Source organism: Streptopelia decaocto (genome assembly GCF_964273445.1).
Source record: "Streptopelia decaocto genome assembly, chromosome: 1".
NCBI lineage: Eukaryota > Metazoa > Chordata > Aves > Columbiformes > Columbidae > Streptopelia > Streptopelia decaocto.
In genome coordinates, this window is record NC_138663.1 from 144,841,644 (window position 1) to 145,110,838 (window position 269,195).

Below are 269,195 nucleotides of genomic sequence, written 5' to 3' on the forward strand. Positions count from 1 at the left end.
GGGAAGGGAAGGGAAGGGAAGGGAAGGGAAGGGAAGGGAAGGGAAGGGAAGGGAAGGGAAGGGAAGGGAAGGGAAGGGAAGGGAAGGGAAGGGAAGGGAAGGGAAGGGAAGGGAAGGGAAGGGAAGGGAAGGGAAGGGAAGGGAAGGGAAGGGAAGGGAAGGGAAGGGAAGGACACCATCATGCATCTAGAAAGGTTTAGTGTGTGCGCACTTGGATCGCCTATCAAATACCATGTGCAGTCCTCGTCCTCACCTTAAAAGAATTATACCTTGAGCCCAGACAACATCCAGAGAGGAGCCACAAGGATGATCAAAACCATGGAGCAGTTTGCATAGGGGGAACAAAGAATCAGGCTTTGGCTCTTCAGCTTGGAAAAGTGATGGGGATCTGAGAGGGGATATGGCACATGTCTTTACAAGCAGGAGTAGTAGCATAAAGGGGTGGAGAGGGACTGATTGTTCCTCTTCTCTTCCAACACAAGAAGGAAAGGGTGACAAAGAAAGCTAGCAGGTTCAGAATGAGTGAAACCAGATGGCTCTTCACAAAGTGCATAGTTAAGCTGTGGGGTTCCCTGCAGGAAGATATTGCCCCTGGTGGTTACATGGGCCTCAGGGGAGCTCCTGAGCATCAACTATTGACGGCTCAGAGAGCAGCCCAGTGAAGTGCATGACTGTGCTGTTTCTACTCACTTTCTCAGGCTACTCTTGCTGGCCACAGTTAGGGGCAGCATGCTTTGGGCTGGCCCCGTGTTGCTGCTCTTATTTTCACAATTGCTTCCTGGTAAAACTGAGTCCCTTTCTTTGCCCCAGTTACATCCACAAATTCAGGTAGGAATTGGAGGTTTTATTGCAAATAGGTCTGTTTGTAGGTGTTGATGTCAATGATTTACTGGAATATACACAGCAAATCTAATCAGCAAACTGCTTTGGCGTTAAGAACAGGAAAAGATGATAAGACTGTCAAGAGTGAGGGAGTAATTCAGTTATTTTAGGGTCTTGCAACAACTGGCACTGCAACAATACAGCTGATGGAACTCTTGTTTTTAAAAGAAAAAGTGTTTTTCCAAGTGAAGTTACAGTCATCACCATACAGACGATGGGCTGATGTAGTCTGTAATCCACCCTGGCAGAAGTATGTGCTTGACAAATGTTAGCATTAAGAAGACTGAGACTCACTCTTCATCCAAATCACAAAGGTGCAGACTTCCCCTCGGAGACATAGTTCCCACATAGAGACTATAAATAGCCCTTTGGAAAATATTTTGCTGTATTTAGCATTTTATTAAAAGCATTGTGTAAAATGAATTCTCCATTACTCTGTGCTGCTCATCTGCATGTAATACCAATGCTAATTGATTTTCTGATGGTGCATGAACTGCTAATGTAAAAGCTCTGCAGAAGACTTAAAGGTGAAATCTATTTTCCCTGCAGAAAGTCTGTAAAATCTGTTTTTATACAGGAGAAGTACATCTTAAAGGAAGTGGAGGGGACTGCAGTTCCCACATCCCAGTTCCTGCTCCAACCTGTGGTGAGGAAGGTAAGTATCAGCCCAGCCTCTCCATGCCCTCTGCAAAGGCGGCAGCATCAGGCAGGCACTGGTGGCATTTTAAACACCTCTTATTCAGTATTAAATTGCTAACATGAATTTGCACCGTTTTCTCCCGCTCAGTCCCTGTGTTTGCACCCACACGCTATTGTGTTTGTGTCTCCGTGCCCATCGCTCCCGTTCCCTGCAAACCTCCCAGTTGGATGCTGCTCCCACTTCCAGCAGCAGGGAGAGGGAAGACACTGGATGCCCCGTTGGGTTCACATCTGTGCTCAATTAGTGCACCCACGTCAGGATCAGGCCCCACGGGCTGAGACAACTTGCTTTCTCCTCTGCAAACACAGATGAGGGCAAATATTGCCTACAGCATTTGCTGATGCTGGAACACTGCAATTACTTCTGAAATCTAACCTAATTACAGTTGCTGAAGATTTTTTTCTCCATCCTTTCTGGCTCATTTACAGTTCTCCCACATTCTTCTTTATGCCTCCTTTCTTTGAGTCAATATTTACCTTTTCAAGACTTTCTCTTCCCCTGCTTCCTTCCCTCCTGCAATGCTCTGTGCAAGCAGAACAGCACAGCCTCTGCTAGCAGCCGTGTCTGAATGCAACCTGCCCTAACAACAGAGGCCAAATACACCTTCCAAGTTTTTACAGCCAAAGCTCTGACTTCGCAAAAGCAACAGAACACCTCACCTGATTTTGCATTAGTCAAACTGTGTTTGAGGGGGTTGTTTGTATTTTGATGCCTTCCTGTGGTGCTCACAATGAAATCAGAATCATGTTTGCATTAATATCAGGGAGGGGAGCTGACAGCCACAAAAAACAAAGAACAGTCCATGAAGCAGCCCATTTTCATTGACAACACAGAATGGAAATTATCTATATCAAAGGAAAAATGTTTTCTGGATTGTTTTCTTTTTAACTGTATGACTATGCCTAAACTAAGTTTAAAACAGCAAAGTAAATTGTTTTTAAATGCATGATTTAATTCGCTAGGGTATTCTTTTTTTTCATTGTCACCGAGAATTTAGTGTCTGTTTGGACAGGGGTGAACACATTGCAGAACACTCCTAGTGCCTCATTGACACCTAGTGCCTACTGACTGCTGCAGCTTAAGCAACACCAGTCAAAACACTGAGAGACAATGAAGAAATGAACCTGATTTGGTGGTGGTGGTTTGTTTTCTTTTCTTTTGTTTGTTTTTTTTTTTTTTTAAGTCAAGAGCAACGTATTTTTAAAATATGACAATAAGGTACCTGGTCAGATGCACTAAGAGGAAATTCGGTGTCCTGAATTTGTTCAGGAGGTCAGAATCAATGGTCTTCATAGCCCCTTCTCATATGTAGAGCTGTATAAGAGAACATAATGAGAAAGAGCTGAGCAGATATGCTGCAAACATCCTGGAACAAAATCTTCTGAGCTGATTTTTTAAAGTGAAGCAGCTAAATTCAGGTTTACACATTGTCTTGGTTGCTTACTGCTTCGAATAATGAATGGCAGAACTGCATTTGTGAGGGCAGATCCATATAAGCCTGAGTTTTAAGATTGTTTATATTTCCTCTGTTATTTATTTTCATATTTAAATTTCCCATAGTTTTACTAAAGTATGTTATTAGTAATAATAACATAATACGCTTAAGGTAGGTGCAAGACTGGAGTGACGTGCAGAATCATGGCAAGCTGAGAATTTGAAAGAGCGAGTGTGTGGTGGTAAGTAGCATAACTCCAAGACTGTGTGCAAGAACATTACTTGGGGGGGGGGAAAAGAAAAGAGGGAGCAATTAGCAAAGAATTAGCAAATAATTTGGAAACCTGTGCAGAATCCTGAAAGTAAAGATGAACTCCAGGTGTAACCCATTTCCTGCTGAGGTCAGCAGAGAGGGCGATCAGGACGCCTGTTGTAAGGAGAGAAGCAATGGTCACTACACCTTTTCTACTGCTCATCAAGTGTTTCTGAAAGAGGTAGAAGGTCTCTGTGAAATGGGCCAGAAATCAAAATATTTGTACAGATCCATAGGGTTTATGTCTTGCCAAAAAAAATATTGCAGCAGTCCAACATTATTGCAGTTGTTTTTCTCAGTCAAGGTAAAGCTGAAGATGCTCTATTTGCCTTCAGACTTCTCCCAGCCGTTCTTAATTCAACTGTGACACTACAGTCCTTTATTATTTGCTGGCCCAGGTTGCCCAGAGAGGTGGTAGATGCCCCATCCCTGGAGACATTCCAGGCCAGGCTGGATGGGGCAACCTGATCTAGTTGCAGATGTCCCTGCTCATTGCATTGGACTAGATGAGCTTTGGAGGTCCCTTCCAACCCACCCCATTCTATGATTCTATGATTATCTTGTGTTATACCAGGACTTCCAGAGAAAAATAGCAGATCCTGTACTCCTGGGTCTAAGTCTGAATTTGATTTTCTTGAACAGCTCCCAAGGCTGAACAAGCTCTCTCAGCCTGATTTCAGACCAGAGCCTTTCTCTCAGTTGCAGCCACACCATAATTCCTTATTCCAATTAATCAGTGCAGCCCCACTGAAACCGGACTTTGTCACAAGATGTATTCCCATCCTGCTGCAAGAGAAGGAAAAGTATTGTATGGACCAAGAGGTGCACTGGCACAAAGGCCACTGTCAACCAGAGGAGAAGTGGATCATCTTCTCTTTCCCACACGAGAAAGGATTATTTCCACAGTCTTGAGCTCGCCAGGCTGACACACACACAGAGTACACTTTGTGGCAATTGAGCGCATATGTATAGCTCATGGTTCAGAACAGTTCTGCTTCAGGGGAAGGCTGTAAATGCTCAGCCACAAGATGCCAGGCAGTGGTAGGCCTCAGGGCTTTCTGGACACCCAGTAGCCATTTTAGCCCTTCCAGACATGAAGTCTACTCAGTGTTTAGTCACTAATTTTGCAACCCCTCCCTTTTTTCTCCTTACTCTGTGCATTAACCACTTAAAGAAAACCTGTAAACTCTTTTGTGAATAAGCTGGCAAAGTCAAACCTTTGGGTAGGTTGTACACATGACTAAGTTCTTCCATTAAAACCCTGGCAATGAATATATTTTTGCTTTCAAACAGATCAGACTAAGTTAAGCTCAAATCAGCAAATTTGTTCTGTTATTGTAGTAACTATGCAGAAAAACAGGAAGCTTGGTTTTCTAGCTAAAGAGATCCCGAAGACCTATCAGATACCTTACTCCAATGCTTGGAGCAGCACTAGTAGGATGCATCTCAAGTCCATGTCTCTGTGACATCTCTCTGCCATTCCCTGATACAAAGGCTGAGCTGCTGCTTGATAAGCATGCTCTACATCTCCTTCAGGAAGCTGTAAGGTGCAGAAAGAAAAATAACGCTGATCCTCTGAAGACTGCTCCTCTCTGCAGAAATTTCTGCCAAAATTAGTTACAGAAGTGTGTTACCCAAAGAAGGAGCTCCCCATATGGGTCCCCATGCTCCCGTGCTAACCTCCCCCAGCCAGCCCAGCTGGAAATCAGTGCAGAGCTCCCAGCAACCGTGGCTGGTGCAACTCCTTGGACTAACAGGAGCCACTAGATTTATTTGCCATGTATTTGTCCCTGTTGCTCCCTCATTCAGCATGGACAGTAAGGAAACAAGTGGCCCAAGGTCTGTCCTGCCCCCTAATTAATAATCAAATCAATCCTTTTCCATTTCTTTCTTACTCACTCTAAAACTTTAGAGAATAGCTTGGTATTCAGTATGATTTGATCTGCAATTAGGTCCTTAATTCTTTTCCATCATACCCCTCTCTCCCATAGTGCAATTCCTGACTTTTGCACCATTGTTGCCATTTAGGTTGATTAGAGGATGATTATTTGGGGTACCTCTTTTTACTTCTGCACAAACACTAATCCAATTTAAATTAAGGGCTGCAAATCACATTTTATTTCCTCACAACCTGTACTTGTGTCTGTTAAAGGTTCAAAGCATCGATCTTGCACAGATAATGCCTACGCTTCCAGGTTGTGGTAGCCAGGCTCTGGCTCTGGACACACGTGATGTCCAAGTGTCGCAGTTTAACACGAGCTAGCAACTCAGAACCATGATATCTACTCACTCACTTCTCCCTCCCACCCCAAAACAGGGGAGAGAATCAAAAGAGAAGGGAGAAATTAATAGATTGAGAAAAACAGAGTTTAATAGAATAACAAAATAACACTAATATGCTACTACTACTACTGTATGTATAAAATGGAAATAGAATATAAAATAAAAGATACTCAATGCAATTGCTCACAAACTCCATCCACATCAAGCAGCCAGTTCCAGGAAGAGAGAGAGCACCCTGATCCTGAACTAGAGGATCCGATCCTCATCCAGTCCCAGAGGAAGAGAGAAAAAGGCAGAACACCCCAGGAGGCCTCTGCAAAACAGCAGGATGGCAAAAGGCCGAACTAAAGAGAGCTCCCAAATGGAATTCCACTGAAACAGAGCAGAAGCAGAACAGGTCTCCATCTCCATCCTCCTTGCCAGAAAATCCCAACTCTCCTTAAATATGAAGGATGATGCTAGTGGCATGGAATATTCTTATTGATCAGTCTGGATGTCAGTCAAGGTCTGTGCCATTTTTGCCCCCCTTCCCAGCTGCCTCACACCTGTGGGCAGAGCTCAGAAAAGTCCTTGGTTCCCAGACAACAACAATTAAAAAAACATTAACTCTGTTCTGGGGTGTTATCTTCTTGTTCTCAAACTAAATCCAAACAATGACCATGCTAGCTTTGAAAAAGAAAAGTTTCTAACTGCATGAAGAAAACTGACGCGCTTTCAGTCAAACCAGTGCACCAAGATAGTTCCCTTGCTGAGGGTTACATCACGCGGCAGTGGTGGCACCACATGATCCGAATCCCTGGCAGCGAGAGAAAGCAAGCCAGCAGAGCTAAACCCAGCATGTCCGGGCTGAACTCGCACCCAACCCCACATCCCTCCCCTGGGCTTGCCACAATGGAGCAGTGGGGTCCCGGGGGAGCCGCTGTCCTCTCCCGCTCTTCCCCTTGGCCCTCCACCCTGGGAGGCACCTAGCTTGTGGTTCATGGTCCATTGAAAACCCTGAAGCATCTATTTCTGGGCCACAAAGGTTGGCCAGCCTATTCTAGTCGAAACAAAAGGGATTGCAGCTTTGGATCACAGGCTCTGGGTGTCTGAAAAATTACTTACTGATATTTCATGATTATAAAATGATTTTTATTTTTTTTTTTTTTTTTTACATTAAGCACTGGGCTCCTGCCCTAAAGTTTATACATGTGGCATCTAGTGTAACCCATTGTCTAATTTCCAAACCAAACACAGTATTGAGAGTATTGGGTTATTTTACATGTGTCACCAGGCCAAGAGAAAGGCTGTGTGTTTGGAACGGTTGGTGTTTCACAATGGGGCTCAGGTATGCGCTGGGAAAAGCCTGCCTTACCCACAGCGAATCTGCTGTTTGTTGTCCTAATTAAAGTTTGCACTGGTAACCTAGGGAATGAATTAAGAAAAAAAAAAACCTTAAGCAGTCTCACTTCTTCATTTGTGCAATGGAGACCTTATAAATTCACAGGGAAAATGTTAAAACATGGCACAGATGTAAATTGGTATATACGCCCCTGTGTCTTGCTGATTGCCTTTCTCAGTGTGGTATTTTCCTGAAGTTACTCCATCTCCCACTTTTGAAAGCATGGGGTTGTTTGGGGTGCAGGGTTTTAGTAGGTTTTGGTAGGTTTTCAAAAGGACTGGAATATCAAATCATGTGGTATATATAATCCTGGGAAATTCCTGTTCTCTAACCTTACAAGGCTTGAAGATTTTATGCTATACTTCATTGTGCAACACAAGAAAAATACCTCATGAACAGAAATGTCTTTTATTTCACTCCCCATGTATCTGATGCTTTATTCCCTCAGGCACTTCTTGTTTGCCAAAGGATTGTTTAACCACTGTTTGACAATTTCCAAATGGGAAAAAATGCTGGGCTTCATCCAAAGGAAGGGAGGAGCTTTTCAAAGTTTTGTATTTAATCTTTGTTAAAAGTAAACAACTTTACCCTTTCAACATTAGTCATGCCTGTTGTATAAAGTACAGCGTGAAACATTCAGCAAAAGAGCGCAAGGTTTTTCCATACTTCGTAATTATTAACATTCGCATTCGGGATTGAATCGGATCGAATAACCCAGCTGGACGCGGTGCACGGGGGAAGCTGTGCATGGCGGCGGGGTGACTGGGTGAGCTGGGTGGTGGGAGAAGCAGCACAGCTCCTTGCTGGAGCCAGGTAGCTGGAGCAGCCTTCAGCCCACACGCTGCGCCCACACACGCACACCCCGCGTGGGCAGAGAGATCTCCGCTGGCTGGTGTTTTGCGAGGATTAACGCGTCTTTAAAAGGGAGCAGAATGGACCGGGGAAGGTGGGGAAACAGCCTGTGCCACACCAGACAAACTCTGCCGGCATAGAGTGGGGACAGAGCCTGCACCATCTAAAGGGGCTTTTCCCTCCCCAGCAAATCCTTTCTCTGAGCAAAAAAAAAGGCGACTATCCTAAAAATCAAATACACCATCCCAGAAGGAGACGCCTTTTGCGGGTAGAAGAGGTGACTGCTCCAGGTGTTTCCTTGGCATAGCATTAGGCACAGAGGGGCTGGCCGGGTGGAAGCAGCGGTGCCAGCAAGCCCCGGTGCGGAAGCGGTGCATGGACGGCAGCGGGAGGGGGGCAACAGCCGGCGGGCGGGGCTGTGGGGGAAGCGAAAATTTGGAGGCTGCGTGGGTATCAGGGAGCTGCGCCCCAAACGTGCCCACGCTCCTCGGCCATTTCTGCCCTTCTTGGAGGAGAAGGGACACCCCAAAACCCACTCGCTGCCGCCGTCAGAAGTCGGCAGGAATGCCCGGCAAGGCGAAAGCAAGCCTCCGAATCAGCAGCTCCTCCCAGGCTCCAGCACACTTCCTTATCTCTCACTGGCCACTTTGCAGGAGGAGTATTAGGAAAAAAAAAAAAAAAAAAAAAAAGAAGAAGAAGCAAAGTGGGGAATAAAAAGAATGACCTACTTTGCAACAAGGGAAAAAAAAAAAAGCGCTGTCAAGGTTTTGCTCTAATTGCCGGTGCGCGTTGCATAACCAAATCGGGAGCTCCCGCCTGTGCCCGGGGAGGCCGGGAACCTGCCCCGAGGCAGTCCGGTGCCGTGTCCCGTTCCCGCTCGGCCCCCGCCACCACCGCCGCCCGGGGGAGCGGACAGGGTCACTCCCCGGGCCCGGGACAGTGCGGGGAGAGTGTCCCCAGCCCGCCGAGCGAAGCTGGGCAGAACCGTGACCCCGCCGGGGCGCCCCGGGAACCGGCGGCGGGGCACCTGAGCGCAGCCCTGCCCGGCGGGGACGGCGGCACCGTGGCCGGATAACGTGGCGTGGCGGCGGGTCCCGGGGTCAGGCTACAGGGGCGGCCGCCGGTGCAGCGCTGGGATGTCGCTAAAGACATATGTAAACGCAGGCTCGCTGGGGTTTGCTCGGGGCGTTGTGAATCCATCCTTGATGCGGGGCTGGCATTTTGGTAGAGGTTTTTATAATTTTATTTTTCCTTGCTCCCCCTTTCGTTCTCTTTCCAGCTTCTCCTTTTCTTGGATCCTCGCCTGTCTCCTCCCACAGAACGAGAGAAAAAAAAAAAAAAAGGTCACGTATGTTTGGAAAAATATGTAGGTCAGTGGAACATTCCCTGCACTTGTGCACAGGGAGCCGGGGAGGGAGAGCTCCTCCGCAGCCCTCTCGCTACCCACCGCCCCAGCCCGGCCCTCCCGCAGCCCACCGCGGGGTGGGGGGAGGCGAGCACCGGGTTCCCTTTTCCTCCTCCCTGACCCATTTTGCGCGCCGGCCTCCGGTTTGGGCTCCCCCCACTCCGTCCCTGCCGGGGAAGGCGAGCGAGCGGCGGAGGAAGCCGGCGCGGGCGAGCCGCCGCCAGCCGCCGGGGCCGCGGCCGCTCATGGGCGAGGGGCGCGGAGCGCAGCCCCCCAGTGCCGCCGGCTGAGGGCGCGGGGCGACGGCCCTGCGGCGGGGGCAGGCGAGGGGAGGCGGCGGCGGCGGCCGGCGATGAAGGGCCGGCGGAGAGGAGGATGCCCCCGCCTCGCCCGCCGGGCTCTAACTTCGCGGAGAACTATCAGCCCCGCAGCCCCCGCGCCCGCCCTGCCTCTCCCGGCCGCGCGTCCAACTTAATGCCCCAGCGGGAGCCCCAGCCAGCAGCCCCCCCGGCCCCCGGCCTCCTCCTCCCCCCGCAGCAGCCCGGGCTCCCGGCGGCCTCCCGCTGCCGGCGGAGCCCCTGGCCCCGGCGCGCGTGGGTCCCGCGGCGCCCGGGGCGGCGGCAGCGCGGCATGCGGCGGCCCCGCGCACCATGAGACACGACACCGGCACCGGCGGCAGGCAGGAGGCGGGCAGCGTCCCCGGCTCCTTGTCGGCGAGGAAGAGTTTGCCGGTTCCCGAGGCCGGCCTCCTGCGCGGCTGGAGCAGCGGCGGCCGCTGCCGCAGCGGCACCGGCAGGCATCGGAAAAGCGGCGGCGTCCAGCCCGGCGGCACAGGCAGCGGCACCGCCGGCAGCGGCACCGGCGGCAGCTCCCGCGCCCAGGTGGCCACCGCGGACAGCAGCAGCAGCGGCGGCTGGGGCTTCCCCGCCGCGCTCCCGCAGCACCGGCACCCCAGGTAACGCGCGGCCCTGCGGCCCCGGCCCTCCCTCCGCCCCGCGGGGCGCCCACCCGCGGGCAGCCTGCGCGGGGGGGTGCCTGCTCGCGCTCCCCCCCTCCCGCGCCGCCCACGCAGGACGCCCGCCCACGCGTGAACCCCCTCGCGGCGGCGATCGGGGTCAGCTCCCCTCCCTACCCGATGCTCCCACGCCCCGCGGGGGTGGCGGAGGTGCCCGGCGGTGCAGGGTGGCATCGCCTCTGCCGCGGGAAAGTTTCCGTGGGGATCGCGGCGCGTCTGCCCCGGACGGGCTGGCCCCTGCCTTTGGAAAAATTAAATACCCCCCGTTCTGTTCCCCATCCCATCTCGGCATGATTGGCGGTTTCCTGACGTTGAGGGTTCATTTAGGCTGGACTGGTACAGGGGCAGTGACGTGGCCGGTCGAGGAAAACTTCCAGTGAGACCAGTGGGATATCTGAATGGGAGAGGGTTCCGAGTGGGAGCCACGGGTGTGTGATGTGTCGTGGAGCCCCGCTGCTGCTGCAGCCCCGCACCGCGATCCCGCGTGTTTCCCTTCCTTCAGTGTGCAGAACGGGGCGGGGGGGGGGACGGGGGACGGACACACACACGTTAAATCCACGGCTGAGTGGCAGCACAGGACTTCATTCAACAAAGAGTTGTGCAGTGGTGTTTCTCCTCGATGGTCACCAGCCTGATTTGTCAATTAACAAGCACGTTCATCCAGAAACTTTCCTCCGTACTCCTTAACTGTCTACAGGATGGCAGTTTACTTTCACTCGAGTGACTCAGAAATAATTAGCGGTTATAAGCATTACAGGCAGCAGAGGAACTTGAAGATTTTCACGGTGCTAAATCTCCAGAAGGGCTGTGGGGTTCCCTTGGACAGGCACGGCTGACCTAAGCATGCAGCTCAACAAGTGGTCGCCTCTTGAAGTGGAAAATTCGCACTCTCTCACCCAGGTGTGAAATGTTAATCTGTATCCCACCACGGGTTTACTTTGTTTGGTGATACCAAATAATTAGTGGTCACAGTTTCCAGACCAAGCCAGCTGATCTGTGTCTGATTCTGAGAGCTGTTGGCTGGCAGAGGGCCCAATCCTGCATACACATCTGTAGATTAATCTCCACAGGACTTGCTCTGTAGGGATGGCCTGGAAACAGGAGTATTTGGAGAACATAATTGCCAAACTGTGCACTGTCTCACTGAACATGTGAAAACAGAGGTTTTCCAGAACTGGGTATCTGAGACCAGGGTGATTCCCCAAGCTGGCACCACTTCTGTGCCCTGCATCGACGCCTGGAGACAGCAGGTTTGCCTAAAATTGCTTTCCCTCCTGAATAAAAGGTGCCACCCCGCACATGTGCAGGACTGAACCCACAGACTAGACTTTGCAGAATTACAACTATTACCCCGTTTTCTAGAATAGAGCATGCGAGAGCACTTGAAGAAGTTGTTATTTCATCATAGACAGTAATGTTGTCTACAGTTAAAATCATCTAGTGCTTTCCAGTACAATGCTCTGCTTTCAGGTGCTTGTGTGTTTGCTAAGCTTAAAACTAGGCTGACATTTTCCAGGTTGAGTGTTTGCTCTCTTTGGGAAGTTTCAGATGAAATGGTTCAGCTATTTCCGAGAACGTGGTTAGAGGGAAATGTATTCTTTGGCCACGTATCTGATGAAGATGGTTTAGGTGCACATCACCCTGCATTAGGAGACCTTGATCTTTCTTTTTCTGTGAATCTGTGTTTTTTGACCCTGTTGAGAAACACTTCCATTAAGGCTGTTGTATTCTTGTGGCTTTGTGTTTAGAGCCGGAAAAAGATACTTGGCTTGGAATCAGTTTTGTGATGGGGGTGTGCCTTATGTTGAGACTATGAAAAGCTTCCAGAATTTGTCTTGGTTATCATTTTGTCACAACACTCAGGTTGTGCGTGTGCTCAGTGGAGGAATGTTGAGGGCTTGACCATTGCACTCACTCACTGAAGATGCTCTAAGCACGGATCACACTGAACACCCCAGCGTTGTTAGGAGCTGAGCAACTTCTTGTCTTCCTGGGAAGAATGAGAGTGCTCCAGTGGGTGGCTGAAAGACTGAGTGGATTTTCTCCCACAGTTACTCTTCCCAGATGCTACTGCTATGGTGAGCACCAAAAGGAGGGAGCATTGAAGACTGTCTTGGCTGTGTCTTTGGTGGCAGATTGTGTCTGCTGATGTGGAGGCAGGGTGGAGAAGGAAACTGCTTAATTCACATGCATGGTGAGAAGAAATGGTGGGACCAGAGTGGAGAAGATGTGTTGATGGTGAAGGCATGGGGAAAGTGAACAGAAGGAACATTGTATTAAGGTGAAGGATTTGATGTGGTCATAGATGATAAATCTTGGGAACAAGGTGCAGGGAATTGTAGGTATAAATGGAAAACCCAGGCCAAAAGAAGGAATGGTTGGCAGAAAAAGGTAATGAGAGAGTTGTGATGGAGAGGGACAGGAGACCTGAGCCTACAAAAGCAATGATTTCCGGTCATTCAATGATCAGGTCACAGTACTACTGCTTTTTCATCCTTCTCATCTTCCTCTTCACACAACCTACTGTGTTCTTTAGCCCCTGCCTCCACTTATTTGCCCCTCCCCTGATCCCCTCACAGAAATTATTGCTGTCTCCTTGCCATGAGGACCAACTGTTGTTGCTTCAGTCACAGACCTTGGACCTAGAGGGGAGATATCTCTGTTGTAGAGCCCAGGCTTTGGAGTCATGCTGACCCCATGTGTTTGTTCTCCTCCTTATCCTGTACCCCACCATCAGACAGCACCCCAAGGAGCAGGACTTGGCACCAGGGCCAGTCTTAGGCCTCCACCGTGGTGTCTGCCCATCTTCTAGCACTCACTAGGTTTGCCATGGGCAGCATAGTAACTTTGCCCCAGTGAAGTCTCATGCTAGTTTTTTTATGCTGTGGACCTAAAGGACTCAACACAGCTGGTGACTGCTGTGTTAGGCTGAGTTTTCCACTTGTTAAACTGGAGGAAGAATTTGTAGCTCAGTGTATTAACAATATATCAAAATAGTGAAGCCCTGTGGGAAAATATAGTATGTAATCATGTAACTGATGTTGCATTGTAATACATTCATACAGGGTAGGAAAATTAAGATCAAAAACTTATGGTTTTGATTCATGGCTCTAAATTATTTAAGGATAGGACATTTTGCACAGCAAACTTAACAATTTAAGCAATCATTGCCTGTGCTCTACTGTAAGTTTTGAGCAATCAGATTACTTACATCACTATACAACTGATGACTTTAAATATCATACAGTTGAAAATGACAGCCAAATGTGTGTTTTATGTGCAGTTCATTGCTTTTCTTTCTAAGCTGGACAGTATAGAATTTAAGTAACTTTCAGTTGTGTTTATAGTTTTGCTTTCAGGCTCTTAGGGCAGATGCACTTGAGTTGCAGATTTTGTAGTAGGATCTAAATAAAAAGCAGTCATTTTCTTAGATTTGGTTTAGCTTTCTGTTGATCCTTGATCTTATTAAAACTTGTTTTTGAAAAACTAGGCAAAGGCAGTGCAAATATCTGTATTTTAGGTAATTTAATTCATCAGAAATCAGCATCAGCTGATCAACTGACTTTATGAGTCTGATTACTGGAGTCTGAAAGAGAAACACCATGTAGTAGTATTTAGCAGAATGCATAGCTGTTGGTGGATTTGTTTATGTAGCAGTGCTTTTGGTATTTCACAGCTTTTTGGGAGAGACTAAAGCCATTACTCTTTGTCATGACCAGCTATGGGCCAAACAGGATACATATATATATATATATATACTAGTATATTGCCTGCTGAATTCAGAAATACAAGAGTTAGAGACAGGAAAGACATGGAGGAGAGAAGGGATGTGGTCCTGTGGACTTGTGTTCTGAGTAAGCAGCTAAGAAACTGCAGACCTGGTTTACTCTCCACTGTTTGCATTTATCTTTCAGTGGCTCAGGGATGACAGAGATCAGGCTGAGGGATTTGGGGGTACAGCTTTCTTGGACTTGTACACAAAAATTCAATGTGCATTTTTTTGGGGTGGAGGGGTAAGTAATATTTTTTAACCTTCTCTTTCTGTGTCGCTTTCCCCCGAAGGCAAACCCTAGAGCACAACTCAGTCCAAACAAAATGTTTGTTTAATTACACTTCAGTAAAGATATTTCTGTTCCAAGGACCGTGGCAAAGATCAGTATTTCTTGCATGCTGCCTGCCACATTTGGGAGGAATAGCCTTTTGCACCCCCAAAGCTAGTTGTAATTCTGCTTCCATCTGAAAATTCTCCTGTTACTTCATAAAAATGAAACTCTCATAAAAGTTAGGTCACCGGTGAGCTTGGACCTTTGTCACTGCCACACACATTGCTCCGTGCTCTGTCAGTACCTGCCTGCTGTTCCTTATCTTCTCCTCTGCCTACAAGCTCTCTGAGGCAATGCCACCTCTTTCTTCTGTGCCTGTGCAGCAGGTAGCATTCCCAGAGCTCCAAGATACTCCAAAAATGACCATATAAATGGTGGGAACAAGGAGGTTATCTCATCTTCTCCTGCTTGGGCACAAGTCCGTGTAAAACAGCTGGTCTTTTGCTGGCCTGATTATGACAGAAGGTGTTTTTCAGCTGGTTTACCACAGTTCTTAGGGATCTGTGCATAAAATAGAAGATGTCTAGCCAAGTGAAATGATGATATAGCAAAAACATCTAATGGATGTGTATATACATTTGAGATCAGAATGGAAATTTGGAAGTTTGGGTGCGAAACCTCTTTGTCATTTCAAAACATACAAGAAGTGCTAGCATGGCTGAGCATCATCTACTGGGACAATTCAGTCACTCTTTCTCTTTGAGAATGTAATATGTATGTCAGGTTGAAAGTTAATAGAAGAAAGTATATGTATAATCATTTGTAAGCATAGGTATAATAACAGAAATTCGTTTCTACGGGTCACTGAAGATGCAAAAGCTTAGACAAAATCTTCCATAGACAACTCAGAAAAAAAATCAATGCAACGCTCAGATGTTAATTAAAAAGAAAAAAAGGCAAATAGAACCTTAGGGATTATTTTTGAAAGGATGGAAAACAATAAAAAAGAACCCCATTGTTTCACTGTATAAACTATGGCGTGCCCATGTCCTCTGTATCATGTGTTGTTGATTCCCCCACCTCAAAGGTGGTGAGGGAGGAGATTCAGAGGGAGGCAGCAAAGGGGATCAGAGGGACAGAGCAGCTCCTGCCTGAAGAGTGACGATGCTGATAAAGTGATGCAACAGAAATTGGTGGAATTAAGCAAAAGCATGGAGAAGGCAAAGTGGGAATGAGTGATCACAGCAGAAGTGAGCATCGGGTGAAGCAGGCAAGTTGTGGGGATGGGAACAAAAGGAGGTGGCTGCTCACGTGGCGTGGTCAGGCTGCCGAGCTTCTCACCACAGGATGTGGACGCTGGGAGGTTACATCAGCTAATGAGGTGACTGGATGAGTTCATGGGAGAGAAATCCATCAAGGGCTATTAAACACAAAACCACTGCCTTTGGCTTAGGAAGTTTTGAGCTGCAAATTCTTGGAAGCTCTCTTAGTATCCTGAGTAAATATTGTGGTTGGTTTGCCTTGTTCTCTATACTTGCCCCTTAGCAACCTTGTCTGGCCATGGCTGAGAGGAGGTGCTGAGCCAGGTGGTCCCCCCGGCTGTATTTGCTGTGCCAAATGAAGTGGGTCGGTGTCCAGCTACTTCTAGACTCCTGAGGTCCAGGGGCTCCTGGTGGCTTTCACCTTCACTGCTCAGGGCTGGCCCCGTTATAGCACACCTGCCCTGGAGAGAGCTAGCTGGAAGAAGCTAGTTGAAGTGCTCCAAAGCAAAGCCAGGGCATGAACTAGAACATCACCGGTGCCACAAAAAGCAGGGTATGGTGCTCAAGCTCACTTCCCGGTGTCCTGTTACTGAGCTGTGCGGGCATGGCCAGGGTAGGGAGCCTTATCTTCCTGGGTTCAAGGAGGTTCAGAAAGCAATTATGTTATTCACAGAAGCAACTGCACCACGAGGCATTGAATACCGAGATATGATGCCTGGCTGAAGAAGTCTCCACTGAGAGACTGTAATATTGCTCCAGGCCTGCCCTCCTCGTGCAGGCTTCCCCAGCCATTGCTGCTGCCCCTGTCAGGGAGAGGATTCGGGGCAAGTGGGTTGTCTTCCCTGGCCTGGTGTTGCTGTAGTTACTGTTTTATCAGTCTGTACAAGAACAGGCTTTGGAATTCAGAACGGACAACAGGAGGAAGTGTTGGAAATTAATTTTCTTCAGCTATCCACTGCACTTAAGCACTGTTTAAAACAATAATGTTGTGTTGACTGCCGTTTACTAAACCAGACAATTTGCTTAATCATCTGAAAGGCAGATTTTAAAACCCTAGGTCATGCTTTCCACAGCTTGTATTATACTTACTATGGCTGTGCTAAACCAGAGCCTGTAATGCTGTTCTCTTAAGCGGTGGTCAAAGCACAATGTATTCAAACGTAGCTCATGCTGTTGATACTTGCGAGCTTTTAGGTGAGATCTCTTGCTATTAAAACAAAAGCAACAATCCCCAACTTAGCAATGTCTAAGTCCTTCTGATTGTTTCTTGAAATTTATCGACGCGAACTGTAAGTCCTTCTGATCATTTATTGAAATTTCTAGATGCTAACCGGTACGGAGACTCCAACACAGTGCTTAATCGAGCTCATGACTGCCTGGCTGTATTTTTGGGCTACTTTATGTAATAAAATGGCAGGCCCTTGCACTGCCTGCGCGAGCGAGGTTGCATAAGCAGCCTAGGGAAACAGCCGGAGCTCCCAGAGCCCTCCTGAATCCTGCGTGTCGTGTTTGATCTCATTTAACATTATTTAATAAGCTATGTTAACCTCTCCCCTCCCTCTTCCCTCCCCCCTCGTCCCCCCACCATGTTATCTCGGAGCAGTGATACTGATTTAATTTCACGCACAGACCTCACTTTTTAGAGAAGTCATCAAACTTTTCAGTCAATTGAGCAGTCTGATGTCCGGGTAGCCTTGAATTTTCTGTAATCAGCACTCAATCCAGTTAAAAATAAAAGCACATTAAAAAGAAAACCTTGAACAGGAAAATACTTGTTTTTCATTCTCAGCTCTCATTTAGTAACTATTCTTAAAGTTCGTCACTATGATTTGTTCTATCTTGGGATAAACAATTTATTATTCAGGCAGCTTTTTTTTTTTTTTTTTTCTTTAAAAATAGACAATATTGTTCAAGCATTGGGAAGAAAACCAGCATGAGAAAATTGTAATCAACTTTAACAAGCTTACAGATGGCAATGAATTTCTCTAAGCATAATTTTAGCCCTGCAAACAATAATAATTGTGTTTGATTATTTATTATAATTTTGTTATTGATGAGCAGACCAGACTATTTTTCTCTCGATTCCCTCTGTTAGGTGTGCCAAATTTTTAAGCTCGAGAGCAATTTTAATAAGGCAGCTCCCACCTGTAATCTCTAAATCAACAGGTGGATGTAACCATGCAAAATATGAGAATTGCTGGTTATCTGATTGAGTCGATGGCTGAATGAATCCAACTTTGAGCATGTCCTAGACTTATTGGTTTGGATGGGACACCTCTCATTAATACGTCATGGAGAACTGACATGATATTTCCCATATTATGTGTAAGAATGGTATGCTTGCAAAATCTTGTTGATAATAAATATTATTACTGCGTGCAATGTGATCAGCTGGAGACAGAATAATTTTCTGCTTTTCCTAGTTCTCATACAGAATATCTGCCTTGGTGTTTTTATTGGTAATTCTACAGATTTTACTTGTGGTATTTTGTCTTTTCCTGGTTCTGACATCTAAAACAGTAAAAGGTTTTAAATTGGAGGTTTTGCATCAGACTTACCCACATTTCAATTACTCTTTCAGTGAGAGGTCCTTTAATTTATGATTTATAAAGGAGAGAATAGCTATATAATTTCTATATGCACCATTAAGGCCACTACTTACTTAGACGGAGTCTTCATCCTGTTCATCAGATGAACAAGATGCTTACCAAGCTGAGAAGAATATTTTATTCTCCAATGTGCTTATCTTATGCATTCTTCTCAATATATTTATATAACTTACGGGAAAGATACTTTCACACAAACAGTCGAACCAAACAATAGTTCTGTGAACCAGATGGGTGCATTTCAGCAAGAGCAATACTAATAAAAAATAAATAGGTCGCTCATTCACTTTGGTATTTATATTTTTTTATAAGAAGGGCTTGCTTGTTTTCTGGGCTGTCACTGAAGTCAATTTGAAACTTTGGTGGAATAATTCTGGACCTTTAATTTGATTGTTTGCTAGGTGGCATGAGTCAGTTTTTTCATCTTTTTTTCCTTTCTTTCCAGCACAAAAGACCTTATTGTCAGCTGATGCACACTGGTGTAACTCAGCTGGTTGTAGCAATTACGTTTATAGTGCCTGGCTCCTAATAGCCGTACTCCTTCAAAAATGCATGTTCTTTCTCAACAACAGAATATCTTGCTATATCTTGCTGTTATTCAAGTATAAGAAGGAAACCTGCATTTGGTGCCTATCCTACTGTCCTCATTAAGGCAAAACTCCCACTGAAATCAAGGAGAGTTTGGCTGACAAAGAATTAAAGACTTGAGCATCTGAAAAGCCTGAACCTTCTCTGTCACTGTTTGTTTGTTGTTTTAATTTTATTTTTTATCTGACCTTGTATTTTAACTGTTCCCTCTCCTTCTTCTGTATTTGTATTTTTGAATCTTTAGCTTACTTCAATAGGATCTTTCTTTATTTTTACTTCAGACAAGCCTTAGGACCATTCTACTTCTCACCTTTCCCCTTTTTTCTTCTCTCCTCTTACTATCTGTCTCTCTCTTCCAGTTTTCCTTCTGTTATCCTCACCTTCACTGACTTCACTGTAAAAAGTTGATATACATCATGCACGTATCCCCTTCTACATCCAGGTGCCTATATTCAGGTACTTGCCTTAGGGCAAAGCACCAGTTTGTAAGATAGGTGATTTAGGCAGAGATTTATTTGAACAACATTCATCTTTGTAATCTTTCCTCCTCTCTGGGCAGCATCTTAGAAGTTCCTCTGACATACTGATGCAGGGTTTCAGCACTAAATTGAGTTTTGGACTGATAAAATAAATATTGGCATACTATTGTAGTCAGAAAAAATGCTTAAGGATTTTGAAGTCTGTGTAAAAGGGGTTTTGTTGAGGGCAACAAAACTGGAAATCTCCAGAGAAATGGGTTTTATTCATAATTCTTCTACTGTGCAATGTTACGAGCTTAGACCACACATATAACGCCTTTGTGCATCACTCTTCTGATCCGCAAACTAGGGCAGCTTTGTGGAGTATTGTGGGCTATGATCTGTTCTGGGTGCCATTCGTAGCCAGGTATTTGAGGGGGGCATGAAGCTGCAGGCTCTGGGGTGCTAAATATCTCATTGATAGAAAGAGGAGCCACAGTGAAGGCTTTTTGAGGTGTTGATCCACCTGTGTGGTTAGGGTATGTCAGGCAGTACCGTGTCACCGCAGGTGTTGTGCTTCCAGCTGTGCCACACCTGGTGGCATTGGGGCTCTCCCTGGGTGTCCTGGCCCACACAAAGGCTCGGCTCCCCCCTCCTACCTCCTAATTATTTGCATTTTCTTGGATGCAAAGCATTTTGAAAGTGTCAAGTAATTGCTGTTTTCTTGCAAGTTTGACTGAAATTCAGGTTATTTTCCAGAAGACCTAATTCGTGCTTCTGAAATAAATAGTAGGTGTATGGCTTCTTAATGTATAGCGTAGCATTTCAAACGAATGTCATCAGCCTACTGTTTCTTAGCATCTGGATCCCTGCAGACATACGTCTTAAAGTAAAAGGCGTAACGCTAGACTTGCTTATTCTCCCTTAAATAAGTAAACACATTTTCTCTTATTGTAATGGTAACAAATACTTTTTCATGGTGTCCAATTGCCTGTTACTCTGGCAAAGCTAAAATGTATCAAAAACTACAGGCTATATAGAGAGAGTAATTCCAGTTTAAAAGGCATTTCTTCTTTTTTTAATGCAATTTCTATTTGATTTTCTCAAACCCCTTCTTTTCCAAAGAACAATTTAAACCACATCTGAACAATAGATTTATTGTTGTCGACAGAACGAGAAATTTGATAAAGATAGCTTTTCAATTTCCATTAAAAATACATTATTTTTCAGAGGACTGAAGGATATAAGTTCAATTTTTAACTTTGAATTTCACATTTCGTTTGCCCAGTCTATAATATATATTTTTTCAAAGTCTTAATTGGCATTAGACTTGGCATATTTCTCTGCATATTTTTTCTCAGCGTGAAACTACTGGAGGGTCATTGTGCTGGTTAATGAAAGAGGGCAGACATACTTTGTAAGCCGTGAGTATTTAAATATTTTTCTATGCAAATTTTGACTTTTCATGAAAAAAAAGTTTAAAGAGACATCTTAAAAAAAAAATCCTTAGAAGTATTGAAAAATGCAGGTTGCATTCATTCAAAATCTAGATATCCAGTGGTGGGAGGTGATGACACATTTCAAATTTGCTACTGTATAATTAAGAGGGGATTCCATGTAGGAGATGCAAGCATAAAAATCGAGTACAGCTCTTCACAATGCTGCTACTTTTGCAGCTGAATTCCTCAGTACTTTTCTTAGAGTGTATAATCAGATACGCTTGTGCTGATTTAATCAATTATTCTTGTGCACAAACAAATACAAATAAAAGCCCGCTAATTTCAGACTGTCTTTGAAATATCAGAACTAGAGATTTCACTTACAATGAAAGAAATATTAATTTCAAGCCTCTAAAATGATTTTAAAAATGGCAAAGATATATTTGGGAAATATCATACTTTTGGGTACTGGCAGCTGTGTATCCTTATGCAAAAGTGGATTTGGCTGAAAGACCAATTCATAAATATTGTATCTGAAGACTGCAGCAAGCTTTCATATTTGCAAGAGATAATGTAAAATGTGCAACGTTTTTTTCTTCACCCCAAGAAGTTTTGGCTTAAACAGCTCAGTCTCCCAAATCTAATGAAAAATGGTTAACAAACAGAAGTATCCGTGACTTCTTGAATCACAGGGGCTGGACACTATTCTGCCCATGGAGGAGGAAAAGTCAGTCTGCTGTGGTCAGTCTGAAAACCCTCCTGTGACTGCCAGGCTGTGAAGCAGCTTGAAGGCGGGAGATATCAATAAATAACTTGACTCCTGCACTCCGTGACTTCCCATCTTACTGTCTAGGAGCTTCCAACAAGCATCAGACTGCTCCTAGATGCATGGCTTGGAGAAACCAAGTGGGAGATGGAGGAACTTATAATTTCTCTGTTAGAAATTTTTTTTCTCTAGACCTTCTCCACATTGATCTGCTGTTTGGGGAAGTGAGGGGTGTAGTGGGGGAGGTAAGACTTATCTTTGATCTGATGGCTCCTTTCATTCTGGACTGCTGTCCTGGAAAAATTTTTCCCATTGGGGACGCAGCGTTTTTCACGGCAGAGTCTCTGCAGCAAGAGCGCTGCGGAAGATCCTGAGCTCGCCTGACGTGCGCTTGACATTTTAGCACAGATTCAGCAAAGCAGCTTTATTCAGGTAAACACTTAGGCACATGCTTTTCATTACACATTTGCTCAGAATCGCATCTGAGTTTTTCTCCTGAATATGGAAAGACTTAAGCATGTATTTAAGGGCTGAGTATGTCCTCGAACTGACTCACGTATAGCACGGCAAGGATGGGTTGGGTGGAAAGGGAAGAGTCATCACGGTAGCACAGCAGCCGAGAAATGGGACGTCTTGTCTGAACATCAGCACATTACAAAGGGGCCTTGTTCTTCTGGGAGGCAGCTTTTCATCTGGATGTGGCCCCAAGAAGAGGAGTTGGACCGGACTTTCTACTTTCATCTGCTCATTTGTTCTCCCGTTTCTCTTCCTTTTGAATTTCTCTGCATAGGGCTTGGATGATCTGCAGTAGGTTCATAATTAAAATTAGTTTGATTGTTCTGCAACCTCGTGTTTGTCAGTTTTAAGATTTACCCATCTGGCACCCCAAAAAAAGAGGACAGCGTTCTTTTGCAAAATACTTTGGCTGATCTGTGTGTAAAGGTGGTGCTGTGTGCTAAGTCACAGAATCACAGAGTCACAGAATGTTAGGGATTGGAAGGGACCTCAAAAGATCATCTAGTCCAATCCCCCTGCCTGAGCAGGAACACCCAGATGAGGTTACACAGGAATGTGTCCAGGCGGGTTTTGAATGTCTCCAGAGAAGGAGACTCCACAACTGCCCTGGGCAAAAAGTCCTCTGAGGGTTACTCGGAGCACATCAGCCATGGAAGCTTTCTGAAAATGATGAAGTATTTGTCAGCAGCAAACACATACCCAAACCTTTTTGGCTCTTTCTGGTTACTTTACTCAGGAGAATGTTGGTTAACAGTTCTGCCTGCAAAACTTGAACTGATTCAGTTGAATTTTTTGCTTCTTTTGAGGATCTGAATTATGAACCTAGGTTAGTGTTTTGCAACACAGAGAAGAAAAGTGAAAGGCACTTCAGAGTGAGCTCAGAAACGCTTCTGCAGGAAGGTCGTTTCGGTGAGCCAGGTCTTCTCTGCTGGTAAACGTCTTTGCTGACAATAACACATGCAAGGGCACAGTTTTTTCACATCCCTCACTAACAATGCCCCCTGAAATCTGAAATACAGACTACACCTAGGTAGAAAATGGATAATGGGTTCTAAAGCCTTAATTGTTGCATTTCTTTTTGCACTTTAACCTGGAGTGTGGCTACTTTGGAGGCTGGATGTGTTTCAGGGGTTATTACATAGGAAGTGGCTTACTTCAGGTCAACCTTTTTTTTCTGCATTTTAATCTGGAGTTAGTAACTTTTTGTGGATGTTTCTTCCCAGTCTTGTTTCCACCTAGTCTACAGGTTTCTTTTGGAGAAGTTTATCTGATGTGAAACCCCTCTCACCCTTCCAGAACACAACAGCTTTTGCAAGACTATTGTCTTAAAGAACAAAGCAATAACTGGGGAGTTGTGGGACATTTCTGGCATGAACTCAGGCAGCACTGCCCCCATAGCACGTTCTTCCATTTAAGACTGATTTTCCATTGCTTTATCAAATGTTACCCATTAGTACTAAATCCGTGGCTGCAAGACTGCTTTAATCCACTTAAGTCTTTGCGGCTACTGCAAAGGAGGATCCTGCCTTACTGCCAGTTCTGGACATTCATTTCTGTTATTTCTCTTGTCCTGGAGAGGTGGGCCAGAACAGGAAGCCAATCTTGCTGAAATTTAACCTTTTCTATGCATGGATGGGTTAATTTTCAGCTGTTGTGTTTTCCTAAGCTGGTTCACTGTGCAGCACACAAATGGTGGCAGGGAGATCAAAGGGGGAAAGTGGGATTTCCTTTGGAGCCACTGTGGGTTTAAGCCACTTTACAGTGCCCACTGAACATTTTCCATGTGAGTGTCCTGGAGGAGAAGTGGGAATGGGGTTTGTCCTGACAATAGCTTGCAAGAGAAGAAATGGATGCAAGGCTGAGACTGGCAGAGGTAAGCTGTACAGGTCAGGCAAGAAGACAGTGAGCTGGGGAGAAAAATGGGGTAGAAAACATTGAACAGCAAAAGAGAGAGAACATGGAGAGTGGATGAAGTGGAAAATAATGACCAGGAGAAGAAAGAACACGGGGACTGCATGAAGAGCAAGGGAGACAAGGAAATGTGAGCTGCAATCCATGGCAGTGGGGAGAGAGGAGAGAGAAGGGGTGGAGAAAGAGCCCCTGGTACAAGCTTGGGTAAGGAGGGGATGCTGCGGACAGCTGGAAAAAGAGGGTGTCAGGAAGGGAGTGAGCATGGAGCTGAGCCTGGGAGAGGGACATCAGGGTGGCAACATGGCAGCAGCGCAGTAGGGAGAAAGAGGCTGGAAGAGAAGTCAAGGAGGTCTTTGAGCTGTGTAAACACTGAAAGTGGGGTTGGAAAGCAGGGCATGACCCTCAGAGTTGCTTGGGAAGTCCCTGGGACTTGGAAATCCAGAAATAAAGATGAGCCCTTAAAGTGTGGGGCTGGAGTGAGGACTCTGGGATGTGGGAGGAGTGGTCAGGATGGAGTTTGGGAGGACAGGCAGGAGCATCTCATTCCTGCCTCTCCCTGCTCCCCCTGGTCCCTACCTACTGTGGGATCCTGTGACCGCTCCAGCTGCCACAGCTCATTAGCTGAGGTGACGGGGAGGCTGCTGATATTTTGGAAATGTCACAACAATGCCAAGTAGTGAGGTTTTTCACTTTTTACAAGACTTATCAAAGCCACACGCTCACAGAAACTGCATTAAATGCTAACTGCTACGGATGCAGTCAAGCACTCAAAAATTAGGAAATAGTATAATTAAGTCTGCCTATGTAATTTTAATTTATTCACTTCCTGCATATTCATTATGATTCAGTGCTTAATGATTTAATGATCACACTATGTTCAAATAATTTTTTTGTTTTGTTGTTGCAGGTCATTTTAAGTCCTGTTGATTCTCTGGCAGTTTCCAATCAGTTCACTGAGTCACTTCACAAATCCTGGCATAAGGAGGGGGAGCAGGGGAGGGATGTCACCACTTTTGTGCCAGCAATTCTAGCTTAGCCTGGTCTGAACCAAGTCTGAAATGACAACATTAATCTCCATGTAGTAGGGTAACGACTTCAGTTTTATTAAAGGTCGGCAAATCCAGGCAGGTTTTTAAACAGGGTTGTCCTTGTTGCAAAGAGCCCACACATGCAAAGCATGGACTAACTTTTCTCAATAACATGTCATCTCTACTTCTTAACTCTTTTGGCTGAAATCAGGAATAATTATAATTCCAAGGCAGACACCACACGGCAAATTTTCAATCCAAATGGTTTGATGATGGAAATGTTCTGTGTAACCAAGAAAAGATCTCGTAACTGGATTGGACTAGATGATCTTTTGAGGTCCCTTCCAATCTGTAACATTCTGTGATTCTGTGAACTGCAAGAACCACGCAAGGCTTCCTGGCAGGTGTCATCCCCAGACTGCTCCCTAGAAAAGGCAAGAGCTGAGGGAGGTTTGATGAGGCCGGCCCTAAATAAAATTCATATTTCCTCCAGGCAAATACTTGAGTCTTAATAAAACCCTGAAGACTTCAGACTTTCTCCTTTATCATTCTGCAAAGCTGTAGGTGCATTTACTGAGCAAAGCTTTCTTAGAGGAGCTCCTCCATTTTCTCTTAAAATTATTGTTCCTGTAACTTTAGGTCAGAGGAAAAATGGAAGAATAAAGCTCATTTGCAACTCTACTGGCTACAAGTGGCCATGTGCAAAAACAGGGCTAAAGAGTGGTATTTTATGCACAATATAGTAAAATTGTGAAGGGCAGTGCCAGAGTACCTACCACAGGTAGAGAGTGGACATGATCAATGGCTGCCACTGCTAACAGCATTGCCTAGTTGGCCAACCGTGTCCTGGGGTGCATCCAGCACAGCATTGCCAGCTGGGCGAGGGAGGTGATTGTCCCGCTCTGCTCTGCACTGGTGCGGCCTCACCTGGAGCCCTGTGTGCAGTTCTGGGCAACACAAGATAAAAAGGATAGAAAACTACTGGAGAGTGTCCAAAAGAGGGACATGAAGTTGGTGAAAGGTTTGGAGGGGGAACTGTATGAGGAGCAGCTAAAGTCACCGGGTTGTTCAGCCTGGAGAAGAGGAGACTGAGGAGACTGAGGGGAGACCTCATGGTGGCTACAACTTCCTCACAAGGGGAGGTGCAGGGGCAGGCGCTGATCTCTTCTCTCTGGTGACCAATGACAGAACCTGAGGGAATGGCAGGAAGATGTGCCAGAGGAGGTTTAGGTTGGACTTCAGGAAAAGTTTCTTCCCCCAGAGGGTGGTGGAGCACTGGAACAGGCTCCCCAGGGAGGTGTCACGGCCCCAAGCCTGACAGTGTTCAAGAAGAGACTGGACAAGGCCCTCAGACACATGGTGTGAACTGTGGGGTTGTCACATGCAGGGACAGGAGCTGGACTCGATGATCCTTGTGGGTCCCTTCCAACTCAGGGCATTCTATGATTCTAGTTTAGCTGCTAACAGACCCAAAGATAATTTGGAAGAACAGGATGAGCACAATAAAAAGGTGTTTCTGGGTCATGGCCAGTCCCCTTGTACCCCCATGCAGCTGCAGGTGGGAGGACGGCACGCGGTGGCTGACTGAGCTTTCCAAACTGGGGCATTTCCAGTGACTGGCTACTGGCTTCACATCGACTTTGCACCAGTGACAAGCACATTTAGGATGAGATTCTGACTCCTTTGAACTTCAATGTGACCAAAATTTTGCCTTTATGACCCAGAGGCTTGGGCCTGCACTGAGGCCGTTAGGTGCTGTTTCCTGGTGAGCCCTTTCTGCTACTTTGGCTCAACACACATAATTTCTGGCCTCTTTATGTGCTTTAAAAAGGGAGTCTTTGTGGTTCAGCAAGCTTGAGGCAAGTCAAAGGGCAAAAAATATGTGTTTTGTTTAATCGCAAAGTATTTCCCTGGAATCTTTGTTTCTAACACATTATACAGTTTAAAAGCTAGCTTAAAAAATTACGTTTGACACAGAATTGGTAATTTGTATTTTGAAATGTACGTAATTGAGAAATAATAAATATTGAGCCCACAATGCTGCTTTCTTGTTTGTTTTCATGTGTTTCTGCTGCTATGATATCTGTTTTAGTATGTTTAAATCAGCCTTTTGAGATTTTAAATTAAAAATTACAGCTGGTTTAACTAGGGTAAGAAAGACTTTTTCTTACTAATAGCTAAAGTCACTACCTTAGTGATATAATTTTCATTTTAAAGAACTATGGACTATATTTATATCTTAGAAAAAATATCAGTTGTTCCTGTTCAGAAATATAAAGCTTCAACAGTTTTGCTTTCTGATATGAATTATTTCAAGATTGTCAGTATGTAACCAAACTCTTGAGATCAAACAGACTTTCTAATTAGTTTTCTGATCTTCTAATTACATCTTTTAGAAGCAAATTGGCAGGCATTAATGAAACTTTTTATGTATATTTATAATTTATTCTCTACAAAGCCTCATGCAAAAGGAATTTTATTGTCTATTCATATACTCTTTAAGCTAAAGAAATACAAACTTTAAGAATCCTGCTGTAACAATGTTGCTTTTTGCTTGCTGAGCTGGAGTTGCATGTGCTGTTTTGTATTACATCTGTAATTCAACAAGGTATTAAAACTTGTGCTTAAGTTTGAAGTTATTTTTATTGTTGAAGTGACTTGATTACTCTCATGCATCAATGTCTTCAGGAGAGTAATAGGTCTTGTTTCTATCATGTATTTTTACACTCCAAGGCTATATGTATGCAAAATATCATCCTTTAGTTGTGAGCTGTTTAAGAGCAAAGCTTTATGCATTTTTCTTCTGCTGTGCAAGGCTGGAAAGCTCTGAAAAGAAGAATAATGTAAAGAGTAAGAATAAAAACCTTTGTGATGTCCATACGTCACATCCTGTCAGATTGATGCATTAACTTGCTGGATTACGGGCTTCAGTCAGCAAAAAACAAAGCAAGTAAATAGAAATTTGACCTGTTTTTCCATATAATTAAAATAGTCAGTAAACTGATGGAATGCAGTGGACTTCGCTAAAAGAGCAGGGAGAAATTGAAAGCAAATGTAAGTTACCTGTTAGATAGCTCTGCAGTAAAGAGAGTTACTCTTTCATTTAACCTCGTACATGGAGACCAAAAGCTCCCCTGTGGACTTTCGAGGGACCCAGTTAACATCTGAAGTCCATCTATTATAGCTACAGTAAATACGTTGTTGTCATGGTAATGCAATGATCAAAGTCTGAGGGAAAAACTCCGGCATTTCTGTGGTTCATAGTGTGAGATGAAAGAAAGGCTTGACGAGAAATAAAATAGAATTGATAAGCTTTTAGTTTAAGTTGATTTTGCAACCTCTCAGAAAGACGTTATGAATTTTAATTTTAAATGAAACAATTTCAATTTAATTATGTGATTTTGTATAGCTATTCTGATATTGTTCATACTCAGAATAATGCTGTCATTGTTGCCTTGGAAAGGTTGTGATTTTCTTCTCCAAATCAATTTCTAGTTTTTCGGGACAAAGTTGACCCACCTGGGCCCCTTGGGAGGCTGTGCAGGGAAATAGCTGTGAGCAATTGGGAGGATTCACAGGCAGATCTACTGATGGATGTGAAGTGAGGTTTCACAACAGACTAGAGGTTTTTTAAGTCCACTCTACCATTGAATGCACTTAAATGGTGGAGAGCCAGTCCCATTTGCACCCCTCGCTGCCAGCCCCTGTCTCCTGCTCCTAGCCGTGCACTAGTTGCCTTCTGCTGTCTGACCTGGTGAGGCTTCTCCAGAAGTCCCTTCAGCTCTCTACATCAGAAAATAAAATTTGTAAAAGAAGGAAAATATGGCTATGTTTTGCCAAATTGCAGAACTGAACCGGCTCACAGAAGGAGCATGGAACAGCAGTAAAGAGGAGCAGAGCAGGAGGGGAGGGAGAAAGACCTCCTCTTTTTGGTGGCCATAAGCCATTTGGCTGGCCCTCGGTTTGTGGCCTTGAGCACTCAAGATGCAGAGCCCGAGCTGCTTGTTCACCAGGCAGGTGAAATGCACATCCCCAAGGAACTGCAGGGTAGAAATGTGGCTTGAAACCCTACTTTACTATGCTACTTTGGTGCTGTACTAATGGTTGTGGTTAGGGCCAGCTGTAAGATTGGAATACAAAGCTCCAGTCCTTTTTTCGTTTTGGTGACAAATCTTTCCCTCTGGGTTGTGAATCCTACCCCGAGGTGGCCTGCTTCCCCTGTTATATTGCACCTCATACATGGCTCGGGCTTCTGATTTCCACTCTAGAAAGAGCTGCTTGAACATCAGGCCTGGCTGCACAGAATATTACCCACCTCAGATTCCTCTTCAGAGGAATCACCTCCTTTGCCAACATGCTCATAATGTGTTTCTAGCCCCAGTCTAATATTACTTGCTCACAGTGAATATCTCATTATTCCAAAGCTGTGTCCTTCACTACAGTGGTGTAGCTTAATGGGGAATATGCATGCATGCCCATAAATCTTGATGGATCAAGCTGAGCAAGCTTTAGTCCCAGTGAAAGAGGATGACTCACCTGACAAAGTGCTCACTTGTCGAAGCTGCACAAAGGAAATCTTAAGTGTTAAAATAATCTTTTGTCAACAGGGACAGATTCTGACCTCTTTAATCACAGTGATTTCATCTTACAAATAGTCCCAATGAATGAACTGAAGCTACTTGCAGAGTAATAAAGTAGCTCTCCTGGGAGAAAGAGTACCAAATTCCAGCTATAGGTCATCAACCTTGTGTTAAAGTCTCAATCCATTTAGTTGATGTCTCACGGTTAATGTTCCATGACGGCCCTTTAATACACAAGAAAACAACTTAATCTGAAAGACCCCCTCCTGGCACATTATAAATTTCATCAGTATTGAAGGGACCATTGAAATTACAGTTACAAAAAAGATGTGAAATGTCACACGATGTGTTGATGATAAAATGCTGAGCACTCTCCTGACGTATTTCCTGGACACTGGACATTACCCAACATCCTGAAGTAAAGGCATAAATATGGAGGGAAAGGCAAACACAAGAGAGAACTCAAACGCAGAAGTACAAAACCAACAAGGAAAGTAATATGGGAGAGTTTGACTTCCAAAGTGCTTGACTGACTGAATAGAATTGATGAGAGTGTGGAAACCACAAGGATGGTCTCCATGCAGGATTAAGACTGCTTTCACTGTATCATTTAAATATAAACAGCACAAAAACTGAGTGCATGTAAGCCATCATACATAAGACCTATGTAAACACCACTACTACTAATCTGTAGTCTTCCCTGGATTTTTAAGAAAATCCCTGCCAGAAAACGACTAGTGAACTTAATATTATTTTATTCAATAGATATTGTGTCAAAAGCTAATTTCACTTTGCAGACCTAAATGATACAAAAGTGCTTGTCTTGAGGACATTGAGGATGTTGCTGCCTCATGCAGTTTTCAACCTAAACAAAGTAAATAGAAAAGTAGTTTTGTCTAAGTAAGGACTTTATGATGTGCCCCAGAGGATTTAAAACTCCAGGAAAGGAAATGGAAAAATCCAGAAAATGAAAGAAAACAATTACGACAATTTAATAGCATGCTTAAAGCATATACTTATTTTAGAACATGTGCTCAACATCTTCCCTTACTAGGTTTTTAGTATGCTCAAGCAAGTACCAGATGATGTACATTAGTAAATCACAATACAAGGGTCGATAAACATATCCACAAAACTTGCATTTTTCCTGGACTGCAACCTTGATATATATTAAAAAAAAAAAAAAAAAAAAAAAAAAAGAAGAAAGAAATGAAAGTATTAAATGCATTTTTTTACCTCCAAATAGACTATAAATCAAGCATACAGAAGTTTTTGTCAGTCTTAAGGCAGCACTTAGCTGTATAGAATATCAAGTTTCCAAAGGAAAGATCATCACTTCCGAGATGCACTCACCATTCTCATTTGTAATTTATCCTGTAAAAATATAGCAGTGGAATGTTAATGCTCTTTGGTTAGGTTTTTCTCTCTGTGACTAACAGACTCATGCAAATAGAGGGCAAGCTAAGTGCCAAGCCACATATATGAAGGAATAATAAAATAAAGGGTCATCATATAAACAAAGTGAAGTTGGGTTTTTTTTAAAAAAAAAAAATACAAAGATTTCTTTGTTTTCCTTCAGATGACTGTCCTTTTTGGAGGAAAAGAATGGGAAGAGAAGACTTGCTAGACTAGCTGAAGAGGCTGAGGCTTGGAAAAGGAAAGGAGTTTAATTTATTTAGGAAGGTGAGGAAGTGTGCATGTGAAAAGGCAGTAATGGGGTTTCCAGAGATAATGGGGAGCTCGAGAGAGGGAAAAGGGAGTGAGCCTGAGCCCATTTTTTTACTATCAGTGGGCACGTCTTAAGCATGAAGTATTTGATCGGTTTTGATAACTCTTAAAATTGGGTTACTCATTCTTGTTTCTTTCCATTGGCTACAAAGGCAGTTTTGACAGTTGCCGCTGCTGTCAGCATCTCTATGGTAAGGACGTGTGGTTGGGTGAGATGAGTCACAGCCTAGATGTATAAAAGTTAGGCATTGTTACCTCCAACTTACTGGGTTTTTTTAATCCTTACAGGATCCAGTCCTTGCAACCTGCCTGGTCCGGGTATTGAGATATAACCACAATGATTTTTCTTGGGGAAATTAGGATTATTTGGTCATGTTTAGTGTGCATGGTTGGTTGTGTGTGTTTTGTGTGTGGCTGTCTGGCTGTCCTTTGAACCTGCTGGTCAATTTGTTAAGTTCGAGAAAAAGTTAAAGATCTTGAAACTATCGAGTTTCTTCAAATTTTGGGACAATAGATATCTGTCCCTGGTGACACCAGAGCTTTCTGACAGAAACCAGTAACCTCATCAGCTAGTGTTGGTTTCACTGCTCACAGATCTTCATTTATTATCTGCAAATGCTTCCTTCTGGATCTGGATTCGGTGGAGGATTAAGTGGTTCACATTTGCAGTGAGTTGTTCCACGCCTACAGAATTGCGCTTAGTGTAGGATTTAGGAGCAAAGTGACATTTTGCTGCTTGCTGCTAGTGCTTGCTTACAGCCGGCCACAGCTGCCAGCCTCTGCCTACAGCCATCCTTGACATGGGTCCTGATGTGCATAGGGACAGCATAGTTTTGTGCATTTGGTTTTAGAAGATAAACGTTTTAAAAAGAAAAAGTCAGCAACTAGGAAAGAAGTAGGAACTGTTTGGAAATTGGGGAAGGTGGATGGGCTTCAAGCCAGGTTCCTTGGATTCATGGCGGTAGCAGTTTTGGCAGATGAAGTACTATAGTACTGGTCACTCTGGAGAGGTTTTTGTGTGGTGATTGCACACTTCGTCTCCTCTGGCCACAAAAAAAAAGAAATTGCAAGCGGAAGAGATTGCTAATGGGAAATGCTGTTTTATTTTCGCAGGTCTAATAGATGATGTGAAAGAGTGAATTGCCAGGGAAAGCCACTCTGAGTACTGCAGCATTTAGACCTGCTCTTGGCTCATCGCCACTCTAGAGGTCTACAAAAAAAAATCAACAAAAAAAACAACCCAAAATGCTAGAAACATGGTGTTGTTGATTACCTCAGTAGGTCCACAGATCTGAGGACTCACACGCAGCCAGCTGCCTTCTTTTTGAACTTTCCGAGGCCAGCCATGTCTGTGGCATGTGAGCTGGGTACAACAGGAGAGAAAGGCAATCACCGGGGAAAGTGAGGAGATAAAGAAACTGCCTGCTGAGCGCCAAGCCTGCAGCTCACAGAGCCGACGATAAATATCACAGATTTTATCTGGAAGGTCCAAGGTGTTCCCCATCATGGATTTGTACTTTTTCTCCTCTTCCACTGCTTAACATTTCAGAGCAAGCAGGAGCTGGCTACTCAGCTTGCCCTAGATGAGTCACTCCTCTAGATAAGCCTGGCTGACTTCAAAACTCAAGTTACTCTGCATCAAGCGTAAAACATTGAGACAGAAAAAAGCAGACTGCAAATGGGGAAATGCTCCTGCCAAATTCCAGTCCCTATCACTTAAAGCCATGCTATTTCATGTGTGAGGTGACATGCTGTTTTGAACCGACTTCAGCTGATCGTAAAACAAAAATGATGTTGTAATTGTCACATAAAGGCTCCTGACATAGCAGGGGAGAAGACTTCAATCTGTCGCAACCTGTTCTTTTTGAGGAAGAAAAGGTGACTGAGAAAGTGTTATTTGGCACAGAAAAGCAAATCGGAAGCAGAAATATAGTCCTCTTTCATTTTTTGGATGCACTTACACTTGCTAATATGCCACTCGGTGCTCTTAAAAACTCAACTCTTCGTTCCTACCTGGCAGCAAACTGAGAATCTACTTTCCTCAAAAAGTGCCAGAAAAATACAGCTTCTTCAGAACCAAAAGTTTCAGTCAAATGTGCAATACAGCAGTTAAAACAGCTTCAGTTTCACTGACCTGTGGGCAGGCTGCTTTTCACGTGGGATGTCCCAGCTGGGGAATTCCTGCACAGCTCCGAAGCAGGAAGATTGTTTTTGTTCTTTTCCATGCCTACACTTCTAAAAGTACCCAACCCACTGCTGGGAAGCTAGTTAGTGCAGCAGACAGGGCTCAAGCAAGATATAGAAGTTGGTATTCAGACCGTCAGTCTTTGGTTGTAACACCTGCTTTATCTTTATGGAGGCTGGGGGGAAGAAGGGGGAATATTGGTGTAGGACCAGCAGTGAACCTCCATAGGAGCCTCCCAAAGCAGAGCAGTACTGCTTTATAGCAGCACGGTCAGACAGCACCAGGCAGCCATCTCACCCTGAAGGGTATGAGCCAGAGCTTTTTCAAAGGAATTCTCTGATGAGTCAAAAGCTGAGTGGCATTTATTTGATATTTTTGTGGAGAAGGAAGAGAAAGGGGCTGTCTTAAAAAACATAAGATCTCTTCTATATTCTATACATAGCCATAACCAGGAAACAGTACATCATCCTGGATCAGAAGAACTTGCAGGACATGGAAGTAAATTTAGCTCTTCAGCCTCTGCTCTTCCTAATCCTGACCACAGGTCTACCCATAGGCTGTATAGCTATATGGCCCACACCCAGCTGAGACTGTAATATCCTCACCATGCACATCTTACAGCACCCATCAGTGAACATAACCCTCTGGACCCAAGCGCTAATGGTAAAGACGAGCTCCAGTCTATAAGGCACACCATGCTCAAAGCTGCTCTCAGCTCTCTACTCCACATAGACCAAATTCTTCTGCTTGGCCGTGGGATAGAGAAAATTAAAACTAGGATTAACATTCAGATTATTGCCAGCAATCACAGGAGCAGGAGAACTCGGTTTATTGCTACAAGAGATCACTGGGGTATACTTTAATACCAGATGATAAGAGGAAAACCTAGGTTTATTGCCAATTGAAGCCCAGCTCTTAGAACTGTAGGTGCAGAGGCTGACAGCCGGCTGTGGGGGAAAGGAGGTGATATCGGGCAACTTTTACACAGTGTTTGTGGTAAGATTTACAGTTGAATTTTAGATGTGGAATTTTTGAGTGAGGAGGGATATTCCTGTGTTGCACAACGCTAGAAGGCTGGTATGAAGGGAGAGCTGACAGGACTAATGCTCTAAGCTAAATTTTGGCCCTATTAGAGTTGCTGCGGTACAGGTAAGGAAGGCTGGGAGTACACGTGGAGAGGGGCTGAGCTGTAAGGATTACAGGGATGGGCTGTTCAGTTTGCTGCTGGATCCTACAACATCTGTAGGAAGAGAGGCAGATGAGGCAAGAGTCTGTTTATACTTTTTTTTTTTTTTAACTGAGTCTTCAGGTGAGAATTAAATATAGGATTAGGTTTAGGATGGAGTTAGTCATTAAAAACAGGCAGGCTTAAGGTGTAGAGTCTGCTGATACAGCCAGCAGGGTCTGTTGGGCTACTGAGTTTTACTTGCTTTTGGTTGAGATTAGGGGAAAGAGGATCTGAAGAATTTAATTTTTGGATTGTGTAAAGTCCAGGGTGGTAGGACGATAGCAAGTTTCCCCGAGGCACTTAGAGAAGATTAGTTTTAATTTGGGGTTTAGAGGGGACTGCAGACACTGAAGCACCCCAGATTTACAGCCACAATTAACCCTCAGTCATTGTCTCATTCTTTACCAGGCCAGGTCCAAACCCTACAGATCCAGTCAGATATGAGACTCCTATCTCAGTCATATCTCTAAACCCAACTTGTATATCAAAAGAAGTTCACACGCCCTTACTCACAGTACAAATAACTGTCTGTTCTTCACCCCCAGTGCCTGCTGCCATCGTCCAGCCTCGCTGAACTTGCAGGGTCTACCAGTGAATACTTCTGCAGCCACTGCTGCCCACTGCCCCATCCTTTAACCCTGCCTCTAATGCTAACCCTCATCCTCCCTATACTCTAGCAGGCCATATCTGCTCCAGGTTTATTTACAAGCCATTTGCTCTGCTGGCAGTTGTGGTCAATCCAGTTTAGTGGGCCTACAAGGCTTTCTAACAGTGCTCATAGCCATTCCTCACAAAATATTGACACTTGTGCAGGACCCAAGACAAGAAGGGGTTTGTCCCAGCACCTGTGATGTTCCAGCCAGAGCGGTTGTTTTGTGGAGTTGGGACAACAGCGGAAGGTAGAGGCAAGAACGCTAAAAATCTTTGCTGATGAGCGTATGTCATATACAAACATAACAATACACAGAAAGCTGAAAGCTGCTTGTCACCTCACATCAGTGATTGATGGTCCCGCTTACTCATTCACTCAGAGGAAACATGTCACTGACCAGACACTCTTCTCTTCAGCAGCTGAGACACAATCTCAATCTTTCTGCATTCTTAAAGTGGGCCTACTGCCTTTAATAGTATTATTCCTAAGCTACCTGCATGCGAATCCTCATTAGCATCTACACACACCTAGCCAGTGCATGATCAGCCTTGCCAGAACATGTATATTTGGCAGGACAGTGAAGCCGCACTTGTTTTCAGGTCACTTTGTCCTGGTTTGGTATCAAAGCTTTTCATATAAACAGCAGTTTCATTTCAGTAAGCTAATAATAGCCCTTGAAAAACCCTATGTATCAGCAAAAAGACTCCCCACTGCTGAAAATTGGAATTAAGGGTCACAAGGGTGAGTGATGAGGAAGCCTACGTGTTGGCCCAGGCTAAGGCATAGCCTTGTGATTGCATAGGGAAGCCTGCGGCAAGGTTTTGCCGTTGTCTGTAACTGGAACATCAGTTAAGTCCTGTGAGACACAGTAATTAACTCAGCTCTTTGGATCCAAACTCTAGTCCTATCCCAAGCCATTAAACCCCAGACTAACATAACCTAAAGCACATTATTCCCATCCAGCCCTGCAGCTGGTCATGCTTTACTGAGCTTATGTTTTTCTGAGCTTTATAAGCTTTGTTCTTCCCAGCAATAACACTTGCTTTTCATCCCCAGCAGTCCCCAGCCCCAACCTCAGCTCCAGACGTACCATTAACAGACTTGTGCAACTCACGTCTCCAAAATTAATAAATATCAACCTGGACTGAATCACAGCCCTGTGGTCTGGAGGACTCTTCAGCTCCAGCCTCTCCAAAGCCAGACACCAGCTGATGCAGTTCCTAAACTTGTATTAGTGGCCACGCTGGACAGCCCATGCTGCCTTTGAGCCATGAACCCCTAACACACAACGATACTCAGCTTTGCTTGTCCTTTGTAAATGCCAGTAGAGCACGGGCAAGGTGCATTTTAGTTTGCCATTTAACTGTAGCCTAAGACCAGGCCCTGTATTATTTTCTGCTTTTCTTTATGCAGAAGTACAGCTGTAACTGCACATAGGACTCAATAATTTGTGGATAAAGGTTGTTTTTTCTCAATGCCCTATTGTAAAAGGGACACCTCAGAAAACAAGACATATACGTCATGCTGTCAGTGGTATTTGTGCACTGCTTTTGAGAAAGTGGGAGTGCATTAAGGTTAGTCAACGTCATTAGAACAGTTCCATTAGGATGATGCACATTTTCCTGGGCGAATAATTGTAGTACTACTTATCTCCAAGCTATGTTTTCACAATATGACTGAATCAATGTATAATATCTGATTCCAGTTCACATACATTCATGTTACTTACCAGTGGAAACAGATATTACCAGTCTTTGATAAGCACTTAAATTAATTCCTTCCAGCCATTTTATTTAATGCCTTTCAGCCTGATGGAGTTAAATTAGCAGGACTAACTACTTAAGAGCACTGGAAAAGAAAGTAAAATATTTTTCAGGATTAGATATTTGAGACAGGTTTACACATTAGCATATTAAATCCGTACAACACAGGTGTTAAAAAGGGCTTCAGTTACTTTCTAATTAGAAGCAAACCTTTGATAAGAGCAGAGTGTGCGTATCTCAGGACACGGGCTCCCCTGTGGATGGGTACATCACATCGCTGTGCAGCTGCACACCGTGCTGCCGCTGTGTATTTTAAATAGCATCATGACATCACTTGGGGGTTTTTTGTTTGTTTTTTCTTTTTTTTTTTTTTTAGAAGAAAGGGATGCTTTACCAAGCTAAGTGGAAATTTAAAGGTATTATTTTCCTCAGTTTCTTTAAGAGCAGTGTTCAGAGCTGCCTAGCTGCTCTCACTCGGCAGGACCATCCCCCTGCTTGAAACCTTGGCCCTGTCATCCATGGGCATGATATTAGGGGGTCTCCAGTCACACCAGGGAGGTCAGGTGTGAAGGATTTAAGCCTGATATAAGGCTTTAGCATGGCTTTCTTACTGGAAATTATGGGTCTGGTTGGCACCTCAGCATCTCCTACCACTTTGAGGGAGAAGGTCCATGTAAGCTTTCTGACTGAAAGGCATGAGCCACCTCTTAGAGGACCACGATCCTTCTCTGGTCTCCCAGAACTGGCAGCCTGCATGGGCAGTTGGTGTTGTGCCCACATCACCTGCTGGATCAGAGTCTCAAGGTGATGATTACACAATGTCGGGGAAGAAGCAACAGGTCGTTTAGGACCTACAGTAGCAGACACTGCCTGCAAGTAGCTTCAGAGTTATGTGCATATGAGACACTTCCGATACAAATTTCTGGAACATTTATGTATCTTCCTGGTAGTTACTTTTGTACTGAAAAGGTCAGAAAATTTGAATTATTCCAGTAAAAAGAAGATGTATTCCAGCTTTCCATAAAACCAGTGTCCCAAAGATTTCTTTGAAAGATACACAAAGTGTCTCTGATGTTAGTTTTTTTAAACGAAAATATACACATTTTCAGATCTGTTTGGCAGCCCTCTTCTTAATTTGTATTTCATAAATAGCATTACACACTAAGCTTTTTTTAAATGTGAAAAGCCTAGAGATGTGAGGATCTGAAAGCAGGTACTGAAACCTTCAAAAAAATTCCAACTCTACTCTCCATTCCCTCCTCTTTCAGTTTTTCCCTAGTGCAAAGTAGGAAATGCAAAACTGGAAAAGTTGGGAAAAGCTTGAGTTGAATGTATTTGAGAAATACCTTTTGTCAGAATGAGCAGAAATATGTGTAATGTTTAAAATAAATGCTGAAATTTCACACTTTGAAGTATTTTCCATAGAATAAAATATTTCCAGTTAGGTTATTATGAAGTCACTATGCTGTGTTAGCTGTATCATGCACATGTTTGTTTTCCGAACATTTCTTTTAGCAATATGGATTTGTGCTGTATGACTTTGTGTATTACAGCCTTAAGTCTGCTTACATCGTATCTCTGAATCTTACAGAACCCTCTTCTTAATGGTTTCATAATGGCGGTACTCTCAATTTCCATCTTTCTAGTTACTTACTTAGTCATTTTACTGCTTGAAAGATATGGCAACTAGCAAGAAATGTCAAGAAGTACTTTGTGTGCATTACAGCCCTGTCTTTAATATTGGGCATTTTAGATGGTGTTCAAAATCCAGGCATTTTTTTCCCTTTTCTCAGAGCTATATCTAGCAGGAGTCTGTATGTGCTAACAAAATTAGGTGTAATAGAGTTCTTATTCATAAAAAGTAGTTCTACAGTGAAAGTTGCAGATAGTTTAGTTTTCCCTTAAAGTGAAGAAAAGCCCAGAAAAAAATGTGTTACATTTTATAGGTACAGATATTTCCAGAAAATATAGATCTCTGGGTAGGTTACACTTTTTTAACAGAAGTCAAATGGTGAAATATCCCTGACTCAGGACTGCAGGTGTGAAGTAAGTATGGAATTAGGGAAGAAAGTTTGTGAATGCATTGTTGCTTGAACACAAAACCTATGGGGAGAGGCTGAGGGAGCTGGGGTTGTTTAGTAAGGAGAAGAGGAGGCTTAGAGGTGACTTCATCGCTCTCTCTAACTACCTGAAGGGAAGTTATAGCCAGGTGGGGATTGGTCTCTTCTCCCAGGCAGTTAGCAATAGGACAAGGGGACATGGGCTTAAACTCTGCCAGGGGAAATTTAGGCTGGATATTAGAAATTCTTTACAGAGAGAGTGGTCAGGCATTGGAATGGCCTGCCCAGGGAGGTGGTGGACTCACTGTACCTGGAGGTTTGTAAACTGAGATTGGACATGGCACTTAGTGCCATGATCTAGTAAATGGACTGGCGTTGGACCAAGGGTTGGACTTGATGATCTCTGAGGTCTTTTCCATCCCAGTCGATTCTGTGATTCTGTGATTCTGATGGTCACTTGTTCATTCTTCCTTGTGCCGAGAATAAAAAAAAAACATGAGGAAAGTCAGAGGCAGGAGATGGAGAAAGTGAGTCTCGGGGTTTCTTTAGTTTTCTCTGCTGCTCCAGAAAAAGCCTTTGCAATCCAAAGAACACAGATTATGGCAAAGAGCCAGACGCCCAGTCACCCAAGCTCATTTCTCAACCCTAAAAGGTGCTCACAGGTGCGTGCTGTCTCTGCCGTGATGTAAATGTCCCCTTGTTGTGAGACAAAGTGAAAGTTTCCAAATAAAGGCCAACCTGCTCGTGTGAGTGTGAAGAGCTGGAAGGGTGCATGTGAGGCTGAACATGCTGGGGTGGGAGGGTTCATTTGGACTGGGCAGCCCTGGAGGGTAGAGTATAGGGAAATAAGTGGAAACATCTTTATTTGGGAACTTTTTGCACAATTGCCCAAGATAATATACCTTAAAAAAAAAAATTTAAAAAAGACATTTGTGTGACATGAGTTAGGTCTTAATTCAATACTATGTTCTCCTAAGCAAGCATCTCTGCTGTCCTGCAAAAACAGAACATACGTGTTTGAGCTTTTCGTTGAGTTCCCTCTTTTCTTGCTTGTCTGTTGAGAGTCATTCTCCCTTATCTTCTAAAGTGTGATGAATGGACATTGGCATTACATTGCAGGCTATAGAAAAACTAGGGGTAAAGGGAAAATAATTGCTTCTGTGGCATCTTTGTCCTGCAGCAACCCTACGTTAAAAAGAAAATTTTTAAAAAGGTGTAAAATGCCAGGGGGAAATGGTACGACATCAGAGCACTCAGTTTCCTAGTCCTTCCTGAGCTTTTTGCTGTTTCGCTCTTTCTGACAAGGAACAAGTAATCTCTCAGATTTGTTTCTTTACAAGAAGAGTCAGAATCACATCTGTTTGAGGCTAAGGAGCATCCAGCTCAGCTTACTCAGAGGAACTTGGAGTAATTGAGGTGTTTGGTCTCCGGTGAATAGGAGAGCTATATCAAACAGGCTTTGATTTACATCAGAGACTGACATGCGGAAGGAGCCCAGGCCACGCTGCTTCTGACATGGATTCTTCTGCCCCAGCTTCTTCTGCCCCTGCCCTCCATGGCTGTCAGGAGAGCCGCAGGCTGCTCTGAAATCCAAGGGCTTCCTTGCTCCCTCTGCTGTGGCACAGCCTTGAGCTGGCAAGTGGTTCCACCATCTCCATAAGGTCCCTGAGGAGTCAGTCTCCACCTCCCCATCCCTGAATCACAAGTCTCAGAAAACCAGACAGGTGGAGGTGGGGGTCACTCACTCCCTGTGTTGACTGTTTTCTTTAGAACTTTGCATTCCTCCAAAGTGGGACAAAATACCTTACTATTTCCCAGCCCTCCTGAGGTTGCATGTTCCAGCATTTGCCACCCACCTGGCAAGGAGAAAAGATATGAGCAAGGGAAGCAGCACTTGGATTAGTTATTGCAGCGACCAAGGTGCTAAAGTTGCTTGTGCATGCTTAAGTAATGACAATGCTGAGGATAGTGGAGAAGAGTCCCCCAGGAACAGAACATGAACATTAATTATAGGGGGGAAAATATGTTATTAACATCAGACCGCACACTACAGGAGATCCCAGTGTGACTATTAAAGGAAATTAATTACCACCTCTCTTTACCTTTCAGATCAACTCTTCTTCATAATGAGAATAATTCCTTCATTGTTACCACTAGTATTATCAGCTGTGAGAGAATAATTTTTCCTGGTATTCCATTCACTGGTACTGTGCATCTGTATATTTTGAAAACAAATACTTCCAGTGGATGCATGGCATCCCCTTCAAGGGGAAGTCCCACAGAATAGGCTCAGGCTCAGTAACACGGAGCAATGTGCTAAAATACTCATTCCTCTGCATTGGTAAGTGTGAAACAGCATCAAAATCATTCAGTGTGACAAAACCAGGACTAGGTAGCATAACAGCACAGTGCAGGGGACCTCTCTTTCCTATAACTGTTCCTCTCATCCCATCAGCCACATGTGGCCATCGTTATGGGCTTGCAAATTCTGGAACTGAGGATCTCTAGAAATAAATAACCTTTCAGAAATAGTTAGGCATTGATCCCTTTGAGGCCAAGTTAAAGAAAAAAACCAAAAAATTAAAGATTCTCAGTCTGAATTGTTTACCATGTGTCCCATTCCCCTAAAATAGAGCAGTTAAAAGCAAGGAGATACTCTTACTTTTTTAGACTAACTCCTGCTTCACAACCCCCTTTTCCAGATAGCAGTGTATCTCCCAAATATGTATTGCATAAATTCACATGAGAAATTTTTGCTGCTAAAGTCAGAATTGAGGTCAAAACTGGACTAAAAGAAAGCTCATTACAACTTTAACATCCGTAATCCACCCTGAGGAGAGAGATGAATGCAGCGAGCGAGCTGTGTATGCATTGTTTCCATTGTACTCTTGATTAACTTATAATTCACAAGTGAGGGAGTGTGAAGGAAACTACTGATTGATGGAAGGTCACCAATTCCAAGAGGAAATAAATGATATATAGGCATCCTATTCATCACTTTATTTGTGTAACGGCATTTTGGATTCTGTCTCTCTGGGGCAAAACCCATTTAAAATCTTTTAATATTTTTGCAAAGACAAGGGTGGAAAGCTTGTGTAACCTTAGTAACAAAAGAACCGTGTATAAAATCCACATTATGCCAGGGCAGCCAGTGGCTTTTCCCTTGAAGAGGGAGCTAATTCCCCAAATTCTTCATCATTGTCCTTGGAGAGAGGCCAGTAATTATCATGATTCTTTCAACCCCACATGAAGATCTGCCATCACCCTATTATTTCTACTATAATACCAGTCCTAAGCTTTTCTCTAAGGTTCACCTTTGCATTTTGAGGAGCGTCCTCTTTTCAGAAAGCCCTGATTACAGCCACGGCTCTAATTAGAATTAGGTTCCCAAATTCTGGTATCAAAGAATATATGAAAGTGTACTCGATCCCCTTTTCTTCATCCACCCTCAGTTTTTACAGGAATACACTTATTAACGAACAAAAGCTATAAAGCAAAGAAATTGCATCAATCGCTCCCTTCCTTTGTAGAAAAGCAGATACCCCCTCAAATATGCATCAAGCTCCTGAATCGGTATCTCTCTCACATTGAAATGGAAGCAGTGTAACAGTAGCTAGTCTAAACCTGGAAGAAGTAGCAAGAAATCAATATACTCCACTTGTAAAAGCTGTAGAGGGTTTCGCTAAAACAAGAGTCAAAACCAGAAAGTGGCCATCATGGCCAGATATCATGGCCAGATGGAGAAAAGCCCTGTGCGTATATCCCTGTATTTACTTCTCCTGTTAAATAATAACATGGCAATAAGTTGGCCAGACATGAATGAAATGCTCTCACACTTTATTTTTTTCTACAGTTTATTGCAGAAATAATAAACACTCTGCTGCACAGAGTCAAATTGACGCATGTGATCTTCTGCATTTTTGGTGGCTAATAGGATTGCTCTGGAGCAGGTCAGTGCACATTCTCACTTTCAGTTACTTTGGACAAATGCAAACTAAGTGTACCATGAAAAATTTCATCGCATAACATGGCGTCCAAAAGATGATGTATGTCTCTACTGTGATATTTTTATTATGCCTTGGAGAAAACTCATTTTAATGCACAGCTGCAAAAAGAACCACAGGTCTGAGAGCAAAAGAGCTACACAGTAACCCACATGGACAGGGAAAAATGCATGAGATGGGACACAAGCCACATCTTTCTGAATTTTTATTTTATTTTTTTCAGTGGTAAATTTGAATTGAGTCCTAATGCCAGATTTTGTTCTAATGCCTGTCTGGAAGGTACTGAACTGCTAGATAAACAAGGGAAAGATAAGGCCTGCCTACAGAATCGTGAGGTGTGGAGGAATCAAAACGGTATGAGAATAAATTCTTAAACTCTGCAGAGCCTTTCTTCATTCAGAATACTATGCAACAAATATGACAGAAAAAAAGTCTTCAGGCAAATTCTGACCGTGTCCCACCTACAGCATGCAGCATGGCTGGAGCTGGGCAGACTCCTCATGCAAACCATGACTCCATATTAGTAGTAAAAACAGCGGAGCAGCTGCTGCACTCACTCATTCCAGCTCCACTTCAGTGGCTCAGTGTCGCAACTCCAGGTCAGTTTTACAGAGCTTCAGCTCCACTCATTTCGAAGGACTTACTTTCATTTCTGATATGAGTGAGAACAGGGACTGGCCTCATTCCTTCGTCCCAACTGAAGTGCTGGATGGAGGATGATGGTAGGCAGCTAGAATTTCCCCAGTATCAGACCTGGGTGGGGCAATCATAGAATCACAGAACAGCTTGGCTTGGAAAGGACCTTCCAGGGTCATCTAGTCCAACCCCCTGCAATGAGCTGGGACATCTCCAACTAGATCAGGTTGCTCAGAGCCCCGTCCAGCCTGGCCTGGAATGTCTCCAGGGATGGGGCATCTCCCACTTCTCTGGGCAACCTGGGCCAGTGTTTCACCACCCTCAGTGTAAAAAATCTATTCTTCATGTCTGGCCTGAATCTCCCCTCCTTTAGTTTAAAACCATCACCCCTTGTCCTATCACAAAAGGCCCTGCTAAAAAGTCTGTCCCCATCTTTCTTACAGGCCCCTTTTAAGCACTGAAAGGCCACAATAAGGTCTCCCCGCAGCCTTCTCTTCTCCAGGCTGTCCTCACAGCAGAGCTGTTCCAGCCCTCTGATCATTTTTGTGGCTTCCTCTGGACCCTCTCCAACAGGTCCATGTCTTTCCTGTGCCTTCCTATGTCCTTCCCTAACGCTGCAGTAGGAGGCCATTCTTGACAGAGACGTGAGCGGTCAGGAGGGCAGGGTGAATAGCTTCCTGCACTCGAGAGAGGGACAAAATCCAGACTGAGCCCAAGATAATTGGCTTGATAGTTTAAGAATAAGGAAACAGCGGATATCTTTATATGTATTATAAGAACACCAGGTCAGAGAGTTGGCTTGTGGTGATTAGGTTTTGAGAGAGAAGGAGAAGAAGCATGTCTTCTGAAACTTGGCACAAAGCTTCAGTCTTCTTTTTTTTTTATCTCTTTGGTATGACTGCTTATGATCCTTCTTTTTTTTATTATATTTTCCTTTTTTTTTTTCTTCCTATGGCTTCCATGTGAGAGTGACTGCTTCAGTTTGCAGTTTAGTTCCTCAAGAGTAGACTAGAGAAAGAAGAGTGCCTGCGTCTGTGAAATGGATAATATGGGGGAAAGGGTCAGAGATCCTCTGTTTCCCAGGGAGCCTCCTTAATATACCTCACCATTGACTCAAAGATAGATAGCAGTCCGTGGCATAATCAGTGTAATTCCTAACAGCACCTGGATTTTCTTTCAAGGTCTCTCAGCCAAGCTTTGTCCGGCCTGTTATTGCTTATCTGTATGATTGAAAATCATCCAGGCAGCCAGGGAATTGGAACACAACACAAAATAGCTGAAAGCGAGCTATGAATTTAGGAGCTGTGCTAGCCATTCAGAGATTTATTATATATATTTTTTTTTCTGGGTAATGGGTGAGTTAGAACCTTTCGATATTTCAAAAAGAGAAGAGCAGAAAATACCCTGATGTCAGGCTGCATAAGCTATGATTCTGTATCTGAAGTCCAGTACCAATGTTTTTTCTGATGAAAAAAGTAATTCATTCGGCTGAAAGAGAGTGAAGTTGACTTTGAAAATTAAAATCAATGCTTTAATTCAATACACATACAATTACTGTCTGTTGAATGGCACGTAATGCACTTCTACTGAAAAAAAACAGCACAAAAGACCAGAAAGGAGGCTTTGAAAAATGTTAGGATTCTCATGATGAATTTTTTGTGTGTTTTTGAAAGCAAAACTGCGAAGTTAAGCACTGCAGATGATAGGGCATTATGCAGAAGGCGTAAAAGGACCTATGGTGTTTTTTAGAACACATATCAGTGCTCTCTGTAATGCTCTGTTGTCACAAATATATGGTGATTAGCTATTTATCAGCATGAAAGCACATCATAAAACATTCCACGTATCATTGAGTTTCTAATAATCTGTGTCACAGTGAAAATTAAAACACTGAGTCCATATAACTTCATGAAACACCTTCCTTTGCCAAGATTTGTGTTGGGTTTGGCCAATGGAGGATGAAACACATCTACTTTTGTTGAGTGGTCTGTAAAATAACACATTTGTTTTTTCACTCTGGAGTGACACTGTTTTTAGGTGGTGATAAGAATGTCCCCGGTAGCGTTGTCAGCATCTGAAATATCTCACCTGCCTTCTCTGCTACTACAGTCCTCCTTAGACTGTGTTTTGGGACATGACTTACCAGCACTTAAATCCATATTTACTCATCTGACTAACTACCCTTCCAAGCACCCACATGTCCTTCAATTGCAGTGATTTAGCACTACCTGTGTTTCCACCAGTACTTCCCCAAAGCTCCACTGTGTCTAAGGATACACTGGAAACCATATTTTATCTAAAAGATCACCAGTGTATCTGGGGAAAAAACAACAACGACAACAATAACCAAACCAAACCAAACCAAACCAACAACAACAACAACAAGCCAAAACAACAATTGTTTTAAATCACATAAGACCTCTGAAAATCCATCTGTGTATTCAGGCAGCTAAATATACTGCCATGACTGGCTTAAAAACCCCATATTTGAAAATGCTGCCCTGCACCCACTCAGAAATACACGATTCAAAATGAGATTAATGATGAATCCAAGAGAAATATGACCTTCTCAGGTTAGAGTGTGACTGATGGCACCCATTCCCAGTTCGTGGGGGAAGGTGGGAGTTCATTTAGATTGATTTATTAATGTTTTTCCCAGAGCCAGTAAAATACTTGATAACTAATGGCACAGAAATATGAGTTCAGCTAAAATTCTCCATAAATTAAAAGTATTTAATTTAATAGTAATTTAGAGGATTTTGCAAAGTGCCAATGCAAGATAACTGCATTTGCAGAGGAAGCAAGATTGAGAGAACTGTCTTCTGGACTGATGCAAGTAATGTATCTTTATAGCCACACGGGTCAGAATTCAGTAGCAGTATTACTGTCCTTCACATCAATATTTCCATGAAGAGAGAGAGAGAAAATATATCAGGAAAAACATACTCTTGCATTTCACTCCTCACTCTTTAGCCAACTAAAAATTTACTGCGTGCTTCACAGTATAATTTAAGACTCCTCATTATTTCTCAGGATAATATCAGTTTTAAAATAGCCTGGAACTAGACAGTGGACCAACTGAAGCACAGCTGCAACTGCGTTGTGGTACATTCCAGTAAAATATTTCTGAGTGATGAGAGACAAGAGCAAATATCAGGAATTCCAGTCTTTTATTTGCTTGCTCTTCTGAATTCCTTTGATCAGCACCAACTTAAACCCTTTCGCCCACCCTTTCTGTCGAGGGGAGAGGGTGCTGGCCTGGGGTGCTGTGGGCAGTGGGAGAGGCAGGGCAGGGAGGGGTCATAGAGCCCATAACCAGGTTTCCAAAATGCACATCTTAGCCCTTCCATCTTCTAGTTGTTGGACCAAGATACCTGTTTTTCTAGAAAACAGGTCAGTTAGACATTAATGGAGCAACACTGGAAAGTGTGGGTGGCATAGAGTCATAGAATCACAGAATCATTTCGGTTGGAAGAGACCCATAAAGGTCATTGAGTCCAACCATAACCTAAGACTGACACTAAACCATGTCCCTAAGAACCTCATCTACATGTCTTTTAAACACCTCCAGGTATGGTGACTCCACCACTTCCCTGGGCAGCCTGTTCCAATGCCTGACAACCCTTTCTATGAAGAAATGATTCCTCATATCCAGTCTGAACCTTCCCTGGTGCAACTTGAGGCCATATAGGCAGACCCCAATCTGTGCTGCAGAAATGCTTATTAAAATTTCTGTGCAATTTTTCCCAGGAATTAGGGGAATATGATGCATTTTGCTTAGTAAAGGTAGGTTTTATTTTTTCCTGCTCTGTGTCCTTGAGAGTGAGGTGATTAGAAACAAGAAGTCATGAATTTTCGAAGGAGAGAGCTAAAGGGCTGGGACTGAGATTTGGATGATCTCCCTCTTTTTCTCATACCCATTTGTAAAAGCCCCGCTCTGCTTTGGGGGATTTGAGAGACTCCCTGCTGCAGATTTTAGGACTGGAGCATGTTCAATCATGGCCAGAGAGGATAAAGTGTACTTAATTCTCTGCACTTTAGGTGGTTTACATTGGCACAGACTGAAAGGTTTAGAGTTCTGAAGTTTACACATTCACAAAGTCTTGGTGTTCAGATTTAACATCATGTACTTTTTTTTACTTAAAGTAGGAAACAATGGAAACCATCAGAAAAGTTTTCTCAGGAGCTTGCCTTTTGAAGTATCTAAAGGAAGGAGGGCGAGGGGTGAAAATAACACCCAAGGGGAAGCAAATATTTTTTCTGCTTAAAAGCAAAAATCCCCAGACCCAAATAGAGCCAAAATAGTGTGGCAGTAGGATGAAGTATAAGTCATTCTAAGTGAAGTTCTGTGATATCAAATTTTATACTAACTTTGGCACACTTTCTACAAATTAAGGTATTTTCCGCAGACACTAAAGTTACTGCAGTTTCTCTGGCCCCTCTTGAGGCTGCTTTAAACCCACCAGATAAGGAGCAGCCATAGCATCTCTGTGACCAAACAACCCAATCCATCCTGTGACAACAGCTTTTTTTTTTTTTCTGGGGTCTCCAAAACTGCCTTCAAGATCCCTTTTTTTGGTGCGTTTTCTCCCCATCTCAGCCCTGTGATTTAACTCTCCTGTCTGCGCCACACCAGGCTGTCAGCCAGAGGACCTGACCCGACACCAACCTCAGCTGCCTGCCAACTTCTCTTTCTTTCCTCCTTTTTCTCCTTTTTCTTTTCACCTAAATGAGTTGCCCTATACAACATCTTTGGTGACACTGGGTGAATATGTAAACTAGCAGACCTACACTGAGCCACCCTGATGTTTCAGTGCTTGTTTAAAGCCGGATCAGATATGCCTGCAAGAGCTGAAGTCACAGTAGTGGCTACAGAATAGATGGCATGTAAAATACCTTACTTTCTGCAGGATAGTTAATCCTGATTTTATTTTTTTAGATTATCTGCAAAATTCAAGGTGCATTGAGGGTTCAAGACCTATTTTTCCAGATGTGGTGCTCCTGGAATGGCCATGGCACTCTGAAATAAAATGTGATTCAGCATGAGTAGAGCTCTAAAATTATGTCAGGTTTTTTTTATATTTTTCCCTCCTAGTTTTTACCCTGGTAATTATGAAAGATAGGTAAGTGTACAACAACTCAGGCCTTTTGGGACATAGACATATACTTAGTGTGTCTATATTAATATTTGACACACATGGCAAATAAAATAGCAATTCAGCTTGACATTCTGACAGCAAATTTTCTTACAAGTGGAAAGGGAAAATGCACATTCAGAATGGAAAGCAGCACCCATCATAGCCAAAAGATGCTTTCCTACCATCTTTTGGCACAGAAAAGATGTATTATTTTGTAGTTCTAATTTGCACAGTACATAAGCATGAAGTGAATCAGCACATCAGTATTTCGCTGTGGTTTTCAGAGTGTCTCTATTCTTTCATTTCAAAGTTAATATCTGGCAGAGGCATAATTCGATATTTCGCTATGGGGCTTTTAATGACTTCTCTGTTTCTGAAACACCGCAGTTGAGTGAATACGCTGAAATTTAAGAGCACTTTACACTCTGTGGACTTTATCCTGCATTTAGCCTGTGTTGAAGAGGACATTAGCCTGAGACTTTTTGAAGTCTCTGTTTCATTTTGGTCAATAGGGAGAGTTTAACGTATAATATGAAGTAGGAAGATGCTGGTGTATGAATACAAAATATAAACAAAAGCAGTTACAGTTCTCTCTCATTCCCTCATTTCATCAGTTTAAAGCTGGTTTTATGCTAATCAGCCCCAGGTCACTGTAATGCACTGTGGATTAAAAAAAATGAGTTTTTCAAGTTATTTTCTTGTGTAGGATCCTTAGGAGGGTACCTGAATTCTGGAGCCAGGTCAGTTTTCACTGATCCTAAAACCTCAGATTCAGGACAGACTATATATTAAAATAAATTGCTTCAGGCTTGCATTTAAATTGAGCACACAGCTCAAGCTCTAAAATTTGTTGTCTTAAGTGTTCTTCAGGATCGCCCTTTTCAAGTGGCACCCATCCAAAGGGGTGCCTGGGATGGGGACTAATCTGGGAGCACCGAGGGAGAGCAAGGCTGGCTGCCTTGCAAGCTACCCATGCAGTATCGCCACGCCACGTCACACAAGACAGCGGTGCTGTGCCACAAAAATAGAACATCTATCAATTACGGTTGAGGAGACAAAACCTCCCTGTAAAATTCAGACAAAATCCTCTGCGAGTGGTGAAGCCGATAGCAGAAAAAGGGACACGAGGTGCAGGAATCACCGATGAAATAGAGAAATCCCCATGTGTGGAGGCCATATCACCCTTTAAAGCTGGACTTCCACTGGAGAATGATTATGCAGAGATTTTTCGTACTTCTGTATAGGCTTTGGGTTTGTTTTCTTCATGTCTAATTTTTTTGTTGTATTGACCTATAGGAGTTATCATTACCTGAAATAAATTAAAAAAGAAGAGAACAGGAAATGCGATATGCTTGTTAAAGGTTTGAATTTTTCATCTCTTAACATTTTGTTTTTCAAATCACTGTATTCCCAGTAGCAAAGCAAAAATCATTTGCTTTAATGCAATTGCTAATAACGATGATATCAACACAAACCTCTGTTTGTTCATATGTTGAGCTCATTGAATAAAGCAGCTTATCATTTATCTGTGTAGAAGCTTTTAATTAGTTTTCTGAATTTCCTCCAGAGATTAATGGGCAGATAATATTCAATATATGCTTTATTGTTTTCATTTCTTTATTGAGATATCTGAATTTGTATGCTCTTCCCTCTTTGATCTTTTACTCTCTGTGTTAGTAATTGTAAAATATGTGGCTGCAAAGAGACTCATAAAAAATTCCACTAGTTCATTGCATCTGGGTGGTGGTGGTTGGTTTGTAATATGGGACACAGCAGCAAATTCTGCTCTGTCAGGGATTATAAACTGTACTAAGAAAAGACCGTTTATACTGGTATCACTTGCTGACACTTCTTAAGATTTCCAGTAGCTGGTTGTGGAGGTGCCTTTTCCTGCTCATGCATAGGGTGAACAGTTTGTGAACTTAGGCATTTCTTTTTTACTTACATTTCTTTTGACCTTTTCCCCCAGCTTCCACATTTCCCCCTGGCCCTGACTATCGATTACAACCCGAAAAAGAAGGAAATAGGTGTATCAGACCTCAGTGTTACATCACACCCCTGCAGTACATCTTCCTGGCAGCTGCTTGCCAGGGCCAACTGCTCTGGGGGAAGAGGTGACACATTTCAGAGCGTGATGGTGGAAACACATGATGCAGGGCAGGCTGCTTGCAGCGGGGCCATGGAAAGTGCCGGTGGGGTGGGATGGCTGTGGTGTCTGGCAGGATGCTGCTGGGCCCCCCATGGCAGCCAAGCTGCTCTGACATCTCTTTGCTGCCATGAATCTGGCCGCCACAGCACAGCTCCTGCAACCCCTTGGTCTCCTGCTTGCCCATGGGACTCCTCTGGTGTAGCAGTGTGGTCCAGTGCGACCACCCAATCTCCTCCCCCTGGGCAAGTCTCCATTTCATGCGGTGGGTTGCATCCTCCGCCAATTCACATGGTGCACATGGTCTTGTTGAAGTCCACAGGAGGACCCAGGGCGGGTGAAGATGAGTCGTTGGGCTGTTCAGGAAAAGGGTTTGAAATCTGTGCTTCCAGGGGAGCAGTGGTGTAACAGGCTTCCCTGACGGCAGCCAGTATCCACAGGGAGCTGCCGTCCTGCTGCCATTCACCCAGAGGGTGGTGGAGCACTGGAACAGGCTCCCCAGGGAGGTGTCACGGCCCCAAGCCTGACAGTGTTCAAGCAGAGCCTGGACAAGGCCCTCAGACACATGGTGAGAACTGTGGGGTTGTCACATGCAGGGACAGGAGTTGGACTCGATGATCCTTGTGGGTCCCTTCCTAATCAGGACATTCTATGATTCTGAGATCCTGGTGCAGGGACTGTGCCCTTTTGTTGCCAGGAAGACAAATCAGCCCCAAGCTGCTGAGTTCATCTTTGCTCTTCCTCATTTCCTGCACCTTGGGAGAAGATGCACCTTCAAAGTGCAGATAAAACGAATGGAAATCCTAAGTAAACCGTGCATCATTTTTATTAAAAATAGTACCCCATGTAAATATAAAGTTCAACATTATGGTTTTGTTAGCCCAGTAGGAGAAGGATTAAAAATGCTCATTAATGGGATTTAAAAGCAGGAGTTCAGTTATATTAGCTACAAAAATATAATTATCATAATTAAGATTGCAAAGCACTAATGAAGCTCTTTAATAATTATCCTTTTTCCTTAGAGATTCATTTCATAAAACCTGATTTGAATTTTACAACACGCTGGAGAAACTTTATCGTTGTAAAAATGGGAACCAGTGGTAGCATGAAGACTCTGAGAACGGCAGCACTTCTCACATCAGTGAGGACGTGCTGGCGTCAGAGTTGGACTATGACTCAGCCTGAGATAGGAGGCACTCAAGGACATAAATGTTTGAGATGGTGCAAAATACAGGTGTACCCTTGGTCTGATGCCATGTCCGAGCTCTTGGCAGGTTTATAGACTCAAACACAAAGTTGGGGGACCGCAGCCGGAGAGCATCGAGCTGGAAGGTACCATGCAACCAGGCAGATTATGTGTCTCTGCCCTCCCTGCATCATTAGGCTTAGTGGTGCCCAGCCAAACCCTGAGCTGACTGCACCCTCCTGCCTTGGTCTTGTCAGAAATTATCTTAAAACCCTGTAGGTTACATGGTTCACCTGCAAGGGAAGCAAACCATAGAGAGCAATAGTCTGCATGGTAACAGGCTTGCAGAGTTCCTTCTGAGAGAAGAGAGAGACAGCAAGTTCTTGAAATTAAATGACAACAATTTGTCCATTTAAAAATATCTCCCCAAAACAGCTTTTCATGATTCATCTCCCCAGATGATTAAATATTTAGTTCTGCTGACAGGGATATGATACTTACTACAGTGCAGAAAATGTAGTGCAGTGTGTGAGTTATAAGCAGATATGTTATCAAGCTGTTAACACAAAAGTGATGGGATTATTGGTGTTGATATCTGTATTTATTTATATTCTGTAGGGATTTTTTTTCTCCCTGTATAGCAGCAGATTTAGGCCACAGCTTTGCCTCTTGCACAGGGCAGGGAAGCTGTTGCTTCTTGCAGGCGCTGTGCAGGAGCAGTCACGTTTCCCTCATACCTCAGTGCAGCTGCGTCCCCATGGGTGTCACCATGCTGGGACACCCCTGAGGATGGGGAAGGCCAAGGAGAGCACTCGCTGCCTGGCTCAAGTCCTGGTCCATTCCTTGAAGCTGAGCCCACAGGTTCTAAATGATTGAAGAAGCAAAGGAGGCCCCACCAGGATGAGGAGAAGGCAGGGACATTGAGAGAGGACAATCCTTCACCTCAGGTCCTGCTCAATGGAGAAGGAGCTGCCACATTGGCTTAGGTGCCTAAAAATAGAAGGAAATTCGACTTCATGTTTAGTTTCTGCTTTCCTGCTGAAATCTCCACAGAAATGTGTGGCTTCTGACTTCAGCATCTTATGAATGGAGGGGACAGCTTCACATCTCGTGTAAGTCGTGACAATTAATTTGACAACACTGTCAAAAATTCAGAATTCCCTTCTGGAGTAAGGGTGAAATAACACCCAGGCCCAGAGCTTTTAAAAGAAGAATAACTGGGTACTTTGAGAGCCATCCATAAATGGTTAACCAAGAAAAACAGAAGAGTGGGGGGAATGAGACCAACCTATGTCAACTCCTGGGCATCTTGCTTTATACTCTAGTGCCACTGTAGCCTGTTTAATTGGATGGAAAGGATTAAAAGGATCTTGTCAAGGCTACTGCTGCCAGAAAAAAAAAAAAAAAAAGGAGAGACTTTGACAACAATCCCACCGAAAAAGACTGATTTTCTGTTTGTGTTGGTGTTTCCCAGGTAGTTCGTGCCAAACCAAACAACAATCCTTGAGTTTTTGACAGATTAATCTTTATACTGTTATGCTCACTTACTCTGCCAGTTTGCCTATACTGGCTGAGCACTTGACCGTCAGAAGATCATAGATCAGATGTCCTATTATTCTGTTTATTTAAATATTTGCAGAAGCAAATAAAGTGTAACAGATTTTATAACTGAGAATACTTTATGACTGAGACTATTTTCAAGGGAAGATTTCAGAGCTAGTAATTACAAAATAATCTATGCAGCTCTACCTCCACATTTAGGCCTGGATTTTGCAAAGATACACATACATGAGGGACTTCTTATAGCAGTATAGAGTTAAGCACATGTTAAAGTCTTTGTACATTTGGGACTTCTGAGACTATGAGGATTAAAGTTTTATAAATATCTAAAACAGTTTAAGAACATGAGAAGTAGAGAGAAAAGAATAACAGTCAAGGGCCATTCTCATGAGAGGTATTTTTCTCCTTCATTTTTTTGCTAATGCTACCAAAAAGTGAATATTTTTTTAAATCATCAACTAAAAATGACATGACAGACACATGATATACAGGCATACAATGCTGAGATGTGTATCTCGCATTCTTTTCTCCTAGATGTCAGGTTTATAAAGCAGGAGAGGTGTCAGTGCACAAGCTATTTGTGGCACAGAAGAGCAAAAGCATAATAAAATAGATTTCAGGAACATATACAATATAGGAACTAATTCAAGGGGACTGATACGCTTAGGATGTTCCCAGTGGTAGCCAGCTCAGAAGATCCAGAATCACAGGACAATTCCAATTGGAAGTGACCTCAGGAGGTCTCCAGTCCAACCTCCTGATCAAAGCGGGGCCAGCTTTGAGGTCAGACAAGGCTGCTCAGGGCTTTTTCCAGTCAGGTCTTGAAATCCTGCAAGAATGGAGCTGGCACAGCCTCACTGGGCAGCCTGCTCCACTACCTGGCTGTCCTCATGGGGAAAAGGTTCTCCTCTCTTCTTTCCACTTATGCCCATTATTTCTGACTGTCTCATCCTGCACCACCGTGAGGAGCCCATCTCTGGCTCCTTGTTGATTCTTTGTAGGCACTGGGGGGCTGTAAAGTGCCCCAAAAGTGTCTCTTGTCCAGACCAAACCAGCCCAGCTGACCAGGCAAGTGCTCCAGCCCCCAGTGCCTTGGAGGGGTGTCTGCTGAACTCCCTCCAGTTAATGTATAGCTCTTCTGTGCTTGGGGACCCAAAAACAGACTACCCTTGTTGTGACCTAACAAGTGCTGAGTCAAGTGGGATAATGCCATCCCTTGATCAGGCTATGCAGTCCATGCAGCCCAGGGTGCTGCTGGCTGTCCTTGTCATCAGGGCATAGTGCTGGCTTATGCACAGCACTCTGCCTGCCAGGACTCCCAGGGCCTTTCCTGCAGAGCTGCTCCCTGGTCAGTCCATCCCCAGCCTGTATCAGAGCCCAAGGCTCATCACTCCTAAGTGCAGGACTTGGCAGTTGTCCTCATTCAATTTTGTGAGGTTCATGTCAGCCCTTTCCTCCAACCTCTCTGGTCCCCCTGGATGACAACAGTCCTGCCTTTTTTTGAAGGCAATATTTGCCTTTCCCCAGTCATCAGACACCTGCCCCCATCTCCATGACCTCTCAAAGATGAGAAGGATCAACCTAGCAAGGACACCAACTCTCCCAGCACCCGTTTAGGCAGGTGGTTGGGCCCCATCGACTTGTACAGGTCAAGCTCCCTCAAGATCCTTCAGTTGACCCTCACCCACTGCTGTTCCTTCTGCTCCTCCCTGGCCCTGCCTCCAACACAAAGAGCTGGGAGACCTTGCTGGTGAAGACTGCAGCAAAGGCGGCTAATTGACCTCACTAATTCACCTCTCCACCCATCCCCAGTACTGCAGCAGCCCCGCACTTCCATTGTTCAACCTTTTATCACTGATGTAGGAGAAGTTCTTCTTGCTGCCCTTGACATACCCTGCAAGTGTCAATTCTAGATGAGCTTTGGCTTTCCTGCCACCATCCCTACACACCCAATCCAGTCAATGCAGAAAGACAATACCTCCAGCGGATGATTCATCATCCCTTGTCACTTTTCTCATTCATAAGCTTTAACAAATGTTTGGCTTTGCACAAACTAGCAATAACTAAGCCTTTAGCTGCCCTGTGCCTCAGTTTCCTTGTTGAAATACAGCCAGTAACTCCAAAGCACCAGTCAGGCTTTGCAAAACCCGTGCCGCTACCACCGGCAGGTGTCATCATGCAGGGATGGAGGGTTTGGAGCCACCTCGTGTGCCCCATGACAAGGCCAGGTGCTTCATCTCTGTGGCTCCTACAGAAGGCGAGAAGGCTGCCAGCAGACCACTGCAGTCAAATCCTCCTCCGTTCATCACACACAGCGATGTTACCAAACTGACCTACTTTCCCCGTCCGCCCACGGAAGGCTAATCCTGTTCAGCATTGCTGGAAGGGGACAGGCACGCGGAGAAGTGCTCCCAGTTATACAGATGGCAGTCTTTGCTGATTAGTGTTAGTTTAATTTGTTTGTCTTTGTCTTTCCAGCCTTGCGAGGGTAGAGCTGAGCAGTGGCTGAACCCGGGGATTCACTTTTAGCCTGTTCACTGAAGTCTGAATGGCTTTAGTCACCCAGTAATAATAATAATAATAATAATAATAATAATAATAATAATAATAAGAAGAAGAAGAAGAAGAAGAAGAAGAAGAAGAAGGAAGATAACGAGCATGTATGTACTGATCTTCATCGGAGATCCCAAGCGCTGCACAAACTTTCCACGTTGCTCACAAGCTGGAGATAAAGGACACCTCTCACTTGCCCTGGCCGCCCTCCAGCATGGTGCTGCTGACATCGGCCGTCTCACTCCTGACTTAAAATGATGCAAATTATACCGCATCTGTAGAGGGTTCGCAGGTGACACACCCTAAAATTCAACTGGCACCGGGGTAGAGGGAGGAAGCTGTCAAATAGCACACAGCAATAGGAGCAGCATTTCTTACCTACAGAAAGAAATGCCTCTTCCAACTAAATGGGGATAATATAAAGAATATACCCAGAATATGTCCCAAACCTTTATTCTCTTCGTTATAATCTCATAATACTCAGCTGCATTACCTGTGAGCATCTCCCTGCCATCCACAGTTCAGAAGAGTGGAGCGTTAATTTATGTCAAATTTCATCATTTTCATTGTCTACATTTGGATAATTTTTTAACATCTGTTTTGCTTTAAGCGCGTTACCATCTAAAGTTTCATTGTACACTTACATACGAAACATGGAGAAGCCCATGAAGTCAAATATTTTCTCAAAAAGTTTTCTTTCTCTTTTCTTTTTTCTTCTTTTCATTTCTTTGCTTTGCTTTTTGAAATCTCTAAATAACCTCTTCTCTAGTATAAACAAAATGTAGTAATCCACTGAATGAAAGAAGACTAAGCTGCACACTGTCAGGCAAAAATAGTCAGAGCTATAAAGTTGGACACTTACCATGCTACTGGATTTTCCCTTACTCATAAACACAGTAATTCCCATAACAATTGCAGCATTACATGACCCGTGGTAACTGCAGACTGCCATTCTCCCAGTGAAAAGTCACAGTCTCTTCTCGAATAACAATGTATGTCATCAGGAAAGTGATTTTTTACTATCTTCTCTTAAGGCTACTCTGTTTACTTTTTGATAAATCAATTTTGATTGCTATGAGCAGGATTGAGTTGCATTTAGTTACGGATTCCAGTGTGTTCTTGTAACAGTTCATAGGTTTGCATCTGAAAAATAAAGATGGAGGGTGGCAGATAAGTTTTATCTGTCTATAAATCCGTTGATTTATTCTGATTTGTGTTTATACAAATCCTTCCTCTGTGTGTGTTCACACCATAGCCCTCATGGTGGGATATCCTAGTGCTTCATGCACGTCAGAGAAACATGGAACAAGGCATATAAAATGCTCAGATGGTCACTTCTTGCCTGTCCCCATGGCCTTTCGTGCTGCTTCCCGTTTGCTAATCTTTGTCCCCCAGCAAGGCTTGGAAGGGAAATACTTTGTTAGCATGTTTTACTTCATTTTGTTGCTCTACCTTAGCTGAGAAGAAGGGGGAACAGCTGCTAATGCCAAGCCCATGTAACCTACACTGTGGAGCACCCATGGGACAATGCCATTGTCCCACCACAGTGCCCACCATACCTTGTCCTTTGTGCCCAGGCAGGGGACTCAGCAGCAGTGCCAGCACAGCGACCCAGCCACACTGTCCCCTGTGCTAGGAGGTGGCCAGAAACTGTCCCCCTTGGCTCATTCCTACAGCCTGTACTCGCCTTCAAATCTTTCTTCCTATCTCCTGGATCCTACTCACTGTGCATGGGATGCCACCACTTGCTCTCCCTTCCCAGGCGCATGGGTGGATCCAGCCTTAAATCCTCAAGTCCCAAACATGCTCACATGCCTCGTTTGAAATGCTGAGCTCTTCCTTAACAGCCTTTTTTCTTCCCCTTGGAAGAGGGAACTGGAGGGTAACTCGCCGTTGAGACAGAAGTGAGCATCTTGCAGAGGCATCACTCAGCAGAGATGGGCACTGGAGGCTGAGCAATGTGTCTGGAAGGCATGGGAGCATTTCTGCCTTCCACCCTGTTGCTCTTTTTCTTCCCTCCTCACAAAGATAGCAGTTGTTAGGTACGGTCTGCCCAGCGGCCAGAAGGTAGTTCAAGATGTTTCATCCTGGTTTTCCATACAACACTTGCCCATCCCCTGTCTGTGAGAGGATTGTTCTCCAAGTACAATATCATCATCTTTACTTAGGATGGTGGTGTTATACCAGCATCCTAAGAGGTCTGAGGGTGAGGTCCAGGGGAGGGCTCAGGTGTATCAGCAGCGGGTGAGAAGCAACACCAGGGTATGGCAGGCAGCAACTCTCTCCCCAGGGCTGGACATGCCCTATCCAGGACGAGTGGCTGAATACCCCACGCAGGCCTGTGGGGTGGTGGAGGCAGACACCCCACCATGCTGGAGAGCAAAAGGGAGGAAAAACACAGTCTGCCCCCTCCCAGCTGCCCACCAGAGGAGCACAAACACCGATTTCTCAGCAGGCTTCCCCAGGCACGTGCCAGGATCTCTAAAGGAGATTTACATCTCTGATTTAATTCAGCTGAGTTAAGCGAATATTATTTAAAAATCTTGATAAATATCAGGCTGATTTGTAGGAATTGAGATTAGCTGGCCATGTGGCAACTTAGTGGGAAATCAACAGCTAAAAGAAGTTTGTGCATCAGTAATTTTATATCCTTATGAGCAGTAGGACAAGAAGGAGAGAAACCACCCTCACCTACACAGAAGAGTAGTGGTTTAACTCACTAAAAAACATGTTTTGAGTGCAGGATAAGGTGATCAGTGCCAGATGAATTTTATAGTGCAAGCTCTGTGTCCATTGGGTATAGACTGTGTCAAGATAAACATGTGCAACCTTTCTTCTGGAGAGTCCCTGGAGCAAGCTGGCAATCTGCCCAAATTACTTATTTCCCAAGCAACTATTCATTGTATGAATGAATGGGGGGTGGGGAGGGATGTTTCTGCTATAATTCTCCATATGATAACTAAGCTGGGGGTACGCGGTTAACAGTTTAAGCCAGTCTTTTGTTTCCAAGATGACACTCTTCCCCACTTGTGGATATGTGTCTTTCTGTGTGCCTGAATACTGCCCTGATGGGAGTACATGAGCTTTCCCCTCCTTATTCCAGGTGGTTCCCATCTTTCTGAGTGATAGGTTCTTCACTTCTTGTTGATAATGGTTAAATTAATGAAGCTCCAAACGTAGCTGTCACTGTTAAATATTCCGTTGACAGGTGTTACGTCATGTGGTGTTGTTACTCGTAGGTTTCCAAATTCTCTTTGTTAGCATGAAAGGATAGTTTAAATTTTGATAAATCCTTGTGCTGCTTGGCTTTTATGTCAGCTCTTTGCAGGCGAACCATGGCACAGAGCCATGGCATTTACTGCCTGCCTCCCTCACTGCAATGAGCCAGAGTTGCCTCTTAAACCAGGCACTGATGGGGATGAAAGAGTAGATTTCCAGCTCACTATTTGGGACCCTCCCAGCTCAAGGACTGGGAAGATAACATAAAGCAAGCAGGTTGTACTAAGCACGTACCAAAGCTCCATCCCATGAGTTTCTCCTCCAGGTGTAAGCCAGCATCTGGTGCGGCTCGGGAGATGGACGGCAGTACCAATTTGCAGCAGTTGCATACTCTGCCGTATCTATTTTATTGAGAACAGTTTTAATTTCATATGGTACATATGTACTGGCAAATGCTGTTAGCAATTCTTACGATGCTTTGGAGATTTCGCCATGTGAGCAAACAGAAGCAAAATGACAATTAGATCTTGTCTAACACTAGCAACAGCACAGCAGTCCAGAATTTCATGTCAGTCAGTGAGAAGCCTTGTTTACTGGAAGCTGGCCACAAATTGCTTAACAGAGCTCACCAAATCCTTGGCAGAAGAGACCAGTTAGACCTGTTGCTCTTCTGTAAGGGCAGAGGCTTCCCAGCATCATGATTCCTCGATGGTTTATAGGGCACAGCTGTAGGAAGCCTCTTTCCATTAGGTACATTGTGCCACTCTGAAACCGCTGGGACTGAGCTGTAGGGGTGCTGACTGCCCCATGGACCCCCATCCTTCCTCAGAGCTCTCACCCCCATGTTCCTGCATTCTGCTGGGAATCTGTTACAACCAGAGGAGGCCTTCAGCAGAGGAAAACCCTCAGGGATTCAGAGGAAATGACTTCTGCTGCTGCCGCTGCCCCATTTTGCATGTCATACCCTAGATTCAGCAAGGGTGCGTGCAACAGAGCATTTTCAGCAAAGGCTGAGCAAAGAAAGATAGCAAAATCCTAAATGCTAACCCTTGCCCGTATTACTGATCCCTTCTTTACTCTTGAATAGTATAGGTGAACATTTTGGTTGCAGTAAGTGAGCAAATAACAACAAAAACCACTGAATTTTGTCACTACGTTTTAGCCTGAATTATTTGAAAACACATTTGTTGGGCTAGCAGGCTGATTCTGGGACTGGGCAAATACACACCTAGAATATTTGTAAAACATTGAGAAGTAAAATTTAATTAGGTCTATAAATTCTCCTAGTCTAAAATATGGATTGTGATATGGCCGACTGGCTGTTTTGCAAGGCCAAATAAATATCAGAACAAAACAAAATCTAAAAACTACATGGTATTATTTCTTAATTTGTTGTGTATAATAGAGTTCAGACACTTAAATTTGCCAGTTATGACTAAAACTGCCAGTTCCTCGGCCTTCATATTTCCGATTTATGCTCCTCCATCAGCGAGCTGAATGCCTTGAAGCAGTAGCTTTACCCTCCAAACAGTGACCCATGGCTTTAATTCCTCATAACTCTTATATTTGTTAAAAAATTACAGGGTAGTTTCATATTCTTAGAGAACCGTTGAGTAATGAGCAGGTGGAATATTGTTATACGAGAACTAGTAGCAGAAGGAGGGAATTTATCCACTGTTCTTACTATCAATAAGTTTTCACTCCTGTTTTTTTCCTAGAATGTTCTTTAGCAGGCAAATTTATGTGTGACTCATATGTGGAAAATACCATGGGCTTAAATAATGCCTAGCAATTAACTTCCCTCTTCCCCTCCTCTGATTTTATTCATGTCTTACACGTTGATCGCTCATTAAATGAGAAACATTGATTTTTGAAAAAACAGTGTTATCATTGCCTGTCATTACACTGCTGCTTTGAAAATGTCGCTTTGACAATATTCGGGGTTTGCAGCAGCATGGTGCTGCCGGTTCGGAAAATATTTGTGTGGGATGCAGCGGCTTTTGTGCTCTGACCCTGGGCGTGAGGTGCCTGGAGAGGCTGCAGCAGCTCGGGGCTTCCTCCTCTGAATGAAGCGGTCACGGCTGAAGCGTCGCTTTCTCATAAGGCCATGGAGCAAAGGAGAGGAGGGCACTGAGCTGGGGACAAGTGTTTCTGAGGATCTCAGCCTTCAACTGGGCTGCTTGTGTGTTTTTCCCTTCACCTTGCCTTCACCTTACTTAATTTACCCAGCTGACCCCCTTTTACTCTGTGGTTTTATGAACATATTTTGTGCTTGGAGTACTTTCTCTTCACCGCTCAAACTGCTGGAGCAATTGGACTATAAATCCGGTGAAGATTGTCAAAAAGAGTGACGGGGATGGTGTGTCCCCACGCTCGATGCCGGCAGCGCCAGGTGGGTAATCTGTTGGCCACTGCTGGCCACGGGAGAGTTTATTTGCAGTGTGGTGTAGGCAGTGGGATTTATGAGGACTCTTTGAATTTGGGGAGTAGTTCAGTAGAGTTGTGACTGTATCTTTGAGCTTTGGGTTGGGGCCCACAAAGGAGGATGAAGAGCCTCCCAGTAAGAAGCTCCACCTGAGGAGTCAGAGGTGTGATGCCAACTCTTGCACTGGGGATGGTTTTTGCGTGAACATGGGGCTGCTGAAAATGCCTTTTTGACTTGGGCAGATCTCAGGGTTCATCCAGCCTGCAAGTTTGCAGAGAGTAACCTCCACACTGAAAAAAACCCCAAGAAGTAACTGTTTTTGTACTGTGCTGGTGCACCATGTTGTGCCTGGCAGCCTTGATCCCTGGCTGAGCCCCTAAGGCTGGCATGGTGCTCAGGAACATTATTATCCACAGTGGATGTATCCTAAAATCAAAGACTGTGGCATAAAGCACTGCTGACACATTTATCTGACCTGGATATCATCACTGTGTTATTAAAATGAAATAGAGCAACTCTGAGATTAACCTGCAAAGCAGTGCTAACAAAATGACAGTTCATAATGATTCTCATATTCCTTCAACAGAAAAAACTGCTTAGACAATCTAATGGATGAAGATGAGAAAGACAGGGCAAAGAGGTGAGCACTTTTTCTTTTATAACTCTCTGTTTAACTTGTGATGAGCTTGATACTGTTTGTTGCTGGAGAAGCTGTTTTATCCGTAATCAATTAATCAAAGAGAGAGAGAGTAAAATACAGCCAAGCACAACTTGAAAAACTGCCATCTCGTGGATTCCTATTCTTGGCTACCCTGTTAGAAGAAAATAACATAGCAATGTTTCCTGTGGAAAATGTCAAAAAAGCAAAGGCATTGGTCGTTTTCTTCACATTACTGCAGAACATGAGAACTGAAGAATCAACAACATATTCCTGCTGCTATAATACATCATACAAACCTCCCAAGTGTATAAAAATGTGGGCTTTTAAAAAAAAAAAAAACCAAAAAAAAAACCAAAAAAACCCACATTTTGCAGAAGAAAGAGAACTAAAACAGTGTTGTGGTTTTTTTTCTTCAATTATGATGGTCATTTATTCAGCAATGCCTGTCTCACAGTAATGAAAACATCCAGAAGTTACATTCAGAGCAGAGAAAGACCAGGGAAAGTGCTGTGTCAGCCCTAAACTGGCACAAACCTTGACTCAGAAACATTGTGCACTCCATCATCAGGTCCTGGTTGGCAGGAAATTGTCATGAACACTTTGTGGGGAGAAAAAGGGTTTCAAGACAGGCAACCTTTGGCAATAAAACTCTTAATAACTGTCAGATCTGACTGGCATCTGCAGAAAAGCTGTTTGGAAGCATTTGAAGAGGTTTTTTCTGGATATGGTATCAATACTGCAGCCCACAGTTTCATTACTTTAAAGGGAGCCATGGGTTGCCCACATTTTTCCCCATGGTTCCTTCTAATAAGAATATTTCCAGTCTAGGCACAACTAGTTGATCCAGTTTCATCTCTTTTGATTCCTTCTCTGCTTTTCTTCCCTGCAGCTTTTTCTCACCAATATAGGTCAGGACAGGCTGCAACCCAGCTCAACCGTTCCCCTTTGCTTCCTCTTCTTAATGTGAGCATGCTCAGGCTGCAGAAGGCCTGACTTTCATAGAATAGTTTGGGTTGGAAGGGACCTTCAAAGGTCATCTAGTCCAACCCCCAGCAATGAGCAGGGACATCTTCAACTAAATCAGGTTGCTTAGAGCCCTGTCCAGCCTGGCCTGGAATGTCTCCAGGGATGGGGCATCTCCCACCTCTCTGGGCATCCTGGGATAGTGTTTCACCACCCTCACTGTAAAAAATTTCTTCCTCATGTCTGGCCTGCATCTCCCCTCCTTTAGTTTAGAACCATCACCCCTTGTTCTGTTGCAACAGGCCAGGTCCTTCTAAAAAGTCTGTCCCCATCTTTCTTACAGGCCCCTTTTAAGCACTGAAAGGCCACAATAAGGTCTCCCTGGAGCCTTCTCCAGGCTGAACAACCCCAACTCCATCAGCCTGACTTTGATACTAGGAGCAAAGCCCCGACCTAACCAACTCCCCTTAGAATTGCAAGGCATTATCCTCTGAGGTCAGGGGCCAGCCAGCTGCTGCTCTTCATAGGAGGCTTCATGGGTGGGAGAAGGCTGATATGGGGTACAGCTCTGCATGCAGCTCTTCCCAACCATCTGTCAACCAGGCAGGCACCTGGGGGCAGGTGGGAGGTACATTCAGGGAAGGGCTGCCTCCCATGACCACACCACTTCACAAGGACGGAAGCCATATGTGGAGCAGCTACCTACAGTCACTGGGTTTGTTCAGCCTGGAGGAGACTGAGGAGAGACCTCATGGCAGCTACAGCTTCCTCACAAGGGGAGGAGGAGGGGCAGGTGCTGATCTCTTCTCTCTGGTGACCAATGGCAGAACCCAAGGGAATGTCAGGAAGATGTGCCAGGGGAGGTTCAGCTTGGACTTTAGGAAAAGGTTCTTCATGTAGTGGGTGGTGGAGCACTGGAACAGGCTCCCCAGGGAGGTGTCACAGCCCCAAGCCTCACAGTGTTCAAGAAGAGACTGGACAATGCCCTCAGACACATGGTGTGAACTGTGGGGTTGTCACATGCAGGGACAGGAGTTGGACTTGATGATCCTTGTGGGTCTCTTCCAACTCAGGACATTCTGTGATTCTATGATTCTCTTTGGAGAGGGTGTAGGACAGCAGGAGATGTCACACTTCCCCAGATCCCCCCATCAGGGAAGGAGGGAGCAGGGGGAGCCCACCTTGCATTGCCGCTCCACATTCTTATGGCCTGATGACCTTTACAATATTTGTGTGCTAATTGCTTTAAAAAAATGCATTAAATGAATCCATCTAAGACAAAAATAGGATAACACATATCCTTTCTATCAGTGATTGTCATCATCATCTGGTATGGTTTTCATGCTGTTTGTTCCTGGAGGGAATTTTTGTCATACCCTGCGGCAGGCCTCTATCCAGGTGAATAAAAAAATGATAACTTTGAAAATGAAAAAAAAAAAAAAAAAGGAATTGCTTATTTAAATTGTAATCTAAGTACATTTTGTGTTCTATAAATCTAAATTTGGAATTAAATTTGAAATTGTGATAGGCTTCATGAAGGTCTAAAGTTATTACAGTGTACTAAAACCATTCAAATTCGTTTAATAGCTACATTTTTTCTTCCAAAGCTTCAAAGAGACTCAAACTCGGGAGAAGCCATTGAATGAACATTTCACTGTTGTGTCTTGGAAACTGAGTACTCTCGTTTGTCCCATGCTGCAGGCAAAACGATTGTTTTGTTTTCTTCTATTAAGTATAGGGACATGGTCCCTCAGTGCTGAGAAACAGTAGAGGTGGTAAAAAAGCCAAGAAAATTGTTCTCTTCTTTCTGAGTTAAGAGTAGGTGAGACTGGAAATTTCTCGATGTAACTCTTTGGGGATGGACCCAAGTTAGGAGCTGAGTTTCCCGATTAGCACACACACACATGGACACCATTTACTACCTGCTGCAGTTTAGTAGGCACATACAGGTTGCATTTCACCTACATGACAAGAAGGTCTGTCCTCTCCCGACAAGTGGCATCTGCACTCCCACCCCTGAGCCAAGTGTTTGTTGTATGCCCACAACTCATAGCTCTTCCTTCAGGACACTGGTTATTTTGAGCCCCATTCTGCATTATCTGACTCCCTAAGGCAAAACTTCGAAGACCATAGGACTAAAATGTGGATATGATGGCTCCAGACCTGGGAGCATTGAAGACCTCTTTGGGGTCTTCTGATCTCCTGGAGATGAGAAACCATAATTTCATTTTCAGTTCTTTGATGTAAGACGAGGTTTATTTTGTTTTATAGATTTAGTAATTTTAAACAAAAAGTGTGCTTTGTCCACTTTTTTCTCTGTCTGCTTTTCTTTCAGTTTGCTTTAATAGTAAGTTGTTTTAAAATAACGCTTTTGCAATTCCGTTGAATTCTAAATTCCAAACAAAATTACATTGAAATGAACCATGAGAAAACAATAAATGAGGACTACCACTTGCCGTTTTTCACTCCAATAAAAAGTAAATTTACAAATCTGAATGAAGGTACATGGTACAGTTATTTGCTTTGATGCATGTATAGCATATCCCACTGGAGAGCAAAAAGAAGTATAAAATCTCATGCAAAGTCACATTTCATTGTAAATAATCGAGATATAATGGCTAGTAGTCAGCAGGTATCAGTCTGTCTTTAAGAAAACAATTCTCTTATATATGAGAATAAGAATGGCTATTTAAAACACATTTTAAATGGGTGGTTTTGATCATTCTGAATTCAAGCTGTCATGTATTGCCTCTAGCTATGTTCACAAAAAAATCCAGATTTTATTCATACTGTGTCTCCTTCTTCCCCTTGGACATGTCATGTTTTTTTGGAGTAGCAAGGAGGGTGGAGAACTGGGATTAATACCATGGAATTAAGAAAGAGACTGTTTTGGTTTGCCGTAAATGTTATGTCCTACCAGTGAAGTAAGCAAGGCTAGGGAATAATCTTCCAAGGGAAGTGATGAAAACTGCAATATTTAAGACATTTACAACTGGACTGAACAAAGCATTTACAACTGTGCAGGGATAGTTTAGATGACCTAATTGTGGGGTTGTTTCTCTTTTTTTTCTTTTTCTTTTTAGGATTTTACTGTGATCATTGATTCAGATCTTTGTAGAGTTAATTCCACTAGAGGAGTTTTTCTGTTTCCTTTGTGAATAAAATGTCAAGTGTTAAAAATAGATACTTTAAATTTCTATCAAGGCATCTTTATTTTTTTTAAAACCAATACTTTCCCTATAGACAGTTGGTGTTTTATTTTATTTTCAGGAAGATCAAGACCCTTTGAGCTTAAAATTAACTGAGGGCAGAATTATGAGGACATAAAACATTGAAAATGTTGATATTCCTAACATCCCCTAGAACTATACAGAAATAGGATAAGGCTGGAGCTTTTCACATCTTGTTCTGACAGTGTTTTGCACTGTAATAAGAACAGGCTGAAATCAGTCAGGCAGTATCCACCCAATCTCTTGTGTTCAAAGCTGTAAAATAATCAAGTGTTGGCTTCCATCCAGTGTATCTCCAAGTATGTTCAGGGTTGAGAGCAAGACAAACAAAAATTACCCCTCTGTCAGTAGTAACATCCAGAAGCCTCTGCAGTGATTGCTGAGAATGTTTATTGCCACCCTGATCCTTGGGGTATATGTATATGCTGGGCTAAATTCTGCCCTGATTTTCACCAGCATGCATCCAGAGCTGCTTTATGAGGTACAGCAGAGTTGGCTGGGACTGAACAACTCAAAGTGAGAACCGGCCTCTTGGCTTCTCTTCCCTGTCTACATGTAACCAGATTTTTAGAACTTTACGTAATTAATAAGGCAAATCTTGTCTGCTTGAGGACCTTTCAGAAGAACAAACAAACCTTCTGGGTTATATTTTTTTTTTCGTTTTTCACATGGCTACAGAAGTCTGTGTGATACTCTCCAAGTAGAATGATTGTCGTGTTCATGGGAAGAATTCAGAAAACACTTGCTCATGTATAGGTTCACATCTCATTTTGAATAAATAAAGTGCAGATGCTGAAAAGATTATCAACAGCCTTAATGACAGTATTATGATGGTATCAAAACACCCCAAATGAAATCAAGTCCTTTCTTCCTATGAGCTCTTTAAGCACAGCAGCAGAAGCAGGGTCTCTCTGAGGAGTCTGCAAGCTAGAGACAAGACTGGCAAAGAAAGCTGTGGAGTCCCTGTTTTGCAGCAAAGGAATTGGGGCACTGTGACATTAAGCAATTTGCTCAGAGGCACACGGCGATTAGGGGCAAAGCAGGGGACCCCTGCTAGCATTTCTGATCCCCCAGGCCTGGGAACACATCCCGGCCTCAGACCCAGTCCATGCTGGGACAAGATGTGCTGATGCCCTCTCCCTTGCTTGCCCTTGTCACCTTGGAAAGGAGGCTGAACTGGGTGGCATATGGCCTAGATGGCAGCTGCAGCAACGTCTGCTCAGGTCCCTGATCTTAATGGCTGGAAGACGACAGCTTAGTTCCTCTCTGTAAGCAGCTTGGAGGTAGCCAGAGGGACAAACTTGGCAGGTCCTTCTAGGTGGACCCAGCCCCAGTGAAATGGCAAGCTGCAGGACCAGGGTCCCTCTCTCCTGTTAATACTGCACAGATGAGTATGAACCATAGTTTTTTTAGTCTATCAGTCTAAAAAAAGTTTTACCAGTCCCCACTCTGGATGATTTTACTGTTGTCACCATATTTCTATTTCATCTTGCTCTGAGTACCTCCTCAGAGTCTGTGTGAACTTTCAAGATCCTGCACATACCCAGGAGATGGACAGAGCTGCTTCACCTACAGGCTTAATGCCAACCTGATAGACTTGACCAGAGTGTCCAGAGACAGCACAAAGGGGCAAGCAAAGCTTCCATCTCTCCACTGGACTTTAAAGGAGACCCAAAGACAAGAGCAGGAGGTAGGAACAGTCACTTCCTACTTGTCTCTGCAGCTTTGCTGGAGGCCGGTGTCGATCTTCACATACTGAGGCACACAGCAAGCTAATTTCCACATGTATACACTGCAAAGTGCAGGTATACGATGATTTTTCCTCTCCATCTGCTCATCTTTCTTTTTTTATCCCCGTCTACAGGGCTTCGCGTAACAAGTCTGAGAAGAAGAGGCGTGATCAGTTCAACGTTCTCATCAAAGAGCTCAGCTCCATGCTCCCAGGCAACACTCGCAAAATGGACAAAACTACTGTGCTGGAAAAAGTCATTGGTTTTCTGCAGAAACACAATGGTAAGATTTACTGCAGCTCTTCATGCACTTGCCAGACAGTGACTACAATATCCTGTTTCCCTCAGTGACTATCAGAATGGCTGAAGGGGCCTAAAAGTGCCAACATTAGGTATTTTTTTTTCTCTCATCAAAAAAGATCATTTGCAGGCACTGTGCTACCCAAATCCATATCCTCAGCTGCTCTTTAGTTGAGGATGACTCTCAGCCTGCTAGAGAAAGGGGTGAATGGCAGGAACCAAGGGAAGGAGGGCAGCAGTGCCCTGCAGCACAGGTGAAGAAGAGAGATGCTTTGAACAAGAGAGATTTGGGACCAGAGGGAAGATTCCGTTCCTTGATATTTGCAATATTCTGAGCAGAGAAGAAAGCATGTGCCCCAGCTTTTCTGCAGAAAAATGCAGGAAAACAATCTGTTCAGCCCCCCTGCTCCTCAGTGGACTGTGCAGGACACCATTTTCCACAGTAAGCAGAAAAGACAGATCAGAAAAGGCCCAAATTTTTGAAGCTGGCTTCAGCAAATTGCATCTACAGGTAGCTGACATGCTTCACCCTGTTTGCAGAAGCAGAAACTACGTCACATTTGCACAGTGTGCAGTTGCAACAGAAAAGTTCAACCCTGGAAAGCCAGGCATTTGGGTTTTTTTTAAATGCATACAGCAGTGACAGTTAAGTACCTTAAAAACACACCCTCACAGAAGGCAGAGGAGATTTCTGACCCTGCTGATCTTGTCTGGGTTGATCTAGTTTCTAGCTGATGAGAGGAACGTGCACTCTGGGCTCCCTGATGCTTGGACATGCACCAGCAGCAGATAATTGAAATGCTTTTCCTTTATAAATCAGGGCACTGGTTTAAAATGGGACTTTCTTTTCTCTTGTGAGGAAGAGGCTTCAGCAGGTGACTGTGGGGATTGTCCCTGTTCCCACAAAGCAGAAAGGGCTCTCGCAAGCCAGTGTACTGCATAACTAGGTTCACCTTCACTCATCCATCATCTCCAGCCCTTGTTTCCTGGAGAGCTCTGGGTGAAATAAAAAATACTGTAAAAACTCTTATGTCGTGACTCCCAACATAATGGAGTCACAATTGTCAAACTTACTGGGGAAATAATTATAGCAGTTCTGTTGTTAGAGCGCAGTTTCTCCTTAAATGAATTTTTTGCCACAGACAACGTGATTTCATACAGAAGGGCATGACTAGGACATCTCAAATAATTGTATATACCTATTAAAAATGACAGTAATAACATTTTTTTTCTTTTATCTGCCCAAGGCAGAGTAAAGGAGGATGGAAATGCTCAATTATAAAGCCAAGCAAAGAACATTCACACAAGATTTGAATAAGTGTAGAGAAGAGTAGCTGATAGCCCAAATAATTTACTCCAAAAGACACTTCATTTCTGGAAGAACAACTAGGTAAAAGAAAGCTAACAGTCACAAATCCTTCCACAGCAATTGGGTCAAACCGCAACTGTTTTTTGTGCACTTGCTAAAAAAAGCAAACATTATCTATTTTTAAACTCGATTATTAGTCACACAATATAATACAAAGCATCAGCATTTAGAAATGTTGATTATCTTCAATGTACTTTGGATCTGTTTTATTCAGTCATATTTCCCTTTCATTTAATACGCTAAACCAAGATTTTAGTTATAATGGAGGAGGATGTCAATTTTCAGATCTTTTTGCTTCATAAACAGCCTCCTTCTTTATAATCCAGAGAATTTCCCAAATCTCAAATAATTGTTTAAGCAGTTGCTGTTTCATATATATCAGTTTTTCCAAGCTATGGATCTGCTGAAAGTATCCTAGATTCTGAGACTATATAATAAAATTCTGATCAGGCCTGACCTTTCTTTTTCCTTACCCTGTTTTTGAAATCTCTGTATAAGATCATGAGGGCTGTGGAAAGCCACCACGCTACCAGTAACAGCCCCCAGCAGAGGAGAAAGCGAGCCAAATGTGCTGGTAGAAGCAGACGGCTGCATCTCCACTAATAAAGCCTGAACGGAGGCTTTGATTTCTTTATAGGCAACAATATGCACAGGCATTTGTATAAATTTACTGTCTTTAGTATCAAAGAATCACAGAATAGTTTGGGTTGGAAGGGACCTTCAAAGGTCATCTAGTCCAACCCCCTGCAATGAGCAGGGACATCTTCACCTAGATCAGGTTGCTCAGAGCCCTGTCCAGCCTGGCCTGGAACATCTCCAGGGTTGGGGCATCTACCATCTATCATTGAGCCACTTGCATTTCTCTGGCCAGTTTACCTATATGCTCCGAATAGGGAGTGTTGGGTATTATATGCACCAGAAGTGTTAATCAGTAGGATTAATTAGAGGAGAAGACAGGCTGCACTCAGCATCCCCTCACTGCTAGTGCTGAATGAGGGAGCACTTTAAGACAAGTGGAGTGAGCAGTGAACAAAATCACCTCAAGTCTCTCTGAATTATAAGATCTATCCCCCATAATCCTGTCTGCCTCAGGCAGAGCTGATGTGAGTGGCTGTTTTTTGAAGGAAACAGCTCACCACGGTGCATCCAGCTACCTGTGGTATGGTCTCCAGTTTTAGTGTGAAGCCACGACTTGTTGCCTCGGTGCACCTGCACTTCTCCATGGAAATCCTTTGGGGACCCAGTGTCCTCAGGCTGCTGCTAGCCAGGCTTGGCCAACAACAAGACAAACCAGCTCTGGCGTGATGACAGCACAGAACACCCTCCTCTCCAGGGAGGATTTGGGATGAGACACCAGTGCTCCAGTGCAAGGCTGGTTCAAATGCTCATGTTCCACTCACATTTTGAAGAATTTGCTCCCCTCTATTTGGCACAGAAGCTGTAGGCTGAACCCTAGCTCCCTGGCATCCTAATTTTGAAGCTGTGAATTGTAAATATAAATTTGACACATGCTAATCCTTGCCTTGATTTTAATTTCAGGCAAAGTGGTTTTATCTTTTGATCAATACCCTAAGTGAGGCTACATGAAAACAGGCTCCCACCAAAGTCAGCTTAAGCTGAGCTGAGTAAAAATGAGGAAAACTTTTCAGGATGGAGCCCAATTTAGATAGACGTTATTGTCTCTGTATGGAAAACCCATGCTTGAAAACTGCAATATTTTATTATATTTTTGAATATAAAGGTGATTTCAACCTTTTCATAGCAGACTTGCAAGATACAAGGGGTTTTTGAATTTTAAAAAGTGAAATGTTCTATTTCTCTAGAAGTCTCAGCACAGACGGAGATTTCTGAAATTCAGCAGGACTGGAAGCCTTCATTTCTCAGCAATGAAGAATTCACCCAGCTGATGTTGGAGGTGAACATGCATGTATACCTTTCCTAATTTTGTCTAGCAATCGTGGAAATGCCCATGTGTCTAGAATTAACTGTCACCTGCTGTTCCAAAAGAGGAGGTTTCAGGTACTGCTGTATTTGACCATCAAGCAGAGGTGTCCCTGGGACAAGGGATTAGATTCCCCACATGTTGCTTTTCACCCTGGATGGTGCCTGCAAAGCTGGGCAGGGATTCCCAAGGAAGGCAATCCAGGGGAGAGATTCACATCACAGGTTACATTTTATTTTTACAAACAGAGGTGAGGAGAAGGGCAAGCAGCAGTTTTTCTTCTGTTCTTGGAAGGTGTTATTATTACTTAATATTTGTGCACAACTAGCACCTAAAAAGCAACAGTGTCGCGTCCCTCTAGTGCTAGGTGCTGTACAAGCAGATAAAACCTGACAGCTCCTCTTGGTTTCATACAGTTAATACTTCCACTGTAACGATTTTCAAGGCCCTTATCAAACACCTTTTACTCTAACAGGGAGCAGGGTTATTTTGCAATGATAGTTTTTAAATTACCTTTAAATTATACCATGGGTGCTTTTAATGCTAGCTGGGATTTGAAGGGAGGTGACTCAATGGCATTTATGTAGGTTCGAGATGAAATGCAAATGAGCTGCTAAAATGTATTTTTCACTCTCAGTAACAGCTGGAACCTTCTTTAGCAAGGATCTTCTCCCATACTAAACATGTGGAGGTTGGGTGGCCCTGCAGCATCCTTTGGGAACAAGCTTCTCCTCCTCTCACAAAGGACATGAACATGGGGCATGATCCAGGCTCTGGCTGCGGGCAGGGATGGATTCCGGGGAGCAGCCTGACCCACCGAGGGGTGGCACAAAGCCTGGGCATGTTGCTGGCCCCCAGGGACTTCTGGTCCCTTGGCCATTGCAGTTGGTTGTGATGAGACTCCCCTGGTTGAGTGTGGAGAGGCGCTTTGCTCCCATTGCACCGACAACCCCCAACCCCCGTTTCAGTGCACAGGAACTTAACGTACATAACTCCTTCGGTCTGCACTGAAATATTTCCTCGGATAGCAATAAATTGGCAGCTGGCTTGACTGGCTGGGTCTTCATTGATTCTGCTTGTATGCCACACAATTTTAGATTAAAACAATTGCTTATAGTTTCCCAGCTTATAAATCACCTTCTTGCTACTGTGATTTTCCATGCCCTTCAAGATAACACGGGGTACTGGGATGTCCCGTTGAGCCAGTTGTTCATCATTCTCTGTTTTTTTGCCTTTCTACTAATCTTATTAACATTTGGACAAGACTGCTTGAAGTTTTTCCCATCCTGTTATTAAAATACGAGAAGGGTCTTTTCAAGAGCTGATTTGAAAGAATCAGAGCATAATTGACTGCAGTAATACATCAGCTTTCCTGAAAATGGCCTTTTCTTACCCTATTGAAAAGGCTGTCATCAGATTACATAGGAGTATTAGACTCTGTTTGTCCATCTAGGACTGTTGCAGTAGTGAAATCTTTGAAGAAGGATATGCCTTCTTAATGCTGGAAAGACCAGTTGCACATAAATAAAAATAGAACTATGTATACATAAATTAACTTGATTTTACCACAAATGTCTGATGTGAGTCACTTTGTTTAATTTGCATTGGATATGAAATAAAGACTTGATTAAAAAACAACAACAACAAAAAGACCCAAAACTAAAAACAGAACAAAACAAAAACCCACCACCTTCACCATAGTAACATGCATAATCCAGCTGCTTTGTAAAACCACTTCTCTCTTCTATGGGTTAACAGCTATCACACTTTTTTAGAAAACAGCTTGAATGTATTACACTAAAGAAAAACATATTCTCTGCACTTAGATTAACAAAATCAAACTAACTATAGCAGCTGGAGGGTTTTCAGAGATGCTAAACACACACTCTTCTACTGGGTATAAGTTATTGACCTGCTTTTCAAAGGATTGTAGCACCAGCAGATTCCCATTGACTTAAATAGTTGTGGGTGCTCAGCATTCTCTGGAAAAAGGAACATATGTTTGTGTCTTTATTCAAGGCTTTGTGTTTTCCTTTTTTTTTTGAAAACAATTAGCATTTTCCAGTGTTCTTAGAATTCTTTCCCTTATTGAAGTCAGCAGGGGGGAAGGATGTGCTTCAGCTCACAGGATCAACTGCTAGTCTGGCTTGGAGGCATGCCGGGGTTTGCAGTAAGGTTTTGTTACACCGTGGCACCATGATCAGGCTGTTTGCTGTACACCTGTCTCCTGAACAGGTATTGCCTCCGGAGTATAGTCGAAATCTGCTCTGATTCAGTCATGCTTGCAGTGCCTGTACTGCTCAAATACTGCAGGCAACACCGACTCCGTATCACCAGCGAACAGACAGAATCATAGAATAATTTTGGCTGGAAAAGACCTTTAAGATCATTGAGTCAAACCATTAACCTAACACTGTCAAGTCCACCACTAAACCATGCCACTAAGAACCTAATCTACACATATTTTAAACACCTCCAGGGATGATGACTCCACCACTTCCCTGGGCAGCCTGTTCCAATGCCTGACAACCCTTGCGGGGAAGAATTTTTTACTAATATCCAATCTAAACCTCTCCTGGCACAACTCGAGGCCATTTTCTCTTGTCCTATCACTCGTTACTTGGGAGAAGGGATCAACCCCCTCCATACTACAACCTCCTTTCAGGTAGTTGCAGAGAGAGATAGGGTCTCCCCTCAGCCTCCTTTTCTCCAGGCTAAACAGCCCCAGTTCCGTCAGCTGCTCCTCATCAGACTTGTGCTCCAGACCCCTCACCAGCTTCGTTGCCCTTCTCTGCACTCTCTCCAGCACCTCAGTGTCTTTCTTGTAGTGAGGGGCCCAAAACTGAACACAGGATTCAAGGTGGGGCCTCACCAGTGCCGAGTACAGGAGGATGATCCAGATCTGCTCCACTTGCAGGCATTGGGAGCTTCACCAATGACTCCTTAATTACAATTGGAAGGTTTTAACATAGTCTCTGAGCACCTACTATTTACTCTTAATTTTTAGGGGGGTTCTGTTTAGAGTAGCTTGCTTTAGATCTTGACATCTACCTATATTTAACTTCGAACATGATTTAGCTCAAAACTTTGCAGCTCAGACTAAAGACAAAACTGATTTGGAAGGAGAAGTTGTTTGGGTGCAGAAGATGGGGATAATGCTGACATTTCCCTTCAGTCCTAGGAGTAAAGGGACTTACCGCAAGGTGGGACCAAAGTGAAGAAGAAACTCTGCAGAAGGGTGAATTTCACTTGGAATGAGTAATCTAATACCACGACCTTTAAAATAAATCACTCAATTAAAACTCAGGCTAAGGAATATTTGATCATTTGCATTGCTTTTACTTACATGAAAGCCCAGTAATACACAATGTTACATTAATACAAACTGAGATTTATTGGGTTTGCAGAGAACTACCTTTTTGAGATAGGACCGCATCCTTTCATCGTCCTTTGATATTTACACAGAGCTCAAATGTTCATTTTAATAACTTCCAAGGGATCCAGTCTTAGTCATTTTGCATTATTAAAATGTGTGATTAATTTAAAAACTGAGACATGAAATGTTCCTGTGAGCCCTTTGTTGCTTCAATAGTAGGTTTTACTAGACTACAAAGAATGTTGTAAAAGTTAAATCAGACTGTGAAATCAGAGAATTACTGTTCTGCAACTTGAGATAACGTTCCTACAACTTGATAACAATATGGTGCTGAAGTCAAACAGTTTTGATCAACACACGATGATATGCCCTGTTTACACCCCTCGTTCCTATATTAAAGCGCTCTCCATTTCTGTTTTCCATAGGCATTAGATGGCTTCATTATAGCAGTAACCACAGGTGGAAGCATCATCTATGTGTCTGACAGCATCACACCTCTTCTAGGGCATTTACCGGTGAGTAATTCTGGCATTGGCTTTTCCACTACACATCGTAGGATCGGGCCCTGCATTTTTAGAAGCATATGTAAAAGGGTGGTGAGTAGGTGGTGTTTTCCTGAAAATGTGGTGAGGAGTTTTGTCCCTGCGTTATGCTGGGCGCTGCTGTTGATCAGCTCTGTTCTCTCTCCATCTGATTCATACCCTTCAGGGTTTTGTTGCTATGAGGCACTTCAGCTTGAATGGAAAAAGCTCTGCAGGAATACCGTGGCCAGGGGAGGCACAGGGTGACCTGCCTGATCTTTTCCGTCTCTGATTTCTAAGCTAGCAGATAATAGCACCAGTGCCGCTGGCAGCCCAGCAAGGAGCTTGTTAAGGGCTTTATTCTGCTCGCAGGGAGGCAAAGGACAAAACCCCCATGGAATTCAGAGAAGTGTGAGTTCGCTGGTGGATGCAGCTGAGCTGTCCCTGCAGCTCAGCTCTGCTTTGCCCAGAAGAAGGCTACTGGGTGGAGCTGGTGGAGCCGATGCTTGGCGCTCAGGGGCTCACAGGGCTTGTTTTATCTGTGGGATGCTGGGTCTTGGTGTGGGAGACTCTCCTGTGTCTGTTGGTGTGGACTGGAGGAGCAGGGGAGAGGGACTGCTCCAAACCCTGCTCCTGTTGCTAAGGCTGCTCCAGGAGAAATGGCACAATAATGACGGATTAATCCTCACACTCATTTTTAGTAGCTCGGTTTCAAATAAATACATGCCCAGGAGAAAAAGAATAGCTGCCAAATCATTATTGTACCACCCTCCCCAGCCATCTTCTTAAGAAAATTACAATTCTTTTTCTCTCGTTTACTTTTTCACCAAATGTGTTATGTTTTCCACACAGACAAATGTATTTCACACACACTACCTTGCTGTAATACGAACAAAAATTATTTTCTTCTGAGACGAAAGGAACTTGACGAAAGGCGGCAGCTCCTGGTAAATGCAAGAATATTGCTATGCAACAACATATTGAACTGAATCGATCTATTTCAGTTTTCTTTAATCCTCAACAGTTGAAGAAACCAGTAGTTGGCTATTTTCTGACATTTGCCTTTGCTTCAAAGGCAGAGAGAGCCCTGTCCTTCATGCAGGCTGTTGGGTCTTCATACATTTACTGATTTCTGTGGAAATTCATTGTCTTTCATGGTTTGGGGATTTCATCGCTATCCTTTCCAAATACTGATTCTTAGCGGAGATGGTAGATCTGCTGCAGTAAAGTATTGATTTTTAGGAAGATACATTTCAGACCCTGTGCCTAAAACTTTAAGCCCTGCCTGAACATGGGTGGACGCAGGCTCATAATTTCTGAGTTGTACCATCAGAGACTGAATCGTTTTTTCCTCCCAAAGTCATGCCTTGTGTGAGAATCTTGCACGGTATCCAGCCCAAAATGAGGACAAAGATGGGCATTATTTTTCGTTCCCACAGCAGCAGCATATAGCAGCCCAAGCCAGGAACCAACCTGCTGGGTCTGGAGATGGCAGGAGCTCTCACAGACCTTCTTGGAGCTGATGGAGTGAAAATGGTCAACAACTGCCCCACCAGCCCAGGTGTGCAGAGTGACTGGGTGCATCCCAGAGACCACAGCTGAGCAAGCTATAAGGGATTCTGCCTGCCGGGGGTGGGCAAATGGCTCCGACCATGGGCAGGGGCACATCTGAGTGCACAGATTGGTGCACACTGGGTATTTTAGTCCCATGTTGCCTTTACCGTGTGTCTTTTCAAGTTTTAAAACTGATCAGAGTGCTATCTGGAAAATCTACGTGGCTTATGTTGTTTACCTCCAGGATCTATTTGGAAGCTCAATCCAGTCACTGTTTGAGGGACAAAATACTGATTCGTTCTCCTCTGTGACTGCAGGGGAAAAAAAATACTCTGCAAATCTTCTGCTTTGAGCACTGAAAGGAAAGCAAAACTGGGCAGAATGCAGAACAGGGCTCTCTGAGGGCCTCTATCCAGAAATCTGATGTATTTTCTTTCATTAAAATCATGAAAGACTCTGGTGTTGAGAACAAATATATCCAATTCTCTTTAATACAGCCTCCATAAGTTCCATAGAGCATTTTCAAACACAAACCTCCTCTGTTGTAATTCTAAATAGTCTGTTATTACAAGATCTAGAAGCTATGCCTACGGTCAGTTGATGTAAAAGGAGGTTCATCTCACACGGTAAGATTGACTACAGCTGAAGTAAGCTCCTCGAAATCCAGTCGCAACTCGTAGCAGGTACACTATGACCTCACAACTATGCAGGTCTCTGGAGGAGGGTCCTCCCTGTCCCTTCTTGCCTGCTTTGCTGAGTGAAACAGTTAAACACGGGCAGCAGAGTGACTATTTCCAAGCTAGAGGAGGAGACGCAGCTTTCTCATGGACGTACCCTGTCCACAGACTCCAACAGAAGGTGCTGCATCTGCTCACGGACGGGGAGGGTGGTGTCCATCTCACCCAGCTTTAGTCCCGTAACCTTGAGGGTCAGTAGAGGAGGTGGCTATGCAAAGGTAGGAGGTCCCTGGCAGGGCTGGGCTTCTCCTGGGGGGCTTGTTCTCCCCAGGGACTCCCAGATGAAGCTCAGGTATCTGCTCTGCTCTGCTGGGTGCTTTAATTAAATGTCAGGGTGGAAAAATCCAGCACGTAGCACCTTATAGTGTACAAAAGTTTTGCATGCAGCATTGCTGTTACAGGTTAGCAATGGGCATCACTGCAGGATATACAGATTGACATAAGGGCCAAATCCCAGCACATAGAACAGAGCTACCTTGATTTTTTTTTGGTTACTGGGAAGGAACCCTGTTCCATTTCCAGCCATCCACCTTCCCATTCCTGTAGTGACCATGTTTGCTCAGTTCCCCTGCTTTTTTTTTCTTCCCTGCAGCAGGAATAACTCGTATTTTCTCCTCACCCTGCACCAAAAAGCAGTGAAAAGGTGAGGAAGTAGCTTCATTTTGGAGTACAGCTGTCTCCTTGAAACTGCACAGATTTCAGCTGTGCATCGAATGATTGCAGAGCTTGATGTATTGTATTTAGAATGGACCAGCACCCGCGTATGCAAAGGTTTTGTTTCTTTGCCTGACATAGCTATGAGGAGTAAATACACAGAATTTTCTTCTAGCAAGATCCATAGATTCAAAGGTGCAGAGTAGATTCCAAGCTTAGCAGCATAAATATGCATTAACGTAGTTCATTTAACCACTTCACCTGCAGCCACTGCAATTCATCTTTTATCTGCTTTGCCTGTCTCATTCAGCAATGCTTTGTGGCGGTCTCTGCCAGCAGGGCAGAATAATTAGACAAAGGTGCAAACTGTTCCCCTCCAACAGCTGCATTTTTGATTGTGGTGATCAAATTTTGTCCGTCTCTCTGGTCACCTTTCTGCTATTGCACCACAAGTCCACCGTTCAGGTCTGGTGCAAAATTAGCACTGAATAGCTTGCCTGGCATTTCCTACAGCTCCAGCGAGATCACAGAATATTTGCTTCCTTCTCTGTATTTGACCTGTCGATATATTCTTGATTGACATATTGATTCAAGAGTCTTGACACATACAAGATCCAGAAATTCTGTTCTGTGTGCTGCTTTAGAGGTGTGCCTGACCTCTGCAGGAGGCAAGAGCTGTGAAACACATTAAGAAGTAGACACCTTATCTCTTTTTTAAACTGATTAAAAAGAAAAAGTTGGTATTATCTAACAGCAAAGATGCAAACTAAATCTTAAATTCTGGGTATGGTACATGATGGTGGCAAAAAATATAAATGCCCAGACTTGCAAATCAATTAATAACTGGTGCTCAGATCTGGAAGTTGCTCTGATGGGTGCATGGAAAAAAAAGTCTCTTGCAACTCCTACCATAAACATAGTTGCAGAGCTTTACAGCTATCACCCTAAACAGAAATGACACTGCAGAAATGATAATAGGTTTTGAATCTGAGCTTGGTCACAACAGGTTGACAAAAGGTGGTACATCCTCAGGTCACTGAAGAAGCAATAGTGAGTTTGAGGAGTGGTGACAGCTCACATCTAATCCTCCTGCAGCTACTGCTGAGTGAATGGGAGATTAATTAACCCCCATGAGACTTATGTGAAACTGGTGGATAAGTGTCATTATATGCCATTTACAGTAGAAAAGGAATGAGAAGGAAAAATTACTTTTCTGAGATTGTACCATAAGGCTTGAACAGGACTCACGTCTGCAGTTTCCCATCAGGTGTTCTTTCCTCATATGCCCAAAATTGCATGAACAATGTACTCTATTTTGTGTAAATATAAATATAATCTTTATATACATACATAAAAACCTGAATTATGTGCAGTATCAGTAGGATGCATTTTAATAAGATATATACTGAAGTCACAAAAGTAATTTTGAGGTATTCATCACAAAAGGAATATTCAAGTAATGAGCACGTAATACTTGTAACTTAATAACCTAAAGTAATATATTGTTGCATCAAGATAAGTGTGTAGAGCATAATAGCCTGATTTTCAAAGTGTACTCGATGCATTTCACTACTCTAAACAGGAATTCCACACAGAACAGCAGACATGGGTGGAAAGCAGAGGGAAACCAAAGCACAGTCTTAAGTAAATACATAAATAAATGATGATGATCAATAACTTTCCAGTCTCATACAGGGCTAACACATTTTCAGTACAACTATACAGTCTGACAGCAGCTTCGCTGAGGACACATGAAGCTGTGTCAGTGTGCCAGCGCTGCCCAAGGGAGTCTCAAGTGGGATGGATGCAAGTCAATGCCATCCAAGGGTCACTCATCTCAGGACATCCTTTCAGATACACCTTTCTAGCATCGGTTTTGTCACCATGCTGAACATAGTGAGACCTTCCTCAATGCTTGTCTTCACCCTGGGCCAATCATGGCCTTTTGAACAAATCCGTCTCCTCTTTCCATTCCCCAGTCTCAGTACCTAGATTTCGGATGGATTTCAGGTTCGTGACAGCTGATCTTGGGGCTGGAGACATCCATGCATTCGGCCCATGGCTGGCCAGAGGGCTTGTGCCGGTGGCACCATGAGGTCCACCTCCCTGGGAACTAACTACTGCTGCAGCACAATGATGTCCAGACTGGGGGGTCCCCTTCTCCCTGCTCCCACCTGCCAGAATGCAGGAAGCGGGGAGCAAAGGCTTCCACCCTGAGGGCGCTTCCCAGGAGCTGTGGACTGACCCAGCTCCCAGCCCCACTGCTCTTGCCATTCAGGGTTTGCTGGGGAGACACCAGGCTGCGATGATCCACAAGAGCCCCGTGCATGGAGCTGGTGAGCGGTACGGGGAGCCAGGCACCAGTTTTCCAGCTCACTCCCAGGTCTTGTCATCTAGGTGTATGGACATACCCAATGCACCCCATGGTCTCTGAGAAACATTAGAGGAGCATCACTGAGTGCTAAGAATTAAGCTGAGAACAAATCCATGGAGAAGCAGCCACTCTGTTTGCCCAGTCATCCCTCCTGGTTTAGATTTTGTCAAGAATCCCTGGAAATGCTTATAAATATCTGAAGGGTGGATGTCAAGAGGATGGGACCAGACTCCTTTCAGTGGTGCCCAACAATAGGATGAGGGGCAACAGGCACAGACTGAAGCATAGGAGGTTCCACTTAATATGAGAAGAAACATCTTCTCAGTGAAGGTGCCAGAGCACTGGAACAGGCTGCCCAGAGAGGTTGTGGAGTCTCCTCTGGAGACATTCAAAACCCACCTGGACACATTCATGTGCAATCTGCTCTGGGAGAACCTGCTTTAGCAGTTGGGTTGGGCTACATGATCTCCAGAGGTCCCTTCCAACCCCAACCATTCTGTGATTCTGTGAAATTTGTAGGAAAACTCCTGTTGACTGCCACAGGCTTCGTGTCCGCATTGCTGCACATTTCTGCATGCTCATTGCGATATTTCTATTTTTCTCAAAGGTTCTTTTTCTTTGCAGTGTGATGTCTTGGATCAGAATTTGTTAAATTTCCTCCCAGAACAAGAACATTCAGAAATTTATAAGATGTTATCTTCTTGTATGCTTATGACGGATTCTGCATCATCAGATTACCTAAAAAGTAAGTTTTATCTTTCCCAGTAAGTGAAAAAACATGGAGAGGATAAAAATATTCTCTCATAAAGAGTTTTTTCTGTGATGTGCAATTTAAAACAAGTGTATAGCCTTTTAAAAAGATCTTACCACCTGGAATGACCCTTTGGTACTATTTTTAAATGAAACACATGGCCTTTATTTTACTAGGCTAAGACTGCTTGCAGTTATGTTAATTATTAAATATTGTATCTTTTGAGACAGCTAAGGAAAAGTGGTTAGCAAATGGAAACCGAGAGTTCGCCTGAGACAAATCACATCTTAATTGATATTTCAACCCATTCAAGTAAAATGGTGTTCAGAGATCCGTTAATGTCACACACCTTTGGTTTGCATTATAGTTGAAAAGAATCTGTAAAATCATTGTAATTATTTTGCAAATTGAATTTTGTTTTTCATAAAGACCCTTTTACTTGCCTCGCCTTATTCACTCTAGGAGGTAAGGTAAGGAAACACACAATAATATAACATGTACAGCAGCTTAATCTACTGTATATACAAAACCTGCAGCTGGTAGCTAATATGGCAAAGTTAATTTAATAGATATTTTGAGGTAATTAGGCATAGTTTTCCAACACAAGATGTAGAACAGCTGTGAGTCATGAAAAGCCTAAATAGAAAAAAAAGAAAAAAAAAAGCTATAAATGAAGGATCCAATTCTTTCCTTGGCTCCACCAAAGCAATGTCAGTGTAACTCCTCCGAGGAAGGCGGTGTAAGAGGAGGACGAGTGAGTCTCGAGGGCAGGACCCTGCGTAGTAACAAGCTGCTCTCATGTTGCCGGTTACAGCAAGATTGGGGTTGGAAGACACCGTTGGTTGCGTTTAGTTTAAATAGTATATTTATTTCTTCTTCTTCTTCTTTTAACAATCCAGCTGACAATGAACTAGAGTTTTATTGTCATCTTCTGAGAGGAAGTTTGAACCCAAAGGAATTTCCAACATATGAATACATAAAGTTTGTAGGAAATTTTCGGTCTTACAGCAATGGTAAGCTTTAATTGTTGTATGAATGTTACTCTAGCTGTGTAAAATAAAATATAAGTATTGCTCCATTGAACAAGACAGGCTTTTAACTGAAAGGAAGATTTTTAACATTATGGGGTAAATTTTGCTTCACGTGGATCTCGCAGCTGATTTGCAAAAGCTGGACGAATACCTATGAAAAGTGAAACTGTGTCAGTTGCTTCTGTTACTATGCTTCACTTGGTAGCAGTGATCCTTGACTCCGGGTAAGTTTGCAAATAATGACAGGTTCAGAGGAGGGTTTGTTTATGCTCATTAATACTGTGTTCTAAGACTTTATCTATTAGCTAAATAATAAGTTTGCTACCTTATTTGCTGACTTGCATTAATCATTAATTCTGTGCAAGAACTGGTAATTTGCCAAATCTGCCCTCTCATCCTTCTCTGGAAATTTTTTGGGGGAAAAATGGCAGTGTCACATACTTGAATGCCTGCACCCACCGCCCCTTGCCACAGTGAGGGGTCCCCTGCCACGGGCATCGGAGCAGCTGAGGATGCTGCCACCCGCCTCCCTCTCCAGATGCCATTTTACATTCCTCTTCTGCATTGCAAAACCCAGTAAGCAAAAAAAAAGGAAAGAAATACAGTCAGCATCATCACTAATGCACCACAGTCAGTCTAGGGAAACCATCTTTCAAGGGAGAAAGAGCAAATTTCCACCTCACCCGTTCCGTAACAACCAGATTGCTGTATGGCCATTAGTGTCAGAAATGAAACACTCTTTTATTACTTTCTCTTCTCCTGCCTGCCCAAGTTTGCTTTAGTTACTTGCCTGATTGAACTCCAGAGTGGCATTTCCAAAGTTGCTGGTATTGTTCCAAATAGGTCATCCTCAGCAAAAAAATTCCCCACCATGCTTTCCAAAAACCACACACCACTCTGTGAAAAAAAAAATGTCCCTGTCCCCATTTAACTTTCTGCTCTTGCTCCACATGACTAGAATAGAAACCTATGTGCAGGATGGAGAGATGCATTTCTTGTTGGTGCCATCTGATTTAAGATTTTATTTGTATAAAAAAATGAAACTGCCTGTATGCTTTCTAGTTTGAATGAAGCGAAATGCGGCTGCCTGACAGACACGCACACCAAACTGTTCTGTTTTCTAGAGCAGAAACCGGATTTTGGGTGCTGACTCATAAGGATACATTTCTACCAGGGGAATTTCTGATCCATTTTTTTCAAGGATTTTCAGCCTTTTATTTTGGCATGACTTCAATACTGCCCTCTTACCCATTAGGATTTCATATCCCAGCATTTGTATCAGTGGCTGTTTCTCAGAAGGAAGATAAAACTTGCATTACAGATAACCTCTCTAGCTTAATGCATATAAACTAAATGTGAAAATGTTGATTTCAGAAGACACCAAATCATTTTCCAAAGACCCCAACTTTTAGCTTTCAAATAAGATATGTGCTTTCTGCTTTTTTTTTTTTTTTCCCTTGTGCTACCTTTTTCTAGATCATTCACTTTATTTTGTCTCTTCCACTTTCTTCCCATCTCTGCTACAGTCTGACACTCTGGTCAATAGAGATGGGATGGCCCTTGCCTCCAGTCTGAGATGTTGCCTCCTGGCCACCTTCTTTTCTCCCTGCTGCAGGACAGCAGCTTGCCCGTCCTGACCAGTTTCCCCAGTTCAGTGCAGAGCCTGGTGGAAATGCTTCTTGCATCAGCCAGCTGCACCCTGAGCAAGGCATGGGGGACATCAGCTCCAGTCAGCACTGTGTGAATGCACCTGCCCTTTGGGCAACTTTCCAGCCCGGGGCTGGGGACAAGCAGCTGGGTTTTGGCACGGGAACTTGTGGCATGGACACCTTTGAGCATCTGCTGGGTGCAGCAGTGAGCTGGGTTCCCACCTCTGCTTGGTCCCCCTCACCCCAGGGCATCCTGTTATGGGCACTGTCCCCTAAACCACGCAACCCAGAGCTGTCACCTGCTGGCCCTGCCGGTAGTTGCTCTGTTTTTCCTCCCATTAAGCCTGTTCTCCAGGCAGCAGCCCCTCCAGATATGAGGCCAAGCAGGCAAGAAAGACAGTGGTGAGAAGGGTGGTGGAGCAGAGACAGGTGGCTCACAGAGCGGTGCTCATCCTACCTGTGTAGGATCAGCTGGCCCCAAATCCTGGGTTTTGAAGGTGTTTGTGGAGGAAGGAGGCTAAGCTAAAGATAAGGAAAGAGTTAGCTGAGCATACTGTTGCAAGAAAAAGACAGAAATTGCAAATTAAGCTTAATTAGCAGGAGACATTCCTTATGAATGTATTCAAGAATGCTTTTCCCTGTAGCTTTTCACAGCAGTGGAAGTGTGAGCTTGTTTTTACACATGGGAGACTGATACAGGATGTTCTTCTCTAAATACAAATCTCTGCCGTTGCTTTTTAGCTGCCTGATGCCAAATCCTACCTTTGTTTCCAAGGATTTGCTGAGTGTACTCCGAGTCCACCCTGCCTGCGCATTCCTGCTGCGGGGACACCAGAGCATCTTTGGATGGGGAGGCTGTACCCCATCAGGATCCCATCAGGATACTTAACTATTCCCTTCTCATTAATGTAGGGTCATGGCAGCGACAGTCCTAGCAAATCTCTCACCTTTCCTTCTCTCACTTAACCTTCGCTAATGTTTTGAAGAACTGGTAGGTCCTTTTTTGCCCTCTTTAACAGAAATGTCACCAGTTTTATTCTACTTCCACATAACCTTTTACATAACCTCCCTTGAATTATCATCTTCTTAGGCTCATTTTATTATTGTTCATTGCTCATATAATGATGGTGCCTGGTGGAAGGGGGCATGCCTGCTGGGGTCCCAGTGACCTTGCCCCCCCATCCCTCCTCCTCATACCTTGTCTGTTAATCGCATTGTGACTTATGGCTGAGAACATCATACAGGGATGGGTTTGAATGGATTAGTTTGAAGGACTGAGGCTTAGAAAGCCAGTTAGGGGCTTAGCTGCTCTCCCTAACTTTAGTGGGAGCTCTGGAGCTTTAAAGGCCATTGTACTGAGACGCCAAAGAGATTTTTTTTTTCTGCTAAAGTAGAACAAATGCCTGATATCTACCAAGGTGACTTGTCACCAGGATTGCTGTCAGGGAGCCAGATCACACACAACCTACATCAAACCCATGCTGCTCCCCCAGAGGAACAGTCACTGGCACCTTTCCCCCAGCCAAGAAGGGGCAGAGAGATGAATGTGCAAGCCCCAGATATTGCCTGGGAAAGATCACATAGCTCACGGCGTGTGCTCAGTCTTTCAGAAGATCGTCATCCCCAGAGCTCCTGGGCTCAGCTATGGCTGGAGGCTCTTGGAGCTGCAACGGGCCAGTGCCAGGGTTAGCAGGAGGGTCCGCGCTGGGGCTGGTCCTGGGGATGGTGTGCAGGAAGCCATACACTGTCACCCCTGCTGCAAGGACATTCCTGCAGCTGGATCCGCACTGGGGATGTGACACGAGCCGCCTGCACATGAGTGACCCCCCTTCTTGAATCAGCTGTGCCCAAGCGAGAGCAGCCGCCCAGCGCAACCGCAATGCAAGTGACAGCATGAGTCACTGGCTGCGCTAAATCAAATACGGGAGATTTGATTTTCCATTTGGGAGGATTATATAATCATCATTAATTAAGCTTCAATGAGTAAAACAGGACTGTAACCTGATGTGAAGATGCAGTAGCCTCTTGAGAGGAGGGGAGGTGGCCCACGGGCCACGCAGAAGAGGAATGTGGAGTTCCCTCTCTGCTTCTGTGAGAAACGCCTACTTGTTCTCAAAGCAAACTTCTTTTTTTTTTTTTTTTTTTTTTAATTTGCAAATAGGAACTCGTTACAATATTTTTTATATATTTTGGGTTCTGGTCACATAGTCCAGATGTTAACAAGAGAGGTGAATATATGCAAACATCTGAGGGAGTCGAGTGCCATCACTGTACCTGTTGACCAGTGGTACCTGATAAGTGGTAGAGTCGAATCAGCACCACCAATGAGTAACACAGTGGCTTCCATCCAGTTTTGCCTGAGGGATGAGGAGGGAGGCAAGTAATAAAGATAACTCTCAAAAAAATCCAAGGGAATGCTTAGCCTCCGGTATAAAATGTCAAATTAAATGTGAATAAATTATTTTACAAAGCCACTTAATAGCTCACTCTGATAAGAAAAGATAAGGTGAGCTGGATTTATCCCTCCTGCGAAATTTTTTCATACACATGTAAACAGAAGAACATCTCTCACAATTACATAACCAAATATTGGCTTTGGTATCCGATTTCTGAGGTGACATACTTGCTTAAAAACTCCTGTTAATGACAAAGCCAAAGTCCTGCTTTTCAAAATGTTCACCAAAAGAAAAAAGAACCACCAGCATCTGTCAAGTGGCAGATCCATCCTTTAATCTAAAATGCCTAAAGTTTCCTCTTAAAGGAGGAGATAAGTGTTATGTGAAGAGTTACTGATCAAGAAATATAATTAATTATTATAGTGGAATTCAAAACTGTGCATTTTTGTTCCCAATTATATGCATACTCGGGAAGTATCTGGTTGCTGAATGCTAATAATAGCAGATACTCTACTGTTAGCTGATACATCTATTAGAGATAAGAAAAAATTATTACACTGGAGAGAAAAAAAATATTTTCACTCCCAGAACAATTAATTCAATCTGAATTCCCTTTTAAAGGAAATAAACAGATTTCTACAGAAGATACACTGATCTTGAGCCTCCATAAGCATATGCAGAAACATCTGATAACAACAATAACTCAAACTGAAATGAATGTTTTGATCAGAACTGACAGCCGCATATTATTATTTACTATTAGCAACATCGTAGGAGCTGCAGTGAGCAATCTGCAGCACTTATGCTGGGCTCTCTATGGGCACTTCAGAAAAAAGACACCATTCCTGTCCCAAAGAATTTACTTGGGGTTCATATCAAGAGATGATGGCGAGGGGAAAAACAGGAGGAGGAGCAAGGGGAGAGCAGATCAAAGCAGACAAGTGATGTCTGGGCACTGTCACTGTTACTCATCTGAAACTACTGAGTGCAGTCTGGCTTGCTGTTAGCACTTTACATTTCTTCATTATATTTACTGATTGCTGAATATTCTGTTTATCTGTGGTCTGAATTTATTTATATGAAACAGTCTTGATTTTATTCTGGTCTGTTTGGCTTGTGTTTTTTGAAATCACTGTTCAGTTTGTTTGACAGTCAGTAAGGCTGGTTCTTTAAACATTAACATCTACTGACAAAATAGGAAAGAGGGATTTCTTCTTTCAAAAGGCATAAATGAGAGGTTTGCTGTTATAGGAAGAATATATTTTAAACATCCTAAGTTAAGATGACCGAGCAACTGACTGCTGTACTATTATTAACTGAATAATGTGGCATCTGGGGGTTTTTAAACACATTTTCATTCATTTCATGTGGCATGATTTGTATCCCTAAGGATAAAAGTCTTTTTGTCTATGGTAGTTAAGGGCTTGCTTCCTTTTTTTTAACATCTTGTCCTTAGTGTCCTGGTCTTTTTTTAAGAAAACAAAACTAAACAACAACAACCCTGTATATAGGCAAATCAGTTTCTTTCTATCTTCTTATATGATATTTGCAGGTAATTTAATGCTTCTTCTACAAAGAATTTTGTGGTAGCCCTAGGAGCAGCAAGTCTGATAGGTAACCACAAAAACTACTAAAATTCATGCTAAAGAGCATCAGCTAACCAATATATATGAGACAACAGTTTCATCTTTCTGATTGTGTATTTAGGTTTGTCACACAAGCTTCCAGTTCCCTACTCAGAATATTTTGCTTAGATCATTTAATTGTGCCCTCATTTACCCAAGCCAATTTAACATTTTCATCAGGCGCCTTCTGACAAAAGCAGTCCAAGACCTGTATTTGACTTATAATGTTAATATCATCATAGCCTCAGACTTCATACTGTGTTTTCCATTTCACTCTTCTTCTGTGGTGCTCTCAGAAAGTTCGCTACTGAACTTTGCTACTTCAAGATATTGTTTCTTTTAAAGAGATTTTGAGAATTTTAAAGTATGACTTTTCAGAACGTGTGCTTAAAAGACCATACCAGGATTTGTTTTATTTTAACTCATGTAATGATCTCTTTTTTTAACTACACCTAAAAAAAAAAAAAAGGCTGAAATTTGCTGACCAGCTGCAAGAGCAGAGCAAAACAGGCTGTGCAGATGGAGTTGTGGGAAGAACAGATACTAACAAAATAAGTCAGGCAGCAAAGTAATTCAGAAACAAATGTGGGCTTTTTTTTTTCTTTCAGTTATTGTAGTTGTTATTTTCAGATGGAGATGTACCCTGTGAGGTGGTGGCTACCTGCCTGCATCATCAAGGCTTTTAGTGCTCTGGACTTTGTCAAAGGCAGCTGAGTTTGGCGATGGCACAGTAGCTGTCTGAAGACAGGATGACTTTCCACCAGGCCAGCTCTGTCTCATCTCCTTGGGCTTATTCACCCACTGCTGCTTACGTTCAACATTCCCAAATGTTGTGATGAAATCCCAAATTTACAACGTAGCTGTCCTATACAATAATTATTATCCTCTTAGTATTACATTTACCTTTCGGAAATATAATCCTGTTTGGCAAATGCCACATTCAGGGAAGTATTCTGCTCTCTTCTGGGAATATGTCTCAGGCTCATGGCTGTTTACATCAAACAGCTGATGTAAAAAAGCCATCTGCTCTCCTTGGTGTGACTCCATCTCCACTTTCTTCTGCATCTGATGTCATCTGCAAGCCCATGGGTTCACTAACTAGGTTAACTTATCATACCAATACTTCAGAGGCTGAATGTGCTTATCTCATTTTCATATTTTAGAGCCCAGCGTGCAAACATTCGCTACCGAACTTGGCTACTACAGAGAGAAACGGCTTCATTGACTTCAAATGTGGCAACATATTATGTAATAAGCTTGAAAGTAACTTTTTACAATGCCCTTAATGTGGGTTTATAGCAATCCCATTCATTTTTAAACAGGACTGACTACAGAAATGTATAGACTTGCACAAAATAATCATATCAGAAAAGAACCAACAACTCAGGCTTCTCCTGTTTCCTGTAGCTCCTAACTCCTTCTTCTTTTTTTTCACCTCTTGTATTAATAATCCCATAGAAGCCCTCATATATGCACATAACCCCAGGAGCAGAACATGAATACATATTCCTAGGAAGTCCCCAGAGCAAGTGTGCTTTGCTGGTGAAAGGAGGAGAATTCTGCCCACATTTTCTACCTTAATATTCAGCCAGCCATGCCCTCCAGACTCAACTGCAAGGGAGGGCTGTAATCTCTGTGGATGTTCACATCTGCATTGCCTTCTCAGATGAGGAGCCTTTCTTCCCCTTTTTGGTGCAATATGTATTGTTCATACAGTGGCCTAAACCAGTTAATCACAGGTGTGAATTCTCCTCAGAGTCCTTATTTTTTCGTCTCACACCCTGTTATCCTTGTTACCAGCTATGTATTGTTATTCTAAGACTTTTGATCTGGGTTCCAAAAGCACATGTGGTAAGTTGAGACTTCTTCCATCTCTACAGTTTATGCTAGCGAACTAAAGCCCAGTGCAGAAGCACCTCAGAACAAAAATGCTAGTTATCTCCTCCCCAGACAGGTACAAAAGTCTTCATTTTCACAGAAATGGACACACTTATCCTAGCTTTGTCCTGTGCAGAAGAGACAAACTGTAGGAAACTTCATAAAGTTGGATATTGGGGCCTAATAATAAGGAAAGAGAGTTTTGTGTTAGCACTGATCCCCGTTAACATTCCATTAGCTCATGCTCCTGAATTCTAGCTGCTGGATGGGACCTTCTCTGCCCCCACAGGAGACAGTCAGCTGGGCAGGGCAAGAGCCCATGGGGCCAGCCCAGTTCCCACTGCAGCTTAGCACGCAGTCTTATTTCACTGCTGTGGGAGCAGGATTGCCACCTCTAAACAGCTCCAACTTGGATGAAGAATTTGCATTATGTCGTTCTAACATGGGACTGTGGGCTTGCTTAAGGCAAAGCGTTCTTTCAGCAACACATCTTTACGGCAGGAGGTGCTAGGGGGCCCTCAAAGCAACATAAGATCCATGCAATTACAAAGGACTCTGATAAAAAGCCATACACAGAATCTGTGGCCACATCACATCCGTTTTTTCCTTCTGCCCAGGAGACAGCAGGCCATCTGCAGATTCACCAGAAATGCCCAGCTCTGGAAGCCAGTGCCATACGTGGAGTCCTCTTTGCTCTTCTTTCAAACAAGCAGAACTTGAGCAACGTCTGGGGATGGTTCTCCTTAGATGCAGAAGGGGAAGGCACAATTCAGCAGCCAAGAATCACGAGCAGCTTCTTACTGGCTCAATGAAGCCTCGCTGGCTGTGGGCCCCCAGGGTTTTGCCACTGATGACTTGACGAACATCCAGCTACCTCCTGTGCCAAGGCTTTTTTTTCCCTGCCTCATGGAAGTTAGGGCGCTAAGCATGCTGCAGCAATACATTTTTTCTTGTGAGTGGTGAAAAAAAGAGCAATTGGATGCGTGGGGTTTCTTTCCAGAAAGCTGGTTTATGCTCTGTAATAAGGTTTGGCCTTCTTTTTATCAGGATTAACCTGTAAGATTCATACTTGAAGTTAAGCTCTGATGTCTTTCTGCCTGACATGACTGACTTGGATTTAAATATATGCATATCAGCTTTAAAAGCTTTTACAGCACTACTCTGAATAAAATTAGAATTAGTACGCTTCAAATGTGCAAAATATTCAGGGAGCGCAAATCTTGTATGAGGCATGACTCTGGGTCCTGGTTTTTTCCCTACCTAGTGCCTAACTCCACTTGCAATGGCTTTGATGAGGCTGTCCCAAGGGTTTACAGAACATCGCCAGGAAAGCAGGTCTGTTTCGTTGCAACTGTTCGTTTGGCAACGCCTCAGTTTTTAAAGGTAAGTGCATACCCTGGATCCCATTCATTTCAGAACTTCTCAAAACACTTTCAGACAGGGTGACACAAAAAGTTCTTAATTTTGCTAATTGAATGGATTACAGATATCACATTTCATGCATAAAAAATCCAGTGAAGAGGATTATCGGTGCAAGCCAGGATCTGCAGAAGCAGTGTCACTTCTGCTCCCCTTGCATTAGGGATTACAAAGTCACTTTGAAATTGGGTTCTTCGATGCTGCTTTCTGTCCCTGCGATGGGGCAGTGTACAGATGCTTTCATTTGTGTCTCTTGCTGTCTTCAGGTGACTGTTGCTAGCTTCCTTCCTCCCAAATCCTGGTAGTTAGATAGTTGCTTGCGGAAATAAGGATAGACCACCCAACCTTGTGCCTGGCACTGCGGTTCTGTAATTAACAACTGTGAGCTACTGCCTCAAGTGTCTTGTCCTGGGAGGTTAAAAGATTAAAAAGTCTAATTGAGACCTAGCTGGTATGAAATCACTGCTCCCTTGGCCTGCCTCCATTACTGCTCAGGGATCTTTGGGGCACTCGAGACTGATTGACAGCCCTGACAGGCAAGTAGGGTCCCTTCTGGGTAAGTGAGGACACTTCCCATAAATCTTAAACACAGTAATCATATTAGCAGTAGGGGCTGAGTTAAGGTTCTCCAGGAACCCTGAATGCAAATTCCCTTGTCTTTGGCTGGCTAACGTCTCAAAATAAACAGGGAAATGAAATGGGCTGCACGTGGCAATGAGCTGCCCAGTGCCGGGGGGAACCAGCTGCTGAAGGACCTGGAGAAGGTGTAAGTGGCCATGAAATCCTGGACACCAATCCCTCGAGTTCACCTGGGTGACTGATTTAATCCCTCTTCTTGACTTCCACCTCTAAAATGAAGGCAAAAAATATTTATCTGACTGGCTAAGGAAGGCAGAATCAGCATTTTGGATGCACACAGCAATGTTTGTATGTTGCACCTTGAATTTTAGGGTATGTTCTTGGCATTAGCATGGATTTTGGTATAGACTGGAGGGGGGGAAGAGAGGAATTTAAGGTATGCATAAAGCTTTTTGCCGTTGTACAGCCAGCAACTTTAAGCAACTTTGTGAGTATTTTGATATGTATCAAAGCAGTGCTTGATAGCAGCATGCCTCAGCTTGTCCTCTGGTCCCAAGAAGGTTTAACACACTGGTGGTCTGAAAGACTTATCTTCTTGAGAGTGACAACAGAGAGGGAAGTGGAGACAATGGGAGGCTGTCACTGAGCTCAATACACAGTGCAGGGAGGTGGCACCAGGGAACAGGGGTGCAGATGTCCAAAAGCGCCAGGCAAGGGCCGTGGGTATATTAAGTAACACAAAGAGGAAATGCATAGCAAACCCAGGTGGAACCAAGCAAAGGCTGGATGCTGGGAAGGAGCATTGCTCCTCAGGGCTGTGGGGTACACAGCTTTCACACCCCAGGCACTGCTTTGAAGCCATAAAAACCTAGGCACCTGGAGGAATAGTCATGTCCACAAGCATCACAGGTTCTTGTCCCCAACATCCTGCAAAAATGTTGGCACTGATAAACACAATAGATCATTCTCTGGAATTGCCAGAAAACATGTGAATACTCTGTTTTCTCCTCTTACGCACCGTGTATTTATAGCTCACAAAAGCTAGATGAAGCAGAGGGATAATGCCATGACACTCAGTAAGTCAGTTTTCTTCACCATACAGGAGATGTGCATTGTGGAGGAACCTCTAGAGGAATTCACATCAAGACACAGTCTGGAATGGAAATTTTTATTTCTGGATCACAGGTTAGTGACAAGTAAAGCAGTCTTGGTTGTGTTCAGTGTTTGTCTACTGCTATTTTTGTAAGTGTAATTCTCTCAAATAGTGTTCCATTTCACATCTAAATTGCATGAACAGGAGAGCTGCCACTGAAATTCCTACAAAAGCTAATGGTTACTATTTTACATTTATTTTTGAATTTGTTTTTATTAGTCTTTTAAAACAAAACTACTCTGTTTCTCAGGCCGAATTTGTGATCAGCTTGTTCTTGTTTCCTTTAAAAATATCAATGGGCCAAAGTCTGTCACACAGCAAAATGACCTAATTATGATACAGCTGCGGAAATCATACTTTCCAAATCCAGCCATTGATTGTGTGTGTGCAATTCCCACTGAGTTAGTGAGGGAAAGTCTGCGCTGGCCTGCAGCAATGGTGCTGGCAAAGGTACAAAGCCTCAGCATGCCACGGATGAGCTCTGAAGGCACCCAGAGGGAAGCAGGACAGATGATCTCCTCTCCTAGCCCCCCAGTCCCGGCATACGATGGCTTCTTGTCACCTTGCCACGCGTCTTCCCCAGTGCAAGGAGTGCGGGAGCCGCAGCAGAGCCCCTGACCAAGGAATAGCCAGGGAGCGGCTTCCTCACAGCAGGTTCCTGTGGGAAGGTCCCCGAGAAGCTGAGTTGCTTTCCACAGCCACACGTTCCCTGAAAAGATGGGCTTGTGGTGGCCTTGTCATGTCATGGCCTAGAGAAGAGGAGACTGAGGGGTGACCTCATGGGGCTACAGCTTCCTCACAAGGGGAGGAGAAGGGGCAGGCGCTGATCTCTTCTCTCTGGTGACCAGTGACAAAACCCAAGGGAATGGCAAGAAGATGTGCCAGGGAAGGTTTAGGTTGGACATTAGGAAAAGGTTCTTCACCCAGACGATGCTGGAGCACTGGAACAGGCTCCCCAGGGAGGTGTCACGGCCCCAAGCCTGACAGTGTTCAAGCAGAGACTGGACAACGTCCTCAGACACATGGTGTGAACTGTGGGGTTGTCACATGCAGGGACAGGAGTTGGATTCTATGATCCTTGTGGGTCCCTTCCAATTCAGGATATTCTATGGTTCTAAGATGATTTTCCAGCACTGCCATGCCCAGCTGGGCATCCCAGGCACAAGGCGGGGGAACAGTTGGGATCCCCTGTGGATGGTGACTGTATGCCTGTGAGTGAGAGCAGATCTTGGCTTTTTACACATCCACATCAACATGCAGAACTTCTGGGTTTTTTTGTGATTTATGAACTCACTTATATTGTGCCTAACTGCAGAGCACCGCCGATTATAGGATACTTGCCTTTTGAAGTGCTGGGTACTTCTGGCTACGACTATTACCATATAGATGACCTCGAGCTGCTAGCAAGGTGCCATGAACACTGTAAGTACCACGTAGTCCAGGCTCCTGTGGAGTCACCAGGACACCTCTGTTCACTGAAATGTAGTTGCAGTTAAAATTGGTTTAAACTTGTATGGGGAGGTTTGACCCTTGCCTCATGCCTGTATGTCTTAGCAGCGTTATAGCAGATTGGAGTCACCGCAGCTGATTGGTGTCTGGGCCAGACTTATCAAGCTCTGAAAAATACAATTTTACCTTCTGTATTCCCAGAAGCAGTCAGTGAGACTCACTGGGTGGATAAAATACACCAGATTGGACACCTGCTCTGCTAGTAAAGAATATATAGGAATAGTTCAGGCAATCTCAGAGAAGATCCTATTTTGTAAAATTCTAGCAGATTATTTACCCTAATGTACCCCCACTATGTACTTGGGATTACCTGTGATTATTTAAATATAGTCTATTAAGATTTAATTGGAATCTCCTTCTCTGAAGACATTCAAAACCGGCCTGGACACATTCCTGTGTAACCTCATCTAGGTGTTCCTGGACTAGATGATCTTTTGAGGTCCCTTCCAATCTCTAACATTCTGTGATTCTGTGAATTGAAAAACTGTTTCACTAAGTAAAGAAAATGAGGCAATATTTTTCAAATATTTGCTTAGAGAGCTGGCTGGAATATCTCAGTTTACCACCTCTGGGTGTCCTGAAAATATCCTGTCAACATTAGTTTTTATATGTTGACATTAAAATATAGAAAGGCTAAATGTATGCATATTTAGGAAGCCCTTGAAATCACTGGGGAAAAAAGCAGAGATTAATTTTGTTGGTGATTCTTTAAAACCTTTAATACACCCCCGTTTACTGCACTTTGAATTCTTGTCATTCCTGGAATTTTCTTTCAGTTTCAAATTATTTTTGTCTTTGCATGATGTTATCTCCTATAATCACTTCATTCTGCAGAGAACACTCATCTTTTCAAGCATTTTTATCATGTACTTTTCTGCTATAGAACATTAAGATGATCACTCTTAAAAATGAATCCCAGATGCCTAATTAAGCAGTATGTGATCAGCACACAAACCAGGTTAAGATCTATGCTTAAGTTGTAGCAGACATTAATGCATTAGTGTCCAAAGTTAAGGTTAATTGTACTGTGTAGGACTGTGCCATTCAAAGTGTCAGAAGAAGACACCTGCTGTTCTTAATGATATTTGCTCTATCATACAACTGACAGGACCACTCACTCGAGAGGTGCTTAGCCTCCTCTCTCCCTTGGGAATCAATGGGGCCACAGATATTTTTACTGCTTTTTTTCACATTTCACGTCATTTTCACATCATAAATTGTGCTACTAGCTGTGTGTGTTTTCTGCTGACAGTGATGCAGTTTGGCAAGGGGAAGTCGTGCTGCTATCGGTTCCTGACCAAAGGACAACAGTGGATCTGGCTCCAGACCCATTACTATATCACCTACCACCAGTGGAACTCCAAGCCAGAGTTCATTGTGTGCACACACATGGTGGTAAGGTACGGAAAATCATATCTACCAGCAGGGACATAAAGGCCAGTAAGATAAGAGCATCCTTATGACTGCCAACATTTTCCCTTAGAAACATGATGTCTTTTATGTAACCAAAATGAAGCCTGAACTCTCTGAGGAAATATGTACATTACAAAAAATGATCAGACTAACCCTCACTTTATGCGAAGCTTGATTTATGAATCATGAATTTCGGGGCAAATTAATTGTTGCATTTTTTCATTTTGTGAAAAAATAGGGAAAAGACAGATCCCTTAAATATTCACTTCCTCTAAATTTTACATTACTTTTAAAGAGATATGTTGAAGCTTTCCAATGAACTTATAAAATGGTTGTAGGATGGGAGCTTGAACTTTATATATACACTTCCTTAATATATATTTTGACTTCAAGAAGACAAGAACAGAGCAAAACCAAAATGAAAACAGTCTCTCAAATGTTATTCAGTAGCATTTAAGTGATTTTTCAGCTGTTCATTTAATGTGTAGAATGTTACAATAATTTGTTCCTCCACTTGCTTAAAGCATATTTTATGAAATATAACAATACCATGTTGATACCTAGAATTATATTTTCCATTCAGTTATGCAGACGTTCGGGTGGAGAGGAGACAGGAGATGGGCTTGGAAGAAGTGTCCTCAGAGGTTGTGTCCTCAGCGCTAAAGGTATGAGTAAAGCTTTTTTCCATGAATATATGTATTAATCACAACTTGTTCCTGTGTTAACATCAGTGAAAACTCCAGCATTGTCTTTCAGGGTGGATTGCCCCAACTTCAGAATTCACTTTTCACTTGAATAATTTTGAAGTAAATTGGATAAGCTCATGAAAGGATAAACCTGGAGATCAATAACAGACACACATTAAGTTGAACATGGTCAGGGGCATTGTGAGATATTTCCACCTTTCCCTGATGAGGTACTACAGTTTAAAGATTAATTTGGACATGTTCTGGCAATCAGCTGTCCTGGCTTCATCTCAGTGACCTGCTGAGAGAAGAAAGAAAAGCTCCTCATCAGTGCATGGCTGAGTGTCTCACAGAGGTTGCAGTTGCTGTTACATCTAAACAAACACAAAAGAAAGATGCAGAAAAACAACTGAAGGCACAAAATGACTCTGGCAGTAGCTTGCTCTTTATTTCCAATTCAGTGATAGCTCTTTGTAAAATGGATTAGTTAGCTGCTCTTTGGATGGGACATTGACACCTGTGCCCCGGTCTTCTGCTGGCCTACCTGGGATTAGTTCTGCTCAGGTCATTTTAAGGGCAGCCAAAGAATTGGGTGCACAACCATTACTAGATGCATTTCAAAATGTTTTCACCCTGACAAATACAACAGCTATTGTCTTTTTTTCATTTGTTTTAGGAAAGTGGTGCCAGCTTGGATCCTGAACAGCACTTTAATGCACTTGATATTGGTGCCTCAGTCCTCAGCGCTAGTCGGACACCCTCAGTATCATCCAGGAGCTCACCAAAATCTTCCCATACACCCAAGTCAGACCCAGCATGTGAGTGGCATTTCTGGATCACTACATTCTTTTTAATTTAGCCAAGTCGCAGAATGCATGTCTGTATACCACAGCTGCTAATTTAATGCTTATTTATGAGGTATTGATTATATGTGTTTGTCACTGACAATGAAGTGCATAATCTGAAATGGTAAGGTACAAGAGGAAAGGTTCTAGTGCAACCTGCTGTACAAAGGAAAAATGGGCAGCAGGACTAGCCATGAAACCTGCTGTTTTGATCTGTTACGAAAATGGGGACCACTCTCTTCAGATTCGAGAGCATCAGTATAAGCAATACGAGGCCCCTCTAGACTTACATGAGTAATAACAGCCTGTGGGTGATTCTCTTCTGGCTGAGATTCAGGATGCTCCAGCCAAGACTTGGGCACACCTTATACACTCCTTCTGCTCTCTGATCTGGAAAGAAAGCCAATGAACTAACCTAAACTTATAGTTATTTGGCCCATATGAGGGGAGTTCCAGCTGTTTTAGCATAGCTCTTGGGTCCTTTTGCTCCACTCATTGGAGCACAGAATCATAATCTGTCTCATTTACTTTTATGTTTGCCCAAGCCCTCCTTATCAGTTTGATTTTACTGCCACTGAAGTCAACAAGAACAGCCTTGACTCCTGCTGGAATTTAGCCAGGCTCTAATCATTTCTAGCCAGGTCTCGTAATTCCTACTTCAAACGGGGATGATTTCCAGTGCGTGAGAACTCACCAGTACTTCTCTTGCAGCTACACCAACGAAGCTGATTGCAGAGTCAAACACTCCCTTGCCAAGAACACCGAGCACACAGCAGGATTTATCCGTGCATAGACTCAGTCAGCCTACTACTCTTCAGGTAACTTCACAAAGAGTCATCAAAATAGGCAGACAGTATAAAGTATGTGCCACATACGCAGCTTAGCAAATAGAAATGACACTAAATCCATGGCATTGGAAGAAACCTGAAATGTAAAGGAGCCCAACTTACAAATAAAGTTCTGTTTTGTTTCAAACCTAGGTTTCTTCGCCTTCTCAGCCTCCATGTGAGCTTCTCGCACAGCAGCTGCTGCCTCAGGCAGCTCTGCAAACTCAGCCTGCACCTCTGGCACAGGTTAGTTGGGGATATGGAAATAGAATATATCACTTGCCTATCTCCTGATATTTTCTCCTTTCATCTGGTAAATAAATTAATCAATAGAGTCCAGATCTTTTGGGTCTTCTAGGTTATCATCTTCTTAGTAGCTAATATCTCCAAATCTCAGCTCTCAAAGGCTTAAAATATTGTAATCTGTAGGTAATCTGAATTGTCCACTTGAGTGTTTAAACATGTAACTGCATACAGGCATTTAGAGCAGAACCCCAGATACAGGTAGGTTGAGGTATACACATATAATGAGATATACACATATCTATTTCACAGGAGGACAAAAAACAGATGGAAAAAGGAGTTTTCAACTTTGCTTCTACAAAATTAAGTCCCATCACAATCAAGATCACAATGAGAATTAAAACCAAAAACTAACAAAGATACCCAGTCCTCCTAAAAATACCCATTTGGCTGTGCTGATGCAGAACTAACCAGCAATAAAGGACATGCAAGTTCAATAAAACCCATTTCATGTGCCATTAATGGTGAGGATGCATCTGGAGACAAATTACTCCAATGAAATCTATTAACCCATATCTCAAAAGTGCATGATGGCCCCCAAAAAAACACCTCAGTGTTTCATTTGCAGTGGATTTTGAAGAAGGAAATTTGAGTACAATGTTCCCATTACATAGTTTCTCACCTGTGGTCATGCTGTGATGATACACCCCATCATACTCAAATTTAGGATGTCCTACAAGGTCCAGAGTAGTCCTGAACCTAGGCTGCTGCTTCTACTGGTACCCTGTACTCCCTCACAAGATCCTGGAATTTCTGCCTGTAGCATATAAAACATAGGAAGTCCTGAGCAACCCTGCTTTAAATAACAAATTCTCATTTATCTTCTATGTTTAATATTCTTTTCACGACTCCACACCACCATGCAGTGAAGAAACAGCATATCAATTATCTGCTCTGAGCATTCATTTTCTTTTGCAGATATTTCCCTCTGTTATTCATTAATGTGCTTCCAAACATCAATTAGTTTATTTATTATAAACCTGTGTGTGTTTTGTTTGACTTTTTTCTACCTCACTTTCTTCTCCATCAACGCTGTTTGTGAAGAGATGCTTTCCAGTCATTAATCAAGAGCCTTAGTGCCTTGCCTGTTCCCAGTACTTACTGTTCCCTCTTACTGGCACGCCATCTCCATTTCTTCTCCACCAAATTGGAGTGCTGTCCAGTTGCATGGCCACTGGCTCAGCTCCTTTGGGCTGATTAAATCTTGGTGAAAGGAAGAGGGTTGACTGGAGTCTGTCTACACAGGCAGCCCTCTTCTCAACTGGCAGCAAAGTCACAGCAATGCTCCTGGTGAAGCTCAAGAGGGAGCTTCCCTTGATGTGGAGTAGGAAAATAGCATCAGGATGCTGCAGCTCAGGTTGTTGAGGTTCACACACCATAAGTATACTCCTGGGAAAGGCAGCAATTCTCCCCAGACGTGAGTGATTTTCATAAACTATTAATTGCTTCCTTCAATTGCTTATCTCCCACCTTAAAATAAACATGTCAGCCTACAGCAAGACAATACATTATTTAAAAGACAAGGTGCATGTAGTGCTAAGCAACTGAGTGATGAAACCCAGGTACGCATGCTTCCCACCACAAACATCTCTTCAGGTTCCTAGTTGACCATATCGCAGCAGTTTGGTAGCAGAACACCAGCTCTTTGCTTTTAGAAATAGCCTGGCCGGGCTTCTCGCTGCCAGCGCGGGAGGAGGAGCTGCACAGGCTGCTCACCGCTGCCTTCCTGCTGCTCACCCTCAGCTGAGGGTGACCGATGGCAGGACCCCAAAGGCAGTGTGCTCAGCCTGGCCACCCAGGGCCCCAGCACTCTGATGGGCATCCTTGTGGCTAGCATTTGCCCATGGGGTGGCAGTGGCAGGGAAGGACATTTTAAGTGGCCACAACTGCATCTGCAGCTTGCAGCTCGCTCCTGCCTCAGGCACCATCTGCTTGAACTTGGATTAGTTTCATTTTGAGCAAAGGCTGTGGTAGTTTTGTCTCCACCAAAATGCGGTTTTAGCTTCTGCCTTGCTTGTCTAAATGAACAGACAGCACTGTAGTAGATGTCACCAGAATGTAAATGGTTTACTTTGAACCAAGTGCTCCCATTTAGAATATTTGTTTGTTTGCCTTCCTTATTGTAATAAATTAAAATCCCCTGCAACACAGTGGATGTTGATGACTGAATAATAATTAGCACTAATAATCCATTTGGGATTACGCAGGTGTTATTCAGAAGACAGAAAGAAGGAACAAGTTGTTCAGTGAGCTGCAAAACTAATGAAACCTGGTTTCCCAGGGACTGCTCCTTGCAGGGCTGGAGCATGGACCCAGCCTTTCCTGCAGGAGGGACGAGTGGATCCCTCTCTCCTTTGCTCAGCTATAGTTTTCAGGAAATTACAGCAACCTGGTATTTTTGAGACTCCTGCAACTCTGCTCCATGTCTCTAGCATTGGCCAGAAGGATGGAAAAGTGGAAGGTAGGCAGAAATGAAAGGTTCAAAGGAAACCAAGCTAAAAAATAAATAGGGTCTCTTCTCTTTACCCAGCTATCTATTGTCATGAAAACAGTGGGAAGAGAATGTCATTGAGGTGTCCATCTTCTTGTTCATCACATCTTGTTCATCCATCTGCAAATGGGGACCATCCTGATAGACACAGGGGCCATAGGTGCCCTCCCCTGGCTGGAGCTCCCCCGCCAGCACCTAGAGAGAGGCATTGACCCTGGGCACCCTGGGGTGGCACCCAATGGAGAGAAATGCTCATCCTGGGGCATGGTCCAGCTGGCCTGTTTCAGGTGTCCGTGCTGGTAGGGGGAGGCACAGCCCAGAAGTGCTGGTCCCTCTCCCTGGGCTGTACAGCCCATCTGGACCATCAGTGCTGGTGCACTGAGCCCAGTGGATTGTTCCCATCCCCACCCTGACACCTGCCAACACAATCCCATTTTTATTTTGAGAAACCAGACTTAAAATTTTTGCTGTGGGTTTTTTGATCTGCGTTAACAAACCTTGATTCAACTGGTGATCCTCTGCAATTACAGATATTTCACAGGTTTAGTCTTCCATGTTTGACTGTATCTAGAAAGCTTGTTCTAAGCATGACATGCGCTTTTCCTTGATATGCCTTGATATGCCTTGAGATGCACTACCATCTCAAGGCATAACAAGGATAAGAGGGTCATTAGGGGCAGTCAACATGGCTTCACCAAGGGGAAGTTGTGCTTGACCAACCACATTGACTTTTATGAGGACATAACGAGGTGGATAGATGATGGCAGGGCGGTGGATGTGGTCTACCTTGACTTCAGTAAAGCCTTTGACACAGTCTCCCACAGCATCCTTACAGCTAAACTGAGGGAGTGTTGTCTGGATGATCGGGTAGTGAGGTGGACTGTGAACTGGCTGAAGGGAAGAAGCCAGAGAGTCATGGTCAATGGGGCAGAGTCTAGCTGGAGGCCTGCATCTAGTGGAGTGCCTCAAGGGTCAGTACTAGGGCTGGTATTATTCAATATATTCATCAGCGACTTGGATGAGGGAACAGAGTGCACTGTCAGAAAGTTTGCTGATGACACCAAGCTGGGAGGAGTGGCTGACACACCAGAAGGCTGTGCTGCCATCCAGCGAGACCTGGACAGGCTGGAGAGCTGGGCGGGGAAAAATTTCATGAAATATAACAAGGGCAAGTGTAGAGTCTTGCATCTGGGCAGGAACAACCCCAGCTTCCATTATAAATGGGGGAATGACCTATTAGAGAGCAGTGTGGGGAAAGGGACCTGTGGGTCCTGCTGGACAGCAGGATGACCATGAGCCAGCACTGTGCCCTTGTGGCCAGAAAGGCCAATGGCATCCTGGGGTGTATTAGAAGGGGGGTGGTTAGTAGGTCGAGAGAGGTTCTCCTTCCCCTCTACTCTGCCCCGGTGAGACCACACCTGGAATATTGTGTCCAGTTCTGGGCCCCTCAGTTCAAGAAGGACAGGGAGCTGCTGGAGAGAGTCCAGCGCAGGGCAACAAAGATGATTAAGGGAGTGGAGCATCTCCCATATGAGGAAAGGCTGAGGGAGATGGGTCTCTTTAGTTTGGAGGAGATTGAGGGGTGACCTTATTAATGTTTACAAATATGTAAAGGGTGAGTGTCACGAGGATGGAGCCAGGCTCTTCTTGGTGACAACCAATGGTAAGACAAGGGGTAATGGGTTCAAACTGGAACAAAAGAGGTTCCACTTAAATTTGAAAAGAAACTTCTTCTCAGTGAGGTTGACAGAGCACTGGAACAGGCTGCCCAGGGGGGTTGTGGAGTCTCCTACTCTGAAGACATTCAAAACCCACCTGGACACATTCCTGTGTAGCCTCATCTAGGTGTTCCTGCTCCGGCAGGGGGATTGGACTAGATGATCTTTCAAGGTCCCTTCCAGTCCCTAACATTCTGTGATTCTGTGATCACAGAATCACACAGAATCACAGAATGATCCTATAGAAATTTGTAAATAAGTGAGATGAAGAGCAACTTCATCTGATGCCAATGGAAGAGTTAAAGCTCTGCAGTGCTTTCTGTGGAAAGAAAAGAGTTAAGTTCTTTTAATTTGTTATACAATTACAGCTTTCTTCCTTAATTAGTAGAGGGGTTAATGATCTTGAGAGAAATACTCTCTGGTGCAGGTCAATTGCTGTTAGTGTCTCATTGTACAAAAACAATAGAAGCTTTGTAATCACAGGGGTCACAGCTAGAATTATCCACAAATTTAAGGGTTAGACTGGGAAAGGGAAAAAAGCGGAAGATAAAGTTCCTTGTCATCTTCTGCAATAGCGCTCACTCTAGTCAACCAGCTAATCATTGTTGTTAAGTGTATTAATAAAAAAGCACATGAAAGAAGAAAAAGACAATATTAGATTAATATTCTAAATGTAAGAAGGTACAGAAAAAAAATAAGGAATAATAATTTAAAAACAACAACAATGTATTTTTGTGTGCAACTTTGCAAAGCAAATTCAGATTCAAAACCAAGGCCTATAAATGGACTTTGTGTCTTATGGAAGTATAAAATGATTGTAAAATTATCTGTTATAAAATTCCTTACATGTATTAATTGAAGAAAATTGGGTTCCTTTCCCAAAGTGTCTTCAAGGAGTTCGCATGTGAGTGAAAGACTGCTAGCAGCAAGCCAGGCAGCTTTTGGCTAAAAGTGTTTTTAATTCCTTCGTGATAAGGACACTTTGAAAGACTTAAGAGTAGTCCTTACTAACAGAGCTCACATAGAGAGAATTAGGTTGCAAGAATCGGCTTTTTTAAAAATCCTGTACAGACCCAGGTTAAAGCAGAACTTAGCTGCATCTCATCTAAGCAAGCCATAGCATCATTCCCCTCCTAAAATAAGGGTACCTGGGTTCTTCAGAAACACGGAGCTGAGCTACAACAAGCAGCACGAGACACCCTGTGAGTCACTTGTCCTTATTCCCAAACATCAGAGATTTCCACGCATCCATTACTCGGGTTAATACTTTATACATGGAATAGAAAAAGAGAGAGACCCCTCTCTGAATACTCTCCTCTAACACCGATTAGAAGTAACACAAACTCCCCTTTGGGAGCTTTGACACCATTTTTCTGGTCTGTGGAGGGAACGGGGTTGCAGATGACAGTGCTGCTGTCTGAAGGCAAAAGCACTGGAGGGCAAGTGCTCACATCATCTCCTTGGGCAGAGGGTGCAAGCTGCAAGCACTCACATCAAAGCGAGCTTGGGGGACCTCTGCCAGCAACGGCATGTGCCACCTTAGCAGCCCTCCGTTCCCAAAAACAGGGCTGGCCATGGAACTCCCCTCCACCTTTGTCCTCCCACATTGCACGGAAAAGCCACCCACCACCTGATAAACAGAAATAAACCCTCTGAAGTTCTTGTCCTTTCTCACCTAAAGGCCATTTACTTGGAGATTTCAGCTTTGCTGGAGGGAATGTGAAGATATTTCACGTATTTAGCTAGCTTAAGGCAAAGCAGTTAGCTGATACAAATCAGACCTGTCACATTTAGATTTCTCTAAGTAGCCACAAATTTCATTTAATTGTACAGTATTTGTAGCACCAGGGCTCTCCTTAATTCCCTTCTTGTTATCATTTTTGTTTTCCTATTAAAAAGCCAGAAACGGTGTAAGCAAGGGCACCTCCGTGGAGCCGGCGAGCTCCATCAGTGTGTTTCAGTTCACCCACTGGCACGGAGCCCCTGGAACAGCCACAGGAACAGGGTATCACTTTCAAGTCACAGCAAAATAATTATTTTTCATTTGCCTGGACACTCACAGCACCACATGTTTTCAGAGATGTTTTGGATGCCTCAATTACAGAAAAGCTTACCGATTTTTTTAAGTTTTGTTTTGTTTTGTTTTCCAAAGACTGTTTTTTACTTTTGGAATACGAGCTCATGCAAAGCAACTATTCCAAAGCCTATTGAAGTAATAGTTAACTTTGATGGACTTTGAATCATAACCAAAAACATTAAATAAGACTAAGAATTTATTGCCTTGTTGGTCCCCTCCACACTTACTGAATGATTCCACATTGTGCCAGGTATTGCTGCTACTGGAGACTGCACTTTCTTCCTGACCCTCATTAGTGATCTCCATTTTATATTATTATTTAAAATAACCCTTCTTACATCACGTATAAAGATAAATTAATGAGTATTTCTTGTAGCTTCACTACTACTCAGCTGTGGAAATCCAGTAAATGTTTATTGTGGCCAGCTGTTGTGTGATGATATAGTAATTCATCAGCAGAATAAACCATTGCACGCTGCTGTATCTGTGCAGAAAAAGGAAAGCATTAGTAAAACATGTCCAGAGTATATGGTTATGCCACACTGAGGGCTCCAAACTACAGGCTAATAAAAATAATGTACTCAATTGCCATCCAGTTAGGATGCTCATGATATTTTAAAGTGGCACACTCTCAAAAACAGTCCTTCTGATAATTCCCTAACAGAACAGGGTCAGTTGTAAGCAGATCACTCTAACTGAGGCAATTTAATATATGTGCATAAAATTGAACATGAACAAGATTTATCTCTGCCCAGGCATTAGTATATTACAAACACATCTTTTATTCCTTTGGCTGTGATTTACAATTAAGAAACCAATAACTTCTTACAGAACAATGTTCTACTGAGGCCTGTTTACATTATAATGACTGATTTCTTCCCTCTCTTTTTCAGTTCTCAGCACAGTTCAGCATGTTCCAGACCATCAAGGACCAGCTAGAGCAGCGGACCCGGATCCTGCAGGCCAACATTCGGTGGCAGCAGGAGGAGCTCCAGAAGATACAGGAGCAGCTCTGCCTGGTCCAGGACTCCAGCATCCAGGTGTGTTACTGCTGGGAGGGGCAGAGCAAAGCATCCTCTCTCATGTGGCCATTGATAGAGCTGGCAACTTAAAATTAGCTCCAGAGTCCAGGAAATCTGGACATGTGCAAACCAGCTCATCAGAATGAGGATGTTGCCCTCTGAAAGCCCCTTGAGTACCTATGACCAGAAAGATTTAAGAACTCTCTGGAAGAAGAGAAGGCAGAAATATCTCAGCCTTAGGAGGAGGAGAAGAATTTGGGTCATTTACAGTAGCATTTTAATACTTTATCTACTGAGTCTTCAGAGGGAGCAGCTGTAGTAGGAAAATGTTCAAGTTCAGACTTGCGAATGATTCTGTCTCTCCAGTTCATTAGCTTCCATCCAGTCACTGCTTGCTTCATGTTGGCATCACTCACACTCAGCATCTTGTCTGTCCAGCTCTTCCTTAGCCAACAGCCCTCCTTCAGGCAGTGCTCATCTCCCTCATTGCTCCCTATTTTCCTGACCTTACCCCAGCCCAGATACAGAGCACAAGAGATTAATTTCCTTGTCACATTAAAAAAACCCCAAACCTCTGCTGATGTTCATTTGTTCACACCTGGGAAGTGTCTGAATTTGTTCTTCTCTGGATCAGCTTAAGCCTTTAGGGCGAAGCTGACTGAGCCTGCTCTTCTTCTGCCTTTGATACCTCCTACACAGAGCTAGAATTCACTAAATACAGTATCTGCTTTTAGTTCACCAAGAACAGTATCTGCTTTGTAATACCCCTTATGTCCACCAAAGCTCAGAAATAACAGCAAGTGCAGTTCAGTACGTCGCAGGTTGTACTTAATGGCAAATGGACAAATCATCCAGTTTTATGGAAGTTTTCTGAATGTGGGGTGATTACTGCTGTGTTGCTCATAATTTAACTATAAATCTCAGGTTAAATGACCCTTGCTAGAAATGTTGCATCAGGGACCCACTGTGAGTATTACACTAACAAGATTTTTTTTAGAAAACAAGTTCTATCACAGAAAATAATGTCTCAAAGAACATTTTAAGCACAGGATGAAAACGTGGGACCTGCTGAAGACAGCGGGAATTTTGCTCCTGACTTCCACAGAAATAGACTCTCACCCATCAGCAGCATCTGTGAAATGCAGTTTCGTGTATTGAAACAAATTGGGATTGTATGTTTAGGCAATTAAGGGATTAGTGAAGCCAAATCGGACACTTCACCCACCTAAGTTGCTGCATGTGCACTGCTGTAAGACAGCACAGCAATGGTGGGTCCCACAACCAGGACTCTGTTCCTGGTGACACAGAACCAGGTAGACCAGGTTTAACTTCAGTGCATTTCTTCTATTGGTTCTGCACTGACTTTGATTAATGTGAAGGGAAAAATCTCTCTGCAATTAACTGGCCTTCAGTTCAGAATCATGTCATATGTCTGAAAGCTATTATTGTTATTATGAATATCAAAAGACACGATATTCTCACTTCCTCTCTTTTAATTGGGTGAAAACCATTACTCTCTCCTAGCAAAGTCTTCAATAGTCACATATACTCATCCCTTCTTTTTTTTCTTTTTCCATAATTCAGGTGAAAATAGAAGATCAGAGCACATTCTTATATACAGGAAACAGATTTTATTTTTACATAGTTGTCCCCCCACAAGTGCTGCGGTACATTTAATAACCCAAAGACCAAGGGACAGATTCTCAGATATGCTCATAGGGAGCTCAAGCAGAGAGAAGAAGAGGCCTTGTGGGTAAATGGTGGGTAGTTCTGTACTGCCCACCTCATACCAATTTGTAGCTCTGAGTTATGCCATTTGGGTGGTCCTCTCTGCCATGAAATCTGTACTGGGTTAGACCAAGTCTTCTCAGACCAGTACAAATTCTCTAGTGCCAGTACTGACCATCTCCTAGCTTACTGCAGATGCAGAACTGAGAGGCAGGGAGAATAGAGGGCAGCTCAGAGATGCAGGGGCTGCCTATCTGCCCAAAGGGGCAATGCTGGATGGGGAGGATCATCCTCAGAGCAATCAAACAAGGTGATGAGATGCAAGCAGTCATGTCAACTCATGGCCTGGTCCTTTTCGTTCATGGTCGTTTTCCTACTTCCACTTTCTCTGGGTTAAAAAAACCCAAAGAAATTACTGTGCTGTTGCAGGGATAGAATGAGACCAGGAACTGGCTTTGATTTATTTGGCTAGGGGCAACTTGAAAGAAAGCCTAGCACTTTTGTATGTAGCACTTCTGTGACTCGCAAGCAGCTAGGAGTAAACTGCTAAATCAGAAATCCAACCACGTGCTTTGCCACAGAGATTTCATCTTTCAGAGAGCTGGTTGTCTGCAGACATTGATCTGTGTCTATTATCAGAGTTACAAAGCATAGTAGCAAATAGGCAAGCATTACGATCAAGCACATTTCTGGTCCCTTTAATATTACACGTATCAGAGCTGTAAGCATGGGGGAGTGCCGTAGGCTGTCTGAAAAGGGGGAAGTGTTCTCCGATTTTCCCTCGTTAGCTGATTTATTAGCATATCTTCCCCACTGGTTCACTCCCTTCCAGACAGAAGTGTACAAGTAGCTCTACAGAGAATTAAGCCCGATTTCCATTTCCTTCAGAGATCTTCAAAACTGCAGTACAGCAGTCCACCAAGAAACGCTTTCCCAACCGGACAGATGTTGAGCACGGTAGTCTGCATTAGAAACTATTTCCAAGAGCCTTGTGCTATGAAAGATGAAACTAGCAGGAGGGTTGTGGGCCCTGAACAAAAGTGTTCGAACCTCCATTAAATCCCTGTGACTGCTTTTCCTGACAAAGGAAAGTGTGAAGGACAGGAGCAGCAAGAGTAACCTCAGAAGTCTGAAGGATGCTGTATCTGCTCCAGATTTGAACAGTCTGGCTAATGAATTGCGGATGGGGAGGAAGGCAGAAGGGCTGTGCCTCACCAGCCTCCAAGAACTACAAATGAGGCCGTCCAAAGCCACCCATCATTTGCAAACCAGTCTCCCTTCGAAGTCAGTGAATCTCGGCTCCCCAGTGCTGTGCTTCTCATCTTTCCATATTTTACATAAAGAATCTTGATGTCTGTAATGATGAGCCCAGAGGCTACAATCCCCTGATTATCCAAAGGACAGGTAGAGTCAAAGAGCCGTTTTCCTCCTGTTGTCTTACCAATGTGATTCATCCATTAGCTGTAGGGACCCTCTATCTCAGAATGAGGGGGCAGCAGTGTCAGAGGGTCCCTCCTCTCCCTAACAAGCCAGCCAATTAAAAAATATTTGTAAAATGCTTCACTGACCTTGCAGTCCACAAAATAAGCCATGAGACACGTCATTAGCAGCAGTGAATTTAGGGGGTTGCTAATTTATCTACTTGGATGTGCTCAGACCAGGAAAGATTTCAATCTTTATTAGGGGTTTCTGTCGTTATTTAAAGCTGCTCTTTGTCAGTGTTTCAGGGGATTCAGGCAGGACTGTCACAAAAGAGGCGCATAATAAAAAAGAACACCATTAAGTTGTGTACAAATGAAGCATGTTCTTGCTTTTAGGCTTAACCAGCAGGCAGAAATTCCACACTGCGATCCTCTCTCAGGTTAACTCTTGTTTTGATGAGGCATCTTGAGTCTCCCAGTTCTATGGGGACATGGGTTAAATGGCACCATCGCTTCCTGCCATGAGCTTGTTTTTTCCAGGACATTTATGTTCAGACGGTAATGATGCTGCTTTTGCCATTAGAATGCAACACTCAGCCCTCTCAGGGTATGAACACATGAACAAATGAAATTGGTTTACTGGGATAGACTTGGTTGTAAATTTATAGTGTGCTAGCTAGCTGCTAACCATCAACCGTGCACGTTCCTACCCAGTGGTGCACTCTGGTAATTGCAAAGTAGGTTATTTTGCTTTCTTTCAAGGAAAAGCTCCTTGGGCTTCATCTGGAAGTAAGATACACACACGTCCCTACAGAGTAAGTCTTTCACCACAAGTTCATACCCTGCCTGACATTTGCATGGATGAACCTGGTATTTCTCCAGCCCTGTGCACCACATCCAGGGAGAACACTTAAAATAATCCTCCTTAAGGTCTGGATTTGCAGTGATCTGGCCAGTACTAGTGGGCTCACGTTCCCCGTCACAGTTTTGAAACACACCATTTACTTTACCTGCTCTGAATTTTATATCAAGTGTTTTATATCAAATTTTGTATCAACGGTGACCAGTTTCTTGCTAGAGCTAATCAAGTGAGTTAATTTACTAAACTTGTCCAAAGCTTAGCTTCTATATACAGAAAATAAACAAGAAAATGAATTTTCATAATTTCTGTCTTTAATTTATTCATAATAAGACCTATTTACTTGGCAGAAGTTGCGAGACCATCTGTCTTTCTGATATGTAACGTCTCCAAACTCAGTGAGCAGTGTTTTTGAAAGAAAACACTCAGAGCTAGTTTCAGATCTGCTGCGAGCAGCCCCAACTCTGTTACTTGACCCGTTTATTTCTATCAGACATCTTTGAGATGTGGTTAGCCTACAGCACCTGAAACAAGCCGTTGCTTTACGTCCATTAACATTTTCATTAATTGCCCCCCTCTCCCAGCTGATTTACATAAGCTTTGTTTGTGCCTTTTTTTCTGAGTAAAATCTTGGCACACAAATTCATTAAAAAATTATCATATTTAAATAAAATATGTGTTTTAAAAGCTAGATAAGTAAGTACAAATATGATGGATCAACCCGTACATATGCAAAGAAAAGCAATGCATTGTGCCAGTCATTTGGAGAGAGGTATGGGTCTTTTTCCAAGGAAAATTAGAGGGGACATGGTAGTTTAGGGAATTGTTAATGTAGCAATAAGCTGCCGAAAGGTGTACTAATTACTGGGTGTACCTCAGATGTACTGTTAGGCATGAGACTGATAGATGAATAATGAAGAGAATAATTGTGATTCTGATTTCATTTAAACACTAAGTAGCTCTACTTAAACTAATGGAGTTCCACACAGGTAGTAGTGGTGTGGAATCAGAATCAGATCAAAAAATGCCTTCAACTACTTGGGGTGCGTACCTCCATACAGTCCATGGTGGTGAGAGACTAGGTTTGAAATATTGCAAAGATAGCTTGTAGCATTAATAATTCATTGCTTTAAAATCTGCCTTTTTCCTCCATACAGCTATAATAAAAGAAACGGCCCCTAGAAAAGCAAAAATTCCTAAGCCCTGCAACTTCTAAAGAAGAAAACCTCATCTTGCAGTGCAGGCATGGAGAGGGTATCGTTTACAGAAACACTAACAGAGGAGCCGCTAGCTCTTTTGCACAAGTCAAATGCATGGCACGGTTAGGAAGAACACCGGGTGACAGTTACCTGATGGGAAATCAGATAAATGACACTGGCTGTCTGTTTACACATCTTCTCAATGATAAGGACACAGCCATTCAACACGGACAGCTCTGGCCCGACTGTGGCCTCATTAAACACATTCAACAGCTCAACTCTATGTAAGGTGTTGAATTTCCAGAGATAAATTCAAAAGCAACCCTGTCTGAAAGGCAGACTGATTTTGTTGAAAGGAAAAACAATAAAGGACTGAAAAGACATGGAGTTACTCTGTTCTCTCTGGTCAGGATGCCCTAGAACATGGTGAATGTACAGGAAACTGCTCTTAGGAAGGCTGTGCCTGCCCCATGGAGAAAGGATTTGTACCTTCAGGACACATTTTGTGAGTAATGAGTGCACTTGCAGAACAAGAAATCAAGAAACTAGAGACAACAGCATTGTTAATGTAGGAGAGGGAGGTGATTTCCAACTAACAGTAAATGCACAGTGAATCCAGAAACGTGATAACTTTATTTTAGAATAAATCTTTGGTTTAATTCTGTCGCCTTCGTTATCTAAGACAGCTGGGCTATGTAAATTAAACTCTCCCCCTTCTTTTCCAGATGTTCCTACAGCAGCCAACGGTTTCTCTGAGCTTTAGCAATACTCAGCAGCCAGAGCCACAACAGCTACAGCAGAGGTCAGGGGCCATTTCTCAGCAGCAGCTTGTCCCCAGTCCTCAACTTCAAGGGCAAACTGTGTCTTCGCAAACAGCGAACCAGCAAGCGCTGAGAGAAGCAAGCGTGATATCCAGCCAGGTAATAATTTCTTTGAACAGAGAAGCATTTATATGGAAAGAATACGCTGTTATTACACAAGCAAGTAAAATCATGTCAGTCCTATAAGTGTGGCTTTGCCTTTCCTTCCCCATTCTCCTATATAAGAGCAGTCTCTGTAAGGGGTGTCTCTACAGCATTTACTTTACCTTAAATCCCTTTTTTAAGACTTCAGCCAGGACAGTTACTTGAACAGCTGTTTCTGCTTGAAAACTGGGCAGGGAGGAGCAGGTAAAACATGTGGATGACTTACTGTTGTTTAGCTGGTCCTGAAAGAAACTTGACCAACCACACTGGAAACTAGCAGTAGTGGTGTCAGCAGCATGACCTCTCAAAATAAGCTTTACCCCTGCTCGCTACCGGAATGCAGCTGTATGTCACCAACACAGTGAGGCCTCCTGTCTGCTGTGGGGGCACACAGCTGGAACACATGGAGATTTGTATCAGACCCCCAGGTTGTGAGTGGAAGAGATTCCTGCACAGGGAAATAAAGTTCTGCCTCAGCAAGTTGTAACTGAGACTTATGAAAGCCAGGAGTAGGTTTAGCATGGGACTTTTTTTTCTTATTGCAGGTTTTTTGGCATTTCAAGTGTTTGCTCTTCCACCCACCTGTTGTACCTCCCTTGACAGAAAACTTAGCTCCTATTTCTGCTACCTGAATGTGTGGCAAATATAGCCACACCATGATCTTCAGACCCCTCAGCTGTAGCTTTTAACCTCCTACACACCTGTATTATAATGACTCTATTAAAACAAAAAGTGCATCTGTATTATAAACGGGGGGGGAGGGGGGATTATTTGATAAGGTTTATTCCCATCACGGGGCTTTCACAGCAGTGCTATTCACACCCAACTTTGTTCGTGTCTTCACGGAGTGTCGTTTTTCTCCTCAGCGGCTCGATAGCACAACCGGGGCTGCTTTGCTTTCACAACGCTCTGGCCCCAAGGGTTTTGCGGGCCGGTACACCGAAGCGGGGCTCAGCAGCGGGTACAAAAGCCGCGGCAGGTTACAGCCACGCTGTGGTTTCTTGAGTCCGACAGCAGCCGGGGGGGTAACGCGCCGCCGGTTATTAACGGCGCCGCGCCCCCGTCGCGCTGTCACGGTGCGCGCCTTTAGGCTTCCTCCCGGCAACCCTCACGGGTGCGCCGGGTGTCGCTCTCCCACCCCTCTCTGTGTCTTGCAGGGCCCGAAGGCGCCGAGGAGCGCGGAGCTGACGCCGGGCGGCGGCCGCTCCCCCCGCGCCGCGCCCCCGCCCTTCGCCACGGCCCCCGCCGGCGGCACCGCGGCTCCCCCTGCCGGCCCGCCCGCCCCCGGCTGCAGCCACGACCAGCAGCTCAGGTACGGCCGGGACCCGGCCTCGCCTGCAGCCCCGGCCCCCGCGCATGAGGACCCGGTTGCACTCGGTTGGGATTCGGCGTGCGCGGTCACGGGTGCCGCGCCTCCTCTGTCCTCCCAGCTCTGGGGTGGCGGGATGTCTCTGCTTTTCACTTCACTGTCCCAAGCTCCCCTGGGGGGGTGGTGGAGGACAGCCAGGACCTTGGCATCCAACTATGTGAACCAAAAAAATCACACTCTGATATTCAGAAAGCTCAAATGCAAGCCATTCCCACCAGCAGGAGCAAAAGAAATTTCACACTCCTGAAATCCTAGTGCCCAGCCTCCCAGCAAGGCGCCCACGTTGTTACCACAGAGGGCATGCGCTGCCCCAAATCTCCACCTCACAGTGCACAGGATGCTGGAGCTGCTGTTAGTTCTCCTAATGCCCAGCCTTGTGCCATACCTATAAAAGCGTCCTGCTTCTGTTTTCAAAATGTGGGGTTTGTCTGGTCCTTCTGTCGCAGCAATGTCACTTTGTCTTTTCTCCACGCACCAGACTGTTGCTCAGCCAGCCCATTCAGCCCATGATGCCTGCGTCCTGTCATGCAAGACACCCTTCAGACCTCAGCATGGCGGGATCCCAGGCTAAGTATGTGACTTGTCAAAGATAAAACATCAAAGTTGCTTTGGAGGGGAAATAGCCTTCTTTAGTAAGATGACGAAGGAGTTATAAATATCAGGAACGTGTTACTGTGCTGAGCCTGCCTTCCAGTGTCAGGGTCAGCCTCACCCTCCCTCGTCACACCAGAAAGGACAACAGAGAGAAACACAACGTGCCAGTGGTGTTTTAAGAAGCTGAGGGAATTTTTGTCCCTCACATGACTCTTGCTTCAGCACTGGAACTCCCAACCCACCAAGGCAGATGTGAGAAAGTCAGCACTGGCCTAGTTGAAATGATGGGTGCCAAGAGAGCCCCTGCCCTTTGGGCAATGGGAAGCTGGTGTAACACCAGTGGAGCTACATGTGATCTACACCAGATCTGAAAGAACCAACAGGCCCTTGCATCTGAACAGTCTCAGAAAAACGGCTGAACAAACTACCTCAGTTGTTTGTCTCCTCAAAACTCAGATAAGGGAAGCAGAAAACATCAGTCACAAAATACCTTTTTTTTTCTTAGCTGTTTTTTGTCACTGTACTTAATTGTCAATGTCCAAAATAACAGGGGCAGCTGTTTGCACATAATTCCTTTAAAAGTAATTCTGTATGTCATTTCAGGAATGTAGGTATTCAGTACTTTTTTTTAAACATCACTGTTGCTTTTTAAGATTATCTTGATTTAAAATTTTCACCTTTAAATATACATCGTTTTAGATCAGCTTTTAAACACCTAAATAATAGAGGCCTGATGCACAAAAATACATCTCCCAGTTCATGTAGACTTCTTGACTCATGGGACCCTTTTTTAGGCGCTCACATCCTAGAATAAGTACCCAAACCATAGCGTTTCTGACTAACCTCTAATGTTGAACAGCTGTTGAGCGAACACACACCACACTATGATCTCATCACCCATTACAGGATAAACAGAATTAGGCTGGGTTGGCAATGTCTCCATTGTGGTTTTGCCCACAGCCTTCCACAAAACAACACATTTAAGTTTTGCTAAGCAAAAGCAGACTGGCAAGAGGAGCTGAGTATTTTGTTTCTGGCCCATCTCTCATTCCAGAGGACTTCTGGAGGTTTCTTCTGTTCCTACCATGTGGCTCACAGCGATGGGAACTGCTGACCATACTTGGCAATATGAACATGAGCAGCTTAGGAAGTAATCACCCCTGGCCATCCTTCTGCAAGAGATTACCACCCCCACAGGCAGTCGCAGGGGACCACAGGCAGCAGAATGGGAGGTGCTTTTAATTTGTTGCTGCTGCAGTTCGGAGCTCAGCATATTAAGAGAGAATCAAAGACCATTTGTTTTGAGCCTGGGATGTGAATGCTGCAGCCGAAGACATGCATAAACCAGAATCTTTAATGAATCTAAAATGTGGTCTGGTTTTGAGGTCAGATGCACGCTGCCCTCCAAATCCAACTCGTGCACAAAGGGGAAACAGTGCTGCCAGTGGTGCCATCACTCGTATTAGGTCCCGTGCACTAGAAATCTTCATTAGGAATTATTTATGAAGACTAGGGACTTCCACCCCTATCCTAAGAGAAGACCTTTGCTTCCAACAGTTTGTTCATGATTGCTTCTTTCTTCCACAGGTATTCTCAAACACAACAAATGTTTCAAAGTTTGGAAGTGCAGACTTCCAGCAGCGGCTCTCCGATCGTACTGATGGGACAAGCAGTGTTAAACCAAGGGTTCGCCACTACGCCTCCTTCCCAGGCATCCTCTCTGCCACCTATGCAACTCCAGCACCAACAGCATCAGCAACAACGCTACCTGCAGGTAGGGTAGGACAAAGAGGACAATATATAAAATGTACACACAGAGTAATGTGCAAACGGGGCCCCAGGTTTCAGAGGGAGCCAGATTATGGCAGAAATGGCCACTTTGGAGATCCTGAAATGTGCAAGACACTGATACAGTGTTGCATACCTTTCCCATATAGCAAGGGAGCAGTAAGAACAGTCAGAATATTTCAAAGGAAATTAATTCTGTACCGTAGAAACATAATCAGATTATCCTGGATATATTTAATGTGTATTTCTAGATGAAGAAAATCGCTGCCCTAGGATTTATTCTGTACTCTTTGTTCAGTATAAAATTTCCTTAGTTTACAAGTCAAAAGATGATTTTTAATTACCAGCATCAACATAAAACGAGGTCTGGATCAGATATCTGGATCTCTTCAGTAAATTAACATATTTCCTCAACTCCACAAGGCAAAGAAGATAAATTGGAGCAAACTGCCTGGAAGAACTAGGTGATTTGAAGATGTAAAGATGCTTATTTTTTGACCTAATTCAACAGATATTAAAGAGCAAGGGGGAAAATTAGGTGTCTTGGTGTTAACTCAAAAGTAGCTGAACTCAGCCTCTAAAAACCTGATCACATATCCACTGGAATCATTGAAAGAGTATCATCAACCTCAAATTATTAAACTCATGTTATTGAAATGATATCCTTATCATAGCTGAGAATTAATGAAAAAACTATAACAGATACCATTCCAAATAAAAGCAGCTGCAAAATTCACATCAGCTTCACCACTGCAAGGTCACACCCTACCACAAACTCATAGAAAGGAAGGGCTGGAAGGGACAGCATGAGGTACACTAGGATCCTGTTTTGTTTCTGTTTCATTTCTATCATCCATCTGTGTCATTTCTGACACATTCGCCCACCTTGTTCCTAAACAGGCTTTTCAGGATAAACTGCAAATGCTAGGCAGTGCATTCTTGTTACAAAACCCTTCTCAATGCCTAATTGTAATGTTCTTTGTTGCAATTTATGTCCATTACTTCTAGCATTAGGTAAGCTTACCCCATGCCAACAGCCCCAGAAATAAAAGCCAGCAAACTAGTAGTATTTTTAAGCACTCTGTACATTGAGGACGAAGAGCTTTAACATGTGAAAGAATCGAACACCACGATGAATTTTATTTTGTCTGTAGGTGCAAACACCAAGTTCTTTGCACAATGAGCAACCCAGTTCTTTGCTCCTGCCATCTTACTCGCCACAGCAAGGAAATATGGGGTATCATCAGACACAGCAGCAGCAGCAGCAACAACTAACATCAAGAAGAAGCAATAGCTTATCAGAATCATCGAATTTACCACAGCCACTGCAATAGAGTCCCACCAGCACAATCAATGCACGATTAGCTTTAACCAATGGGCACATGGGGCAGAAGAGAATGACTTTGTACTTACTGTTTTGGCTTTTGCACAAGCGTTTCTTTCAAAGCTCTATGACAGAAGTACGGCACAGAGTGCAGACTGCCACAGACAGTGCATTTACGGCATGCTGGATTCAGTTTGCGCTGTCTCGTGAGCACAGTATGTACTGACAGAGCAAAACAAAAAGGAACACTATCCTGTGCAGCCTCCATAGTCAATGGGTGCACGGGAGGAGGTGTTCAGTCTCGGTGTGTCACTCTGAAAGCTATCTAGCAGTTCCAAAAGACTGTCAACAGACTCATAAGGTACTTGGCCTTCACTGTTTCAGTTCTTCTTTTGTGTATGAAAAGCACTGCGTCAAAGGTCTATTGCGGAGAGAACAAGAGATTATTTTTATTATGATTATTGTTATTATTTTGCACAACTGCACAGAGGACAAAACCTAGGCACTTTCTGTAAAGAGAAGTTTGTTTCCTTATTCTTGTGGCCAAATTAGCACATCCAATGGAGGAGAAAGCCCAGTCATTGGTGAAGATGGTCTACAGCTCATAACCCTTCATTTAGAATCTGAAAGGTATTATGCAGCTTCCCCTAACTGTTCTTCATTACTAAAAAACAAACAAGAAGCCCCACAACCCACACTGGACTGTTTTCTATTTGAATTGTGATTGCAAAGGAGAACTCAAATTGTAAGCACAATCATGCAACTCTCCAATAGTACAACGTGGATCCTTCTTCAAACTAAACTCACCCACTGCAAGTCTCTGAGAAATATGCACTGTGTTTTGGCCCACTGACTCGGGATGCTGCAGACTATTACATATCTCTTTCATTATAACATTTAGGATTGAATTTTCCTTTGGGGAGAAAAAAAAAGAAATGCACTTTTCGCTTTTTTTGTATGTTTTCTGTTGATAAGTTTCTAAGAAAGATTTTATGTAATTATTAAATGAAAAGTAGTGTATTGTACAGCTGTTGTAATAATGACCTATTTCTATATAAAATAAAATTATATGGAATTATGTGGAAATTATTTTGTATATGAAATATCAACTCATTTCACAAGTATAAAGATTGTGCTTGTGCTTTTTTGTGAGTGGATATTTTGTAATAAACTAATGAATTAGAAATGTTTTGTGAAGTGAACTACTGTTTCATGCTATATACAACTCAAACTATTATTTTTTTCCATTTAATGATGGACAGTTGTCTTTATTTGTAGAATAAAATAAAATAGCCAAGAGGCTTTATTGCAGGACTTGCACACATTTTCCTGTGGCTGTTCAACTACGTGATTCGCTTTAGATTGTTAATATTAGCTGTAGCCTGGTAAGGTGTTTGGCTCCCAGTTAGCAAAAACAAGTCTTATCCTGCAGGATCTTTGTCATGACATAGACAATGAGAATGGTAGCTCAGGAAGTTATATTAGTTGCCAGCCAAGACAGTTCGCTTTAAGCTCCTCCAACACAGAATGTGGTGGATAACCAGGCTTGGTAATGGAAGGGGATGGCCCTCAGGGCAGCTTGCAGCTGCCCAAGCCAGGGTTAGTTTCAAGAGAGCGTAGATCATGCTGCCCTTCGGTACCAAGGATCACATCGCCAGGGCCCACGTGTTCAGCTCTGGTTTCTATGCTGTAGAGGAACAATGGAGAAAATTGGGCTGGGAGCTGGAAAGGCTAACAGTAAACTTTCAGAAAAAAAGGTTCATTTGCCCTGAGTTCTGAAAAACCTTCTAAAAGTAAAAATCTCCTGGAGAAAACCCACTGGTAGAATGACCCCACTGCTTCCACAGCAAGACTGGCTGGTAGGACTGATTGGTGCATGTGTATTTCAATCCATACAACCCCTTTGTTCATTGAAGGAAGATAAGGGAATCAGGTATCTGGTCTCTCAAAATGTTTCAGAGATCAGATCTGGTCTCTTAGAAAGTGTTTTTACTGCTAACTTTAGGTACTGGTCTGAGTTAGCCTTCTCATCTCTTTCAGTTCTTGCATTCAGTGAAGCAAGAGTGACCCCACCAGATGAAAATTAAAGAGCTAAAACTTACTGTGCTTTCACTTGATGACTGAAGGAACTTCTCTCTTAACTGTAGACAAACCTTAGCAAGGGCCAGTCGGCTAAGTTAGTGGCTGACCATAAATGCCACCCACTCCTGTAAGGGCTTGTTCTAGGAAAGGGGAGGGGAAATCTGTCTGTAGGCCAGAAAATTCATGCAGGAAAGAGGTCATGAAGGAATGTGAGCACCTCAGAGGAAATACCTGTGGAAGCACCACTTGATGCATCTCAACTACTATGACGGAAGTCACAGGAAGAGAAAATTCCTGTAAGAATTTGTTTTACTCTCAGGAATAGTTGTAATACACCCACATCTCTCCTGATTGCCAGTGTCTTTGTCCAAACCACGCTCAGCCTCGGAGCAAACATTTTTCTAAAAACAGCGGTACTCTGTTTACAGGGAGAAGCTGTAAATACAGTGAGGTTGCCTTCCAGTAAACTGGCTTATTATATTGTTTGAAAAGATACAGAGCACTTCCAAGAACAGATTCATGTCAACACCTAGTTTCTCATGCTCTCATTGCTCCCCTGTACACTCATTCTGGTTTTGGTTGTTGCACTTGTTCCAAGTTGCACACACATGGCAACACTGCTCCACTTCATAGAGCTGGGCTGTTGCTCTAGTTCATTACAGCTGAGATCCAGCTTGTTACATCATCATTACAGAATCACAGAATCACAGAATCGACTGGGTTGGAAAAGACCTCAGAGATCATCAAGTCCAACCCTTGGTCCAACTCCAGTCCGTTTACTAGATCATGGCACTAAGTGCCATGTCCAATCTCAGTTTAAAAACCTCCAGGGATGGCGAGTCCACCACCTCCCCGGGCAGGCCATTCCAATGCCTGACCACTCTCTCTGTAAAGAATTTCTTTCTAATATCCAGCCTAAATTTCCCCTGGCAGAGTTTAAGCCCGTGCCCCCTTGTCCTATTGCTAACTGCCTGGGAGAAGAGACCAATCCCCACCTGGCTATAACTTCCCTTCGGGTAGTTATAGAGAGTGCTGAGGTCACCTCTAAGCCTCCTCTTCTCCTGACTAAACAACCCCAGCTCCCTCAGTCTCTCCCCATAGGTCTTGTGTTCAAGTTCCTTCACCAGTCATGTTGCTCTTCTCTGGACTCGCTCCAGCACTTCAATGTCTTTCCTGAACTGAGAGGCCCAGAACTGAACACAATACTCCAGGTGTGGCCTCACCAACGCAGAGTACAGGGGAAGGATCACTTCCCTTGTCCTGCTGACCACGCTATTTTTGATACAGGATCATTGCTCAGCTCGGGTCATTTTTCTGGGCAGGTGGCCAGACCAGGTGGGATACCTAGTTTGTGTCTCAGGAACAGGATCTGCAGACCCGAACAAGGCACTCTGCTTCCTCACAAGCACAACTCCAAGCCGAGGTCCCCACACAACGCACCACCTGAAGAAGACGGGGCGAGCAGGCAGGTGGATGCCTCAGGGATGGCCGGACGCTCACCCCCTTGGCGACCCCTAGGGGCTCCGGCTGGAGGCTGCGCCTGACACAACTCAACAGCAGACCCGCGGTCGCGGCGGAAGAGCCGGGGGCCGCTCCCTCCGGGCACAGCAGCCGCCCCCTCACTGCTCCCTGGTACCGGCTGACAGACAACGCACCAGCGGACGAACGGACTCCCGAGCCCGCGCCCCCTGCGCGCAGGCAGCGCGCATGCGCGCCACCGCCTGAGCGAGCCCCGTCCCTGCGCCAGCGCAGTCAGCCTCCACCTGCATCCCGGAAGGGCTCCTCGCTCCCACAGTCCCTTGCGCGCTCCTTTCCGGCCTGTGCCCGGGCAGGGTGAGTGGCGGCCCCGGGACGCGGTTTGCCGAATCCGCTTCCATCCGCCCCGCAGGCCCCGCGGCGGGGGTTGTCCTTGGCCTGGCTCGGTGCGGGGGGCGGCCCGGCGTGGGGGGCACCGGGTGGTTTCTCCCGGCGGGCCCGCGTTCGGCGGGGCTGGGGCCTATCACTGCCCCCTTGGGCCTGCCTTGGGCCGGGCAGGGCGCAGGTCTGGGGAGGCCTGCGAGGCAATTGTGGAGGGGTTATGGCCCGTACTGGGGTTTGGCGAGGGAGGAGGAAGCCGTAGGCTGCAGTCAGGCCCTGGAAGGAGCCTCTCTGGCACCATGGTCTCCAGTCCAGGATGGGCTGAGCTGCCCTCCTGGGTCGCCTTGGAGAAGGCAGGGGCTTGGACGTACAGAAGCAGGACGGTGTGGCTTTAGGGGTGCTTGGGGCTGGCCAGGAGCCCGCTCATCTCGGGAAGTGTCCGAAGAGTCTCAGATGCGTTTCACGTTCCTGTCAGGGAGATGGGAGTAAAGCATTTGTGATGCTGAAAAGTTGCTGCTTAAAATCTGTAACTGGTGCGGCCTCAGGGGATGAAGTTAACTTAAACAAGCTGCTGAATGTAAGGAGCTGGGGACGAGGGGAGGGAAGGTGCCAGGGGAAACGTCTGAGGGAAGTTGAGTCTGCGTTTGACGCGTGCATGGATGCTTTTCAGCGTTGCTCAGATGGCTCCTGCAAAGAAAGGTGGCGAGAAGAAGAAGGGACGCTCCGCCATCAATGAGGTGGTAACGAGGGAATATACCATCAACATTCACAAGCGGATCCATGGCGTGTAAGTTCTAAAAAGAATTTGCCTCGTGTAAAGTGGCATTTGGGAGTGGGTTCGGTCAGTTTCAAGCTGCAGAGACAACAGTCCTTACCGGCATTAGTAACAAGCTTGTTTCTTTAATTGGTGAGTGTTCCTGGGCATAATTTGAAATTATGTCTATTTAGCTCTGTGCACAGATAACCATTCTTTCCCAAGCAAAATTTAAAGTTTAGCCCACTTCAGTAAATTTTTGAAAATAAGCATCGTTGTAATAAAAGTATTGGCTCAAGCTTATCACTAAATCGTGTGAGGTGTAGATTGGGGTATGGCCTGAGTTTAACAATAGTGTTTGTGTGTGGATCAGAGTAACTTTTTACCTGACAAAATGTTGAACCTCATACAACTGTGTAGTAGTAAAGTGCTTGAGAGGAATTGTTGAGAAACTGTTTCTCTCTTGGATTCCTTCTGTATGTGTATGGTGGCAGTCATGTGACAGAGAACTGTATCCAAATCAAAACGATTGGTGACATTGCTAAGTTAACTTAGGAGAGAAATGAGACAGTGGACTATTACAAAACTATGGGTGAGGATGGGAGGCAGTGGTACTTTTAAAAGAAAATGAGGTGTTCTGACCTTACCTGTTGAGTGTTTATGGCAGTTCAGTCTACTTTTGATGACAGTCATGATATCTTTTTTTTCTTTTGGGGTTATCTTCTCTTCTCTTTAGGCAATAAGTGCTACATATGAAATAGTATTTGTTTAGTGCTTGTTACTCACCCACTCCCAATTTCTAGTACTAAATATGAACAGTAAGGTGCAAATAATACTAAATATAACCCACTGTGGGATGTTTGGCCCTACTGATACTATAGTCACATGTCATACCATGGATATAATATCTGCATCAAAGCACTCGTGGTGCAGCTCTAACTTACAGTGTAAAAGCCCAGTCATGGAGAATCTGTCCATAATAGGCATGAGAAATGCTGTACTTGCAAAAAAAAAAGTTATGGTGGTCCAGTCATGATGACATTAAAAAAGTAACCATCAAATACCGTTTAGCAGGAGCTATTATTCAGAATAGCATCAGTTCTGTTCTGCTGTTTATTTCAATACATTGTTGCAGTGCTTTTCGCATAGGCCTTTCATTTAGAGAGTCTGTGAAGGCTCTGATCTCTGCAGTAGTACTAGAAGTCTTCATGTTGACATTCTAGAAATAAGACTTAAGATCCAGGACTTCTTGCAGTTGCAAAATTTTTCTGATTTTTTTTTACATAGCTGTATGTGGTTTCTGTTAGGCATAGACATTAAGAATAGCAGCTGCCTACCAGGGTAGAGGTCTGGTCATAACTGTGATGCAGCTGTTGAACTGCTGTTGAATACAGTCCTTTTGATTGTGTGTTTAGAGAATGTCAGTGGTTGAGTGCTGCAACAAGTGTCCAATGCTGACAGTTTCCCGAAGCTAAAGAGATTGCTCTTGTGTTTGTCCTAGGGGCTTCAAGAAACGAGCACCGCGTGCTCTCAAGGAAATCCGCAAGTTTGCGATGAAAGAAATGGGTACTCCTGACGTTCGCATTGACACCAGATTGAACAAAGCAGTCTGGGCTAAAGGAATAAGGTAGGTTTCTGCAACTTCCCTTACTGGGTGAGGAAGAACCTTTTAACTGTTGTATGTGGAGGTGCAGGACTTGGAGGGGTAGAAGAAATTTGTATCCTTCCTGCAGTATTGGCATGTTCTTTGCAAATGCTTCCTTTCTTACAATGTGCACACCAAGTTGATCTTTCTGTCACCTCTGTGTTCTGGTCAGCTCTCTCAGTGTACTTGTAGCAGAGCTTCAGTAAACTCTGGAACTGAAAGAATTTTGTTCTACCTCTAGTAAGAATAAAGTAAACGGAAGAAGGAATGCAGGTTTAGCAAGGTGGATTGGGGTATTGTAATACTATAATACCCTAGTCCATATTGTAGCAGACAGTTTTTAGGAACATGGCTTTTTTGGTACTGCCTACAGTCCCAGGCTAAGTACTTGGGTTTTGTGTAATGTATCTAAACAGGATGATGTTTCGAAGCATGCTGAATTGATAAATGCTACACAAAGAAATAATGAGGTGTGTTTTAAATAGGGGCATTAATCTTGTCTTGAAAGTACAAGTAGTTTGGGGGCCAAAAAGTGACAACTTCTGTTAAAATGCTGGTACAGAGGCAGCTGATTTGACTTTTGGCAGACGTGACTGTGATACAAAAACACTTCTGTGAGAAGTGGGATCTCTTAGAATCATCAAATCATAGAATAGCTTGGGTTGGAAGGGACCTTCAAAGGTCATCTAGTCCAACCCCCTGCAATGATCAGGGACATCTTCAACTAGATAAGGTTGCTCAGAGCCCTGTCCAGCCTGGCCTGGAATGTCTCCATGCATGGGGCATCTACCACCTCTCTGGGCAACCTGGGCCAGTGTTTCACCACCCTCATTGTAAAAAATTTCTTCTTCGTGTCTGGCCTGAATCTCCCCTCCTTTAGTTTAAAACCATCACCCCTTGTCCTATTAAAACAAGCCCTTCTGAAAAGTCTGACCCCATCTTTCTTATAGACCCCTTTTAAGTACTGAAAGGCCACTTGAAGGTCTCCCCAGAACCTTCTCTTCTCCAGGCTGAACAACCCCAACTCTCTCAGCCTGTGCTCACAGCAGAGCTGCTCCAGCCCTCTGATCATTTTTGTGGCCTCCTCTGGCCCCTCTCCAACACGTCCGTGTCTTTCCTGTGCTGAGGGCTTCAGAGCTGGACACAGGACTCCAGGTGGGGTCTCACCAGAGCAGAGCAGAGGGGCAGAATCACCTCCCTCGACCTCCTGGACACGCTCCTTTTGATGCAGCCCAGGATACAATTTGGCCTTCTAGTCAGGAAGCGCAAATTACCGGGTCATGTCCAGATTTTCATCCCCCAGTAGCCCCAAGTCCTTCGCAGGGCTCCTCTCAGTCCCTTCATCCCCCAGCCTCTATTGATACCAGGGATTGCCCCAACCTAGGTGCAGGACCTTGCACTTGGCCTGTTGAACCTCATGAGGTTCACATGGGCCCACTTCTCAAGCTTGTCCAGGTCCCTCTGGATGGCACCCTGTCCCTCTGGTGTGTCAACTGCACCACTCAGCTTGGTGTCATCTGCACACTTGCTGAGGTTGCACTTGATCCCAGCCCACTCTTAAATCATAATAAAAGGTTAACTCTTAGGAGATATATACTGTGAGTGATAACACTGGATATACATGAACCCTTGTTTTAAACCATGTCTGCTAGGAATTTGATCCCTGACTGGCCTATTTACAGTCATTTACTTGGAGTTGTGTGCCAACCCTTCCTTCAAAAACAGAGTGGGAAGATGGGACTAATTTACTGCATTTTCTAGGCAGGGGTTCTCTGTCCTTCCTGTACAGCTGTTTTAGTTCATAGACAATGAAGAAGTAGCAATTGAGCCAGGTGACAGCATAACTTCAGAGCTTAGCAGTGAGGCTACTAATCAAGACTTCCTTACATTAGCTGGTAGAAGCGCGTTCTGTGGAGCAGGGAGTCATCATATCTTTCCAGCATGAGGTTAACTGCAGTTTTCACTAGTTAGAGTAGATAATGGATGCAGAGTGAAACGTTTTCCTTTGGAAAGATCGGGAGAGGCTAAAATCACTGTGTTGACTAGTGTGATAGTGATGTAAGTAGTGAAAAATGCTTTTGACTTGTTTTAAGAAGTGAGTAAATTGAAGCAAGTTCCTGTGTCTTAATAACTGTCTCCATGTGATTTAGTAAGGATGGTCTGAGAATGTACAGCAAGGAGGATGTTCCTTCTTATATCCTCTGAAACAAAGTCCTCTGAACAGGAGTTTCCCAAAATATGGAGTTCATTTCATATGAGAGGTTACTTAAAAAAGGTGTGGAAAGATAATTTTTTGCCTTCCCTCAGCAGCATTAGGAGAGGATTTGGGGCAGCATTAGGAGAGGATGCTACGTTGTGACTTGCCTGTTAAGAAGAAAATAATCTAAGCATCTAAGCAATTTTGTTGTGGTTCCATGGGTTTTATGAGGAAGAAATGTTCATTAATTGTATATCCATAAACAAGATCTTCGATCATGTCTAATGCTCATTAGAATTTCCACGTGACTTCTGGCATACAGATGGGCTGGTACTCTGACTCTTGACAGGGGCTTCAGGCTTCCAGAACAGATTGTTGGGTGGTTTTTTATTCACTATTTTCTATTCAAGTAAGAAATGCTTGTTAGTAACAGCTGCTTGCGATCATATTTGCACTGTGCTTCATTATCATCTTCATAGTATATTTTGTGACTTCACGCTCCCACTGGATTATGGATTCACCTTGTTCAAGGCTCAGTTAAATCTTGCCTGCTCTCTTTTAACAAAACAAAACAAAAGTCTTCCCTAAGGCAAACAATACAACCTCTAAGGTACAGGATTTTGCTTTTTATGATGGTGAGATAGAAACAGAATTGACTCACCCTGTCTTTGCACAAATAGGTAAAGCTTAAGAATTGGGGGCGGGGTGGGGGGGAGAAGTAACCATATAGCAGACAACTTTTATTTTCTATGAATTAACAGGTTTCAGTACATATTTTATTGAAAATTTATCTGTCATCTTCCTTTCAGGAACGTTCCTTACCGTATCCGTGTGCGTTTGTCCAGAAAACGCAATGAGGATGAAGATTCACCAAACAAGCTATACACACTGGTTACCTATGTACCAGTCACAACCTTCAAAGGTAAGGTTGCATGCTGTCTCTCTTCCTCCATGCCATGTTTTTCTGAACAAGTAGTGTAAGTGGGATGGCTCCTCCTGCAATGCAAAATTCAGATTAAAAACTTGCTGCCAGTGTCAAACTACTGACTTAAACTAGCTCTGCTGTAGAAAGCAGGCTGTTAGCTTCCCTGATCAGCATTATGAAGCAAATACATAGTTCAGTGAAATAGTCCTGTAATTTTTGAGAAAATGAAAAACACTGGCTCTAGTTGTTATGGCACTCTAAGGTTTATGTTTTCATATATAAAGTGTGTTCTCTGATGTCAGAAGCTTAAGCAGGTTGAGCCTTTTCTGCTTGTGATCTGGTAAGTATCTCATTTGCAGAATTGATTTAACATGAAGTTTTTAACATTTGGTGAAATACTTGCCTATATAGTTTGCTTTTCCAGAAGTAGATCAGCAAACTAGCTTTGAAACTGTAGGTGTATTTTTTTGGAATGTACATGTACTGCATGTACATAAAGGGAATTGCCTTAGTAATCAGTGGTGTTACAATTTCTTGTTTTGCAGGTCTACAGACAGTCAATGTGGATGAAAATTAAACTGATTTTCATCACAATAAAAAGATAAAAAGAAATTTTACTCCTAAATTTTTTTTATTGTCCAGTCTCTTAAAGCTCTCATCCGTGAAGTGTTGAGTTGAACAGGTGACAAACTCCTGAAGTATCTTGCTTTCTTTGGGTTTGTACATAATGGTGTAGTTTTCTTAATTAAAGATACTGTGGATTTCTGTTTGATGCTAATGGAATAAGAGGCAATGCAAATGTTCCTACGTGGGTGGTAAAGTCCTAGTGTTCTTGTTTTGTTCCTATTGGAATAAAGAGCCACTACAAAGGTGTTTTAAGTTTAGGCCAAGTTTGTTTTAGAAAAAACAAAACAAGCCACCCCAAGCCCCCCAGAAAAACACCACCAAAAGCCACGTACTCCCCTAACTGTTAGATCAATACTTCCTGTACGTAATGTCTTGTAGATAAACTCCTTGTATTTGGTCCCCTGCTGGTGTCTCCGGCAGGATGAGTAGGCTCCTCTCAAGCAAGTCTGTGCACTACACTGGAACATGGCTTTCTGACCAGTGAATTAATTTTGAGCTTACTAGCTCAGGGAATTTGTTTAATGAAGTAGGGACTAAAGGCACTTACCTTCCATAAATCAATAAATACTGCCAATGCAAGTCTAGTACAAAAGGGGTTTATTGAAAAGTGCATGGTTTCACAGACCAACATCAGAAGCACAGTCCATGTACACTTAACATTTCAGCAAGACATACAAATAGGAATACAATCAAATATATTAAAATAAGTTTCAATTGCCAGCATTGAAACAGTTTTCAGTATTAGTGCAAAAAAGGCAACCCAAACAAACTGCGGACAGTAGCTGAGAAGTGTTTTCCCCCTGTTTAAAAAAAAAAAGGACAACTGGAGCCAGCTTCTGCTCTCCCACTGCGGAAGAGAACTTCAGTGTCTTCATGTCGTAGACAGATGTTTCCTTTTACATTCAAAACAATAACATAACTAATAAATCAGTGGCACAAAAGAAACCTACACACCCTTTAGCTTTTAAAGCTCTTCAACTGAAAAACCACAGACCAATGATTTTTTTTTATCAGAAGTCCACTGCTAACTGAAAGCCTTTTACAGTATGTGCTTTGGCATAATTTCAGTGCATTTCATTTTTGACAGGTTTGCTACCACTGTGTGTTCAGTTTTGTCTGTTCACCCCGGGACTGGCAGCTTATTCCATTTGTTTTGAGACTGTATTGATTTAGTTTTGCATTCTCAAGTTTTGGCTTCAGTTCTAAGGGTTTTTCAAAGAAGTTAACTAACGACTGCTCAGTCAAGAGGGATGCTAAAATATGTTCAAACGAGACAGTCCAGTCCCCTTCAGTCACAGGTGAAGGCTGAGAGTCTTTGTGAGGGGTCTTCACAGTGTCAGTAAAAACAGCGTCCTGGTCTGGAGCAGAGGCCTCGGGCTGCAAGTCTTCAGTGAACTCGTCCGATCCACTCCCCAGGCTGATGCTTCTTTGTCCTACTTCTCCAATCTGAAGTAACAGTGTGGTCACAGTGGCAATAGCTTGATACAAATCGTTCTCCTCCGGATCTTCATGAAACATGCTGTACAAGGTTTTGCAGAACTGAATGAACTCCCTCTGTAAAGGATGAAAAACCAAAAGTTACTGAACAGCCACTCTGTGGGTAACTGTGGGAGTCAGGCAAGGGCACAGTACTGCAAAGGAAGGCAGAATGCACTGTACAGACTTTGCTCTTTTGTAAAAGCTAGTGAAAGGATTTAAACCTCCAGTGATGCGAAGAGACCTTGGTGCTGAAAATCGGAAAGGGAACAGAGCACAAAAACATTTTGCTGTCTTGAAGGTGATCAGGGCCTCCCAGATGACCAAAGTGCAAGTGTGATACAAAGCAAGGGAAACAATCTGTTACTGGGGGGAAACTGGTGGCTGTTTTACAGAACAAATTGCAACCTAAGTAGCCATCCACGGACCTACAGGCAACTCCCCTTCTGCCGTTTCTCTCCATCTTTCTCCAGCTCTTTTTCTTCTAATAATAAAATGCGGACATCTTCCGTGCCCAGCCCCTTCCTCTCCTTCCTTCCTTCACTCACCCATCACAGATGATTATCAGGCTAGAGAGGATGTTTTCATATCCAGTTATGAAATTTGTGAGCCCTCAAGTTTCATACGGTCCTAAGATGGCTAACTCAGGAAATTCAATTAAGTGATGCCACTGTGAGAGATTAAGTGGTCCTGCTGAGCTAAAAGGTTGGTACGTGCCACGTGTTTAAAACTTCACTTAGCAACACCAGCACAGAAGGAATTCTGGGTGTAGTCCCCATCTTTCTATGCATGTCTGTACATTCGTTTTACTAATATGGGACGTTTTTCCCTCCAGTAAATTTCCTTATGCCAACAATATGCACAAGGCTCTACTGGCATTAGTGAGGAGATGGCAAGATTACAGGAGCCTTCAACTGTCTTATTCCATGCAGTTCTGCTCAGCATTTAGCTATGATGGTGCAAGTCCCCGTTGGTGAAATTATCGGTTAGGTGGAGGGGAGGTCAGGGAAGAGCAAACAGCAAAATGCATTAGCTGGAATTCTTCGGGCTTAGCAGGAAGGCTTTTTCCAGCCTGCGAGAGCCTGTTTTCCAGTGTGCTATGCCGCAGGTGAAGGTAAGTCTGACATTCTTGCTATTCACTAGGCAGCCTGAGGTGAGCAAGAAGGGTGGCTGAGAGTTTTTAAACATGATGCCTGCTCCCTGGGTCAGAGTAGCCCAATACTGCACATCTAAAGGCCCAAATCTAAGCTCAGGCTGAAATTACACATTCTCAGGAAGAGCTAAACTGTTGTATTCAGTCCTTTTATTTTTTTAGTAGTCTCCACTTCTTTAAAAACAGACTACAGCCCCTACTATACATACCTGGCTCATTTTTGGCAATTCTTTTTCAGGTTTAGTATCCTTTTCTTTGGCTAGATCCTTCAGCATCTGCTTCAACTGCTTCTGGTAATCTACTGCATCACCTTTTGTGGAGCAGACACAGAAAGGAGAATTCAAGTTGCTAGAGAAAATTAACATTTCAAAATAAACCCCGGAGAGTGGAGATAGTGGAGTTATCTCATATGCACATGCATTAGAGAACCATTTCGGACATACCATTTGCTTTTCCAATGACTAGTGGTCTTGAAGTTGACAGCAAAGGATTCTTTAATGGTGACTGGCTATCTCGTTCATTTTCTGTGAGAGCTAGCCAAAAAAGGCAAAAAATTTGATGATTAATCCTTCTAACGCTGCATAATTAGTTATGTATGCTTTTAAAATTTACATATTTGAAGAAAGCAAAATAATTGGGCAAAGATGTTTTTAAGCAGTACTTCATTAAATTGTACTGTAAAATTATGTTAATGTAAGTAAGACTGGTACTGCAGCAAGAGAATCAGTTTGCCAAGAACGGCACATTTAATTAAAAACTTTGCACAGGGAAACTACCACAGAATTTTGTCACCTAATCAAAACTGGATCAAAATGTGATAAGGAGATTTCTAATGTACACGGAGTGAAAACCAGCCAAAATAGTTATTTCAGTTCATGTTTTGCCTAGAAGTAACAGTATAATTGGCTGCAAAAGCCCCCTGAATGCAGCATATGTGAGCCTTGACCTTGGATATTTACAAATTTCACCCAAAAAGGTTTTGACTGGAGTAATTTTTAAACTGAGTTGAGCTTAATTACAAATGCAAATCCTATATGCTCCAAGCTGAAGGAAGCAAGACAGGATTCTTCATTAAGCAGCCTTTTCCCAAAAGCTTTAAGCAAGACATTTTTGGAAAAAATGAGTTAATTCATTCCCTTTCAGATTTCTTACCCGGTGGGATATGAAGCTTATATAGTAACTTTATCTTTTCATTCATTTCTCCATTATACATAACATCTGCAAGAAAAAAAAAAAGTAAGGAGGAAGTGGATCAGAGCATTTACTTCCACAGTTTAAAATAAATCAGGCATCTCTGTGCACAAAAGATAATTGTTTGCATAGACAATACATGAAAACATATGGCTGGTATATTACATAAAAATATTTTAAGTTGTGCCTGTCAATAAGGAACAGCAGGTGAGAGCCATCTGGTTTGGTCTTTGTTCTGGTAAAACAGTGGGAGAGTACCTGACCCTATGGAGCATCAGCATTGTTTAAAAATACCAAGGAGAATGGCAGAGAAGCTAGCAAAGGCTGTTCGCTGCCACAGGTTAACAGGAATGTGGGAAGGGAGAGAGAGAAAACCATCATATTCTTAATCTTTCTCCCCTTCTGCCTTTACTGCTGTTCTGTAGAATAAGCCCAAAAGCAATAACTACTTCACATGTAATAGAATTCATATTTTCAGTAGAAATTCTAAACTTTCAAATACACTGAAATATTTTTTTTCTACCCCTCTAATAATCAAAATCATGTAACAACATAATACAGGTTGGCTTGCTTCACAGCAAAAAATTCTGCCAGCTTAAGTGGCAAAAAATATGTATTTAGTGATTTTTACTGAAGCTCTGAATGTTGAATAGGATTTTTTAACTTGGGGTCAGGCTACAGTTGAGATGTGACACTTCCTTCATCAGCCAGATTTTGGGATGGGCAGCCTCGTCTCATAAGAACAGCTGGTGGCCTCAAGACCGAGCCTAGCACAGCTCTCAGTTCCTGCTGGCCATATGTTTTTTTTGTTCTGCATGTTGTCGACACAGAAGGCAAGCAGCGGTAGGTTGTGTGAGATTAAGTCTTCAAGAAGCAAGTACAAGAAGGTACACTGAGATTTCAGAGTATACTGAGAGCAACAATCCTGTAGAACAGATTTCCTAGCCTTTCAAGTGAACCCAAGTATAATTTTGACTCATAAGATATTTTCAACGAAATTACTATTGTCTGAGAAATCAAATACTTTAATACAATACTGAATCATATCCTTAGGCTGCCTTTTAAATCTAATCGACTTCAGGTGATTTGAACACAAAAAATTAGTAAAAGGTCACCAGTTAGGCTAATTCCAAGCCCAAGAAAACCATCTGCCCACATCCTCCCCTGCCAGTTGTATGGCATGTCAACATCCGTGTCTCACCCACGTGCTACCCCCCCGCCTCTGCCGATACCTAAGCAGCTGGCGAGCCCCTTGAATTCAATCAGCCGGTCCATGTTCTCATCCAGGAGCCGGAAGGTCCTTTGGGCAAGGACGTCGGTGTGGTCCCCGCAGGTCCAGGGCGAGACCAGCCTGTACAGGTTGGCGAACTGCTGGGCGTCGATGCGGTACTGCTCGGCGTACGGCCTGCTGGGGTCATGCCGCTCGACAACCGGACTCGGCATTTCCCAGTAACACCTTATTAAATGTTCCCTCTACGAGAAATCAGAGAGGGGAGACAGGGGATTGTGGTGTGCAGTATCAGAGAATCATAGAATAGTTTGGGTTGGAAGGGACCTTCAAAGGCCATCTAGTCCAAAATCCTGCAATGAGCAGGGACATCTTCAACTAGATCAGGTTGCCCAGAGCCCCGTCCAGCCTGGCCTGGAATGTCTCCAGGGATGGGGCATCTCCCACCTCTCTGGGCAACTTGGGCCAGTGTTTCACCACCCTCAGTGTAAAAAATTTCTTCCTCATGTCTGGCCTGAATCTCCCCTCCTTTAGTTTAAAACCATCACCCCTTGTCTTGTCATAACAGGGAGACTGGGCAGATTCCTGGAAGAAATTTACTGCAGGCTACTGAAACTCTTTTAGCCACATTTGGCCCAGGATGTCTCTAACCAGCCAAAGGTACAGAGGGTAGGAGAAAATCCAGGGTAAGCATTATATAGGCTTGACCTGCTCATTTATTCTCTCTCAGACCTCTCCATTTGGATACCATAACTACTAGTCTTCCCTAAGGGACAGGCTGATGCAAAACAAAGAGCCTTAACAAAACAAGCTGTCCCTGGGGAGCAAGGGAGCTAACAAAAAATGAACCACCATCACCAAGAAATGAAATGAGGAAAGGGGAGGAGTGCAAGCCAGTCAAAGCTCAAAAACAGAGCAGCAAGGAGCAGGAGGGATGCACTGCAGAGCAAGCACCAGCAGCATCGTCTTACAACCACTAATGGAGGGAGGATACAGCTGCTCTTGGCCACAAAAGTACATAACAGTAAGAACATACCACAGTGATATTCTCAGTAGCTACTATTTACAGCTATGAACAATACGCAAAAGAAATGGTCCATTAAGGGCGATAATTACATGCTTGGACCTCTAAATCAAGCATAGTTATCTAAGCTTAGATGTCCCTGTCTCCAAATAACTTTCATCCTAGCTGTTCCAAACATCAGCTTGACAGAAAGGAACTGAGGTAGAAACTGTTTTTAGTTGGAAAACAAACAAAAACTATTAGAAAATTAGGAACAAATAATAGCAAGGGCACAAGTTTGTGGGGATTTTTTTCCCCCATGGAAAAGAGAGTCTGCCTTTAAAGAGCAGTAAGAGAGCAGAACTTTTAAGTCCTGCAGAGCTCCCAGTGAGCAGAGCTACATATTATTAAATTTATTGTGCATGTGAAAATTACCAGAACCTAATTTCTCATGGACCATTTCCAAGCAGCAAGAAAGGAAACTCTTAAGCAATTCTCCTTTGATGGATCAGTATGCTACTGTTCCTCTTTAGCAACCGGGCAGACACAGAAAGGACACCATGACAAGACCCCAACTGAACAGTACTGCCCAGGCACAAAACATGAGGTCCGAGGCGGCTCTGCGAAGCAACAGCTGGAATTTACACCCACGATCCTCAAACAGGTGCATCCCCTACTTTTCAGAGAGACCAACCTTGAACAAGTCATACAGTTCCTCTAAATCTTCAGGAAGAATCGAAACATCTGGGATGACAACTCGGAGCTTGAAAAGAAAGAAAATCACGTTAGCGACAAACTTTTCTCCTGCCATCACTGCCACGGGCAGGTCCATGAGCCCCACAGTGACTGTGTTTATATGGCAGTATCACAAAATCATTGTAGTTTTTCCCCTTCTTTAGGCTGTACAGATTTGTGAAAAGAGAAATCCCTCAAGGGTTATTAGAAACAAAGACGGGAAGTCCCTAAGCTACAGGTCACAGGAGGCCAGGGAAGCATCGCGTCGTGCTCAGTCTCTTCTTACACTCTTCCCTGGGCATCTGCCCAGGGCCATGGTCCAAGACAAGGTGCTGGGCTGGACGGTCCTGCAGTTGTTCTTAATGTTAAAGCAACTCCAGAAAATGATGCACGTGGCCACAGAAGAAAAACCAAACCCATCACAAAGAGCTTTTTCCAGAGTCAGTAATGATTCTTCCTTTTTCAAGATCTGGTGATGCCTTTTAAAAAAACAAAAGCCAGCTGCTGCCTGACAACGCTGAGGGAGAGAGGAGATGTTAAACTGCTTCAGTCGAAATAATATTCTACTCATGGTAAAACAGCGCCCTACTCACCACATTTTGCTTGGTTGTGTCTTCGTGGCTCTGCAGGACACGGATTCGGTGTTTGTAGCGCATGTGCTCTATCTGCGCCACAGAGTGGTCTCCAAACTTCTGCAAGGGAGGAACAGAAGTTTATTATTTTTATAGTATTTTGTGATATTTGTATTTCTCGTTTACTGGAAATACAACCTTTAAAGTGTTGTGAGTCCTTGAAGAAAAAGCATACCCAGTCTCTAATTGATCTGTTGGTGCAGGTTTATACTACACCTAGCATTGTGCATTTTAGCAGTTATTCAAAGAATCTGTGAAGATGTATATTAGCTTTCAAAACATCCATGTTGAATTTAATCTTTTTCAAAATTCCGACTTAACTGATCAGTAGGCACCTAGCAATATTTTACCTCATAGGAGTCATGAATCAGGTTAGCTATTTCAGTCACTGGAGAGGCGTCCTGGTCGTCGCTGAAGAACGCATGGTGATTACCAATAGGTGGCAGAGGGCTTTCCTCATTTTTGACATGCTCTAAAAACCTGAGGGAAGAAACAAAAGCAACACAGGTTACACTGCACTGTGCTCTTCTCAATATAAATAAGCAAACAAGTCTTATGGCTCAGACTTAGAAATAAATTGTTTTTCAGGCTGCTAGGTTCTTCAAAAATGCCTTCATGATTACTCATCCAAGGAACAGCAAGCCAGCCAAATGACTAAACGCTGTCCAAGGAAGAAAACTTCTGTCTCCTTGAAGTCTGGAGCAGGAAGCCCGTCACTCTAGGGAAGGCACAAAGAGCAGCAGTAAATATTGCACATTGACGCAGTGCATGCATGTCTCGGCACGGCCAGGAAATTTCACAGGACGTCTACTCGTCCCATGTACGAAGCCCATTGTTTAAGGCAGACACCGCAAAAGCAGCAAAGGTAACACGGAGGGTCCCGCCGGTGCCTGCAGCGTCCCATCGATGTCACAGCGGCACCCAAATTTCTTTTGTTTTAGGGCAGAACGGTCTGTGACGGCAGCAGCGCTCCTGGGTGGCCGTACCTGCTCAGGATCATCAGGGCCTGCCCATCATCTTTGCTGTTGCACAGATCCACGGCGTTGGCTTCCAGGATGGCCAAGCCCAGCTGGAAAATGGCTTTGATCCCATCATAGAAGAAGCAGTCCACAACATTGACAGCACTTTCCAGGGGCATGATGCTAAGGAAAAGGGTAAGGAACCACGAAAGGGAGATGGAAGCTAAGGTTGTCAGATCCTTCATATGTTCAGCCAGCTCTGGAAGTTGCTCTTTTATTAGCTCTTCGAACACCGACTGGTCTACCTGAGCACCTGAAAGGCATAAAGAAACAGTATTAGCCAGGACTGACACAGGCAAATATATTCTTTAAAGCTAATGAATGCTATCAATCAACTATTAACCACAGGATTGTCTTAAAATTTCAATTGGCAAGATATGCACACACCTACAATGAAAAATTCCATTATCTTCCTGCTCTGATTTCAGCCCCAAACCTTATGTCCATAATCCTTACAACTTTCTGCAAAAAGACCGTGTTGATTCTCCTAGGTGCCTTCAGGGTGCAATGAAACAGTAATAGCAGCAGCTGTTGTTTTCATCTAAAAGAGCACATAATAATTAATGCTAGCAAAAGCAATCTTAAAGCCTTTTACTGTTTGACTTGGGATCTATGCAATGAAAATAAGACAGTACTATTTCCCTCCTGTGTATGCACTCAAGCAAGTGGGCAGTAGAGCTTTCATTCTAAGAAAATAGAAGATAAAAATCCAGATGTGGCTGCACACACTAAGCAGGAAGAAAAATATTTACACAAAAATCTCTGTGCATATATAAATATATACTTACACGCACATGTATACGTATTTTAAGAACAAAAGATTTCTGCAATGCCCAGATATAAGCTTTCCTAACTGTCCCAACCAGTCTTTCCAAAAAGAGCAGATTTGGGCTCTGTTTCAGCTACCAGCTCAGTCCTGCTTTGTCAGCAGCTATTGTAGAATCAAGTTTCATATCACTGAAGTGGTCTATGTCTACAAACCAGACCTGCCACATCAGGGGCTCTAACAAAAGTCACCAGAAGTTAAAAATGTTCCTGAATACAAAATGCAGTTAGCTTTTCAATTATTTTGTCTTTCCTTTCAAGTTATTTCATTTCGTTGTCATAGTATCGTATTCTGCTAATATTAGGAGACAAGTTTAATTGCTAAGAAATTCCTGAGACATATTCCTTAGCACTCAAAACTTCTGTTGTCCAAAAGCAGAAAAAAAAACTGGACAACTTGTGGCAGAGAGCCAGCATCTTTTGGCTTTGCATCCAAATCGTTAAAAAACACCCAGCCTTGACATTTCTCTGTCTTAGAACTTTTCACATCAAGCCACAAAGAGTATCTGCTGGTGGCTGAACAAACATTACAGCACCACAAATCAAAAATAAATGCTCAGGGACATATAAAGAACTTCAGAGAAACACATCAAGCATGGTGCTTTGCTTTGAAGAAACAGCCTCCTCACGTCAGATGGTCATAAATAAAAAGGGTAAAGAAAGCAGAGGAGAAAACAGACTGGGGTTACTCAACAGAGGGCAGGTTCTTGTTTGTTTGTTTAACAAGCTTAATACAAACAATTTACTAGCCATAGTTAACATAGACTAAAAAAACAGAGCCGGGTTTAGGGGTATTTGAAGGAAGCCGGAGACAGACAGGCAGACACATATGAAAAGATCGTTCCAGGCTCTGAGGCGGCACGGGAGAGACTGCCAAAAGCAGAGGTTTAAAAGAAATGGGTGATGCCACCCAGATCTTTTGCAGCAGATCATATTATAATTAACTGTTGACACTGTAGTCAAGTCAAAAAGTCAAGCAGTCAAGCGTGTGTATTCAAAGTGACTATTATGCCCACCTTATCCATAGGCTCCTAGAAACCATGATATCTGAGCCACTGAACCTCAAATGTATTATAGCATGAAACCATAAAGAGGTACGAAAATACCAGAGTATCCATTTAAATAATGATGACCCAAGACAGAAACTAAATTACATCTCCAAGACTGAAAATGCAAATCAGAAAAATGAAGAGAGGTTTTTGCTGTTTGAAGATTTATAATCATAGAATCATTTTGGTTGAAAAAGGCCTTTAAGATCATCAAGTCCAACCGTTAACCTAACACTGCCAAATCCACTACTAAACCATGTCCCTAATAACGTCATCTCCGTATCTTTTAAACACCTCCAGGGATGGTGACTCAACCACTTCCCTGGGCAGCCTGTTCCAATGCCTGACAACCCTTTCCGGGAAGAATTTTTTTCCAAATATCCAACCTAAACCTCCCCTGGTATAACTTGAGGCCATTTCCCCTTGTCCTGTCACTTGTTAACTGGGAGAGGAGACCAACACCCTCCAAATGATGACAGTCTATCAGATAAAGTGGGGTGAGATGGCCTGTCTGTTTATGGAGAGGATGGAAAAGTCACAGTAACGTAAGAATAGGATACACATGACCCTTGTCACCACTCTTGACCCAAGTATGACTTGTTTCTATCTTGCAGCTATCTGCTTATAATTTCCTCAATGCATTGCAGAAGGGAGAAGGATGCAGAGGAGAAGGAGGAGAGAACGAGTGCTAGCGTTGCCTGCAGGCTTTTCCCATTTGCAAGCAGTGAAATGATGTAAAAGCTTGTTAAAAGGCAGAGTGGTCACAGCTGGCAAGGCTGGTGGAGGGACGTGGTCATGTGATAAAAGTAAACAGGTCAAGTAGGACTGAGTTTTGAAAGCAAAAATTTTAAATAATGTTTTTTAATGTTCTGAATATCATAAAGGAAAGGCACAAGAGAAGATGGAGCTAAGAAGGCCTGGAACACCCAAGGTCATTAATTCAGTAGCTGTTTTGACTGTAGAGATTACTGGCTGACACCGAAGAGGAAAAGCACAGTGACACGTACCAAGGTCAGAGATCATCAAAGTTACAGGGAGATCAAAACCTGGACAGCAGTGTTGGCAGTGTGGACAAAGAGGAAGAGTTGGGTGTTGGAAGCATTATGCAGGAAGAAACAATACAAAGTTTAGACAAGACCTGGTTGTGAATAAAAAAAGGAGGTCAGCTGGAACGTGAAGCCAAGAACACTAACTCAAGCAACAGGAACCAGAGAAGGGGCAGGGTGGACAAGATCAGCAGCACCAATTTGGCCACAAAAAGGTCTGGGGTAAAACAAAGCCGCAGAAGTAACTGTTCAGTGAAGCATCCATGCTGCAAAACTACAGTGCTGCCATTTGACTACAGGGAGTAAGGGCACTTCTGAGCACTCACTACACAGCAGTGAGCCAGGGCAGTACCCCTCATGGTACTACTTGCCTGCGGTACTGCTCCCCTGGGTACAAAGGACAGGAAAACAGACAGACAGGACAACCAAGACTACCAGCACTTAATATAGGCTGTAGCCATGGCGGGTGACAGGCAAGAAAGAAACCCAAATGTGTAACTCAGAACAGTGACATGGCTGTCTATGTGCGACCATTTAAGTTTACTTGGGTGTGAAGAATGCTGCTTAAGGGCAATAACCCACTAAGCACCAAAGTTATCAGTCACTCAGAGCAGGCCCCTAGGCTGATGATATCTGGAAATGCACAAGGACACATAAAGCTGTGTTTCTTTTTTAATCAAGGAAGGAGACAGAAAAATGTGGAGTAAGTCATTGAGACGGCAGCTTAAAGTCACGTTTGGAGACAAGAACCAAAGTTCTGACAAGTGAGACAGTTACAGTGCCCAATCCATTACCTGAAAATACCAACAGCATTAAAAGCACCACAAAAGCATCCAGCTAACTTCAGAAGAAATCTGCTTTAATTTAGCTTACCTGCTAGTTCAGTGACAAGACAGTAACTGTGCAGCAGCACAGTGTCAGGAGGGAGGTGTGACAATCCCACCCTCTAAGCAAAAGACTGGGAATCTCCTCTGACATCTCTGGCTCCCCAGGCAGCACAAGAGCCCACACCATTTCTGCCTCCCAGAACCACTACCACCAGGGACCTCCTCCTGTCCCCACCTCCTCACAAGTGTCCCTGATCCCTCCCTTTGGTACAGCGATGGTGTAACAGCAGACACTATAGCTAAAGAGCAAGGTTAGCGTTAAAGAGGGAAAAGCTATCAAATATTTCTGTGAGAGGAACTAAAGTGACTGCAAAGAAAAAAGACTCTTTCTTGTATGCATCCCTGCAATTACTGCGCCAAGCAGCTCAGCCCCTTTCTTTCAGCAGCTCAACCCCTGTGCATTAGGCAGGTTTTTGCACAACAGACTTAAAAATAGTTGCATTGCAAAGAACAGGAGATGTAGCACATTCAGTACAAGGGACTGGCTTATTTCTTAATGTTGCATCTCACATTCAGAGGGTTTTGTATCAGCCCTCATTACAAAGGGCCAGTTTAGACTCAAGCCCGTACTGCTCCAGGCAATGCAGACATGTCATATCAGGAATAGCTACCATAGCAGATCTTTCCTAGGTCCATCTCAAACAGCTCAGGTCTCTAATAATGAACACTCCTAACCAAGACACACAAGCTCTTCTATCTTTACCTAACAGGCAAAAGTGTCACCGCCTTCTGACAAACAGGAAGAAAAAAATGTAAAAGCTGAGCATATATTTATAGTTCTTGCAGTTCGAACCCTTCAAACCTGTTACAACAGGACAAGGAGTGATGGTTTTAAACTAAAGGAGGGGAGATTCAGGCCAGACGTGAGGAAGAAATTTTTTACAATGGGAGTGGTGAAATGCTGGCCCAGGTTTCCCAGAGAGGTGGGAGATGCCCCATCCCTGGAGACATTCCAGGCCAGGCTGGACGGGGCTCTGAGCAATCTGATCTAGTTGCAGATATCCCTGATCATTGCAGGGAGGTGGACTAGATGACCTTTGAAGGTCCTTTCCAACCCAAACTATTCTATGATTCTATGAAAACAAAACCAACTCCAGCTGGAACATGAGCAGCCACCACTGCTATCCCTGCACATCGCCGAAGTTGACGGACCACCTCGCCCGTGAGGAGGGACCTGAGAGCACCTTACTCACCCCAGTGTCATTTGCCTGCCCCTTCCCAGTTAGCAAGAAGAGGAGCACAAGCTCACCTATCACTCGGTGGTTGAAGTAATCCGGCAGCATTCGCTCACACACGGCGACCAGCAGCCAAAAGGCTTCTTCCTCTTTGGCATACAAGAGCAACACCGAGGTCAAAATATTCATAGACTTACAAGGGCAAAGAAGAAAATGGCATTTTTTAGTGACTGCAAATCCTACTGACAAAAGCTAAATTATGTCTCTTTTTAAAGAAAGTAGCCTAACATGATGTAAACAACTAAAAAAAAAATAGCAAGAGTAACAGACAGTGAATGCATAATTGCAACCCAAAGGCATAACAAGGTTTTCAAGCTTATGTATACTGCTTTTCCTAAGAGCAATAGGAAACAACAGAGAAAAGCACAGTACTGGATCTGCCCAGGTACAAAGTAGGTAACTGATAATGCAAGATGTTTTGGGGCTGCGTTCCCCCTCTCCCTGTATTTGTATTTCAAAAGAAAACAAGGGATCTGGAACCAGTCTGACGTTAATCAGAATTCAGGAGCTGCACAGAAGGTAAAGTTTAGCTGGCCAGCTGGGTAAAGTACTTCATAATTTGTCATCAGTTTTGGCAGAAAGGAGAACTCTCGTTCATTAAAGCTCTGTCCCAGTGCTCTACATGAACCTCATCTGTGAAGGCCAGTTTACTTCACACCATCTCCAAGTATTGGGTAAGAAATGTACTTTCACACAAACAGAGCATCAGAAACATTTTTTCCCCTCTTTAAATGCAATCTGTAACATGCTGAGGGAAGACTTTTGTTAAGCCAGAGTACCAGCCTATGCACTTTTTTCCCAGAGTAAGTTACATTTAATATCTAAAATTATGTATTTTTCTTAAGTAAAAAGACATTATTTATCGAAACCACCATTAAAAACGCTCCCAAGAGAACGATAAAACTGAGAGAGCCGAAAGAGGGGAAAAAAGCAGCCAAAAGAGGGGAAAAAAACTGCTGGGAGTTTCCCACCTGGCAGTATCCTATTTTGGGGTTCCTGTGGGCATACGCCGTGAGCACCCTTCTCAGGGCGGCGATCCCCGTCTCGCTCTGGAAAGCGGGGTGTTCGGGCAGCGAGCGGTGAAGGTCACGCTCGATCTCCTCCGTCACCATACAGGACTTGCCCATTGATGCCTCCACCAAGTGCACATAGTAACCAGGATGCGAGGTGAGATCCGTCACGGCGTCTAAACACAGCGGGAAGAGAGAAAGATGAATCACAGAATCATGGAATAGTTTGGGTTGGAAGGGAACTTCAAAGGTTATCTAGTCCAACCCCCGGCAATAAGCAGGGACATCTTCAACTAGACCAGGTTGCTCTGTGGATTACGATGATGCTAAACTTAAATGTTGTGGGTATTACTGCTCGAAAGGATGTAAGCAAGATGGTGTTTCCCAAGGTCTCTGAATTTGGTGAAATCTCCAGACCTAGAAGAAAGAAAGTCCTGGCAGAGTGTCTTGAAAACAAATACCAGCAAAGCGTATGTGATGCAGCAGCATTCAAAACACCTTAATACTGACTTTGAGCAGAAAACTTCCCTAGGAGAAAGTAGTACTGGAAGAAACATACTCAGCATTGCTCATGCCCTCCAAGGAGGGTAAACTCCACGTGAAGGAACAGTTTTACAAATGTTTGAACATGTCATATACTGGATTAAGGACTAAACTTGAGATCATATTGTAGGCGCATTCTGGCTCTGCCAGATCTGTGGATGAAATGAGTTGTTTTTTCCATCTCCAGTTTCTATTACCCCTGCCAACATTCAACAAGAAGTAGCAGCAGGACTGCTGACTTTAAGATGTCATTATTTTGCAATAATTTGATTTGTCTAGGGTTAAATCTAATTGCTGCTTGAAGACAAACATTATTTTATGAAAACATGACATTAATTTAAAATTACACAGATGAAGCAGATGTTATTTCGATTCTTCTGCATGTCATTGTCATATTAGCCAGAGATAAAATTTTTACAGATCTACCTAGGTACTTTTTTGCACTTATTAGTTCAGTAGCTGATCATCTCTCTTCTATAAGAACTATCATAAGCTCCACATAAATGACATTTAATTGTCCTCTTGCCTAAATGTTTTGCCATGTTCACAATCAGATGATGCCTACAGCCAACAATTCTAAGTGTGCCCACCTGAGAAGAGCAGCCAGAGTTTGCCTCTTAAGGATTCAGGGATTCCCATAGCAACAAGTTTTCTGATCTTCTCTGTGCGAAACATGCACACAGTTCTGCCATATTCTACAAAATGGTCATCCCACAGACTCTCTTTGATTTGCTCTCTAGACTGGGAAGAAGAAGATATCTTTTAAAAGAACGAATCATGTACATCTGAGAACTGGTAAAGAGAAACATTTTACATATTAGAAATTCTGCAAGGTATGTCCATTACCAATGGATATGGAAAGTCTGCTCTGAGAACTACGGATTTCCTCATTTTGCACATACAATTAACCACACAGGGAAGAGCAGAACTGATCAGACAGGGAGAAAAATTACAAATACTGATGAGAAAGAAATGGAGGGGAAGGGACGAGAAAAAAATCCAAGCCAAGAGAAATGACACTACCCCATACATAACTCCTGTAGCCAATACAGAGTTCATTTTACTAAAAATGAGGATCTGTTTGAATGCCACCCCCGTTTTTTTTAAGAGAAAAAAAACCTTCTTACAACTTTTCCCAAATTTGACATACCTTTCCAAAATCAAGGCCCACTGTTCCCGACTGATGGAAATCCGACCTTAGTCCTTCTGCATTGAGCAAATAACTGTTTTCCTTTCTGCATTCACTTCTCTCCTTGCTTTGTGAAGCCTCTGTTCCTGGACACGCAGGCTCACCGTCCCTCACCACACATGTGAGTCCAAAGGCAGGAGTGTTCTGTAACACAGAATCCAAGCAGTAATGACTGAGAAGAGGCCAAGAACTACATCCTCAGCTGTCTTAAAAGACACAGAGCTGGGTCAGCCTTTGTCTTTTCCATTAAAATGTTTCACACTTTTGAGGGGGAAAGGCTTTACACAAGACTTTATTCAAATTATCATTCGCTGGTATGTCAGAAAAAGGGTTGTTACTTTACAACATACGTTGTTAGTAAATTCTTAGTGTCCCTGATGACAAACTACCAAACAATCTTCTACTTTGGTTAGGATTTGATAAACAAAATTATAGAGAATAATTTAGGTTGAAGGGGAACATCTTTTTCAATCCCCTGCTCAAAGCAGGCCCCCTCAGACCAGGTTGCTGGGGGCTGTGTCTAGCTGAGTAGCTCCAAGGAAGGGAAGTCCACAGCCAATGGACCAATATATTGACACAGTGAATTCAAAATAAAGAAAAACCCCGAAGTTCGGTACCTGGTTCTTATTTTGCAAGTTGTTACAGTGCACTGGGTTGCTGGAGTTTACTTGTTTTAGCCTCTGGAGCAGGTTCTCCACCAAAGTATCTCGGTCCTTCAGCTCAATGAACTGAAAGGCCGTCTTGCTCCTTATGCTAACGATGATGGGATTGGGGAGAAGGCTTGTGTCCTCCATCTTCTCTATAGTGATTACCTTTTCCAGAAACATCACAGAAAACATATTATGCACCACGTCCACAGAAACATCTTCAAATATTCTACATGTACCAAAATGTACAAACATGACATTCATCTACACACATGCTTTAAACATGGTTATTCATATCGACTTTCCTTGATCAGACACATCCCGTTGCCCAAAGTTTATGGTCTCTTTAGAAGCTCAAACCAGGCACCAAAAAGTATCTCAGCTGCCTTGTTTTTTTTTAATGACTTTGCCACCCACTTCAGGTGAGCAGACTGAGAGGAAAGATAAGAGATTAATGATAAAAACAAGATTTAGAAAAGGATTAATTTGATCAAATTCTGCAGAATGGAGGAGGAAATTTACTTTCACACTCCTGAGGACAGGGGAAAACAGTTGTGTTGTTGTTTCTGATTTAGTATATAACACTGTTCCCTTATTGTTTTCTATGTCTGTAACAGTGGAAGGTAAGTTTCTACAGTTAGGATAGTTCAATGTTACTCTTAGTCAAGGATGAAAGGAAAGCTATAATTAAAAGATCATAATAGCCTTGTATCCACAGCAGATCAGGCAGGTGTTTGCTGACAGCTTCCTTCTCCTCATCTACTCCCACCACCTTCCCATGCATCCTGCATTCCATTTAAATAAGCCTCTGATTTCATGGAAATATGGCAGCTTGTCACTGCCTCCAGAATGTCCCTTTTTTCTCTCTGCCCAACAAGTTTGCAAAGTCTCCACAGGTTTGCTAGAGTTCATCTCTGGAGAGAGAGCTTCAACACTTCTAAGTGTTGACCCCGGCCAAGGATGCTTTTATAGTGCTAGAAGGGTCCAAGCTGAAGTCTCCATCAACATCAAGCTGGACGTCTGCGTTTGTGCAGCTGAGAGGGGGACACTGACCGAGTCTTGGACCGAGCAGACTCTGCCTTTGTAGTGCTCTGTCCTGCTGAATTACCTGTCCATACTTCACTCTGGGGATCAAGCTGAGTTACCCATATGTATTTTTAGGAGCTTATGCCCTAATGAGTCCCAGAATGAGCTCCACGACAATTCTGTAGGCACAACATACACAAGCATCCTACTCGTTTTCATCAAACGATAGTTTGCAGATTAGTCAACAGTGGATGCTCACGGCACAGAAAGGCAGATAAGAGACCTGAAATGAAACAAACAACTCTACCTCTCTAAGTGGGATGATAACATTGCAGCAGCCGTTCTCTTTGCTGGCAAAACAGATATAGCTGTCTGAAGTATACATCCTTCCCGCCGTGTGACAGCGACTAAACGGCGTCCAGAGAGAACAGTCTACAACTTCATGCAGCTTCTCCTTCCTGGGCAATCTGAAGAAGGCCCGAAAGAATTCATTCTGCGCTCTGGCTTCAAGATCCCTTAAGAGAAAGCAGTGAGATCAAATCACAAGATCCCAAAAGGACATCCAGTGCAAGGTTCATTTTCTTGTTAGCCTCACCAAGAGTGAGGGATACAGAATAAAAGCACCGTGCACAGCAATCTTTGCTGCCTGTGTGAACACACTGATTAAAGACTGGCTTTGAAATACAATAAAGAATCACTAGCAACACTTGCTTGTTTAATAATAAGGTCAAAAGCAACTACTGCAGGAACTAGGAAAGGAAAGGATATTAATTTAAATCAACTGGTTTGTTGTGGGTTTTTTTAATTATTATTTAGCCATGTGTTTTCTGTGGCTGCTGTACCACTTTCCAGCCTGAAAGAGTTACAGTTTTCAATGCCCAGGAGATAACTAAATCTTTCATCTGATGAACATACACCGAGCAATGGGAGATTAGCTTTATGTTCCTTGTTTCCCTTCCCAGCAGCATTACCAACATCACCTCAGGGATTTGCACCTGCAACCAAAAGTAAGGCATTTGCTCAGTGAGCACGTCTGAAGTGGTCAGTAATAGAAGAGTTAATGATGGTGGCATTTACATCATCACGTCCTTGACTTGCAGAGGTATCAGCCTCTGAGAGCCCTCAGAACAGTGGCAAAATGCGGAACAGTCTCAGGTCACCTACAGACTCGGTTGGGAATAACAGCATCAGATACATTCAGTTTAGACTTGGCTTCCTTTCCAGTCACCCATCCACATTTATGTGGAGAGAAAAAGTTTACATAAATGAAGCTTTCACTACTGAGCTACGGTTATAAAGACTTTTGGGATTTTTTTTTATACTTAGCTTTGGGGATTTTTTTTTTTCTCCTCCTTTTTAATGAAGAAGTCTGCAGCAATTTCAAGAGCTATGCAATTACATTATAAACAGGCCATGGCTATTAGCTCATCACCAGCAGTTCCAGAAACATTAGGGCTTAAATTCCGTCATTTTCTTTACTATAAGTAAATTTTTCCAAACATGATTCACCTTAGGGAAAAAAAAAATAGCTTGACTTTGTTCCATTGAAAGAATTTAATGCGTGGGCCGAAGCATAACAGGGAGTGGTACCTTGGTGCTGTAAGTCCCCTCTTCGCTCCTTCCTTCACCCTCCTCTTCCACAGACACCCTCCCCCAGCCCTGCTGTTCATAAATAAGTTGAGACAGATGAAGCTGCTGCTTCAGTAAGTAAATCAATTGGGGGGAGGGGGGTTATTTCAGTTTCATTTGTAGAGAAAACTAAAGCCATGTGAAACAGGGAGGAAGACAATCGAGAACAAACCGAGACCTGAGAAGGGAGGATCTGTATCTGCGACCAACAGAAAAGACAAAACGCACTCGACCAGCGTTGGGCTGCTGTTTCCTTCTCAAGCATTATCTTCCTTAATAAGATTATCCAAGGAAAACAGACAAATTGTCTCCTGTTTTGTTGCTTTTTGGTTTTGTTTCGTTTTGTTTTTCACAAAGAACAAAGAGAAACCCTCTTTGTGAAGGAAGGCAAAAAGGTTGCTCCCGAGTTAAAATTCCACAGCGAGAGCAACTCTGATAAGTGCCCGCAGAGATCTGCTATTGTGACAAAGCTGGATCAGGATATGCCTTCCTAGTTAACTCAGCACTAAAATATTTTCCATTTCTGCACAGCACAGATGAATGCTGCTGATAGCATCTGTAGTCGGGTCTCGGTAGAGCTGTGCTCTCCTGCTATTGTGCTGAGAAGGTAAGACCCTCCCTGGATCTACTCAGCTGTTAAAATTTCTATACCTTTACACGAAAAGAGGCATCATATAGAACAGTGGGACCTCTGCTGAGGCATAGATTGTCTGTTATTTAAGAGCTGACTGTTTCTAATGCTCCAAAATCTGCGGTTTCTGAGTTTTCAGGATTTTGCGCCATCTCTTTGGCCTGCAGGCTCCAGGTGTGGGGCCTATTCAGACAAGAAGCCACACGTTTTTAAGCCGAAGAATGACATTTCCCGTATCTGAAAACTGCGTAAATTCACCGAGCACTGCGTCCAGCCCCCTCACTCCATTCCAGAGAAAGGCTGCCAACCCCAACATCCCTGGAACTGCCTGTCTCCTGTGACTCATGGGTCACACAGGGCCACCATGGAGACCTCCCCACAGCCAGGGCTGCCCTGGGGACCAGTCCCAAAACAGGGGCCAGACTCCTGGTGGGAGGGATCCCAGAAAGAAAAATGGTAGCACAGGGATAAAATGCTGTCAGCACCTACCACTGTGGGCTCAAACAAGAGGTTTTATTAGAAAGTGGCACACCGTGAAAATATTTCCTGTCAGGGAAGCAAATGCTAGGGCTTAAAGCAATTGCTTCCCTTCATAAATACAGCCAAACAAAATTAGAGCTCGTTAAAAAAAACCCAAACCCTGTAACTCAAAAAAAAACAAAAAAACAACCCGCAAACAAAATTAGCTCCTAAAACAAGACAGACAATTGTTTAAACATGATACAACGAAGATGGAGTGACTGGCCCACATCACCAGGACTCACAGCTTCCATTTTGAGTTTCACAAAACCTCCACTGCCAAACAGAAATGCAAACTTTCTACCTGCGGCCCAATGTGTTTGAAATTTTCTCCTCTAACTTAACAATTTCCATGGTGGTTTGGTTTTTAAGCAAATGCAGCGTACTGAGCTCTACCTAAGAAAAAGAAGGAATTGTATCGTTGTGTAAAAATAATGTTTACTGAGTATTCACACGTGCATCGGAAGAACAAAAGGCGAGAAGATGCAATTGCCTTGTTCCTTACTTTTCAGAAAACTCAGCAATTCTTTCCAAGCGCAGTTCCCAACTTGCATGTTTCGGGATCCTGGACCGCCTCCAACTCCAGCACTTCAAAGTGAACGGCAAGTCTCAACTGCAATAACTCCTTGTGCGTGACCCCTACGTTACCTTCCAAGAATTTTAAATTAAAGGAAATAACACACAAAACTAACAGAATGCCTAAAAGAATCAGGACACTAAAATGTGTGTCCTTGCCGTCAAATGTTTTTCTCTGCTTTAAAACTAACAGAACTTGGCAAAATTTTAGCTCTGCTGAGTCACTTGCTGCCTAACATCTAAACAGACTAGTTGACCTGTTGCTTTTAGAGATGGATTAAAAGGCTCTTCTGGCTCTTCAGAGTCCACAGTTATAGATTTTGGAAATAACACAGCCAACAATACATATCTTGCTTATTGGAAGAACTGCTGAATTTGCATGGCAAGAAAGGCTTCTCGTAAGCAAGCTAGAAGTTATCTGAGAAGAGCCAACAAAAACTTGTCAAGACACATGTAAACTGAACATTGTTCCCTTACACAGCAGGAACACTGGACTTGTAGATGGAGAAGATGCAATGGATATTTTTAGACAGACTTCATGCGAGTCTTGATATTGCCTGGAACTAATAAAACCGGATCAAAGGGAAAAACTGTTGTACCGAGGCAGCTGAAAAAGGGTACCCCAAAAAGCAGCTCTCAAAGGCTCCTCGGTAAAGTGGAAGGCTGTATTGAGAGGTCCTCCTTGGGGGTATGTCCTGGACTAGCTTCTGTTCAACCTCTTCATCAGCCATCTGCATGATGGATCAGAGTTTGTCGTTATTAAACCCTACAAGGGATCACAAGCCAAACATCAGCCAAGAGCTTCAGGCTCCCAGGAGAAAGAGGAGCACCACGCCGGGCTGCAGAAGCTGCACCAAGATGGAGCACAGCAGTGTCGGAACTGCCGCAGAGATCGTCATATTGTTCCTGCCCTGGTCAGCACCAGCAAAGCATCAAGCGTGATCCTGTATCTCACCACCCCAGGCCTACCACAGATGTCCAGAGAAGAGCAGCCAGAAGGGTTAAAATCAGGGCTGATAAGAAAAACTTGGCTGAACTAGAGCAGTGGAGGAGAGGAGACGCATACAAGCCTCCAAATACACAAATAGTTGCTCTAGATAAAGAACATCTGATCTCTTCAATAGGACTGGGCAGGACATGAAGTAACAGACTTAAGAAACAGCACATAAGATTCAAATTAGACTTCAGAAAGACTTTTCAATGACAGGTCAGTGAAGTACCAGTATGGATCCTGATATTTCCATTACTGGAAACTCTTAAAACATGTTAGGCAATCATCTGTCATGAATGACTATAAATAGAGATAATCCCAAACCCTGCCTTTCACCAAGCAGATGAAGTAAAAGAAGGTTCTTTCTAGTCACATCCTCCTTGTAGCTGCAGGTTTATGGCATTCTTGGATTCCCTCTCCGAAGGAATTAATGTGGGCTGAAACGGCATTTACGATTCAAGATACTTCAAACCGTTTCTTTTCAGCTTAGATCAGCATTTAAAACCTTCTTTATCTTCGTATGAAGCAAAACCACCCTCATTGGCAAGTCACAGTTAGAAACAAAGAAAATAAACCGAGGTGGTTAGAGCCTGTAGAAACACATCATACATTTGAAACTTTACTGACACCAGCGCTAAAGCTTTTGAATTGTGGGTTCTGCTCTGGCCAATTTCCTCATTACGTTTGAGGAATGCAACGGATGTTCTTGCATCCTGAGAGAGATGGAAATAAGAAGCACAAGAGACCTATATCAGAGATTTTAGCTACCTTCTTCTTAAAAATGAAAAACAGCTGCCCTATGTTCCAGCACAGTTGTATGGCACATGAAAATATCTGCAAGAAATGGCATTTGCAGTCAGCAAACACCTCAGCTTTCCTTTGCTCTGTATGGCAATTAACTTAATTGCCGTTAGTTCCTTCATAATCCACAGTTCCAAGCCTTATCCTCTCATTAAGCAGCACAGAAACTTGTACATTAACTTGTTTGACTCTGGCCATAACACAATTTGTGTCACAGACTGAGGGACTAATCCTGCAGCCTCTCTGAGGCCCATCCCTCCACTGCTCAGCAGAATGACCCCCTAAGAGCCTCAGCAACAGCACCAAAGGCTTCTGGTTTTCAGAATAGAGAATATACAGATCATGATTACATTAAGAATGTTTTGGTTTTTTTTTTAATAAAGATACTGAGATGAGCTTCTTGCAAAAGAAAGCCTAACAAACAAAAAGAATCTGCAGCAACTTAATTAATTTAATACAGCTGGAATAGTTTTAATGATGTATGGATTGTTGCTTTCATTTTGACACGCTACTATTTGCCTCCAAATCATGCACAGGAATTAGCAAAGACAATTATTAACTAAAAAATGTTGAGAGAAAAACAGTTGTTCTTGTAGTACTACAAAGGCTTCAGGAAAAAAAGCAGGAACAAAAACTTCACACACCAAAAAATCTCAGCCCCCAAAACATGTTAGCATTAAAAACCAGTTTATCCACTATTTAAACTACAGTCTTGCTTAATCATGTTACATCAAAGTGGTTGCTGAAGTGTGACAAAGGGCACCAGAAACAGCAACTTATCCAACCACTACTTCATTTGTGAAAAGGAAATTGGATTTGGGCATCTTCCATGTTTCCATGTTTTCCTTTCTGCCATCGCAAGTTCAAGCACATTAGTATCAGCACAGGTTAGAGAACATCTTGCCAAGGAACTATCCAGTAAATATATTTTTATCCTTACTTCTCCTCTGTCCAGCCCCTCTTTCTTTGTTTTGGTTTGGCTTTTTTAGGTTGGAGGGAAGGGAAGGAAAAAAAACTGTTTGAGTGCGTGGGATGGTTTCTGTTGCTTGTTTGCTAACAGACATACTACTTTTCAAAAATGCCCCAAGGTACGTACAGGTTGATACCCTGAGAACCTCTTTATTACAGTGTATTGCTAAGCTTACACTTCTCTTTGCAACTGTAATTTTCGTTTCTTTGTAGTTTTCCACTCAGTTAGTGCCCCTGGTTCAAAGACTCTTTTGGGAAGTGACAATGATGAGTTAAAAAAAAAATCAGTAGACACTGAAAATAACTCCCCTCAGTTTTTTGTTACATCTCCTCTGGATTTACTTTCCTTGCTTTGCGCATCTAACTTTTCAGTGCAAAAGCAGGAGTAGGGTGGAATGGTAAAGCAGAGAAGGGGCTTAGATACAACCTATATCTCAAAGCCATATCCTACATCAGTCAAAGTACATATCCTACATTTCTTGGGCTAAAGGCCTACAATGTTAAAAGTATCCAGTTGCACACATATTGTAAAAAGAACAGTAGCTCTTGTGTTTAAAGGGACCCTGGCTATAGAAAAAAAACAAAAAAGCCTGCAAAGATGTTTGTAACCGCTCACCACTGGTCATCTCAAATGAAGTCCTTGATGGAATCCTGGTGTCAGTGATTTTCCTTACTGTGTGTACATATGAAATTGCAGAGAAAGTGCATTTTATTATTTTAAACTCCATTATGAAGCTTTGCAGAAGTGTTTAGCCGAGATGTATAATTCACATCACTGCAAAAATGCCCCTCGGAAGCAACAGGACGGCTACTGGACACCTCTCTGTTTTTTGGGAAACGATACCACACGTGCCTCATGTCTTGGCCAGGAAGCAACACCTGGGTAATTCCCTTCATAGCTCTGGCCGAGGGAGAAGACGGAAGAGCAGGGAAGGGGATGAGCACTCCACACACACCCCACTCAGAAAAGAAGTATTTTAAACCAGCACCTTAACCCTGATGTCTCAGCCAAATTCCAGTTTGGCCTATTCCACCCTGCCCACCTAAAATTCCTCTGGGCAGTTTCCCTTCCCCTTTCCCACAGCAGCAAATAAAACACAAAAGTTGTGTGTTGTGCTACCAGCAGAGAAATAGTTATCAACCTTCTCCCTGAGAGCCCAATGCATTTCTGTAGTGGGAGAGGAATGCAGAGATGCATTTTGGGGACGCTTAGGGTAGAGCTGACAATAGCATATTAATCTGCTGCAACTGCCTGTGGGTTTTTTAAGTCCTGTAACTACTTGCTAAGTCAGCTATAGCAACCACGCTAGTGGGAAACTCCACATTTCAGATACGATCAAAAGCAATAATTCTACAGAACTGACGGCACTGGGAATGCCCACACATTGCCAAAATTACAAACAAAATAATGTTGTTCTTCAGAAAAGACTGAAAATATGCCTTGCTGCAATCTACTTTTCAACAGGGAATGGTAGTTTTAAACCAAGCAAACAATAAAACACAGTCATGTTAAAGGGAAGAATATAAAATGGAAAAAAGTATCTTGCACACAAGTCAAAATGTACCTATTTGACACACCATAATACATTACAAAATCTCTTTCACGCCCAGTCAAGTAAACCTTTGAAATCTTACCCAGCTGACAAAGTAAAGCACAAAGCCACCGCTGCACCTCTGCTCACACAACGGAGAACAACTTAAGCTTTTTACCTCTTGGTAATCTGAGTAGGATCCTGTAGGCCTGGATCCAGCTCAAAGATCTCATTATCCAGTAGCCTTCGGAGAGTCACATCTGCCAGTTGCTCCATGATCCTGAAAGCCTCGGCAATGTTGAGGAACGTGGAGAAGTCGCGTTCTTTATTCGGGGTGGTGACGCGGACCGTGTCAGTCATGAAGACGTTGGAGGTTCTTTCCAGCTTCTGGACCTCAACCCAAGGAATGACAAGTTTCACTGAAATCAGAGAAAAAAAGCAAAAGCGGGTTAGAAACTCTGCTTACATTTTTCAGATTTGGGAAATAAGCAAATTCGGAATGAAACTCAAATAACCGAAGAGGAGAAAGACCCATTTTTAGAGATAAAGACCAAGCAAAAGCTGAAATCCCTATTACTCTACGTTCATTCTCCCCCCACCACAAAAGACTGTCTTTTTCAGACTCTTCCCTTCAAAATTTTACTTATTTTCTTAAGAAGTGCTGAACTGTGGAGTTCTGCTGTTACAGAACACCTGCCATAAGCAGTGCTCCCAGCTCCTTTACAAGCCATTCTGCAGCCGGCTTCATTACTACCAGAATAAATAGTTCCGTTTGAGAAGAGAAAGAAAACAGGAAAATGCTTTGTAATCTCCCAGAAATAAAACTATAGACAGGTGGAAACCGAATTACATGCACAGTACTTCAACTTTTAAAATAAAGATAACTTCCATATAAAAGGAAGCTTTTGCATATGGACATTTTCTTCCCATCTTGGTTACTTTTTACTTAAAAGGTGCACAGGCAAATCTTGCCCTAAACATTAGCTGTAGTCAGAGTTGTCTATAGGAAAGAAAAAAATACAGGAGACTGTTCTCTACAGTTAAACACTGCTGAATCATATAAATGCAAATGGTAAACCGAATCAGCTTATTTTAGATAACCACTGCAGGATGTTACTTGCCTCTCTCGTATGAATCTCTGGGTAGAAATTAGGCTGGAAAGGACTTTTAAAATAGATTAAATTTCTATTTAACAACTTCTGGAAGCTTCCCAAGATTCTCTGTGCCAATAACATCAAGGCTACACCCCACAACATCCCTAGCCGGTCTCCTGATGCCAATAAAGCTATAAAAAGGCAGTAATAACAAACATTGTCATATATATAAGACACTTATCCGCGATCACTAATTACCTACGGAGCTACCCTCAGCAAGTCCTCTGCAGTACATGAACCACAGCTGTCAAGATTATTTGCAGATAACATTTTTTTCTTACTTAAATAAAGCACAGCTGCGTCAACACGCACAAACGGCTGCGAATGGTTGTAAAATCATCTGTACGGGCACAGCCAAGGGATGGAAGATTAAACAGCAATAGCACTATTGTTCATGCAGGTTGGAACCACACGGGCTCTACAGTGCTGGTTGCAGAAACAGCCCAGCAGACTGTAAGGGACCCAAACTACCGATGAAAGGTCCGAAGTCTTCAAAGTTTTAGAAAAACAGAAGTTTAATTAAAAAATGTGAAGAAACCCTGGCACGCCCTTTCAAGAAATCCGATGTTCTAAGCCTCTGAAATTCTGCAAATGCTTCGAGGATTAAATAAAAGGGGACTTGTCCTGGTAAAAATGTTCCACAGAGTTTATGCTCCCATAAGCGGTAGCTTAATTTTACGAGAAGCTGAAAACAGGTTCCAATATTGCATTCCAAGTCATTTCAACATCAAATAAAACACAGGGAAGGGGACGGACTTGCCAGAAGCAGAACACTTAACGCTTTGCTTATAAAGAGATTTCAGTCTACAATTTGGGGGGATTTTTTTGCAGAGTTAAAAGACATTTAAGAACTATTTTTATTGCAACTCATATTTTGGTTTTTGTTTTGTTTTGCCTTTTTTTCCCTGTGCTGTATCAAAGAATGCAATATATGTGATTTCTTAGCAACATTTTCAAGACTAGATTTAACCAGATTTAATTTGTGATTGCTACCTGAAAATAAAGACAATTAATCACTTGTTCTACATATAATCAGCATCAGCTTCTCAAATAGTAACAACCAGAACTACATTAAATCTGGATTATTCAATGTAATACAAGTATTTCACAAATGTGTCAAAATACTAGCTTTGAAATAGAAGCGATCTGCCTTACCAGAATCACATTTCAACATATTATGTTTCTCACTGAGCTACGGAAGTCTGTTTAACCAGAAGAAAATTCAGCTTTTTATTTCATGTTTCCACGCAAATGCATTGGAACACAAAGGCAATTTGACCAATTGTAACACTGAATGAATATGGTCAAAATTAAAAGTTGCAAACATGTAGTCATCTGAGGGCCTTCTGTATTTTCATAATGAATTATTATTAAAAGAGATTAGAAGCGATTTCTTCTTAAATAATACAGCATGATGTTGTACTTCCAATATCATTTAATGATCTGTTGTATTGCATAAACAAAATTTTTTGAACAATATAAAGAGTTTTTCTCTCTCCCTCCTCCTTCTCCCTTTATCTATCATTAATAAGTAACTTTTTTGTTTTGTGTGCTTTGGCAGACTAGATATCTCAGATTTAATAAGAGAAAGCTTGTGATGATAGCAATAAGAAATGACTGACAAAGGATATTATTTGAAAGCAAACAGAAAACAAAAAGACTAAACAAGAACTTGGATATCTAGTATGTATCAATAGACTCCATTATAGTCTTCTCAGCAAAACTCAACTTTTGTTTTTATAATGAACAACAAACTTACCAGCATTTTAAATCTAATTCTACCACCTTTTACAGATATGACAAAACAATTGGCCTGAAATAATATATGGGGAAAAAAAGGATCTCTTACTCTAAGCATGTCTTTTTATGTTTTAGGTCTAAGAAATTACCAATTACTATCTTTCTTATCTTTACATTAACATATTTCATTTTTAAATCCACAGTTTCATTTGACTAGCCATTCTAATGTTAAATCCAGACAGTAAATGGTAAAGTTTTCCTAATTCTGGTAACTGACAATTCTTGCTGTATTTATAGCATTATAGGTTTACATTACTGCCCTTGCTGAAGTTCCAGCAGGATAAACAGGACTTAAAATGTTATCAGTTCATGCGCAATATTATTAAACAGAGAAACGCTACAGAGTTGAAATGGCTACATTTATTTTTACTGTCTAATGTTTATTACACTAATTTTTTACCTTCTAATATCTATTCTGACAGGCGTTTCACCATCACACGACCCTTTCTCTGCAGAGGAACACCATGACCAAAGTCTTACAGCTCACTGAACCATCTGAAGGTCCAAAAACCTCGGGACACACTTCTTGCGACCTCCCTGCACCGCTATTCAGAAACACAAAGAAATCCCTAAATTGCTGTTGTTTCCCCTTTAAACCTCAGAATTTTCACCTGGTTCTCCAGGGCACGGCCCCCGTTATGTTTCCTGGGCTATTTTGAGGCAGGCAGATGTGCCCTGGCACCTCTGGCCCCACCAGCCCTTACCCTGCTGCCCAGCAGCCATCACCCTGCACCCTGTCTGTGGGGAGGGACCCGTTTTTTGGCACTAAAAGCCTCAATTTCAGAATCTGTAGGAGGCCTCTTACATTTTAAGGCTGCTTCACCACAGCACGAATAAGAACCAGATAGCAGCTGTGTCTGCATGCTCTTATACTCTCATTTTTATTAGTGGGTTAATACTAAAATATAAAGGATGAAACTAATACTAAATTAAACAGCATGTTTCACCTGAGCAACAAAAAAACTCAGAAACTAAACCGCAGAGGTGAATTAAGCTTTTCATAAAAACTCCAGGTATTCTTGCTTTTAAAGCCAGTTGTATTTATATCTCTTCCCAGCATTAGATTTCTTACACATTTACACTTACATTCTTTGCCCAGGAAGAAGGAATAAAAACAGAGATGATTGATGCTCAAATAAAGCCAGCCTTGCCGAGGAACTTTTCCTTTCCAACAGCAACAGGAATAATAGGTGATCAGCTTCTCGGCTTCAGGAAAATTAAATCTGGATTCAAATTTCACCAGGGCTTCTCGGAACTTCTCAGGCTCTTCCTCCTGCTCGGCAAGCTTGCTGCTTGTTTCCTCTGCAATCAGCGCCTGAGTCCGTAACGAAATAATACATCAGGATAAAGCTATGGCATTTGCACTCGAGCAAGTTGCTACAAGCTACCCATCCAAATTTTAATAACACAACCTTTTCTCACAAAGAAATTCAAGTTAATTTGCAATTTTCACAAATGGAGAAATTTCTGTGGCGTTTGCATCTCTCACACATTTTGAATGCTTCCAAACCAAAACTTCTGGGGGCTTTTTTTAAATTGTTTTTTCAATGAGTCAGGCAAAACCATATATTTACAGTTTCACTGCTGCTTATGATTGCTGTTATTTGGGGCATGCAGAGCAAAGGTAGAGTAACAATTGTATATGCTGACCAGTACTATTTTCCTATGCAGAGGCGACGCAGTGAGACATCTCATTAACTTGCTTGGAACCATTAAAAACATGCTTTCAAGAACATCTATGTAAATATAATTAAGTGTTGAGAATTTTAATAGCGGTGTTACGACAAAGGAGGTAAGTACATATTGTACCGTTCAGACAAGCAATCTGTATGTTACAGTACCTGGTATAATTTGCAGTTACCAAGCAGTCCTAATATGCCAAAAATCTACAGTAGAGGCAAGGGTCCAAAACATGGACTTAACATTAACTAATAAAACCTGAAGAATTTTAAATATGTGCTATGCTAGGTAACAGTGTGCCACAGCGTTATCAAGAGAGATTAAGTTTATTAGAGCATTTCAGTACACTTAAACAAAGTTGGTTTTTTGAGAAAGTAGGATAAAAACTAAGATTAACAAGGTGATCTTTTGCCTCTCTGTTCCCTTCTTCCCTAACTTCAGGGCCCACAGAGATCACAGCAGCAGTGTTGAAATTCAGCAAAAACATTATGTTCCCACAAATTTTCCAGACCAAAGAGGGGAGCACAGGGGGAAGAACACCTCACTAAAACTCTCAGCAAGGAAAAGCATGCAGCAGAACCTGAGGTAAAACTGTTACCAGCAGACCTGCACGCCCGCCAGCCACCATCAAGCTCCTCTTGGAGCGTGTATTTTACTAGAAGGACGCCAAGCTTTCCAAGTTTTACCACAGGTGCCGTTATTATTTTAAATCTGGTCTTCTTCAGTCACCGAGTTCCCTAACTTCTAAAATTCTTCTGCCTTCCAAAAGGATGCTCGTTTCTGCAACCCCACGGCCAGCCAGCAGCTTCACTGCCGTGCCCGGCCACGACCCTCGCATCCTGTAAAGCTACCGGTAGTTTCTGTGCCGGATCCTCATGACACAGGTGACGATGCACAAGGGCCCGTCCCCTGTCCCTGTGCTGCGGGGACTGTGTTGCTGCCTGCACGGATGTGCTGCCTGCAGATTCAGGCACTGTGGCTGTCACCTGATGACACCTCTGAGCCCCATCAAGGAGTATGTAAATAGGCAAGAGTAACTGATGGGTCAAAGCTAGGAAAAACATGGGACACAGGAGGAGAAACGTAATAAGGAGGAAAAGCTGAGATACAGGAAGGGAAGGTATTTAACGTAACGTTTTGGAAGGTGGAGGAACTGAAAGCAGATGCTAAAGAAAGCTCAGCTGCACATCACAGCAAAGAGAAGAACAGCGAAGCTGGAAAGGGATGGGGGGCTAATGATTCAATCTGATACTTTGGTTTTGAGATGCTTCCAAGGAAATGCAAGTGGAGATGCACAGATGGTGGCCACATCAGATGCAAGTGCCACACAGAAGACTGATACATCATCCTCTATCTCTAACCACCTATACCCATAGAACAGGTATTTTCACCCTACATCAGGTCAGGGTGAATCTGGCTTACAAGTCATGGCGAATCTGGCTTACAAGACATGGCGTGGGTAGGACTATTTGTAAGGTATCTACCGAGCAGGGAGGTGCTGCTGCTCACCACGAAGCCACAGCCGGCACCACTACACCAATGGCAATACACGGCCAAAAGAAGATTTAAGAATCCTTGCTCTACAAGAAGCCTCTACCTGTGTAGTCCATGTATAAAAACGCAATAGCATAAATACTTCCCAGCTTCTTACAAGTCAGTGTGAAAATAGATCGGTGAGCCCACTGATACACAGAAGTGTAGAAATCACACACGAACATGAGAACCAAGCAGATTTTGTGATGAGCTGAAGCCACAATGAACACCGTAGATAGGTCAGCACACTTCACCAAAAAATAATGTTTAGGTGGACAAACCAAATACAAATTACAACAACTTTCTGGCATTGTTTCTAATAAACCACAAGTAACTGCAAGGGTGAAAGTAAGACATTTTCCTTACCTTCACTTTCCCTTTGACAAAACTAACAATATCCTCTTTATTGTCAAACACAGACAAAGTATGGAGCAAGTTTTGTTCCAGCCATTCCCAGTGCTGGTTTATCTCCTCTACAGTGGCACCTAGAAAAGTAAAAAAGCAGTGTATTGAAATTCATCCTACGAAACAAAATTGAAAGGAAGAAAAAAAGTTTAAAAATGCAGTATTTCATAAATTCATTATGAGAAACTGAACTCTCAACCTCCAAATTCTTAGTAGCAAAGAGGTCAAAAAGGTCTAATTCATAACAGTATAGTTAGAGAAAAACATAAGCCTCATTGTTTTAGAGATTTAGTTTTAGTATTTTTAGTTTTATCTTCTCAAACACTCTCAGCCAGCAAATGCTGCATTAAAAGTCAAAGCAGAAAAACCAGCAAAACTTCATTCTGAGGTGCTAGACTGCAGCTTATTTTGACGTGATGTTCCTTAAGCGGCCACTGGAAACCTTTGATTTACGTCCTGTTCTCAAAAGTCCCCGATCCTCCTTTCTCCCTCCCTGCAGTACGTACATGCATATGCACACACCCCACACACACATGCACACACTTTGAGAGGAATTTACATGTTCATAACTGGCATCATGTTTGACAAGTTCTCTGTAATAATTAAAGTACCTAAAAATAAAGTACTTTGCTTGAACAACACCTAAAATGTCTACAAGAGCACTTTTCTGCAGTTTGGGGAAGAAATAGAGTGAACAGAAAATCTTGGTCAAATAAAGACTTCCAAATCTTTAGGGTTTTCTTAGGACTTATTTAAGGGTTTTGCTGTTGTTGTTTTAAATGTAATGTGTTCACATTAACTCTAGAAATAATACTTCAGTCACAACCTATTTGCTTTGGCTGTTTCTGCTTTAAACTGAAATGTCACTTTATCGCACAATGACAGAAAAATCAGACCAAGACAAGCAACATACAGGGCACTTAGCAGGAAATCTGGCCCCTAAAGCTCTTACTGATCAGTGATTAAATGTTATAGGTAAAAAAGTAAAGGCGCCAAAAGTTGCTTTTTCTAATGTTTTGCTAGTGGAAGAAAGGAGAGAAGTACCTGGATGTTAGAAACATAGGAATCACAGATGAATATAATTATGAAATGAATTTCAAATAGAAGACTCATCTCAAAATTTGATTTGTGTGTACGTAAGAGAGGCATCATGTTCCCTCACAACAAAAAAATGATAAATTTAGCTAAGGATTTTCCACCTTCCTCTGCTCTGTTTTCCACGCAGAATGCCAAATGGCAGGGAAACTTTCCAAGCTTTAACTTCCTTGACAGGAAGGTCTTGTGATGGAATTTCATAAATATAATTAATCAAGGTTAAATAATTTTTTTTTAAAAGGGAAGAAGAGACACTTAGATACCCTTTAGGTAAAGAAAACAAATTATTAATACATAATTATAATATATCAATAGTTAAGAACACGAGAAATAGTCATTTTATATTAAAATAGCTGTGCAAAGCAAATATTGAGTTGAATTGTTATTTCTGAGCAGCCTAAAAGATACCAACTGTATGGGAGAGCTGGTGAAAGAAGTGAAATAAGCCGTGAGCAAGACACCTTCCACAGCAGCATCCACACTGCTCAGGCTGCTCTGAGCCCAGGCTCTGGCACTGGCCATCTCCCACAGGGGCTACTGCACTCCTTTCTGCTGCCCTTTAGGTATCTCCAAGGATTCTGCTCAAATACTGAAAGACCTCTTTGCTCCTTTCATTTGGTCAGGCAAACTCCGCAGCTGCTCGGGTCCTTTCTTTATTTCTAATTTCTATTTCATGCCTTATCGTCATCCTGCGATTTGACCCAAGCATTGCCAATCTCTTCCTTATTCTTCCTCCTGTGCTGATGTTCTGCACAGCACTTTATTCCACCTTTTACCCACCTTCATGTACCTGTGCCAAATGGATATTTAGTCTAACCACAGCCCCACTCCTCACAATCTCTCCTTTAAACCCACTTCTCACCAATCCCTTTGCTCTCCACCTCTCCCAAATGCTACTTTGCTTAACTGGGACTTGGGTTTTGCCCACAGGCCTTCTGAAAAGAAAGTAGTAAGTGGGTCTACACTAGGGCTGAGGTTAGGCTTTGTTCTTTCCTGTACTGGTATAACACGATTAACCATCTGGATTGAAACATCTCTGCCAGAACAGCCATGCTGGGCAGGGAACAGACCTCCTAGCAGCCCTCGGAGACCTGCAAAAGTGTGTAACACAGATTTCACCCTTAAACAGATATAATCATTTAAGCCTACAGCTCCTTGAACAGAGGACTGCCAACACACAATTAAAAATGTAATTTTAATTAATTGCCTAATGACATGATGGCTACCCCTAATGAAGTTACACCAGGAGACTGGAAGGAGGCTCCTGGAGCTACCCCTTGTCCTTGATATACAGCAGGAACCTTAATGTGACTCACTGTTCCTTCCAAATCCAGTAGCAAAGCTCTTAATTTGATGTTAGTGCAGAGCTGGGTGAGCAGCAATGGCCACTTCTGCACAGGGCAAGTCCTTTGTCCCACCCCTGGAGACATTCCAGGCCAGGCTGGACGGGGCTCTGAGCAACCTGATCTAGTTGCAGACGTCCCTGCTCATTGCAGGGGGTTGGAGTAGATGGCCTTTGAAGGTCCCCTCCAACCCAAACTATCCTGTGATTTTATGACACTATGCTCCTCTGAGTCCTATTGCCAGCGCCAGCTCTCTCCCCGGGACTCTCACGTCAGGGTTTCACAGCAGAGATACTGTTCAGAAGCAACTTCTGCTACCGTGGTTCTCCATTTCTGTGCAGCTCTGGAGAGCGCGTATGTCCTACCCACACAGCATACAAAGCAGAGCCCTCTGCTTTCCACGCTGTTATAGTAAAATTTCATTTTCTCAGGGCTGAGCATCCATTCAGAAGAGCCAAAGAAAATTTTAGATCGGCTTATCTCAGGAAAATCCTTAATCACTGCAACCAGATAAGTTTTTTTGTAGTGATTTGTCGTTCCTTTAATATTAAAAAAAACCACCTGCAAGCAGTAAGAGTGTGGATAGGGCAAGGATCAGCCCCAGAAAGGAATATTACATATATTCAAATGATCAAGAAGCCCATGACAGCAACACTGAGCTTACTTTTCCAGTGAACTTTTCCAGAGGACTGTAACAGCATGAAGCTTTTAAATTTCTCCATGAGATGGCATTATTTAAATGTAAAAAGGAGGAGGGTAGGGATATAAAGCATAGAGCAATTGGAAAACAAAGAAAACCTAGCCACAACAAAAATAGCACAAATGGACTTTACGTAAGCTTCTTCACAGACATCTGGCACAGGGAAACATTCCCAGTATTAACAGGGGAACATGCAGAGGGGTCTCTGCTGAACCAAGGGAGAAATGAATGAGCCTGTACAGAGGAAGGGGGTGAATATACAGATTGCCCCTGCTATTTAAAGGACTACTGTGTCAAACACCAGCAACATGTAAAAACTTGCATTAGCTAACTATTTCATGGCTTGATCCATATAAGAATGGAATGGAATGGAATGGAATGGAATGGAATGGAATGGAATGGAATGGAATGGAATGGAATGGAATAGAATAGAATAGAATAGAATAGAATAGAATAGAATAGAATAGAATAGAATAGAATAGAATAGAATAGAATAGAATAGAATAGAATAGAATAGAATAGAATAGAATAGAATAGAATAGAATAGAATAGAATAGAATAGAATAGAAGTCCAGTTGGAAGGGACCTACAACGATCATTTAGTCCAACTGCCTCACCACTTCAGGGCTGACTGAAAGAGCATTATTACTATTTCTATGCTAGGATTTTGTAGACTGAAGCAGAAGGGATAAGAACAGCCCTGCAGACTGGCCAAGCAAGCACAGGATGAATGGAACAAGCGCATTCAGATGGCCCTTAGTGTGCCATGGCCAGGCTGCAATTCACATCAATACCACTGTCCTGAGGATGACCTCAACCTTCCAAGGTTGCAGAGACACTGCAAAAGGGATTAGTGCACAACAGACCAGGCAATGAGATGTACCCCCTCAACAACTTTATCTCCTAAATCACATAGCATCTTCTGATTTTTCCAGTTATATTCCATTATAATCAAGTGTGGTAAGACATTTCATAGTAAGCAAGCGAAAGACTAGACCACTGAAAGCCTAGACTAAGTAGCTTCTTGCCATAAGGAACTATTACTACTGTAAGAAAAGTTATACATATGAACAGAACCATACTACTTTGCAAGAGAGAGAAAATTAATGCAAAACACCCTCAGCCAAACAAGCTTTCTATAGAAACTTAATGTTCCTCATTAACATCTTCTCGTAATTCCTATCTGGGATTTCAACCAGGGGTTAATTTGGTTGTTAAACAAGCTATAGGCAACAGCTTTCCACGCACACACTACTAGCTGGGGTTACCTTGAGCTTCTTGGACATGCTGACACTGACCATGCTCAGAACCGGTTTGGGGTTTCCGTCTGTGACTCACCAATAGCTATGGCCCAGTAAACTTCAGATCCGTTCAATAACTCACCACATGCAATGGCAGAGTAAACCTGTGAGCCTGGGACTTGGAGTAAAATTCGAAACGGAGCGACGCGTGCGTTAGAGTCTAACACAGCATCCAGGGCACCGACCAAGCGACCTGCAAACAAAAGCGGGGGGAAAGAGAATTAGTGCCAACTTTTACTTCTGTAGCCTGCAAGTCTTTTCACATCTAAAGCTGCAAAATTACAATCTAGAATATAACAATAACAATAGCAATTCTTTCCCTGTTTTACGCTGCGATGTACAAATGCTCAAAATGTGAAAGGCAAACTAGATTAGAAGATCAAAACATATTGAGTTCTTTGCATTTCCAGTTCTGCCTCATATATACATATATAAACACAGAATTGAAGTGGAAAGACCTGAGGGCACCCTAAGAAGTTACTGTTCCAGCCCTGCTCTGATGCTGGATAAATACACCTATGCCATAAGCGGTATTTGTCTAACCTGTTCTTCAAAACCTCTCACAACCAAGATGCAACAACCTCCCTGATTAGCCTGTTCCACTATTTTCACTAAGTATTCTTTCAGAGGAAAAACAAACAAACAAACCCCAGTAACCAAACAAGCCAACCACCACAATCTTAAACTCTCTAGCTGGAAATTAATTCTGCTCCCCAACACAGAGAGAGTAATTTACCACAAGCACTTTTTATGTTAATGCTTGACATACTGAAAAAGTATCACCATACTTGCCCACCCTTGAATGAATTATCTTTTTCTAAATAAAGCCCAATTGCCTCATCTCATCTTTATGGGTCATATTTTTCAAACAGCTCATTATTCTTGAGCTTAAATTGGAATCTCTCCAGCTTATTTTTAAGTGTGACACTCCAAACTGGACATGATGCTCACTACTGGTAAGGTACCAGCTGTAAGAAGAGTAGAAAATCACCTCCTGTATCTTGCATACACACCAAAGTATCCAAAAAAGTTTGCAGCAGTATACCCACTGTAAATTGAGCACTCGACATAAACACAGGCAAACTCAGTTTTTGAGAGCTGGGGCAACTGCTGTCCCCCAAAAAGTCTTTCCAGTCTGGAGGTCAGCTGGAGTTGCTGGCCTTTCCTGCAGAAACAAACTATGCATCAAAAAGTTATTCAAATGCCACGATTTGCAAGCTGGCTTATTCAAGTAACTCAGAACTGGCTTATGGCACCTACAAAGAGCAATACAGGAGCAGCTCTATGTGCAGTTCCCCTATACTGTATATCCTGCAGAGGCACAACCTCTATGGAGAGGGATGACAGACAGCAAGGAGTGGCTTTACCACCTGTGCTTAAGCCACTGGATTCTCTAGGAAGTTTTCCACAATACTACATCTTCTCTTTGCATCTTTAATTTTTCCAGCCTAAATGCCATATGTACAGCTGTATTTTTGTTCCTTCACCATTAATCCAACATAAAAGGAACTATTCTCAGCCTCCAAAGGCTTTGCCACCCCTTGCCACTATGTGCAGTTCTTATAATTGTGTTCTCTAGCCCATCACCTAAGTGATTAACGGAAACAATGAAATGAGACCTATAAAGTCCTCATCTGAAATGTCTTCTCACCTGGACAATGAACCACAGCTAATTAATTTGAGTATGGCACAACAAAGCAGCAGTGTAACCACCTTCTGGTCTAGGAGGTATAAGAAGCTCATATGGAACAGCATCAAAAACCTTCCAAGAGCAAAGAAAATTGCATCAACTACTTCCTTCTTGCAGTCACACACACCATTGATGATGCTTTCAAAGCCAAGCAGAAGCTGAAAACGGCATGTTTTAAAACGACAGGGTGAGAGATTATTCTGCACCAGTTTGCTTATCAAGATATCACAGCCATCTACTTAAAAAAGGGAACTGAATTTGGAGACCGGTAATACATACAATATCAGAAAATGCTAAATGCACTCCTGTAACTGCAAGAAAAAGACAAAAAACCTCATCCAAGTATAAAAGATAGCAAACCATCCATGTTCACAGAAAGTAGAGTGCCAACTTCAGTGAGCTGGGTTAAAGCCATTAAGACAGCATCATCAAACGATGCAGAGAGTAAAAATAGGGTTTAACTTTCAAATTTCAAAAGACTTGGGACATTACAAGAAAGAAACAGAACAAAGTTATGAAGTGCCCCAACACTTTCCCCAGATGATAGATCTAGGAGAAAAATTTCTTTTTCATTTCACTAAAGTCATGGAAAAAAAGTCAACTAACAGTAACTGCAACCAAAAGAGAACATTTAGTGAACATCTCATTTGTGCAATGCTTCTTTTTCAGAAATCAGGAAAAGCTGCATGAAAGCACAGAAGTAGCTGCAAAATTTTGGTTTACTTCTTAGCCTGTGCAAAATTAAGTCCTTTTTCTGTTCCTGAATAACTAACCAGAAAACACAATTCCTCTTCTCACTGTTTACTTCTGCTTACAATTTCCATTTTGCTTACAAAGTATTAAAACAACAAAAAAAAAGATTCCTCCTTCAACTTTGCAAATTAATTACCTCCTTTTTCTAAACTACCCACAGCTAAAATATTAACTAAGGACAACTAAGAGGAGCCAGAACTAAGACTGAAAGAAAAGGAAAAAAGTGTACACTTCCCACTGCAACAACCTAAAAATCCCTGAACAAACAAACAAGAAACTACACTGTACACTTGTACACTGATTTTGAAACATGCTTTGAAAAACACCTAGCTTGCGAGCAAGCACCTTTCTAACAAAATGTCCTGACAGCTTGTTCCATGGAAGGGTCTCTTACAAAACGGGATCTGCTCATAAAATAAAAGGATCTCTGGCTCACAGGTACATATAAATTATATAGAGGGTCTCTGGCTCACATGTTGATGCATTAACATGCCTTCAGGTAGGATGCAGCAGACCTCTTCTGTATCACGGGTAACTGCGAAATCATTTATACCCACAGAACAGTCAAACATTAAAAGGAAACAGAAAAAGAAGAATTGCTACACTGGTTTCATTCCCAAAATACCCATCATTTCTTTCTTTTTCGTCTATATGGGACCAGATTTTTGGGAGGAACTTAAAATCCAGAGTACTGCTTTCCCTTTAACAAGCTACTCCACCAACTTCTCGTCCGCTTTTTGACCTCCCAAGATGCAGAACTATTTCAGGGAAGCAGTAAACTGCACACTATTTACACTAAGGAGAGATGGAAATGTAGGTTTGCAAAGCCTTTGCAGGTTCCTCAAAAGGTAGAGGGTTTGTTTCATGCAGAAAGAATGTTCCCAAGCTAAAATCCATACGCAAGTTTCAGGTGTAATGTATACTTCTGACAAATACCAATAAGGTGGAAAAGGACACACTTCTACTGAAATTATACGCTTCTCCTCAATAAACCTGATTACTTCAGCTGTAAGGTGAATTTCAGGTAGAGGGAACACTTATACATATTATTTCAGAAGTGAGTCCAGAAAACAAAACTGGAAAACTCACAACAAATCCCACACCTTAGTTGGTATCTATTTCAATGCTATTTTTGAAACATATCTATTTCTGTGCCTATTTTATTGCTTCAATACCGGAAACTGGTATACCTCCAAGTAAATCAAGAGTGTTGTACTTCTAATTGCAAACCCATTTTTATCAAATGTACATGCATATGATGGATATAATACCACAAATAATCTGAACTATAAAAATTAGCAAGGAAACACTTGAAATTCTGCAAGAGGTGGGAGTGTCTCCCTTTCACAGAGGTCAGTCTGTAACCAAAAGAGATGCAAACAGGACATCATGTACAATGAAATTGTTGAGCATTTCTTCACGGAAAAAAAAATTAGCCAAGGATATTTTACAACAATCAGGGTATCAAATGAACTATCACGAGCGCAGTGCTCTTCATCTTTAAACACATAGTTCCTACATGCTTCCAGAAAGATCAAAGATCCCATGACACGTATACTGTGTCATGCTCACAACTAATCTAGAAAAAGGAACATGTTTACAGAAAGTTAATATAACACCAATTTTTACTAAACATACCGTATCTTTCAAACTAAAGAATGCAAGCTCCCTTCCCAGATCAGTGTTAATTATCCACATGGTATTTCAAAAATTCTTTTAAACTACTGAGATGCTGGGCAGAGGGTGATTAAACTTGAACCCAGACTAAAAACTGGAACTGAAAAACTATGTATTATTTCCATCTTTTAGGACAATACTCAAGAGACAGTCCAAGGCACTAATAATTACGCCTGGCCCAACAGCACATGAATTAAGGAACCCTCGACATAGAGCAAGACGATTTCTGCTCACCTCTGTCATATTTTAAATTTCAGAACTACTCAAATGCCTTCCCGTGAATTGGGGGGGTCACTTCAGCAGTTAAGCCATGCTGCAAGGCAGAGGGACTTGGACTTATCACTTAGGAGGCTTGGACCAATAAATTAATATAAATATTCAAAAAATAAAACAAAATATCTGAAGGCCAAAGCTGCAATGGCTTTTTTTTTTGGGGGGAGGGGAAGGGGAAATGAAGAATAAGAAAAGAGAGGGAGTCAAATCTGAGGCTAAGTGACAAGGAAGCCTGCAGTACCACAATACTGAGCAATATTACCCTTACAGTTTTACTTTGTTTTTTAAATAAGACATCTGGTCCTCACAGCTGGGATCCTTTGTTTAACGCACACTCATAAATTTAACACAAAGCGGGAAGTAAAGGTCAGTCTAGTTCAAATAAGCAATAACATGTGGTATCTGCAATTAGTTGGTCAGAAATTCTGACGGCGCTTTTAAAAGCTGGGGAACGGCGGGCCAGATGCGAGGAACAAGGAGGCACCTCTTCCCACCCACGTGCCACAGCCCTGAACCTCCCAAATCAAGCGCTTATACCCCCTCTCCCAAAACCAAAGGGGTCACACAGAAGGCAAGAGTCCAGCCTGCGCCTCCAGCATCCTGGGGAACAGCTTTAGCCACTGCACAAACAAACCAACCACCGCAGAAGTTTGAAGGAGAGAGAATACTGCTTTTCTATTTCTCCTTGGTCTACTTGGAAGAAAAAGACTTGAGGTTCCCATTGCACCTGAGACCAGTGCATCTGGAGAACAAGGTATGCTTCAAGAACATCTGCCAAATCGAGCCTTTCGGAGAAAACAGACAGGACCACCACCACAGTACCTGGACCCAAACTAATTTGCCAAGATGCTCATCAACTCCAAAGCTGAAGCTGCTCTTGGCCGTAGGCAAACTACACTTAGCTGGATTGTGCCAAAGCCCTGCTTTAAATACTCAGACCCTTATTTTTTTATTTTTTCAATCAGGCTAGGTTATTTCTGTAAGACAAAGCCACCAAACGGAGGGATTTGAGACTACAGCCACAGCCCAGCATCCTGGCAGGCTCCCACTGCAATATGAAGCCACGAAGTATAAAGCATGCCTCTAGATTAATTCTCAGAAGCTCAGTGCTCCTCCTCCATCAGAAAGCTGGGCGCTGAAAGAAAAACAAGCCCAGGAAGCAAAAGCAGGAGTCTGCCAAGAGAACACTTTACCTGAAATCGGGAGAAAGCTCTTCCCGAGAAGTGGAAGGAGCTAACAGTACAGGGTCTTTCCCAGAGGATGCAGTTAATAGCTGCAAGAGGCACTCTAAGCTGTTCAGGCATGTGAATTGGGAGAAAAGAGCAAATCAAACAATTCAGATGACCATAAAAATAAAGCGTGGTTTTTTTAGGACAGTGAAATTGAACTAACTGCTTAAATAAAGCATAATCTCAGCTCTTTGAGGCAGAGAAGCACTCCAAACCCTGAACCCTAATTACGCTTCTTCATGTAGTTTCCTCTATCTTGCAATGATTCACAAACAATTAGAGTCTCACAATAGACATGGTGGCAGTAATTAGCCCTGCTAGAGGATGCGAGCATCTGGCTGAACCAATAGCCCACCACCAGGCAGCAGGAGACAGGGAGCGACTTGTGGATGTCCCCGCTTCCCAGCCCCTCACCATCCATCCCTCTGCTCCAGCTGCAGGAGAAAGGTGGTTTTCACATCAACCCAGACAACCTCAGCCTGCCAAAAAGGCACTCTAGATAGCACGGGTTGCTCGCCTGGCTCTGTGCAGCATCTCCGAAGCCTTCCATAGGACCAATATACCTGCTAAGGGAGAGATGGGGCAGTTACGAAGCTGGATCCCACACGGCCTCAACCATCTCACCACCTAGGAGCACCTAGTTGGTGACTGCAACCCAAGGTGAGATCCGGAGCTCAGATGTGCTGAGGACCACCTTAGTTCAGTTTTCATCCTCACCCCTCAGAGACCAGCAGGAGAGGACCGCAAGCACTGGGTGTTATAAGCTCAGGTGGAGGCTTCTGAGCTGCACCAAGGTAGGACACAGCCCAGGATGGCAAGCATGAAGGTGCTGCTAGCCAGTGGTAACCCCCAGCATAAATGTTTGGGGACATCTCTAGGTCTTTCATACCATCTTGATTTGATTTCTCTAAAAGTTCAAAACTTGGATGGTTAACAGGTTGTTACTTTCACTAAGGCCTCCCTAAAATCCAGGCTTTTGCTGGATAAGAGCCCCATTGGTTATGCAAGGCCACTAATGACAGTGGCTCAATGTCTTGGCTTTACACCAGCCACACTGTCTTTGCTGAATTCTGCAAAATTCTACAAACAGGTTTTGATACAATACAGCACCTATGAGAAAGTATTTCTTATTAGGCTTTCCCCACCAAGAAATAAGTTGCAGATCTTATCTGGAAAAGTATGTAAGAAAAAGGATGAAGGAGGACTCCTCTAAGGGCTGTAGGAAGGCTGTGTTTCCTTTCTAACGATAAGGGCTCACCACACTTGAAGATAAGCACAGACAACATTATATTTCAGCGTAAAGACCTAACGCTCCAAGTATTTATTTCACCCGTGGAAATACCAACATTCAAGCCTCTACACCAGTGCCAACATGGGCTCTGCCAGATCAAACGCTGCCACTGGGTAAACTGGGATTTGTTGGGGTTTTGTTTTGTTTGGGGTTTTTGTTGTTGTGGTGGCATTTTTTATGGGGGGGGGGGGGGGGGGGCGTTTTGTGGTTTTTGTTTGTTTGTAGTTTTGTTGTTTGTTTGTTTGGTTTCCAATCTGGCATGTAGAAACTAATTGAAACAAAATCACTCCTCAGTCCCAGCACTCTGGGGAGGCTGCACAAGAGAAACGAGGGTAGTTCAGGCATTCTACTGCAGAAGCTGGTGTCCCATGGTCCCTGTGACTCCCATTTCCCTGGGCACGATGCTGAGATCTCGCTCCAGCACCAGACCACAGCACGGGGAGGGAAAGGCCACACTGTGGAAACAGAAGCAAGTCGAGCCGTGCACCCGCTCTCCCAGAATGGTGGGAACGTCACGGCAGCCCCGGGGCACTGGTTACTTCTCCTCAGCCCCACTTCCCCACAGGCCGTTTCCCCAGGCGGGCGCGCAGCCGTGACAGGACTCTCACAGCTGCTTATCTCAAGTCCTCTGCCACCGGCCCGGGTCATGCCAAGCCTATTTTTATAGCTGCAGAGCCAAATGCTTCGATTCTCACGTTACAAGTGAAAATACCTGAAGCTGTTTTCCACCTGAAGACGGGCGAGAAGGTGGGACACACAAGCTGCTGCTGCAGCAGCAAATTACCCAGACACGGGATACTACTTGGGAGAGTAAAAAATAAGAAAGTCTGTCTCTATTTTGGTGGGTGCTGTACATAACACTGAAGACACCATTCTAGCATTACTTACACTCTGCCACCACCAACACGTGCCATTATTTTCTAAGGAAGATGTTTTTTACGATGCAAGTGGTCAGACACTGAACCAGGTTGCCCAAACATGAATGCCCCGTCCCTGAAAGTGTTCAAAGTCAGGTTGGATGGGGCTTTGAGCAACCTGGTCTAGTGAAAATGTCCCTGCCCACGGTAAGGGGTTGGAACTAGATGATCTTTGAAGGTCCCTTCCATCCCAAACCATTCTCTGATTTTCCTGCCTTTTTCTGTGGCGTTTGGCCTTCACAACATGAAACTAAAAACCCATCGTAGCTATTCACTGGATTAGTGTTGTGTGGGCTGGTGGTCAGTCTCTGAGCAGACACAACGCAGACACCCTTCTGCATGCACAGGTAGATCATCACCTTTAATATCAGTATTTAACACAACATTAGCATTTCAACACCAGCACCTGTGTTTCACCTTACCCATCTCAGCATTGCTGTGCCTTAGGAGGAGGAAACCCACCCCAGCCAGAGGGAGCCAGAGCAGCACCCACAGCTCAGTCAGAGGCTCGGGGGTCAGGAATTGGGGGTGCCCAGCCTTGCTGGTAGGAGCCCTTCTGCTCCTATCCCTCCTTCCAGCTCCTGCCTCCTGGCCAAACGCTCTAACGGAGAAGCCACCCTCTTGGGAAAGAGCTCAGAAGCATGCATTCTCCTTAAAAAATGTTACAGTAAAATAAGGAGGAAAAAAATAATAGAGCATAAAACCTGCCGATCTGAATTCCAGCTGTGGGCAAGGCTAGATAACATTTTGACCAGAGTCCAAGCTTTCAGTAGAGTATTTAGATTTCCACCTCCCCTTCTGCAAAGCTTCAGAGAGAGCTCTGCCTTAAAAACCAACCAACCAACCATGAATACAGACGCTGAGCACCACCAATATCCTTTATTAACTTCATTATTGTGGCGTCTTCCTCTTATCATCTGCTCCCTTTAAAATAAAAGCAGTGGTGGTTGGTTTTGTTGTTTGCTGGGTTTTTTTGACATTTTTTGTTTGGTTTTTTGTTTGTTTTCATTTGTTTTTGGGAGGAGGGGTGTTTTGGAGGGTGTTTGCTTGTTGGGGGGGGGGGGTGTTTGTTTCACTTTGTTTTTTAATTAGAGTTCAGATTGAGCCTCTATCTATCAGTAACTTGTTCTGGTATCTTTGACATATTTTAAGACTAAAAGGCAAACTGTTTTGAAGACTATATTGGGACAGATCTTTTAATATGCTACTCATTTTGCCTTTCACTCATCCAAAAGGTAAAAAACTTTACAAGAATACCCATTTGCATTTTCTACTAAAAATACAAGTCTTCACCATATTTTTGACCCTCTCCTGCTAAAATGTAATCAACAGGGGCAATCTACATGGATTCCTCACCCGAGTCCCAGGAACCCTCAACCTCTGTGGTCCCCTCACTGTCTCTCTCTGAAATAGTCTCTATCATGAAATTATTTACCCAGACCTTGGGAGATGCACAGGGCTACTAAAAGGTGATGTATTTACAATGATTAGAGGTGTTTGGACTGGAAAGCATGAAAGAACAGCAAAAGATCTTTTGGTTTTTAATTACCAGAAAAGAGACACAGAGTTTATTAACAGCCATTTTTCTGTATGTGTTAAAAAAATAAGATCCAGGCAAGGGGAAAATAAGTAAGAGAGCTCTTATCGTGTAACTAGTCAGATCTCCATTCACAACCAAGAGGTGCTCTATAGATCGCTTCGAAAGCTATCACCCTGCAACAATTTTATTTAAAAGAAAAAATAAAATCCTAAGACGGAAGTTTACTTCAGTTGCTGGCATATAGCTCTAGGAAGTGTATTTATCTTGCCTACCGCATTTACTTTTATTATAGGAATAATAAGGTTCAGATTCATGTAAAGAAGATGCTTCTTTTTGCCACTATAATATCTTATAAAATTGTGAACTGTAAAGGTCTATATGAGCTGAAGGAGAAATTAATTTCTTTCCAAAATGTTCATGTTCTGCAAGTTGCAAATGATGTAAGACCACATCCAGCTTGGAAAGTGCCCTGAGCTGAAAATGGAGGCTGGAAGAACAGTATGGAGAAATATCATAACTAAATTAAAAGTCACAGGTAAAACAGGAACAAAACATAATCTTTTATTGACCTACTTCAAGCAAGAAATTAAAGAATCACTGTATCTCAGAAAGTCAAAAAGCTGCTTGAAACAAAGAGTTCATTTTAAAGTTTTATTTAACCTTATTTATAAAAGGAAAAAGTCACAAGTATTTAAAGGAATCCTAAGTGGATTTTAATACACTAAGAGTGTGCAATGTGAAGTACTGTGTAAACAGCAACTGCAAAGCTAGCTGCCTCAGAAGAGGGAAAAGCTCCTCTCAGTCCAAGCACCCATGATGAAATCATTCCCAACACCTCCCAAAATAAGCAGTTTTGCTGTCAAAATACATAAAACTAATCTAATCAAACAGGAAGGTGAATGAAGCTTTCAACATCCCCTAATAAAAATGAAAGTAGTGATTCACTCACAGGCTAAACTATCTCGCACTATTCCACCATAAGGGATTTGACAGTATTTTTGACTACTGATGGCATCTCAAGCTTATCATTAATATGTAACCTCAGAAACAAAGATATCAGCAAGTACTAAATCCAGTCAACTTTGGCCTGTTAATCATGGCTACATCAGAAGTCATTTTTGTAGGGATAGCTAAGGCAATGCCCAATTAGGAGAAAAAAAAAACAACCAAACAAACAAAAACAAATGCAGAACCAACAGAAATTGATGAGCTAAATATTTTTTAAAAATCTGTAACTTCAAATTAGTTTAAAAATTAATTATTAGTTAAAAAATTATAACTATTTCTGTAAATTATTTCTAAAACATCACCAATTTACTTCTTAAGCCTCTGATAGAACAGAACTCTAAAGTAGAGATCCAGGTAAAGTGGCAAGTTAAACATTTACATGAAAAGCATATCCTGAGGAAGACAGAAACCAGAATGACACTGGTCAGGTAATGAAGAGTTAAACACAGCCTCCATCATTTTTTGCTGCTTGCAAGCCCAGTGTGCATTCAGTAACTGCCCCAGGATCCAAATTAAATAACAGTAGTAAATATAGTCTCTCTCTTACAAACATCTGCACAGAGTCCAACTGAAACACAGTACTCAAAGAAAGAAACGTAGATACAGAAGAAAAGCGCTTTTGTGTGAGATATATTCTCCAGTCCAGCCTTCAGGAATTAAATCCACATGAAATTTACCCTCCAGCTGTACTAACTTACATAATGGACAAAATGCCCTGGTCAGGAGAGAGAAGTGTTCTGTAAGGAAAAAGCCCATGCAAATAGGAGAACGAGGCCATAAAACAAACGCCCTCACAGAGGTTCAGTGCAAATACCATGTTGTATTAAGAGGCAGAAGGGCAGCATCCACCCACCCTGTTTAAAGCAAATTATGTCCCTAGTGGTCCACTGCCCCACCTGCACTCTTTGCTTATGAAATCTAGTCTGGAGGTTTTGCCTCCCTGATCCCACATGGGTCTAACACAGCCTGAGGACAAGCAGCCACCTCCTCCTCCTCACCAGAGGAGCTCTGAGATTCCCTTTTACCATGGCACTTGCTTTCATGTACAGGATCTTCACATCTTTGAAATTTATACGTTTCCATCAAACTTAACTGCTGTTGGCCACGGCTCAAGTTTCTAAAGGGAAAAGAAAACAGATATAGATATTGTTCTTTCTTAAGCTTTGCTTCCCCAGTAAAACAAATAACATCTTCTTGCTTATAGCTCTATAGCTTGGGAGACCATACTCTGAAATACGGTAGTGCTTAATTGCCCTTTGTATCTGTCAGTTTGGAAAAGGCAGGTACTAATAGAGTGTCTCCACCATCATGAAAAGCAGGAATTGGGAGGTAAGCTTCGCACCGAAACCACAGCTACCAGCAAAGCCCAACTGTTTCTCCATACAGGTCTCCATTTCGCTCATCCCAATTAAAAACTATGAAAAAAAAAATGTAATATATCTAACTCCAGCTACGCTTAATGCTCCCCCACACTTGCTTTCTGGTTATAGGACTCTAATTTCTAAGCCCTTTTAAATACAAACATTTCCAAATGGTTTAAAAGACTGTCAGAATTTATGGTTCCCTTGGAAAACTTCGTCTGAGACGGAAGCACTTTTCCTTTGCCGGCCAAAAACAGATTTATGCAAGTCCATGCACTGTAGATTCGGCAAAATGATTCACCTGAAACTTAACCAGAGAGAAAAGCAGTTTGTTCAGCTTAAGCTTGCGGCAGAAAGCTCAGCCACGAGGAGTTAACATTTGTGGATCTGAACCTCATGATTGTCCTGGACCTAAATCAAGCAGCTGTAAACGGCTATTTTTAACTCTGAAAATTAATCCACGTCGTTCTTACGATGACAAAAGAGTGGCCTGTGACTTCCATGCAGGGGGCAGGGGAAAACATGTGGGTAGACGGTTGTTTAACTCGATGGCAAAACTTCCATTAACCTTATCACAGCTAGCATTTCATTAGTAATACATTGATAACATGGGATCTACCAAGCCACAACTGAGCGTTGTGCTTCTTTATGACTCCACAGCTAGGACAAGCTCTTATTAAAAAAAAAAAAAAAAAAAAAGCAGAAAGTGGTATTATCGGCTGGCAAAGGTCAATGGTTCAGGAACAAAAGGTTTTAATAAAATAAATATCAAACCTGGTAACATAGCTTCTTAAACTGCCTAGAAAATACTGATTTTGAAAATACCTGTCTATTCTTTCAAAAATACAAACCACCTCTAAAAACTCCGATTTGTTTGAAAGGTACAAACCAGCCTCACCTGCTTTTAAGTACAAATTACACGTTAAACTGTATTTTTTTCTCCAAAGCACTGTTTGTTTGAATTCTGTTGCTGATGAATTTGAACCAAAAGTTTGGCCCAAATTCCTTACTCGGTTACTCTACAATGTCAGCGTAGCCTAACGCAATATTCTCACTGGAATTATTCACAGATCTATACTGTTGCGAGGGAAAACCATGATCCTTGTTCTTCATATTTATCCTTCACTATGCGTACCTAGAGTGCCAGATGGATGTAACATGCCCTATCGACAGCCACTCAAGGCGTAGGATAATTAATACAAAAATAAGTCAGAACCCACTTTTGCACAACACTGAACTAACAACCCAAAAGTCACAAGTCGTATACGTATTTATCTAACTCCCATCGTATTAATGGGGGGGCGAGCCCCAGGGCAGATCGCGGCCAGTCTGGGGGGGTGGGGACGGGGACACAACCCAGCAACCCCCCGGCATCCCCGAGCCCAGGGGCCTCCGCCCGCTCCCCGCTCCGGCTTCCGCGGGCTGCAGCGGGGCCGCCCCCGAACCCCCGGCGGTTCGGCTCCCCCAGCCAACTCCGCCGGCACCGGCGCGGCTCCTCCGCACCGCGGCACACGGGCTCCGAGCTCGCCCCTAGTCACGCTTAAGCAAGCCACCGGGAGGGGAGACGGGGAAAATATAAAGTGGCTTCAGCGGTGCTCCAGGCTACAGAAGCACGAAGCTGCTCCCGAGGCAACTCGGGGGGAGCCTCCGCACCGCCCGTGGCGCGGAAGCCGCGATGCCCCGGGCCGCTGGCGCCCCTCGCCCGCTCTGCGTCCCCGCCCCTCTCTCCGTTCCGCGTTATTCCCCGAGCCGTGCCAAGCCGAGCCGGCCCGGCGAGGGGCCCCGCCGCCGGCCGAACAAAGAGGCCGCTCCCGCCTCCGGCCGCCCGCCCCACCGCCGGGTCCCCCGGTGCGGCCAAGTTCCCGTGGAGCAGAGCAGAGCAAAGGCACGGGGAACAGAGCAGATGCAGGGGGGGACCCGCCACCCGGCCCGGCGCCTCGCTGCCCCCCGCGTCACCAGGTACCCGTGAAGCGGCCGCCGCCGTCTCCGTGGCCCCGACGCCGCTGCAGGATGAAGTAGCCGCTGCTCTTCTGCGTGACCCACAGCTTGAGTGCGTTTTTCAGCAGCACCTCCTCGGGCTTCAGCCACATCTTTCCCCGGCTCGGAGTCTCTCTCCTCCCCTCCCGTCTCCCCAGCCCGTCCACCTGCCCCGCGCCGCCCCGCACCCCAGCTGCCCGGGTCACATCGCCCCCCGCGGGCTGCACGGCGCGGCGCCGGCTCCGGCTCCCTCCGTGCGGGCCCGGCCGCCGGGGAGGGGCCGAAGGCGGAGCCCGGGGGACGGGCCGCCCTTCCCGCGAAGCCGGGGGCTTTGTGATCCGGTATCGCCGCCATCCGCGAAGTCCCTGGTGCCGGGCAGTGACGGCGGAGAGGGGGCGACTCCAGCTGGAGGAAAGAGGACTAGGAAGGGGGTCCCCGGCTTTCCCTCTCGGGGGTCCCGTGACGCCCCGAGCCCCACACATTGGGGTGGCCGCGGCACCCCGGGGTCCTGGCGCATCCCAGCGCACCGGCACCGCAGCGTGGGGCGCAGCAGCCCGGTGCCGGGGTCACCCGCTTTTTGACAGCGGTGGCGTCGGGATCCGGCCCTCAGTTCTCCCCAGCCCGTGCTGGCACACTCGGGATGTGCCCCAGAGGTGGACACCCCCACCCGTGTTCCGCGGTCCCCGCCGCGGGCGGCAGACAGGGATGGCGGGAAGGAAAGGGTGCCGTGGTTTCGGGGAGGGATGGGGGAAACTCTGCTTTCCTGTTTTTTTTTTGGGTCACAGCCTAAAGCCCGAGCTCGCAGCTATACTTACTTTGATGTTTGAATGCCAGTGCTTGAAACTTCATACCTCGACTGAAAAGTCAGAATCTTAATTTTATAGGTGTTGTTTTTTTTTTTCTCATTTAAGAAATAATCAAGCACTGCTTGTGGTTGAGCTGTCGGTAGGATCGTTTGTGAACCTGCACAAATGGTTACTGCAGCAGCACCTTACACTGGTAATCCTCTGACACTGTATTTTACCATTCGGTTAACCTGGATTGCCATTAAAACATGACCAGTATACATTTGCTCAGTCATGTTCCGTTTCCAATTAACAGCAAATATTAAATAATTTCTTTATAACCACTGCAGTAGCAGGCTACTAAACCTCACACACTCTTAATTTGGATTGAAGACCCCAGTCATTGTGGGTTAAATCACAAAGTCATCAGTTGGGCAAAGATCCTTCTTAGTAGGGAGCACTGATTAGGGAAAAAAACCCGAGCTTCACTTTACCAAGCTCAGCCTATTGTGTGACTTGTGAATTCCCCAACTCTTTGAGAGAGACTGATGCTGCAGTGTGATACCTAGAACCAGCAGCAGTAATTATTAACTGGGATTTGGCAGGTGCCCACGTGGACTGGTTTCCAGCTGCCAGTGGGAACATTTAGGAGGCAAAATTCTATACTCAGCTGCAATCTCGTAAACACTGTGTGGTCTGTGTTCTTTACAAATCCTGTGTAAAGGAACGATTTCGTTTCCATACATAGAACAGCAAGCAAGCATTGTGAGCATACTGCTTGTCTGATACAAAAATAAAAGCTGTTAAAAGGAGATGATGGACAGCCACACAACAATGTATTTAGAAATTAATGAGAGTGTAAGATGGGGTTATTTAAAATGCTCTTTCAGGATAAGAATAGCTCAGAGGTTTCCCCTGCCCCCAAAACAATCCTGAAGACATGTAAGACATGAAAGTTTAAATGCTCAGTGAAGTGAGATGGTAACTATTTGTTCCCTTTTCAGATATTTGAATATTAATTTCTGCTGTTGTTTTTGGAGTGTTTTTTTACACTTAACCTTGCTTTTTGGGCATGCTGATTTGAGGCGGAATTGAGAAGAGGATGAAGCAGACTGCTGACCTTTGAGGTGCTTTTGAGCTTGAGAGTTAGCGAAGGAGTAAAGCAGTTGGTTTCAGGCTCAGTGTCATGCACACTTGCCTCTGTAATTACAGAATCACAGAATCGACTGGGTTGGAAAAGACCTCAGAGATCATCAAGTCCAACCCTTGGTCCAACTCCAGTCCATTTACTAGATCATGGCACTAAGTGCCATGTCCAATCTCAGTTTACAAACCTCCAGGTACAGTGAGTCCACCACCTCCCTGGGCAGGCCATTCCAATGCCTGACCACTCTCTCTGTAAAGAATTTCTTTCTAATATCCAACTTAAATTTCCCCTGGCAGAGTTTAAGCCCATGCCCCCTTGTCCTATTGCTAACTGCCTGGGAGAAGAGATCAGTCCCCACCTGGCTGTAACTTCCCTTCAGGTAGTTATAGAGAGTGATGAGGTCACCTCTAAGCCTCCTCTTCTTCTGACTAAACAACCCCAGCTCCCTCAGCCTCTCCCCATAGGTCTTGTGTTCAAATCCCTTCACCAGTCTTGTTGCTCTTCTCTGGACCCACTCCAGCACTTCAATGTCTTTCCTGAACTGAGGGGCCCAGAACTGAACACAATACTCCAGGTGTGGCCTCACCAATGCAGAGTACAGGGGAAGGGTCACTTCCCTTGTCCTGCTGACCACGCTATTTTTGATACAGGACAGGATACCCTTGGCCTTCTTGGCCACCTGGGCACACTGATGGCTCATGTTGAGCTTCCTGTCAATTAGTACCCCCAGGTCCCTTTCTGTCTGACTGCTCTCCAGCCACTCTGCGCCCAGCCTGTAGCGCTGCAGGGGGTCGTTGTGGCCAAAGTGCAGCACCCGGCACTTGGCCTTGTTGAACTTCATCCCATTGGAATCAGCCCATTTTTCCAGTCTATCCAGATCCCTCTGCAGAGCCCTCCTGCCTTCCAGCAGGTCGACACTCCCTCCCAACTTGGTGTCATCAGCAAATTTGCTGATGATCGTCTCTTACATCTTGAGACAAGCTGCTTCTTGAAGCCCACCACTGGTACTCCTTCAAAGTCATGGGCTTTGTAACCACCTCTGAGTTGGCCTGAGAGACATTCAATCAAAATGGTATCATTTGTGCTTTTTAAATAAAGCAGCTTTTCCAACACATGGAACTGGTGGGAGGTAATTAACAAAGAGCCTCTGGGAAGTGGCTTCAGAGGGGAAAAAAAGAGGATGGATGAGATGAGGGAAAACTGATCCAGGACAACAGTGTAAAACAAAGCACTTCGTAATATATATTGTAATAAGCACTTCATAGCTACTGAAAGTAAGAGCATACTTCTTTCTTGATGTGGTTGTGGATGGCATTCCCTGACATCCCAAGGAGGTTGCAGAAAGGCTCTCACTGCCAAAACGCCCATGAGTGTTAGGACACCACCACCCTCACCCCCAAGCCCTGAGCATCTCCTTTCCCACAGAAGTCACCAGGATGCATGAACCCACCAGAACCACTTTGAGCATGAAGCCACTCATCATGCACCATGTTCTGTAGGCTGCCAGGGCAGGTATTTCAGATGGTCGCTGGTCTTGGCTGCGGCACAGCCAAGGACCATCTGCATATGCCCTCCCCCTTGGCTCTTCTGTGCCACTCCTGACCTTGAGCAGATGGGCAGCCGCAGGCGTGAGGAAGCAGTAACACAGCCGCTTAGGCACCAAACAGGTGCCGATAGCCTCCAGGTCAAAAAGGCTTGCAGAAAAAAGCTGAACCTGCTTATTATATTATTTAACCAAAAAGCAGCAAGGAAAAATACCCCACACATACATGTCTCATCATCAAACGGCACAGCTTCTACCTGCTAACTGGATAGTCTTTGGCAACAGCTAAGGAAAGGTTTATGCTCATGGAGAAAGTCCTGCAGCAATGCACTGGCTATTTCCTTAGCCAGTATTTGAATCATCTGAGGATCTTCTGAAATCTCACATGAGGTAATAGTTTTATGAAGCTGGTGTCTAGAGGAGTAAATAAAACAAGGCAGGACAGGAATCTAGTAGATTATTAGACAAAAAACAAGGTGCTGTGAGAAGCTGTAGACCTTTTTATATGTTCTCTGATATCGTCTAGAAAAGATAGGGCTATCTTACTCAATTGCCTGAAGGTACTTAAGGTTAGTAGGTGGTAGAAAAATAGCTTTAGAAAAAATGAAGATGTATTTGAAAGGAAAGCACTGAAAGAAAATGGGGTTTCTGGCCTCATGCCACCCTTAACATGCACTCTGAAATGACTGCGTTTGGTTTATTTATGATGCTATGTATCTTTCCTAGATTTCAGTACCAAACAGCACAAGGCAAGGAGTCTGCCATTCAGACTACATTAGAGCACAGCATCTGTCATATCTGGAATAAACTGCACAGCTCCCAAGCATCCGTGAGATAGAGTACAGATTGCATAGGGTGCAAGGGACAGGCATGGGGAAAACTTTGCTTTCCCGGCTGCCTTCCCAGCCCTCAGTGTGCCTCTTAACGTCCCACAGCTTCATCTTTTTCATCCATCAAGCACATAATATGTAATTTTTATTCTGCATGCCACCGAGATGCTTGGGGTAGGCAGATTCCTCCTGTGCATAAAATGAATGATGCCTCTACAAGTAGGAAACAGGCAGCTGCAGGGGTCTGGGCCTCCTGCAGAAGGTACCAAACCCTCAGAGCCTACATCAAAGTGGAGCTGGTAATGCTTGAACGTAGTTAGGAGGGTGTGCAATGCTCTCTAGGGTAGGCTCTGAGGCTTGCAGTTGCATAGTTGAAGGTGACGCACATATGGGCTGCCACCAAAACAGGTTGTCCACGCTGCCCTTACCAGCCAGACCTCCTGTGGTGAAGTGCAGTGACGACACTAGTCAAAAACTTGTATTTCTTTGTTTTGGGTAGGTTAGTTATTTAGTAATGTTGTGACTGTAGGAAAACCAGGGTGAAAATTAATGTCCTGGTCTGGGGGAAAGAAACAGGCTGATCTTTCAGGCGGGAGACCGTAGGCAGATTCATTTGCATTTATCATGAAATGAGAGCCTAAAGATGGACCTTAATTTATGTATACTTATAATAGACATTAGCAAATATAACATTCGAAATTCAAACTTCTGGCTAATACACCTAGAGAAAAATAACGAAAATGTACTTATTCCAGGGGACAAAAAAAAAGTCTCACAGAGATTAACCAACAGCTGCTGTTTTTAGCCTTTTATTTTCTGCAACCTCCAAAGTTTTCCAGTACGGCTTCAGCCTCCTGTAGACCAGTTGTCAGCAGGCATCAATGCATTTGCTTCTCTTAGTGGCATGTCCCCTTGAAACCACTTGCCAATGCAGAGGTCCGCAGCCCTCTGGCTGAAATCCATTGATCACTCTGACAGCAGGGAAGGGATTTTTCTGGAGAACTGAAGCCACAAGTCTTCAGATTCTCTATATTGATATGTGGTTCGATTTTGAAAAGACCTTATCTCCCACCTACACAGCACTAAGGAGCAGATGTGGTGACACACTTGGTCAGCACCCAGCAGCAGCCTCAAGCCCTCAGCGCATTGCTCTGGGCACAGGGTCACCTTTGAAAAGACTCTCAGAATCCAAAATTCACACCCTGTTGTGATTGCCAGGCTTCCCATGTAACAGGGGATTGTATTTCCTGCATATGGAGACAAATCCCTGTAGATAGGAGTCCTCCTCTACAGAAGTCCAGAGGGACTATCCTCGGTATATCAGTTTCAGAGTACTTCAGTGCTTGAATGATGTAGATCTGGCAGAAACAGTCTAAGAAAAGAAAAACAGGAATTACTAAGGCTTTAAAGCTGACTTGCGAGCTCGGATTGGATGTGTCTGATTTATGTGCACCTCAGATGGAAGTGACAACTGAAGTGGCGCACAAAATAGCTGCCTACAAGTATTGGTGTGTTAAACACAAAGATAGTGATGTATTTATTGCATTTAAAAAGCAATTCGCTAAAAGCAGTAGGAGGTTTTTTTGTTTGGTTAGTTTTGTTTAGTTTTGTTTTCTAAAAGGAAAGGCTAGATTAAATACTAAGCAAATCCTGCAGACCAGGAAATTTTTTACTGTGCTGAATGGTGTATTGAAGGACTACAAGCATTTTAGAAATAGTGTAAGATGAATCATTTTACATAAGATAGAGTTACTTTCTAATGTAACTCTGTGATCAGAAAGATTAGGCAACCAAGTAAGGTACCCTCTGCCTCCTATGCCCAGCTAATGACTTCCTTCACTACAAGAAATCCCCTACAAGAAGGGATATTTTAAGATGCTTTGAAAGGCTCCTCTTCAAGGTTTTTTCACATCCTGTTGGAAAAGGTCCATGTTTGCTTCTCACTTGCAAAAGTCCCCATCAAATTTGGCAGAAAGAAGAGGGCCCAAAGGGAAATCACGGTAATTCACACGCAGCTCCCAGCTCCTGGCAGCGTGCCTCCATTGAAACCATGCCGCAAAGACCCCTCCTGCCAGACGCATCTCTAAGAGTCGGTCTGAAGATTTACCTGACCATCACCATCAGGAACTGAGAGAACTGAGGCCCTGACAGAAAGAACGCATGGACAATGACTTGGAGAGAGGCCTGAGGAGAAGCATTGTGTTGCACTGGTTTCTCCAATATGAGGGGGCTGCTGCTTACAATGGCTGCTGTATGGACTTCGCCTGCTGCTTCAGCCAAAGCAGCCCCCGCCTCCTGAAAGTGATTGTTATGAGGGTCTCTTCGACCCAGGGACAATAGCTGCCGTCCAGAAGTTGTGTTCTCACCTGCAGCCTCAGTCACACCTGTCCCCCACTTGCTCCCTCAAACAATGGCCAATAATAAAGAGCATGCCCAGAAGCTCACCAAGGGTCCTGAGGTCACCCAATGGACCAGAGAGAGACCCCTTAATGCTGGCTATGTAAGTGCTGGCAAAAGAAAGCATGGATCTTTCGAGCCTGCGTAGTTTAAGCCTGGGTTGCGAAATCAAGGCAGAGACTGGCCTCAAGCAATGGGAGCGAGGCGGGGTGAAGAAGCATAAGAGATGACTCCCAAATGGACACAGTTGAGATCCTCCCACCAGAGGATCCTAAACCACGACGGAGGACTGGCAGGACTCTATGGGATGGGAGACCAGAGAGACACCTCTGAAGCTCGACTGGTGGTAAACACATCCTCATTTCCCATCTTTACTTTTTCTTTCCCTGTTTCTATTCCCTTTTCCTTTTTCTTACTCTCTCTCGCTACCGCGTGCCGCTTTATGAGCAAAATAATAAAGTAACACTGTTTGATTGAATTCTAACCCCTTGGCGTTTTGGTTGCTTTAATTTTGCGCTTCAAGATCAAGGTAAAAGAACCATCACGAGTCCATCACCGAATGTACTGTGACAGCATCAGATCCCGGGAATCTGCAAAAGCAATTCGTAAGCTTAGATCTTTTGAACAGATTCAAACCCAAGATGCATTTTGGATTTGAAAGGATCCAAAAGATGGAAAAGGTAGTTGAGCATTTCTATATTTCTATATTTTGACTGGCCAAGCTCACTCAAGTGTTAGGTGTTTTGATGAACTATTTAGGACAGAAATGTCCAAAATGTTTGTGCTGTTGATTCCACTTCTTGTTTTACTTCCAGCATCGCTCCCTGACTTCCAGTTGCAAAACCCACTTCTGCATTTTAGGACTGCCAAATCTCTTCTGGAACCACACAATTACTGTGATGCTAGGAGGGCTATCACATTTCAAGGTGTCTGACAAACATTTACTAAGAAGACAGCCCCTCTCAGGACATGTAATTGAAATAATACGTACATGTTGTTTAAGGAAGTAATTCTCTATCTTTTTTTCTTGTCTCCTTCAACTTCCAGTTCTCCAAAATACTGAAGGTAAAAAAAGTCCCCTAGCCCTTCACTCACATGCAGCAAATCCCTGCAGAGCACGCAGGTGATAGAGGGGAAACTGAGGCAGGGGCTTCATGGCCACTGTTTCTGTAAATGACAGGAGTTTGACTGTGATTTGCCTTGCCCATCATTTGATACCCTCTCCACAGTGCTTAATAATGTTTCTGCACTCTGCCAGAGTTGAGTCACATCTGCTTTCCTCTCTACCTTCAGTAGGTGCAGAAGACCTCTCTCACCAGAGCTTGCCCAACCCCATTGCTAACGACCCTGGGAAGCTGAGACGAGATGCTGTTGATGACTTCTGGTATCATGGAAAGAAGAAAGTACTTCTCTGATTACCCTCCCTGCTCATACTCTGCAGGCCCAGCCCCTTGTCTCAGAGGCTTTTTCATTCTCAAAGACATAGCTGTGGATAGACCCCATCCTTTTAGGACTTTTGTATATTACCCAGTTTGACACTGAACAAAGACACTAAAGTTTTTCTGGTACAAAAGGAGAGGAATGCCCAGGCCTATATAAGAAACTACATTCCAAAAATACCATTTATTTTTGGCATGCCATAGTCACTGTAGTGCACTGGGTATGGAGGAATTAGCCTCCTAAAATGCATTGGCACTCCCTAAGGAGAATGAAGCAAGCAACCAATGGTTTTCATGCCTTTTGGAATGTAACGTTAAATTTGGGGATACGGGATTTTGAACAACCATAGAAATCAGCGGTGCCAAGAACAAAAATGGCAGAATCAGATGTAAAGGTATAAAGGTTCTGTAATCTGTGACAAAGTGAAAAGCCCAGAGCAGAGAGGTTAAAACTTTCTAAACGGAGGTTCTGCCCATTTCCTAATTCAAATTTTCTCTGGATCAGTGGTGTTTCAGCAGCTAAAACAAAGGACTGTGATAAAAAAAAAGGTATTGCTGCACTGACACGCTACTGAAAGCGTAGTTGCTGGCATTCACTCATGCTAGGCAGTCTCAAAGGAAGCCTGGAGTGGAGCGGACAGTGTTAGCAGCAACTTCCTCCAAGGCCATTTCCTGATCCCAAATCCCCATTCTAATCCATCTTCCAAGATCAAAAAGTCCTCAGGAGTTCAGCAATAGTTAGGTGATTTTGGAGAAAACAAAACAAAACAAAAACAAAGCAAAAAGAACCTCCCACACAAACACATACAAGCCATGTCCAAAAGTATGCCAGCTTTGTTTGCGGTGGCCCATCTTGTTTCCATATGAAGATGGGCAGTGGTATTTCTACCGTAGTTGCCTTTTGCTTGTTCTGGGTACAATCCGCATGGACTAAAAGTATGGCCTAGAAAGCTGGCTGAAATTCCAGTTTGCTTTGCTGCACTTGGAGCCACGGGCTCTTGTTTTTTTAAATATTTCCTTCAGGTGCCTGCCCTGGTTTTCCTTTGATCATTCATCCCCTGGAACACGGTTTGTGTAGACAGTAAACCCTTTTTGAATTGTGAAATAACCATGCCTTTTTCTCAGTCAGGGGTGACTCAAAGCACACAGGAGCTGCAGAGCAGAAACACATGGAAGTATATAATCTCACTGAATTTGTTATGCTCTCCATCCTGCCTACATGCGGAAGGGTCTGATGCCGTACTCCTGTTCCCTGGGATTTCTCATAACCCTTCGCACACCGGGACCCTACGACCAGCTTGACGCCTCATAAAACTCCACTGCTTTCCATTTTTGTGAATCCTGCCCACCTGTTTGGCAGCTGTGGAGAGTTGGCATGTCCTACCATAGAGCTCAACACTGTGTTACCACCCGGGCAGTGTTGGGGTGAGCATGCTGGGGCTGCTGCGGTTGCCGGTGCTGCCAGGGCTGGGCACAGCGTTGCAGAAGGTGTAGGAAGGAACCACCGTTTCTGCTCACCTCCTGAGTATTTTCAGCCACCCATGGGGAGCAGCGGAGGCCAGAATGGCAAAACTGTGCTACACCACAAACCTGATTGCCATAGAACTGTCAGTGCTTTGAGATGAGTTTTAAAATGTCTATGTGCGTGCCTTTGAGGTACACTTTAAGATAATCTTTTTCTGTCAATTTTTCACTCATTTTTGTGTACTGGGAGCATTTTTGTTGTGATTCTTACATCTTTTCACAGATCTGCTATGACACTCAAGGTTGTGCTGAGACTGTACTTGGCACATTGCTGATACCACTGGGCAGGAACCTCCCTGCACATACCTAGGACTGGGTTTGAACCTTCTCTCTTTGATCAGCACTGCATTTATGCTTTTACCTGGCTGCTATATTCTGTGTGAAAGCTCTGTGATTTCCTCCTGTTTTGGCTGCTGGCTAATTTGAATGTGACACCTGCCATTTCACCACCCGTGTTTTTGCAGGTAGGCAAACAAGAGGTTAGTCTTTGAAACAAACAAAGCCACAGAACAATTAAAACTGGGAATACATCATTGCAAAGAAAATAATTATAACTCTCTCTTCCTTTTTTTATTATATTGCTATAAACAATATATATCTTTTTCTTCTCTAGACTATCAATTCATATGTTTTCTAATGAAGTCCTGTGTGGTTTCTTCCTGACTTCAGTGAAACTTGTGACTAATACACATCCATGTTTTCTGTTCCTTCCAGGAATAAAGTATTCATCACACACTTACAGAAATGCACCCAAAGCATCTGCCTAGTCTTTATGGGAGATGTAGAAAGATTTGAAAACATAGTCTGCCTTCCCATTTGCACAGATGAATGGGTTTACTTGGAAGTCTTTTCTTTTAATCGTTGTTCTACTTTGCCCTTTTTGTAACTATCTTAAGCCTGCAAAGTCTTGGTTTCCATTCTTGTCATGGTGCAATAGTAACAAATTAAAATGTTTTTACATATCTATTTCTCTCACAAGCCATTCTCTCCTTATATACTTTGGGAAAACCCAACAAGCCAATAGAAACTGAATTTTCAGAAGCTATTGCTGCTGTTGAGTGTGCAGGTTTAGACCTAGCTTTGCAGAAGTAATCAGCATATAGCTGGCAATGATGGCAACAGTGAAATCGATCCCTTCAGAATTCCAGTGCTGACTATCAAGAAGAGCTTTTAAAAGTAGTTTCTGCTTTTGAAAACTTTGGACTTAAGCCAGAGCTTTCATCTCCTTATCTATGAAAATGGAATATGGCTTAAATACCTCTCCAACAGCTCATGAAGGTTCATTAATGTTTATAAAACGCTTGGAACTGAAAAGCACTGAGTATTACTGATTATTTATTAATTCCTGTTGTCTTGCACCTTCACATTCCTTTCACATATCAAAGAAGGGGATTTTGCAGGTGGCACAACCAGCAAAACCTGTAACAGCCGTTGCTCTCCCCTCTGCCTTCCCTCCCTGTACCAGTCTCCCTGCACCTCCCTCCCCAGATCTCCATGTCACCTTTACATCTTCAATCCTCCCATCTCTCCTCCTTCCAGTGTGGTCCTGAACTCCCTCCCAAGGCCTCCATGCTGAGGCCAGCTAGTCTGACACATCTGCAGAGTGGCCAAGAAGTGAGAGCATGAATGCAAGCTGAGGTTGTTCAGCCTGAAGAAGGCTCCAAGGAGACCTTATTGAGGCCTTTCAGTACTTAGAAGGGTCCTATAAGAAAGATGGGGACAGAGTTTTTAGCAGAGCCTGTTGCAATAGGACAAGGAGTGATGGTTTTAAACTAAAGGAGGGGAGATTCGGGACAGACATGAGAAAGAATTTTTTACAGTGAGGGTGGTGAAACACTGGCCCAGGTTTCCCAGAGAGGTGGGAGATGCCCCATCCCTGGAGACATTCCAGACCAGGCTGGACGGGGCTCTGAGCAACCTGATCTAGTTGCAGATGTCCCTGCTCATTGCGGGGGCTTGGACTAGATGAGCTTTGAAGTTCCCTTCCAACCCAAACTCTGGTTCTGTGATTGACTCAAAGCACCAAAATAAAAAAATGGCGTCAGACTCCACTGTACAGCCCTTCTCCTCTGCCAAGCTTCCAGCTGACAGAGCCTGTAAAGCTCCACCTTCTCCAAGCCTCTGCCCCTCTTTGTCCTTTGGTTGAAATTAACCACAGGTTTCAGTGTTACTGAAAACAGGGAGGTTCTTACAAGACTGTGTAAACACAGAGCCCATTTCTTCCTTTGTTGATTAGGTAGACATTTTAAATGCTCTGAATGTTCAGGTTGTTAATAAACCACATTGAGCAAACTCACTTTTTCCTGTTGAAACCAGTTATCTAAGTATAGTATTGACATTTCTCTGCTACTTTTTACAACGCTTCATTCACAGTGGTGGGTGTATATGAGCTGATCCATTCATGGTACAGATTCAGTTTTCTGCAGGATATAGTGGCTTGTCGCAGATGTGCTTATTTTCTCCAGCAACAAGATTCAGGACATTAACAAGAAAACGCATTTTCAGAAATATTTTCAGGCTATCAAACTATTCTTTAGTGGTTCTCAGTCCATCTACCTTGTGGCAATGTGACATGAAGTTTACTCTGCCCTGGCATGGCCTGTGGAAGCTGCAGTAACTCCTTCTGGCCAGAGGAAGGACATTGAAAACCCAGGAGTTTGCAGGGACAGGCCATCTTCTAAAGACAAAGAACATAGCTATGAAAATACAGGAACACATAGATACATACAGGCACTTTCAGTACCTACATGGGAAAAGCAGTGAGCTAACGGGGGAACTGAAATTTGGCTAGTTGTGTTAACACTTTGTCATTGTTTTGCTGAGAAGCAGCCCTAGGACTCTGGAGGCTTTCAGTTCTGCCGTACATTCACAGCTCTGGCAAGCTGTAGCTCTGCCCGCTTCTCGCCATAGTCTTCACCCTGGCTTACGCATCTTGGTGGAACAGGCTGCCCAGGGAAGTTGTGGAGTCTCCTTCTCTGGAGACATTCAAAACCCGCCTGGACATGTTCCTGTGCGACCTCACCTAGGTGTTCCTGCTCCAGCAGGGGGATTGGACTAGATGATCTTTTGAGGTCCCTTCCAATCCCAAACATACTGTGATACTGTGATACTGTGATACCCAAACAAACCAAACTCGCCTGGGAGCGCACATATGATGCACAGGTCTATATGCAAGTCCACACGAGGAGTTTTGGGAGGGTGGGTAGGACTTCAAAGCGTCACCAGTGTGAAGTACTTAAGGAACTGTTTCACGGCACGCTGCAGAAAGACGTGTTTGTCTTTCCTCAACTCCTGCTCACAGACGTTCCTAGTGCATTATTAAACCACCAAAAATAAAATACTTCTCATTGAGCATTTTCTCCCTTGTGTCCCCTCCAGCTGCTGCTCAGACATGGACCCTCCACCAGTGAATGAGCAGTTCCTGTTTTGGACTGTGATGTTATTTCAGAAGGATGCACACAGAAGGCTCTGGCCACAAAGGGCATTTCAACAGTGCTTTTTTTTTAACTCTTACTTGACGGCAACGGTTCCTGGCAAAGAAATGGTGCTGCTGATGTAGCAGAATGCAGACAGCTGCTGTTTGCCTCAGCCCTCGCCAGCTGAGGTCTCTGGTGCCACAGTGTTGTGAAACTGCATCACGATCTAGAGTAGGGGTGATGAGCAGCAGCTACAGAGTTGTTGTGTAGGGAAAGCCACCTTCAGGGAGCCCTGTGAAGTGTTTTCTCTGACCCACAGCTGCTAGAATAAAGCAGAGAAGGGGGCCAGTGCACAGATGGGTCATCACTGCTAATCAGGGGATGGCTGCACCAGGCTTAGGTAACCATTTTCATGTTGATTAGACAACTTCTAGTGCTGCGATAGTAAGATGTTTGTGCTGTGGTTGCTGATGCTAAACCACAGGCTCCGGTGGCCAATACACATGAAATAGTAGCTGGCCAAGGGAGAGTGCACTTTTTCAGCTACGCTGACTGCATGTGTCTGTCCTTGGTGTGATCTCTTCAAGAAACGCAGGAATGACTGTCAGTCAGGGACATAGATCTGCACATGGTGGCTGATGAGAGGGAAACATTTATGGCTACAAGCATGAGGTGCATAGTGCACGAAACAAGGATCCTGAGGAAAGCTAGGGTTTCCCCTTTGGACAAGGGACTCAGTTTATTTATTAATATTTCCAACAATATACTTACAAGAAGAATATTTCTTCCCATTATTACATTATTTGACCCACATTACCCACCACCTTCTGTCCTGGCATGCAGTTATATGCTGAGGTCAGAACACCTGAAGGGAAAAGAAGGTTTAATTATATATTAAATACTTGCAGAATGGTTTCAGTTGCTGAAGGCAATATGGCCCAGCCTTTAACCTTGTTTGGATGCCAGTGTGCTCCATGCTATTTGTGTTGACACAGCACACTGTACCTTCACAGCTTCTGTGAGGGTGTCAGTTGAGGACGCCAGTCTCCTGTGACAGGCAGGGACAGCAACAGAAATCAGGGATGCCACAGGATCTCATGTCTCTGTACTGCAAGTGGCATGTTCGTGCACTTCTGTGCATCACAATTTGTGTATGTGAGAGAAAGTTTCATGCTGTAGGTACTTCGTGACTCTTCTTCCTTTCACGTGCACTCCAAGGTCAACCACATTCAAAATAATTTGGATCTGTGTCCGAGATCACTAAGGATTTTCAGAAGATCAGCGAACCCCAGCAGATTCCTGCCTTGTCATCTTATCTAAGAAGAAAACTGTGTTCTGTTCCCCCTACTAAGAAAGTTTCTTTTTTGTTAAGGAGGGGTGGGGGGAAGAAATTTTCTTTCTTACTTTGTTCCTCACAACAGGGTCACTGCTTTTGTGGCATCTCTTTATCTCATTTCTGCTCATTAGCCTGTTCTGAATCCCTTGTAAGACAGTAGTTTCCAGGCACTCAGAGATATTAATACTTCAGATTTAGGCTTGAAAGAATTTAGGAAACAAGTAGGTTGAGTTTAATGAGAAAGGATAGGGCAATTGGAGAAAAGGCATGTCACCCACACTGGTTTAAATAGATTTTTAGGGTACTGACTTACTGGAATTCCCTAACAGAAGAAGCTACTTCCTAGAGCTGTGACAAGAGACCTTATATCTTTGCTAAAAACACATGTAAACGTTATCTACTGACAAGCATATTGTTGAACAGGGAGGAACTAAAGGAAGCTTAGTCTCCTAAATGATCTTACCATTCTCTCCATAACAAAAATAATTCTCAGTCTTCACAATAAGAATGTTAGAAAGGCAATAGCAGATGTCTAAGTTGAAGAAGCTTTATAAAAGCTAAAATTGCTTTTCCTTTTAGCTAAGTGCCCTTTTCTCATAATGTGGCATCATGCTACACATTTCCAAGGTGTTTACACACTTCCATTGCCACTGAGACTTGAAATACAGGTCACTGGGGACAATGCTGTGACGCTGAAATATAAGAGAATATTTATGTCATAGTGGAAATATGAACTCATGTCTTAGCTTTATCTAACACTATTTTCCAGGCATCTGGAGTACTTTCCAGACAACACTGCAAACATGAGTAAATAAACACTCATGTATATACTTCCCTCCAACACAGAAACACACACACTGCTCAGGACCATACCTTACAGTGGAACAGGCAGCCAAGGGATAGGCTGGGCGTCTGCCTTGGTCTGATTACACTCGGTACATTCGGCAGGTAAAAGTATCCTAACATTGACACTGGAAAACCTCAGAGACTGCCCACAACTTAAAGTGCAGGCTGATCTGCACCCTCCATCTGAGGTAGCACATGCACTTGCAAAGGTTTTATCAAAATAACTGGTTGGATGTGAACCTGTCCCTTTTTTTCCAGTGTGTATTATTTTCCATGATAGGTATTACCGAGAAACACTTGTCAAGTAATGCCAAAGTCAATGACAACCACTTCTCTAGCACTGCTTTTGCATTTCTTTTCCACTCAGTCTTTTAGCCACCACTGAAACCACTCAGAAGCTCCCCAGAACATGACCTTAACATTCAGTCCTTTTGGACTATAGAATCATAGAAAAGATTGGGTTGGAAGGGAACTTCAAAGGTCATCTTGTCCAACGCCCTGCAATGAGCAGGGACATCTCCAACTAGATCAGGTTGCTCAGAGCCCCGTCCAGCCTGGCCTGGAATGTCTCCAGGGATGGGGCATCTCCCACCTCTCTGGGCAACCTGGGCCAGTGTTTCACCACTTCATTGTGACCAAAAATTTCTTCCTCATATCTGGCCTGAATCTCCCCTCCTTTAGTTTAAAACCATCACCCCTTGTCCTATTGCAATAGGCCCTACTAAAAAGTCTGTCCCCATCTTTCTTATAGGCCCCTTTTAAGTACTGAAAGGCCACAATAAGGTCTCCCTGGGGCCTTCTCCAGGCTGAACAACTCCAAGTCTCTCAGGCTGTCCTCACAGGAGAGGACATATAAAGAAAAACCCCAAGCATGCTCCGGCCCCTGCCTCCCTGCTCCTTCCCCTGTGCCACCTCTCTCTCCCCACCCCTGCAATTCTGCCAAGTACCCAGGAGAGCCTCTCCAGAAGTATCTCTGAAATGCCACCCCAGCCCCTCTTGTTCCTCCACCTTTGTGGGACATATTCACCACATCAGTGTTACAGCTATGCAGAAGGTGACTTGCGGGCATGTTCCTGCCTATTTGCTGAACTCAACCAGTACCTCTCCAGTAATGGAACTGGTAAGGTCTCTCCTCTGGCCCAGTCACTAATTTTCATAAAACTCATGTGCATTTAACACTTTGTAAAGAATTTTGCCTCTCTGTCAGATCTGGCTAGAAAGATTAATGGTCAGAAGTTGATGGGGAGAGGAAAGGGGGGAAGGGGGCTGATTTGATAGACAGAAAAATAGACAATGTGATTGCATCAGTCTCATTTCCTTAGGAAACCAGACTAAAAATAAAAGGCTTTATTTGCCCCTGGGAATAAAGCAGAATGTCTCTCACATCTTTACAAAACATTTGTTTCTATGTACACTTATAAATAGTCAGGATGGGAGAGGAAGTTTGCACTGGATTTTGAGCAGAGCATTAAAAGGAAGAGCAGGAGGTTCGTGAATTTCAAAACCTGGGATCCTTTTAGACATATGACAGCACAGCAAACAATGCAGGGTCTTGTATACCAACGCCACATTACCCATGTGTGTACACTGTTGGCTTGCAAACCAGCTGCCCATTGGGCAATTTTTCACACCACCGCAGAACAAACGCACTTCTTCTGCACCGATGGTGGATGACACACTTTACATCAAATCTTTCATGCAATTTGAAAGTCAGCAGACTCTCACAGGTATAAGGGAGCAACACAGAAATTGGTATATTTCGTCAGATTTATGGTCTAGAGATTCCTGTCTGATGGTGACCAAGACTAGCTATTTCAGAGGAAATACTCCCCAAAAAGGTCTCATCCATCATTACCAGATTGTGCAAGCTGAAGAAGCACTTATACACCTTCTAAATTACTCCTTTCCTGTGTTAACTCTAGATATTTTTGTTATCTTTGAAAACGTTGTATGCCTCATTACAACCTTGGCCTTGGTGATAGTCTGTGGCAGTAAGTTCTTTTTATGCATGCCGTATATAGAATGCTTTTGGTTTACAAGATTTGAATGTACTGGCAGCATTGTGGACTTGGGCTTTTGTAGCCACACTTAACAGACAGGGAACAAAGTAGTTCCACATCCTCTAGGAACTTTTGATTGTTGCGAGACATGAGAGCCGACAAATCAAAAAAAAGAGAACGGTTTGGCAGGAGCTGAGGGGGACTTCCCTCATAGCGGGTTGGCAGAACAGAAGCGGCTGTATCGTCCATCTCCTTTGCTTTTGCACTACCTTTTAGTTTTTGCTTCAATGGCCTATGCATGGAAGCCCCTTCTTCTTGAGACAAGCTAGAATTTCCATTAGGGGTATACTTTGCAGTCCCAGCAAATAATACACTGAGGGCTGTCACTAGAGGCAGTACTTGTCCCGAAGAAGTTAAGATACGAAAGACCAGCACAGTCTAGAAAAAAAGGGATGCAATACACTGTTGGAAGATAAGAAAGGAACATATATTTCACCTGCAGATATAACTAGGGCTCTTAACAGGAGTTCACCTCAGCTCCGCTTCAGACTTGTTCTTGTTTCCCCAGGGGATTCAGCACAACATTACGGATGGGATTGATCTGTCCTAAATTGGAAGTCAAAAAATAAACATCTGAGCTGATCATTCTACAGTCCCTGTGTGGTCAGCCAAGAGAATAAGGTACTTCCAGGAGACAGTTATGTGTCCTACATCACATAAAATGGTAACAGCCATTTCTTCTGTCTACAGCATCTGAGATTTCTTCTCAGAGTAGTTTAAAACCCACGTTCTACTGCTTTCAGCAGAATGACTCCTTAGTACCACCATCTATTCAAGATAGGTTATATTTCCTATTTCCAAATTTGTAAATGAAATGAAGATGGTCTTCTTGATCACCTCTGGCACTAGTTAGTGACACTGGTATGGGAAGAAATAGAACTTTACTTCCATTTTAATCATAAAACATGTGCCTATGTCTGTCTTATGTACCTTATTTGTTAAATAGTTTTGAATTTCTTAGGTAAGAATTGTATATCATAATTTCAGCCTAGCTTACACACTGGGAACTACTACTAATTCAAAAAGCATCTTAGATTTCAAAATCACATATTATCAGAAATATTCTCATGATCTTGAAAGCAAAGCACAGAGACTGGAAAAGACATGAACAAAAGGGTAATCAAAGGAGCTGATTTTTTTTTTTTAAGCTCAAAAGCTAAAAACTCAGTCTAATTATACTCAACTGCAATAAAGTCTGAGTCACAACTTGTCAGATGATCCTCTTGGTTGATGTGGTTACAAACCAACAGCTGCAGATTGGGAAAGCAGGCGAACTGAAGACCTTACAAAAGCATAAGCCTTCCTTGTTTCTCTGGTCCTTTGCTTTTCTCTCTTTCTATCACCTTATGTTCAATAAACTCATAGGGCAGAAACTGCATTTCCTAATACCTTGACAGTGTCATGCACATTTATGTTGCCATACAGATAACATGTGTAAAAACATCAATGATGCTGTGAAAAGCTAGAAGGGTAAGGTTAATACTTCATGTAAATTTGACTTGTATTCTTTTGTTATAAACACTCCCTGAAAAAAAACATGCCACTACACTGGAAAAAAAGGTCTTTACTAATAACACAAAGAAGATATACGGCTGGTGCAGCCTGGCAACGCTGCTGTTAGTTTTATGTCCGAGTAGCCACCCAGGCAGGCTTGTCAGGGCCCTGTATGGCTGCTTCACATCCTGCCCATTGACTTCTCAGAAACCCCTCCTGTAAACAAAACTTTTCATACAATGTAACTACTGAGTTACTAATCAAAAGGGAACTGTTATCTTACGTTGATGTACATTTGCGGATTTCATTTTTCTTTTTGTCTTTCTTAATCCACCCACTTGGTTTGAGTTAAGGTGTCCCGTAACTCAGCTACCTCCTCTCTAGAGGGCATCCTCGGGCAGTTTACTTCACTATGGAGTGAACGCATTGCATTCTCTGACAGCACTGACTGGATATGGATCATTAATAACTTCATTGTGACCAAAGCAGACAAGCAAAGCTCTGTCTGGATACAGAGATTTTGTGTTTTTCCCTTCTGTTTCCTTATACCAAGGATTATAGCTTGCTTGTTTTAAGACACTGAAAATTATATGCACCTAATGCAGCTGACTGCAACAAACATTGCAGGCAAGGCAGGGGAGACATTTAGTAGATAAAGATTGTGGAGTTTTTTTTAGTAGAGAGATATTGCATTTGCTTTGTCTTTGAATCACATTAAATATACACAATGCTGAAAGGCTATTGAAATGTTCAAATGTCACTGTTTCAAATGAAAATCAATAGCATGCTATTAGGCTCATTATATTGCGGTTATGCATCATTAAAATGTATTTAAAAGCTTTCAGCATAAAACAGGAGATGGGATGAATAACAAGACACTTTGAGGGTGTGCAGCATACTTAGGAGGCAATAAAAGAGTCAGGCACAGGATAAACTTTGTAGGTACTTGGAAAGAAAGCCCTGTAAAGAGCTCACTGGGTGTTTGAAACATATGGGAATGTGAGAAAACGAATGATGCAGAACTCGGGATACAGACAAATAAGTGGAGCTTCACCACTGCTGGAGGAAAACAAAATTGGCAAATATTTTTAAAGATGCTTTTATAAATGGGTCTTCGCAGTTTGAGGTTCTCTCTTTGCCTGATCTATATATAGCACAGTACCACAACACTCAGTGATATCCCTAAAAATACTATTGACATTTTGCCTCCTTGCACAAAAGGATTGTATTTAGTCCTAAAAGCACATTTATAAATTAGCTTTTCTGAGCATCCTTCTGGTCAAATGTCATGTGGAAAAGTGTTACACCATGAGAAACTCTGACTTTTTCCCTACCTGAAATAGATTTCTAATGAAAAACTTTTGGTTTAATATTTAAATATGAGTGTCTATGTTTATACATGAATAAGTACATGCATATACAGTTACATACATATTAGAGAAAGAGAGCTTCCTTTACTAAATTTCTTAAATTTTCTTTCTAAAGGGAAAGAATGGGAAGAAGCGAGTATTACAATGGCTGGGAGTTTAAATGGGCAAGAGGGACAACAGAGTTCCAGTCCCTTCGTTTTTATGCTTTTGTACCTGATTGTCACTGAGCACATGCTTGCCTTTTCTGGAGCAGACCACCACCCTGCATCTCACCAATCACATTCTCACTAAAATCATCAGACTCTGCTTTTTGCTCCCTTTCCCTTGCAGCAAGTCTTTCTACCCTCTAAACAAAGCAAAGTCACTTCAGCCAGAGGAGATGAATGCTCGCCTCTGCTCCTAATAGCGACAGCCTGGGCTGGAGTTTAAAAGCCTGTGGGCAGAAGAAAAAACAGAACCTGAATCTCCCACTTCCTGGACAAGAGCTTTCTAAATTATTGAATACTATTTCAGAAGGTGAATTTCAAATTTGTAGTTTAAGCATAAAGTCCTTCCTCCTGCAATTTTATCTGCATAGGTAAAGATTCAACTGGAATTGATTTTGGATGAAAACAGAAACATAAAGCATAAGTCATCGAGCCAGGGAACGGAAATAGTGCCATTTGAGTCAGATGGGCAATTGCATAGCTCACATTATAAATGCTGAATGCTCAAATTAAAGTTCAGAGTGAAGAGCTCCTGAGTAATGCATATACTGAATGTTTTCGCACAAAACAGCTATTTTAGAATTACAGATGCATTTTTAAAATCCCTGTCTGATTAAATAGTAAGAAAGAGGACAAATGAAAACATTATTTTGCTTCAAATATTTTTTTTAATGAGAAAATGTTTCTGAATTATCAGAGAAGTCAGAAGAAGGGTCTACACCAAGATATATATGCAAATAGTCATACTGTATGCTGCTTTTATGTGGTAATATGACTCTGCTAGAGTTTCACCATTGATTTTAATTGGGGCCAAAACCCCATCTCTTCTGGAAGTATCTAACATACTCAAGAAACCAAGTGAGTGGACTTACATGAATGTACATGTGTAAGCATCTGCCATTTGAAAATTGGCTTCAAATGCAGAGATATCACTAAAATTCACAGTAGTTAAAGAATTCAGCAACAAACATGTTTATTTCTAAGCCACTCAGTGCTCAGCACTTATGAAGCCATTCATGTTTTGATATTTTTGGTGTTTAAGTGCTCCTCAAGCAGTATCCAAGAATTCCTTGGCATCTTTGAGGTCTGACTAACAAGTGAAGATGTGTTCTCATACAGGAAGGCTTTTAGGCATTGTTAGTGTGCCAATATTGTTGATTACTCCAGGAATAACAAAATCTGTTTCTGCGCTGGTGGTCTCATCTTGCGTTTTCAATTGAAGAGACAAATTTAGAAGAAAAACATTCAATGGTCACTAAAAAGACACACATGAAGAGATGCCTACAAAATACACCTTCTCCTTCCCCTTTCTGATATGCTGCTATTTAAAACACACTGAAGATGGGACAGGTCACTTAAATCATTACAGAAAGGAATTTGTGTGCAAGAGAGAAGTCTCATGAGAATAAACAGAACAATCTGGAAGTGCTTTAGTTTCCCCTTTGATTTTAAGGTGTGATCTAATTCCTTCCCACTGTGTCCTTTCCAAATGAAATGTGGGATAAAAGATATGCTGGTGGGAGTTCTTTCCTAAATATTCAGCCTCTTTGCTAGAAGAAACTCAAATACCTGCTGCAGAGCAAGTCAGTTTAATACATCTTCTTTGTCAGTTTTTCTTTCTCCTTCCTAATGCTGTCTTTTTCTATTGCACCTTCATTAGCAGTTATTTTTCCTAATGCCCCCAATGCAGTTCTTGTTCCTTGGCAGTCATCTAAAATACAATAGCAAAAAAAAAAAAAAATCAATTTTAATAAGAGAAGGAGGAAAAAATCTTCTACAGTTATAATAAATTACATGGCTTTTCTCTCAGCTCAGGAAATCAAATCAAAACTGAATGTGCTCCTTTTGTCATGGATCTAATTTTCCAGTAAATTACAATTTATCTAAGGCTGGTGTTCATTTAAATACTAACACAATTGCATACTAACAGCCAAATAATTTGTAAAGGTTTATTTGCATTTGCAAAGGGTTACCTGCCAAGCTGGATTGTCTGTGTCTGTGCCTGTGCCTGTGCTAGTTTGGAATCTGTGCATCTGTATTAGCATTTATGAGCCAAGAGGACTGAGTTAGACGAGGAGACCGAGAGTCAGTAATTTAAGTACAGCCCAAATCCCTTTATCCCTCTTTAGGAACTCAAAGCATGATTTTTACTGAGGTTCTTACTCCAAACCAAACATGAAGAGTGACGGGTATATTTTATGCTTTTATTGACCACTTAATAGCTATTCTATAAAGCCATCTAAAAGAAATGGAATATGCTCAGCCTGCTCTCAGAGGAGCTGTTCTGCAAAGGCAGAAAACTGAACCCTTCCCTTTACACCGTGCGACTGTGCTGCAGTGACGTATCTCCTGCAGAATCCGACTTCCCCCTAGACCCACAGAGGTAGCCGGGGCCCCAACCTTCCTCCTCGAGTGTAACGTGATCTGTTTCAGAAATCAAATCTGGCTGAGAACTCATCTATTTGAGTCTGCACTAGTATCATACACTCTTGCTTCTTCTTTACACAAGTTTTCAGTCCAACAATATCCAACACATACACCCACAAAATATAGTGCCCTGTGCAGTTACAGAAACCCTCTTTTGCAGCACATTTACTATACTTCATGCCCCAGGAGTACATTACCCCCATCTTTTTCTTAGATTAAGATTTTTGCTACCCTGAAATGGCAATCTGTTTTGAAATCATTGTGACTTCAAAATTCCCTTTGTCAACTGATGCTTGTGCCCATCCCACTTCCTATGAAGTATTCCATCTTCTAAAATGTTACCTTTCCTACTCTGACCAGAAACCTTTTAATTTGGACAGAATAATTTCAGAATGCTGCATTAGCCACATATGAGTCACACGATTTTTTTGCTGTCTCAGTCACTGGGGAAACTTTTTATTGCTCTGAAGTCCATTTCTGCAATTCTACATCCATTATTCCAGTAAGAACATTATCCAAGAGTGGCTTACACTTCTGAAATTTAGATGAAAAGACAGCTTTCTCTTTCTAAATATGATTATTCTTTTTCCTCTAATGTCTTCAGCATAGTTTGTTATTAGGAGCAGGCTGTACTAGAAAGAACACCTGGACAGAAGCATCACAGGTCTATTTGACTGTGGATTAGGACCCAGCAAACTATCCTGCAATTTAAGGCACGAGTTTAGGCACGATCATTTCTAACCACAAACTTCATTCAAAAAACAAACAAATACAACTTTTGTCAGCACATCAGAAACAGAAAAGCTGCTGGCCAGCCTGAGGCCAACAGATGAGCACAACACACAAAATCCTCATGGAAGGATTAGGAGAAAAGCTAAATTCTTTGCATCTCTACATGGGATCTTGGAGACATTCCCAGACAAGAACCTTTGCTGATGGGGTACAAGTGAAAAGAACTGTCTCACAGTGAAGTGCTAGTAAGAGATGTGAAATGAAATGCATAAAATGAGTCACTATTCATCACCAGGATCATCAGCTGAAGGACGAAGATGCTGAAGTATGAACTGCAACGTGCAGAACTCATTGCCACAGGGCTTTAGGCAGGCCAAAATTAGAAATCGTTTCATAGAGTGCTTAAGACGAGCTCAAGGAAGAACATTCCCTTGGGGTGAGAATCACAGGGATGAGCATCCCACCTCCCACTCAGCAAGCACCCAAACAGCAGATCACCAGAAGCCAAGTGGACACAGGAGAAAGCATCATTCTGTGCTTTCTCCGCTAAACCCTTGTGCTAGCAGTCATGGACAAGACACTAAAGCTAGATAACATCATCCTATGTTTTTGTGTAGAGTTATGGATATGTATAGCCACAGCTACTGACACGAGTGCCTTTTGTTTAGACCAGCAACTCCTATTTAGGAAAAACCAGGTTTCCTGTAATAAGCTATCACTCTCCCAAGTCTTTTATATCCTTGTATCAAACTGTTATCTCCAGTCTCTGAGAGACCTAGAAACAGCCACTTGGGCCTTTTTCACTCAGCAGACCACTGACATGGTTTCATCTTCCCAGTTTATTGCAATGGTTCAATCCCACAGAGCCAAAACTCTCTCTCACAGGGAGAACTACAGTTTCTCTACAGGTCAGTAAGACAGAGGGGAAGACAGTTAGCCTGTTCTATATATCCTCAGCTCTTCTGCAAACTGAAATGTCTTCTCATTGACTGAGCACTGAAGTCAGCTGCTAAAGTTCATCTTTCCAACTGTTCATACAGAAATTCATTGAGTTATGAGGAACTTCTTCTGGCCCGGAGTCTTCCTCTTTAAAATACTGATCTTCTGCATGATTTGACTGAAGATAGATACTTAACTTCTTCTCTCTCTGTGTCACAAGTAAGGGAGGAAAGCTCTTGGTCATGTCCATGCATTCCAAAGTTATCCAGCTAGCCCTGCTGCACACTTACACAGCTAACTTCCTCAGCAATCTGCAATCCTTTAATCTTCTTCCAAATTCTTGGTTAAAGTCCTCACTGCAGCTATTAGTAAAGTCCAAACTTCCAAGGACCCAGACTTCCAAGGACTCCACTGTTTGGCCGCGGCAGGAAGCTCACTGGCATCCTCTTCCATCTGCTTTACTATTCCAGGTGTGTATCTTGAAAACAGACCTCTCACTGTCACCTACTCAGCTGAGGAGTTGCTGCTCTATCAGTGTCTTTCAGATCACACCTCACACGGCTGTGGACCGTTTTTTTTTTTCCCAAAGTCATTGTTTTTTAATGACTGTATATGTACATGAAGCCTTTACACCACTCAGATCTGGGTTTCTTTCCCATCAATCACGTAAATTAAGGAACACTCCTATTACTCAGTCTATATTCAGAACATTAGCTTTCAATCTATATTATTTTAGAAACCTAATCTCATCATGTATAGCAGCATGGCTAACTAGAAAGCCAAGGTCTTCTGGGCTGGGTGACTTGGGAGTACTGATACTAGAAGAATCAGCAGAAGCAATGTCCGCTCTCAGGACTTTCCAAGCTCTTCTCTCAGCATATACCACAAAAAGCTTTCCTCCGGGTCATGCCCTCAGCACTCCTTCAGGCTAGGCCTGATGCACCTCTGAGTCGCTGTCCCTCAAGATGCGCATCCACAAAGGTAGCTTGCGTGAAACAGATCACCCCCCTCAACAGAGATGTTCTTCCATCCCCGACTTCCATCACACACTATTGCAGCTCACCATCCTCCAGCTCTGCTGAGAACCTCGTCAGCAAAGCAGATAGTTCTCAGCTGAATTGGATCATGAAGTAGGGGATGAACGCTGCCCTCCAGGATGCCCTTTGGGCAGCGGGAGGAGGTGACCACCACCTTTTCTGTTTATTGCCAGTGGCAAGGCCAGGCTGCCATGGCTGCTGATGGAAGCACGGCCTTGGCGTCTCTCTCTTTCCAGTCACTCTCAGGGACACACAACCCCTCACAGCGGGTCCGCATACATCTGGAACGTGCCTTCCCTCCCATTTGGGGTGATGACCGGGAAGGTGTCTGGGGTGGGGGCTCCCCTTCTTTCAGAAAGCCATGGGATGATTTCACAGCGGGATGTGATCAAATGTGCCACCATCCTGTTGCCAAACACAACGGTGCTGAGCTGTTCCTCAGCCAGAAGCGGACCCACACCCGGGCAGGGAGCAGCGGCCATAGCGGGACGTGCAGACGGGGCTCAGCTTCAGCCCCTTCGCCTCCTCCCTGAAGGAATCTCATCTTCCAGCTCCCCACGCCGGGCCGACCCCCGCCCCGCTCCCTCCGGGCCGCCAGCCACAGCTGCCTCGCTAGAGGCCACGGGGCCCCGCCGGTGGGCGCGGGCAGCCCGCACCGCCGGGCCCTGTCGGGGCGGGGCCGCCCCTGACAGCGCGGAGCTGGGTCTCACCGCCCCCGCGCCGCTGCCGTCGCTCCCGCCATCCCGGGCGGCGGGAGGAGAAACAGACTCCCCCTTGACCGCGCGCCGCCGGGCTCCCCCTGCAGGCCTCAACGGCTCCCCGCGGCAGCGCGCGGCACCCCGCGGCGGCAGCCAATCCCCCGCGCTCGCCCCGCCCCCGGCGGGCAACTGGAGCCAATCCCTTTCCGCGGGGCGGGGGCGCGAGCGCCGGTCTGCCGCTCCCCCCCGCTCCCCGCCGCGCGGCCAATGGCGTGCGCGCCTCCCCGCCGCCCCGGCGCCGAGCCGGAACGCCCCGTCAGCCCTGCCGCTTTTACGGCCGTGCCGTAAAGCGGGGCCGGCGCAACACCGCGCGCGGCGTTACGGCAGCGGGAGGCGGCGGGGCCGGGCCGGAGCGGGCGGCGGCGGGTGCGGGCGGATGCCCGGGGGCGGGGGCAGCCCGGCGCCCGGCACTCAGGTGGGAGCGGAGGCGGGCGAGTCGGGCGGCGCGGCAGGCGGCGGGCCGGCGGGCGGCAGGATGAGCCTGTCGCCGAAGGAGCTGTCGAGCCTGCTGAGCATCGTGTCGGAGGAGGCGGGCGGCAGCACCTTCGAGGGCCTCTCCAGCGCCTTCCACCACTACTTCGGCAAGGCCGAACACTTCCGCCTGGGCTCCGTCCTCGTCCTCCTGCTGCAGCAGCCCGACCTGCTGCCCAGCCCCGCGCAGCGCCTCACCGCGCTCTACCTGCTCTGGGAGATGTACCGCACCGAGCCCCTGGCCGCCAACCCCTTCGCTGCCGTCTTCGCGCACCTGCTCAACCCCGCGCCCGAGCGCGGCGGCGACGAGGCCGAGCGGACGCCGCTCTCAGGTGCGTCCCGCCGCCGGGGTGCGGGTGCGAGGCGGGGGCGGCCGGAGGAGCCCTCCCGGCGGCTTCCCCGCTGCGCAGCATCTGGAATATTGTGTCCAGTTCTGGGCCCCTCAGTTCAAGAAGGACAGGGAACTGCTGGAGAGGGTCCAGCGTAGGGCAACAAAGACGATTAAGGGAGTGGAGCATCCCCCTTATGAGGAAAGGCTGAGGGAGCTGGGTCTCTTTAGCTTGGAGAAGATTGAGGGGTGACCACATTAATGTTTATAAATATGTAAAAGGTGAGTGTCATGAGGATGGAGCCAGGCTCTTCTCGGTGACAACCAATGATAGGACAAGGGTCAGTGGGTACAAACTGGGACACAGGAGGTTCCACTTAAATATGAGAAGAAACTTCTTCTCAGTGAGGTTGACAGAGCACTGGAACAGGCTGCCCAGGGAGGTTGTGGAGTCTCCTTCTCTGAAAACGTTTAAAACCCACCTGGACACATTCCTGTGTAGCCTCATCTAGGTGTTCCTGCTCCAGCAGGGGTCGGACTAGATGATCTTTCGAGGTCCCTTCCAATCCTTAACATTCTGTGATTCTATATTGCTGCTCAGGCTCGGCTTCCCGCCGGGGTCTTTACGCTTCCCGTGTTTGGAAAAAAAGTGGTGGGAGCTTGTCAAGGCAAGGCTTGGTGTCTGACAGAGCACTTGGTTGAACTGTAACATGGGGTTTTGGGAAGGAACCCGTTACAAAGCCCTGGAGGTAACAGGAGGATTTTGGTGGCTTTAAAGCTCTGAAACAAATCTCTTAAGTTCATGAAACACTGTTTTCCACTTCAGTAAATGCAAGCACAGCAGCAATGGGTAAATCAGTTTCTAAAAAAGTTACTTTTATAACTGACAGTATGAATTGCAATGTCTGGTCATATTTAATAGCTCTCTACCTGTCTAACGTGGAAAGCATATAAAGAAACCACTGCAACTGACTTAGCATCAAATATTGCATGTTGAGATACCTCCCAGATGTTCCCATGCTGCTGGCAAGCCTCATATTTCAGGCTAGACACGAAGAAGAATTTTTTTACATTGAGGGTGGTGAAACACTGACCTGGGTTACCCAGAGAGTTAGTAGATGCCCCATCCCTGGAGACATTCCAGGCCAGGCTGGATGGGGCTCTGAGCAACCTGATCTAGTTGAAGATGTCCCTGCTCATTGCAGGGGGTTGGACTGGATGACCTTTGAAGGTCCCTTCCAACCCAAACTATTCTATGATCATACAGGTCAGTATAACGCTGTATCTTGCATCGCTTTAGAAACTGAATAGGTAGCAGTTTTATATGTACTCAACAAAGACTCTTCAGTTGCACGGATCTTGCTATAAATAACACATCAGTTTGTGTTTTATTTTTGCTGTTCTCTGTGAAGTATATGGAAACCATTAATGCTGCTGCCTTGAAAGTCAGAGATTGTTTTTCATTTTGTTTCCACAGGCTTCTTACCTCCCATAACTCCTCCAGAAAAATTCTTTCTTTCTCAGCTGATGCTGGCCCCCCCTAGAGAACTGTTCAAGAAGACTCCTCGACAGATTGCTTCAATGGATGTGGGGAACATGGCCCAGTCAGTGGATATAAGTGGTCTTCAGCTGGCATTAGCAGGTAAGGAGGAGATGAAGCTGTAGTTCAATTATGAGTGAAAATGCTGGTTGTAACATGGTTATGAGTTACTTGAGAAACACTCTTGTTTATCATAAATATGAAAAAGGTTGTACTATGCTTTACAGTCTTCAAACCCATGTTCAAGCACATAAAGAAATCTCAAGCAGAGATTACATCTTAACAGTTTTGTCATACTTCAGCATTAGCCACTGCCTTAAACATGAGAATGTCTTGTTAATACAGGAAGATTTACATCTAAAGCTTTGGTTCTTTTTGTGTGTGTGTATTTTTGTCCCTTTTCACTCTCTGCAGTACTTCTAGCATTACAGAACACAAAATAACTGTCACGCTGTCATGTACCAGTACTTCAAATGCACCTGGAAAATTGGCTATTGCAATTAAATCTTCAGTTTTACAAAGAAAGTCAGATCTTACAGTGTTAGCTCAAGAATGGGAAGGTGGACTACTTTTACTAGATTAAAAAGAAAAGCGATGTAATGCTTGTCCTTTGACAGGAGAAAAGGAGCAGGAACATGATTGTTCTGATCACCTTGACTGATGAGTCACATCTGGAGCTATATCTGAAATATGAAAATATTACTGGGAAGGAGGAGCCAGTTTGGAGAGCAAAAAAATAGTGTGGGTTTTTTTTTCCCCTAGGTATGTGCAAATGGACCTTTTTGCTTAAAAACCTACCATCCTGCCTTTATATCTGTAAAGTGTGGTTTATTGCTTTGAGGTCAGGCAGTAACTAGGCTTTTTCCATCCTGCAGTTGTATCTTTATATTGTCATCTTTTCTGTTTTGTTTTGTTGAGTGATTTTTTGTTGTTGTTGGTTTTTGTTTTGGGTTTTTTGTTTGTTTGTTTTGGTTTGTTTTTTTTTCCTGTAGAATCTGTCCCTGGCTTGTTATGCTGTGGTATACTGTCCCTTGTTCACAGTGTAGAAATGCCCTCTGGTGTCCTCTTTAGCTACTGTTTCCAGACTGTGGGATCTTTTAAAAATGCAAATTGATGCCCTAAAATACTTTCAGGGGTGAAACAAACCCATCTGGTTCTTGTTCTATTCATTCTGCCAGTGTTTTTTTAGAATACTTGTGTGAATTCAGATTTTGTGAAACTTGAAGTTGTGATTTTTTTTGCATAATGCACATGTGATGCCTTAAAGAAGCCTGGAGGTATATAATTTGTTTTTATTTGTTTTCCCCTTGGTACAGTGTTTGCCTTCTGAACAGTTTGTTCTCACTAAAAATAAAACCTGTAGAGAACTTCAAAACTGTAGTTGTATGGATGGGTACCCTAGTCCATGAATTTTAATTTGTCCTTTTTTAAAAAACAATAGAAGACACTGATGGCTTAAAGTGCAGTATAAAGTCATTAATGGGGCTTTGCAAAATTAAGCCCTGTAAGATGTGCTTGTATCATTATTTACACAATACAGTAAATGTGCGTAATTAATTGCTTATGAGCAGCTGTAGGAGTTATGTAACAAAATAACTTCAAAAAAGTTTCATTTTGTATTTCTCAGGCTTCTTGCTGTAGCTCCCTAGAATAAACATCAGCTTTCTATTCACTTTCTTAGAAGATAAATCTTTTGCTCATTTTAATATTGCGATGCTTCTTGACTGTCTATTTGTCATGTTTCAGAAGGTCTGTGAAGTTTTCAGCATATTTCTCGTAATGATTCAATATGCAGGATGAAGCTGTGCTGCTGACAGTGCATAAATACTTGTATTACAGTGCCAAGATACAATGTTTATTTACACCCTTTCCCCCCACATTTCATACAATGTAACAGCTGAAAGACTTTGTGGCCCTTCAAAATTGTGGCCCTTGAGATGAATTCAGAGCTATTTAGAGCAGGAGGATTTTGACTTGGTTTAGCATATACTTGCAAAATCAATTTAAATAATTTAGAGAGCATTATTATTTTTTTTTTTAGGTCAGTGTATCTATACCAATAGTTTTGGGTTTTTTTGCAAAAGGAGGAAAAAAAATACTTTGCTTGTCTTCTGAACTTGAACTCAATGTGATAATTCACGTGCAAATGTATGGTGGTGTTTCTGGCTGTGGTGGGGTTTTGTTTGCTTTGTGTGTGGGTTTTGTTCATTTTGTGGGGTTTTTTTGTTTGTTTTGTGAGGTGTTTTTTTTGTGTTTTTTTGTGTGGTGGTGTTTTTATTGGTTGGTTTGGTCTTTTCCCCCAAAAAATAGTGTGTTGGAATAAAGCATCTTGGGATTGAGTATTAAAACTTGCTTTGTTATCTTCTCCCATTGGTCTACAGAATGTTTCTTCAAGCCTTGGCCTCTGCCTATAAATTGGTTTTGTTCATCTAGTGTGTTACTGTATATATAAAAAAAAAAATACCACTTTCTCCTAGTTTGAGGGATGGGTCTTTTGGCAAAGTGCTAGTAACTGCTAACTCTTATTTGAGAGTAATTGACCTGTACTGAACTGAAGTTTGTCACACATTGGAGAGCTTTCCTTTAAAAATCAAAGAAGGCTTCAATCTACGTGTAGAAAGAACAACAACAAAAAAAGCATCGTAAGGTAACCTAAGTGATTGTTTTAAGGTTGTTTTGGTTGGTTTGTTGTTTTTTCTAATTTAGGTGTCTTGGTTCAAGATGCTATGTACTTTTCTGTTAAATTAGCATGTTCTAATTCTCACTTTTGGTTACCTGAAACTGTTGATCCAGCCCTAATAGCTGAAGCAGTGAAGGTGAGCTTTTGGTCATCAATGGATATAACGAAGGGCTCATGCAGGCTTCTAAAATCAATGAATTGAAGGACTTTATCTTAAACTTTTATATTTCTAATTAAGCATCATTAATCATTTAGATTATCTTTTTTTTCTCCATAGAACTTAATTTGTTAAATCAATCCTGTTCATTGGCTAAATGAAGGTACTCACAAGCTGGAGTTTGAAGCAGTTTATAAAAGCTGAAGATGTTTTATAAACCAGCTCATTTGGACTTTGACTTTTAAAATTGTGTTGTGTTGGTTTTTTGTTTTGGTTTGGTTTTTTTTGAAAACAACTGAAAAGTATGCTAGTCATTGCCTTTAACAGCAAAACATACCGTGCTGTGCTGCTTCAGTGAGGATATATGCAAATGTTTGCGTGATCTGAAATAATTGGATAAAGTAAGACAGAAAGCCAAAAAAGAAATCAGCAATGTATGGCGCTGTTTTGATGAGCCTTTTGTTACTCACAGTTTCAGCATCTCTCATGGATTTGTTTGGGGTCATGGGAAATAGTTGACATGCATGGGAAGCCAGAAAGAGTTAATGTGATTGTGCGAAAAGTAGCAAGCACACTTGGCTTAGGAGTGGTAGGGACAGTACGCTGAATCTGACAGCACTACACTTATTACTCAGAAAAAGCATTGTTTAGATTCACGTGGCACTTTATCAAGGGATTCCTCGTGTGGTACCAACAATTTTGGACTTCACATTGCTTAAGGCCCTCTATGGAGGGAAGGAGGGGTGTAAGGTGATGGTCTGTGGTGGGTTTTTTTTCTATGTGTGTTTTTTTTGGTATGTGTTTGGGTTTTGTTTTGTCTATGACCATCATTTCTGTGGAGCCTGTAAATGTATCTCTGTAGATTTTTCCCTGCTCCAAGAAGAACTGATTGTAAAACTAGATATAGCATGTGAACTCTTTCAAGAGTACCATGTGAACCTAGTAATGTGCTTTTAGATGAAGATTACATCGGGTACTTACCTTTTCTAAAGCCAAGACTATGTTCCAGATTAATTTCTATTCTTTATCCTTGCTGCATACCCCTGTCCCCTGCCTGTCAGCTGGCACTCTGAGTACTAGCTGCCTCACACAGTGCTAAATTTCATGTTGATGTTATCTGGTTTTGCTTGTTTGGTGATTTTTTTAAGCTAGTTCTTCTCTACTAAAGTTGCTTGTTTCTTACTGATTTTAGTATTCCAGGCATCTCTGTTTCAATTTTATGCTTTAATATCATGGACTGGCCTTCTTTCAGAACGTCAGTCCGAGTTGCCAACGCAGAGCAAGGCCAGCTTCCCCAGCATTCTCAGCGATCCTGACCCAGATTCTTCCAACTCCGGTTTTGACAGCTCCGTTGCATCCCAGATCACGGAAGCCTTAGTGAGTGGACCAAAACCTCCTATAGAAAGTATGTGCATTTTCACATCTTTGTTTCTGTAACTCATGACATGCCATATTGTAATACTTCTTCAGATGAAATGCAATTCAGAAGTATTTTCAAGGTATGAAATGGGAATAAAGATGAATCAAACAGTGCAGAACTGCGTCAGGCTGTCTCCAGATCAGACTCAACAGTGTTCACATTTCTAGAGTTTTAAAAATCTGGAGCCTGTCCTCAAGCTGTTACCCAGGTCATCTGTTGGCTAAAACACTTGGTCTGATGCCCCTCAGATCTTAGTTCCCTATGGTAAGATCTGCATTGAGTGTTAACACCTTCCAAGGAAGCAATTGCTGTGGAAGGAGAAAAGGCCATAGAATCAGTAACTTGGTGATCTGAATCAAGAGGAAAAACAGACTGATGTAACAGTGTCACTAAAAATCAGAATTAAATGTTTTTCTGAGGGGCAAATAAGATAATAATGCTGTTCTCATTGTTACAGTAGCTTAAAGAAATTTGGGCCCTGGGGGGTTTCTTTTTGTACTGTTGTAAAACTGAATACTTGAAGCTTAATGTTTCATGTTGCTGGTTTAGGTCACTTTCGACCAGAGTTTATTCGACCGCCGCCTCCACTCCATATATGTGAGGATGAATTGGCATGGTTAAATCCAATAGAGCCAGATCACACAATTCAGTGGGATAAGTCAATGTGTGTTAAAAACAGCACTGGAGTGGAGATAAAAAGAATCATGGCAAAAGCTTTTAAAAGCCCCTTGACTTCCCCACAGCAGACACAGGTAAGTATCATGCACTTATCTGTCTAAAATGATTTTTGAACAAGCTGTTTATTAACACATGTATTTTAGAAATTTGGATCACTTTAATTGATGGAAGCTCCAGGTACTTTAAATTGTAAAAGCTGAAGAGTTTTGACTTGGGTATATATGAATAAGGAAGAAATCTTTAATTTTTCATAGCATTGAGTGAACATAGTTACAGTTGATAAATAAGTGGCACCAATATTTTTCTGCCTGGAAAAATACTCTTATAACAAAGTTGTTTGTGCTTCTGTGGAAGGTTTTGCTAAGTAATTATTTCAGAAATGCCAACACAGAATTTTATTTTTCCTCAATTTTATATTATTAGCCCTGATTTCAGTGGGTTTTTTTGATAATAATGATGTTGGCACTACAAAGTATCCTTTATTTCCAGAACTTTTTCTGACAACAGTGAACTTGAAATTGAAACTTCTTTCCGCTGGGCAGGAAACTAAAGAAGGCTGAAACTTTTCATGTTTTTTTTTTTTTTTCCTTCCCTTCCTTGCCATCCACTGATGAAAGACTAATAAATGCCCTATTAAAAGTCTTTATGGGCATGGTTGCCTTTACATAGAAATGTTAAGGTATACCTCCAGTGTCTTTCAATAGAGATGCCTAAATCTAAAGGGTTGTCGTTGTCCTGTAGCTTAGATGTGTTACAGCAGTTTCTTCAGGCAGTAATGTGAATAGTTTTGAAAAAAATAAACACATAAGTCTTTTTTCTTTACAGCTCCTTGGAGAACTGGAAAAGGACCCCAAGCTTGTTTACCATATTGGTCTCACTCCTGCCAAATTGCCAGACCTGGTTGAAAACAATCCTTTAGTAGCTATAGAAATGTTGCTGAAGCTGATGCAGTCCAGTCAGATAACAGAGTATTTTTCTGTCTTGGTCAACATGGACATGTCCTTACATTCAATGGAAGTTGTAAATCGGTGAGTACTGTCTCAAATCTAGGAAGGTTTTCTTAAGTATATAAAATAAATAGCTGAACAGCTATTAAATGATCGTGAGACTGGCCATGGGGCTGTGTTTGGATGCATTCCAAAGACTACGAAAAGTAACAAGAATGGAAAAAATGACTAGTCAGATTACAGTGAAGGAAAACAGTATCAAACTGTCATTTCCTTTTCAGTTTTTCTATGCTGTTTATGTTGTTTCGTTAATATTTATTATTAAGACTTAAAAGTGTGCTCTGATTAATCCTGCAAAGGAAGAGTGTGCTGTGGATTTTTAGCTTTCTGTGACTACCAGACTAAATCTGTTTCTTTCATAAAGGCTCTGCTTGCTTTTCACATAGTTCCTGTTGGTGGTGCCTTGTAGTTAAAAGAAAAAAGAAAACCAAACCCTCTTATTTTAGTCCAGATTAAATTTGTGAAGTTAGCTGTGGGTTGGTAATAAAGAATTGAACCTCTCAAACATCTCCAGTGCCAAGTTCAGAGAAAGCTGCCATTTTTCAGGTTCTTTTTTACAGCAATGCTATTTTAAAATATTACTGTAATGTTAACAGCTTCCTATTAGCATCAGCAAAACTGCTTAACAGGAAAAAACCCCACAATTTTCCAGCAGAAAGGTGTGATGCTGAAGGCATTGACTTTACTTTTTACATTAATAATTTATAATTTTAATTTGCATATTTTATAAATATATATGCTTTTCTATTTTTATTTAAATTGATATAATATAAATTATTTATAACATGCCATTTACCTTTTTTAGGTATGGTATAAAGCACATTTATGTCACAAGTGTGATGCTCGTTTTCCTGTTCTACAAATGGAGTGGCTTATTCACTTATGTCACTTATGTCACTTATGTCACTCTTTAATGTTAGCTAAGTGTTTCTACTTTGAAAGGAATGGGGAAATACATATTGTGCTGTGGATAACTTAAAGCCTTGTTGATAAGTAGTAGAAAATAATGTTATCAAACTGTTTGATACATCCAGCTCAAAATTATTTAAAATAGGTATCACTTAAGGCAGTCTGTCATTGCAATCTATAGCATGTCTAAAGTTTTAGTCAAACATCAGGTTCCTGGTTAATATATGAATTTCACTAGCAAGTCCATGTCCTGCGTCCCAGGAAGCTGTTAATTTAGTTACTGACTTGCAAAATAACCAGTTACTCGATGCGTGTGGTTGTGTCACTGTAGTGACTGTCACTCCCTCTAATGGATCACAATCCAGTCGCTCCTGATGAAGAACTCATGTTCTTTTCGCATATCTTAGAAATTAGCCTCATCTCTAGCTTCTGTCTTCTCTTCCATCTGAGGTAGCCATTGTGTTTTATTAGGGCATCTGGAAATGTCAGTTTTGCTGCTTCTTGAGGGATGCTTATGTGGAAGATAAGACTACAGTGGGACAAAGGGCAGTCACTGTGAGAATCCTCCCCAGAAGTTAACACCACGCAGTTAATCTGCTTAAACGCAACTTGCATTCTTGATGCGGCTTAAGTGAACAAAAGGTGGCATTGTTAAATCACCATCCTGCTTTACGTTCGTGCCCTGTCTTCACTGGGAATAATTTCTGCACGTAGGTACAACCCATTTTCTTAATAGAATGCTGGCCCCTTCAATGGGAAAACTTGTCAGACAGCTAATCCCCACAAACTACAAAAGTACATCTCTCCCACTTAACTTTCTTCATTTCTTGCCAGTTCCTGAGTGTAAGCTACCAGATCAGCCTTGTTCAGCAGTCTCTTTGCAGCAGAGTTGAATTGCACCTTAAGTATCATTTGAGGAAAGAAATATTTCTGAAATAAATCCCTCCCTACTGGTGCAGACTGACAGCAGTTACTGCTCTGAAGTTGGGCTAATGATCACAACATGGAGAAACAGTGAGAAGAAAAGAGCTTTTACTCAGGATAGCTGCGCCACCAGTCAGGCATGCTGGTTGTCCCACAGCATGACTGCCATAGGAACAACTTTAACTGCAAAATGACTGTCAGTGCCAACAGAGAGACAGTGATTAAGTGAAATAAGGCAAAGCCATGAAACTAAAATGTCTAAAACGCTGTTTTCCCCACCTTTCACTACTTGAGATAGGACTGTGATTAGAGTTACTTTGATCAAATTATGTTGTAACTTCATGGCAGTTCTACATTTAGTATATGTTGTCATGTTTAGAGAACTCTATTGCTTTTTCAATTTAAGAAACAGTGGCAGCTCAAATACTTCAGTAGTCACTATTGTTAAACCACAAATAGGTGTGCTTTGCTGTCAACCCTTAAAAATACAGTAATACTATTCTTTATTGCAATAGTTCTCCAATTCTTTTGCAGTAAGAAGCTTCTGAGATGATCATGCATCATTAATCTCTAGTTGACATTTTCATCTAGTCAGGGTCTCTTTTGTTTGAGTTGTAGATGCGTTGTTTCAGTTCCTAGGACTAAAATATAGATCTGAGGGAACTAAGGAGACTGATCTTTTGATGTAGCAAAGGAGTTATTCCAGTTGTGTACTTAAGGAGGGAGTTCAGCATCTAAATTCAGTACCTGAAATTCAAATATGAATAAGCAAAATTGTATTGCAGTGCTTACTGCAGAAGCATCTTGGGACTCTGACAGCTTGGGGGCTTCATTGTAAATAGGAAACTAGTATCGTTGACTCATTTGTGTAATATATAGCAAATGTTTGTAGGTGTGTCCAATATACTAGAAACCAATCAAACTTGTCTTCTGTACTGTGTCAGAGTTAAAAAAAGCTTTTGACTCTTAATGAATAAATTTAAATGGTTAGAAATATGTGGAAATATGTCTGTGGAAGCTGTCAGAAATCAGCTCTGTATGACGTGACTGGAAAGAAACTAGTATCATAGGTGTAACTCATCTGTTTTGAAATGGAATCACAAGATTTATGGCTTCGTAAACCACTGAATATTTTTAATTTGAACAGGCTTACTACTGCAGTTGATCTCCCACCTGAATTTATTCATCTTTATATCTCCAATTGTATCTCCACCTGTGAACAGATTAAAGACAAATATATGCAGGTGAGTACTTCAGTAAATTGGTGGGGGAAATAATATGTGCTGAGATTTTATAAGGCTCATAACATTAAATTATTCTGTCTTACTGCTTCTTTATTTCAAAGGCACTTCTTTTTTTCCTAACACACTATGCAGTTCTTTATAGTGTTAACCTTTTCACAAGACTTCACAGGTAACTACTATTCTGTTTTTTGTAGATGTAATACATGTCTCCCTGGCAAAACTGCAGTTTTGTGTGACTTGGGTTATCTGTTACCCAGTGTGCCTTTTCTTCACTTGCACTATTAGTTGTTTGCCTTCTGCTTAGTTTTAAGCTTCAAGTCTCTTGTCTGTACAAGCGTGCCCACCACTTCCAGACCTTTGAGGTGATGTTACAAAACTCACGTGGAAGTCTTGCCCTTCAGTCATGACTATTACAGACCTACAACAGCACACAGATCTCCTCAAAGACCTAGAAACCACCTCTTTTCTATCTTCCTAACACCACTTCCCAAGCCTGTCCTGCCTCCTCAGTACCAGCATGCATGTGTAGCCACCTCAAGGATCTTTACCCCCCGGGAAGTTTCCACGCTTCTGGAACACAAGGTTGCCTACATGCTGTGCAAGGTGCTTCCTTTTATCGTAAACCAATCTGTTTGTTTCACCAAGTTCCCCGTTGAACTTGTTTTCTTGGATACGTCATTGGTGAAAAACAGTTCCATGTTCAGTTTTCTCAAGGCTTTGTGAATCTTGACCAAGTCTTGCTTTGGCTTTTTCTTCTCAGTACTGAAGGGCTGCAACCTCTTTAGTCTCTTGCAACAAGGTGGTTGTTCCTTAAGCTTTTTTTGGTGTCCTTCTCTAGCTCTGCTGTATACTTAAGCTGCAGAGACAAAAGTTGCGTGCAGCACACAGGATACGTGTGCAGTGTGGGTTTAGATAGCAGCAAACCCCCTTCTGTCTTGTTCCCAGTACCCTTCGAGATGATGACTAACCATTTGTTATCTTTCGGTGGCTGCTGATGCATCTCTGCTTTGGAAGCCTTCCAGATACACATGGGCGGCTTGATCTGTGACCTGCTCAGTAGCTGTGCCTGTTACATTTGGTAGCAGAACAGGAAAATAGCAGCAGAGCTGGGCTGCAGCTGAGAATATGCCCACAGGGTGGGACACTGTGCTCAAAGGGGCTGCTGAGAGCATATAGCAGCTGTGCATTGGGCATGCAGGGGACAAAAAGAACAGAGGGTCAAGGAAGACATACTGATCACCGAGTCGCACGCAAAGCTCGTGAGATCTTAACACTTGTTGATGCTGCATATGAGGCCTCACAGCAACTGAGACACAAGATGTTTTGTTTGAAAAGCACAGAACAAACCCACTTGTATTGGAAGAGGCATGACCCTCAGGGACTGGGAGTCAGCCAGTGTCTTGGGTTTGTACTTTTGGTCAGAGTTTCATGTTCTTCAATTACTGAAGTTACTCTTGTAACTAATTTGTGTTGCAGAAAAAAAAAAAAATGTGATGCCTTCTGATTGCAGTGAAGGAAATAACTTGTTCCATTTCTGAATTCTCTTGGTATAGGTAACAAAATTTGCAGGAGTAAACTCAGCTCCTGTAAAAATAGTTTATAGCTTATTTTTGGTGTCAAATAACCTAAAATACTTTGGACACAATCTATCAAATCCCCTCAGTTCTGCCTGGTGAACATCGTTCATGCATGTAGTTGCTTTTAGAGACAGGTTTAGGTCCAACTCCTTCTCACAATGTCAAGTATGAGACTAAGACCTGATTTTGTCCTTGAGGAAAATGTACTCGGTAGAAAGCAGATGGTTAGTGACTGGATCTGTGTATGGCAAGTTGTAGGTGCCAGTTCTTAGGTTTCCACTTCCCGAGTCTGAGCTTGCTCTGCAAGGTGTTACCTAAGCAGCACTTAGGAAGGAGGAACACTTCTGAGATTCCATCTTTTCACTGGATCAGGTGGGAAATGAGCTGTGAGCTCTGAGGTGTGTTCTTGGATTACGTGTTCTGTCTTTCCTTCTAAAAGACAGCAAGAGGGTCATGTGCTAATTCAGCGACAGAGCCCTTCCCACAAAGCAAGATTGGGATCGGTCCTGTTACTGTCACTGCCCATATGGAGTGTCTTAATCATGTGGTGACTGGGGAATTTTGAAATGTGAAGCTTGTTCATTTTTCTTTGTGGTGTCACTGTAGAAAATAAGGCTGAGACCCTAGTGATGACATCATCTTAAGCAATGATCCCTTCTCTCTGACTTCATTCAGAGAATACCCAATAAATCAAGTACAGTGCACAGGTAGATCTTGTGCTTAATTTGTGCATGGGATTAATCTTGAGAAAGCTCCTGTATCCAGAAATACAGTACTACAAAGCAGAGGAGTAAATATTTAAATACAGTAGCAGTATGGGAGGTAAAAAAAAATATAGGGGCTGCATGTGCAAAGCTTATGAACAAGATTATGGCTGAAACTGAATTGTTCCTGAAATGCCTCAGTTGAGGCATTGCTGAGAGCCAACAGTCCTTTAACTGACGTGGCTGCAAATATTTCTCTGGATAATGAAACCCTCTCTCTTCTGTTTCAGAACCGCTTGGTGCGTCTTGTTTGTGTCTTTCTTCAGTCTTTAATCAGAAACAAAATTATTAATGTCCAGGACTTGTTTATAGAAGTGCAAGCATTCTGCATTGAGTTCAGTCGGATACGAGAAGCAGCTGGCCTCTTCAGATTGCTGAAGACATTAGACACTGGGGAAAATCCATCAGAAACAAAAACATCAAAATAAAAACACTGTGTCACTGGAAAACAAACACACACCCACACCAAAAAACCCCACTACAATCCTGCCAGCATTCTATACCAATTAATTGTATATTTTAAACTTAAATCACTGGATTAATTATAATTATAAATAACATTTTATGCATTTAAACAATAAATGCTTTTTCTGATACCCAGGCTTGACTTTGTGAAATGTGTTAGGCCTTACACTTACGCTATTTTTGACTGCGTTAAACTCTGTATGTCATATGCTTATCCTGAACTACAGGCTCTACTTCCAGAGAGAATGCAAATGATACTTGCAGTTTCACAGCAAATTGAAGTATAAATCTGGTACTCCCTGTCTCTCTGTTCAAAACTGCTTTTGAGTAACTAAACTTGTACCAAGGTAAGTAACTTCAGTTCCTGTTTTCTCTTTACTGTGTTAAGGCCTTCTAGGAGCTGGATACAACTTCTAACAACAATGCATGCTGGCTTCAGTGAGGAAGGGCAAGGCTGGCTTGATGTCTACACAAAACTAAAGGTTTATCTCTGTGTTGCAGAAATGAAATGTTGGGTGCTGTGCGCTCAGAGCAGTACTCTCTCTTTACAAGATGACAGAATTTTTCCAGAACATGGGCCTGATACCATCAGTAGTTGAAGTATTGCAACTATTTCATGTTTCACTGAGGAAAGATGGTCCATTTCTTCCATAAAAATCCAAGTTGTGAGATTCCAGACTTGTGCAGGCAGTTGCTCTGTGGCTAGCAAAATTAAAATAGCCTTTTCCTTCTAAAGCATATGGTCAGAGAGCCATTCAGGTGTTAGGTGCCAGGTGGAATGGGGAAAGAGTCTGCTAAAGTATTATTTTAAGCAGTAAGTAAAATAGCTGCTGTTATTTAAGCCGTGGACTGAAAAAGAAAACAACTAGAAAAGAGAGCTAGTTTTGATTTAATGCTGGTCAATAAATGAAAGCTCTTTTAAGCCTGCTTCTCAAATCTTTATGAAGTACAAGATCAATAATGCAAGGTCAAGATTCTTTTTTATCTTTCTCTTTCCAAGTAATCTAAATGGTTAAATTGCTTGGATTGAAAAATCCCATTTTTCTCTCATACAGCATAAACTTTTGGTAAGAAGTCCTGTGAGAAGTGTTCTCTGGCCATTAGCAGTTGGACTTGTATAGCTTCCCACAGTTAAGGTGTATTGGGCCAAATAAAGTAGCATTTACTCAAGATCTGTTCCAATTCTACACATTCCTTCTAAAGCCCAAGGCACTTACAAGTCATTGCTAGCAGCAACAGTTAACTGAGCTTGTGCTCTGAACTTTACCTTAATGCTTTACATCTACTGAAGTTGAAGTACAATTTGGCTTTTATCTACAGCTACCCCTCTTCAAAGTATGGTTGAAAAAACCGTTACATAGATTTTAGATTTTTGTTTAGAACTTAGTACTACAGCTTATGAGTAAGTACTACACTCCATCAGAAAACTGATTACTACTGGTTGAAGGCATTGCAATCTACTTTATGATTTACAGACTTACTATGAAAGAATTTAAGCCTTATTCAAATAAAGGTTGCTACTATGATGCTACAGCAAAAGCTGGCTGTTCTGCCTCTTCACAGTATTTGCTTGAGTTATACAGACAGACATAAATCCCCAGTCCCTGGAATTGTCCTGTAACTATAAACATTATCAATTATCAAGAATTTTATTATAGGTACTTCTGTAATATATTAATTTCAGAGCCCTGGGCATTGATTAAAACCTTCAAACTTTATTACTGAATTTGCTGTGAGCTGACACATTGTTTGCTTGTTAGGGAGGAAGCTGAGCCCTGCTTTCCCAAACTTGTATTAGGGTTACAGGGCAAAGTTGTGGTGGCAGAGAGGAGTGACACTGGAGCAGTTCTGGAAGAACTGCAGCCCCTGGGAGGGAGCATGTGGTGGGGCAGAGACCAAGTGTTGAGGACTGACCACAACCTCCCTTCCCCATGCCCTGTCACCCCTCCCAGGGAAGGGAGAGGTTAGAAGAGTCAGGAGTCAAGTTGGGCCTAGGAAAAAAGGTACTTTGAGTTTTGTCCTTGTTTCACACTATCCAACTCTATTTTAAAATGACAATAAATTAAGTTTAAAATTTGTCAAGTCTGTTTCACCTGTGAGGGTAACTGCTGTTTCTTACCTTGACCCATGTTTTTTTCCATCTTATTTTGTTCCCCTATCCTGTTGAGGGGGGAAGTCAAAGCAGCTGGGTGGGCATCTAGCAGCCAACCAGGGTTACCCCACCACACCCAGGTGTTAGTTACACAGAGAAAACTACACAACATGCAGAAAGCATGTCCCCCTTAGCTACCCAGCTTGAAGTTAAGCTTGTTTTGTGCTGTGCTAGTGGTGAGTGGCTCAGATCCATTTATATAAGTGCAGCCAAGAAAACAAAACCCTGAAGCTTTTCAGACATTGCTTTTTAAAAGGTCTGTATAATTTATTACGGAATTTGAGCTTTTAGCCATTAAATTACAACAACACATAACTTGACATTCTTACAAATATACATACACAATGGAAAAGACATAGCCCAGTGCTTAATCCAAACAATGCAACCAAGTTAGTACAAGGTTACCATAAAAGACAAGTCAATTGGGACTAGTTGTTGACAGCCTAGTAAGTTCAAATATTTCTCTGCAGTTATATCTGTAGTAGAAGTAACAGGCTTTAGAGTTTTGGACTTAAGCTTCAGACTGACAAAACAACGGAAACTCAAATGATTTTGCTCTTCTGAGTTGAGGAGGATACACTCATTTAAAATTGAAGTATCATTACCATGTTTCCAATGGTGAAAAGTAGTTTCAGATCCAATAGAAGTGTGATGGACAATTTCCAGGCAAATGCATTCTTCACACAGACACATGCAATTATAGAGACATTCAACTTTTAAAAACTTTTTCAAATCAAGTTTTGCAATACAGCAGGATATCTGAGGAGAAATCCAGACCCATACTGAACAAAAAAGCCTTCAGCTTTGATTTGTGCATGTTTAATCTACAATTCCAATTCCCAAATCTTCACATATCACCTATGAGAGAAAAGAACACATCCAGTGAAGATCAGGCTCAAGGACAGGAGACATTACAATTTTTACAGCTGTTTTGGTTAAAGAAAAGAAACACCCCACATTGTCACCACCTTCCATTTCAGGAATTATAATTCACCATGGCCCTATGTAAAGCTGCAATCTCTTCAATTTAGCCAAGGGGAGAGTCTTGCTCTTTTCTCCTCCACCCCCCCCACCCCCCCATCAATTGCACAGTCAGGATATTCAGTTCCAGGGCTTATCAAAACACAGCTTTGATAGATTTAATTTCTGCCACTTAAGATGAATTGGTTTATCACATACTTTTAATCTGAACATGAGACAGAGCAAAGTGAACAAAGCAGAAAAGGAAACCAGAAAGGACCACTCTCTTCTCCTAACAGCAAGCTAGCAAATCCATCCAAGCCCCTCTGGGAAGTCTCACCCAGCCAGGTGGCTGAAGGGAGACAGAGGAGAACAGACTCTTGACAAGTTGCCAACACGATCTGATTCACCTGGCAGCCAACACCAAGAACTCCATTCCCTCCAGGTTAACCCACAGAGATATTGCCCACTGCCTCTACTAGATTTCAGTTGCACCTCTCTTCATAGAGCTTGAGAGTCAGTATGTTCTTATTAATCTCTGTATCTTCATCCAGCACAGGAACACTGCATTTCAATGCCAAGTGCTGAAAATCAAACCAATGAAAGCTACACAAGCAACCTCTCTCTCAAAAAAAAAAAAAAAAACCAAACCCCACACCACAACAACCCCCCGTGACACACACACAAAAAAGGCCAAAAAAAAAAAAAGCAACCAAAACCCCCAAACACCCACCTAACCATTTTTGCCACATCATCATTACTGGCTTGATTGGGGGTGCTGAAGGCTCTGTTGAGCACAAGCTTCCAGTTTTACTTAACACTTGGGATGTTGATGTGTAACAAAAACATATCTACTACACATTGTGGCAGTAACTGGAGAAGTCTACCACAAAATTCAGAATGCCATTCTTAACCTACTGGTGTATACTTCAAAGTACAGCTGGTATTGCTAACAGTAGTTTTATGTCCAGACTTGTCTAGACAGGAAAAGCCTGCTTTTATGGGACAGCTAAATTATGAGCCCAACCTGTTGTGCCTTATCTGTTGCCATCATAATGTAAAACCAACACCTTTTGCCCCTGATCAAGCTCATCACAACCGACAAATGCAGATGCTGCCTCTGCCTCACACATCCCCTGCACCACAAGGCAGAATAGACAGGGTAACCATCGCTACACACTCGATGTGCTCCTCTCTGCACATCTGCTACCAGCTAGTCTTAGAGAAAGCTTAGCAAGCCAGGCAGAAAACGAGGACAGCCACTCCTGAATCGAGAAGTGACAGGAAAAAAAGGAAAGTCTTTGCATGTTCAACAGAGATGCTACAATGTTGTTTCTCTGTGTAAGTTACACTGTCGTACAGGTCAGGAATTCCCAAAGTATAACAGGCCAGCTTTGGCAGGAATTTATGCCAAATCTATTAAATCAGCATGGATTAAAAGCATTCTCATTGGAGATAAATTATCCTAAAAACTCCTCTGGCATACCTCCAGAATCCAACCCTAATTACTGGCAACAGGTTACCTGACTACATTCCCTTACTTGGGCAGGGGTGGCAAGGGAAAGGAGTTACTGCTTTCTAATCAAACTGCCATAGTACATGCAAAGAATCTCATCCAAGCATTGCTTAGAGCCAACAAAGCAAGGGTAGTTAGTACAAAAAAGCCAAATTTTCTAGTTAAATTGGTACTGCAGGTAATTGAACTATTAACATGCATTTAGATCTGAAATGTCTACAGTTCATTTTTTGCTTGCTATCAAGTCTGCAAGCTGAGCCGAGTTTAAACAGTTATTCACCATCACATTTCTTTTCCAATTTGGCATGTGTAGACTTATCTATGAACTAAAATTTCTGAACAATGGGTGGCCTCTAGTTTTAGCTTTAAACACCAGTCTATTTTGACATGTTCATAACTCCTTTTTAAAAATCACTTGAACTTCAAATTTTCTCCCTAAGAATAACACCAGAACAAAGGCATACTGATGAACACAATACTAACAAGACTAACTCTACAACAATAACATCCCCTAGTCCTTCTAGAGATTTCCCCCAACTGATTTATTCAGCATTGCCATTGGGGGGCTGTCCACCCTGCTTTAGCTTTGTATAACCATACCACATGAATGCCTCTAGTAAGAAACCCTCTGCCTGATATCAGCAAAATCTGACAAAGGGACAGAGGTCTCTGATACAAATTCCTGCATGTTTTATTAAAAATGTGCAGCTAGGAAGAGAGGGAGATGATGGGGAGGGCAGAAGCAGCCCACAGCACATACGTCATCAGCTTCCACATTAGTCAGCACACAACCTAAGCACAAGAGGCAGACTAAATAGGCTCCAAATGGTAGGGAAGGGAGTCACAAGGCACCTATCCTGCAAAAACATTCATAAGGGGGAAAAAAAGACAAGTTCTGACCTTCCTATAAGCTTTTGGTAAATTAAGTGCTAGAAACACCAGTTTGATCCAGCATTGTAGGTCCATTGCAGCAAATCTGGGAACCTGTATTTACCTATAGCTACCTACAGCTGTTTACTCAAAATGATGTATTAAATAAGCTGTAACAGTAGGTCATATATGCTTCACATTTCTAACCTTCTTTTGCTACTCTTCTAAACTCCACAGATTGTCTCTTTCCTGTACTTTTTATTGTACCACTCTTTTTGCTAATGCATGTCAGCTTTTTGACTGAGGTCAGACTAACGATTCGCTTCGGAGCATTTTTGTCATCGTGCTCCCAAGGAGAGCAAACTGCTTGCAGGAGGCACTGCAATTCGGCCTTTTATTGTCATCATTCCTCAGCAGCACAGCCAGCCTTACGAGACCCAACTATATTGAAGATGAACTATGCGCAAACCAATTCAACTGCAACAACGGCAACTACTTTTGTAAAAGGCTGAAACCAAACAGGTTTAGTGGCAGCATTAGAAATATACTCCAGGAACCTTCATACTCAGATACTTCTCTAAAGCAGCAGTATCACTTACATGTCAGATTTTACTAGCTCACTTTTCAATTTGCAGGTTCTTTAGCTTTTCTTCCAGCTTTCTGCCAGACCTCAGCTTTGATGCTTAAGAAAAGCTTTTGGTTTTACAGGTATTACATAAAAGCTGAAGGACTTACCACATTTCTCCTCTCCAACATGAATATTGCGCTGCAGGAATCAGCAAGACACAATCCACAGACTGACAAGACTTCTCTTGGTAACGCCTTTTGGTTCCTCCTTGAGCTAGAATTTAAACCCTCTCAACATTTACGACATCAATGTTCAGTTTTGTGTTATGGAAGAGGGAGAAGACTGAAGATTTTAATATCTAAGAGATAGTTTAAAAGGCAGTTCTGGAAACGTTGCTAAGCTTCTTTTGGAGACATAATGTCCCTCTACATTGTTTGGTTTAGTTGTGGGTTGTTTTTTTATTTGTTCAGTTTTGGAGATGGTTGCTCAGTCATGTTCCATTTTCATGTGCTTCTTGTAAGATAAAGGCATCACAAAAACTTGCACCTGCTGGTGACATCAGAACTACAACCTGACAATTTTCCAGTAAACCTAAAATTTACACTTCTACAGGGAAGAGGCAGATTTTGTTTTTGAAGTAGGCATTAAAATGAGTACTTTGAAGGAAATTTACAGTGAAACATCTGCTCTGCAAAGCAGAAGTTCAGATTATATTTCCCCAGCTGAAACCTCTTATTTCTGGAACATTCATTCTAAAATTAAAAAAAGTTATTGCTTCTATTGAAGCTCAATATAAGTTAGAAAAAGAATTGCATATTTTCTTAAGAACATTCCAAATATACATTTTAAAAACAAAATGCATTCTAAAACAAATGTCTAGTCAAAGACATTGTTTTAAAGCAACCTGTAGTAACAGCTTTACAAAAGAAAACTGAGGAATGTAGCATATTATTTATAGCATGACAATGCTAAAATCCTAAACAATCCACTTAACACTCTTAATAAGTAGTGTTTTAAACATACATATTTCTTTACAAAACAGTTTAGCAATTCCTTATACCACTTACAGTATATAAATATTTGAATAAGAGGTCATAATGGGAGATGCCAGGGTTTACATTTACTCTCAGATGCTTCAGATTTCTTATGTGTTTTACTATAAGGCACAATACTGCTAATCTAACAGAAAGGAATAAAAGCTAATGGCAAACCCAGTCAGAACTCTTAATGTGGAACATTCAAGAGAAGAATTCCAACATCTCTACACAAAGGAAAAAACAAAACCAAACTTTGTAGATCCTAAGGAACAGTTTCAATTTGTACATAACAAGTCAGACAGAATGGGAGCAGTAGCAAGAAGGAATTCAGTAAATTCTTATAAATAGACTAATAAATATGTTTTAGCCTTAATTAGCCCTTTACCTCTGTTCTACTGAGTTTAAGATTGAAAGAGGTAACCATTGTGCATATACCTAAATAAGTCTACATGCTCAGCACGTGAAGACCACCCAGCACAACCTTTTACTGCCACATTCAGTATAAAAAGCTAGCAAGGTGGAGAAACCCTCCTTTTCTCTCAGCATCCACTCTGAGTAGAACACCTTACAAGATCAAGTTAGTATCTGTTACATGTAAGGAAAGTTGCAACTAGTAGCTTCTTCATCAGAAAAAAAAAAGGATATGCAACATACTCCTGAATTATTTGATTCTTCAAGGTTAGACTATGTCTTTCCTAAGAATATCCATCTTCAGTTACAACTGATCAGAACTTTCAGAACATTTTAATAGTTGTAGTCTTGTAAGTGTTCTCCACGCATACATACTGAACGTAAATAGTGCATCCAAAATATTTACCTGTTAGACATTCTACACTGTTCTCACTGCCTAGTCTTCATCTTTGTTACAGCCCTCTAGAACACACCGACATTGTAACAATGCTTACAGAAAAAGGGTTATTGCATCTTTTTTTAGGATGAGACATCCAGAGGAGATTTTATAAAATCCTCCTGTGTACAAAATTCTTAGTTATTAGCCCTTTTGGAACACCAGCTAGAAAAGTTTGAAAGGTAAAATAATTTACATTGTTATTTTTTCCATTAACTAGACAAAAGTCCATACTAATTAAATAAAAAATAATAGTTCTTCAACAGTCTATTGAAGTTCTCTTCCATGAAGTAGTTCAGTGGGAACTTCCATTAGATAGATGTTCTCCATGCCGGTTACTACTGACATCCACATCTAGAAGCCAGGAATTAGAAGCAATATTGAAATGGTAAATCAACAAACAATTTATTTCATTTCATCACAGAATCACAGACAGGTTGGAAAAGACCTCAGAGATCATCAAGTCCAACCCTTGGTCCAACTCTAGTCCGTTTATTAGATCATGGCACTAAGTGCCATGTCCAATCTCAGTTTAAAAACCTCCAGGGACGGCGAGTCCACCACCTCCCTGGGCAGGCCATTCCAATGCCTGACCACTCTCTCTGTAAAGAATTTCTTTCTAATATCCAGCCTAAATTTCCCCTGGCAGAGTTTAAGCCCATGCCCCCTTGTCCTATTGCTAACTGCCTGGGAGAAGAGACCAATCCCCACCTGGCTAGAACTTCCCTTCAGGTAGTTATAGAGAGTGATGAGGTCACCTCTAAGCCTCCTCTTCTCCTGACTAAACAACCCCAGCTCCCTCAGCCTCTCCCCATAGGTCTTATGCTCAAGTCCCTTCACCAGTCTTGTTGCTCTTCTCTGGACTCGCTCCAGCACTTCAATGTCTTTCCTGAACTGAGGGGCCCAGAACTGAACACAATACTCCAGGTGTGGCCTCACCAATGCAGAGTACAGGGGAAGGGTCACTTCCCTTGTCCTGCTGACCACGCTATTTTTGATACAGGACAGGATACCGTTGGCCTTCTTGGCCACCTGGGCACACTGATGGCTCATGTTGAGCTTCCTGTCAATTAGTACCCCCAGGTCCCTTTCTGTCTGACTGCTCTCCAGCCACTCTGCGCCCAGCCTGTAGCGCTGCAGGGGGTTGTTGTGACCAAAGTGCAGCACCCGGCACTTGGCCTTATTGAACTTCATCCCATTGGAATCAGCCCATTTTTCCAGTCTGTCCAGATCCCTCTGCTGAGCCCTCCTGCCTTCCAGCAGGTCGACACTCCCTCCCAACTTGGTGTCATCAGCAAATTTGCTGATGATCGTCTCAATCCCTTCATCTAAATTGTCAATAAAGATGTTAAATAGGACTGGACCCAACACCGACCCCTGGGGAACACCACTAGTGACCGGCCGCCAGCTAGATGCAGCCCCATTCACCAGCACTCTCTGGGCCCGGCCCTCCAGCCAGTTCTTAACCCAGCGTAGAGTACACTTGTCCAAGCCATGGGCTACCAGCTTTTGCAGGAGTATATTATGGGAGACAGTGTCAAAGGCCTTGCTGAAGTCCAGATAGACCACATCCACAGCTTTCCCCTCATCCACCAGGTGAGTTACCTGATCATAAAAGTTACCTGATCATCTGTTACATTAATCTAAAATTTCATTTTCATATATACCCAAAGGTCTCAAGACTCTCTGGGTAGGCAACCTTCCTAAGACATTCTTTACATCTATCTTTTTCCCCCCTCTCTCAAGACCAGTTTTCTCCAGCTCAATAGCATTATCTCAAAATCTACTGATGGTCAAAAAACACAAGCAGGTAGGAAGTGACACCACCTGGTCTGGTCCACTCTGCAATTCCAACACTACTAACTTCGCTCAGAGAATGGCTTCTTCTGACACGATGAATGGCGTTAAGGACTTCCAAGTGATAAACTAAATTATTACTTACCAAGTAATGCTGTGGTTTCACCTGCGTCCTCTTTTAAGCTCGTACATTGCAATACAGATTCATTAGTGGAGGAAGCCGACAATTCGCTTACTTCATTCCTGTCATCATCTTGTAAAGCAATACTCAGGCTTCCGACTGAAACGCTGCCACTTATTGATTCAGGTATTGGAACTTCAAGTACATCTTCAGGGTCCCCCTTCAAAATTAAATATATTTAACTGAGATTTCTGTCTTCTATTAGGCATCAACATTCCACCATGTTACCACTTTGTGTCCTCACCTTATTGGAAAAAACACCTTTTTTTGCGCATTATCTATGCATTCATGGGTATCGTGTTGAGCAGCATCTACTTTGGATGTTATTGTCTGACTGCAAAGAAACAAAGCCAAGCAAGAGAAAAGCCACTTTATTTTTTCAAAGCCACTCCAAAGCCAAGAGCAGCAACAGCAGGAGCCAAGCCAGCCAAAGTATTCGCTGAGCAAACCTATCAATCCTTTAAGGAGTTTGCAGAAACCACTGGTTTTCATCATAGAGTTGGGCAAGCTTAGACTTTTTTTTTTTTTTTTACTGAGGTGGGCAAACATTTGACATTGGAACAAACTTCCCTCCTCCTCTAACTCCAGCCTGACATTTAAGTCTGTTCCAAAAATGCAACTATGCTAGCTTGTCACTTTGCAGGAACATCTGCAGCACAAAGGAATTTATTTCACCTACTGTATAGCATGAGCTATTTCTGATTCATTCTGAAAGTTAATTAGAAGTCCTACATGCACAATTCTCTTCCTGAAATTAAACAGACTACCTTCATTAAGCCATTGATATACTGACCTTATTTATACATAAGCAAGTATATTGCAGTCCAAGTAGCTGTTCTGTGGGCTTCATAATGAGTATTTTTCCTCTCAAACAATTAGCAAAGGCCCATCTTAAGATCTGAGAAATTCTAAGCAGATTCTTTCTTTAGCACCAGAGCAGCATATTTTAAAATGTACTGAATTTTAATAAGCTATAGAACTTCTACAATTGAACACAGGTTAAGAAGCAAGTGATGCTATGTGTGTGGGCAGGGGGCATTAATGATTTTGGTTTCCAAACCTTAGGCAGTCAAACAAGCACTGAAACCACAAGATTCAACAATACTAAATCAGTCAGACATGCTGAACTGCAGGGTTTTTTGGCAAGACATACCATAATGGAGAACTGGATCACTGAAGTCTGCTCTTAACAAAACAAAAGCCAGGTACTAGGACTTAGTACCACCTTTCTACTTTGAGCCTTTAAAATTTTGAAGCATCTGAAGCATTTGTCCTCCATAAAACTGAAGTGAGCCTTCAGACTCATTGCAGAAGGTTACGTAGATTGCTATAACAAGGCTGCACATTCCTGTCTGCAGTTAAGGCACTCAGTGAGCACACTGCTAAAGGAAGCTGCCTCGCTCTTCGCACTTTTTTCCCCTCACGTCAGTAAAAAATTCACACAATCGCTGTACAAACGAGATTTGACGACCTGGATCAGGCTGAAAACTAAGCTAGAAAAAAATACTGAATGATTTCCCACATTACCAACTTCAGTAGGACCCGAATGATTGATAAGCAAGACACATTTTCCCTATTCCATTAGAAAAAAGAACTGGGCTTCTGTATTTAATATAATCCCATTCAACCTGCTTTCCAACATTCATTTTGTCTAACAAGCACAGGAGGTATTACTCCTCCTGGTTAGGCTTGGTCTATCAGTATCCTCTGCAAAAGCACAAATGCAGGGAATAAAAGTGTTCTGAAGGTTCCAGTATTTCAGCTTTCAGACTGTATACAAAAGGATATATCCTTCTGCATGTAACACAAGTTACGTCAACTTCAAGAATTGAAAGTGAGCAAAAAATAAGGTGCAAGCGTAACAATATTAAAGTAATAGCTATTTTACATAACAAAAAGATTGCAGCTCTTGGGTAAAGTTCAACTTAAAACACAGAAGCACCACAATTTGGTATATATATATATTACATAACAAGAGTACTGTCACCTTTGACAAAAGAAAAAAAGTAATTCATTAAAGTCTTCCATTGATCTGCTAAGTCTCTGCAAAAAAAATAAGAGAAAAGCTAGTCAAACCGCAGACCTAGGCTATGAAAGGAAGGTCCCTGAAACTAAGGAACACCCTTCTTTGCTGAAGATCTCTGTAGATCAGTAGGAGAAAAGAGAGGTACATTCACACCTATGGCATTTTAGTGGAACTCAAGACTATTTATCAACAGTGACTGAGTAACCTACTGCATGTGTCTTCATCTCTCTTTTCTGGTGCTGCCAGAAAGAAATGAGAGCACATAATTTTCACTACTGAACCCATTTCTGGTGAATGTCTTTAGGAGGGTTCTAAGTACTGGCTCATTTACAAGGCTAAAACTGGGGCATATGTGAAAGTTCACAAAGCTTCCAGATAGAAAAACTGTCATTTCTTCTTTGGAATCAGAGTTCTCAACAAGATCAAATATATGCCCTGAATCTGCCCTGAATATATGCCCTGAATTATGTTTTTGCAGCTTGGGCAAATTGCCTCACCTCTGCTTCAACTTACTTACTATCATCAGGTAGAGACAGAAAAAATTGTTTATCATAAAAGAGTACACAAAGGATTCATAAGCTACTCAAACTGTTTAAGCTCTTAACCATAAAATTCCCTTGTATTTCTGGTTCTGAATTACTCCTGCATCTTTGCCCAGCTTCTTCAGTCTCATGAAGTACAAGAGCAACAGTTCGCATTTTGAACAGTTACATGAAGTCTTGCCTCCTGCACTATAATTCTACCTTGAAGATTAAAGTAAGTGTGCAACATACCCAGTATCCCAAAGCTTTGATAACATCTAGTTTACACATTGGACAAGTTCGGTGGTCCAAAAGCCAAGGGTCAATGCATGTTCTATGGAAGACGTGCCTAAAAAAAGAAATGCTCTTTAGAACATATCATGAAAGCCACACACTATTCCTTCAAATGATGTGCAAGTTACTACATTAAAAAATAAACCCATTCCTTTACAACTTTGCATTTAAGTACTGCTTAGTTTACCAGGACAGACATAGTTCTAGAAGCATCTTCTTTTATGCTAGTTTTCTGAAATAAGATATGTTATTAACACAAGAACACCACAGAGCTACCAGTTCAACCTTCATACTAAGAAAGCTCTACTCCTATGCTTCTCCCAATTGCTCCTTTTTCCTGCATGGATATCACAGAATAGTTTGGTTTGGAAGGGACCCTCAAAGGTCATCTAGTCCAACCCCTGCAATGAGCAGGGACATCTCCAACTAGATCAGGTTGCTCAGAGCCCCGTCCAGCCTGGCCTGGAATGTCTCCAGGGATGGGGAATCTACCATCTCCCTGGGAACCTGAGTCAGTGTTTCATCACCCTCATCGTAAAAAGTTCTTTCCTCATGTCTGGCCTGAATCTCCCCCTCTTCTAGTTTAAAACCATCACCCCCTGCCCTATCGCAACAGGCCCTGCTAACAAGTCTGTCCCCATCTTTTTTTTATAGGCCACTTTTAAGCACGGAAAGGCCACAATAAGGTCTCCCTGAAGCCTTCTCTTCTCCAGGCTGAACAACCCCAACTCTCTCAGCCTGTCCTCACAGCAGAGCTGTTCCAGCCCTCTGATCATTTTGTGGCCTCCTCTGGACCCTCTCCAACAGGTCCATGTCTTTCCATGGTCTCCCAGTGCCCTTCAACATGTGACAGGCCATACATATGTATGGCACAGCTTCAGCTCTGCCACCAGAGCTGCAGAAGAGCTTTCAGAAAGCTCATCATGTACTTTTTAGGGACAACATGCTAAAGAAGGAGGAACAATTATGGCAACTTACTTGCATGGCAGAATTCGGACAGTGTCTTTCAGTTTATAGTTCTCAATGCACACAGCACAGTTTTCCACATCAACATCTAAACCCTAAAGATGACATGTTTAAAGGCATTACATCCATATGTCATTACAGAACAGGCTTTGTGTAACAGCTTCACAGAATGCAAAATGTATAAAATGGTTTAGTAAATAAAAACATCTCCCTCATTTGAAGATTCCACCAAGAGGTGATTTGATCACGTGATACCAAATATTAAAAGCAGGCAAACCTGGATTTTCTAATTAAAATAGCTATACATGGTACTTTAAGTAATTTGTTAAGTCTCAGACATTGGCACTGCTCATGGGAGCACAGTAAAACTTCCATTTAAACTAACTATAAACCAAAAAAATTTTAAGAGGTCATCTCAGATGAGAGTGCACAATCTAATTCTTAACTGATGGTCCCACAGACTTCAAGTGCTTACATACAATGAGATTCTTGGGGCTGCATATTACAAACCTCTTCTTCCCCACTGTTTTTTTCAGTTTTCCTACCCCATGCTAGCAGATAGACCTTGATAGCCACAAAAGAACTGAAGTATGCAGTTTAGGATGTTTTTTAAAATTTCTCTCCAAGCTCATACCAGGGAAGCAGTCAAACACAGTATTCCCCCACCTCAATTTGTTTCTTTCTAAGGGTTAAATATCAGATCTTACTGCCTTCTTGAAGCCATGCTTACTTATAGTTGCAGTGCAAATATGATGGGTATCTCCAGATACAAAAGAAATAATTCAGTGTTAATTGGGTTGCATAAAACAAATATTAGAAGGAGGACAGTGGGCCAACTTCTTCTCTTTCATCCCCCACAAAGTAAATATTTTGTGTTTACTGCTTACTGAAGCACTTCAATTTCATTACTACAAATGCTCCAATGAATTAGTACTGCAAGCAAACTTTCAAGTTCAAGGCAAGTTTTCCCCTCCTTTGCATGCTATCAATTTACATAATTAATGCCTTAAATTCTCAAATCAAATTAAGACTTTTAATATAAGCAAAGTTAAAACAAGTATTTATTCTATAACAAATATATTTTTATTCTGCACAAGAGGCAAAGTCCAAGCATACCATATGCAGCACGTACTCAAATGAGTGTCCATTTTACAATAATCCCATAAGCTTCTCAGAAAGATCTACATGACAGCAAATACACTTTTAAAATATTGACCTATTTTTAGTTAAATACCTCAACCCCAAATGAAGCGATAATGAAAGACTGTACTGTGTCACAATAAAATAAATACGCTCTTTTAATCATAATGCTGAAAGGAAACATTTAAACACAAAATGCACATTTCCGGAGTAGATGGGACCGTATTTCCAGATAAATTTACATTAGTTCATGAAAATACTTCTGCATCATCAAGTTTGCTGATAGTAAGCTGATTCAAATCAAATTAGAAGACATTTTACCAAACAGAAAACCACTATCTTAATATAGAGATTTTAATCTAGTCTCATTCTACTTTGCTTAACTAATATACTACTCACAGCACCAGCATACTACATGACTAAAATTAATAAATAAAATGGGGGAATTTAAGTTAAGGGTATACTGACAGGAAGGAACTACCTGCTACCAAAGGTTTGATGAACACAAACTTAAAAGCAGTTAACAGCTTCCTTGTGGTTTACACCACAGGTTTCATCACAACCTTTTTACATCCATTTCTTCCTGTGCTGATGTTAGGCTTTGATACTGCATTACACAAGTTTTGGTTCAATTTCATCTTTCTTGATCTCTGATCTCACCATTCTATGAACAACCCTATGTTCACAGCTTGATATAGATTACTTTTTGATGGAATGTAGGACATAATTAAAAGTAAAAAATATGATTATAAAATGCTACTTAAACATGTTGAATGCATAAGAGAAAGAGAGGCAAGTTCAAAGCCAGGGTTTTTCTTCATTTCAAAACCAATTTACTAAATGAAGGACATATTCTCTGTAGCATGTGACTGAAGTTGAGCAGCTTTCTGTTGAACCACAGCTTTTAAAGTTCTTACTCATAAGTGTCCCTTCTCTTTTTTTTTTTTTTATTCGTGAATTAAAAAAACTTAATCCTTGTTTTTCATCTCTGAGCAAATTGGTCCTTACATAAAAACTAACCGAAAAGACAAGTAAGGGTGGGGAAAAATATTTGCATAGTAGCAGAAGTCTAGTCAAACTAATTTAGCATCTAAGATCAGAACTGCCTGAAACTGACAAAAATAATGTTTTCTTTTAGAACCTTGGCTTTTTCTTCTTCATTTATTCTAATACAGCTATGAGTTTAGGCCATATTGTGAGAAAGCTAACTTTTTGAAAGCTGTTTTAATTTTTGAGAATATTTTAACACATAGAAACATACTTCTAAAAAATTTATGCTTCAAGTAAGTCTATACAGCCCCTTAATGTATTGTATGTAAAAAGATGGAACAAGTGTTTCCTTTTTCAAAGCTTTTTAGATTTCTAAGGCCTTCTAATCAATAAAAAGATGGATGTTCCTTTAAGAAAAAAGACATTACATCAGCTGAAAGAACTGTGCAATCAATAGGCCTTAGGAAGTATTTTGTAATCCACTTGTTGATGTTTCCAAGTGCTGATAAGATATTAGTGTTCCCTCATCTTTACAGTACCAGCTCTGTAGTCCCCTGCAACATTCTGTATAGCTAGATATTATTTGCAACAAAATGGCCTTACATAAGTAGTTCAAATTTGACTCTTCAATTTTAAACTTGGCCTTCTATAAAATGGGCTTAAGACTGTAAGAGTCACACAGCAATTACACTGTGAGAATTTCAGTTTAAATTCTCTAAAGACATGACAACAGTTTGAAAATCATACAGCAACAACCAGAGCCACTGAATTACCTTTTCTCCATGTTTCACAGTATGCAGCTGAAGTTGGCTGATCGCTTTCTCAGTTTCTTTCCTATGTCCCTTGAGTAAAGATGTTAAAAATTAGTACACAAGTCAGTTTTAAGAGTTACATTTCAAAGCTTTTAAATACTTTCCATAGGGATTACTAAATCTTCTGAACTCATTTAAGATTTATCTCTAATTTGTTTACAAAATACTTCCAGCCAGCAGATGTTGAAGAACAGCAAGTTTTGCATTCTCGGGGCACAGCAGCCAACATTCTCTAGAAGTGCACAGCTCTTACAATGGACATCCGCAGCCTTGTATCGTGACTGCCTGCACTAAGGGCCTTCCCCCAGTGGAAAATTGAAACTGCTGCAGGCTGGAGAGGCAATCAGAGCTGAAACAACAGCTGTAGAACCAGACCTTCTAGTCAGGCAAGCCCATGAGCAAGTACTGGGTAAGGTCTGCACAAGCTTGAGCAAAGGTGGAATCCTGCCGGGCAGCCCACAGCTGGGCCAAAAGGCTGCTCGGAGCTATTAGTGCTCCCCTCGGTTCAGCACTGCCTCCCACATTACACAAAGCTTGCACTGAAAGGACACATTATGCAAAGGAGACAACAAAAAAAGGCTTAACGGACATGAGACACCATACTGGACTTCTATACAGTAACGGTCCTAACTATGCTTAGAGGGGAAGCAAGAAGAGAAAAGCAGGACTGTATTCCAAGACAACATACTAGCTATTCCTAGAAATTGAGAAACTAAACCCTCCCAATTAACAGATGAACATCTGTCTAGCAGCAGCCCTCACTGACGAAATACCATAAACAAATTAAAAAAAGAGTAATGGCAGCTTTTCTCTCTAATTATGATTACTATTGCTTACATCGTTTTACAGATGTACTGTACTGAAAATTGGGATTTATTTTTTTGTGTGTGCTGTTAAAAAGAATTAGTCTGAAAGTTCCCTCAGAAACAGACAACCAACCAGCAACAGCAGTCTCTTCCACCTTCTGTATCAGCTCAGGGTTTTCTGCACAATCCTGTTTCCTCTTCAGTAGCAAAGAGGTCTTCCAAAGATTTACTGCTAAACTGATGTTTAGAATAAAACTTAAGAAAACCATCTTCACCTTCACTTCGCAGCTACACAGCAAGTTGTTTTAAAGCATGGCATCCTTAACTCCCTAGTTTTAATTATACTGGAGTCAGTACACCAAGCAAGATAATATTGGGTTAGGAAAGTGGTTTTTTTTTGTTTCCAAAATTATTTTGAAAACTTCTAATGGTGTATCTTGACCAAGATAGTCACATTTTAAAATTTTGCATGGTTTTATAAATTTGTTTTCAGTGGCTGTTTCAAAAACAGGAGGATTGAAGAAAGTGGTATAACCTTCTAATGCTACACAACTTCATTTAAGAAGCATTTAAATGACAAGCCCAATGACAAAAATACAGTAAGAGTTTGTGGTGCATATTTCTGAGAGACGTCACATTCAACCTAAAAAAAAAACCAAAACACGCTTTTAAACTACTTATAAAGTATCTGAACTTCCCTTAGCGCAAACTACCCTAAAACCAACGTAACTGGAAGAAGGAACTTTCTTCACATAACTGTTTCAACATAAAACCACACCCCTTTTTCTACAAATATTTCTCAAAACTTTTGTTTTCTTGAAAGTATTCTCAGAATATAAGTGCTAAGGCTTAAAACTTAGCAAAAAAAGTCCCTAGGGAACCACCATTTCAAATAGACCACAAGTTTAACCAATACAGAAGTCCCATGTCTTATCCTCAGTTACTGAAAAGAAAAATTAAGTATTTTTCCAAAAGAGTCCCATAAGTCCCTCTCAGATCTCAGATTCCTGACGGCAAAAAAAAAAAAAAAATCCCTTCCCTCCTCCTCCAAAGCTAGAATCTACATGTTCAAACAGAATCCAGGGGAAGTCCACATGATAAGCAGTCATTTGAAACACTTTGTGGTGGTGTTCTGAACAGAGGACAAACAAACAACAACAAAAAACCCAACAAAACACCTGCTTGCAAAGAAAAACAAGTGCAATTTCATTTTTCACTGTTAGTAGAAAACAGTGGTAGAGCTGTTGATGACCATGGAAGGAACTTAACTTAGTTGCAAGAGCTGAAAAGCACAGGGAAATGCCATCCCAAGATATTTTAGAAACTCAGATGGTCTACGTCTGCAACAACTCCAAGTTGCTCTCTCAAGTACGGGATTTGAACCAGATGGCCTCTAGAAGTCACTTCCAACCTAAATTATTCTATGATGAAGTACTTCCCTCAGGGGGAAGTACTGCAATTTGGCACTCTACAGTGGATTGCCCAGGATTACAAGAGTAGTTTTCATAAAGCTTTAGAACCAAAAATTCTAGCCTTAACTACTTATGGGTCTTATTAAGGAAAAAAAAAAAAAAAGTCTGGTTAGGGAAGTTAGTACTTTCAGGATTAAAATTACAGAAGAATGACAATCATTTTTAACGTCAAAAGGAAGTTAGGTGACAAATCACACAAGAAGCTCCCTTTACTCAGTTGTTGACAAGTGGCTAAATATATTTCTCACAACCTAATACAGGTATCTAATAATTATAACTAGCCAAACTTGCAATGCCAATTAGCACACTGCTTATTAGCCTCACTAACCATTGCTGAGTAGCATTCACAGATAGTAAAGTAGCAAGAAAGCACAAATCTTCAAGAATAAACAAGCAAAGTTAGGCCACTAAGAGGACAGTAAACACTCTGAAGCATCATCATCTCCAATTACCTGGTTTCCAAACTGTGACCCCGTGTACAGGAAACGTTGTATATAGTAAAATATGAGCCAAGCGAGCGATATAATCATCACGGTGATGAAGGCGATGGCTACAAACACAACCGACTGACCGCTAATATATTCCTGCACGTGTCGCGTGCCAACAACAATAGTCATTTTTACGGGAATCCCTCTTCGTACTGGCTCCAATATCTCTATTCCTTTTGGATAGCCAACCATTATCACCACTGTATTTCCTGTTCCTGTTGGAGAGGGAAAAAAAAAAAATCATCACAGTAAGAATTTAGACCTTCTGGCATGATGGTAATTTGGGCCTCTTCTGTTAAGATCAATGAGCAAAGTTGTAGGAAAACCACTGAGGTTTTTTCAGGCATAGCAGACTTGATATAAAGTTTACTGGTAAATAACCATTTATTTACTTTATGAAACCGTCAAACACAAGATAAGCTTCAACAGATGCATCTCTACTGTTCAAGGTCCTATACTCCTCATTCCACAGTGAGGTGGGATGTGGACGCCATGCAAAAAAACCAGGCAAGTTACACACATCTCCTCATGAAGTTGTTGAAGTTCTAACATGCTACTCAAGAACAGCTGGTCTTTTATGTGTCAGTGTTGGAACTTCAGCTGCAGATGGTGACAGTATGTGAACATCATGAAGAGAGACATATTCAATCAGGTTCACTCTGAATCCATAGCACAATTACACTGGATACATGAACAAAAAGAGGAAAAAATATTCAAATATTTATATTTAATTACACTAAACATTGAAATACTGAAAAATTCTTCAACACTAAATATTCAAAATGGAATGAGACTTTATGACAAGTACTTATCAAGAAATACTTTGGGATTCTTTTGGAAGCACAGATCCAAAGGATTTTCCTATTATATTTGAACTCAAAAGCACTCAATCCTTATGAAAAAGCACCTAATTCCAAAAAAAAGCCCAAACCTTTAAGCACCATACTGCCACCAAAATGGTAAGATACTGTCAAGACCAACTAGTAAAAACCAAAGATCCTGTTACTGCAGTTTTACTCGATTGTCTGGAAGCATCTCCACTATTTTCTCAGAAACATCTAACCTAAGTATTAAAAAATAAATTGTAAACAAATGCACTTGTTAAAAACATCACCTTTTCACTGGTCTACGCTATTGTTATTTTAATAGCTCTTACTTCATGTGTACCAACACTGCTATATACCTTTGGTAAGTCATGGTTTATAGCTTACCTTGCACTCCTAGCTCTGAGAAAAAGTGAAGCTAACCTTGATGCAGAAAGAAAGCAGAGGAAGAAGAAAGAAGAGTGGGGTTTTCCTAGCTGGAAAGCTGAAGCTGTAATGTCACAGCTACCTTTTTAGATTGACAAGATGACCTACATAGAACAAAACCTACCAATGAAGACTTAAAGCCTTTCCTCCCCCCGGCTATGTTAGATTCACTACTGAGGAGCTATGTCAAAAGAAACAGTTGCCTAATTTATGACATTACATCAAGGGGGATTTTCAAAACTCGGAGCAAAATTCCAGACTCACCCACCTTCTCTGCCTACTTAAGACAAAGCCTTATTTGCCTGAAATATTTAAAACAAACTCCTTTAGTTGAGATTGTTCTGGCTGTGACACCTCATCAACCTGGCCACTCTGCTACCATGCCAAGGGGAATGTGCAGAAGTTTCACTTCTGTACATAGCAGCTTCTCCCTCTGTAAGATGCAGATGGTCAGCTGTGGATGAAACACTAAAGGTTCCAGTTATATGTGGAATAACTATCCTATTTCGATGCCAGTTATCCTTTTTCAGCTTCACCTTCTGCAAGTATCCCACTTCTGGTCACCTACCATAAGAACCATTATACCCGTCTGCCAGATCCAGCCCCAAAAAGAGAAATTTTCCAAATGGGGCTACATTTCTGGAGGTGTTGAGGATGGTGCAGAGAGACAAAGATGCTGCTACTGGGGAAAGGCCCAACTTGCTCCTCCCCTCAGGCACACCACCAGCACCCACCCAGATCTCAGCACGTGGGTCCATTAGAAGACAGAAAGCAGCAAAGCTGAAGACAAACTGGAAAAATCCACAAGCAACTAAGCTCCACTAATTAGTTCTACTCACCAACAATGTGCTGATCCACGTGATACCACAAGTCCAAGCATACTAAGAATTGTTTAATTAATATTATCCTCCTCTCTTAACCAGCATGAAAGCATTACTGGAGAGACTCATTAATCTTGTAGAGAAGAGTGTGTGAAACACTCCTTGCTTTCTGACCCCATACAACCCCACAGGGAGTTAACAAGAACAGAACATATGAAGGCAAAAATTTATCTTGCATTGCTGAGAGCTGTTATCCACATACCTAAATCAGGAGGTTAGGCCCTATGTCCTTAATCAACTTGAAGAGTTACAAATAACAGGACGGGAGCCTAAGGATGGCTAATGAATGCTACAAGACTGCTAGAAAGATGTGGTTTCATTAAGGCTTAGAGAAGAAAAGTTTTCAAGATTAGAGGCAGTATGGACCTTTCAATCAATAAAGGTTTCCTCCTCGGTCACAAAATCTTGAGTCGGTTTAATCCTGCTATGTAGTTCTCTGCATGATTTCTAACAAAGAAGTATTTAAAAAGCCTACAACAACCAGGAATGCCTTTCTCTGTTTTGTCACTAACACATCCAACTATCAGCCAGTTACTTCCTTGAAATGGAAGTCAGGATCCTTTTGTGCAATGGCTGCTAGACACTGGGACACATTTTAGAACTAACACAAGTATGCCATACATTTTAAATATGTGGCCATTAAAAGCATTTTAACAGTTTTAAAGGCTTGGTGATGAACCTGCCATTAAAAGTCCATGTAACTAATGCCCATGTAACTAATGGACACAATGGCCTTGAAGGTCAGGAGACATAAGGAAGGGAAGAAAAAAAAAAACAATTGCAATCCACTATTACAAAAGGAACAAGAGCAGTCTCAGAGAAGCAGTTGCCCTGAGCAGCCTATAAGACTAAGGGCTTTAACTCATTCCTCACTAATTTTAGACTTCTGTTCTGAAACACATTATTCAAAGACTGAAATGCTGTTGTGTCATTCCATCAGCTTCTTCACAACTCAGAGACCTCAAATCACATTTATAAATTCCCCTGTGTGTTAAGCACAATCATACTTTACTCCACAGTCTTTGAGGTATCAAACTTACATTCTGAACAGGATCACCAAATCCTGGCTTGAGAGAGGATTCAGAGATGGCTGGATGCCCAATATGAAGTATAAGAGGAAAAGCATAGAACCAGAAGACCCTTTTTCTTTTCCCTGCAATATACCTCTGCCTCCCCCTAATTTCTCGACCAGCACTGACCCTCTAACTCTCCTTAGTCTTCTCTCCACAATACTCAACACCTTGCCACTCCAGACTCCTCTCCAACCCACTCCCAGCTGATATTTACCTACAATATTTATTTTAGTTTTGAAAAGCAATTTGAAGCCTCTGTATCATATTAAGTTCCAAACCGCCACCAAAAATTAACAGAGTGAAGATTGTCTGCAAAGTCTATATTCCTGTTCATACTATTCAGATTCAATTACTGAAGTACAACTCCTTGAGTTGTTGGGGTAAAATCAGTATCTTCCACTGGAAAAAAACCTCCTCAGCCACATGTGAAGTTGTTTCACTATTACATCCCTTGAGGAGGGAAGTCATCCGGCGTACTGAACAACCTAATTCAGGCAGAGAGTAAATGCCTGAAAAACATGACACACATCAGTAAAGTCACATTTGAAGAACCTTCTTTTCGTTTGCTACTCACTGTACTCATGAAGCCCACAAGGTACCCATGAAAAAAATTACTGAACTGCAGAGTATTTGGAATATTCAACCTTTATCAAATGTTTTGACACCAGCTACAGCAAATCCCTTCTCTGCCTAATCAAGCATTTCTTTTTATACTCAAGTTGTATTACATCTAAAACCTCTAAAAAAAAAAACCATGTCCACCAATAGCACCCACATATCACACACACCAGAAAGTTCAAAGGCCAGGTTTTTCAGAAGAAAAGAAAAGACGAAACTTTGAGATCATAAGAGTTACCCATTTAGCACTCTCATGTAATTCAGGCTGCACCTCTCTCAGCCATAACCATCGTTCCATCTCATCATTTACAGTACCACTAACTGCAACTCCATTAAGTGGACATTTCTCATGCATATAACTCCACTCCTTAGCTGCAGCACTGCAGGTTTCCCTGAGTATTTACAGCACTAACAGTAATTCTTCCCTATATTCACAAAGGGCACTGAAAAATATGAACATTTACATGTTTGAAAGTTTCAACCATGAAACAAAGATTTGTTTCTCCAGGAGACCTAGTGATTCTATTGTGATACATTCTTATATTCCTGCCCCATCCAAAGCATCCTGAAATCCAACTCGCATTTGTGAAGTCAGTATAAATAAGGAAATATGTATTCCTCTATATACACTATACTAAGTCACACTCTCTACATCAGTAGAGCTTTTATCAGCAACATTCTGCCAGTTTAAGAAGAAAAAAATAATTACAACCAGCAGTCAGGAAGCACTTTCTTCATACCACTGATAAATGTAACTATACCAGCAAGTCCAAACCTGAGCATAAGCCCAAAATGGTCTTCCACAGCACAGATATGACAGCAGAAAAGCAAAAAAAAAGTTTGATAAAATAAGCAAGAAGAGAAAAGGAGGAAGAGATTCCACAAAAGAGCAAATAAGAGCATATGAGAGTCTATGACAGAGCACAGAGCAGAACATGGGAAAATTCCCACAGGGAAGAAAAAAAATTTAGTACTGATTGGACAATACACAGTGCCAGACCCCAAAAGAAACCGAGAGCTGTCAAAGAGGAAAGAATTACTACCCAACAAAGTACCTTAATTGCCACATGGGATCAAAATCAAAGGTGCATCTTACCTAGCGTCCCACCTCCACTTTCACATTAGATTAAGAACACAAGACATAGGTCAGACTGATCTACCTGAGCAAGAAGCAGGCTAAGAGAACTGTAGTCATGCTTCTAACACCCCAGTTGGTGTCACTTGGTATTCCAAGAAGAGATCTGTTTTCCATCCAATATATCAAATGAGCTATGAAGCAACAGGCTCCCTGAGATTTTAAGATCACTATATTAAAGAAAGTAAGTTTGTTTTCTTTAGAAATGCATTATGGTTATGCTTTAACCAAGTCCTCAGTCTTCCCCTTCCTCACAACGAAGAGTAACAGCCTGGGCATTAACAAACTCATTGCACCAGGACCATGCGAAACACACATTTACAGCACTTTTTATGTAGGTTGCTTTGTCTTTGTATCCTCCTCCAAAGACCTTCCAGTTCCACAGAAGTCTACAAATGCCACCAGATTTTACAGCAGAGTTCTGAGGTTCCCCCCTGACACTTTGATTTAAGCATTTAATGTTGTCATGCTCATAAAAATCCAGCAAGACTCTGCTGTCATAGCCCAAGTACTGACTGCAGCATGAGAACACCTGCATCCTTAACTCGGCAACAATCACAGACCCGTCCATAGGTTACAGCTCACCAGCACGCTCAGACAAGCCAAGTCAACATCCTTCTCTAGGCATCAGCTTTCCTACCACATTAGCGAGCATTTAAGAATTAGCTTATGCCTATACCTCTCTCCCATCCCTTACAGACCTGAGCAGGATAGGATGATGAAGTGATTACAATAAAGCCTTCACCAAAAGCTACCTTCAAATACCTACAGCTATGCCTTCAAAGGCACCAGAAGGCATTTTCAAGATACTTGGCATGTTCCCTCAACGCCTGCGGGAAGCAGCCTACCTGTCACCGCTGTAGCCATCCTGCCAGGGGGTGCCATACAAAAAGGTGGCTCTAAACCAAACCATGTTCCCCCCCCGGCGCCTCCGGCCGCAGCCTGTGATACAGTTGCCCGCCCCGATGGCTTCGTAGAGTCTTCTCCCGGACACCTGGGCTGCAACTTGGAAGCCAAAGGCTGGTCCCGGGGTTTCTCCAGGGCGGTTTTAACGGAAGCGCGGAAGGGGTAGGGGGGAAACCCCGGCTCTTTGTACCATTTTCACAGGTATTTCAGCCCACTTCCCCTCGCACCACGCAGAGCCGCGCTCCCGGGGCGGACCAGCGTTAGACAAAGCCGCCTCCCCAAAACAGGCCCCGTCCCCGCTCACCCAGGTGGAACATGGAGACGGTGCTGTTGCCGAAGCGGGCCTCGTTGTAGATGACCACGGCGGCCGCCCGCTTCCGCGCCGCGTTGGTGACTTTGTCCTTGAAGGTGCAGCCTCCGCGGGCCACCAAGGCGATCCATGGCGGGGGATCACCCTCAGGGAGCCCGCGGCCGCCGGGCGGCAGCGGCACGTCGTAGTCGGTGTCGGCGGCGCAGCCCTCCATGTGGCGAGGCGACGCGCCGCGGGGGATGCCCACCAGGCCCTGGGCGCTCTCCTTGGGCGAGTTGTCCCCGTAGCGGCCGCTCTCCGTGCTGCCCTGCACCGTGCGGTTGCTGAGCGGCTCCACGTAGACCGTGCTCACCCACGCCGTGTACCACTCCAGGGCCCGTGCGCCCTGACACACCGGCGCCCCCAGCGCCACCAGCGCCGCCGCCACCAGCGCCAGCCGGGCGCGACGCACCATGGCCCGGCCGCCGCCGCGCCGCGGCCCGCCGGCAGCAGGAGGAGCGGGGACGAGGCCGCTCCGCCGCCTACCGCGCCTCGCTCTGCAGCGCGGCCGCCCTGCGCCGCGCAGGTAACCCCCCAAGCCCGCCGCTACCCGCCCCGGGCGGAGCCCGCCCGCCGCCGCGGCTAATGGCGAGGCAGAGCCGGGCCGCCCCGCCCCGGCGCAACGGCTGCGCACGCGCGGCCACACCCCCGCGGAGGGATGCTCCTCCCCTGGGGAATGCCGGGAGGGGACGGGGCGGGGCGAGCGGCAGTTGCCGCACCACGAGGGACGCCCCGCCCCCTTTCGCCGCCGGCCCCGCCCCCGCGGAGGGAGGCCGCCGTGGGTGCGGGTCTGTGGCGGCCCCACGGGTGCGGGGCTGGTCCGGGGTGTCTGCTGGGGGCACAAGCTTAGGGAAGGGGAGCAAGGCGGCCCCCTGCGCGGAACCGGTCGCCAAGGGGGGAACACCTCTGCTACGAGGACACGCTGAGAGAGCCGGGGTTGTTCAGCCTGGAGAAGAGAAGGCTGCAGGGAGACCTTAATGTGGCCTTTCAGTACTTAAAAGGGGCCTGTAAGAAAGATGGGGACAGACTTTTTAGCAGGGCCTGTTGCGATGGGACAAAGGGTGATGGTTTTAAACTAAAGGCTAGACATGAGGAAGAAATTTTTTACAGTGAGGGTGGTGAAACACTGGCCCAGGTTGCCCAGAGAGGTGGGAGATGCCCCATCCCTGGAGACATTCCAGGCCAGGCTGGATGGGGCTCTGAGCAACCTGATCTAGTTGAAGATGTCCCCTGGTGAGACTGCATCTGGAATATTGTGTCCAGTTCTGAGCCCCTCAGTTCAAGAAGGGCACGGAACCATTTGAGAGAGTCCAGCGCAGAGCCACGAAGATGATTATAGGAGTGGAGCATCTCACATGTGAGGAAAGGCTGAGGGAGCTGGCTCTCTTTAGCTTGGAGAAGATTGAGGGGTGACCACATTAATGTTTATAAATATGTAAAGGGTGAGTGTCACAAGGATGGAGCCAGGCTCTTCTTGGCGACAAACAATTATAGGATGAGGGGCAATGGGTACAAACTGGAACACAGGAGGTTCCACTTAAATGTGAGAAGAAGCTTCTTCTCAGTGAGGGTGACAGAGCACTGGAACAGGCTGCCCAGGGAGGTTGTGGAGTCTCCTTCTCTGGAGACATTCAAAACCCACCTGGACACCTTCTTGTGTAACCTCATCTAGGTGTTCCTGCTCCGGCAGGGGGATTGGACTAGATGATCTTTTGAGGTCTCTTCCAATCCCTAACATTCTGTGATTCTGTGATGTCCCTGCTCATTGCAGGGGGTTGGACTAGATGACCTTTGAAGGTCCCTTCCAACCCAAACTATTCTGTGATTAACGCAAAGCACTTCCTGTGCGGGGAGTGTCGGCTTAGTGTTCCCGCACCAACCTCCACACAGGAACCAGCCCTTGGCCTTTACCCTGGCGCTGGGCGGCAGTTTCAAGTGCAGTCCATCAACTTGGCCAGTGACACACCGGGAATTTAAATGAGTCCCTACTGCACCCTCCAGGGTACACCTCGTCCTTACTGGGGGGTAAAGTGTGACCTGCTGGAGGGAAGGTGGTGGGAGCGGTGGGAAGAAGCAGGGGGTCAGCAGCAGCCAGGAACAGAGGGAGGTGCAAGAGGAATGAAGCCACTCAGATTCTGAGCAAAGGGCAGCTGTGCTGCTGTACAGAGGGGAGCTCACTTCAAGGGGATGAAAAATAGTAAAAGGGTCAGTACCATGTAAAAAAAAAACTGGAGAAAAATGCATTGAAATAAGAGATAAAGGTACTGAATAAACATGATATTTTAATGGATTTGTTTTCCATTAAATAGAAATATTTTATATTTCCCTCTTCTTAAATAAACACATTTAAATTCTTACCTGTTTTTTCATACGAGGCATCTGTACCTTTCTCCAGCTTCTGAAATCATCTCATAAGCTGGTTTTGCTTCAGAAGTCAACAGTTGTGTGCTCGTACATTGTCACCTATGTCATCAAACGATGTTGTCCAACTTAGGTAATATCCTTTCCTTCCTAATCACAATTATACGTTGTGGCTGCTGACGCACACGGGGGTCTAGTGGAGCCTGGAATAGTTTGCACAGAAGGTGAACTGCCCTACTCTGTGCCAGCTCCAAGGCCGATATGTTCCCATTTCTGTTCCAGAGTCAGTGTTTAAATAAATAAATAAATGCACAGACACACAAGTAAATAAATAAATGATCTTACTTCAAACTCGACATATTCTTTCAAGTAGCTTTTTAGCATTCTCCCAAAATACTCCACAGTGTAAAGACTTGAGCATTGTGAGAACAAGATTGAAGTTGCAAAATCAAGAAGACAGCCAAGACTGAGCAGACAAAGGCATGTGGAAGGGGCTGTGGGGAAGGAATTTGAATACAAGGGAAGAACACAGAAAAACTAGAGTTAAAGAAGAAAAAATTAGGAAAAAGAGGGTAAGGGAACAGAAGAGCAGGAGAATGTTAGATGGGAGGGGGCACAGGGAGGCGATGGGAGAGGCAGATAAAGAATGAGCTGTGTTGAAGGATGGTGACAGACAATTCAGAAGGAGCACGAATTCAGTGTTTGGCAAAAAGCAGATCAAAAAAAGTGACAGTACCTTAGTGAGTCAAAAACTTTTGCTCAAATGAGATTTTTTTTGTTAAAAAAGTGAAACACACTTAGTGTAATCAGAATAGACATCAATCCGGAAATGGGATAAAAGTAAAAAGAGCTGGTACAAAGGAAAAGAACAGCTGCAGGAAATGTTCTTTTAAGAATATGGAGTCACTGGAAATAGGAAACTGATGTTGACTGTGATTTGCACAGGTTAGGAAACTGTTGTCACGGTCCTCACAGCGACTGCAGTCCAACCAGTGGCAAGACAAAGACAGTACAGCGTAAATAGGAAACACAGGCTGTTTCCTATAACCTTTATCGGATATGAAGTGGGAATTTTAGTGGGAGAGCTTGAATTTTGTTGAAAGGAAATGGTGCGGGAAAGCAAGATGAGGAGGTAAATTGTCAGCCTTGGCTTAGGAAAACGTGCCAGAGGAAAGCAGACGGCAGAGAACAAGCTGTAACAAGAACTTGTAAGAGCAAGGCTAGAAAGGGAAGAAATAGCACTGAGGAAACTTCCAAAATACCATTAATGTGCACCTGAGAGGTGAGTGCTCAGTCCCCATGTGTAGAAAAGAAGAGCAAATGTTAAGAGTGACATTTAATGGCCATGGTGAAAGCGAGGCTGATGGTAATGAGAAGACAAAGGGAAGACAGAAGTTGCTTGGCTAGACTTTCCTCCCTAGAGAAAAGCGCAGCTGTATCAAGGCAGATCTGAGTCTAAATTCCCAGAAGCATTTTGAGATAAATTAGCTTGGTTCAGGAAAACCGAAGAAAAAAACAGGTGTTGGGTTCAGATAGAAATTATAATGGATATCAGCAAAAGGTCAGTTACTCTGGCTGATGCTGTACTGCAGACTCAAGAATATTCTAACCGCACTTTGAACTAACTTTGAAATTAGTTTTATTTGCATTTCTTCTTGATAGGCATTTTATTAACAACATTCAGTATCTTTAGAAATCAAAATACATTGCAAATTGAAATACACATACAGAAACAAGAGAGGTTGCATTCCATCCAGTGGAGTGATGAAGATTTCATCAGAAACAGAGCATTCTTTGGTTAGATAAGAACAGCAGTTCAAACTCGCTGTACTTAAATCCTGTACATGCATTACATTGCACAAATTAGAAAAAAGTGAGAACCAAGTTTAGAACATGGCCTTCCCTTTTTCGACAAGTATACAGACATGACTAAATGCATCACTGAAACATTGCAAAACCACAGTTAAAGTTTGAAATAATACATGTTGCACAACAAGCTTTTTTGGGGAAGCTACAGAAATAACTAAAATACAGAACACATGGAAATAAATTACACATCAGCTTGAAAGGCTTAATAAATTCATAAGGACTTACCAAGATCTTTTATAAAAATGCTTATTTGATCTGATAATTAAAGCACAACAAATAAATAGGATTTTGGCTATTGATTTGAACTGATGTAAGATAACACCCTTTACAGTCTAAAGGAGCTATGATTTTATTATGATATCTCAATAACACTCTTTGGGTTAAAAGCTTTAACAAACATAATGACGTGATGACAAATATCACTTGAGACATTTGTCAGTTTAAAGAAAAATTCGAACTAGTATATAATTAGTAACGTAAAGCTCAATTAAGCAAACTACCATCTCCTCCCCTTTTTTTTTGCTTCCATTCAAAACCTGCTGGTCATATTTTTGATGAATTTCTACAGACATTCAAGGACTTCTATGGTAGCTATTCCTTGGGAGAAGGAAGCATGAAATGAGAACAGGTGATTTAAGACAGCATTTCTTCACGAAGCCCCTTTTGTAACTTTACTGCCATAGCCGTTTCATGTTTTGATGTTCTGTCAAGAGCCTCGAGGCAGGTGCATATAGAAGAGCTTTGTGATGAATGTGTCAATTTACCATACAGAAGCTACTCCAATTAATCTGGGTGTGCAGGGAGACAGCTGATAGCAAGTAGGGTACTGTACATTCACAACCTTTTGTAGTGCATGCTGACTTCTTAAACAGTTAAAGCTCTACTAAACATCAATACAATCCCTTACTGCTTTAAGGCAAGAGTGTTCATAAGTTTATGGATAGGACATAGGACAGTGTCACTGTTACCAGGCTATCTAAGGATGGAAGTGAAATTGAGAGTATAGTAACAGCAGCATTTCTAAAATTCTTCCTTTCTTCTTCAGCTCCTTTAAACATTAAGCTTGTACACTGGATTTGCTTAATCTGTGTGTATGTTTAGGGGCAGGGAAGAGAATACACAGTTCGTGTTTCTCTGGGAACAGTAGTGAACTGGGATAATGAAACACATAATTAAAGTTGCACAGAAATGTTAGACTTGTGGAGATGCCCTTACAGGCTCTAGGCGTGTTGAACTCAGTTTTAAGTGTCTCATTAATCCCAATGGGCAAAGTATCAAATCTGTAGTGGACGAAATGGCAAAATGATACAAATTGAGGAGGATTTCAGCTGATGGTATCCTATAAATTTGTACAGGGTGGGCCATTTTGCTTCAGTACTACACAGTGCAAGATTCAGGGGCAAACTCAAATGGGACAATGCTGCTCATCTGCCAAAAAAACAAAACAAAACAAAAGGAAATGGACTCAGACAGGACACTTCCTCCTTTCACTTAATTACCTTGGCAAAAGATTTGCACTGCTTGTGTCTCTGACTTGAGTCTCTGGCAATGAGACAAGACAAGAAAATAAAATGATTGTAAGTGTCTAAAGAAAGATTTGTCCCTGCATTTGTCTTCAATTCTTACAGAGTATCAGGAATGGTAGTGATGCTTGGAGCCTAGAATTCACCCAAGGGCTACCACAGTGCCCAGCTCTGCTTTGGGAATGACTCCCTCTCTCCACACCTGAACCAAAATAAGCTCAGCTATACTTAATTGGCTTCCAGAAGGTCAGAGCCCACGCAGCTGCCTCTGAGCTCTGCCCGGGGATTAACCTGTACAAGCTCCGGTTGCTCGCCCAGCGACCCGGGCTCCTCCTCAGCCTGGCCATGGCATGGGCTGGTGTCCAGAGCTCGAGTGCCCTCCCAGGGATGCTGGAAGACCTTCCCCACAGACACCCCATTCAGTGTGTCCGCTTCTTAACCTTATGGGGAGAGCCGCTGTGTAATTTGCAAACTGTGTAATGAATTGGACAGTTAGCCATTGGACCTTTCTTACTGCAATACCCTTAGGACCTGCAGGATAGGTTACCAGGACACCTAGAGCAACGGCTGAAGATAAAAAAAATACCTTTGAACAGGACGTGTTTGCAACAAAGTTTGCACTTTCCACACTAGGAAAATTAGTTTTTCATGGCTTGAAATATCTACCTATCTTTAGGCTTCTTTAAAAAAATAAATGCTCCACCCCTAGATGAATTAGTGATGGCTTGCAAAAATCATTTGCACAAATGAGTTAAAACAGTGGCTGGAGAAGCAATGCAAAAAAAAAATGGGACTACAGACTACTAAAATACTTTTCCTGTCTCATAACAGGAACAATCTAGCTGAGGACATTTACTTAAATTTTTCTTATGAGAATGTTTATACTTGTATTGGTATAATCTTTGTGGGGCTGATTTGTTTTGGGCCCTTAATGTGTTTAACCAGTTTTGTGTCAGTAAGAGTTAAGTTATACTGAAGCCATGTTGTTTGAGCTGCTTGCAATTTTCTACTAAAAGAGATAATTTCTACTCAATTTCCAAGTGAAATATCAAATTAGATAATTAGGGAAAAACACATGTACAAAATATAATTTAGCAAATGAGGAGAGCTTAGCAAAATATTTTTCTTGAAACAAAAATATCTAAAGTTGCAGCTACGAGGTTTATCTTAGAGTACTTACAAACCAAGGGAGACCAAGCAGTAGTAATATCTCCACCATACATAGAGGGTTCTGAATAGGCAATTTGCTTTTTCTGTAAATCAGAACATTATATTTAGCACATACTGTAGTTTCCTTGTGGGTGCACAGCAATAAAAGTCAAAACAAACAGACACGAAGCATTTTAAAGCAGCATTCAAGATGATGCATTGCCTCTTTGAAATGACACGTTAGTACATTGCAGGGTAGGGCTAGTATACACCTCTCCTTTATAATTTTAAAGTCTGCGTTGGTTTATTTTCAGTCTTCTCCATGTAAGACAGAGCTATTTTGAAGCATTTTTTGGGAAAAAAAAAATCACTGTAAGGTAACCATCCAGCATGAAATTTTGAAAGTGTTTGGATACGAAATGCAGAAGATGTCTTATCTCGAAGTCCATTCAATCATCCTTTACTTGGAACTGCTTTTAAATACTCTTCTACTGCAATGGCAGACACTTCTCCATACCAGCTTTGAAGCCAGATGTGCTCAATGTTCATTTTCATGAAGAACCACTCATAGCTACGAGGCCACTTTCTTACCACTGGATGCCTGGTAGGACAAAGAAAGGGAGGAAAAAAAAAAAAAAGTGCCAAAGCATATGCATAGTCTGTTCTTTTCTTCAGCTGGAGTGAAACCTGAGATCTGAGAACCACCACCATCCATCTTTTTTTCCCTCCTTTACAGAAAGTTTTATGATCTTCCGCACCCCAGTCTGGCGAGAACTGCAACCAAGGCTGCCAGCAAACACCACCTTCCCCTGCTGCAGAGCCCCAGCCCTAAAGGCAGATGTTGTTTGGTCTCTGAGCAAGGGAAAACCAGAGGAGATTGTCTGAATGTGGGTCAGGGTTGTGCTCATATCTGTTCCAAGGAAAAAGCATTCTGAACATGCTGCATTTTTGGTAGCAGTTGTTGTGGGGGAAGCAGTGCATGTTAAAGCAGCATTGGCCCAGTGCTCCTCTGCCCCATGTTTTTTTGGCTACCTCTGGGTTGAGCTGAGGTTTCCCACCATTTTGTGAGTTGTCCCTCTGAGCACCCATGACTGTGGCACTGGGAAGTGGCTCCAGCCACTGCTGGTGTTGGATGGGTAAGCCCTGGCACTCCTCACCATGTCAGTCTGGCTTTTCGGCCCTGACAGTGAAGCATCTGCTGCCAATGTGGTGGTGGACCCTGGCTCGCATAGGAATCTGATTTCTGCAAAGTCCGTAAAAAAGGCTTGTGTGCCAATGTAGGCCCCATCTGTCCCTGGTCCCATTTTTTGCTATTCATGGGACACCTGCTGACAGGCTCCCACCCTAACCCCTTCCAGCAGGACAGAGAGAATCTCACCTCTGGGCTGGTTTGGATCCTAGCCCATCCCAGTTTCCCAGCAGAACGTGATTGACCAGGCAGTCCCACCCCTGGCAGCCTGTGTGGGAGATGTGTGCCCCAGCCAAGGTTTGGGCTTGTAGTGCCTGTTTTGCTGAAGACCCACAGGAGGACATGGGGGCACGCCCTGGGGGTGTGTTTGTGTCAAGGTTGTGCTTACATCTGTTCAAAGGAGACTCTTCTGCAAGTGTTATGGCTTTAGTAGCAGTTGTGGTACGTCAGGAGAGGTAATAAAACCAGTAAACTCCACCCTGCAAACACGCACAAGCCCAAAGGCAGCAGAGCTCTGCACTGTCTCTGAGCAGAGGGCTGTGGCTGAAGAGCTCTACCTGTCCTGAGGTGGGGATGAATCATTAAAGGTAACAAATACACCCTGGATTTATGGAATCTCTCCTCGAAGACAGCTGAAATATTTTCATAATCCCCAGATTATAAACCACATGCTGTATCAGAGCTGAATACTGACTAATTGCATGTCTATAGTTCATTACCTCGAGAGTTAAAAGGAGGTCACACAACTCTGCCTGTAGTTCCCAACCACATAGAAGCCAACATACTTTGTGGCCCCAAAGTAAAGATCAAGCTTGCTATTCCTCAGATTTTCCATAACAAATGGCCATATCCTTGTATTTGTTTCGAATCTGCAGGTTGCACTCTACTACATGCCTGTTACATACAGACCTGGAAAACATGGCTTGCTTGGCAAATTCCACTTCCTCCGGAGGCACCGTGACCATCTGTCCCGTGAGAGTCAACCTGGCACACCTTGCATCCTCCGGATCAATTACATTTTTTCTGTGCACAGAGAAAAATGTTCATGTGTAATAGCTTGGTTTCCTTGTTTTGGAGGAATATGAACTCCTGCTCACATAAAAAAAGCTGCAAGATTTTGTCAAGCCTTGCAGGTCTTTTCTATGCCCAGCTATAACGTGCAGGGGGGCTGCTGAAGGAATACTCACCTGAAAGAGATCTCTGAGACTTGCTTAATCTTAATTTATTATCTTAATAAATGAATTAATATGTTAGATTGTAAAAAGCGTGAAAATGGCAGTTTTCCCAGATATACGTACAGACCTGAATTCAGGATTCTGAAAAGTATTAGTGAGATGATTAGTCGGCACCCGAGCCTACAAAATAAGCATGCATATGTGTATTGTCTGTAAAACACAAGGTCTTTTCCTTATGCCTATCCTAGAAACTCAGTTCTTGTTCATTTTTACCCATTTTTCAATTGCTTTGCACCAAAGAGACAAGATCTATTGAAAAAAGAAATTCTCCAACTGCCTTCATCCTTCAGACCAAGATAGGGAAGGCACTTGTTGCTTTTTGGCTCTTTCTATACAGGAACAATATATAACTCCCATTAGTAGCTGAGGAGCACTTGCTGACTCTGACATATACAATACAAGGATATAAATCATAAGTAAATTGACCAGTCACCAAAAAAAAAAGACAGTTATATGAAATAACTACAAAGGCCTGATCCTGGCAAGTGTTGAGCAGCCCCAAGCCCCATTGCCAGCAGTCTGAGACTGCAAAGCATCTCACAGGGCTGTCTGCCTACATAAGAACATAAGACCAAAAAACTACACTAGCAAATGAAGACTGCATTTCTTTCTGAGTTTTAATCTGAAGCAGCAAATCACAGTAAATTACATCTCATCTGTGTGTGATTTTACTTAAAGATCTTGGTTTGAGCCCTTTAGCCTTAACTGTGTGCAATGGCTTCTTTTTTTTTTTTTAATTTTATTATAATTCTCAATATGTGTCTACTGCATGCAGGAAGCATATGGGCATCCTCCTGCAGCTAATTTAACACCTGCAGATTCCCCACAGATGGTTCTGAAAGACTGTGCAAGTCACTTGATAAAGTCTCTGCTTTTATAGACAGGGTCCCGAACAGAGGTACAAGAGGAAGTATAGGCGGTTGATTGATAGTCAGTTGCGCCCAGTAAGCACTTGGCACTGCCTGTAGTCTGAGCTCCAAAGAGCAATTTGCAGTCACATAATCTCTGGGATGTTTTTCAGCATCCTGTTCAGGCTGGAGCAGCAGTCGTCTGAAGGGGGTGTCCAGCTTAATGACCTCTGGACAAGCTCCACTCATACTCTTTTTCCTCTGCTGTGCTTTCTGAATGGGAGGAAGGGCAGCTGCCGAAGATCAAGCTCAAACTTGCTGTTCACATCTATAAATAATGGTCTAATTTTCTATAGTACATTTTTTTAAAATTATGAAGTAATAAATGAATGGTGTTCTGAGTACCTGAAAATCTGCATTCCCTATCTGGTTACTGGCTTTATTTTTGTCAGTGTTTATTCAGAGTACAAACTTGTCACCGTGGACACATGGCACGCTGCAGATCCTCAACACTAACTCCTACCACATGCTGAAGATGCAGTTTCACAGCTGGCTTACAGTGGCCTGAGAGCATCCCATCCCTAAGCCGCGGAGCTCCGTGCCCCAGGGATACCTGCAGCTCCCAGCATTTCTTTTGCACAGGCTTTGGGTGTTGTGTGACCATTCAGTGTTCATCATCCGACAGGAAAACTCACCCACCAGAACAAAAATAAATACAAGGTGAATGCACTGTATGCAGCTGCAGAGAGAGCAGCTGAATGCCACAGACACAGGGTGTCACCTGGGGGCCTGCGTGTCCAGCAGCCAGGCCAGTGCAGATTCACACTCTTGCAGCTGTTTTCCCTGGATGGCAGAGTCCTCAAGTCCATTTGAAGCGGTCTCCTGATCTATCGTTGTCTTCTGTGCTTAACACTGTATCAACACCCTCTACGTATGTTTATATATTTAACTTGATGATTCTTAAAAATGCAGAAAGGAAGGGACTTCTCACTAGCAAAATTTCAGTTCAGAAGATTGCTTTAAACTAATAGCTGCATATCTTTGTGTAGGAAACCATTTCCTCTGCAGCCCAAGAGTATCGTAAAACAACTGAAGAGAAGGTAAAAGAAAGAGTATTTCCAAGAGCCTTTCTTGGGTATACCTCCTAGGTAAGACATTGTTAATTACTTTCAGAGAGGAATTAGAAAGGGGTTGTCATTAAAGGATGAGTGCACTTCACAGGAACGGATAAAGGCAATAGATTTAGGCATGATCAGGAGCAGCAAGAGGTTTTGCTCTGACACCTTCTCAATTACAATTATTTGATCTTTTCGTGCAAGTACATGTTTATTCTAAAAGCGTACTTGCTGATTTTGACCTGGAGTTGCTGTGGTTAAGCAGTGAATCCTGCCTGCCCTTGCTGAGACAGTTTTGCCTGATATGAGTGTCAGATGTGACTCTTCCCCCATTTACAGGAAAAACTGCTCTCTGCATATTTGGCTGACAACCCCCCCCCCACACTATACATCCATATCTGGAATGGTTTTATTTCTGGTGTGGGGTGGGGTTTTTTGTTGTTTCTTGTTTTTTTGTTTGTTTGTTTGGTTGGTTGGTTTGGTTTTTGGTGGGTTTTTTTGGGGGGGGAGGGTGTTATTTTTTGTTTTGTTTGGAATTTTGTTTTGTGTTGGTTTTGCTTTGTTTTTCCTAGCTCCTTCTTCTGTTTGCAGTTTTCTCTATGTTCTCTCATGAATTCGTGTGTTACACTAATTGACACATGCAACAGTATCATTCCCGGTAAAATTTACTCAGCCTGAACTTCGCACATTGCAATAATACTCTGGAGGGTCAGTTTGCTTCTCTGGGAAATGAGGCAAACAAATAATTTCTTAAGATTATGTTAGATGAAGTGTTGGAGGAGTTGAACAGGATAATGATACATTTGAGTTCAGTTTGCTGTGCTATTTGTTGGATTTGTTTTTAGCGCTGCCTCTTATCATAGGTTTTCTGTTTCAGAATAGGAACCTTGTATTCTAATCTTACATTAGCGTTAGAGTTTTTTCTTTATCAAAGGACCCTTTCATATTCTGAAATAAATCTGTTTCTGAAGACTTTTGGCATAGTATTTCCTTAATAATGTTGTGATTGCTTTTATACTTTTTAAACCATCAAAAATACTAAACTTACGTCTACCATTTCTAACTCTATTGTGAACAGGTCTTGAATTTTCAGTGGTGTTACTAGTGCAACTAATGTAAATGCAGGCTTTGCTTCCTAGAAGTTTTGGCAGGGATATACCTCATATTTTTACTAAATATAATAAAGGGATACCAGGCTAAGTAGGTATGTTTATTAAAATATTCCTCCCTCACATCTGTAGAGGTCTAGTAATACATTCACTAGTTATTTCTTGCCTTCTGTATAAATAAACACACATTCAGCTCTTAGTCCTTGGGTTCCTTTTATCTTTTTTGGCACAGGAACAAGTAGGTGCGGAGGAGCAGCTTTATACAACATTTGTGCGCGGCTGACTGGGGGCGAGGGGAGGGGGCAGAGCCATGGGGAGAGACGGCATGTGGTGATAACTTGGTTTAGGAAACCCCAGGTGGCTTCTCAGGCCCTGTCTTTAGCAGAATCAGGTCCTCCATCTACCCCAAGAGGATTTCATGAAGACTATGATGAAATATGAAAGGAAGGGAAGAGAAAGCACGGAACTGTGGAAGGAGGCCAAACAATAGGGAGCACATTTATTGCTTGTGCTTATGTAAAATACGTACACCTTGTTGCAGAACCCGAGGGAAGCCAGATTAAAATGGAGGAAGATTCAGTTTATGCATTTTATAATAGTGCAGTGCATTAAAGAGAGGTTATCTTAATTATTCACCTGATTTGTGACGAGCAAAGAATTTATTGTCTCCGTTCCTCTGCTTATGGTGAGCAAACCAGGCCTACAGAGTTTGGCCCAGCCCAGACAGTTGTCTCTCCCAAACCTGTGAGATGAGAGCATGAGCTGCACTCACTCACAAAGGTGCCAGCTCCACTGAGCTTAAAGAGAAGCCTGTGTCCAAGTGAAATATGTTTCCCAGCAGTGATGTGATGCCGCAAGGTGACACGTCCCACTTATAATATTTTACCGCGAACCACTTCCACATGTTCTGGGTCACGGTTCAAGAGTGGTTCAGGGTAAAGAGTGCCACCTACTCATTACATTGTTTACTACACTTAGCCATCTCTTGGGTTTTAATTAGAAGGTTCCTGTACAACAAGTAGCCAAGTCCAGATCTGATGAACCCGTAGCTCAGGCTGATGTGGTTATATTTGCACATGAGGTGATGATGTTTGGACTTCTGGGATTTCCTTTCACATCTGAGATCTCTGCTTTGACTGACAATGCTCTGTCTCCTGGTTTCTGATCAAAACTATCACTAGGGTATTACCACAATTCTCAGCCTCTGAAGTCCATTAGTGAGGTGAAACAGGTCTGGCACAGATCAGCAGTAAAGGCAAAACAGGAGTTTGGGGGGCACTCGGGAGGGAGAGCCAGGTGTCCTGAAAAGGAATCAGCAAGAGGAAGGTGGGAGGATTCAGCAATGCTCCATGGACTAGGGGAGAAAGCAAGGGTCTGTGGAGGAGAATCTCTCTTTTTCTTCTTCCCCAGCCTCTTTTTCCTACAGAGGAGCTGCCATTCTTCTCCTCCACTCCCCTGAGGAGACAGGACCTTCCATCCTCCCTCTGAGGATCCATAAAACCTCCCCATTTCCCCTGAAGGCAGTTCTCCCCACCCTGTGAGAAAGCACTGCTTTTACCCCTCTATTTTTTGAGCAGAATGGAAGAGAAAAGAAGTTGAGACACAGCCTTCTCCTATTGCAGAAAAGGAGAGCCAGAGAGCCAAGAAGAAAGCCCCAGAGAACAGTTCTCCTGCATTTTTTCCTACTTCAGAGCATGCAGCTTGTGTGGCATAAGGGTGATGTGGCAATGACTGTCTCCACGCATTCCAGCCTCTCCTACAGCAGCAGCCTTACAAAGCCGTGAATTGGGGCTGGCTGCTGGAACAAGCTCATCCCTGCCACCTCCCATGGATGCAAGGCAGGCACCCTGTCACCCTGCACAGGGCTCCTGTTCACCTAACCCCAGCCTGGGCACAAGGCAAAGACTCAGAGTTATTTTCTAGTATATATACAATACATCATAGGATTTTTTTGTCCCCTAAAATTTACAGAAAGGAAGGGTGGAAATGCTATGTCCTCAGAGAATTACTGGAAAGTGCTTATAATTTTGATTCATAAATATGATTAATTTTGAAAAGCAAGTTATCCTCTTCATACATTTCATCTGCTCACCACTAACTACCATGGTCACTGAAGCAGAAAGAATGTATTGGTGCTGCTAATCTCTGTGGCATGAACGTCAAACAAAATCTCTGCTGAAAGCAATTTCATAATCTGAAAAGCTGTTGCTGGCCTTCAGCTGGATACGGCTGGGCAGTTTTGCCCTGCCCTGCTCTGATTTTGACAAGAATTTCTTTATCAGCCGTGTCTGAGAGCCAGCAAAGACAGTTAAAATACATCTTTGCTTTTGCATTTGGAAGAGCACTCTTCTGTGCTGAATCTGAAGTCAGGCCTGGCAGCTGAAGATTATTGGTAAAATAGCTCTTCTGCATTTAAGTGAGCCTGTATTTATAGCATACCTGGTTTTGTGTTTTAAATAATTTCTCTCTTCCTAGAAGATAATCCTCCTTAGAACGTTTTAATCAGAATTTGTTAAGTGAAGTCAGTCTGTTTGTCTGTCTTCATGGACAATAACAATTCATTTGTTTAGCTGAACTCTGTGTTTCATACAGGAAACTTTTATATAGTTTAACCATAGACAACTCACAGGGAAAGAAAAAAGAATCAGCATCAACTATATCTGTAAACAGAGTCAGAGAAACACATACTACGTCACTAGATGGGGATTTTGGGAAGTTGGTTATTTAAGAATACAGGAAAAAAAATAGTAATTTAGAACTATATTGTGTGCATTGGGTCATGATGATAGTAGGTTTCATATTTTACTTTCTAATTTGGTATCTTCCTAATTTTTTAAATACAGATTTTTCAGGAACAACTACTGCCATAATTATTTGCATATGACTAAAACGGGTCAATATAAACACCAGAACTAGAAATGTGTCTGTGCCACAGAACCAGGAGGTGGATCTCAAAAACTGAGGGATGTCTGGATTCAGTCCTTGTCTGGGTCATTTCTCTTTGTGTGAAGGTGCAGTGCCAAATTTCTTTGTTTTAGTCATCCTTCTATTAACAGACAGCAACTCTACAAACCCAGAGGTTGTGTCTGCCATCCATACCAGGCTTATTTTCTCTCAGGATTGCCCGGGAATGAAGTTAGCAGTAAATGCATGCTGCCAATGAGCAGGGACCCTAACTCACCGCGTTACTCTCCTCTTCCCATGGCCTGGTGGTATCCAGAAGCACTGGAGATGCTCACTGCTTGCCATCAGCCTTTTTGATGCAGAGTTTAGGAAACGTATAAAGCCAGCTTATACGACTGAACACATCTGCCTGGTAGTGCCAATCTGCTACCTCAAGCAGTACATGAAGCATAGTGGGTAAAATGGCTCTGACAGAGACATCAAGATGCAGGTCATAAACTAAGAGAAGAACCTGGGTCCCTCAAAATCACTCACAGTCTGCAGTGTGGATTTGAAACACCATCCTCCAAACTAATAGCAAAAAACCAAACAAACAAACAAAAAACAAATGCATGGTTTGACCCCAAAGCTCATTGCTTTTCTTTTTCCCTTGTGTGAAAACCAGTTTGTGGCAGCTCCTTCTCTAAGATGGTTGCAGTTTGCCCCTACAAATGTGCTGAACCTCATGTCAAGGAGGCGACACACGTTTAAAATTAATTGCCTGTTTTCCAGACTGCAGCTGTAATGAGGCGGGTCCAGGAGCTTACTTGGAAAGAGGGATCCTCTGAGCAGCCTGTGTGTTGGGAAATGTATTTAGAACAATAGCTGCTCTATTCTTTAATGTCGGGCTCAGTCTTGCTTCCTCTGAAAGCTGTAAGAATGGGACTGAATCTTTTCAGCTTGTCTGTGGCACAGACATGCTAGTTTAGTCTATTTATAGGTCCAAACCATTTAATTTTTCTTGCCTCTACTATCCATTTATCTGCCTTAAGCTCGGATGCAGTGCAGTTGCTAACGATTGCTTTCTGCAGCCCGGCCATCAGAGCCTCCTCAGAGACGCACGGCCCATCTCCCTCTGGGAAATGTCAACCTCTAGGTCAGGGATGAGGAATCCAGACTGGAGCTGCAACATTACAATGTCTTGCAATTGCTGCCTTTTTAGATGCATCACGGCTCTCTTTCTTTCATTAGTAAATGTTATTTCTCTTATTAGTTTATGCATGTCACATTTTCTCTCCAGCTGATTAAATATTAAGGCTGGATCACCAAAAAGGCCACTGTGTATTCCTCACATCCCTGAAAGTGAAAATATTTATTGTCATGGTTTGAAACTTGAGTCTGTTCTGAAACAAAGCAAATGAAATCGCTGTTAAATAAATTTAATATCAAACTGATGTACACACACACAAGTCACTTGATACTCATTAGATACAAGAAGACTATTGAAATGTCAGCTGTATTTTCTTTCTAAAGGCCAGAGATTTTTTTTTGCATGCAATAGGTCAGAAGCGTTTTTCAGGAAAGTGCCAGATACTCCCAGGAGCATTGACTACAGACATCGACCAGCTTTCACATTTAATTCTTGCAACTCAGAGTAGGTTAATAATGAAATTCTAATAAAATTCCACATGAAAAAAAGCTGCAAATACATTGCTGGAGTACAAGGACATGAACTTTCTCACGTATAGCATTACTCATTTAGCTATTTTGTACAATTATTTTGAAGCCAAAACAATTAGTAATACCCTTGACCAAATAAATTTATGGTATTAAAACCATCTATAAATGAAACTTGCCTTTGCAACGTAAACCTCACAGATGCCACTTTAATCCTAGCAGGACCTGAGGTCCCTTAGAGTAAAAGATCTTGCCTCTCATAGAAAGTTAGTAAAGAAAAGAAAGAAACCTGCTATATAAAAGCTGAGCTGTCATATCAAGCTCTGCACTGAGAATGCTATGTGCTGTCTGCATAGAATCATGGAACTATTTAGGTTGGAAAACACCTTCAAGACCATCAAGTCAAACCATTAACCTAACACTGTCAAGCCCACCTCTAAACCATGTCCCTAAGAACCTCATCTAAACACCTTTTAAACACTTCCAGGGATGGTGACTCAGCCTGTTCCAATGCCCGACAACCCTTTCTGGGAAGAAATTTTTCCAAATATCCAATGTAAACCTCCCCTGGTGCAACTTGAGGCCATTTCCTCTCATCCTGTCACTTGTTACTTGGGAAAAGAGACCAACCCCCTCCATGCTACAACCTCCTTTCAGGCAATTGCAGAGAGCGATAAGGTCTCCCCTCAGCCTCCTTTTCTCCAGGCTAAACAGCCCCAGTTCCCTCAGCTGCTCCTCATCAGACTTGTGCTCCAGACCCCTCACCAGCTTCGTTGCCCTCCTCTGCACTCTCTCCAGCACCTCAGTGTCTTTCTTGTAGTGAGGGGCCCAAAACTGAACACAGGATTCAAGGTGGGGCCTAAGCAGTGCCAAGTACAGGAGGATGATCACTCTCTAGTCCTGCTGGCCACACTATTTCTGGTACAAGCCAGGGTTCTGTTGGCTCTCTCAGCAGGTAGAGTGCACCCCAAAAGGATGCTGGGAATGCCAGCGGCAGAGGTAGCCAGCTGCCTGTGTCACCAGCAGCACATCCAGTGCTGCAGGCAGTGCTGGGGACAGGAAACCCGAAGCACTGGCAGTGGAACCCAGACACACTCACTGTTTTCTTCACTGTCACACTGCCCGCAGAAGCTCTAAGGTAACAGCAGGATGATGTATAGGGTCGCATTTTAAACTTTTACTAGTTTAAAATGTAAAACTCACTTACAGGTCACTAGTTTAAAAAGTAAATTCACTTCTGACCCTGATTACAGAGGGAAGGGAAAGAAGAAAGTTAGTTCCAGTGCCCACATGCTTCCTGGCTGTGAGACAGCAGCAGAGCTTGCTCACATTTTCCTAGCTACCATCAAAAACACAAACTGCAGCTCCACAAATGCCCCAGCTTTTCATTCTCTTGTCTTGCTTGTTCTTTGCACTAATGCCAGCCAATATCTGTTCCAGATGAGAACTCCAGAAAGAATGTAAAACAAATTGAATGTAAGGACAACATACATAATGCAAGGAGCACTCATTAGCCTCTGAATCTTTGCACTCAATTCAGTAGTAAGTTCGATATTTAGAGTATGGTTACATGGTAAAATGGGGATGTCCCATCTTCCTCCTCCTTCTCCCTTCCCCTCTCCTTTGCCCTCCTCTGGCTCCTGTGGAGCTGATTCAAGTTACTAACCCAGTGGGAATCTAATCCAGAAAAAAAATAAAAGGGAAGAGGTTTCTGCTGGGTTACTGAACTAAAATAGGCCCACCATATGGTCAGCTGAAGGGAGGGGGTGGGATTGCCCAGCCAGAAGCAGCAGCCACCATGGGAAGAAAGGAAGAAGGGCCAGCAGAAAACCTTATTCTCATTGTCAGGTTAATTTTCTTCAGATGGGTGTTTCAACTCAGTGTCAGGCCAATCCCAGAGCTGACGGAGATCATAGGGGACTGCTGGTAGGGAGGGAGAGATGTGGCCAATGGTAATTAGTTTGGCCTAAGCTGTTTTGGAAGTCCAGGTTTAGCTCCCTGGCAGTGACCAAAGAGCTGAACCTGGCCCGAAAACATGGTCTCGGGCTGTGGAAGGAACTAGAAAGTCGAGTGGCAGAATCTAGGTTGCCCTGGCTGCATGACAAACAGCAGCACATTCTGCCACACGGAGCAAAAGGGTAGTGGTTTGGTTTGGAAATTAATAGTTACTGAATAGAAAGACAGCGGATAAATATTCTCCAAGAGTTGAGTTGCATATTAATTTCTTATTTCTATAAATCATGCAGCATTTCTCTTTTGTTGGTGAATTGGTACTTCCCAAACAAGTAAACTGGGTGGTGATGTTGCTAAAACATAAGAGGCAAAGGCTTTCAAGAGTGGTTGTTTAAAGTCAGGGATGAAAGGCCACACTTAAGTGCCTAAATGGGTGTGTAATTTTCAGAAGTGCTCAACACCAGCAGCTCTGAGTCTTGAGCCTCTGAAAATAAGGCATTGGGTAGGTGCTAGGACTGAGCATACATTTTTAAGCACTTGGTCCAGATATTCAGCTCGATATTTAATTGAATGAAAAAGCTTAGAAAGCAGGAATAAGCTTCATTAGTCTGTTAAAAAAGAACTGATACATTTATTTATTAAATTATTAATTCAAAATATTTATGAAAACATTTTAAGGAACAAGCAGAATCATTCTGGGTTTAACTTCACCACTCTGTTGACCATCTCAAGAGCTCAAAGCTGAATCACCTTAACAAATGTTGCAATAGAAGGCTCCTATTAGATGTTTGACTTTGTAAGAGGGTGCCATGTATGAGCATGTCAGTCTGAACATGTCTTGTCCTGCTTAGGACTAAGAACCATCTCATTTTGCCACTATATAACTATATAACTGTTAAGAAAACTGTGTGTTCTGGAGGCAAATGCAGACAAGTGTAACAGTAATGTGCTTTACATTTGAGATTCACTGTTTTTTCCAGTGTCGTTCTCAGCTAGCAGGCTTGAGAGGTGGGATGATACCCAAAGCAATTCCCAGATGGGTAAATCTGTGATCCAGTTCTTAAGATAAACCTCTTCTACCCCAACCAGGACCTTAAGTTGGGGTAAAAACTTTCAATCCCATTTCTTTCTGAAGCAGCCTGTAATTTCCCGTTCTCCTCTCTCCCTCCTTGGAATACCAGCTAAGATCTGCTTTGGTAACAGAGTCCTGTCTGACACAGTTTCGGTGTCATGTACCTCCTCACGTAAAGAGGCCTATGGAAACACGTCTTCACACAAGGCTGACCCAGCCAAGTTTGCCACGTGTTTGACTGTAAACAAACATATGGCAGAGATATGTCTTTTTCAAGGAGACAAGCATGGAGGGGAAAACTGAATCATCTTTGAGTTTACAAATACACATTTTGCACATGAAAAGCTTCAGTGATCTGGAGTTACACACTGTTCATGTGATTAGAAGAAAGAAGTCAACTCACTGCTATCTCTGGAGTGATAAACCTGGGGTCAGCTGTAGATCAGTAAATCTCAGACCTGGCCTCCTTTATGTGGGGGAACATCTGCCAGCTGTTCATGATACACAAGGCACCGAAAATGTGCAATGATATTTCAACTGTACTCTCTGAAGAGCTGGAAACCAGACTGAGTGGCATGGTCCTGAGTGTATCATTTGTGAACTGAGAGCCTGAGATCTCCTTACAGACCCTGGAGAGGTAATGCCCTGCCAAGGCAATCAGCAGGATCTCCAAAGCTCTTCAGCAGAGCAAGGGTGCCTGCTTTACTGTGACTTGGATAGCCCTCCAATCCCTAGGGACTTCACACCATGGCCTATAAGGGGACCTCGAACACCTAGGTTTTACGTAGACACCTCCAAGAAGAGATTAAAATGTAGATATGTTAATGTGAGAGCTGAAAGCCACTGCAGCTGTCAATGCTAAAATTTAGTCCAATTAAACTTCTGCATTTCTTTACCGCGCTCTACTGGGGCAGCTTCCTGTAAAACAAACCTAAGGAGGAGCTTGTAGCTGATGGTGAGATCAAAAATAAATACAGGACATTGGAGGTGGGGGCCCATCATTTTGTTCTGAGGACTCTGTTCCCTCTTTACATAAGGTGGTAGTAGGCAGATAAAACTCTGTTACCTGCAGAAATTTCCATCTGCCTCTGGCAGGGTCAGAGAAGCCACAGGATTCTTCAGGAGATGTGCCACAGTGTTGTCCTTCGGTGTCACATAAAAGAAAGGGATTCCAGTGCTGTTATTGATGGGACCGTCGCTGAGAAGTAAACAGTTCCCATAGGGCATACCTTGGATCTGCAAAATCCAAATAAGCAACTGGTTACTTCTTTGCACATAGAGGGTTTGCAATGCCAGGGATTCCCTCAGGGGCTCCAGCTGACAGGACAGCATCCCTGAAGTGCTCAGTCTCCCACTTTCTGTTGTCATCACAAGACAGAAGACCTTCTTCTAAATTAGATCTATCATGCTTCTACGAAAACAGATTTCTCCTCTATTTCTTCTTTCCAGACCTGTCCATGACACTAGAGAGAACATTTGTGTTCCACCAAATTAAATATGTTTAGGCACATTAAAATCAATGCCATCAGCCTCAAGAAATGTTTACTCCAAAACAGCGCTGAGATCCTTTTTCAAACCCTTTTCAAACCTTCAAAGAGCCTAATTTAGCCTTGATTCAGCCTGCTTTTTGCTAATTTTGCCTCCCCTTTTAGCCTTGTTTTGCAATGTGATTGCATCAGTTTGAGAGAGAGGGGAAGGCATTTTATCTAGAGCTGTGTTTAAAGTCAAGCTCAACATCAGCTCAGCTGCCTGGGCAGGAATCTGAGCTCTGGGGGAAGGTCTTGACCACCAAGCCAACCAGAGCAAACCTTCCTCCCATGGAGGAGGAGGGGCGCCAAGGAGCCAAGTTTTCAAAAAGTTTTCTCCCATACTCTGACCTGCACATATATGATGGATATAACACATGCAAAACTGTCCTTGGTCAGCAGTGACACACATTAATATTCTCTGTTACGATTTATACTCATTATGCGTTTCATCCCATTATAAATTACAATGACAGCTCCTTAATGAATTACTGTTTTTTCATGTCTTCAGATATTTCTTTCCTCCTGGTCAATTAGATGTTAAATAGTAAAATTATCAGTCAACACATTAACTCAATGTAACTGGTAAATCCTTTACAGCAAAATCAAATTAAGTATGAATAGTTAATAAGAAAACCCTGGATGATGTTATTACCTGCACTGCATGCTTTCTGATTTTTAATGTTTATATGCCTTTAAAATTTTAATGCTTATAGTGCTTAGTCCTTCTTGTTAGTATTCCTTTGAAGGAACGCTTTAATGAAGCTACATAACTTAGAAACTAAAAATACTTGTTTACTATTATGCTACAATGTAGAAAAAACTAGTAGCTGTCAGTAATATTGCAGGACATGTTTCCATTGCTTAAAATGCTCAGAGTGTCATGCATAGTTAACATTACAGTGGGTTCTCAAAAAGAATTGGGATCACAGGCAGCATAATTCGGCATTCAGAGCAGCAACACCCCCTTATCCATTATAAATTTTCTTATGAATCAGATTTTTCTGTGTTACCTCTGCATTGTAACTAGAGGCAGCTAACTGCAGACTATATTAGAGCTGTAATTCCACCAAGGGTTTCTCGTGAGAGCGTAAACCAGAAGAGCTAAGATAATATGTTTCAATAGGATTTCCGACAATCTGATATAGAATTACAGGCCTCTTGTGTATATGTTTGTATTTACTTAATGGTACATTTTTTTAACCTGTGGCTTATTATTTCACAATAACATAAACTGTCACTAACTCAGCCAAGATTTCTGGAGATTAACGTGCTTCTAACTTTGTTTTTTAAATTGTACATTAAAACAATCTGTGAATACTTTCAAGAGAAAGTTAAAGCTGTCTTTTTAAAATTATTGTTATTTTTTGTCTGAGTGGTATTGGATGCTGTGTCTCATTCCAACCTTTAATTTTAAAAAGGAAAATATCTTAAAGCTGAAAAAAAACATGACCCCGGTTCTCCAGTGCTCTTGCTTAATGCTCCTGACAGAGAAATCGCCTTTTAAGCCAGCGTAGCTGCACCACTGCGGGACACACAGATTTCCAGTAGCTCAGCAGGCTCCCCTCTTCTTCCACCTCCTCTTTCTCCTCTTCTTCCTCCTCTTCCTCCCTCTCTCCTGCTGGCCGGGTGACAGCCAGAGTCCAGGGCAGAAAAAAGAGCTACAAGCATAGTTTTGGAGGAAGGTTTGTCGGAGAGGTTCACCCCCTGGGGACAGGGACAGGCAGCGTGCCCAGGAGCGGGCTGGAGGGTGCAAACACCCACCCCTGGCTGTAGGGAACGACAAAGCCTGTCTCCAAAACCAACGTTGTAGCTCTGGTTGTAGCTTAAAGACTGTAATTTTTTCTGTGCCTCGCTGCTGCTGTGGTGTTTGTTTCTGGGTTGGTTTGTGTTTTGTTTTTTCTTTTGTTTTTAATTTTCTAGCGTGCCCCCGTGACCGTACTCAAAACACGATTTCTTTTCCTAGAAGGAGTTTATACTATTTTCTCCACGCGTTTGATGCCTGATGACATCGGCGCAGGTGCCGGTGGAACGGAACAAAACGCCGCTCCCGACGCCAGCGCCGGGTGGCCACGGGGGAGCCTGGTGCTCGTTAGCAGGTCACGCGTGACCGCGGCAGCCCGCGGGCGTGGGCACCGGGTGTGTGGGGGTGCACCGTACCTTTCCGTGCGCGGCCCGCGTAGCCACGAAGCCCCAGGTGTTGTAGTGGGCGAGGAAGCGGGCTGTCCCGGCGCGGCCCGGCGCCCCGCCGCCCTCCCGTCGGTAGGAGAACATCCTGGAGGGGGCGGCCCCCTGGCCCGAGCGCCGTGCCGCCGGCCCGGAGCCCAGGGCCGCATCCTCCCGGTAAGCCGAGGCCGGGTAGCTCTGCTTCCAGAGGCCGCCCGCCTCCTCCAGCAACGCGGGGATCGCATCCTCGGTGGAAGAGCCGTGCAGCTCATCCGCCGCCTCCTCCTCCCCCTCGGGCAGCGGCCAGGACACCGAGCTGACCACCACGTACCCCCCCGCGCCGCCCCACAGCAGCGCGGGCAGCCACCACCACCGCCACCACGCCGGCAGCCACCGCCGCGGCGACATCTTCTGCCGCAGCTCCCGCGCCGCGCCCGCAGCCCCCCCCGGCGGCTGCCGCCCGCCCCGGCCGCTTCGCCCTCCCCGCCGCCCCCACTCCCGGTACCCCTCCTCCGGTCCCCCTTCTCCACGGAGCCCCCCTGGAGATGCCCCCGGTGGTAGTCCCAAATAATCGCAGCACCCCTCCGTTCGGGCGGGCGTCACGCGTTCGTGTTCTGTCTCCTCGCTAGCCTTCCCGCGGCTAGGATAATTGTGTCGTGGGCTCTGCCCACACCTGCCGGTGACACCCGTGGGACAGCCACCCGCGGCGTGGGCTCGCAGAGGGCGCAGCGGAGGCGGAACTCGGCCCCTCTGGGTTCGCTGGCCACGCGGGGCAGAGCCCGGGATTTGAGGCTCGCTGCGGGCTCACCCTGCGTTTGCATGGCCTTTGCTGGGGACTTGGGAAGCTGTCGGACCCTCTCATTCAGGTGTGTGGCTGGACAGGTGTTTAATTAAATTATTATTTATACGTACTTCATGTGCAAAACCAGGCACATGGAAACATCAAGGCAGAGACAGTGTGATCAATTTAGACATGAGGAAAAAATTTTTTAGGATGAGGGTGGTGAAACACTGGCCAAGGTTGCCCAGAGAGGTGGGAGATGCCCCATCCCTGGAGACATTCCAGGCCAGGCTGGATGGGGCT

General features: G+C 43.1%; 6 protein-coding genes across 12 annotated transcripts; 3 read left to right on the top strand and 3 right to left on the bottom strand.

Annotated features, from left to right (window-relative positions):
* The first annotated feature begins 9,726 nt into the window (after positions 1–9,726).
* Positions 9,727–119,195, top strand: NPAS2 (neuronal PAS domain protein 2). 2 transcript variants are annotated; one of them, XM_082076057.1, is made up of 21 exons: positions 9,727–10,205; positions 62,532–62,585; positions 68,664–68,812; positions 72,022–72,113; positions 75,942–76,031; positions 81,981–82,101; positions 83,007–83,120; positions 91,951–92,069; positions 93,787–93,869; positions 95,153–95,259; positions 96,599–96,746; positions 97,343–97,424; positions 98,122–98,263; positions 99,002–99,108; positions 99,271–99,363; positions 106,600–106,746; positions 112,661–112,855; positions 114,058–114,212; positions 114,748–114,840; positions 116,451–116,637; positions 117,806–119,195. In XM_082076057.1, exons 1-21 carry the CDS (start codon positions 9,901–9,903, stop codon positions 117,983–117,985), a joined length of 2,763 nt encoding a protein of 920 aa, XP_081932183.1. In that variant the 5' UTR covers positions 9,727–9,900; the 3' UTR covers positions 117,986–119,195. The 2 variants fall into 2 exon arrangements, with proteins under 2 accessions (XP_081932183.1, XP_081932184.1); XM_082076058.1 differs by lacking the exon at positions 114,058–114,212 and having other exon boundaries at positions 112,661–112,903; positions 114,716–114,840.
* Positions 119,196–121,771: 2,576 nt separating this feature from the next.
* RPL31 (ribosomal protein L31) lies at positions 121,772–128,047 on the top strand (the record flags this gene model as incomplete). 3 transcript variants are annotated; one of them, XM_082068907.1, is made up of 5 exons in its annotated part: positions 121,772–121,890; positions 122,585–122,701; positions 124,170–124,295; positions 127,320–127,432; positions 127,981–128,047. In XM_082068907.1, 4 exons carry the CDS (start codon positions 122,595–122,597, stop codon positions 128,010–128,012), a joined length of 378 nt encoding a protein of 125 aa, XP_081925033.1. In that variant the 3' UTR covers positions 128,013–128,047. The 3 variants fall into 3 exon arrangements, with proteins under 3 accessions (XP_081925033.1, XP_081925034.1, XP_081925032.1); XM_082068908.1 differs by lacking the exon at positions 121,772–121,890 and adding an exon at positions 121,959–121,979; XM_082068906.1 differs by lacking the exon at positions 121,772–121,890 and having other exon boundaries at positions 122,574–122,701.
* A 595-nt stretch (positions 128,048–128,642) lies between these two features.
* On the bottom strand, positions 128,643–178,474 carry TBC1D8 (TBC1 domain family member 8). 2 transcript variants are annotated; one of them, XM_082068886.1, is made up of 20 exons: positions 178,318–178,474; positions 164,698–164,808; positions 160,138–160,256; positions 157,645–157,873; positions 153,783–154,023; positions 146,264–146,471; positions 144,901–145,095; positions 144,245–144,427; positions 143,685–143,835; positions 142,513–142,727; positions 141,556–141,673; positions 136,467–136,752; positions 135,831–135,960; positions 135,442–135,540; positions 134,808–134,876; positions 133,115–133,355; positions 131,844–131,909; positions 131,135–131,224; positions 130,901–131,001; positions 128,643–129,616 (listed from the first exon to the last, which is right to left on the bottom strand). In XM_082068886.1, the coding sequence occupies exons 1-20, from the start codon at positions 178,442–178,444 to the stop codon at positions 129,155–129,157; spliced, it is 3,441 nt and encodes a 1,146-aa protein (XP_081925012.1). In that variant the 5' UTR covers positions 178,445–178,474; the 3' UTR covers positions 128,643–129,154. The 2 variants fall into 2 exon arrangements, with proteins under 2 accessions (XP_081925012.1, XP_081925011.1); XM_082068885.1 differs by having other exon boundaries at positions 164,653–164,808.
* A 26,362-nt stretch (positions 178,475–204,836) lies between these two features.
* Positions 204,837–218,917, top strand: CNOT11 (CCR4-NOT transcription complex subunit 11). Its single transcript, XM_082043750.1, has 7 exons — positions 204,837–205,420; positions 206,894–207,058; positions 211,046–211,198; positions 211,763–211,965; positions 212,717–212,919; positions 215,879–215,975; positions 218,547–218,917. The coding sequence occupies exons 1-7, from the start codon at positions 204,994–204,996 to the stop codon at positions 218,742–218,744; spliced, it is 1,446 nt and encodes a 481-aa protein (XP_081899876.1). The 5' UTR covers positions 204,837–204,993; the 3' UTR covers positions 218,745–218,917.
* Positions 218,918–221,175: 2,258 nt separating this feature from the next.
* RNF149 (ring finger protein 149) lies at positions 221,176–244,997 on the bottom strand. Of its 3 annotated transcripts, XM_082055197.1 has the most exons (8): positions 244,392–244,965; positions 238,189–238,439; positions 235,420–235,488; positions 232,529–232,611; positions 231,509–231,605; positions 228,674–228,869; positions 225,015–227,085; positions 221,176–221,791 (listed from the first exon to the last, which is right to left on the bottom strand). In XM_082055197.1, the coding sequence occupies exons 1-7, from the start codon at positions 244,849–244,851 to the stop codon at positions 227,027–227,029; spliced, it is 1,215 nt and encodes a 404-aa protein (XP_081911323.1). In that variant the 5' UTR covers positions 244,852–244,965; the 3' UTR covers positions 221,176–221,791; positions 225,015–227,026. The 3 variants fall into 3 exon arrangements, with proteins under 3 accessions (XP_081911323.1, XP_081911322.1, XP_081911321.1); XM_082055196.1 differs by lacking the exons at positions 221,176–221,791; positions 225,015–227,085 and adding an exon at positions 230,697–230,752 and having other exon boundaries at positions 228,688–228,869; positions 244,392–244,997; XM_082055195.1 differs by lacking the exons at positions 221,176–221,791; positions 225,015–227,085; positions 228,674–228,869 and adding exons at positions 228,935–229,043; positions 230,697–230,752 and having other exon boundaries at positions 244,392–244,997.
* Positions 244,998–248,425: 3,428 nt separating this feature from the next.
* Positions 248,426–268,519, bottom strand: CREG2 (cellular repressor of E1A stimulated genes 2; the record flags this gene model as incomplete). The annotated part of the gene is made up of 4 exons (XM_082076068.1): positions 248,426–251,939; positions 253,437–253,550; positions 265,486–265,655; positions 268,106–268,519. The coding sequence occupies 4 exons, from the start codon at positions 268,517–268,519 to the stop codon at positions 251,792–251,794; spliced, it is 846 nt and encodes a 281-aa protein (XP_081932194.1). The 3' UTR covers positions 248,426–251,791.
* Positions 268,520–269,195: the final 676 nt, after the last annotated feature.

Bases quoted from the DNA above. Each gene is read 5' to 3' on its own strand.
- NPAS2 (XM_082076057.1), top strand. From the start codon at position 9,901: ATGAGACACGACACCGGCACCGGCGGCAGGCAGGAGGCGGGCAGCGTC. The intron at 10,206-62,531 runs GTAACGCGCGGC...TTCCTTCAACAG, and splicing joins CCGCAGCACCGGCACCCCAG to AAAAAACTGCTTAGACAATC. The intron at 82,102-83,006 runs GTAAGTTTTATC...TTAACAATCCAG, and splicing joins ATCATCAGATTACCTAAAAA to CTGACAATGAACTAGAGTTT.
- TBC1D8 (XM_082068885.1), bottom strand. From the start codon at position 178,444: ATGTGGCTGAAGCCCGAGGAGGTGCTGCTGAAAAACGCACTCAAGCTG. The intron at 157,874-160,137 runs GTAAGGAAAATG...TTACGGACTCAG, and splicing joins TTGTCAAAGGGAAAGTGAAG to GCGCTGATTGCAGAGGAAAC. The intron at 154,024-157,644 runs GTAAGTGTAAAT...CTCTGATTTCAG, and splicing joins CTTCTTCCTGGGCAAAGAAT to TGAAACTTGTCATTCCTTGG.
- CNOT11 (XM_082043750.1), top strand. From the start codon at position 204,994: ATGCCCGGGGGCGGGGGCAGCCCGGCGCCCGGCACTCAGGTGGGAGCG. The intron at 205,421-206,893 runs GTGCGTCCCGCC...TTGTTTCCACAG, and splicing joins CGAGCGGACGCCGCTCTCAG to GCTTCTTACCTCCCATAACT. The intron at 207,059-211,045 runs GTAAGGAGGAGA...GCCTTCTTTCAG, and splicing joins TCTTCAGCTGGCATTAGCAG to AACGTCAGTCCGAGTTGCCA.
- RNF149 (XM_082055197.1), bottom strand. From the start codon at position 244,851: ATGGTGCGTCGCGCCCGGCTGGCGCTGGTGGCGGCGGCGCTGGTGGCG. The intron at 238,440-244,391 runs GTGAGCGGGGAC...CCTCTCCAACAG, and splicing joins CGTCTCCATGTTCCACCTGG to GAACAGGAAATACAGTGGTG. The intron at 235,489-238,188 runs GTAATTGGAGAT...TCTTTACTCAAG, and splicing joins GGTCACAGTTTGGAAACCAG to GGACATAGGAAAGAAACTGA.